The following is a 210158-nucleotide window of genomic DNA, read 5'->3' as shown; positions in this document are numbered from 1 at the left end:
GTTGCCCAAGCTGGTCTCAAACTCCTGGGCTCCAGTGATCCTCCTGCCCCGGCCATCAGAACGTTGGGATCCCAGGTGTGAGCCACCATGCCAGGCTCTTTGTGGCATTTCTTTTTTTTTTTTTTTTTTTTTTGTTGAGACGGAGTCTCGCTCTGTCGCCCAGGCTGGAGTGCAGTGGCCGGATCTCAGCTCACTGCAAGCTCCGCCTCCCGGGTTTACGCCATTCTCCTGCCTCAGCCTCCCGAGAAGCTGGGACTACAGGCGCCCGCCACCTCGCCCGGCTAGTTTTTTGTATTTTTAGTAGAGACGGGGTTTCACTGTGTTCGCCAGGATGGTCTCGATCTCCTGACCTCGTGATCCGCCCGTCTCGGCCTCCCAAAGTGCTGGGATTACAGGCTTGAGCCACCGCGCCCGGCCTTTGTGGCATTTCTTAAGGCTTCCTATGTGATTATGGTGTGTCTGTGTGCACATGGACATAACCTGCTTTTCTCTTCTCCCCAACCACACAGTGAACCTCAGAAAGCAGAGATTGCACCTTAGTCTCAGAAATCACCCCATAGTGGGCCAGGCACGGTGGCTCACGCCTATAATCCCAGTACTCTGGGATGCTGAGGCTGGCAGATCGCTTGAGTCCAGGAGTTCAAGACCAGCCTGAGCAACATGGCAAAACCCCATCTCTACAAAAAATACATAAAAATTAGCTGGATGTGGTGGCGGTGCCTATAGTCCCAGCTACTCAGAGGACTGAGGTGGGAGGATCGCTTGAGCTCCTGAGGCGGAGGTTGCAGTGAGGCAAGATCGTGCCACTGTACTCCAACCAAGGTGACAGAATGGGACCCTGCCTCAAGGGCCATGGTGGGTGCTGAATGGATGAGTGAAGCTCTTGAGCCAGCCTGGAAGGAGAGATCCTTATAGGAAGAGGCCCCTTATTGTCTCACACTCCACTAAGAAGGAAGCTCCTTGAGGGCAGAGATCTTGATTCAGTTCACCATTGTGACCCTGTGTCTAGAATAATGCCTGGCATGAGGTAGACCCTTAAACATTTCTTGAACTGCATTCTCCACTTAGCAGTTCCTAAAGAAACAGGAACCGCAAGTTGAACTTGACATGTCAATGTCTTTCCCCATTAGCAAAGTTTTGGCTCATCAATGTTGACCTAATTTTGTCTCTTGCCAAAAAAAAAATAATAATAAAAAATAAAAAAGGCATCCCTGAGGTGGGAATCATTGATTTGACCTGCACCCATGTGCAGGCCCTGTTTTGAAGGGCAGAAGCCCAGTGGTGGAGGACTTGCCTACTGTCTTGGAGACCATCTGCACAAGGCAGGGAACTGGGTGGCCACAATGAACATTTATTTATGGAGAGCCCCCTGTGCGACAGGCAACAGGTTTTAACTTCCTCTTCCCAGTGGCCTGATGGAGTAGAAACTGGCGTGCCTGCTTCCTACAAGAGCAAACTGGTTCACAGCAATGGAAGGACTCACAGCTCCCAAGCTCTGAAGCCTTGCAGTGCAGGGCGACTGCCTGGCCAGGACTTGCTCCCTCTGGCCAGGGCACGGTCATTCCACGTTCCTTACCTTTCCCTCTTCCCATCCTCCGCCTCCCGCTGTTGAGAAGACCCTTTCAGAATTTAGTTTTCAAGGAAGTCTGACGTTCTTGTGCTTTCTGATGCCACTGACAGCTGCCAGCCACCAGAGGGCCACATCTTAAACGTCTGTTTTTGAAGAAAAAAAGTGTCCTTTTTGGTTTGGTTCAAATTTTCCTAAAAATTCAAGCCAACTGCTCTGTCAAGCTGATCAGAGACCCACCCTGAGTGTGGTAGGGTCAGTGGTGTGGTGGGGGTGTTGCCTCTAGACTGGCGCTATGGGAAGGACACATTTGGGAAAACTGAGGAAAAAGAATTTCCAGCCAACCTCTCCAACGAAAATGTCTCCCCACAACAGCACTGCCAGCAGGCCGCTTTCCCAGCTTCTGGAGCCTCACTTCCCACCATCAGTCTTCATATTCCTCTGTGGCTGTTTGCTTTTCAGGGCTTCCATGCAAACCTGGCCATTTCCAGGAACAGCTGAGGTGTCACTCATATTGGGGGGACCAATGGGCCTAACTTTGTCTTCTTCTTTTGCCATTTGGGTGGCATTCTAATGGTTTTAACTGAGGACCCAGAAAGAATCCTCACCCAACTGAAAAGCCTTCAGCTCTTAAGAAACCTGAGGGTGTGGTGACTCAAGCCTGTAATCCCAGGACTTTAGGAGGCCAAGGTGGGTGGATCACCTGAGGTCAGGAGTTCGAGACCAGCCTGACCAACATGGAGAAACCCCATCTCTACTAAAAATACAAAATTAGCTGGGCATGGTGGCGCATGCCTGTAATCCCAGTTACTTGGGAGGCTGAGGCAGGAGAATCACTTGAACCTGGGAGGCGGAGGTTGCGGTGAGCTGAGATTGCACCATTGCATTCCAGCCTGGGCAACAAGAACAAAATTCTGTCTCAAATAAAAAGGAAAAAAAAAAGAAAAAGAAACCCAAATAAACAGGGCCACCCTTACCCCCAGAGGCCCTCTCGCCACCATTCCCAGCCCGCCAGTTTCCCCTCCACAGCCACAGGCTGCCAGCCCCAGCTCCAGGAGGTGCTGTGCAGTCCCACAGGAGGCCATTAAACCGGCTGATGGGGTCTGAGGCCCAGATTCCCAGGTGACTCATCAGGAAATGGCCTCTCAGATGCCAGCATAAGCTGAAGGCCCCAGGCAAAGGGAGGGGCTGAAACTCTTTTGTGGAGCCCCTTCAGGGATAGCACACAGGCCACTGGGCAGCTGACCTGCCATCACCGTGATAGGGTGGGTCCCCAGGTGGAGAGATATGAACACCCTAGCCCCTTAGCCATCTGCACGTCCTTGAGTAGAACCCCATTCCCCAGATCCTGAAAACACCTGCCCTGGTCAAAAGCACAGGCAGCTACTGTCTAAGAGAGCAGGAGACATCTGTTCCAAGGTCAGGACCAAGCCTCTTCTGCCACCCCACCAAAACATGGCTCCCAAATTCCGGCTCTCCTTCCCCAAGGCCAATAAGTGGCTCTCAACCTCCATTTAAAATGCTTTCCACTGAAGGTCTAAAATAAGGGGTTACAGATCTTAGCTGTTCCCAGTCCCAGAACGCATGCCGCATGCTGGGTTTATCACCAGAATGCTTCTGACTTACTGTCCCACCACACCTGCAGCCAGAATCTGACCTTCCCCCCAGAATTCTCAAGCTCATGGGGAGAAAGCACAAATTCAGAGCTAGGATGGGAGTCCTGTACTTACAGAGACCTCTGGGGACTTCACAGACCCAGGGACTGGATAAGCCTTAGGAGCCTTCTTTGCAGGGAGTGGAGAAGAGGCAGGCCTGGCTCATTAACCTCCGAGGCCAGGTAGAGGCACTTCTGTCACCTTCTGAGGAGCCCCCAGGCTGTGCCTCAGCTAAGGATATTCCCAGGAAAGGCCTGAGAAAGGTTTCTGCTCCACTGAAGGACTGAACAAAGGGGGCACATGGCACTCTGGGAGAACATTCCAGAAATTTACTGGCTACAGAGAGGGGTGGTGGTGAAGGAACCATCCTAAACGGAGTAAATGCACAAGTTACTGTACAGAAAGGAACATGCAGAACACATCCACCAACGCTCTCCCACCCTCTCCCTTCTCCCACAAGCACCACACAGAGTGACTTGAGAAAAGCAAAAACGAAAAAAAGGAAAATAATCAGTCAACTGAAAAACACAAAGAATTCTCCCCCACTGAGTTTCTAACACAAGTTACTGATCAAGTGAGAAAAGGCTGTACTTTGCCTCTTTCCTTTCTTTCTAAAATACACAGTATTTGAAATTCCTGGTTGAAAAACACACAGTAGATGACAGACACTGAGGTCAACTGGGGCCCACATTATCCCGCTCAGCTGCCTGCTGAGCTCTTCAAAACTGCGTATCTCACTGTAATTTCCAATGCCCACACAAGCACAAACAATGCACAAAATCAGGGTAATCCAGTTCCACTAGAGAGCTCCCGGCAGCCCGTGGCAGGCCTGAAGGTCTCTGGGCAGCAAGTACTCTGGCTTGCAGAGGCAAGCCCAGATAGGGAAGCCACATAGAACTGGGACATACTTACACTAGGAACTTCTTCACTGTTTATACGAAATGCAAACTTAATTGAGTGTCCTATATTTTTATTTGCTAAGTCTGACCCAGATGAAGGGGCCTTATCTGCAGGCCATAAAGCCGAGTGCCACCTGAAAGCCTGCCTAGGCCAGCTCTGCTGAGGCCACCAAAGCATATGTTCTGATACTGAAGTCCCCTCTGGGATCACTGGCTCCCCACTTCCTGCTCAAACAGAAGCCAGTGTCCACGGCAAACTTTTTTGCCCTCCCCATCCCCAAGAAATAAAAGCTCAAGGGCAAAGGCAGCTGGGCGTACAGTGTACCAGTGCAGCTGGGTTTCTGCCAGCACCCCCTCCCTTTTTCTTTTTAAAGATCTGGCCTTTGTTATTCACAGTACATCAAATTTCCACCCTCTTCTCAATGTTTCCCTGCTGCTGTGCAGCTCTGCAAGTTTCTGTCTTTGAAGGAACAGCCCTGAGTCTCATCTCATCCTGGGAGACATTATTCTCCTCCACCTTCTTTCAGACTGAATGCCTATTAAGGGCCCCCATGGTGAATCACGGAGTCTGAATCTAGGCACATGGAGCTGTTTGAGAGGATGTGGGGAGGAGCTTGGCACAGGAGGCCAAAGCAAAGCATTTGCTCATTCACATATCTGCTGAGCGATCCGCTGTGGGCCAGAGACCCCAGGGAGAACACACAGGAGAAGCTTATTTCAAAAACCAAGGTTAGGACAGGAAAATATCCTCTTTCCCTGGGTTAGCAACTTAGAACAACGAGTACTTCACTTAGGTGATCCGGGCCAAGAGGAAAAAAAAACCAGCCCACTTTTAAAGCATTATGCACAACTCTGGGAACAAATCAGTGCTTGGTTTACCTCAGATATTCCAGCTACCTAGCACGGCCCAGCACAAAGAGGTTTTGAAATGATCTGCTGAAATGGAAACTTGGCTGATAAATACATGTGACCTGTCTAGCCAATCACAAGTTATGTGTGTAACGAGGCAAAAAAGCAGCACAGACCACTTGAAATCTCTTTTCAGGACACTTTAGTAATCTGTAACTTTTTCCTTTCAGTTGGAAATAAGTGGCAGAAAGATAGATTTATTTCCTTCCTGTCCCTGCCCTGTGAGGGATACCGATATATTATGGAATTGTCAGAAGATGGCTTGAGATGGGATGACTTCTGGATTCAGCGTAGGATAAAGGATGGGGGACATCTTCTTACATAGTTCTAGACAACTCCTGTTTAATGAGATGCTGACTTCTTCCTGATATTTCTGAGATGCAGGAACAAAAGCCCAATTCTGATATAAAACGCACATTTCCATCAAGAATTTTATATGTAACACTCTCCCCCTATTTGCTGATGCAGGGCTCAATTCCTCTCCCAGCTGACTGAGGCTAAGGGAGAGTTCGCAGTCAGTGTGGGGACTGTCAAGACTTTGGCAGGCCTGGGGCAACCCGCCAGCCCAGGGCTTCATTTTCTGACTCAGCATTCAGGATGCTAAAGTCACTTCCTGAGTGGCATGCTGGAAATTTGGCAAGTGATGTGAACTACCTAATGAACTAGACAAAGGTTCTGGTGCCTAATAGAGAAAAAGGATAGTAGAGATCCAGTCTAAAGCAGGAGGGTGTTGGCAGAGCTACATATGATTGCTAAATTTAGTATTAAGGGTTCTGGCTAGGTGCAGGCAAGGGTAAAAATCCAAAGAGAAAAATTACCCTCAGGTTTTGTTTCGGTCAGCAAATGCTGGACACTGTGGAAAAGTCTATAGTTCTTTGCTTTAAAGTTGCCTATTCTAGGATTTAAATGATGAATCAGAAGAGTAATAGTGGCCGCCAAATTGTCCTTAAGAGGCTCTAATTAGACTGTAAGTTCGCAGAGGACAGGAGCTGGGTCTGCATCCTGGCCCCAGTGTAAACGGGCGCTTCCTGCTCTTTGAGGAGGCCACCTGGCTCATCAGTTATTGATAAAGGCGAGGCATTTGTTGTGGCAGAGCTCACCAGTTTCGCTTCAGTTTTCCCTCTGAAGTTGGGGAGTCAAGGGTTTTTTTGTTGTTGTGGTGGTTGTTAAGCCCAAAGAAGAGAATCTGTGAAATTAAATCTCTAGGCCTCTGAAAAGGATCCAGATCAAGTCAGTACTTTCCTTTGAGGGTTTCAGTGAGTTTATTATGAGCCATTCTGAGACAAGAACAAACCCTGACAGCCTCCAAGTGGCCCCAATTTCATTAGAAAGATTGAAATCTCACATCTGGAAGACAAGAGACGCCTAGTGCCACTTTCTCTTAGTCTCTCTGAGTAAATAGTGAAATCCTGGCCCAACATCTAAGGAAAGAGTTAGTTCTCTGAAAAAGTGAGCTGAAGATGAGTTCTTAAGCCAATAACCTGTCACAGGGTCATGACTTCTGGGCATAAGCTGTAATCATGGATACATGACAACCTGATGTTGTGGCCTTGCAAATTCAGCTTGTTTCTCATCTCTGCACAATCCGAGGCCTGTGCCCAATCATAGAATCAGCTGGTAGGACAAGAACTGGGATTTGCTCCATCCGAGGCCTGGCCCTTCTGGTATGAACCTAGTTATCTTATTTCTCCTACAAATGTCTCTCTCAGCAAGTCCTCAACTGCCAACCAGTGACCACTTTTCTCCCAACTCAAAGCTCCCCTAGCAGAGTAGCTCAAGGTCTGGCTGCTTTTCTCTCCCTTCTCATTTTAGGACTCATCTACAGGTCAAAGAACCTCATCCCCCAGATGCAGGGCTGGTGTGCAGTTCTCTCTGGGACAAGTAGAACTGCACAATGCAAGGAAAGGCAAATCCACGATTCTCATGGTATAGTGAAGAAGAGGTAAGCCAGGAGCAAACACATTAACAACTTGAGCCTTCTCATTTGTGGCATTGTTATATTTCTATCTGCAAGTAAAATCTAGCATTAGAAAAACAAAGCACTAAGTCGCACTTTATGAAAAGTCCACAGAGTACTCTTATTTTTGAGACAGAGTCTCACTCTGTTGCTTAGGCTGGAGTGCAGTGGCATAATCTCCGCTTACTGCAACCTCCGCCTCTTGGGTTCAAGTGATTCTCCTGCCTCAGCCTCCCGAGGAGCTGGGATTACAGTGCCCGCCACCACACCCAGCTAATTTTTGTATTTTTAGTAGAGACGGGGTTTCCCCATGTTGGCCAGACTGGTCTTGAACTCCTGACCTCAAGCGAACAGCCTGCCTCGGCCTCCCAAAGTGCTGGGGTTACAGGCGTGAGCCACTGCACTTGGCCAGAGTACTCTTTTTTTTATTTTTTTGAGATGGAGTTTCGCTCTTTCGCCCAGGATGGAGTGCAGTGGCATAATCTCGGCTCACTGCAACCTTCGCCTCCCAGGTTCAAGCAAATCTCCTGTCTCAGCTTCCTGTGAAGCTGGGATTACAGGTGCTTGCCACCACGCCCAGCTAATTTTTGTATTTTTAGTAGAGATGAGGTTTCATAATGTTGGCCAGGCTGGTCTCGAACTCCTGACCTCAGGTGATCCACCTGCCTCGGCCTCCCAAAGTGCTAGGATTACAGGTATGAGCAATCCCACCTGGCCAGGAGTACTTTTTTAAAAAGCACTATTAAATCATTTGATTAGCTTAAATCAGCACATTTAAGCAGGGCACAACTTGCTAAATCAAGTCCTCTAAAGGGGTCATGTTTCAAGACTTTCTAGTAAAGCTCAATTGAAGATAGGGTGACAAGATGGGACTAGAGGAGGAAGGCAGAACACAGCTCCACTGACCCTCAGGCTGCATCCTTCCTGGAACATGGAATCCTACCGATAAGCAGCAATTAGTCCCATTATCTACAGATTATAGAAAAGGTAACAATTATTTTAACAACTGGGGGACGATGGGGATGACCACACCCTGTGACAAGACAGAAACTTCTCCTTACAAGCAAAGGCATCTTTGGGGACTCTTTGGGGATCTTAACATTCTGCTGGGAAAGAGTCTACCTCAGGGATCCATCCATCAAACCAGCAGAGCAGACCGCTGCCCAATGTCTCAAGGCTCGTTGGCCCATTCAGGAACAAACATGACCTAATTTCCTCTCTGGTTTAGTTCAGGGCTTTGGGATTGTTGGTGGGGGAAACAGAGCAAATGATGGGTGACAACTACTGCTCAGGGAGCAAACACCCACAGTGCTGATGCCATGTGGTGGTCTGGATTCTGTACACTGCAGACTCAGCATGTGACCCATGAGCTTGCCTGGCCAATTACCTTCATGAGTGGGGAAGAGCGATGGGGGTCGTCTGAGCAGAGGAACTGACCACCAGAGAAGGGAAAGACAGGTTTAAACTTATTTCTAGGAGGGATGTGTACAAGCCCGAGCAGTCAACTCACAGTGGAGCAGTTACAGAGGAGTGTAGTGGCAAGGTTTACACCTTCCTTAAGTGCAAGTTGGGGCACCTGCAACCTTCTTTCTTAACGCTTTTTCTAGGTCTATGCTTTTATCTCCACTGGGATTGCAAGAGAACAGCAAACTGATGAATCCTGCAATCAGAGCTGATGATTTGGGGGATGGTCTTGGACCATCTGGACTTAAGTCACATCCAAGAATAGGAGGACATGGAGTGCTTGATATTTCACACACAAATCTTACATCTTCTAAGGCTGAGGTTGACTTTCACATTCAAATAAAAATGTGAAAATGAATCGTGACTCTGCTATATAGAATATTATATCTAAATAAAAGTAACTCCCAAAGGCTTTGTTTCCTGGCTCATTTTGGGTAAATTTTTAATTATTTAAGGTCAATTTAACCAAATAATGAATATCTACACAGCCTCTCATTCCCTGGCCCAAGAGCTAGTGACAGCATTTCCCATTACACAAATAAAAATGTAAACAAAATTTCAAAGGAAAAAAAAAAGAAAATAAAAGAATGTTGAAAAGAAATACAAATCAAAGAAATTTATTGGTGTTGACAAAAATACGTAATACAGAAACCAAAACAAAACACAACAGAAACCAGAAACCCCACCCTAGTGGGCCCATGTGCCTGATGTACTGACAGTGTGCCGACCCAGATGTCCCCAAAGCATGGCACTTAATTCATGAGGACCTCCATCTGCACCAGCCTCGCATTGGTGTCCCCAGACGTTCGGTAGGGTATCATTCCAGCAAAGGTAATCAGGGTTCGGGCTTGACTTCGGAGTTGCTGAGAGAAAAGGGAAGGAAGCAAAGGAAATTGGTTAACTTTTGAGTCAGGGCACTATTCCATGTTCTTCCATCCTCTACCCCGGGGTGTCAGGGACAGATCCCCGGTGGGTGGATGACAGTTGTACCCTCCTCTGTCGTATTCCTTCAGCATGACACAAAGTTACCAAAGCTCGTCCCCCGAGGCCCCTGTTCCACAGGCATCCAAACCCATTTACTAAGCAAAAAGCAGATGGGTTTGCCAGGCAAGCCGCCTCGCCCCAACACATTTGGCTAACTTTTGACACAGCCCTGAGCTTCAGAACTGCCTGCTCCAATTTTCAGAGCCTCTCTCTCTGGCTGGTTTCTGTCCATCTGCTTTCACAGGGATCTGAGTCTCCACAGCCCCATGAAGCCCTTGTAACACCGGAGGCAAGGGCTGACTGTGCAGTCCCACGCCAGCTTTCTTCCCCCCATGCATCTTTCCTCTTCCTTCCTTTTGTTCCTCCTGTTTCTCCCTTCCTGACATACATGCTTAGCCCTTCTTTCCCCAGGCAATAGTATTTATGGAATTCCTGGATTGTTCCAGGAGGGAAAAAGGTGGCCCTACAAATTTAAACCAAATCTGGACTAGAACGGGAGAATCTACAAACACCTTTCTGGACTAGTAACAAGAATTTAAAGAAAAACTGAAGAGTCATCTACCAGGCTTACTTAAGGACCATGCCAGAAGAAAACTGAAAAGCAAATGCTTTTTACCTGATGTGTAAAACAAATTAGTGAGTGCATGTCCTTACTAATGTCCAAACAAAAAGAAATCTGACTTTGTGATAGGAATACCCATTGTATTTTCTTTAGAAGTGAATGAAAGTGCATGGGCTCTTTGAAATGAGCTCTAGGGATGTTCAAGTAAAAGGATTCACCCCCTTACTGGGCAGTATCTCACTTTAAACCATGAAACCAAGGACATCAGTGGACTTGCAGACTTCCTGGGCACGCAACTTTTATATATAACGTTTTACTTAATCCTATTCGCCCCTACCTGTCAGAAAAAGAAAGAAAAAGGAGAGTGGTGGGCAAAAGGCAGGCAGGAGAATGATCTTCAGACATAGGACATGGCCTGCCAGGGACCAGCTCCTCTTAGTGGGCAAGCCTCCCTGAACTGTAAGTGGCACACAGGGCACCAAGAAGTATCCACCATCTCAATACTCACATTCACAAACATCACTGCACTGGGTTTCTATCATCAAAAAAGATTCCTGCCAAGTGGCAGGCACCATGAGCCCACCGGTGGCACATCTGGCATTTAGATTCCTATCTGTCCAGGGTAGGGAGAAGACCAGCAAATGCTCTGGTGCGCACCTGGACGGGCTGACCACTTCAGTGGACCACTCTTGAGCACTGTTACCCACATTCCTAAAGGTGGAAATTTCCACCATCTTTCACTAAGCACAAGTTTTGTCAACAACAATGCCTGTGGGGTCACAGTGGAATGAGCTCACAGACATCCTCAGAGGCAGAAGACAGAACAAGGCTTCTTGGCTGCCAAAACCAAGTCTGATGTTAGACACTGAGATCCTGAGAGTCTCATCAAAAATTAAGTGGAAATGTTAAAGGAAAGGTAATTTTAAAAAACACCATTGTGGGGCTGGGCATGGTGGCTCAGGCCTATAATCCTAGCACTTTGGGAGGCTGAGGTTGGGGGGATCTCTTGAGCTCAGGAGTTCGAGACCAGTCTGGGCAACATGGCAAAACTCCATCTCTATATAAAGTACAAAACTCAGCTGGGTGTGGTGGTGCACACCTGGAGTCCCAGCTACTTCGGAGGGTGAGGTGGGAAGGTGGCTTGAGCCCAAGAGGTGGAGGCTGCAGTGAGCTGAGATCATGTCACTGCATTCCAGCTTGGGTGACAGAGCCAGGCTCTGCCTCAAAAAAAAAAAAAGAAAAAAAGAAAAAAAGAAAAAGAAAAGAAAACACCATTGTACTATCCCCTTACGGTTTAATTGGGTCAAAAAATACCTTTGCTCTTTTTTTTGTAATCAGACAACATATGCTGTGAGCCCCAGGGTTCTAGCTACCTGGATTCCACTTGACCCATGCACTGCCAGAGGTCCCACAGGCAGCAGAAAGGGCACAGGTGTCAGAGACCCAGCCTCCAGACATGGCCCCTTCACCTATCTGCCACGTGAGGGCAGTTGCTTCCCGACTCCACAGCTCAGTTTCCTCAGCTGTGAGAGGGGATAAGATGCTGTCCTAGTTACCTCTCTAGGGTCACTGTGAACACCGGTGACAGGAGAAACAAGGGTTCACATTAAATTAATGTGTTGATCAAAAATAAAGTATGGTTTTAATAAAAGTGTTCACTAATGAGCTAGGACTAACAAAATAAACTTATCTTTTAAAATGTGCAGGAAGTTCTTAAGGAGTCAACTAGACATTAGCATTCTGTGTCATCTGTTAAAAGGTAAGATTTGCAGACCTAGCACATCTTTTTATTTTTTTAAGCTTGAGAAGAGCAGCAATCCCTTTAATGTTTGATTTCCTCTGGGAGCCCCCTAACACGAGATTTATCCAGCTGCCAGGTACTAAGGAGAAAGAGCAGTTTTGGGTCATGTGGTCTCTTAATAAGAGTGCAACGGATTCCAAACCAGAAAGGTGGTGCTCAGCAATGTTTCTCGTGAATGCTGGGATCTTACAGAGTCGCGGTCCTCGATGACTCTCTGGGGCCTGGATGACGAGGATGGACTTGTCCCCTTGAGCCTCTTAAACTGTGTGAACAAGATGTTCATGGTGGCAAGAAGCACTTCTGAGAGGTTGTGCCTGATCTACACAGAGAGAAAAATGGAGTAAAGAAAAAGAACCAAGCCTTTCGGGCCAACCACAGATAGAGGGAGGGTGGGCTGCTCCAGGCGGGCCTGGTCGCATCACTCCTCACCATTACCAGGTGAAGAGCCACACAGTCACCCAAAAGGAGCTGATGGCACTGAAACATCAAGTGTGAGGAAAAACCCCAAGCAATGCTGCTCAGGTCAGGTGGTTACTGTTTCTGCTCCTTTATGCTGTTTATGCTGTTTTTCCCTCAGTCAGGGGCAGCAAGCCAAAAAAAGCATGCTGACATCTGGTTAGCATTAGGCTTAGACTGGCCAGCAGATTGGATGCCAATACATAATTTGAATTTGAATGTCAGGAGGTACAGGTGCACATGCTACTTCTCCACAGTCCCTACCACTCCCCACTTTCTCAAACTCAGTGGGCTGTTTCCACTGGGTCTGCATGGCCCCACCAGAGTCCTTGGGAGTGTCTACAAGGGCAGGCCCTGGTGTACTACTTTAATCTCTGATGCAATGAAGGATGTATTCAAGGAAAGGCTAGAAATAACAAAGGAGCAAGTGGCTAAGGGTAGAAACCACAGCAGGTATAAAGGGAAAGTCAGCAAGGGGTAAGACCTTCTGAACTGTGTGTACCACAGCAGTCAATATCCCTCTTCATGTGCAGAACTGGCCTTACTTCTTTCTCTAAAACAGAAACTTTTTTCTTTTTTGAGACAAAGTCTCCCTCAATCACCCAGGCTGGAGTGAAGTGGCGCAATCTCAGCTTACTGCAACCTCCGCCTCCTGGGTTTAAGCGATTCTCATGCCTCCACCTCCTGAATAGCTGGGACTACAGGCATGCACCACCATGTCCGGCTAATTGTTATATTTTTTAGTAGAGACGGGATTTTACCAAGTTGGCCAGGCTGGTCTCGAACTCCTGACCTCAGGTGATCCATCTGCCTCAGCCTCCCAAAATGTTGGGATTATAGGCGTGAGCCATCGCACCTGGCCGGAGACATTTTATAAAAGGCATCTGCTCAATGAGGAATAATTTTAAACTGAAAGACCACTAGTGACATCCCAGAGCCAGGCAGTTGGTTCTAGCATAGTGTTGAGAGCTGAGTTGAGTGTTTGTAGTTCTAGAGATGAATTTACCTGGGCCACACACTGGAATGACTGGGAGAGGTCTGGGCTGCAGCAGTCAGGGAAACCAGAATCTCTGGGGTCTGGGCATGAGAGTTCTTAGAAACTCTCCTAGAGATGCCAGTATGCAGCCCAGCTGAGCACCCTGGGCTAGATGTTGGCAATATGCTAGAAACCCGACAGACAGCGGCTCTGGGGCTTATGGGGTGATAGCTTAGTCCACAGTCACTGCATTTGCTTCTTTAGACAAAACAGATCAGGGAGGGCAAGGGTGGCAGTGCATCATGATGTGTTTCATGTACCCAATGGAACTACTTAAAGATGATCAGAGTTAAGCACCAAAATACCCTCTAGTACAAGTGGATAATAGAAGAATTAAATCAGACTTCACAGGATCAACCAGAAATCTGTTTCTCCCAAGAACATGTCAATCACTGAAATGACTGTATTTTCTCAATCAGGAATTCAGACAATAATCTGATGGGGATATATGCACTCACAGAAAAGCTAGGCCAAGGTATTTGAAAGGGAATCACTCTGGAAAACTCAGTCTGGATAGTTACTGTAACTAGAACTCTTAAAGCTATTAGGTACAGGAAAAGAAAAAGCTTTTGGTGGAAGTGGGGAAAAAGGAATTCCATAACGCAGGAAGAAGGAACTTACTTCATCACTGAAATTTCTGAAGGCAGCCACTCTCTCTTCCACACTTTCCTGATTCAGGGGCACCAGCTTCAAGCGCTCAATTATCTGTTTAAAACAACCACCAGCCCCATGTAAGACAACCATCACAGTCATTTCATCTCTCTACATGTAAAGTCAGCACCCTCACATACTCCAAAGGGCTTCTTCATAGAAAACACCATTCTCCCTTGTGTACACACAAAGGCTTTGATTCTAACTAGCTAACTTAATTCTTATACTCATTTTCTGACACATTTTTTAAAATTCAGAGATTTCAAATTACTTTGAGAAATGTATCTGTTTTCAGATTAAAGGGGAAAGGAATAGGGGGATAAAAAAAAAAAAAACAAAACAGGAAATCCTTTTAAGTCCCAGGATTTTACTTGTCCTTCTTCATTTAACAAACATACTGGCAACAGCTCCTTTGTTTTAAGTAAATTCCATGCAGTGTTTTGAATTTTCAAGGGTGTACATTAACCTGCACTTCAAACACCTTTCCTGAAACTTACATCAAAAGCTCTATCAATATGACCACTATGATACTCGTCAAAAAAGGTGATCAAGTCCAAAAGAAGATAGAACGTGGAGTCCACAAATTTATTTGCGCTTATTCCTTGAGCCCTATACCTGAAAGACAAAAACAGGGTGGGGGGAGTGAGAGTGTATTAGGAATTTCTGTGTAATCCGTAACTGTGGAATAGCATTTAAAAAGATAGTAGGGTGTGGTTCATGCGGCTCATGCCTGTAATCTCAGCTACATGGGAGGCTGGGGCGGAAGGACTGCTTGAGGCCAGGAGTCAGAGACCAGACTAGACACTCAGCGAGACCCCACCTCCACAAAATATTAAAATATTAGCCAGGTGTGGTGGTACATGCCTGTAGTTCTAGCTCCTTAGGAGGCTGAGGTGGGAGGATTGCTTGATTTCAGGAGTTCGAGGTTACAGTGAGCTATGACTGCACCACTGCACTCCACTCCAGCCTAGGTGACAGAGGGAGACCCTGTCTCAACATACAAAAAATATATAAAAAGCATCAAAACCTCTTGAGCTCTCTGGGTGAAGTTAATTAAAGAGTGTCAAATGGTGTTTATTTTGAAACAGCCAAGCACTGATAGTGGATTTGGTATGAATCCACCTACAGGTACTCCACATGGAGCGTGGTTCTCCGGCCTTGACCATCATCTCAGCATCCAATCTTCATGAAAGGTGGGAGGTCCTGACGCACAAAAAAGTGAGCGGCCATTGTTAGGGATTGTTTGCTAGGTGGAGATATCTCATTTACCAAAGAATGCTCTTTTGTGTTACCCCGGGAAAGCACTCCAAACCCAGTTTTCTCTGGGTCATTTTATTAGCAATATCTATAGAGAGCACAAAAAGTAATGTTGTTAGCCTCAGCCCAGGACTTAAACTAGTTAAAAGTCTGATAATTCAGTTAACTCACTGGGGATCCAGGTTGTCTGAAACACTGGCCACGACACCTCTAAGAATCTCCCCCATCCAACCATCACTAGCTTGGGTCTTGAATGCCTTTGAGAGGGCTGATGAAAGCATACAACAGTATATAGGTGAACATAACGCCTAGAATTAAACTTCATGTGCATGATTAAAATACAGAGATGCCCTTTCATACCCATTTCTTTGGCAAAAATGTTAAGTTTGATAGTACCAAGTGCTAGTTCTTTTTTTTTTTTTTTTGAGACGGAGTCTCGCTCTGTCGCCCAGGCTGGAGTGCAGTGGCCGGATCTCAGCTCACTGCAAGCTCCGCCTCCCGGGTTTATGCCATTCTCCTGCCTCAGCCTCCTGAGTAGCTGGGACTACAGGCGCCTGCCACCTCGCCCGGCTAGTTTTTTGTATTTTTTTTTTTTTTAGTAGAGACGGGGTTTCACCGGGTGAGCCAGGATGGTTTCGATCTCCTGACCTTGTGATCCGCCCATCTCGGCCTCCCAAAGTGCTGGGATTACAGGCTTGAGCCACTGCACCCGGCCTACCAAGTGCTAGTTCTGATGTGGGGACAAAGGAACTCACGCAGTGCTGATGGCATGGTGAGTTAGAAGAACCACTTTGGAAAGCTGTCTGCTGTTACCTAGTAAAGCTGAACACGCATTTGGGTGGGCAAAGGTGGCCTGGCACTGGCAGTGGCACCCTCAGGGTCCCATGGAGCCATCTCCTGGCTTACCGTTCGGCAATGGAGAGTGCCATGTTCTTCAGCCTCTCCTTGTTGGACTGCGGGGCACTGATCTGGGGGACGACAGGGCTCAGCAGTTTGTTCATCAGTTCCAGTACCTTGTCAGCATTCTGCTCATGTTTTTAAAATTAAGGAAGCAATCAATAAAATAATCAATTAAAGGAACAACTATATAATGCCCCCTACCCACCAAAGAGAATCTTCTGGGGTGATGGATGGAAATGTTTGGTATCTTGATCTGGATGGTGTTACAAAGATATATACCTATGCACAATTCGTCAAGCTGTACATATAATTATTGCACATTTTTCTACATCTTAATTATACCTCAATCAAAACATTTTTTACCACCTCCCAGGTTCAACTGATTCTCGTGCCTCAGCCTCCTGAGTAGCTGGGATTACACGCATGCATCACCATGCCTGGCTAATTTTTATATTTTCAGTAGAGACGGGGTTTTGCCATGTTGGCCAGGCTAGTCTTAAACTCCTGGCCTCAAGTGATGTGCCCGCCTTGGCCTCCCAAAGTGCTGGGATTACAGGTGTGAGCCCCTGCACTTGGCCTATAGCTGTTTTTTTGGTCTACTTTTCTCAGCTGATAAAGGAGAGAATGTAATCTTGTTTAGGTCATAGAATCCTTAGCAGCTACCATATGTTCTTAGTCATCATTTGTTCTTAGGTAGAAACATGTATTCTAGTCGTCTCAAAATGCCCAGCTGTGGTCTTATTTTCTTTCACTCCTTCCTGCACACTGATGTGGTCTTATTTTCTAACACTACTGTTCCCCAGTGTGTCTGTGGCTGCCAGGGTCAGCATAATGCCATTTTCAACAGTGGCTTCACCATGGAAATGTGATGGATGCTAATTCTGCTGCCAAGTGAGACAACAGTTCAATGCCTGCAGGACATCCTTTCAATATGTTGTTTGGTCAGAAAAATCTTATGGGAAGAAATACAGCTGTAAAATGGGAATTCTGTCCTGACTGGACCATTAATTGTCTAAGCACTAGAGCAAACGCCTCTACAGGGAGGGTGCTACAACAACGACACTGTCGAAGTGGCTGCACATTTAATGCCGAAAGGCCGGCAGACCTGTGAAGTGCAGAAGAAGGAAGCGGGCACACTTTACCTTGGCAAGGTCATACAGCTTTGCTGCCTCTTCAAACAGTCCTTTATTTTCTGCCACGGAAGCAACTTTGTTGATAATAGGCTTTGTGTCACTAGTAAACTTATCTATGACTCCAGGCTGACAAGACAAATTATGGAGGGGGAGGAAGAGACAGACAGGTGCACAGAGCTATTATTTTAAACACAGAGAAGCAATTAGGACCCAAAAAATACTTCAAGTGAAATTACTTGCCCTGGGCAATGCATGTACTTCATCAGCCAGACTCTGGCTTTCTTGAAGATATAAAGTCCTATTAAAACTATAAAAGAGACCAAGGAAACTACACATGAAAGGGCAGACTTACTAGAAGCACAGAGGAGTCAGCAGTAAGACATCTGTGCTAATTTTCCAAAATGACCCAGAGAGTCAGTGAAATCAATGATTTTAAATTTGCTGATGAGTAGGAACTACAGAGAAAAAGCAGGAGGCTTAGAGAAAATATCTGAAAGATTTTGGATTTGCTTTCTAAGACAGATGGCAAAAGGAACTCAGTGCTGAAAAAACACATGGCAAGTGGTAACAGGACATTTCTTAAAAAAAAATCACCGTCACCACTCGACAGCAACTAAATGCTCAGGAGAGCATGAGAGAGGCCTTAGGTACCCTGGGAGAATGAAGGCAAGTGCATAATATCTCTGCCTGGCCATTCTGCTTCTCCACCGGCACTGGACTCTCAGGGCTGGACCAGGTCGAGGTGACGTGCCCTGCCACTCGGGAGGCAGGAGAGGATAAGGTCTTATCTATGTTTCCAGCTTTGTCAACTCACACACACTGGGAGCCTCCTGGCCCCAGTACAGCCTGTTAAAGAAGAAACTATGTAAAGCACTCAGTACCATGCCTGGTGATTGTCATCGCCCAATAGCCAAGGCCACTGTCATCAGCACTGTCACTTGCCTTTCTTCTGAGGTAGATGCTGTGAGCAGTGTGAGCTCATCATCTACAGATTGCTGGGTCCAAACCACTCATTTTTACAAATGAGAAAAGTCAGTCCCTGAGGGTGCAAGTGACTTTCCAAAGGCCACAGGGAGATTCAGGGCCATGACTGGTTTCTGACAACAGGATCTCTGACCCTCCTGCCATGACAACCAATGGGCATAGTGAGTCCTGAAATCCCTCAAGCCTTCCAGGAGTATTTCCAGGGTCACTGTGGAGTTCAAAGCCCTTGGAAACTGCATTTTGAAGGAGGTCAAGTGCACGTCTAACTTTTCCATCTTGGGAGAATGGGTGCAGTAATCAATTTCTTTTTCTTGCATGTTTTCTGAGCCAAGAATGGCAGAAATGTATAACAGCATTCTCAGCTCAAAAAATGACAGGCATGAACAAATGAATATTCTGAACATAATAAAAAAGCTTTGTAATCACAAATTAACATATTTTAAGGAGCTATAAAGTGTGTGTAAAACCAAGGTCATCATCTGGGCCCATAATTTTCATTCCATTTTTTAAATTAAGCAACTCTGTTCAGATTTGCATCTTTAGTACCTTGAATCTTAAAATCTAAGTGTATTCTTTTGATATTTATAAATCCCCAACAGCTAACAAACATTTCTCTAAGGATGCATTTAACTCACCTTTCTACTTCCGTCATTCTCTAGTTTCCCAAGAATCATATCGAACTGTGGAAGGAAAAAAGTTTACTCAAATTATTGGACAAAGATATAAACATAATCCGTAAGTCTTTAGAGAAAAAAGAGAGGAATCAAATGGGATGAATGGGATAAGTCTCACGCAAACTAAAAATCAGTGTGACTGAAATAAATATTTTCATTGTTAGAAACCAAAGAAACTCTAAAAACTCCCTAGGCCTTATCCACCACAACCATATTGAAGTAAACATGAAGTACAGAATGAACACGGGAACATGCACACTGAAAACCATGGGGAGGAGAGAAAAGGAAACCCACTCACCTCTCGGCTTTCAATCACAAGCTCACTCACACAGCGCAGAAACATGTTTTCTCCTTGACTATCTTTCTCATCCCTGTAAGGGAAAAAAACAACTCAGTTTCTAGTCTGGACATGAGGTCTCTAACAGTCATTCTCAGAATGGCAGAATCGAAATTAGCTGAAGTAAATGGTCAAAAGCAAACGTTACCTGAGGAAATAGAAGTACTGGAGGGCCTCCCTTGGGTCCGTGGACTCAAACTTCCGGGTGTACAGCATGAGGAGCCGCACAAAGTTCAGCCGCCGCATGCAAGGAGGGTCACCAGGCTCATGGCTGACTGCATCGTGGGGGTTAGAATGGGTCACAACCACACTGCTCCTCTGACTCTTGCAACCCAGAAACTATGGAAGCTGAATCCACAGACCCAGCAGCATCTACTCCTGCAGCCCAGTCAATGTTTGCCAATATAAGCTTTGGCCAGTCCCTTTTACCACCCTATCCTCAATTTGTCCCCAGGCCCAGTGTGGAAAACAGCACTTTGCTGTAAATTACTAATATGTTGGTCTCTGAATGAAAAGATAATCCAACTGACCATTATGGCACATGCTCTGGGATGACTTTGCTACACCAATAAGGAACCCGCAGCCATTCATCCACATTTACTTCCTCTCTCTCCCCTGACTCTCTCATCCCAGTCTGGTATGCATATGCCTGACTGGGGTTTCCAATGTCATTAAAGCCAGGGCCCTAATGGGAATCAGACCCATAACTCTAGGGGCTGCTTCTTCACCATTTTCCAGGCAATCAGACTGGCCACAAAGCTAGCACTTTGAACAGAACTTTATATACTTAACTTCCAAGGGAATACTAATGCTGGCGGGGGGAAGCAAGAACCCTAACACTAATCATCTAAAAAGCTCAACTGTCCACATGCTCTAAAATGACTGGTACCCTTTGCTCAAATCCTTATTGGTTGTGGTTCTGTGGCCACCGTTGCCCAAAGAGGGACGTGCTGTGGTTACGTTACTGTCAACCCAATGCCAAATACTCACGGAGCTGAGCACTCTGTCCGGAGGACTTTAAAAGCAACTTCAGCTCAAACAGCACCAGTGCTACATGGACAGCATGGCAGCGCAGCCGCTCCATGCGGAAAAGAAAGGCAATTGCTGCTTCAAACTGCGCTGTCAGGAACAGGACTTGGAAGTAGAGGAAGGGTTGCTGGTTCACCGTAAAGTGGGACTCGCCTGGGAGAGAGGAGAGGAGAGGAGATAAAAACCAACTCAGAAAGAAGGTGCTCACTGGTGGCCCAACCCCCAGGCAGCAGCCTGTGAGCCCACAGGACTAGATGGGCAGGAAGAAAGCACCAGCATGAGCCTGAATTGATCAAGGCGGCCCTGAATACACTAAACTGCCATGTGAAATGTGACCTGGCTCCTCCATCTTCTCTAGACCTCAAAACATTACTGGAAATTTGACTGTGCTGTAAAACTCCAACTGCTTGCATTAGGTGGGAGAGAAACAGAGTTAAGGATCTTAAAATGGACCACAGAGAGTGTCCATCTCCTTTACCCTGTTAAGTCACTCAAGGAAAGAAATGAAGATTTCAAAGGAGTTTCAGTTTACTCATAGTCACAGAAATCGGAATGCAACAACTGGTAACCATTATTTGGCATCTTCTTTTCTTCTCAGTTTTTAAAAAATAGGGGGGAAGAAAGAAGAAAGGCTATTTCTGTCTCTCTCCTTTGTGCTCAGATCTAGTGACTGGTAAGACCTACTAGGAAGCAACAGCTAAGTCTTCTTTGTCTCTCCCTGAGCATATGTCTACTAGAATAGTTCAAAGAATTAGAGAAAAGAGATTATTGTGTATGACCATGTAAGTTTTATGCATTACTTAAGGCCACATGCCCTTTATTTGAATTTGGAATGGTAGTTTTGCTGTTTTGCCTTGACAATCTATAGGAGTTTTGAAAGACAGACAAAAGTTCAGAGATGAAAAATTTTCCCAGAGGAAAACTGAGGTAGTCACCTTAAGTAGACAAGAGAAGGGAAAGGTGGTTATGTCCAGGATCTTACCGTAGTCTTCCAACAACTGTTTCTGGAACTGTGAGAGAGTCAGCCTGTCTTGTGGGGAGCTGGTGCCATCGTCGTCAAAACACACTTGGTTCAACTAAATCCCCAAGAGAAACACATGCATTAGTACAAACTACACCGTGAGCCACACGCCCAGAGTTGTAGCTGTTCAGCAGCCATGCTCAATGATGTCAGCTGGAAGCTGTGTTCAAGGCTATGGTTATGAGCTGGGAATTACCCAATAAAAAATGGGGACAGGAGACGAGGAACCCGCTGGTCCTGATCACCTTACTGGCATCATACATTACGCAGGTAAAATCTTTCTGGGGACATGAGCACAGAAAAGGGGGAAAGCCCTGTGTGGGCAGAGGAAACCGTGCCTACCTTCAGCCACAGGTAATCCTCAGTTTTGTCTGCCACTTCACTCTGGTTGTCGGTGACGTCACATCTGCCAATGATACAGTACACGGCCCGCTTGTAGGGATCTGTATTGTTCCTGAGGGCCCTGCGGTAATGCAGCCGGAGCTTGTTTTCTGTAGCTGGGGACAATCTACAGGCATAAGGGAACAGACAGATACACACTCAATAAAGATCCTCAAGTGCATCTGAAAGCGTCCCAAGTCCCAAACACATAACATCAGGGAAGCCTTCCTTCATCGGGGTAAGAGAGACTGTCTCTGCCCTATCCCCTCCCCTCGGCACCATCACTTTAACCTGACTTGCAACTACCAGCACCTGCATCTATTGACCTGCCAGTTTTCTATTTGCTAAGGCCTTCATGGACAGGTCAGAAATGCCAGGGAATAGAACTCCATTCCACACCCCAGCAGCACTCAAGCAGTGATGGACAGGAGTGAATCCTTCCCTTAACTGTCTTAGCTTCTCTGTGGCCTCCACACTCCCTTATTCATGTGAGATCACCTCCTAAAAAAACAACTTGCACTCAAATCTCCTTCTGGGGGAACCTTAAGACATTAACCCTACTTTAAATTCTAATATGAGCAAGACAGGGGCTTGTGGTTTGAGGCAATCTCTTGACATGACATTATTAATGCTGCCAAGAAAAGTATCCTAGTTTTTCACAAGTACAACTACAGTAACCACCATCATTTCTTCTATATACATGTACATATATATAATAACCTCAGTTTGAGTATGAACTTAAGTCCAATTACATTAGCAAAATCCAAGGAAAATTAATGCTTAGCAGTTCCTTAATGCAAGAGAACGTAAAGACTTAATGAATTAATGATTATATTTCAATTTTACTAACTTCTAATTCTAGCCTTTAAGCTACGAAGTACATGACAACATATTTCCATACTGGAAGCACTAAGTGTTAACAAATGCAACTTTTAAAAAGTCCCATTTTATACAGCATCCTTGATGTGCCTTAGATTTACAGAATAACTCACATCATGCTCCTGAGCCAGCCCCTCCCTTGTTGGAACAGGAAAATTCCCAAACACAGATGCATGCATGCCTAGACATCAGGGTCAGAATGGGGCATTCTTCTAATCCTTTCACTCTTTATTCCAAAGAAAGTTCTATTTGCTTTCAAAACCTCCTTTTTCCCCCAAGCAGAAACTTGTTTTGGGCCCATCCAGGGAAAAGAGAATAACGACAGTGAAGGTCACCTCTTTGAATCTGCACGGCTACCACTGGGCGTGCCACCTCATTCAACATACCTTCTGTCCTTGCTGTTCATGTACTCCTGGAACCAGGTTTTAAACTCTCCCAGCTGGTGCTGGGCTCGATTAACTACCTGTGAAGCGGCAAGCAGGTCTCCACAGCGCATGCAGTAGTAAATTAGTGCCCACACAGGATGGCCTTCCACCTCTCCATCCTAAAAGAGGAACAGTAAGTGCTCAAAATAAACAAGAAAAAGCTGAGCTGACTGCTTTCCTATGTGCTAAACCCAAGCTAAGCCCCTCTCCTTAAAATAAGTCACTTAATCTTTATAACAGCTCCCTGCGGTGAGAACCATCAACAGCCTTTTCCTCCCTGTTTTACAAACAAGGAAACTGAGGCATGGAAGCGTTAAGTCATCTGTCCAAGTAAGCTATTAAGTAACAATATGGCTCCAGAGCTTTTCCTCTGAAGCGCTATGTACCCCACCTGATCCAAAGTCACCCTGTGGTTTTTCCATGGAATCCCAGGGGCCCACAGTAACTGGGTGATGTTCTTTTGTGATAACATATACACATGCACTCCTACAACCCCCACAAAGCAAGGGCTAAAGATGTCACTGACCAGTAAGAGACTACCCTTATAGTACTCAAGTTTATAAAACGTCATAAACATTTTACTCAGTATCTTGGTGCCAGGTACTGCTGGCCACTGGGGGATCTGAGAGACAGCTCTGTTCCCACTCTCCGAATACTACAGCTTATTTATCCCAAGTCTGGTTTTGCCATTTGTCTGCACAGTGGCCTGCACTTACGATTCTCTCTTTGCTTTTCTTCAACTCCTCCAGAAGTAGGCCTCAGGCCTCCTTTCTTGGCACTTCCACCCTTCCCTCAGCAGGACTCTTTTTAAAACCCAGATCTGAACTTGCCCACTTAAACCCCTTCGAGTTGTTTAAGTCTAAAGTGCTGGGCCTGGCACTTAAGGCCTTTACTAGTAGGCCCCAAGCTTGCCAAGCCCTACTGTGCACCCAGTCCTCCAGATACTCTCTCCTGCCTCCATGCATCTCTGCATGTGTTACCTCCTCCTGGTACACTCTTTTCCAAAACTTCAGGTTGGTGAACTCCTATTCTTTAAGAGCAAGTGAGAATCTCACCTTCTTTATGCAGCTAATCTCCTCTGTATCCTGCCACCCTTTGCATAAGGCTCCAGTTTAGCTCTTTGCATTACTGTATGATAATCTCCCCAACTGGACCATGAGCTGAGAAGAGACCACATCCTAAAAACTACATTCAACTCCATTCTTCCAGCTGTTTTAGTCAAAAATCTCAGAAGTCATCCCTGACTCTGCCTCTCACACTCAAATCCACGTTCTTCAGCAAGTCCTACTGGCTCAGCTTTCAAAACAAGTCCAGAACCCAATGACATCTCCATGCACTCTCCTCCACCCTGGGCTGAGCAACTACCACCATCACCTGGACTTCTATACTACCAGCCTCCTAAGAGGTCTTCACCTTCTGTCGTCACCCCTCTCTGAACTTATCTCCATATAGTAGTCTCCACATATATCCTCATTTTAACTGAAAATGCCCATCTGAGGGCAACTGCTCTGGGGGTGTAATTGATCACACAGAGAAAGTTGTCAGTACCTGTAGTCCAGGCAAGGGAGCTGGAAGTTTAATGTTCAGGAAACTTCGAACCAATTGATAAGTCCCAGGCACCCCGCCCAGCTGGGCCTGATGCAAATTTCCAAAGACAGTCACAAGGGTGTAATTCTTATAACTGGAAAAATTTTAAAGGAAAAAACAGGGAAGATTGAAAACATTTATTACACATCTCTATGCCCATATCCATGACATTACACTGTAGCTTGGAAGGGCAGGGCCTAGACTTCAAGCTCAATGCAGAAGAGGAAACAGTACATGCTTAATGAAGCAAACTATATTATTTACTCAGTGGGCTGTGGATCACAGTAGATTTCTCATCACTGCGGAAACTCAAAAGAATCCCTGGAGGAACACAACTGTGGACTTCAAATACATTAAGGGTGCATATACAGAATAATAATTGCTCCAGCTCACAGCCTAATGCTCTGGTGGGTTCTTGTTAAACTTTTTATTTTGAAAACTTTCAAACCTACAAAAAGTTTAAAGAATATTTCAATGAATGCACATAACCTTTTACCTAGATTCACCAATTTTTAACATTTCTTTATGTTTTCTCTCTCCATACACACATAACATACACACTTGTGCTTTTTTTCTCCCCTCAAACCACTTGAAAATACGTTATAGAAATCAGGGGCTACTTTATCTGTAAATACCATATGGCTCTGAAGAACTAGGACCTTCTCCTGTCTAACCTCCATATCATTATGATACCAAGAAACTTAACATTAATTTCTTATTATTATCAAAAATATAACCCAATTTTTTAATAGTGTCCTTTACAGTTTTTTAAATCCAGAATCTCATCAAGAAAATATAATTGTCAAGCCACTTTCCCTTAATCTAAGATAATTCCATTAATTCCACCATTATATTTCTTTCATGACAATGATCTTTTTCTTTTTTTTAAGACGCAGGGTATTGCTGTGGTTCCCAGGCTGGGAAGCAGTGTCTATTAACAAATGCCCTTATTTTTTTTTGAGATGGATTCTCACTCTAGACGCCCAGGCTGAAATGCAGTGGTATGATCTCGGCTTATTGCAACCTCCGCCTCCCGGGTTTTCAAGCATTTCTCTTGCCTCAGCCTCCCAAGCAGTTGGGATGACAGGCACGGGCCACCACGTCCAGCTAATTTTCGTATTTTTAGTAGAGATGGAGTTTCACCATGTTGGCCAGGCTGGTCTCAAACTCCTGACCTCAAGTAATCCGCCTGCCTTGGCCTCCCAAAGTGCTGTGGACCACCACGGCTGGCCCACAAGTGCTTTTAAAGCACTCTACAGCCTCAAACTCCTGGGTTCAAGCAATCTTCCTGCCTCAATCTCCTGAGTAGTTGGGGCTAGAGGTACATGCCACCATGCTCAGCTGGACACTGACCTTTTATTTATAGAGTCCAGGCCAGCTGTCTGGTAGAATATCTCGTAAGCTGGATCGTTATTTGATTCAGGTTCAACTTTTTTGACAGTAGCCCTACATAGCTAATGCTGGCACTTCCCACTGAATCCCACAATGACATAGGTAGCAGGTTTGCTTCTTTATTGGTAACACTAGATTTGATTCAGTTGCTTGAAAGGTGTCCATCAGATTTCTCCATTACAATTTATTAATATAATATGTTCTTGTCAAAAACCACAGACTACTTCAAAAAGTCAGGTTTTCAACACCAGGTTAAGTAAAACAACAGAGAGAATGAAACAAGCAACCTAAATTTTAATAACAGGAAACAGACTCAACCAAAAAAAATTTTTTTTTTTTGAGACGGAGTCTCGTTCTATCCCCAGGCTGGAGTACAGTGGCGCCATCTCGGCTCACTGCAACCTCTGCCCTGCGGGTTCAAGTGATTCTCCTGCCTCAGCCTCCTGACTAGCTGGGTCTACAGGGGCATGCCATCATGCCTGGCTAATTTTAGTATTTTCAGTACAGAAGGGGTTTCACCATGTTGGCCAGGGTGGTCTCAATCTCCTGACCTCGTGATCCGCCCACTTCGGCCTCTCAAAGTGCTGAGATTACAGGTGTGAGCCACTATGCCCGGCTGACTCAATGAAATTTTATGCGGTTATAAAAAAAATACTCAGACTTCAAGAACAGGGGGGAGAAAAGAAATATAACAAGGTAATAGGAGCCTCTAGATGGTATACGGGTCCTCCTCTCTTTTTTCAAGTCTTATTTTTAGCATCTTCCAAAGTTTCTATAATAAGCATGTATCATTTTCATAATGGAAAACAAACAAAATTTAACAAACGTTAATGAGTTCACCATCATTGGATTTCTTATTTATTTATTTATTTATTTTAGACAGAGTCTTGCTTTGCTGCCCAGGTTGGAATGCAGTGACATGACCTCAGCTCACTGCACCCTCTGCCTCCCAGGTTCAAGTGATTCTCCTGCCTCAGCCTCCCAAGTAGCTGAGACTTGTGCCAAGCGTGTACCACCATGCCCAGCTAATTTTTGTATTTTTGTATAATCGGAGTTTCACGATGTTGGCCAGGCTGGTCTCGAACTCCCAACCTCAGGTGATCCACCCACCGTGGCCTCCCAAAGTGCTGGGATTACAGGCATGAGCCACTGTGCCTGGCCTGGAAGTATTTATAAGCAGAGGTTGGATAAGAAATTGAGGAGTCCTGTAGCAGCCAGGACAAACAGATACCCACTATGGTCTCTTCCAATTTGAATTAAGACAGTCCATGTGCTGACAAGGGCCTAAACTGAAGAAGTCTAAATTCCTTGAGGGCTAAGATATATATATCATGCCTTAAATCTCGGAATGTGGCAGGGAAGAGACAAACCAATCCTACATTTTCACAACATTTCAGCCTTATAATTGAAAAATTATTTGGGACTGGTCTACTTTGCCATCTGGTGCATTGTATCACTTGAACTATTATATGCATACTGTCAGTGAATGAGCAGCAGAGAAAAATATTTTAAAACTGAGTATAATTATTCTAAAATATCCCCTTTATCAAAGGTGACAATGAATGCTTACAAAAGATGCCATCAGAGAGTGATGCCACTAGAGTGAAAAATAAACTTAAGATTACAATGATGGGCTGACTCTCTTTTCGGACTCAGCCCGCCTGCACCCAGGTGAAGTAAACAGCCATGTTGCTCACACAAAGCCTGTTTGGTGGTCTCTTCACACCAACGCGCATGACATTTTGGTGCCATGACTCGGATCAGGGGACCTCCCTTAGAAGATCAATCCCCTGTCCTCGTGCTCTTTGCTCCCTGAGAAAGATCCACCTATGACCTCTAGTCCTCAGACCAACCAGCCCAAGAAACATCTCATCAGTTTTAAATCAGGTCTGGAGGCTAGGAAGCCTGGGAGCACAGCACCAGCATCTGGTGAAAGCCTTCTTGCTGCATTATCCCAATGCAGAAGGACAAGGGAGCATGCAATAATGGCATTATTTTACTCATGAGAGGACTAAGTAGCAGTGAAAAGGAAGAATACAAAAGAAGACAGTGCCTATTTTCTGAGACGTTTCCAAATATCAATGTGAAAAAGATTACCAGAGGTCAGCAGAACAGAAGAGTTTCTTCCTGCTGAAGGATTCATTATAGAAGAAGATAAATGATTATCAAGAGATCTGAAAGCAAACTATCTACTCTACTGGTTGCCAAGCATCAAATAGCATGGATGGTCTGACTTTTGGGAAGGTAGAAATCTTTCCACAAAGGAGTTTCCAGTAGCCTCATGTGATTATTACGATGCTAAATATTGACCCACAGACAATAAGCATTCAGTAAAATTTTACTCTTTTAAAGTAAAAAAAAAAAAAAAAAAAAAAAAATTACAATTATGAAAGGAAATTCCCAAATAGCTCCAAGAAGCACTGTTAAAGAAATTAATGGAACAAGATAATTTTAAAAACAAAACAAAAGGACTTAAAGAAATGGACTGGCTTACCAGAGATTTAAAACCAAGGAAAGCAGCCTAGTACCATTGGTGAAGTCAAGCACCAGTGTTAAGGATTAGAGTGATCAAGAAAAAAGCAGTCATGAGCAGTCATACACTTACACTCACTGAAAAAAAAAAAAAAATAAAAAAAAAATCCTAAGCCAGGCACGGTGGCTTAAGCCTGTAATCCTAGCACTTTGGGAAGCCGAACCCAGTGGCTCATCTGAGGTCAGGAGTTCGAGACCAGCCTGGCCAACATGGTGAAACCCCATCTCTACTAAAAATACAAAAATTAGCTGGGCATGGTGGCAGGCTACCATGCTACTCAGGAGGCTGAGGCAGGAGAATCGCTTGAACCTGAGAGGTGGAGGTTGCACAGAGCCGAGAGCGCACCATTACACTACAGCCTGGGCAACAAGAGCGAAACTTCATCTCAAAAAAAAAAAAAAAAAAAAAAACCGGCATGGTAGCATACACCTCGGGAGGCTGAGGGGGGAGGACTGCTTGAGCCTGGGAGAGAGAAGTTGCAGCGAGCCCAGATTATGCCACCACACTCCAGCATGGGTGACAGAGCCAGACCCTGTCTTACAAAAAAAAAAAAAAAATTCCTAGAAGTTTTTGTATAGTATAAGAAGTTCTGACTCATTTTGCCGACTGGTAACAAATAAATGCTACTACATATGTAGGTTCTTTATGGCTGAAGATTGATAAAGCCAAAACTTAATCACAAAAATTCAGCCAACGCTTAGAAGAATTATTTTATAAACCCTTTATTCCTATACTAGGAGAATAAAAATCCATTTTGAGCTCCAGATTTTTCTTAACCAGGGAATGGAAGCTAGTGAGTGTAATGTGTCTCATGGTGTTCATTTCAGTAGCTCTCATCTAATTAATACAGTATTTGGTATAAAAACCTATTCTCTGCTGTACCAAGTTTGAATTACCTCAGTAACATACAAGGAAATCTTCTGACTTCCTAATGAAGTATTGTTTTATTGACAAAAGGCAATCTCACTGCAAGGCTGCTGGCAGGTGCAGAGGCTCAGTGGCAAAGGCCTGTAATTTTGCAAGTGTATTCAACTTGGCTTTCTCTTCTCAGGCCAGCAGGGAGGGGCCCAGTACCCTGTCTCTAAAATAAAGAGATTCTATTGCACACTCATGGCAACCCCTGCTGGCCAATTCGGAATTGGAAGGAGTATCCACAGGGAGGGATGATGGCATGGGTCCTACTAACGAAGGGAACAATACTTTGGGCACAAAGGCACTGCCACAAACCCCTCAGTGACCAGCTCTGATTGGTGAGGAAGTGGCAAAGAAACCCGGGCATAAATCACAGGCATTATCAGCTGGGAATGACCCTGACTTAGGGGAATTAACCAAGTAGAGTCAGAAAATAAGGGGAAAGGAGTTTTCCTAGGGTTTGAAGGTAGTAACATGCCTGGGAGTAAAATTAAAATGTGGAGAGAAAAAAAAAAGAGCCTAAGGAGTAATGGCTGAATCACATTAGAAGAAGATTATGACCTAAGGCACTATGGCTTTACGTATTAAGAGACAGAGTGTGGAGAAAGAAAAAGGGAATTTGAACAGTGCTCACCTACCATGATTTTTTAATGTGTGATTTTTATTTTAATGTGTGACTGCAGAAACAGTCCTGGTAGGGAAGTAAAACAGGATTTCTGAAACAGGATTACAACTCTGAGCCTTGTTCAATTTAACGTAATAAATCTTCAATTATACCAGCTACAGCACACTTAGCCTGAGGACAACTTAAGATCTGAGAAATAGTTGACTGCAAGGGATTTGAAAGCCAGCCCCACTGTGCTATTGCTGCCTTACCTCTGCTCAAGGTACGCCAAGGCCTGCCTGACAAACTCCATGCGCACTTCCACGCTGCTACGGTTCTTCAGGGCATCAGTTGCTGGTGTCAACAACACGTCTGTCATTTGTTTTACCATGGTCCACATGTCAGAAATGCTCTGCACATAAACAAAACTGCATGTGACAATGCTGCAGGGTCAGAGAAATTATGTGGTTCTTCGTGGCACTCTGACCTCCAAGGCTGGCAGAGTAAGGTGGGGGATGAGGTTAATGTGATCTGTCTGTGATTGCTAGGCTTAAGCTCAGTGCAGAAGATGCGTCTCTGCTGGCCAGACTTCAGAGTTCCATCCACTAATAAGCACCCCCTACCCCTGCCCTGAGTTGGTTTTCATATCAATTACTATTCCAGGTCTGACATAACCACATACATAATTAAAACTACACACAAGTCGTAAAAACACTGAATCTCAGCGGGTTATCCCTTCAGAGAGCAGGAATCCATTTACGGTCATCCAAAGTTCTAGGAGTTTAAACTCAAAGAGCTGCATTTCAGTCCTTACAAGGTTATCTGAGTTTCTAAAGGCTTAAAATAAGAGTTTAACCTCATAATACAGGTTTTCATCCTCCCAGAGACGCTCCAGGGGCCACCGCTTTTACCTTACTTGGTGAGTGTCACAGCCTCCCATTTTCCTTCCCACTCACTCTCTTCAAAAGATGCATCCCAGGAAAGTAGCGGGCGTTCTTTCCTCTGTGTTACCACCACACAGCTGGGACTCCCTCTCCCCAGAATCCTTCTGCCTGTAAATCGCTCCTTAAAAACAATGTGTTCCCTAAACCCTTGGCAATACTTTAAATGTATGAGTCCTTAGAGGATAGCACTGATTGGAAAAAAAGGTTTATACTTGTTCCAAAGCAAAAGAGAAAAGCCTGTTTTCATGGTCTCTCTCAAAAATTAAAACTTCAGACTGTCCAGACAAATGTGACTCTTCCTAGGTGGTGGAATGATTGGTGAAACTTGACTTTCTTCTTTAGATCTGTTTAGGTTATCTTATGTTTTACTATTTAAAAAAATTAAGCTCGAGACCATCCTGGCCAACATGGTGAAACCCCGTCTCTACTAAAAATACAAAAAATTAGCCAGCCATGGTGGCAGGTGCCTGTAGTCCCAGCTACTCGGAAGGCGGAGGTAGGAGAATTGCTTGAACCCAGGAGGCAGAGGCTGCAGTGAGCCCAGATCTCACCATTGCACTCCAGCCTGGGCAACAAGAGTGAAACTCCATCTCAAAAAAAAAAAAAAAGAAAGAAAGAAAGAAAAAAGAAAAAGAAAAAAAAAATTAAAAGTTAGATACTTTTTTTTGAGACAGGGCCTCACTCTTTGTCACCCAGGCTGGAGTACACTGGCATGATCATGGTTCCCTGCAGCCTTGACCTCCCTGGACTCAGGTAATCCTCCCACCTCAGCCTCTCAAGCAGCTGAGACTACAGGTGCATGCCACCACACCCGGTTAATTTTTCTATTTTTTGTAGAGAGGAGGTCTTGCCATGTTGCCGAAGCTGGTCTTGAACTCCTGAGTGCAAGCAATCCACCCACCTCGGCCTCAAAACGTGCGAGGGTTATAGGTTTGAGCCACCACACTGGGCTGAGCAAGTTTTTAAAAGACAAAAAAAATCTGTGTATGGGTGCTTTCTTCCATAATAGCCTTCCCTCCTTTCTTCCTTCCTCCTAGCCACCTACCAAGTAGTCATCCATCCACTTATTTCTTTTTTTTAATTTTTTTGCCCCTTGGGGCAGAAAACTGGCCAGAATAAGGGGTGAGGGAGGAGAATAAATAAAGGCAGTATATGTGTTTGTCAGAGGAACAGAACCAGTGGTACATAAAGAATGCTCACAAAAGTCCCATCTGAGTCAAGTTCGAGGGCTCACAGGTGTGAAAAGCCATCACCTTGACAATTCAGCTCTCATTAAGGAGTCTATTAGATTGTGTAAGGAGGGAAACTGGTAAGTGGGGAGTAAAAGCCTGATGGGACTTCAAAGCAAATACGGCTTGAAGAGAACTCTTGTGACTATCAACTGATACTGGCAGGGCCTTTTGAAGATGCATTTTTAAAAATTCATCATCAAGAAAACCACCCAAAGTTATTTAAAATAAAACTCTGAGGAACAGTTAACATTTCATTCCACAGAATGGGGTGTTTCCACAGCACATTTCAGCCAAGTCGGCAAGCTGCTAGCTCCATCAAACCACTGGACCCCGGTTTCTACTTGAGTTAGGTCTAGGTGCTACCTTATCATCCAGCTCTGCGACAGAAGAACAAAGGTCCACCAGGTTAGGCTGCAGGTGTCCATTTACAATTTTCTCATTATAGATATAAATCTGAAATGATAAAAAGCAAAGTAAATGGCACAGTATCTACTTTCTCTTTTTAAAACCTCTTGAAGCAGGCAATGGCCGGCAGAAATTTCGGCCAACTTTTCCTTCCTTGGAGTGGCTGAGCCATGCACACTGGCCAGCTCCCCAGTTGTGCTGGGGCTGTGGATAACACACTAAAGCTAACTGCCACCCCACCTTCCAAACACCTGAGGAATGGGAGCAGCGGGGTCCAGGGGGAGAAGAACCACAGGCAGGTCTGTGCCTCTCTGTCCTAGTGAGGAAGCACCCGGGGAAGACAGGAGAATGGAAGGGGTCTGGCTGCTGCTTCCCAATAACCAAGGCAAAGGACTCAATTCTTTCAAAATGACTAAATGGCCCTGGTATAGGGTTCATGGATGGAGTGAGGAATGCTGGGCACTGCCTTCCTCCACAAGTGTTAGAATAGCAGGAGAGGCACATGTGGAATATCCATTTCTCCTGGAAAGAATCTCTGTTCTTCAGGTAAGATTTTCTTAAGGAAAATGAACTATGTGATATTTAAGCTATGGGAAAACCACTCTTACTTTGGATTTTATTTTCAAGGAGCTAAAATGATGATAGTAGAAATCGTAAATTCACTCTTCCAGATTTAGAACTAGTTAAGTCCTACTACGGAAGTGAAACAGGACTTAACTAGTTAAGATTTAGAACTGGTTAAGCTCTAAATCTTAACTAGTTAGGTTCTAAATCTTCTTGTGGAAGATTCCACTTTGTATATGAAGTCTTTGCTCTCCCAAAGTAGTGATGTTAGACAAATCACGACCCTGCTGAACTGTAGTTTCCTCTACGTTAAATGGGGAACATCAGTATCATTCATCTTCCAGGGCTATTATGAAGATTAAATGGTTTTGCTGGGCGCAGTGGCTCATGCCTGTAATCCCAGCACTTTGGGAGGCCGAGGCGTGTTGCGGGAAGTCAGGGACTCCGAACGGAGGGACTGGCTGAAGCCGCAGCAGAAGAACATAAATTGTGAAGATTTCATGGACATTTATTAGTTCCCCAAATTAATACTTTTATAATTTCCTATGCCTGTCTTTACTTTAATCTCTTAATCCCGTCATCTTCATAAACTGAGGAGGATGAATGTCGCCTCAGGACCCTGTGATTGCGTTAACTGCACACAAATTGTGTGCAGAGCATATGTGTTTGAACAATATGAAATCTGGGCATCTTGAAAAAAGAACAGGATAACAGTGATGTTCAGGGAACAAGAGAGGTAACTTTGAACTGGCCGCTGGTGAGCCAGACAGAGCTCCTCTTTCAAAAGCAAATAGGAGAAATATCGCTGAATTCTTTTTCTCAGCAAGGAGCATCCCTGAGAAACAGAATGCGCCCTGAAGGTAGGCTTACAGAAGGCCCCTTGAAGGTGTGCCGTCTTTTATGGTCGAAGCTGAAGGGATGAAATAAGCCCCGGTCTCCTGTAGAGCTCCCAGGCTTATTAGGACGAGGAAATTCCCGCCTAAGAAATTTTGGTCAGACAGGTTGTCTGCTCTCAAACCCTGTTTCCTGATAAGATGTTATCAACAACAATGCGTGCCCGATACTTCATTAGCAATTTTAATTTTGCCTCATCCAGTGGTCCTGTGATCTCACCCTGCCTCCATTTGCCGTGTGATATTTTATTACCTTGTGAAGTATGTGATTTCTGCGACCCACATCCTATTCGTGCACTCCCTCCCCTTTTGAAAATCACTAATAAAAACTTGCTGGTTTTACGGCTTGGGTAACATCACGGATCCTGCCGACATGTGATGTCTCCCCTAGACACCCAGCTTTAAATTTCTCTCTCTTGTGCTCTTTCCCTTTATTTCTCTTTTTTTTTTTTTTTTTTTTTGAGACGGAGTCTCGCTCTGTCACCCAGGCTGGAGTGCAGTGGCCGGATCTCAGCTCACTGCAAGCTCCGCCTTCCGGGTTTACGCCATTCTCCTGCCTCAGCCTCCTGAGTAGCTGGGACTACAGGCGCCCGCCACCTCGCCCGGCTAGTTTTTTGTATTTTTTAGTAGAGACAGGGTTTCACCATGTTAGCCAGGATGGTCTCGATCTCCTGACCTCGTGATCCGCCCGTCTCGGCCTCCCAAAGTGCTGGGATTACAGGCTTGAGCCACCGCGCCCGGCCTCCCTTTATTTCTCAAACCAGCCGAGACACTTAAGAAATAGAAAAGAACCCACATAAATATTGGGAGCGGGTTCTCCTGATAGAAGCGGGTGGATCACCTGAGGTCAGGAGCTCAAGACCAGCGTGGCCAACATGGTGAAACCCTGGTCTGTACTAAAAATACAAAAATTAGCCAGGTGTGGTGGTGCATGCCTGTAATCCCAGCTACTTGGGAGGCTGAGGCAGGAGAATCGCTTGAATCTGGGAGGCAGAGGCGGAGGCTTCAGTGAGCTGAGGTCGCACCACTGCACTCCACCCTGGGTGAAAGAGCAAGACTCCATCTCAATCACCCAACCAACCAATCAATAAAATGGTTTTAAACCATGATGTAGTACTTATTCACTCAATGATCATTTCTTACAGGCCTTCCTTTGCAAGGTACTGTTCAACATGGGATATAAAGCTTCACTCTTTAGTGGAGAGGACAGCCGTGTAAACAGATACAATATTACGGTGTTGTATGTGCTATGAAATGTTAATGGCATCTTTAGTCTTTGCAGGTGTAGAAGATACAGTCTCTCTCTTCAGAAGCCTGTAACTCATCAGGCCTCTCTCCGGGGCAATAGAGGAGTCAGCCATACAATGAAGGTGACGAGTAAAGGATGCAGATGCACAGGGGGAATAAAAAGAGAGGGGTATAAAATTGGAGCAGGAGGAAATAAATGAAGGCCAGTGGCAAAACATGAGGGGGTTGGAAGGAGAGGATCTCATGTGTGGGAAGTTGATGAAGCTGGGGGCTACAGCTGTCTGGAGTTTGAAGTGGCAATGGCACCCCAAAGAAGAGAGATTTTTAAAAAGACATTTAGAAAATTTCTCTCAAGAAAGGGTAAAAGAGGGACTTCTGATAATACCATCAGCTAACCAGGTAACTCAATTCATGTGGAACTCCACTGACTAAGTAACTGGCAGCTGAAGAGAGGGACCCTGGTAAAAGAGCACCGGGTCTAACAGTTTCTCACTGCCTCCTGCTCACCTCCATAGCTGCTCTGTTTTTGCCTCCAACCACCCTACTCCAGGCTGGAGGAGGATGAGGTGGGTAATGTTGAGGGCCATAAGTGGGACCCCTGGGTCCCCCTCAAAGAATCTGGGAGGTGATAATGGCTGAGCAGATATTCCTGGACCACTGCTGGTGGAGGATAATCTTAAGGGGATGAAGGCCCACTGCCCTCGATTCAAGAAACAGGAATATTTTTTCTTCTTTGTACTTTGTGGGGAAAAGCAGCAAATTACAATAAAGCACAAAGTTGGCTGGCACTGCTTTATTTAAAAACTCAATTCCAGGTTACATATGGTCCTCAGGGTGGTTTCAGTCCAACAGAATTCCTGTGCTTACCACAAAGCATCTCAATCCATATCCATATTATTGGACGGTCCTCATCTACAACCAGAAGGATGACCCCTAAAATATTATGAGCTTTTCTAGGACAACAGTGTTATTAAGTAGTGAATACACTATGCTTATCAAGACAGAAAAGCATTTAGAAAATTTCTCTCAACAAAGAGTGAAAAAAGGATTTGTTAATACCACCAGCCTACCAGATAAGTCAGTTAATACAGAACTCCATTTGCTAAGCAGCGCAGTTACTTGAAGCTTTACTGTACCTGGGACTGTTGCCAAAAATGCCTACTGAGATGCTGTGGTCAGTGTAAAGGACAGATTTCAATTTCCTCAATTCAAATGTGAGTAATTCTATTACACTATTTGATAGAATTCTCCAGTGGCCTATGGTAAAATATTAACTAGTCCTCTAAATGAAAAAATACAACTTGCTTTCAGGGTTTGACTTTTACAAGTTTTTGTTCCCTTTTATTCTCTAGAGGTTCACAAAGGATTTTCCTGGCTTAATCCCCCTTGAGAGCACACTCACCTGCCGTGCATAGGCCATCTCAATGCTATCCAGAGAGCTTCGACCAGGGGGTCCCACATCACTGATGTAGCTTGGCTGTGGATAAACACACATTCAGAATCAGTTAGGGACAGTATTCAGCCATGTGAATAAATAAAATCACATAAACATATTCTTGTCTTTGACAGAGCTGTCAAGAGTCTGTTTCCTAGTTAAGACTTCCTCAAAATGATGATTTTAGGGATTTCAATAACATGCAACTTTTACTGTGAACACATGAGAAGAGAGCAGGCATGGGACTGGATTAATTAAAAAAGAGTGAGGGGCTGGATAAACCCTATCGATATCTCAATGACTGTTTCTGGAAATGTACATCTTTCCAACATTCTGTTTCAATCTCAAGCCTCCCCATGTCTTCACACTAGTGAGGCCATTGTTTTTATCATCTTTTTCATCAATCATATCAGGCAGTTGACGGAAAGCAGTTTAGAGAGTCAAACACCTGATTCAGACATTTCCACACTAGAGTCCACAGTAAGACAACAGTTGCTGATTACTTTTCTGTTATCTGAAGATGTGAGACCACTGCAAGTTGGACATTCATTCAGTTAATATTTGCTAAGTGTCTGCCACATGCACAGCTGTGTGTATATCCATCTCCATAAGAACAAAAACAAGCCAGCCTGCAAAGCCTGTCCCCAAAGAGCTTACAATCTGAAGAGGAGAGTCAGATAAAAATACAGTCATATATTACTTAACAATGAGGATAGGTTCTGAGAAATGCATCATTAGGAGATTTCGTCATTGTATGGACTTCATAAAGTATACTTACACACACTAGATGGTTTAGCCCACTCCACACCTACGCTGTATGCATAGCTTATTGCTCCTAGGCTACATACCTGTACAACCTATTACTATACTGGATACTGTAGGCAACTGTAACACAGTGGTAAGTATGTATATATATAACCATAATTAAATATAGAAAAGGCACATAAAAATATGATATAAACTTATGAAGCCAGCCACCATCACACATGCAGTGCATGACTGTGTATGAAAAAAGTTTCAGTCTTTTTTAAGAAAGAATATTCATCTTTAGTTAAGCTTATTCCTTCTGTAAAGAAATACAGATCAAAATTAGGTAAATTCTTAAGTTCCCACTGATTAGTTTGTACTGCAGCATAGCAGAGATCAAATTCTTTTTTTTTTTTTTTTAGGAGCAAAACTGCAAGTTTATTTTGGTCACCTAAGGTGTGGGGAAGAGGTCTGTCGGCCTCCAGCAAAGAAGGCCGACAGAGTCCCCCGGTGGGGCTCTCGGATGGACTTCCTGCAGTCCCGACATCCCGACAGGAGTGGAGGACTGAGGAAGGCCGCGCGCAGAGATCAAATTCTTTAAGCTTATCTCATTTATTAAAAAAAGCTGAATGTTCTATACACTAAAATCTAAAATAAATCTGTTTAAACTAGGCTTTCTGGGAAACCAATGGGGATGATAACAGCCAAGCTTCCCAGCACTATGAAGCTGGTAAAAGGAAGAGTACAGTGGGCATGCACCAGGCGTCGGGAAGAGAGGGAAGTGGAGTTATCAGAAAGGCAGTATGAAGCCCTTGGTTCTGGAGAATGAACACTGGACTGTCAAGGACGCCTGGGTTCTAGGAGGGCCACTTCACTCCCTGGCTTTGGGTTCTGGAGCAAAGCACCTCCTCAGATTCCCATTAGTCAAATGAAGGGGCTATCCTAGATGATCTTGAGAGGTCCCCTCAGCTCTGATCTCCAACTATCACTGGTATTAAAAGAGCTTAAACAGTTCACTAATCTTGGCAGATGCTGCTGGCTGGCCCAGTGACCATTCCCAATTCCTACTTCTCACATCTTTACCCTCTGCCACCTTTCAAGCTGGCAATTAGAGTTATTAGGTTGGTGCAAAAGTGATTGCGGGTTTTGCCATTACTTTCAATGGCAATTGCTTTTGCAACAACCTAATAAATGTACCCAATAGTGTGCTGGTAAATGTTTTTTAACAGCCAGCTTGTGGGAAAAGGGATGATGGGTAGCATTTGCTGGTGTCTGTAGTTTAAATTCTTCCACCATGGCAGATTTCAAGCTATTCAAGGCGATATCAACTAGATTGCAAATTCCTTGAAAATTTAACAATAGGTTCTCATGTGCTGATCCCTATAAACCATTGAATATATCCTTTTCCAGAATCTACTACAGCAAGGAATGGCACACCCTAGTTCTAGCCAATAAGATGAAAACACAAGCCTGCTAGTATACTTGGGGACAGCTTCTGCTTTTATTGATTGGAGGGTTGAGGCGGGGGGACTGTCATGGCTTTTCAGTTCTCTCCCTTTCTTTCTGCCTTGAATGCCAATATAATGTCTAGAGCTCCTACAACCATCTTGTGAACCTAAAGTAGGTGGATGTGCTAGAGAGGGTAGTGTACCAGGACAGAAAGGTGTTAGGTCCCTGACGGCATTGCAGAACAACTGGATTAACATCAACACTCTCCATACCTGCAGACATCTTGGTAGGTGAGAAATATACACCCCTATTCAAGCTACTAAAGCTCAAGGTTTCCACTACTCATAGCTGAAAGCATTCCTACCTGAAACACAGATTTAATTAAAAAACCACTGGGTTACAATAATAACAATAGCTATTAATGAGCACTTACTATGTGCCAAGCACTGTTTGAATTTCCATGTTATTAACTCCACAACCCTATGTAGTAGGTACTTTTATTTATTTATCCATCTTACAGGTGAAGACACAAAGGCACACAGAGAGGTGAAGCAATTTGCCCAAGTTCACTTCAGTAGGAAGCAGCGGCTTGAATCCAGTCTGGCACCACACTCTGTACTCTTTGCCACTGCTCTATCCTGCCTGCCAGGGCAGCCCAGGGTAACTCTCCAAGAACAGTTATCAGAGAACAGTAGAGGAGGGAGGAGGGAGGAGGAGGAGGAGGAGGAGGAGTAAGAAATCCTGGATCCACTACTTATAACAATGTGACCTGGAGCATACTGCTCCCTTTAAGCCTCAGTTTCCTTAGCTGTAAAGTGGGGGGTGGTAATGGTATCCACCACATAGGATTGGGATGAAGGTTAAATGGGGACAAAAATAGTATGAATCCCTATCTCACAGCACTGTTGTGAGGAATAAGTGGAAGACCTCAACACAGTGCCCAACATATGGTCAATAAACGCTAGCTGTTATCACTTTATAAACAAAAAGAAACCACCACAACGAACACAGGAGCAAATCCTATGCTCAACAACAACGGACAGATATGGACACCTCAGAAACATGACCTAAAGTATTTTACTTTGTGCAGGCTGAAAGTCTCATTTCATTTTTCTACAATGAATACACATTCCTTGTTTGATGGAAGCCCCTCCACAGCCAGGGCATTTTTTTTTTTTTTTTTTTTTTTTTTGAGACGGAGTCTTGCTCTGCCGCCCAGGCTGGAGTGCAGTGGCCGGATCTCTGCTCACTGCAAGCTCCGCCTCCCGGGTTCACGCCATTCTCCTGCCTCAGCCTCCCGAGTAGCTGGGACTACAGGCGCCCACCACCTCGCCCGGCTAGTTTTTTTTTGTATTTTTTTAGTAGAGACGGGGTTTCACTGTGTTAGCCAGGATGGTCTTGATCTCCTGACCTCGTGATCCGCCCGTCTCGGCCTCCCAAAGTGCTGGGATTACAGGCTTGAGCCACCGCGCCCGGCCATTTTATACTTCTGGACTCATTCTGAGTCTTCCCATTAACACTGTATTACGGACTGTTCTCTAAGACAGCCACCTTTCTAAAACAAAGCTATCCAAAAGCTGGGGATTCCAGTCTTTTTACAGGACACAGCACTAAGCCTGTTAATTCCAGTAACTTAGTCAAGGAGAATAAACAAAGAAATGAAAACGAGAACAGCACTAAAGCATTTTTGCAAGGACACAGTTGTTGTGGCTAAATATACATGAACAGCCTTGAGAAATACTTTCCAGTGCTAAAAACCTAATTTTTAAAATTATCCATTTAAAAAGTAGTTGGGTTTCAGCCTTCAAATTTCCATTTAAATTAATTTTGCCTAACGCTCTTGTTTTCAAAGGTACCTATCCTTCAGTTGCCCTTGACCAAGCCGCTATTTCACCACACATAAAGTCAATTATCCACAAGAGGATGTGTACATGCACATTCCTGAACAGAGGAACCGGCAAGTATTTAGCTGGAATTCCACAGCCAGGGACTGCCTGAGGGCTGGGAAAGCCACCAATCTCTGGGGTTCTCTGCAGTGGGGTTTGGCGGAGCTATAGCAAGGACGTCAAGATGACAGGAGCAGGGAGCCAGAGATCAAAAGAGCAGGGAAGATGACAGGGTTTCTTCTTTTAGAGGAAAACAAGCAGCTCACCCAGGAGTCTGGAGATGTATATGTGGAAAAACAGCAGCCTCTGGGAGCACAAACTGAGAAAGGTCTCATCAGAGTTCATGGTGTTCCCAAGACAGCCATTCCAGGACAGGATGGGGATAGAAAGTGGCAGGAGGGAACCGCAAACTTTTATTAAGCACCTACTATTGTACAAAGTGTATCCAGGGATGCATAAAAATCTTTTCCAAGGAAAGCATATTCTAGTTAGAAAAAACGAAATGCAGGCAGGGCGTGGCGGCTCATGCCTGTAATCTCAGCACTTTCGGAGGCTGGGGGCAGGTGGATCGTTTGAGTCCAGGAGTTCAAGACGAGCCTGGGTGACATGGCGAAACCCGTCTCTACAAAAAACAAAAACAAAAATTAGCTGGGTGTGGCGGAGTGCACCTGCAGTCCCAGCTATAATACTTGGGAGGCTGAAGCGGGAGGATCACTTGAGCCTGGGAAGCGGAAGTTGCAGTGAGCGGAGATTGTGCCACCGTATTCCAACCTGGGTGACAGAGACCCTGTCTCAAAGGTGGGGGAGAAAAAGAAAAAAAGGAATGCAACTAGCACTCCTAGTAAAATGAATATAGGGTAGTAAGAAAATATGATGATGCTGCACATGGAAAAGAATTTAACTTCTAAGTGGAATGTTTTGGCTTTATGTAAGCAAAATGGAAACATGGTGATTAATTCACACTAGTTAGCTTTAAAATATGTATGCAAAAGTCCAGCACTACCAGGAAAAAAACACCAACCAGGGACCAGAGAGGACGAGGGTCCTAAATGCAACCCAGCTAATAATTGTGTGACCTTATTAACCCTACTAATGACTGTGTGACCATGGACAAAATGAGAAGAATACCTAGGCCACACATAGGCTGGAACACTATTATAATTACTAAAAAACGACAGACACCTACGTGTACCAACCTAGGAGAAGTTGTAAAATATGTAAAACAACATAATGCAAAATTATAGGAATATATAAAATGATATCTATTTGTGATAATAAATCGATAAGATATACAAATGTGCATGTAAGCACCTGGGAGAAACTGGAAGGTGTGCATCACTGACAGGTTGTGTTTGGGTGCAGGATGGGAAGAGCAGCAGAGTGGGTCTACACTCCTCTACTGTCAGAAGAACACACAAGTATGTATCATACATACAGTTTGTGTATGATACATCATGACAATAAAATCAAGGGCCTGTTGAGTTGAGGTTTTTAAAAAATCTTTTTGAAAGAGCAGCAGAGCACTTTCTATACCTGAACTCCTACTCAAACCCCTAACAGGTAAACTGGGTCCATCCCCAGGGAAACTGCTAGGGAGTCACAAAATACAGTTCAGAATCCTATGGTCTGCAGTTTTCAAACTGTTAGTTCATATTCTACTGTATTTCATTTCATCTAATAGTCCACCTATTGTAAAACACTGTCATTTTATGTATCACTAAGATATTTTAAAATGCTGTTAATGATATACTACTGAATTTAAGACATATCCTGATTTGAGAGATGTTGAGATGTAAAACAGATGCATGACTGAGAAGTGATGGAATATGGTATTAAGACAGTTATCAAAATTAGAGACTATGTTCAACATACACTGTTCACATATCATAGTGTGAAATGTTACCATCATTATCTACATTTATTAAGCCACAGTTCAGCTTCTCTAATGAGCTTATTTCTTGCTGAGTCATTTTCCAGACAATACATTAAGGGATTGCCCATTGACTATGTCTACTATCACAAAGCAGTCACTAGACTACACTCAGGTTAAATTTACCTTTAAATGTTGTTTTAAAAATTGGCTAAGGTACACCATGGATTCCCCAAACTGCTCAAATCTTGCATGCTGTCATGCAAGCCTCAACAGGGAAGTTCTTCCTCACACTAAGCAGATACAAAACTGGGATGCGAGGATTCGTAGCCAGGGGTCTCATTTTTGTTTCAAAGCACATCATTTTTATTCACACCACAACTTAAAGGGTTAGTAACAATCTCTCAATTCCTACTTCCCTCTAAGAAATACACCCTTTTCTTCCAATGATATCCTAAGGAAATTAATTTCCCAAATTGACTCTATGCTACTGAAGCATCATTTCCTTTATTAAAACTTGCTAGGGGGGCTGGGCACGGTGGCTCATGCCTGTAATCCCAGTACTTTGGGAGGCCGAGGCGGGCGGATCACAAGATCAGGAGATCCAGACCATCCTGGCTAACACAGTGAAATCCCGTATCTGCTAAAAATACAAAAATTAGCCGGGTGTGGTTGCGGGCACCTGTAGTCCCAGCTACTCAGGAGGCTGAGGCAGGAGAATGGCGTGAACCCGGGAGGCGGAGCTTGCAGTGAGCCGAGATTGCACCACTGCACTCCAGCCTGGGCAATAGAGCAAGACTCTGTCTCAAAAAAAAGACTTGCTAGGAACAGATATTACCAATGTCTCCTTTAGAAGGAACTGGGGGAAACTCCTATTATTGGAAGGCATGCGGGAAGATCATGTTTCAGAAACCACTATATCCTAGCATACATTTTGCTAAGAAAAAAAAAAAAGAGCTTTGAGCCTCTCTTTATATTAAATTACCCAAATTTGGACATTTTCCTTCAAGTGCTAAGGTCAGCTCAAAATGATGTGAAACTGCCTTCTTAACTAATGACTCTGTATTCCAATGACCTTATTCCTGACAATAAGGTGCCCAGAAAAGAATGTTTTAGATATCGTCATACTCCTTTAATTATCTTCTCTATTTATATTCAAATATTTTTTTGATTCCTAACGATACTTTATAAATCAAGGAAAACACTTAAAAAGGGATGGATCCATATCAAAATGATTGAAGTAAAAATGTGTATCTTACCAAACACCAACAATCGCACAAAGAATGCTAGAATATGCTGATTGTATACACTATGCTAGGCACCGGGCTGGCCACTTTACATATTCTACATTCCTTACAACAACAGTTTTTCAGGAAAGGCATTTCATGGCCAGACGCAGTGGCTCACACCTGTAATCCCAGCACTTTGGGAAGGGGAGGAGGGTAGATCACTTGAGGTCAGGAGTTCGAGACCAGCCCGGCCAACGTGGTGAAACCCCATCTCTACTAAAAATACAAGGATTAACTGGGCACGGTGGCACATGCCTGTAATCCCAGTTATTCGGGAGGCTGAGGTGGGTGGATCACAAGATCATGAGAATCACGCCACTCCACTCCAGCCTGGGTGACACAGTGAGACTATTCCAAAAAAACAACAAAAAAATGATATTTCATAATGAGGAAGCCCAGGCTTGGGGACCCAAAGCCTGCTGAATACCAAAACCTGTCTTTTATGCCTTTTACGTTGTGTAGTCTCCTATAAAGAGAGTGGACAAAGTGTCTGTCCATGTGAAGATATCACCTTTCCATTCTTTTGAAGGAAATTATATGGAAAAGGCCTATAAAAACACAAGGTTCCACAAACACACTGGAATGGACAGAAACATCACGTGTGGCAAAGATATGGAACAAATGGAATTCTCACATACTGCTGGTGGGAGGGTACACCAATACAACCATTTTGGAAAACAGTTTGGCAGTATCTACTAATGCGGAACATATGCATACCCTCTGGTTCAGCAATTTCCCTCTTAGGTGTACCCAACAGAGATGTAAATATGTGCTCACCAAAACACAAAAATGCTCACAACAGCACTATTTATAAAAGAACTGGAAACTACTCAAAGGTTCACCAATACTAGAATGGATAAACAAATTGCAGTTATACTATTTAGCCATGAGAATGAATGGCTTAAAAGTACATCCAATAGTATACAAAAGGTTACATAAAAGCACCTAGAAACAACAGCAGATATTGTATGACTCCATTTACGTAAAGTTCAAAAACAGGTAAAATTAATTTATGATACTGGATGTCAAGACAGTGGTTTCCCTTGTTGATAGGAGTAGTGACCAGAAAGGACCACAAAGAGGATTTCTGGGGTGCTGGTAATGTTCTGTTTCCTCATCTGGGTGTGTTCCATTTGTGATGATTGAGCTGTACACTTTTAAAATTTTTTTTTATTTTTTGAGACACAGTCCCACTGTGTTGCCCAGGCTGGGTGTACAGGCTGGCGTACAGTGGTGCGATCACAGCTCACTGCAGCCCCAACCTTCTGGGTTCAAGCGATCCTCCCACCTGAGGCTCTTGAGTAGCTCAGACTACAGGAGCATGTAACCATGTCCAGCTAATTAAAAAAATTCTTTTTGTAGAGACAGGGTCCCACTATGCTGCCCAGGCTGGTCTCAAACTCTTGGACTCAAGTGATCCTCCTGCCTCAGCGTCCCAAAATGCTGGGATTACAGGCGTAAGCCACTGCACTCAGCCTGAGTTGCATACTTACATCTGCGCACTTTTCCATATATACGTTATACATCAGGAAAAAAGTTTAAACAACAAACAACAAAATCTGTAAGATTCCAGAAAAGGGCAATTCCCTGGATAATCTGAAGAAAGACTTATATGCATCACTTGCCAACATTTACAAACTATCTACTCTGCCAGGTGTCACAACAGAGAATAGCAAAAGCATAGATAACTCCCTTCCAAGGGGACTTGAGGTCAAGTAAGAAGAGTCTACTAAACAGACTATTCTATTTTTAAGAGAAGAGCAATCAAGAAAGAACATCCCATTATCAATGTATAATTACTTCCAAATCCCAATACAGAACACAACCTATTAACACCATTTTAAAAAGTGAAGTTTATAAAACCATGAGCTGTTCTAATTATTTGCTCAGATTCACAAAGAATTGAGAAAGAAACATTAGGCTGACCAACGATATTATACATTTGTTCTTCGTTCCCAAAGACTCTGATTTCAGTCTGAAATCTTTAAGTCTAAGAAATATGGGACAGGGTCCTTAATGAGCAATTTCCTAACACAACGACTCTGGCATCTATTTATTTGGGGGCTAGTTTAATAAACAAAACCAAACCAAAAACCTTGGTGTTTAAATCAGGAACAAACCAGGAATAGATATCGGATGTGCAGTTACCCTTTGCCAACCTACGTATCCTTGACCTAGACCTCAGTTGAGTAAGAGTCCATAGGCCAACCATCCTGGGTCTTACCAGCATATCATGTATCTCTCTGAGCCTCAGTTTTCTTATCTTGATGTGCAAAAAGAATCTTAGCTACTCATGAAATAACTTGAGGGAAAAAAAAAGATTTATCAGGAAGCACTGATATTACCTGAAAACATCTAGCACTATAATTTTTGTAACATAATTTTTGTAACATAATTTTAAATCTTCACCTCTAAATTACATGAAACTGCTTTTTAAAAGACAATAGGGAATGGCTATTATGGGTCAGGTGCTTTATATTATCACTATCTTCCCCAATAATCTCATTTCAATCAGTAAAGACCCTGAAGGTCTGCAGGGTTAATTAAATAACTTGGACAAAGCCTCAGAACTAGTCACCCTGAACTGGAAAAGCTAGGAAAAAGCCCAGGGCTGTCCTTCCTCAACACCTGGGTGGTAAATATGTGGCAAGCCCTGGCTCCCTCTGGCAGAAGGCAAAAATCACAGATAAAGGGAGACACTCTTTTTTGCTGCTCCTGTATGTAGCCTCAAAATCCCTCTCAGGAAAGATCTCTGGGACACATGAAGGGAAGAAAGAAAAAATGCAAAACCGAGCATGCAGTAGCTAATGTTTGTGTAAGAAGGAATGGGGATAAGCATATACAGTCTCATATACTTGTATAAAGACACTTTGCAAATTTACACAAGAAAGTACTAATAGTGATTACCTATGGGGGAGACAAAGGGAGAAGAGAATAGGGTATTTGGGGACAAGGTGCTTTAATATTTGAATCATACAACCACACTGCATATATATACATATTTATATTTTGAGATGGAGTCTCGCTTTGTCGTCAGGCTGGAGTACAGTGGCCGGATCTCAGCTCACTGCAACCTCCGACTCCCCTGGTTCAAGCGATTCTCCTGCCTCAGCCTCCCAAGTAGCTGGGATTACACACACATGCCACCACACCCAGCTAATTGTTGTATTTTTAGTAGAGACCAAGTTTCACCATGTTGGCCAGGATGGCCTCGATTTCCTGACCTCGTGATCCGCCCTCCTTGGCCTCCCAAAATGCTGGGATTACAGGCGTGAACTACCACACCTGGCCACACTGCTTATACTTTTAAATTTTATTTTATTTTATTTTAATTTTTGAGACGGAGTCTGGCTCTGTCGCCCAGGCTGGAGTGCGGTGGCCGGATCTCAGCTCACTGCAAGCTCCGCCTCCCGGGTTCACGCCATTCTCCTGCCTCCGCCTCCCAAGTAGCTGGGACTACAGGCGCCCGCCTCGTCGCCCGGCTAGTTTTTTGTATTCTTTAGTAGGGACGGGGTTTCACCGTAGTAGCCAGGATGGTCTCGATCTCCTGACCTTGTGATCCGCCCGTCTTGGCCTCCCAAAGTGCTGGGATTACAGGCTTGAGCCACCACGCCCGGCCTTAAATTTTAAAAAGGGAAAAAAATCTCAGCTTAGCACTACTGCCAGTCAATTACCACTGGCAATTAACAAAAGGGCTACTTAATATAACCATTCTAAAATACACTGTTTCAATATATCCCTAATACTTCAGCTAGCATGAAGTTAGCTACAGTCAAATGATTCATTCAACAAATATTTCCTGAGCATCTACAGTGTTCCAGGGACTCTTCTAGGCACTGGAGATAAAGGAACAAACAAAACAAAGATCCTTATCTTCAATAAGCTTACATTCTAATGGGAGAAAGAGACAATATAAAGACATAAAACATATACTATGGCACACAGAAGGATGTGCCAAAAAGAAAAATACAGCAAGAGAAGGGGATATGCAAAGTGTTGAATAAGAAGGGGTTGACTTGGATTTAAGGGACTTGGAAGGTCTGAGATGGCATTGGGTAAATATTTGAAGGAAGTGAGGGAGACTGCCATGCAGTCCTTTGGGGAAAGAGCATTCCTGGCAGAAGCAATAGGAAGTGCAGAGGACCAGAGGCAGAAGCAGGGCTACCAGGTTTGCTGAAGCAACCTGTAAGGTGCCCATTCAGCTGGTGCAGCAAGAGCAATGGGGAAAGCAGCACAAGATGAGCTTGGAGAGGCAACAAGACTAGGTCTGCAGGGACCCACATGTCAAAGTGAAGATTTTGGTTTTCATTTTGTGTGAGATGAGAGTCACTGAAGGGTTCTGAGCAGAGAAGTGACACAATCTAACCTGTCCTTTAAGTTGTGTTCTTGCTGCTGTGTTGAGAAGAGACTGTAGCAGCATGCAACAGCAAAAGCACAAAGACCAGAGTGGTCAGCAGCCTCTAAGATGGCCCCAATAACTCCCACTTCCTGGTAGTCAAGCCCTTGCATAATCCTCTCCCCTGGAGTGTAGGCTGGATTTAGTGACTTACTTCTGACCCACAGAGGTGGGATACTATTTTTAAGTTACAGAAAGATGATAGTTTCTGTCTTGGGGGCTCTTTAGCTCTCCCTTGGACCCCTTCCCTCTTGTTCTAGGGGAAGCAAGCTATCATGCTGTGAGCAGCACAATATAGAGGCTCATTTGAAAAGAAAATGATGTCTGCAGCCAAGAGTCAGAGAGGACCTAAGGCTTGCCAACAGCCATATGAATGACCTTGCGAGTAGATGCTTGTTGCATCTAGCCTTGAAATGAGTGCAGCCTTGGCCAATACCCTGATTGCGCCTAGAGACCCTGAGCCAGAAATAACCACTTGTTTTCAACAAACCAGGTTTGGAGTAATCTGTTACACGGCAATAACAACAAACAGTTAGGAGGCCAATTCAATAATCCAAGCAAGAGACGACAGTGATTTGTACCAGAGTGTTAAAAATGGAAGCAGTGAGAAGTGGTTGGATTCTGGGTATATTTTAAGGCAGGGTTAACTGGATTTGTCAACATGTGAGAGAGACTGGGTGTGAAATGGGCAAGATGGAGAGGACAAAAGTGAGGCTGAGGTGTCTGATTTGAGCAAGTGAAAAACTGGAACTGCCATTTATAAAGATAGGGAACTCTGTGAGAAGAGAAGGAGGATAGGGAAGGAGTTGCTATCATGACTCAATTCTGGACATACTTAACCTGTGATGGCGATGAGACATACAAGCAGTGTCAAGAAGGCAACTAGATAAATTAACACTGGCTAGATAAATTAACAGATAAATTAACACTAAGGTTCAAGGCTGCAGGCGTAAATCTGAAACTCTTTGACATAGAGATGATAGGTATTTAAAGCCCCAAGCCCAGATGAAATCACAGGACAGTGACTGAGAGAGAAACTGAAGAGGTCAAGGACTGAGCCCTGGGACACTCAAACCGATAGAGGTCAGGGAATTTGAGGAAAGCTCAGCAAAGGAGACTGAGTAGAAGCAGGCAGACATGTTGGAAGAAGTCCAGGCAAATGTGGCATCCTAAAAGCTAAGTGAAGAAAGTGTTTCAAGAGGAAGACAGTGATCCACTGTGCCAAAATACTAGTCAAGTAGACAAGCATTCTTTGACTTCATGTTTTTATTAAGAGTAGTTTATCTTTTGCATTCAAGCTACCTCGCTTTCTTGAGTAAAGTCGAGGGCGTCTTCTCCTGACGCCAGCAGTGTGTGCAGAATTCGCTGTTTCACTTGCTCCCACTCGACCAACATTGACTCTCGATGGTACTCCTCAGCCATGCCGAAGGTCTGTCAGAAAGGAACAGAGAACAATGACCCTCAGGAAACAAACAAACAAACAAACAAACAAACATGGTTTCTTTTAAGACCCAACAGAAACCTAAAGCCCTCCAGACCGACCACTTCTCCATAGGTAGAGAAAAAGTAATCTACTTTAAAAATTATCTTTAAAGAATTTACTGGCTGAGCGTGGTGGTTCACAACTGTAATCCCAGCATTTTGGGAAGCCAAGGCAGGCAGATTGCTTGAGCTCAGGTGTTCGAGAGCAGCCTAGGCAACATGGCAAAACCCTCTCTACAAAAAATTAGCTGGGCACAGTGGTGTGCACCTGTAGTCCCAGCTACTTGGGAGACTGAGGTGGGAGGATCACTTGAGCCCAGGAAGTCGAGGCTGCAGTGAGCTGTGATCGCAACATTGCACTCCCTCCTGGGTGACAGAGCAAAACCCTGTCCCAAAACAAAACAAACTGCACTCCAACCTGGGCAACAGAGCAAGACCTTGTCTCCAAAGAAAAAATTAAATAAACTTACTGACAACTGTTTGCAACATACCCTATTTCACTGAGTAGCTGGGATTACAGGCGCCCGCCACCATGCCTAGCTAATTTTTATATTTTTAGTAGAGACGGGGTTTCACCATGTTGGCCAGGCTGGTCTCAAACTCCTGACCTCAGGTGATCTGCCCACCTCAGCCTCCCAAAGTGCTGGGATTACAGGTGTGAGCCACAGTGCTCAGCCCATATAAACCATTTTAAAGTGTCTAGTTCAGTGGTATTAAGTACATTCTCACTGTTGTGCAACCATCACCACCATCTCTTAGCTCCTGGCAACCACCACTCTACTTTCTGTTTCTGTGAATTTGACTACTCAAGGTACCTCACATAAATGGAATCATACAGTATTTGTCTTTTTGTGAGTGAAATAGGCCAGAGACAATCAGCATAATGTCCTTAAGAGTTGTAGCAAGTGTCAGAATTTCCTTTCTTTTTAAAGCTGAAAAATATTCCATTGTATGAATATACCATTTTCTTCATCCATTCATTCACTGATGGGCACCCGAGTTGCTTCCACTTCTTGGCTTTTGTGAATAATACTATAAACGTGGGTGTACAAATATCCCTGCTTTCAATTCTTCTGGGTATATACTCAGAAGTGGAACTGCATGGTAATTTTATTTTTAATTTTGTGAGGAACCTCCATACTATTTCCATAGAGGCTGTACCATTTCACATTCCTACCTGCAGTGCACAAGGTTTTCAATTTCTCCACATCCTCACTAACACTTAATAACGTTTTTTTCAGGCCACACATGGTGGCTCATCCCTGTAATCCCAGCACTTTTGGAGGCCGAGGCAGGCAGATCACTTGAGGTCAGGAATTCAAGACCACCCTGGTCAACATGGTGAAACCCTACTACTACTAAAAATACAAAAATCAGCTGGGTGTGGTGGTGCGTGCCTGTAATCCCAGCTACTTGGGAGGCTGCGACATGAGAATCACTTGAACCCAGGAGGCAGAGGTTGCAGTGAGCTGTGATTGCACCACTGCACTCCAGCCTAGGCAACAGAGCAAGACTGTCACAGAAAACAAAAACATAAAAACCATATATATATATATATATTTTTTTTTTTCCCCTGTTTTTTGCTTGTAACCATCCTAAAGGGTGTAAAGTGGTATCTCACTGTGGTTTTGATTTATGTTCCCCTAATGACTAGTGATGTTGAGCATCTTTCCATGTGTTTACTAATATAAACATCTTAATAAAAGCTCTGAAATTAGATTGTATATCATAGCAGTATTTATTCTTTGTAGCATATAAAATAGTGATGGATTATAAAATCAATAGTATCTTATGATATAATAAACATCTAAGAAAAAAATGTTTCTCCCAGTGTTTTCTATTATTATTATTATTATTATTATATATTTTTTTCTGTTGCCCAGGCTGGAGTGCAGTGGAATGATCTCAGCTCACTGCAAACTCCGCCTCCTGAGTTCATGCCATCTTCCCACCTCAGCCTCCCAAGCAGCTAGGATTACAAGCATGCACCACTACACCTGGCTAACTTTTGTATTAAGACTTTTAGTAGAGACAGGGTTTCACCATGTTGGCCAGGCTGGTCTCGAACTCCCGACCTCAAGTGATCCGACCACCTTGGCCTCCCAAAGTGCTGGGATGACAGGCGTGAACCACTGCACTCGGCCCCAGTGATTTTATTTTATTTTTTAAAGAAACACTGACATTTTCATAGAAGGAAGTAAACCAGCAAAAGAAAAATAGCCTTCTGGGATTAAACTGCCTACTAGTCTACTCAAAGTTACTGAAAAGCCACTGTCTACTAGTAGTTGCAGGTAGCTGCCAAAATAAAGGCATTCAAAAGGAAAAGAAAAAAGAAAGGAAATCTGGGGAGGGGGCAGGAGAGGGAAGAAGGAAGATGACAAAAAAAAAAAAAATCTGAGAATTAAAACAACACAGATAAATTGAATTATGACCATTCTCAGCCTATTATTCTTCAATTGGCAGACCAGGTTTCCCATCAGCTTAAGCCTTTTCAAAAAGCCATTTCATTTACATTCAGATTGGCATCTAATTAGGCAACAATAAGGGAATGAGTATTAGCAATGCCTGCTTTATTATTGGCAACACAGATAATTTATACTGATAATATTGATATGCATGAGCTTTGGGGAACTGTTAGAAAAATCACATACATATACTCTTCCTACAATTGGGATGTTTCGAATTAGACCAATATTTATTAAAATGTGAAAAAAGGACATCAGATATACACACACACAGACACGTGATTAGAAAGAAGGCTGGTGCACTGCTGGACCCTTTTCTAATACATATTCTGTAGACACAGGAGAAACGATAATCACAAACTTTAAAAACAGTCTTCCAACTGGTTTTTTTCTTTTCACTGAGAGTCAGGCAGAATAGACCATTCCAGTCAGTTAGCCTGAACTGAAAAATACCCAGAGAAAAACCTTTGCTTCTTGCTCACACCAGTAAACTTAAACATGAAAGTTATGCATTTTAAGTCAAGAGAAGTATGATGGAACATAAAGGTGGGGTGGAGGGGAAGAGATAATTTTCTTAGAAGTTGTCCAGAAAGAATATACAAGTGTGAGCCACAATTTTGTCTAAAACTTTCCTACATAGTGGTCAAACCAACTGCCTCCTCAGCCTCTAGCCTCTCCTAGCAAGGTCAAATGGAGGATCAGGTGGCAAGAGGATCAGCTAGGGTAGAAGGAGGCAGGGGAAGGTTGATACATTATACAGCCTACCGAGCTGCAACACAAAGTGAGCACACCACAAAGTGTAGTAAGTCTTTTTCTTAAGGACAAGACCTCTGGCTAACAGTGGCAGAGTAGCAAAGGCAATTAAAGAAAACAGACAATATACCACCCACAGAAACTGCTGAAGAAGACAGTGGAGACAGACTTTCAGCATTAGGTAAGGGTCAGAATGACGACAGTGGGAATTAACCATTCCCTGTTAATTGGGCTGCCTGCCTGTGTGCCAAGAACTCCTGCTTAGTACTTTGAAAGTACTTTGAAAACTATCAGCTTTCTGGGTTCAAATCCTCAGATGTATCTAAAAGTATGCCAGGCTACTCATTTAGAAACACCCTCACAACCTGAACGAACACTGCTGTAGTTCTATTTACCATTAGCGTGATAAGGAGCTTCAAATAAAAATAAATGCCCCAGGCAGGCAAATTGCTTGAGGTCAGGAGTTTGAGACCAGCCTGGCCAACGAGGTGAGACCCCATCTCTACTAAAAATACAAAAATTAGCTGGGCGTGGTGGCTGACGCCTGTAATCCCAGCTCACTCGGGAGGCTGAGGCAGGAGAATCACTTGAACCCTGGAGATGGAGGTTGCAGTGAGCCGAGATCACACCATTACACTCCAGTCTGGGCGACAGAGCAAGGCCCTGTCTCAAAAAATTAATAAATGATCCAATATCAAAATTCTCTTCCCTTAATTGCATCACCCTCAGCTTATCTTAATTACATTAGAGGTAATGGAACATTCAATCTGTGGGCTAATCAGGGATGATTAGTCACCCATCTGTCCTATTCCAACCTATTCTGTTTATATCCACATCTGAATCACTGAACTAAAGTGCAAAGAAGAATGCTAACTAGAGGAACTAATGAGACAGAATCAACAGAACTGCTCAACTAACAACTAAGAGAAGAGGAGGGCAGTGAGAGTCTAAGGTGAGGTGGGAAGCAGTGTTAAGAAGAAACCCAAGGGAAAAGGAAAAGGATAAACTGGAAGAGTATGGAGAGATCTAAATATTAAAAGGAAGGCAAAACCACAAAAAATGACAAAATAGTGGAGAAACTATTATAAATTAAATCTGAATCTTTCAAGTTACTATATGTGGAAAATATCTCTCTTTGAACACAAGAAAAAAAGCATGGAAAGAATTGGGCAGCTGAATTAAGAGCAGGTGGGGAGCATTTGAACCCCATTTTCATAAAAGGAAGAGGGCAATATGCTTTGACTTCACACCCATTTATTACTGCACTGTTGCTGGCTTTTAGAAACACTGCATATGTTCTGATAATGTTGTTCCATTTTTGCTGTGATGTGCCAAATGGGGAAAGATAGGACACACTTGTGGTTTTGTAGCTTGTTTTCTTGGCATTTCAGCAGGACACTGGCAAGTTATTCAAACATGAAATAATCACAAAAATACCAGAAAGTTGCTCACTTTTTGTGTGAAAATGATTCTTGCTCAGTGGCAGTTTCCTGGTGTCCAGACAGGTCAAAGGTCTCCCCCTAGGCTGGCTCCCAACACTGGAATGCCTCCCTCACAAACACATATGCACACATTTTGCACTGTGGTATGTCACCTAAATGTTTTGGCTGGCTGCAAATTTAGTCTCAGTATGGCACAATGTTCAGAGACTGCCAATTCCAGAAACACATTCTGCGGGGTAAATGGATTAATAAAGCTTGGTGGCATTCAACAATCCTAATTTAATTTCATTGGACCTTTACAGCAGGAGAATCAATGTTGGTGAGTAACTCACTTAATGTGTGAACCAAAAGAAAACCCTTTTAAAAATATTTTCAGATCTGAATCAAGTGAATTTCTATCTGTGACTAAGTACTATCATCAACAATATAATTAATGAAATTTTGGGAATTTTATTCATTTTTTTGAGACAGAGTCTCGCTCTGTCGCCCTGGCTGGAGTGCAGTGGCATGATCTCAGCTCACTGCAACCTCTGCCTCCCAGGTTCAAGCGATTCTCCTGCCTCAGCCCCTTGAGTAGCTGGGACTACAGGTGTGCACCACCACATCTAGCTAATTTTTGTATTTTTAGTAGAGACAGGGTTTTGCCATGTTGGCTGGGCTGGTCTCGAACTCCTGACCTCAAGTGATCCACCTGCCTCGTCCTCCCAAATTGCTGGTATTATAGGCATGAGCCACTGCACATGATGGGAATTTTATTTTGATAATGAAACATATCAGTCATTTAAATAATGAGCCCTATTTCACCTCAGTACTACTGAGACATGTTCACCTTCACAGAATATTTTAATAAAGCACACTGAGAAGCAACACTTTTTTCACTTTATTATTTTTGAACTACACAACTAATGAATAAATTTCATTGGATATAAGAACTAAATAAGTAAACAGCAAAACAGAGGTCTCACTTCAAGCCTACTCCCTTTGCAGAGAGGGTTACTGCTAGCTGATGGAATGTACCTGGCCAGCCTCCTTCCTGGGGAAAGCTGCACTTCTATAATCAATTCCACAGGACAACTAGCCTTTCTTCTCTCTCACCATAAGGCCCCAAGGGCCCAAAAATCTCTTTCACTATAATGGGATGTTATGGAAAGATTTTGATATTTGGATCCTTGTCAGAAATAAACGGAGATAACTCACGTTAGTAAACAATCTTTGAGTATCTTGCACAACTGCTTGTTGCAGAATATTGTTGCACATATAAAGGCTGCTCTTTGGTGAACTTATTTACCATCTTTTCAAGCATGGAGTTAGTTTTATGTGTGTGTGTTTGAGCTTGGAGAAATTGTTAATATAAAAGGTGGTCCACACAATATTGTGTAATAAAAGGAAAATAAGTTGAAGGAAACTGTCAGCGATCACAGCTGCTTTTCTGAACTGCTGATTCAGTAGAAACCACAATACCATTTATACAATAACAATGAAACCAATAATTTTCTGGTCTTTCCATTTTAAGATTAATTTAATAGTTAATTGTCCAGTCCAGTGTCTCAGATGCATTTCAGTCACTAAATACATACAGAGTTATGAAGCATGGTATTCTCAAAAAATGGTTCCTGTAGAACTCTCTCTGTAGGAGAGAACTGGGCATGTAAGAGATTCCAGCTTCCAGATCCTACACTCCCCAGTATATACTGATGCCCCCATCTGCTTTTTTTTTTTTTTTTTTGAGACAGGATCTCACTCCTCATTCTGTCCCCCAGGACGGAGTGCAGTGGTGCGACTCGGCTCACTGCAGCCTATACCTCCCAGGTTCAAGCAACCCTCCCACAGCCACTGGAGTAGCTGCAACCACAGACGTATGCCACTATGCTTAGCTAATTTTTTGTAAAGATGGGGTCTCACTATGTTGCCTAGGCTGATCTTGAATTCCTGGGCTTAAGCGAACCTCCTACATCCACCTCCCAAAGTGTTAGGATTACAGGTGTGAGCTACCACGCCCAACCCTCTTGCCCTCATCTGTATACATCTACATTTTAGTTAATTTTCTTACCCTCTTCCGGGACTCTTCAATGGCAGACAGCAGGGCATTGTCCTTCTCATTCTTCAGGAAGCCCTACAAATGGGGGAAAAATTAACACAACTTAAAACTAACTTTCAAAAAATCAAAAGTATACTGCGAGACAAACAATAACCATAATGGTATCTAGTATGCTACCTACCTCCACCTCACAAAACTCTCCCAACTTGAAAACATCAAAATAGATGACTTTTACAGATGTTTCTTAGTTTCTTCCATTCTGGGAGCACATGATGATTGTTAGAAAGTAAAGTCCCTATGAAACAATAGTGTGGGGTTCTATATTCCGTAAACATGTAAAAAGTGGAAAATCAAGACTGTCCTTCAAAATTCCTAAATGGCTCATACTGCAGATACAGCGTTGGTGATGGAGCTAGTCACAGTTCCTCTAACTGTTCCTTAGTCTATATTTCTCTGTTGATTTATATTAATTTCTTCCTAACATTGAGGACATCATCATCGCCCATTTGTCTGTATGCTTTTCACTTGTTGGCCAATGTCTGGGAAATTCTAAAAATCCTTTCTTTACACATTTCTTCCAGGGTTTTGCCATGTGCACTGTCTGTTTCAGGTCTGCTCCACTGCTCGTTTAATATAAGTAGGGTGAAAAGACAGCCTACAAGTCTAGTTTAATATAAACAGGTTAAACGCCTGCAAAATGCAACTACACAGTAACACAATGGCCGAAAGGATAGGCTTTGAAATTTGGCAGTTTCAAATCCTAGTGCCTCCATTTACTACTAGTAGCAGGATTTTAGCCAGGTCGCCCAAACTCCCTAAACCTCAGCTTACTTGTTTGTAAAAAAATAAGATAACGTAATCAAGTTATTGACCCAAGGCTCAATATATGTAGCTCTATTATTAGAATCGATTAGATTTAGATCTGTTGGTGACTTCTATTAATGAAAGAGATGCCCAGGATGACCTCTTTGTTGCTGTTCATTGTCCTTATTTGCTTCAGCCGAGATCCAAAAGGAAAAGGGCTGAGACTATTCTGACAGCCACAGTTGCAGACAGACAGATATATAGACTGCACTTCCCTGCCAACACCTTGCTCTTCATTCAAGGGGGCAGTTTCTTTTCCATAGTTTGGGCTGGTTGGGGGCTGAGTAGGAACAAGAAAGATGACCCATCAATTGACAAGTAGAGATCAAAGTCTTAGTTGTAATATGAAGAACTCAAGTTACCTTACAAATCAGATCTACCTACACTCCAATGCAAGGTACAAGCATGCCACTACTGGTGCATTTATACATGTCTAAAATTGTTCTGTCACCCAGGCTGGAGTGCAGTGGCACGATCTTGGCTCACTGTAAACTCTGCCTCCTAAGTTCAAGCGATCCTCCTGCTCAGTCTCTCAAGTAGCTGGGATTACAAGCGTGCACCACCACACCCGGCTAGTTTTTGTATTTTTAGTACAGACAGGGTTTCACCACTTTGGCCGTGATGAGGTCAACATGTTGGCTCAACCGCAAGTGATCTGCCTCCCAAAGTGCTTGGATTACTGGCGTAAGCCACTGCATCCAGCCTTGTGTTTTTGCTTTTTTTTTTTTTTTTTTTTGAGACGGAGTCTCGCTCTGTTGCCAGGCTGGAGTGCAGTGGTGCCATCTCGGCTCACTGCAACTTCTGCCTCCTGGGATCAAGCGATTCTCCGGCCTCAGCCTCCCGAGTAGCTGGGACTACAGGCGCATGCCACCATGCCCAGCTAATTTTTGTGTTCTTAGTAGAGACGGGGTTTCACCATTTTGGCCAGGATGATCTCAATCTCTTGAACTCGTGATCCACCCGCCTTGGCTTCCCAAAGTGCTAGGATTACAGGCGTGAGCCACCGTGCCCAGCTCTGTTTTTGCTTTTTAAAGAAACTTTGGGAAAATGTAATACAAAGTAGAATTTGGCAAAAGCTTTTAAAATGACAAGCTAAATTAAAACACTATCATTTTCTTGCATTGGAAACTTACTGTTAGTTTTTGATCATTTTGTAATTTAACAACTGTAATGTTTTAGTATACAGTCATGCATCACTTAATAACAGGGATACATTCTGAGAAAGCCTCCTACTAGGTGATTTCATCGTTGTATGAACATCATAGAATATACTTACACAAACCTAGATGGTATAGCCTACTACACCAAGCTGCATATGGTATAACTCGTTGCTCCCAGGCTACCAACCTGTACAGCACGTTACTATACTGAATACTACAGGCATAACATAATGGTAAGTATTTGTGTATCTAATTATAGAAAAGGTACAACAAAAATATGCTATTGTAATCTTATGGGATCACTGTTTTATATTTGGGTCTGTTCTTGACCAAATCATCATTATGTGGCACTTTAGTGTATTCTGTTCAGTCTTTTTAAGAAGGTGGGGGAGGTGGGTTGGGAGGCAGGATAATATTGGGGATGTACATTTAAATAAAACATTACTAATTATAAATTTCCCAAATTCCTTACGTATTGGCCTAAGTCTCCCCAACACGTGCTGTCACACCCCAAAACCTGGGCAGTACACTGGGATGGACAGGGGCAATGACCAGGAGCCCAGGAAATAGTTCTCTCTTAAAGACTCCATGGCCAAGCATGGTGGCTCACGTCTGTAATCCCAGCACTTTGGGAGTCCAGGGCAGGTGGATCACCTGAGGTCAAGAGTTCGAGACCATCCTGGCCAACATGGTGAAACCCTGTCTCTACTAAAAATACAAAAATGAGCCAGCCGTGGTGGCGGGCACCTATAATCCCAGCTACTTGGGAGGCTAAGGCAGGAGAATCGCTTGAACCAGGGAGGTAGAGGTTGCAGTGAGCTGAGATCGCACCACTGCACTTTAGCCTGGGTAACACAGACTCCATCTCAAAAAATAAAAATAAAAATAAAAATAAGACTCCTCCAGCATAGCCTCTCAGGCAGCTCTGAGGATACAACACGAAGACTCTCCAAATACATATACTGATAACTGGGGTGGAATGGGGAATGGCATCGGTCATTTGCCTAATAATGTAATGACATCAATAAACCAGAGCACAGGAGGCTAGGAACCCACATGGTCCATTCAAAAGTGTGCGGCAGCTTGTCACCACCTACCTGCTTTTGGCCATCACAGGGGACCCAGACATAAAACAATGGCAGATTTTAATGGGCCTTGTTTGTACCTTTCATAGCAAATGATTATGTCAAGTCAACAAACCTTTAGTATAAATACATTTTCATTAGTGGTCTCCAATGTGGCTAAAGCTAAAGGCTTTAGTGTCACACTTCATAAACAAAGCTATGAAACTATTATCAATGACTAATGCTCCCAAACAATGAGCAGGCATGAATTGTGCTCTGTGGCACCTTTTTGTGGCTGCCTCTATGCTGCTGACTGTCCAAACAAGCTACGCTTGGGGGTAGTGGGGGAGGGGAGGGGGTTACCACTGCCTCACAAAGCCTGGTCTAATATTTTCTTTTTCGTTATGGGGAGGGGAGGGACCTGGGTTAAGTCTGATGTTCTGTCACATTCCTTCTCTGGGCTTCCTCCGTTCTTTCCAGTCAATGACCAGCCCATCCCATTCTTTTAATGGCACCCATGTTCATCTCTCTCTCTCTCTCTCACACACACACTCTCACACACTTACAACACAAATGCAAAGCCATGATCAGACACATTTGTTGAAAAGCAAAATAATATTCCGCAAGAAATGCAATTCCCAAATTTCTGAGAGATAAAATTTCAAGTAAGAATGAAACAGAAGAAAAAAAAGACATTATTGCTTTGGGATAGATTACTCTGGTCTTTTTTTTTTTTTTTTGAGACGGAGTCTGGCTCTGCCGCCCAGGCTGGAGTGCAGTGGCCGGATCTCAGCTCACTGCAAGCCCCGCCTCCTAGGTTTATGCCATTCTCCTGCCTCAGCCTCCAGAGTAGCTGGGACTACAGGCGCCCGCCTCGTCGCCCGGCTAGTTTTTTGTAGTTTTTAGTAGAGACGGGGTTTCACCGTATTAGCCAGGATGGTCTCGATCTCCTGACCTCGTGATCCGCCCGTCTCGGCCTCCCAAAGTGCTGGGATTACAGGCTTGAGCCACCGCGCCCGGCCTACTCTGGTCTTTAAAATATTTACTATAAGGCTACATTTTACAACTCTCGATAAATTAAATGAAGCATGTGTGTGAGTCAAACCTCACCCACATATAAACAAAGACCATTAACCATTACATACTTCAAAAACTGGACTCTAAGTACAAACTGAGCTCACAAAATAGATTTTGAATTTTTATTTTTCATCCTTCCTTTCTAAAATGAAGTGCTAAATAGGTTATACATCATATTTTATTTTAAAAAAACACACTAGTGGTCTGTCTTTTCAAAATAATTTTTTAAGTAACATATATACATATATATATTTATTTATTTTTATTTATTTATTTTTTGAGACGGAGTCTCGCTCTGCCGCACAGGCTAGAGTGCAGTGGTGCGATCTCCGCTCACTGCACCTCCGCCTCCTGGGTTCAAGCCATTCCTCTGCCTCAGCCTCCCGAGTAGCTGGGACTATGGGCATGTGCCATCACGCCCAACTAATTTTTGTATTTTTAGTAGAGACAGGGTGTCACCATATTGGTCAGGCTGGTCGTGAACTCCTGACCTCATGATCTGCCTACCTCAGCCTACCAAAGTATAAAACAGTAACTTATACACCAGAATACTGCTAGGATCTGTGTGCCATCTAGTGGCAGTTAGTTTCTTTCAAAGAACCCACAACTCAAGGAAAAGTAACAGCCCACTGGAATTAAAGAACTAAAAAGTTAGGCAGAACCATACCTGCCTCAGTCCAGGTCCCCCACAGATCTCCTGACTTCCCTTTCCTACCCACTGTTTCCTTTTCCCTCCAAACTCCTCCTCCTGTGAGATGCCTCTCATGCCTCACCCAGGAGATGTATGTGTATAGCTGATGGGAAAATGAGTTCTCTGGAGAAGGGAACTGGAACTTGAAGGATGAACTGGCTCCCTGCCACCGAGATGCCCCCTGGGCACAGAAAAGGCCCAACAGTTCACCTGCTGCTGGTAGATGCCAGCATGTAATGACGACCCTCAGAGCTCCCCATCACTGCTATCCCTTCATTCCCATCAAAAGCACTTATAATTGCTCACAGTCCCCCATCTGATCCTTCTGCTGTGGGTCAGCTCAATAAAGAACACCCCCCAAAACACCTGCAGGCCAGCTAGGTAAACTAACTCCTCCTGACTTCCCCATCTGTGTACTGCTCCTCACTGCCAGTGTGCTGAAACAGACCCTTGCCTAACTGGCTCTTCAAATGTGTTTTGGTTTTCAGCTTTCTATAACACATAACAGCCACCATTCAGGAAGCAATTAAGGGCCAGACACTGCTCCAGACAATTCAAAGACATTACTGCTAATCCTTTAACAATATGAAAGAACAGACATGATCACCCCACTCTCCCCTACCTCCCCCCCCGCCCCATTTTACAGGTAAGAAGCTGAGATTTTCACATTTAACTAACTTGAGCAAGAATTCCCGACCAGGAAGAGGCAGAGACAACATTCAAACATAGTTCTGACTGTCAAGCCCCACTATTTCTGAGATACTTAGGGAAGGGTAAACTTCTAAACAGCAAAAATAAAGAAAAAATTTCTTTCTCTAAAAGGATGGAACCCAGGAGGAGAGTAAAATTTCCTTAAATTTGTTTTAATCATCAGGTTCCCCTTTACAAACCATAAAGTTGAGGCTCAGAGAATACTTATGGTATACTAATAATAGCTAACACTTAAATGGTGATTATGTTGTGCTAGGTATAAGTGTGTTACACACATCTGGTTCTAGCCCTCATTTTTAACCCAAAGCTACTGTCTCTCAATACTACTTAACTGGATCATACTTTGAAGTATATCCTTAACAGAGGTTTAAAAGTTGAGTGAGCTGTACAAAATGGTTTCTTGAGCTTCTACCAATTTAAAAGCACTGTGGGGTTCTATGTCCAGATGACCCAGTTCATAAGCAGCAAAGTTCAGACTCAGAACCCAAATTTTGTAACCCATTGTTTTCCCTTTTCCACTCTCCATGCCATCTCTCATCACAGCAAATCAAGGTGAGATAAACTGGTATTTTATGCTTGCACATTTATTCCTCCCCCCACCCCCCGCCCCATACATTACATAGGAAAGAAATGAAACAAGAAATGTCAAGTTTTTGGCATTCCTCTAGAACAGCGGTTTTCTAAATATGACTCAGAACTCACAACTGGGTCATGAAATCAACCAGTTTTTTTGGTTTTTTTTGTTTTGTTTTTTAAGAGATGGGGTCTCGTCCTGTTGCCTAGGCTAGAGACAAGTGACACAATCACAGCTCACTGTAGCCTCAAACTCCTGTGCTCAAGTGATCCTCCCACCTCAGTCTCCAGAGTAGCTGGGATTATATGTTCTTGCCACATCTGGCCCAATCAGCATTTTTTAATAAAACAAATGCAACAGAGATATGTGGTATGGGTACTGTTCTGTGAAACTTTTGTTTCAATTATATATATGTAATTGTATGTGTGCATGAGTCATAGTCTAAAAGCTTGAACTCATTGCTTTAGAGGTCAACACCATAGTATTCCAAAATAGTGCTACTATTATTGCTGTGGAACAATAAATGCCACACATCTGCCCAAGCAGTATCTCCAGTCATGTGTTCCATCTTTGACAGAGAAAGTGCTTGGCTGCCTTGCAATGTATCCTGGCAAAGAACAACCCAGAATGTAACATCGAGGTTAACTTGATTCTCCTAAGGAACGTGTAGTCACATCTCAAGGACCTGGCAGCCAAGGTGGCTCTTAAATGGCTCAGGTCAAGAAAGGCATGAAACTGCCTTATTTTTACCTATCATGCAGACTCTTGGTTTCAGAATATACATGGCAGCTAATTCCTACTGTAGAAAAAGGCAGCGAGCAAAAGGATGTTTGTTTTTGCCAAATCGCCAAATTCTCTTGGCTTATTTGTTCTCAAAAGTGAAAAGTACAATAAATAAGAGCCTTTGTGGAAAAAAAAAAAAAAATTCAGTATCCACCTTATCCAGGAAAGTCAGATGGCAAAAAAGTGCTCACATTGGTTCTTTCACAGTTCTGTCCTCCCTACCTATAGCAGATAAGTGATTGGACAGTTGGACAGTTATATAAAGTCTGAATTGATGAACATACAAATTTCCTGTTAAAACAAATAAACAAGAATCTAATTTGGGCTTACAAAGCAATAGTCATGTTTTCATGGCCTTCAAAACACAAGAGACTATCTCATGTCTCTTTCCATTAAACAGACCAACCAGCAATCCACCATATCAAAATGTAAAAGTGAGGCATCTACTGCAGGCTGGACATTTACCAGAAGGTATCTGGTATGACACAAAAATAGATGCCAGGTGCTACAAAAATCAGGTATCATCTCTCATTTTAATATGTACAATACATACAAATTAATAGGAAATCTGTAGCCAACATTCCAAATCAAAATAACATCAACACAAAATGAGCAGTGACATCAGGAATGGTCATCGTTGCTGACAAATCATTGTTAAGACACAAGCAACAGCTAGAAAGCAATGAAGGAGTAAAGAAAATATAATAAAGCAGTTAATCAATAAAGGATCTGCTCGAAGATAAAGTACGAATTGCAATAAGTATTGCAATACTATTAAGTATTCAGTTAGTACTAAAGTTAGTACTTTAGTTAGTGCAATGGAGAAGTATCCACATTCTAAGAAGACATGTACCATGACTTTGCTTCAGCTCATTCTAAGTAAAATAATTCTCCCTGAACCTCTCCCAAACCTTCTTGCCAATTTCTGAACAAATGAATGACCTCTTCTAAAAACTTCTCTTGGATAAAATTAGTACAAAGGTAAAAAACTACTTATAGAGAAAATGAGGAAGGATGAAGTAAGATACTGTTTTCAGATGAGCACAACAGAAATCCTGCCAGTACCTGGAGAGCCTCTGGGCTTATCAGATGGTGTGGACTCACTTTTCATTAGCTCCCTTTTGTGGTGCCCACACGAAGAGCGCCTCAAGGATTTTTTCAAGTGCAAAGAGATGTTCATTACTGATAAAGCCCAGAAAACGAACAGAGAAATTTTTAAATTTGAGCAGTTTCAAGATTTGGGTGAACTTCCATAAGGGTTTATAGCATGTTTGGTTATTTTATTAGACCACTATTACTGCAATAAAATAAGAATACATAAAATGTCAGCTGACAAGGCCTATGAGAGACTGAATTTCCTTCTGCAAGGAATATAGACTGAATAGCAAGTCCAGGCTTTCTTCTCCAACTCAGATATTTAAAGTTCCACTGATTGTTTTTTTGTTTTGTTTTGACATGGAGTTTTGCTCTTGTTGCCCAGGTTGGAGTGCAGTGGCACCATCTCAGCTCACTGCAACTTCTGCCTCCTGGGTTCAAGCAATTCTCCTGCCTCAGCCTCCTGAGTAGCTGGGATTACAAGTGCATGCCACCACGCCCAGCTAATTTTTTGTATTTTTAGTAGAGACAGGGTTTCATCATGTTGGCCAGGCTGGTCTCGAACTCCTGACCTTAGGTGATCCACCTGCCTCGGCCTCCCAAAGTGCAGGGATTAGAGGTGTGAGCCACCGCACCTGGTCCTACTGCTTGTTTTCTACAAATATTTTAATACTTTAAATTGTTCGTTCACAGAGTGCATATATAACTTCAAAAATAACTCTGCAGAAAGCAGCGCTAAGCGGGCAGAGCTGACATTCGCCAACTGTAATATGTTTTTAATGCTGTTATATGATTTCTTGCTGTGCATTTATGCAAAAGCCTAGCTGCTCTCATTCAGCAGGTGGCAGCAGACGCTGTAAGAGTGGCTGTGGAGTTCCACCATTTGCCAGCTCAGCAGATCCATCACTGCTGCAGGCAGCTCTGGAGCCACAGGTGGCAGACCTTGGCGATATAACATGGCACTGTGCGGGCACCAGGCCATCTGTCACTGTCAGACTGCTGGGTTCCATTTTGTACATGGTTTCTGCTATTGGGCTAAAAAAAAGTCCACACAATTATGTGATGGATTTGTGTCCATTAAGGCAAAACAAATTACTTGCCCCCATGATTTAAATTGGTTTTCAGAATGGTCTATAAATTCTCACAGGTTAAAGAGAATTGAATGTGCATAAGGTGATTCAAAACCTGACAACACATGGCACTGGGCAGTGTTTCCTCCTGGACCAGAAAGGGCTTTACAGGCAACACTTCAGCCCACGTGTGCTGGCATGCTTGGTCCCTTCAGGGGCATGCCATTATAGCTGTGATATAATTCCATCTGCACCTTTGCCTTCTGGGAAAGCTACAGGCCTTAGAGACACTAATGTAAATCTATCCAAATGCCTTTCACAGACCCTACCTACTACCACCCCTCCACCTCCCAGAAAAAGAAAAAAAAAAAAATTATCATGCAACAAAAACCCAACTTCAAAGATTTCAGCATCGGGTAAAATAAATAAATAAATAAATAAGAGGTGGGACTCACCATGACCCAGAGGGGAAAGCTACAGGGAAAGTCATCTGCAATAATGGGGACATGCCATTCCTGTGGTGGGGTACTGAGGAGACCAGAGATGCATGACACATCTCCCTTGTCAACACAATGTAGGCACATGAGTACTAGATGGCTCTTCTGATACCTACACCACAGTATCAAGCTGGGGCTGCTTAACACATCTGTTGCTGCACTTGGGGAGGAAGGCCAAGGTTAAGGGCATTCCTATAATGGCCATTTAAATCTCCGTGCTACTGCTGCAAAGCCAGTTCTGCCCCTTTTAGGGGCCCTGCGGCATTTCTGTTATTTGCTACTTCTCTCTCTGGTCATCTCAGGAAGAAAAGCAGTCCTTCCAGCTCAGTTACTAAAGGGCTCTGAGACTCCGTATGGAGTGGAAACAAGTTAAGGGCATAACATAAATGAATAAAATGATAAATCATGGCTACCCAGGCACCAATGGGAGAAAAAAATGCTTCTCAGCAGAACCTCCTTCTTCTCCCAAATCCAGCAAAGCCCTATGCTACCCTTTTAGGGTTGGAGAAGCAACTTTCCTTTGGAGGTTACAAGAGGGATAGGGAGAGGAATTGACTTGCTCTGTACGGCTACTTTACCACCTCCAGAAAATCAGGCCAGAGCCTGTGCGTGTCCTAGTGAGAAGGGCCGTGATGCAGCAGGATGTGCCAGGCTGTGGTGGAAGGGCCTCTGCTGGCCATCCTCTCTCTCCTCTCCTGGGAGGGTAGGGGAAACAGGAGCGACAGAAGTCCAGTGGGGGGAGGGAGAGCAGCCAGCCAACTGCTCTCAGACTGCTGAGGTAACCCCAGGAGAGAAAGCAGGGGTAACTGTGAGCATTTTATCCCCTTCCCGCAACCACTCCAAAAAGGCTAGGGCTAAACTTTGGAGACACAAGAAAAGAGAGGATTTGGAGGAGAAAATGGTTCAATCTAGCTTCGCAAATGGAATATTAACAGTGTGTCACAGTATGTCTGGCTTCAGAAAGCAGCAGCAGAGCCCTCTCCTCACCCAAGGTATAAATAGATCTAAAAAATATTAATCTCATAGTCACGCTAAGGTGATGGGCAAGGTAAGGAAGATACATTCAGGGATGATAAAAAATGTTTCAATATGTCTTTAGGGAACTGATATCTACCTTCAAAATGGATTAATCCACATCCAAAGGACTCTGGATGCTAAAACCGCACTGCAGTATAAAACGGGAATGCATCAATAACGGCCTTTATCATGACCAGCATTCCTTCCCACAGCTCCCGAAACCTACCCTACAAGAACCCACTAAAGCAACCCTGTACTATTAAAAGCACACACACAGATCTCCAGCTTTGTCGTATCTAGTGTCTTTTTCCCTTTGGAAAAAAGAAACAAAATCAAGATTTGGGGGCCATGAGCAGGAAAGGACAGCAGAGGGTGTGTCTTGCAGTCAGTCAGGTGGGAGCTGAGCAGCTTTGCCAGGCTGGTTTCTACAGCGCTCAGGATTAAGCCTCGAGCTCTACTTTGCAAGCACAAGGAGCGCTGTTAGGACAATGTTGGGGAACCAAGTCTCACATTTCCCTGCTGGTACACGGTGTCAGTCATTTACACTGCAGTCGAAAATCACAGCTCCTCCTGCTATGCAGCAATGCTTATGCTGATGGGATTGGAGCACCAATCATCACAGATCTGTCACAGAAAAGGGAGCTCTGGTTTTGCTGCAGTTTCTTCTTATTCAGACATTCTTTCTTCAAAAATGAATTTGTTTGGAGACTATTAAAACAAACAGACCTTCCCTTTTGTAATTTCACGTTCTCTTAAATGGAATTTGTCAAGGTATTCCTTTGTCAACAGTATTGGTGATTTCATACTCTCTAAAACCTTAATTAAGTTTGGAAACACTGTGACTTTACCCTGTCAGAGCTGAGGAATACTGCAGAATGCAACACTCACTATTGTCACCACAGGTATGAAAAACATGAAACACTGCTTAGCTGGAGTGGCAAATACAGGCTGTTGCCTGTAAAGAGGGATGGTAAGACCATTATTCAAATACAAATTGCCTGAAACTGACAGGGAGCTAACACCTTTCACCTAGCTCATCCTTACAGAGAGGAGAAGGGGAGACTCTGCCCTGCAGGACCCCTCATACCTAGACTTAACTTAAAGAGGTCATGACCCGCTGAAAGGACATGTCAGAATGCCTGGCTCCATCCTAGCTTACAGCACATGAACGTAACTACTCTGCCCATCCCGGGAGACTTCACCCCTCACGCCGAGTCAACACAATGGACCCAAAATCTCAACTTGCAAGATAGTTTATTTTTAAATGTTTGTTTATAAATGCTTATCATCTTCAACACAGGCCCAGGAAGACTCCAAGCACAGCTCAGTAAGCAATTTCTGGCACAGCTGAAAAGGAACATCTCTGTGAGTTAGGTTGCTAAGGCAAAGACAAGACAGACTTTGCTGAAAACTCAATCCATTAGATCAATCAGTCACCAGCAAGCCGGCAGAGAAAGAAATGGAGTCAGATGCAGACAGAGACGTAGCGCAGCATAGATTAGGAGTCAGGTGATCCAGATTTAGGGCAAAATCGACTGCTTTCCAGATGTACGACCTTGAGAAAGTTATTTAACTGCAATTAAGCCTTCCTTTACTTAACTGTAACATGAGCTGATTGCACTAAACTCTAAGGCCAGCACCAGAAGTCCAACTCCATGAGAGGTGGGAACAGGTGAGAAATCAACACTGTCATTACCACTATGACTACTGTTCACGTGCAAAATAATCCATACCCTGAACCACAAAAGAAAATAAGCTTTATTTTTGAAGGTGGCCAAAATACATATTTTATATACAAAATAACTAAAACCCACAAAGAGCCAGAATGAAAACCAGAGACAAATAACATAGTTTTGTAGGAATGCTACTTCACTTCACCATAAAGGAGAAGCATGCTGTCCTTTGTTTTCTAAAAATTCACCCTATATTGGAAGGAGTAAATTTTTATGCTAAAAAAGAAAAAGAAAGCATAAGGCAAGGCATTTCAGAAGTATTAATACAAAATACTTTGAATTCTATTTTAACCATATTTGCCATCAATTTCTTAAAAGGAACATTTGAAGCCATCTACATATAAGTGCTAATTATATCTTCGAAAATCTCAAAATTTTTATCTTCTAACAATAAAAAATGGCTGTAAATAGGCAAGGCAGTGCTCCTAAAGGTGTCTTCAAACTTAATTGAAAGAAAATAATTCGTGCGGTCCACCCCTTATCACAGTGTTCCTGGTGACGCCATTTTACTCCTTCCTCTCTGCCATCTTAGTACCACGGAATGTTTCCTAGCGAGCTGGCTGACATGCTTGCTTATCCACATTATGGTACTGCCAGAGCAGTCAAAGGTTTGATACAAATACACTTTTTGTTGCAAAAAGAACCAATCCCTGATTCTTCACTATCAGCCAGGCTAAAATTTCATGAGAAAACTGAAGTTTCCAGATTGAAGAGGTTCAGGAATCCCCTACAAGTACCAGAAAGGACAGCCTCTTCCGAGCACCCAAACTTGAGTAGACCATGGTGGAGGCAAAGAATATAGGAATAAACTGGTCTCTGCTACCTTCCCCAGGGTACTTAATACCTAGCCTTATAATAAAGCCAGCAAAAGGAAAAAAGACCAGGATCTTCAACCAAGTTTTACTGTAAAAATGTCAAAGGGAGGCTTTGTGACACCCCCCATGTCATCCAACCAAACATTTTATGCAAGCAAATCTGCAGTTAAAATGGAGTTCTAATTTGCTGACCTAAAACTCTTTCAAGGTGCAAGCCTCATAAAAACCAAGGGAAAAGAATCCTTTGCATTCTACCATATATTTATTTAGGCTCTTATTCTGTAAATTAATATTTGTGCCACAGATTTATGGATCTTGTAGGATTCTAACCAGGGCTTAGAACAACCGAACCTTCCTATGTCAATGAAAAGGCTGATGTGAAGAAAATCATTTTCTCCCTAGCTTCCAACATCTATTAATTAGAGAAGACAGCACTCACTAAGTAGGATAAACAGGAGCTAGTGCAATAAGACCTAGAAGAACAGCTGGCTTTATAAATTTGATATCAAGTTAAAAGGATTCTCAGATACCCCATTCTGTGAAGCTTCAACTCCTGAAACAGCTAATAAAGCATGTTGAGCAAATTCTTCATGGTAAAGTTTACTATAAAATACACTCACTATAAATTCTTCAGGGTTTAAAAGACAAAAATTCTTCAGCCTTTAAAGGAAACACAAATCAAAGTTAAAATCCACTTCTTTCCTCTTAGTAACAGTACAAAGGAACAAAGAAATAAGCTGGGTCAAATCCAATTAATTTTAATAATCAAGATTTATAAGCTTACAATTACAAACAAGAGTTTTACACAAGCAGCTTTGAAGTCACAACTATTAATTAAGTAGAAGGCACTAAAAATTATTCCCATGAGTGAGAGTGAAAGCCTCAATCTATTGATCTTTGAAAACAAAAATCCTGTTTTGTCAAAACATTTGTTTCTTGTGTATTTTAATCAGCTATTACAGGTCATTAACCTGGAAGCATTTGCATAAAAAACAAGAGCAAAAATAAGAAACTAAAATTAAAATCCAGCAATTCTTTTCAGGAATGGAAAACAGAGTGCTTTTAAAAGACAGGGAAAAAGAAACCTGAACTCTTTTAAATTTATCATATTCAGATTTCCTTTTCCTCTCAAGTGTCATTTCCATTCATGACTAGTGATAAATTCATACTTCTCATTAACTGAAATTACTGATGAATAATTAAAACCATGTGCTAAAATCACCCATAAAACCTATATTTCAAGTATACGTATCACACCTGGTTTTTGAGAAATACATTAAAAAAAATCCAAGAACCTCTGTGTTACACTTTTCATATTTGCAGCGTTCATTTAAAAGTCTATTTTGCATATTCAACCAAAAGCAAATTTTCAACCTCTCCCCGCTATATGAGTAAAAGAAATACTTACTGTAGACAAAAGAATTCCATTTTCTTTGTGGGAATATTCTCCACCTTCCTAAAGAACTCTTCTATACAATGTGCAAATTCATTTTCTTAGTTTTACAGTAACAAAGCTTCTGTGCCATAGAACCTAATGTAAATGAAATGGCCTTGCAGCTGCCTTCAGAATCCAGCTCACCTCAACCATGATACAGCTAATTGTTAAAAATGGTGGCTGAGACATTTTCCATACATTAAATTAAGGAGCTCTGATGAAGGCGCTGGCATCCACCCACTTCAGACAAAGGAGAATAATTTGCAACCGTACCAAGGCATGGATAATTGAGTCATCTCCCATACAGGGTCAGTGTTAGAGGTTTCCTCCATCTTTACAAAATGCAAACCACATCTCATTGTCTCATCTCAGAAATCGATTCTTTGCAATGCTGCACTGGGTCAGAGTTTCAAAGGAATCTTAGTCATGGGTAAATCCAGAACTCCAATGCCAAGAGGAGCCGAATTCTCACAGTTCCTTTCCCTCTGCTGAGCAGCTCTCCTCTATTCCACAACTGACAGCTCCTCAAGTCTTCCTATTGTTAAGAGTAAAGAAAGTCCCCATACCTCCAAAAGGAAATAAACCCCTCAACTAGGGTGAACAATTTCCAAGTATAAGCTTCAGAAAGAGGTCCAGACCCCACAGGTCCCACAATACAAATACATTCTTTAGGATAAAAAGCCATACACATCACCATATTTTGTTGTTGCTTTTAAGGGAAGACAACAAACAAGCTGCTTTTTAATGCAGAATTAAATGTATTGTATCTTTGATATTAATCAAGGTATTAAAAGTATTACAGGCAACATTTGTAATTCTATCACCCTCCAGATAATGCTTACACAACTTAGGAAGTTTTCATTTCACTTACACAAATTATATTCTCTAGCCAAAAATTTGAAACATACTTAAAGGACTCCTATCATCTCTTTTGAGGCTGAATTTAAGAAATAAAAAAGAACCATCTCAATTTAAATTGCCAATATTTAGTAAATACTTAGGAATCCTCATCTTTGGTGTTACTATTTAATTCTTCTCATTTCAAGCCTTATGCTAAAACATTTTGTGAGATAGTTCAAAAAATTTCTAATGGTACTTTGTCCCTAATCACCAAATATAAAGGACTGAATTCCTAAAGAATCCTACACACACACAACACACAACACACACACACTCTCTCTCTCTCTCTCTCACCTGCAATCTCAAAGGAGGATCTAGTTTTAGCAAGTAAAATAAATTCTATTTTCATATTCCACCTCATGCAACAATTCTGCACTTCACATATATCTCCTTTAAAAATCCTAAAGACCACGCTACTTGCTACTTAAAGAAGAAGTTCACAAAAATCCCAATAACCAACTATTTAAATCTTTAAGCAAATGCTGCCCCACCCAATAGATTTTTAAAAGAAAAATATTAGAATGGCAAGATACAAATCTGAACAATTCTCAGAAGAATCAAGTACTTCTTCTATCAAATGAATTAACTACTTCCAAATTTATCTCAAATTTTCAAACAAACCAAGACCTTGTCTTTCAGAGGCACTGCAACAACATGCTGCCACTCTATTTACCAGGGTCCATTTGTCTTAATTTCTTAAAACACGGGCAATCCTACCTGCAGCTCTTAAATTTAAGGAGTTACAGAACGGTCGATGCTGTCGGTCACTGCAGCTCTTCCATACCTTCTTATATGAGATGAGCTCTGTCGGAACCAGTGCTCAAGTTTTTCCCACCCCAAACTGCCTGAATTGAGGGATGGGGGTGGGGAGAAGAACAGAGAGAAGAGAGAAGAGAGAAAGAAGAAAAAGGAAAAGAACAACCCTTCTGCAAGTGCTGATGTGACTGAAGCACTAAAGAGTCAAATTAAACAATGAGATTGCAGGGTCCCTTTAAAAAGGGTGCACTGCAGCCCCCGGAGCACAGCATCACCATTCGTTGTGCTCTACACAAATTCAGAGAAGTCAGCCGACAGTTTGAAAGCACAAACTGATGGGAGTAACAGTTTATAGGTTACAGAAGGGTATTTTATTGTTAACGGACTGTACCAAGTTAAGATTTAAGAGGGGGAGAGACAACATGTAGGCAAGAAATGCCATGATACTTTTTTCCCCCAACCCAAACCACTGCAATTACTCTGATGTGAATTTTTGATGACTTCCGACATCTTGCACGGTTAATAATCGCTTCAGCTGTCATGTTTGGTTAATGTGGAAAATGCATTTGCTGCATTGTGATGCAGTGCTGTGGCCACAGATTGTAACACCAGTTGTGAAGCTGGTCCCTTAACTGAGCAGCAGGAATTTGCACATGCCATGATGCTAAAATAAATGGTAGTTAAAAGATTTTATACAGCAGCAGACAGATTCTGCCATTTTAGTCTACAGCATGTGTAGATACAACATACAGAAGCATCTCGGATCATTGTGCCCTTGTCAATTGTACTGTCCTTCAAGCAGAACAGTAAATTCGCCATCTTAAATGTTTGGCCTCTTAGTAGTTAAAAGATTTTGATACTGTTTAATAACTATTCAGATTAATTATAGCTTTGAAAAGAACAGAGGTTATTTGCATTTCAGGAATATTCAGCCAATGAAACTGTCACTGACACAGGAAAATGCAGACCTTTTATTAACATATGCTCAGCTCAACTGTCACTTCTTTGTACAACATTTAGGGGAAAATATATGATGTGTAAGTAATGAATATTCCCATTCTACTGCAATGATTTTTAAAAGTGCTACTCAGGAAGGGATTTTTTCCTCCATGTTTTAACATATAACCTGAAAATTAAAGACTACATTAAAATATTATGTTTTTCATTGTCAAAAAAGGAAATTCAGTGCAACAAACAACTGTACAATTACAGGAACGCTTATGAAAAAGCAAAGATAGAGCCACGCTAAGACCAAGGCACCAGATGATTAAAGTCAGGCTGGTCAGGTGATGGGGCCATCATCATGGTGCAGACTGCAAAAGAAAAATAGAACCATTCTCTCCTCAAAAAAAAAAAAAAAAAAAAACCCACAAACCCTAAGATTGCAATCTGTTGGTTGCAAAACCAACATCTATACTGCAGAACCTGAAAGCCACATAATATTTGCCAATTTCATGATGTATTTTTTTTTTTTTTTTGAGACGGAGTCTCGCTCTGTCGCCCAGGCTGGAGTGCAGTGGCCGGATCTCAGCTCACTGCAAGCTCCGCCTCCCAGGTTCATGCCATTCTCCTGCCTCAGCCTCCCGAGCAGCTGGGACTACAGGCGCCCACCACCACGCCCGGCTAGTTTTTTGTATTTTTTAGTAGAGACGGGGTTTCACCGTGTTAGCCAGGAGGGTCTCGATCTCCTGACCTCGTGATCCGTCCGTCTCGGCCTCCCAAAGTGCTGGGATTACAGGCTTGAGCCACCGCGCCCGGCCTCATGATGTATTTTTATATAAATATTAACTTGGCTATTTAGCGTACAGAATTTGACTACTGACGGTTCTTACTCATCTACCATCATTATTTTTGTATTTTAAGAAGCAAAACCAACTTACATTGTTCCTTTAAAAGAACAAATATAATTAACTTATTTCTTATATCAGAACTTTTGCCAATTAAATACCCAGAGTTGAGATGTTTCAGACATTTCTGCCTTACAAAAACAAAAAACCCCAACTAAACTAAAAAGAATGAACATAGGAATACACTGGGGTCTGAATAGTGAATAACAATGAAAGAACTTATGTTACTAGCATAAAAATCAACTCATGATTTCCTTTGTTTTATTCATTGTGATAACACCAAATGCGTAATTTGGAGGTGCATGTGTTAACAAGCACTGTAAAGCTGAAGAGCTTTCTAGTTTTCTTACCCTAACTTAAAATTAACTGCACCAACAGTGCTATGTGGTGCCATAGCAGATGTCACAGTAGTTGTAGCTAACATTCAACAATCAAGCTTTTTTTGTTCCAGACCCAATACAAGGTACCCCTAACAGCTGAGAAAACGGCACAAGGAGGGAGGGAGAAACGTGTGTGTTGAGGGTAGCTTTGAAATTAACCAGGCTCAGCTTATGCTCCAATTATTGAACAAAAGACAATCCTGGGGGACCTCTCTCTGAACCAGTGCAAGAAGCAAACTCTTTTGTTTCTGATCAAATAAATACTGTATTGGAGCATGATGGATATACAGCAATAGGAGTCTCTGCCTGGGGATGAAAAGAACCCAAAGACCCAAGTGTGGTTAAAGTCAAACTATTTCACGGATGTAAAACCTGTTCCCAAGGGACACATCTGAGGTTCACTACAGGGGAGTAAGAAAATCCTCTTTATTTACTGAAAATAACCTCACCAAGTCACTGTTAAGACATTTTTCCTCTTTAGTATTGCCAGCAAATAAATTAAGAGGGTATTTCTTTATGCTAGCTAGAATAAATTCTAAATCAGCTCAGCCCCTTCTTCCTGCATCTACGAGTCTCCCAAGGAAACTAGATGAGAGTCTGGCTTGGAGTTGCAAGATATGCTGGCTGGAAAGGACCTCAGAGCAGAAGTGCCTTCAGACCCCAGATGCCTGAACAGGTAAGGAGGTCACAACAAAAATGCTGCAAAGAAGTCACCTTACAAAGGAGGTGCTTCTCTACTTATTTGTCACTAACTGAACATAAAGTGATCTACTCCTAAATTGGGTAGTCCATTGTTTAATTTTGTATTTTGGCTTTATATAACCCTAGACACCAAAAACCAACACAAAAAGAAAAGGGTTAAAAACGAAGGGATCCAGCATTTATTAATAAAAGGGATTAAAGTGGGCTCACTTAAACAAATGTAGAGATTATAGTCTAGAAAAGGGAGCTATTGAACTTTTGTGGTTCAAGTAGAGCTATAATAATTGCCAGGTAAAATAACATTCAAGTGAACAACTGTAGAGCTCTATAGTACAGTGACCATATACAGGATTTACCCAGAAAAACTTTTACAGATATCTGGTGGCCTCTGCTCTGTCTTCTGCCAGGTTCTCCAGGCTGCTGGGAAGATCAAGTAATAGTACTGGTGGGTAAGTGCTTTTAAGAGTAAAGAAGGAAGCCAGGTGAGGCTGGGTGATGACTCCCTCTATGACCAAACTACCAGCTTTCTGAGATATAGCTGGGATAGCTGGGTCCCTGCTCCCTTTCCACCCCATCGCTACCAACCTCCTCCTGGCTTCTTCTCACTGAGACCTGCGCCCTTTGCCCCCTGCTAAACATTTATCCTATTACACATTCATTTTTACTGCCACAATTCTCTCTAGGCCCGTGGCTCTTGAAAATTCTGTATGGAGCTGTTTTCTGAGCAATTTTCTTACCCCATCTCTAAATGCTTCAGGAGCATTTCCACAGTGATAGCTTACCAGAACATCAGAAACGGAAATGAAATCTCAACTCTCAATCTAGTTAATCTTCCAATTCCTTAGCCTCAACAAAAAGCACCCATCCTTTTCCTTGCCCCAAACCTCACGCAATTGCTGAACATCCTTCTTAAGTTCATCAGGCACCACGTGTGACAGATGTTTTATCCCAAATGTCCCTCACACATCTTTTTCCTCTGTTTTCTCAGCTACCACATTGGTCCTGGCTGTCATCACCTCAAAGTTGTATTACTACAATTGCCTCTGAATGTCATCTAGCAGCTATCCTTCCACTGGCCAAACCAACTTCCATAAGCATTGCCATGCCCTCCCTCCTTTCTTCTCAACATTTACATGCTCCGAAACTTTCAACACCTACCGCCTACACTCCACGGCCTGGCAGTCACTCCTTCCATGTTTGACTGCCCTTCCCTGACAGACTTTTCTTCTTAGCACATAACTTCCGTTTCTTACCTCCCTGACTTTGGTCAGGTTATTACTCTTCTTTCACTTCCTGCAAGCTAAACCCATTTCATTTTTCAAGGCCCATCTGTTCCAGGGAGTCTTTCCCAACTACCCCAGAATTCAGTCATTATTAACCGCTTCCATGCCTCTGAACTCCCATGGCATTTAGAATCATTCAGTCTGTCTGTCACTTTACACAGCTTGGACAGTTTGATCTTGCAGGAATGTTGGTGCTGGCTCTCCAGGTAGAAGACAAACTTTCAGAGGGCAGCATCAAGAATTTGTATTTATTCGAATTCTCTCCATAGTGCTGTCCTTAATGGGCACTCAACAAAACCACTTCCTAATTTTTATTAGTGTTTACCAGGCCCTGCCCAGGTAGATGCAGGCAGTTACACTTAAAGGAGAGCTAAATATTACTTTTGCTTGTTCTTTCAAATCTTTTCAGCTCCCTGAGATAATTCCAGCCTCAGGTGGTAAAATACTAAGGCGGTTCTTGGCCAGTGTGCCAAGGCACTAAGCTCTTTTTTGTGACTAAGCATCATTACCAACAGTATTCAATTCCCAAGCTTGGCTTCCTTATTATATGCAAGTAGAGCCACGGAAGTTTGGGGAAAATGAGAGGCCTGACCCAAAGTCAGTGGTATGGCATTCACAGCTCATCTGTCCTTACTAATCCACTGAGAATGAAAAAGCAATCTGCTAATTTATCACGACATTTCATCCTGAATATTATTTTAAGTGAGGAACACTAGATTTAGGCAGTCAATAAAAAAACAGAAGATTTCTGCACAGCCTTATTTAGCAATAAAACAAATTACAGTTCATTCTCTCTTGCTGATACACAAACTAGACTGACTGCCCAGCGGTCAAGAAACAACAGGGAAAAGTAAGTTTTCCTGGCTGCCAAGTTTCTACTTCCCCAGAGTGGTGGTTCTGCCTTTGATATGACTATAAACCAAAAGGGTGAGAGCAGGGTTTACAGGTGGGCCAGGCACGAAATGCAATTGGGTGAAAGAAATTTCAGAATTAAGATTTCCATTTTAAATGTGTTTTCAAGAAGTAGTTCCCCAATAAAAGCAATTACTAATGGGAAGAGGCTAAAATGGGAAGAGGAGTATAGTTCTCAATATTTCTCCAGGGCAATTCACTACAGTTTTAAGCAGGCTCCCAGATTTCTGAAAATCAAAATGGGAAAGGCTCTTTTCCTATCGGTCTGTCTCTGTTTCTGTCACACACACTCACTCACACACACACACACACACACACACACACACTCTCTCTCTCTCTCTGCCTCTCTCTCAGCATCTATTAAGCCTTGGTATTTAGACAGAGGGAACAAATGAGACTTTCAGCAAGAACTTGTAGAATATGTGAAGAAGTTCTACCACAGTAAAAAATAAATGGAATAATAAGATACATGTTTATTGGATTCACAGCCACAAAATTTCAGGCACAGAGAGACTCAAACTCAGGTTCTGGCCCAGGTCCTGGCTTTGGGCCCAAGACCAGGTTTTCTTGTTTCCTTACAGAGAGAGCTCTTGGCACAGCACTATGGGACATGTACTGAGGAAAACTGCATGGGTGCCTGCTAGAGCCCCAGATTTCATGGAATTTTAAGTCATTACATGGGGGATGGTGGTGGTTGCACAAGAATGACTTCTAGCTTGTTAATTCTTGTTACCAATGTACTTTTCACAACAGATGTACTTCTTGCCAGGTTGATTGTAAATAGAATTCTTTTAAACAAATTCTATTTTAAATTCAGCAGGGAAGCTGTTATTTGAAGGAATACTAAAGCTGAACATTGTCCCAAGGTTTCTTTACAAATCCAGATATTCAGATTTGGATTTGCTTATTAAAAGCAGAGTCCATCATAATTTTACTATTATGTTAAAGAAAAGACACTAAAACCTTAATTTTTATATAGTTTTTGCACATATTCATTATTTGTGCTACTATCTGGAAAACAGTGATATGGCCAGATACTGGTAAGAAAAATACAAAATAAAAGACTCCTCAACAGAAAGAAAAGGATTATTAAAATTATCCAACCCTCAACGATTTAAACAAGCGAAAAAAAAACTATTTCTTTCATTATCAGGTTAGAGTTTTACCCACTGACATAAATAAAATGTAGCTTTCTGAAAGTTTTCTATGAAGAAAACTTAAAGGCAAAATTTTATTTTTCCATCAATCCCTATTATAAAATTGAAAATCGCATTCCTCAAAGCGATAAAAAAAAAAAAAAAAAAATCTGGCATCAACAAATAAAAGTATATTCAAAGATATAAACCTTAAGAAAAAAAAAAACTATAACCAGAGTAAAAATGCTGAGAAATGACAGTAAAATGAATTTGAAATAGCAACTACGGTAATGACCTGTGGGATACCGGTCCTACACGAAGGGTGAGAGAGGTGAGAGCACCCCTGCCTTTCTTCACCCCTACTTCAGGTCAGGATAGACAACCATGGCAAGGGAGGGGTGGCCTTGTCTATGGGGCCCTATAAAATACTGGGTTGGGCTTTCATCCCTGTACCTGTGCCCTCCTCATCTCAAAATAGGGGCACAAGGATCTGCAATTCTAAAATTTTTTTTGGAAAAATAGGCTGATTTTAAAATCCACTTTCCCAACACTGTTCTCTCCATCAGTCTTCCAGCAGGGATGCGCAAATGGTTTTAAAAACAATGGTCCAGTTTTATTAACATGCTTCTTAACACTAAGTCCTCCAGCAGACTACTGAGGAGACCAAAATGTTTCCAGTTCTACTATTTTGCCATCTCACACCCTTAAGAAGATACTGGAGCATTTTAAGTAGCCAGATTCCCTCAGGAAAACCTAAAATACTGAAACTGTAATAAGAATGGGGACTATATTACATCCACTTAAAGTGCTTAACACAGCATCATGCACAAATAAGTGCTCAACGTGACTGATTAACCTATAAATTGCTGAGTATTATTATTCAGAAGTTCTAGGAATGTCTACATAACTCCAGATGGTCATCAGCCTTTTCCAACTGTAGTGTTTCTTGGCAAACTATCATTTAGCATTTAATCTGGTGAAGTGTTCCTATGAAGCTACCTACACATTATTAGAACCTAATTTGGGCTGGGTGTGGTGGCTCACACCTGTGATCTCTGCACTTTAGGAGGCCAAGGTAGGTGGATTGCTTGAGCTCAGGAGTTTGAGACCAACCTGGGCAATATGGTGAAACCCTGTCTCTAGAAAAAACACAACAAATTAGCCAGGCATGGTGGCATGCTACTCGGGAGGTTGAGGTGGGAGGATCACTTGACCCTGGGAGGTGGAGACTGCAATGAGCCCAGATCACACCACTGCACTCTAGCCTGGACAACAGAGCAAGAGACTCTGTCTCAAAAACAAAACAAAACAAAACTTAATCTGGTGACTGATAGGACCACCCACATATGAATTCTAAAATCAAGCAGTGATCAAGTCCAATGGAAAGCATACTGAAAATAGAGTCAGAACAACTGGGTTCTAGGTAACCAAATCATTCACCTCATGCCTCAGTTTCTTCATCTGTGAAATGAGAAAATACCACCAGACCAGGATAAAGTAAGAGCACTGCATATATCTTCAACTATCTATACAATAGGATTCTCTTCAAAGCCAAGAGAAGCCATTTCAAATGATTTCTAAAACACAGGCAGCACATTTTAATACATTTTTCAAATATGCAGACTGATTTAGACATTTCCAAAGAAATACTTATTCTGCTTCTCTGCTTTCTCTCATGGCATCTGTTGTTACTAGCAGCTAAGGAAAAGTAAAATCTAATGTCATTAACAGTAGACCCAAAATCCCTAGCACACATTTAATGGTGGGGTTGGGGGGGCATACAGAGAGAAGCAAATGAAAAGGTGAACAAAATGAGAATGAGAGGAGCTGGGAGAAAGGTAGAGAAATCAGGTTAATGAATAAAAACAACAAGTCCATCTTTCATCTCTCCTGGCTCCTACTGATGGCAGACGGTGTATTTAATCTGCTGAGAGACCAGATTTAAGGCCTTCTTTTGGCATAGTCCATCCATGAATTATTAACATTTGCAGAAGCAACAGCACATCCGCTCACAGCAATCAGAGAGGGTAATGATGATTAACTAAGATGGGATTATTAATCCTCCCACTTTCCTTTCCCATGTCTCCCTCTCTTCTTTATTGTCCTCTGGGCTCTACTTTTTAGGTAGTATATTTTGAGCTACAGCCTTAATATCAGATTCAATACCTCTATGATGAAAACAATTATAACTGACAAATTATAAGTTGTAAGTTTTAAAATATATATGTTTTAAACATATATTATATTGAACACTATGTCCTCGATGAAGCAAAGATAAAAACAAAGGTGGTTACAAATTTTTTATGGACTCAAACACTTAAAAGATAAATACACTGCTTTGCAGGCTGCTTTGTTTACAGTTTAGTGAAAAAAAAAAAAAATTAGTATTAGTCCACAGGTGGACTGAGTTTAAAAGTTGGCAGCGACACCTAGAAAAGTAGGTTTACCTACACCAGACTTCTGTTATCACTTAATTCAGTAGATCTCAAGCTAGAGTACTTGTTAAAACACAGACTCTGGGTTGCACCCTCAGAGATTTGGATTCAACAGGTCTGGGGAGGAGCCTGAGAATCACATTTCTTAAAAGTTCCCAGGTGATGCTGATGCTACCGGTCTGAGCGCCACACTCTAGAATCACTGACCAAAAGGCTTTTTTCTGGTTGCCAAAGGTGTTCAGGGCAGGAGAGGAATGGAGGAGGAAATTAAACCCAACCTGAGCTAGAAAGTTAATACAAAGACAGAGATGAGATCAGTGGCTCCTTCCCCTTCCTAACTCCCAAGGAAAAGCCTAGACGCCTAAAAGGCTCTGCAATGCACTTGTTGCTCCAAAATAAACCCCATCCCGTAACACTGCCCCATCCTCAAAAGAGAAAGTAGAATGAATAATTAACAAATGGTGAAAAGCATATATGAGGTTGGGAGGTAGATTAATTTACAACTTCATTTCCGAAACAAAAGAAATACAACCAAACGTCTTCTTTCCCTGTTCTCTCTCTACTTAGAATTGGCTTTAATGTGTAATCAATCCTCTAATAAGAAATAAGTTGTAACTCTCACCTCAAACCTCGGCTTACTAAGTACTTGTGAGGACAAACCAATTCAAACTGTGTCTCCTCTGCTCTCACAACACAATGACAATCAACACAGAAGACTTCCTTTTGGGCTTTTATGGAGGCTTCCTTATGTAGGCATGCCTGATTAAACCACTGGCCACTGGTGATCAACGTAACCTTCAGCTCCTCTCCCTTCCCAGCAGGCTGGAGGAAACAGGGTCCAAGACCAAATACATATTTCGCAATATCACACAGTACTGTAACAGAAAACTCTTACAGGCCCTCAATACCAAGCTGAGTCAGACACTAAAAAACAAGGGTAGAAAATTAGCAGAGGCTTCAGGCAACGGCCAAAGTAAGGAAATGCACTTCAGGGTACATACTATAAGAGCAGAACATGAGCAAACTGGCTAGACAAATAAAACTAAATTCCATTTATTTGGGGTTTGCCAATGCAGAAAACACAAGTAATGAGAGTATGTAGGGCAGTGGAGAAACAAAGAAGAGGCCCACCTCTGATGGACAGCAAGGTTAGGCTCCCACAGAGCTTCCGGGCCCCCGATGGGGAAATGGCATTCCATAGAAAACAGGTAAGAAACGGTCAGAGGAAAGGCAGGGACAAAACATTAAGAAATTCGACCAGTGGTGAAAGAACTGGCTTAGTGTCTTTGCAGAAAAGAATAATATGGCATTTACCCAACCAATCCATCACGTGATGCCTTCCTCAGCAAGGTATAAAGGTATATACAAGGTATAAAGAATCCGGAGTCCAATCTCACTCTCCAATTGTGCTCATTCCACAGGAAGATAGCTTTGGTGGGTGCGTACTGCCAAGCTGTGGGAGCCATTCTAACAGCCATGTTTTTACAGCTCACACTTGATCAGAAATATGAGAAAAAATTCTGCCCAACCATGTTCTCTACCCTTCTTTTGCCCTCAATACCACTGAGGCATCTGGTACACTCCCATTAGCAATGGCAGCTCCTGCTGACAGCCAGTCTAAAAAGGCTGAGGCAAGGGGACAGGTGGCAGAGAGGGGGATGCAAAGGACAGAAGGAAAGCAAAAGTGAAAGGAAGAAAGGAGAAAAGACTAAAAAAGAAAAAGAATGAGAAAGGGAAGGGAACAGAGAAGGTGGTATCCAGCGTAAAGCGCAAAGCAATACAATGGCAAAAACAAAAACAAAACAAAGAAATATTTCCTTCAATCTGCTCTAAAACCCCTGACATTCCTTCCAGCCCACCTAAAGTTCCCAATATGGCATTTGTTTCAGTTTGCTACTTTTCTTTTGCTTGGCAGCAATGACCTACTCAGACAGCATAAACCCAGCACCACTTCACATAAAGGAAAACAGCAGTAAACTATGTCAGCAGTATCAACAAACATCAGTATCACTTTTTGTTCCAAAGTATATCTCAGATGGAAAAAATGAGGTTTCTCACCACTCGGTGTATAGTCCACAGAAGCCAATCATGCCAAATTACTCTTCTAAGTAGCATTCCCATCCCTAATTTAATTAACCAGCAAGTCTTTCATGCTGGAGGGAATAAATGGAAATGTCATTCCATAGAAAACAGATGAGAAACAGTCAGAGGAAAGGCAGGGACAAAACATTAAGAAATTCGACCAGTAGTGAAAAAACTGGCTTAGTGTCTTTGCAGAAAAGAATAATATGGCATTTACCCAACGAATCCATCACTTGATGCCTTCCTCAGCAAGGCATAAGAAAAGTAAGACTACAGGACAAGCAAGGTATAAAGAATTATTTGGGGCCAGGTGCGGTGGCTCACGCCTGTAATCCCAGCACTTCGGGAGGCTGAGACGGGTGGATCACAAGGTCAGGAGATCGAGACCATCCTGGCTAACACGGTGAAATCCCGTCTCTACTAAAAAAAAAAATTAGCCGGGCGTGGTGGCGGGTGCCTGTAGTCCCAGCTACACCGGAGGCTGAGGCAGGAGAATGGTGTGAACCTGGGAGGTGGAGCTTGGAGTGAGCCGAGATTGTGCCACTGCACTCCAGCCTGGGCGACACAGCAAGACTCTGTCTCACAAAAAAAAAAAAAAAAAAGAATTATTGGGTTCAAATTCCACCTTTTATAGTAACTAATTTATCTTAGTCTCAATTTCTTCCCCTTTTAAATAAAGATGATGCCAACACTCAATCAATCCATCTTATACACTGTAGTGTGGAACAACAGAATGACAAAGCCCACTGAAAAGTACCATACAAATGAAAAGATTATTGTGATGTGTCCCTCAAAGTTCATACAAAGTTCCAGGCCTATTACTTCCCCCTAAATATTCCAAATTAGGACAAAGTCACAGAACTTCTCAATAACCAGCCTTCTAAACAGTTTGAGGGGATAATGAAATGATGTAAGGGTTGTCCATGAAATCAGCACATCTCTGATCCCTTTTTGCACATAAGGAAGCTTTCCACTACAGAATAAAGGAAAAGACACTGTGTCAATTTATAGGAATTGACCAATTTTGAGCTACGAGGGCCACATTTTTATTTTCATTTTTCACTAGAGATGGGGTTTCACTGTGTTAGCCAGGATGGTCTTGATCTTCTCACCTCGTGATCCGCCCGCCATGGCCTCCCAAAGTGCTGGGATTACAGGCACGAGCCACCGCGCCGGCCTATGAGGGCCACTTTTACAGTCTATTTCTAACACACTTTCATGTACCAGTCCCTCACTTCTCTATTATCAATTTTCCTTGTCATTTCAAACAGCAGATGTTCTACTGTTTCAAGTATCTGGTTTAAAAAGTTCAACACTCCCCAAATGGTACCTGTTCTAACAACTTCAAGGGGGAGTACAGCAGTCAAGAAAGTGACTATGGAGCCATTTTCCAAATTTTCTGAATTAAGCCCATCTTATTTTTGTGATTGGTGGGGGTGGGGGAAGTCCATTTTTCCTGCTTAAAGCCATTGGGTTCTCATTTGCTCTCAAAGTCACAGATGTAATGTTTTTGTCATCTCACTCCCTCAGCCTTAACTCGAGGGGTGAAAACACACCTTTTACTCCAGTCAAAAGATGCCCAGGCTGTGAAAGAAGAGAGTGAAAGTTTTTTGTGACCAGTGATGACTTCTCCAACCACTCCTGAGCCCCTGGCCAGCTCTCTCCATGAACAGGACACTATACCAGCTCTTCACCTAGATTCTAATTTCAACTCCATGCCAGCAGAGCAGAACCAGGCAAACCTAATTGTCACCTACTCTTCCATACTCACTGACACCCCTTCTCCCTTCCCTGCTTAGTCTTCTCTTCCTGATTCTGTTATGCTAGGTTATGCTAGATTCTGTTATGCTAGATTGTGTTTGTTTATAAAAGCCAGATAGCCCAAAGAGTACCAGTTAGCAAGACATCAGGTGTTAATGTTCAGCTGAAAGTCAATTCCTCACTTTTACACTCTTAGACATGAAGAATTTTGCTGTAGAGAAATCTGTCTTGTATCCTGGAATATACACACAAAGTTGAGGGCTTTGTGTCTTTAAAACCAAATACACATAATACCCTTAGACAGACAAATCGTATTATGCAATACAAGATTTCAACATTCCGGCACACTGCCAGGGCTTAATGGCCAGTCAGACGCTAAGTAAGGAAATGGGTTTGCATTAAACCTACAAATAAGTCAACAATCAATAGTTCAGTATTACAGTAAAAACTTGATGTGCCCTTTAAATTGCTTCTAGCATCATGCTTCTAACTCAAGTTCAGCTTCAGAAGCAAAACAAAACAAAGATGATCAAGCAAGAAGCTGAACACAACCTATTTTCACAAGCACAAAGCTTTGGCATTTTGAAACTAAAAGCTGCTCCAGGATTTCACAGAAATCCTTTACAGTATACCTGTAGGGCAGCAAACCTGAAAAATAATAGGCTGAGTTTTAGACAGTAAATTAAACTGACAGCTCAGCAAGCAGAAAACTATGGCAAAAAAAAAAAAAGCAAGCACCTGGAGATAAACGGATGAAATAGGTTTGGTCTTTCTGCAAAGTGAATGCCCCTCAACCACCACCTCCCAACACTCCGCAAGAGTTCACATCAGGGTTGAGCAAGTATGTTCTGGCTTCTTCCTCAATCACCGTTATTTTACTACTAAGCTTGTGTAAATAAGAGCTATGACTACCACATCCATTCAAAAGATGGTATACTTTTCTCTGGCACTGTGGGCTTTCTACTCTTTATTTTGCTCTAAATGAAAGATCAATTATACTTCTATTTTATACTTTCACTAACTTTCCTCCTTCTAATACATTCTGAAAAAATTCACTCCTTTACTAAAACAGTCTTAGTCTGCAAATGAAATTTAAAGCCTAGGCGGCTAAGAGCACAGTATTAGACTCAAATCAACAGACTGGAGCTCTGGTCTGGCATCCCTAGCCTCTGTAAGCCTTAGCTTCCTCATCTGTGACATGGGGTTAACAGTAAGTATCCACCTCAGAGGGTTGCTGGGAAGATTAAATGAGCAAGCCTAGGAAGTGCTTAGCACAGCATCTGAACATAATAAATGTTCGATAAACCTTGTCTCTGCCTCCCTATGTTAGCTGGGGTAAAACAAAAGTCAATTTTTTTTTTTGAGATGGAGTCTCGCTCTGTCACCCAGACTAGAGCGCAGTGGCACATCTCGGCTCACCGCAAGCTCCCCCTCCCAGGTTCACACCATTCTCCTGCCTCAGCCTCCTGAGTAGCTGGGACTACAGGCACTCACCACCATGCCCAGCTAATCTTTTGTATGTTTTAGTAGAGGCGGGGTTTCACCGTGTTAGCCAGGATGGTCTCGATCTCCTGACCTTGTGATCGGCCCGCCTCAGCCTCCCAAAGTGCTGGGAGCCACCGCACCTGGCCAAAAAAAAAATTTTTTTTTTTTTTTGAGACAGAGTTTCGCTCCTGTCACCCAGGCTGGAGTGCAATGGTGCAATCTTGGCTCACTGCGACCTCCGCCTCCCGGGTTTAAGCAATTCTCCTGCCTCAGTCTCCCGAGTAGCTAGGATTACAGGCATGCACCACCACACCCAGCTAATTTTGTATTTTTAGTAGAGATGGGGTTTCTCCATGTTGGTCAGGCTGGTCTCAAACTTCTGACGTCAGGTGATCCGCCCACCTCAGCCTCCCAAAGTGCTGGGATTACAGGCATGAGCCACTGCGCCTGGCCGAAAGACAAGAATTTAATGTCTCTGGTACTATGTTTCACTGCAATGGTGAGAAACAGGGAAGGAAGAGGGAAGGAGAGAAAAACACAACTATTTAAACTTGTGGTACCCAAAATACGGTCAAAGGCACACTGTTCCGCAAATGGTTTGCTCCCAGTCTGCAGCAGATAAGTGCAAAAACCGACAATAAGGATTTAGAGATTTTTATAGCAAACTGAGTAATTTTATAGCTATCAAATCCAATTTTAAAAAGGGCTTATATTTTGCATGTCTTTTTTTCCTAGTAATTCATTTTTGTTATATTTTATAAAAGTATCTCTCAGTCTGAAGCAAAGTGAAGAAAAAAAAAACTGGTTTGAGAAGCACTGATTCAGTAAAAGCACCTTTTGAATGAATAACACCTACCACCATATTCATTCAATGCTAAGACATCTGGGGCAGTTTAGGACCTCATTACAGAATTAAATGATCCTGTAAACGCCCATAAACTTTCAAGGGTCCGCCAGGCCCTGCTCATTTAGAGACTGGTACTCCTGTTGAGAAAGATTGATGTGCACTGTGAAAGTGACAGAACCTACTAGAAGAGGAGAGAAAACTCCCAGGGAATATCACACTAGTGTATTCTGGTACCTTGAGCAAATCAAGTATATCATATAACCTTCCATGGCTGTTTCTACCTGTCCCTAAGATAGCAACAGCATTTTAAAATATACTATTTTTTTTAAAGAAAGGGGAGGAGTGGAAGAAACTCTCCCCCATATCCTTTTGTTCATCCCATTCAAAGAAATAAACCAAATTAGTAATTTTAAAAAATCAGCAAGTAAATCCACACTCCCACCTACATTCTGCTGACCTAACCCTCCCTCCCTTTTGTTTCATAAATTAAACAAATAGCCTAGTCTTCATTGCAAATATGTCTTATAAGACAAGGGTTCTTTCTGAATAATTTCTTGGCAGCTGTGTCCCGCCCAGCCCTGCTCAGCAGATTCTGCTGCAATGCTTCAAGTGCTGCAGCTTTCTGGAAAGCACAGGCAGGATTTTGCTGATGGCATCTCAGCCTCACAGCCACTCCACAGTGAGAGGGAAGGACTGACCCTTCTGTCCTCCAGAATAATTAAAGTGGTGTGTGCACCACTGCTGATCTTGTGATCGCTGCAGACCAGCAGCTGTCAGAATCAAGGGCCTTAGTCCCAGCATGGCTGCCAGCAACCTGGGCTTGGGGAACACATTCAGCCTCTCCATATCTGAAGTGCAAGATGGAAGCTGAGCATCTGTGAAATGGAAAGATGTTTTAAAACACAGCAATACACACTGGTTCTTAGAACACTGCAGCAAAAGAAAACGCTAAGTCGCATGTTCTCACCCATAGGTGGGAACTGAACAATGAGATCACTTGGACACAGGAAGAGGAACATCACACACCGGGTCCTATTGTAGGGAGGGGGTGGGGTGAGGGATAGCATTAGGAGATATACCTAATGTAAATGACGAGTTAATGGGTGCAGCATACCAACATGGCACGTGTATATATATGTAACAAACGTGCATGTTGTGCACACGTACCCTAGAACATAAAGTATAATTTAAAAAAACAAAAAGAAGAATTAGGCATGCCTTGCTGCCTAAGCTTGATACCCTGGAAAAAAAAAAAGAAAATTATAAGTCTAGGTCTTGTCAGTAGGGGATGTTGCCTGTCTTACCTCCCAGCTTCTTTTCCTGGTCTCCACCAAACAAACAAACAAAAAGAAGTAAAGCCAAGGGTCTCCCCTCCATGTAATCCCCTCTCTCAGTTCTACTGCAGATCATGGATTTTTAGTGAGACACCAACAACCTGGGCTCCAAAGTTTTGTAACTGAGAAGCCTCAGTTTGCCAACTGCCACATCAGGCTGTAGGCCTGCACAGCTTTGGATCGAACATTCCAAAACAGAAATAAGAGATCACAAGGTGCTGTGGCAAGCAGATCAAAGTGGCACACTGGGTAAAGGGCTGCCACCTGAGAACAACAGACTGATCTACAGTAAAACATTCAATATTTGACAAGGCTTTAACCACCATTTAAATCACAACTACTCCAGTATCAAATAGTTCAGCAGATAAAAAGACATGCCTATTTCTGGTTCCTGCAACCAAGCAATTTATAGATGCCAGACTGAAGATGTCAATCTACCTTTCTCATCTCCAGAGTGCTGGGGCATCAATGGATATCGGCAGGTTAAGAGACAGCTGGTGAAGGAGGGAGGGGACAACTCAACTCCAGTTCAAAGACACCAGAGCCTGGTCAATATCTGAAGTCTTCTATTAAAATGTCAGATAAATATTTTAGCCACAGGGCTTGTTCCAAAATACTCTTAGAGAACCATTCCAACTTCTTTCTTCTTTAAGTTGGTAATTGATATTCTCTTGCTCACTACAGGATATAAGAAACCTCCTAGAAGACAAAAAAGCCTGTCATTTCCTGTTCGTTCAGAATGCATTCAGCATCCATTTACTTGCTTGTTCTGAAAGCTCTGCATTCAGGAGTAAGTGTGAATGGATAAATAAAAAGGCTGAAATTTTATATCCCTGGCTCACATAAAAGCAGTTTTTCACATTTTCCCCAGACCCATTTTTATTCCAAAGTTACCATTTTTAATTCCATTCACAGAATACTTTAATGTAATTGCATACTTTGCCACCAGACCACAATGCCTACCTTTTCCCTTATCACGGACAGGCAGAAAAATTAAATCATTTCAATTTCTTACCACTGTGATCAGCATTAGGCTACCTAATTATAAACACGAATGAGGATGCCACATCAGCCTGCCTCTATGAAGACACTATTTTTTTTTTACAGGTTTACTTGTTTTTTACCAACTCTAAGATTTATACTGGGTCAGGTTTAATGACAAGGAACAGCAAATATGTTTATTAAGTAGGTGTGATGTAGACACCACTGTGTTCACATAGGGGACAAAGCTTGGCACCACTTATTGTCCCTGAACCAGAACACGGCACAGTAAGATGTAATGTCTTTTCTACATGCAATTCAGTCACTACACCCAAATCTTGGCCTAAAATGTACCCAGTGTCCCAGGAAAGGATTTCTCTCCAACTAACAGACTTTGGATATGGTGATTATCAGATTCATCACTCCTACTGAGCCCAGGAGCATTAACTATAGGTTGTTTTAAGTCCAGGATGGGCAGCTGTCATAAGCTGAGAAAGACCAAGACTCAAATATCCATTAAATCCCTCTAAAAACTCAAAAGAAAGGGTATCATGAACATCCTGTTCATTCTCTTAGGAACAAGAGGAATATAACAAAGGAGATCAATAACACAAATGCTTAACTAAAAGCCTTCACACCATTAGATTCCATGGAATAGTCCCTCATATTTTTATATTATGTGAAAATATTTAGAGAGTAAAGTCTTATTCCTTCAGGGTCCACAGTTCATCAGTTCAAAATCATCCAATTTGGGCTAGATCACCATTTTGTGCAGAAGAGCCTACTCAGGCATATTAAGAACAGAAACAAGATGGAAGACAGGGATGTTCTGCCTACTGAAACCATTTCTCAGAATCGTTACACAAATTATCAGTACGCAAACAGATGCAGCTCTCAAGAACTTCATCTCTTCCTTAGATTTGCTAAAGCAGGTCTGGTAATAATACTTTTTTTTGGTAAACATACTTAGCAGTTTCAGTTTCAGAAACAGATGAAAATGACAACTGCATTTCTTTCAGTCTTAGAATTAAGATACTGTTTACCCATTCAGACTGTACTTTCCCTTAACTGATTCAAGCTAAGGAAATTTTACTGCACTTTTTCTTCATTATTAATATTTTGCCAGTAATTCCTAAAGAGCTTTTAGCATACTAATCATTCTAGGCAAATCTGACCCTCTTTCCAACAAACTGCCACAGGATTTCTGCAACCTGTTCCCAACCAACAACTTGCCAGTACTACAAACACCCAATTAATGAGCAACTACTTTTCCTCTTTGCTGTTATATATAGCTGCATTTAAGGAGCAGAAGATAGAAAACTAAAAGACTATAAAAATAATTCAGGTGATAAGGGGTTACAACACTATTGATTCATTTTTAAATTTTATTTATTTTTTGAGATAGAGTCTCTCTCTGTCGGCCAGGCTGGAGTGCAGCAGTGCCATCTCAGCTCACCACAACCTCCACCTCTCGGGTCAAGTGATTCTCCTGTCTTAACCTCCCAAGTAGCTGGGATTACAGGCGTGCGCCAACATGTCCAGCTAATTTTTGTATTTTCAGTCGAGACGGGTTTTACCATGTTGACCAGGCTGATCTTGAACTCCTAACCTCAAGTGATCTGCCTGCCTCAGCCTCCCAAAGTGCTGGGATCACCGCACCCGGCCATTGATTCATTTTTATACTTACCAAAGCCAATTAGTTTCTTCTTACTATTACTATTTTACTATTTAAAAGACAAACTAAAAGTGGTTTCAGCATATTCTACATTTCCAAGGACAGAAAAAGGAAGAAAATGATGAATATGTTATAGACACAGTGCGTGGCAAGCAAAACAAGTTTTTAATAGTCAATTATTATCACACCTTTTGTCTTACATATGGTAGATCAGTTTCCCTGACTCTAATTTTTTTAAGGTATTTTATCCTGTTTATCACTTCTTTTCCTCTTTACTCATATAGGACAGATTTCCATCTGGAGATTTAGGCAGATTATGAAGACCTTCAGAACAGAGTCTTTTTTTTAGGGGAGAGGGCGGTGGTAGCAGGAGCTGAATTTTCACTTAACTAAGATTAGAATTGGCTGCTAAGTCAATTCCAACAACATAATCTAGATTTCTATTTACTTTGTAAGGAAGCATTCAGAAAGTTTTGTCTTTTCCTAAGCATGGAAGCCAATATACTATATTTGGAGGCTGTGGGGAAGACAGATCTATTAAGACTAGGGAAGAGGTGATATCTAAGGAAAGCTTAAGGGTCTTAGACTGAAATTAGGGCTTGGATGTTCCAGGACAAGTGAAGGCAGTGAGCAAAGATATAAGTTATAAAAGAAAAAAGAATGGGTTGGGCATTTACATATATATACACACACAAGCAGTTCCTTCTACCTTGGAAAAATGCCAAAATGTAATGCCATCTATACTTACCTTAAAAACTACGTATTCAATACTTTAAGAAGCAGAGAGTTTCTAGTTGAAAAATGTCTCTAGATACACCTCTCAAATACATTACAGACTGTTAACATGTTTAGAAAGAGTAACTACTATTAAATTCTGAAATCAGAGATAAGTAGTCACCCTCATTTCCCAAAGGCTCAAAAGAGAATGATGAGGATGACATGAGAGACTTAGTTGGGACCTGCAGTATTGAACGACTAGCAATGGATATCTTATCCCAATACTGCCCGTGGATGTGAAATGGAGTTAGATTTGAAGATGTTTCATTCTTTACAGTAACAGTTTTAAAATTTCTGGCACTATAAGTACAGTGGGTTGAAGTGTGTGTCCCACAAAAAGATATATCCAGGTCCCAACCTCTGGTCCTTGTAAATGTGACCTTACTTGGAAATAGGGTGTTTGCAAATGTAATTAAGGATCTCAAGAAGAGATTATCCTGGATTTAGGGTGGGTCCTAAATCCAATGACTGGTGTCCTTATGTGACATAAAAGGTAGACCTGACACACACAAGGAAGAACCTTGTGAAGACAGAGGAAGAGACTGAAGTTATGCTGCCGTAAGCCAAGGAATGTCAGGAGCCAGTCAGAAGCCAGAAGAGAAAGGAGTCTCCCCTAGAGCCTATGGAGAGAATGTGGTGCTGCCAATACCTTGATTTCAAAGTTCAGGATTCCAGAACTGTGACAGAATAAACTTCTGTTGTTTTAGGCCACCAAGTTTGCAGTACTTTGTTACAGCATCCCTAGGAATTTAATATAGTAAGTTTGGCAATTATTTATTATTGCTCTGCAATGGTCTAATGCCATTAAAAATATTTTTATTATTAGGGATACATCATAATATATTTATTCATGTTGTATACATGATACTCTGATACAAGCATACAATGTGTAATGATCAAATCATCAATCAGGATATCCTTCACCTCAAGTGTTTATCATTTCTTTGTGTTAGAAACATTCCAATTCCACTCTTAGTTATTTTGAAAGTCTAATGCCATTTAAAAATATTATAGCCTAATGCTGAGAAACTGCACCTCCCATTTTCATGGCCAACTCAGGCTATTTCTGCATAGACTTCTTGAAATATACATGCATTCTAGTGAAAAAGCCCAGAATATAACTGAACTATATAAATTTGCACTTTATTATTATATAATACATTATCCATGATACATTAGATCTGTTCAGATCACAGTAAAGATGTGCAATATGCCCTCAATATTTTTTTCTCCAAAAACAGAAGTGAGCAAGTGGATCTCTGTGAGAGGACACACACTCCCAAGCACTACAAGGTCATTTAGAAAAGATCCAGTACAGCTGTTTTAGCAGCATGTCTTGTTATCACTCTTCACCTCTATTACACAAATGTAGGCCTTCTTTATGACCATTTCCAAAAAATAAAATCAATAAACATTAAAAAAATTCTACTAGTATCATCCACACATATATTTTAGTGGCATTTCTTTAATATACTACCTCTGCTGGTCACTGCAATTTTAAAAAAATGCATTCACAATGCGCACAAACATTATTGATTATGACAAACAACGAAATGGTAACAACAAAAACCCATATTAATTTCAAGCTCCATTAGAAGCAGAAGGAAATATAATCAATGTTTACCAAATAGAAAAGGACAATGCATACATGGCAAAATGTCTTTAAGCTTATAAGTAATGCAAACAAGGGATAGTACAAAGTCCTGGACAGTATTTGTCAAAGAATGCATCAGCATTTCCTTTTTATGAACAGTACTTTAAGTGGCTTATAAATTGACATAATAGTTTCACTCTGACTGATAGCACATGGAATTAGGGTGCATTCTCACCCCAAAAAAATGCACTGATTGAAAAACAGAAGTTCAATTACAAAAGTCCATCAGATTCATGGTATGTGAATTATATCTCAATTAAGCAATTAAAAGAAATGAAAAAAAAAGTCCATCAAATAGTATATGTGGCTTTTCTAAAGACAAATTACTGAAAATGTCCAAGTTTACTCTTCTTGGATAACCAACACGTTATGAGAAGAATTAAGAGGAGGATCACTCCGTGCCAGGAGTGCAAGCTGGCTTGGCTCTTGCACTTGGTTACTAAACAGGAAGTCAGGGAAGGATATGTGTATAGAAGTTTAAGCACAGGTCAACTGAACCACACAACACAACTTAAAACCGCCAATCCCTGTTGATAAAACAGAGTTTCCCCAGATTAGGCCAAAGCTAAATCTTCTCCTTTAAGCCTTCGCTGGTAAGAAGATGAAGTCAACAGAGAACTTATTTCAAAACTAGTAAGCCTTTAACTTACTTCAGGTCTAGATGATCAATTCCTAATTAATCAAAAGTTATCTTGGACTGACCATTTTGCATTTTTGAAGCTATTCTGGAACAGCACAACAAAGAGGTGAGTTGTTTTTTGTTTTTGAGACAGGGTCTTGCTCTGTCACCCAGACTTAAGTACAGTGGTGCACACAGGAAGGACTCACTGCAGCCTCAACCTCAACCTCCTGGACTCAAGTGATGTTCCCACCTCAGCCTACCCCTGTAGCTGGGACTACAGGCGTGCGCCAGCATACCCCGATAATTTTTTATCTTTGTAGAGACAGAGTGACATAGTTTGAACACATGTCCCTGCCAAGTCTCATGTTGAACTGTAATCCCCAATGTTGGGGGTGGGGCCTGGTGGGAGGTGACTGGATCATGGGAGCAGATTTCTCATGAATGGTTTAATACCATCCTCTTGGTGCTGTCCTCATGATAGTGAGTTCTTATAAGATCTGGTGTTTGAAAGTGTGTGGCACCCACTGCACACCCCCCAACCCCGTCCAACTCTTTCTAGCTCCTGCTTTCACCATGTGACATGCAAGCTCCCACTTCACCTTTTGCCATGAGTAAAAGCTCCCTGAGGCCTCCCCAGAAGCAGATGCTGGTGCTATGCTTCTTGTACAGCTTGCAGAACCATAAGCCAATTCAACCTCTTTTCTTTATATATTACCCAGTCTCAAGTATGTCTTTATAGCAATGCAAGAATGGCCAAATACAGGGGGTATCACTATGTTGCCCAAGCTGGTCTTGAACTCCTAGGCTCAAACAATCCTCTCACCTCAGCCTCCTACCATGCTGGGATTAGAGGCATGAGCTACTGTGCCTGGCCAAGAGGTGAACTTTTGAAAAGGAAGCATCCTTAATCTCAAAGTTCAAAGATTTCTCAGTGCTACAGGACCAAAGCTCTGGTGTGCTCTTTGCAAATTAAGAAATTCTCTTTGATGTAACTAAGCATATATTGTCAGAAAACCATCTAATGGTAGTGTTGAAGGAGGGTATTCTTGATTAAGTACAAGGTTACATGAGATGATCATTACGAGTCAATACATTTACAAACCTGTCAATACCTTAAGGTAAAAAAAAAAATGGAGTTTCACATCACTGGAAATGCACGAAGTGCATCACAAAATGCTGTTGAGTATTCCAAATATCCACTCTAAGAATATCAAAGAAAATGTAAAAAACACTTTGTTTTTCAAACAAACAATTTCTTTGGTATTTTCAACATTAAAAACAAACAAAAACCCTTTCAGCAGGTGCCATTTCTTTCCATATTATTAGGAATACTCCCAAAATATATGGTGATTATTCATCCCTATTATACGTATTTGTTAACAGAGAGCCTCAAGCAGTTGTATGGGGGAGGGGGGCTAAAACTTAAAAAAAAGTTTAAAAAGTATACATGCCATTTTAAGATTACATGGAAATGAGAAGGCAATTATAAGTTGACAGGCAAATATGATTTAGCATATAAAACTGGAAAAACTGGATTTTCATACTTTGGGAACATAGCAGCAATAGGAAAAATATCTATAGTTCTTCAACTCTCAACTCAAAGTACAGTTTTAGGTTTCTGAATTCAAATAAATGCAGTAGAAATGTGGCCATTAGATGGACTAAAACGGTTCTTAGGAAGAGTACTGGGGTAAAGAGTGTTAATTCAAATTCAGCTCAAATAATATTGCCCATTTCTACCAGAATTTGCCTCTGCAGGAGGCATCCTTTCATTTTCAGGTAAATCAATGATAAAAAAAATACAATGGTGCCCCACTGTCCCTTCACTAATGCAAATGCAGTGTTCCAATTCCTCAAAAACTAAACAGACTGTGAGTTTTTTCCTTAACAATTTTATGTCAGTTTCTGATTAGATTAAAACAGCTATCGATTGCTAGTGGCATGTTTGGTTAAATGAGACTGGAGTGCTCTATTAGACTATTTCCTGGTGCCACTAATGCAGCCAAACACTTCTTGGAAATCATTGAGTAGGTTTCAGTAAATAGTACTCTAAGTTTTCCCCAGCTCTTTGCCAACCAATACAAGCAAGATGTAAAAAAGAAATGTGGAAGACGAATAGTAAAATTATTTGAGATCCAGCAAAGAAAGCGAAAGAAACTTCAGACTAATGTCTCTGAGCCTTGGATTAAACCCAAGGAAAGAAGAGAAATCTGTTCTCCTAATTATAATAATCTAAAAAGTGCAGGTTGGAATTGCTTTCTTAAATTCAGCTACACAGAGAGCTCTGAAAATAATCCAATGTTTTCCACTATACCTCCAAAGCTGAATCTACTGTTTTCTTAATATCTGAGGAAAAAGAAAATTAACAAACAAAACTGAAATTCCTTAATCAGCTGGTTAATAAAGGGCCAGGGTCTTCAGCCTGGGTTATATGCTCTGGGTTCCACCTGCACTTGGCAGCCCTTACCTGAATGTCGGTGTCCTTCACGGGCTCAAGAGGCTCAAAGGTGGTGGCTGCACTCAGACTCTCCAATCGCTGGGAGATGTGGGATATGTCAAGCCCCCGAGACCCAAGGAGAACTGACCTATGTGAGGATATACAATAGGGAGATATAAGTAAGGGGAAAAGTAGGATTAGGACATCTAATATGCTTCATCAAATACTGGAGAGTATTTTTCATTCAAAACTTCCTATATACTGTCCAGACACTTTTACACAGTTGTTTTATATCTTTCCATAGAAATCACATGGAATAAGAGCCATAACACTGTACTTTGTAGTAACAGATTCAAATTCTACACATGCCTAAATTTGAGAACCTTGTCTAGAATAAAACGATACTACTACCATAGGCTAGACTGCTCCAAACACGTCATAGTAAAGAAACCCATGAGGTACATGCTATCATTCATCCCCATTTTATGGATGAGAGAACTAAGGTATAAAGAGGTTAACCAGCTTGCCCAAAGTCACAGTCAGGAAGTGGCAGAGGCAGGTCATGTAGTTCTGCAGTACAATTCTTTTTTTTTTTTTTTTTTTGAGACAGAGTCTCACTCTGTCGTCCAGACTGGAGTGCAGTGGCAGGATCTCGGCTCACTGCAACCTCCACCTCCCAGGTTCATGTGATTCTCCTGCCTCAGCCTCCCGGGTTGTATAGCACAACTCTTAACCACTATCCTACACTCACAGCCTCCGTAGATGGATATAGTGAATTACAACATTGTAGAAGTTTCAGGAGTAACCTAGTATAAACGTCATTCATGAGCTAAGGAAACTAAAGGTTCAAGGTGATCAATGATTTGCCCAGGAGCAATCAAACCAGAATTCAAGGTCAGTTCTCCATGGCTTCCCTTCAAAAGCCAAACACCATCTTCAGCACATCTGCAGGTTCCCTCTCTGCTGCCCAGTCTAATAATATAGAAGGCTGTTATCTGACCAGTAAATGCTTTTGAAGAGAAATGGAAATAATATAGTCAGCTTTATTTCTACTCACCTGGGGCAAGGTAACAATGTAAGGGTTGTTTTTTTAAAGAAAAGATTGCACTAATATCTAGAACACCCTCTGGAAAAAAGAAACTTAGGGGAAATCAATTTATTTTATTTTATTTTATTTACAGACAAGGTCTTGCTCTGTTGCCCAGGCTGGTCTCAAACTCCTGGCCAAGCGATCCTCCTGTCTCAGCCTCCAAAAGTGCTGGGATTACAGGCGTGAACCACCACATCCAGTCCATTAATTTGTAGACTGTTTCTGGATTATAAATTAGTACTGAAAACTTTCACTGATAACATTTGTGTTCACGGCCGGGCGCGGTGGCTCAAGCCTGTAATCCCAGCACTTTGGGAGGCCGAGACGGGCGGATCACGAGGTCAGGAGATCGAGACCATCCTGGCTAACACGGTGAAACCCCGTCTCTACTAAAATATACAAAAAACTAGCCGGGCGAGGTGGCAGGCGCCTGTAGTCCCAGCTACTTGGGAGGCTGAGGCAGGAGAATGGCGTAAACCCAGGAAGCAGAGCTTGCAGTGAGCTGAGATCCGGCCACTGCACTCCAGCCTGGGTGACAGAGCGAGACTCCGTCTCAAAAAAAAAAAAAAATTTGTGTTCACTTTGAGTAATTTAATAGTCAGTATACCTATAGGTATAATACCTAAAAGTTTCAATCCTGAACTAACAGACTTATTGGAGAAGAGAAAGAATTTCACATATGTAGTTCTAATCCAATAAATACTACAGCAACAGATTACATTTACCCAGAGGTTCCTTCCTATAGATTTTTGTCTCTTCCAGGTCAACTATGATGTCATTCCTGGGGCTTTCCCTCTAGGTTGCCATATATTTCCTCTCTCCTCTAATAATCCTAAATAGTTAACTCTGTATAAGAGTGGGTCTCCCTTATCAAAAGAAGACATTTATGCAGTCAACAAACATACGAAAAAAAGCTCAATATCACCGATCATTAGAGAAATGCAAGTCAAAACCACAATGAGATACCATCTCACGCCAGTCAGAATGGCGATTACTAAAAAAGTCAGGAAACAACAGATGTTGGCAAGGCTGTGGAGAAACAGGAATGTTTTTACACTGTTGGTGGGAGTGTAAATTAGTTCAACCATTGTGGAAGACAGTGTAGCAATTCCTCAGGGATCTAGAAACAGAAATACCATCTGACCCACCAATCCCACTACTGAGTATACACCCAAAGGATTATAAATCATTCTACTATAAAGACACAAGCACACATATGTTTACTGCAGCACTATTTACAATATCAAAGACTTGGAACAATCCAAATGTCCATCAATGATAGACTGGTAAAAGAAAATGTGGCACATATACACCATGGAATACTATGCAGCCATCAAAAAGAATGAGTTCATGTCCTTTGCAGGGACCTGGATGAAGCTGGAAGCCATCATTCTCAGCAAGCTAACACAGGGACACATAACCAAACACTGCATGTTCTCACTCATAAGTGGGAGTTGAACAATGAGAACACATGGACACAGGGAGGGAAACAATACACATTGGAGCCTGTCAGGGGGTGAGGGACAAGGAGGGGGAGAGCATTAGGACAAATACCAAATTCATGTGGGCCTTAAAACCTAGATGACGGGTTGATAAGTGTGGCAAACCACCACAGCACATGTATATCTACATAACAAACCTGGACATTCTGCACGTGTATCCCGGAACTTAAAGTAAAATTTTTAAAAATTAAAAAAAAAAAAAGAAAAAAAAAGAGTGGGTCTCAACCCTGGTTGCACATTAGAATCACCTAGTTTCAGGAGTAACCTAGTCCAAACTTTCCTCCCAACGACTATGGGAGGAAAAGTTGTGATCAGTTGTGATTAATATTGGACTCAAACTCCCGGGCTCAAGAGATCCTCCTGTCTTGGCCTCCCAAGTAGCAGGAACTAAGGATGCTTGCCACTGCACCCAGCTTTACAATTTATCATTTAAAGTATACAATTTGGTTATTTATTTTTGAGACAGAGTCTTGCTCTGTTGCCCAGGATGGAGTGCAGTAGCGCAATCTCAGCTCTCTGCAACCTCCAGTTTCCAGGTTCAAGCAATTCTTGTGCCTCAGCCTCTCCAGTACCTGGCACTACAGGTGCATGCCACCACACTCAGCTAATTTTTGGATTTTTACTACAGACAGGGTTTCCCCATGTTGGCCAAGCTGGACTTGAACTCCTGGCTCAAGTGATCCACCCACCTTGGCCTCCCAAAGGGCTGGGATTACAGGTGTGAGCCACCATGCCTGGCCTACAATTCAGTGATTTTTATGTATTCATAAAATTGTACAACCATCACTACAATCAATTTTAGAATATTTTCATCACCCCAAAAAGCAGCCCCTGACCAATAGGTGGTGATTCCCCATTCCCCCTCAAACCTCCCCCATCCCTTGGCAACTACTAATCTACTTTCTGTCTCTATATATTTGCCTGTTCCGGACATTGCTCATAAATGCAATCACAATATACAGTCTTTCTAACTGGCTTCTCTCATTTAACATAATGCTTTCAAGGTTCATTCATGTCGAAACATGTATTAGTACTTCATTCCTTTTTATTGCCAAATAGTATTCCATTGCATGGACATACCACATTTTATGTATCCATTCATCAGTGGATGGGCATTTGGATTATTTCCACTTTTGGCTATCATTTTTAAAAGTTGCCATGAACATTCCTGCACAAGTTTTTGTGTGAGTATACATTTCCATTTCTCTTAGGTATATACCTAGGAGCAGAATTGCTGGGTCATATAACCCTATGCTTAATCTTTTGAGGAAATGCCAGACTGTTTTCCAAAGCAACTATACCATTTTACATTCCCACCAGCAATGTATAAAGATTCCAATTTTTCCCACATCCTCACCAACACTTGTTACTATCTTTTTTATTACAGCCATTGTAGTGGCCCACCCATTTAAAGCTATTATAGAAAAAAATTAAAAACACAAAATTTTGGGAGCCTCCAAACAGCTATCAGAGAATACAGAGAAATGTCTGGATATCCAGGCAGAAGTCAGCTACAGGGGCAGAGTCCTCATGGAGAATCTACTAAGCAGTGTGGAGGGGAAATGTGGGGTTGCAGCCCCCACAAAGAGTCCCCACTGGAGCACTGCCTAGTGGAGTTGTGAGAAAAAAGTCACCATCCTCCAGAACTCAGAATGGTAGACCCACTGACGGCTTGCACCATGTGCCTAGAAAAGCCATAGGCACTCAACACTAGCCCATGAAAGCAACCAAAGGGGCTGTACCCTGTAGAGCCAAAGGAGCATAGATGCCCAAGGTCTTGGGAGCCTACCCATTGCATCAGTGTGCTTGGATGTGAGACATGGAGTCAAATAAAATTATTTTGGAGCTTTAAAATGTAATGACTGCCTTTCCAGGGTTTTGGACTTGCATGGGGTCTGTAGCCCCTTTGTTTTGGCCAATTTCTCCCTGTTGGAATGGGAACATTTGCCCAATGCCTGTACCACCACTGTATCTTGGAGGTAACTAACTTGTTTTTGGTTTTACAGGCTCATAGGCAAAGAGACATGCCTTGTCCCAGATGAGACTTTGGACTTGGACTTTTGAGTTAATGCTAGAATGAGTTAAGACATTGGGGGTCTGTTTGGCAGCCATGACTGTGCTTTGAAATGTGACAAGGACATGAGATTTGGGAGGGGGTAGATGTGGAATGATATGGTTTGGCTCTGTGTCCCCACTCAAATCTCATGTCGAACTGTAATCCTCAATGTTGGAGGGGGCACCCAGTGGGAGATGACTGGACCATGGGAGCAGACTTCCCCTTTGCTGTTCTCATGACAGTGAGTTCCCATAAGATTTGGTTGTTAAAGAGTATGTAGCACTTTCCCCTTCACCCTCTATCCTGCTCCACCATGTGAAGATGTGCCTGTTTCCCCTTCACCTTCTGCCATGATTATAAGCTTCCTGAGACCTCCCCAGCCAGGCTTCCTGTGCACCCTGTGAAAATGTGAATCAATTAAACTTCTTTTCTTCACACACACAAAAAAATTAAAATAGTAAACCTCCTTATACCCATCACCCAGCCCCAAAAATTTGCACGTCGTAGTCAACCCTGTTTCATCTACATCCCTACCTATTTCTATCAACAAATATGCTTATTTTGAAGCATATCCAAGATATTGCCTAATTTTTTCACAACTTTTAAATTTGTGTTTGTTTAAATGAAATCCAAATAAGGTCTCTACTTGTGGATGATTAATATGCCTCCTAAATCTCTTTTCATCAACACGTTGCCCCTCCATCTCATTTTTTTTCTTATAATCTCTTTGTTGAAGACTCTGGATTATTTATCTTGTAAAGCGGTGTTACTCAAGCTTTAAATGTACATGTGATGACAAAGGTACAGAGCAGAAAAAAAAGTGCATATGAATCACCTGGAAACCTTGTTAAAAATGTAGATTCTGATTTAATAGGTCTGGGATGGGGCCTGAGAGTCTCCATTTCTAAAAAGCTCATGGTTGATGCCGATGCTGTTGATCCACTGACTACACTCACAGTACCAAGTCTATAGTTTCCCACAGAAAACGTTTTACTGACGGAATCCCCATGATATCATTTAACATGCTCCTTTGTCCTCTGTATTTCCTGCAAATTCAAAGTTCCAAGGGTTTGATTAGATTGAGGTACCACTATTTTTATGGCTAGATTACTATATACTTTACATCAAGAGGTATTTAATATCTGGTTATGTCCACCTGAAATATTTGCAGTCTTGATGATGATTGCTTAGATCCATTTACTCCTCAGTGGTTGCAAAATGGTGGTATCCTAATATCCTAATTCCTTTATTAGCTAGAACACTTCCATTCCAAGAAACTCTAAAATCAACTATGTAATTACCCTGAATAATGAGTTGGTTCTCTAGTACTCTCCAAAGGCAATCAATGAGTTTTGTTTTAGTATATAAACTCATAAATTTTAAACATATTTGATATGTTTCAATCCAATGCAATTATTATCCTAATCGATGATCAAATCATCTCATCTTTGGCCAGTAGAAGCCTCTTCAACTTGGTTTCTGGGTCCTTTTGACATGACTGCCCTAGCATCACTTGTTGAAAAAGACTGTTCTTTTCACACTGAATGGTTTAAGTACCCTTGTTGAAAATCAGCTGATCACAGACACATGGGTTTATCTGGATTAATAATTCCATTCCATCAATCTACATGTCTGTCCTTAGGCCAGTACCATAGTCTTAATTACTGTGACTCTGTAGTAAATTTTGAAATTGCAAGTGTGATTCTTCCAACTTTCTTCTGCTTTTTAAAGATTGTTTTGGCTATTCTAGGTCTCTTGCATCTCCATATGGATTTCAGAATCAACTAGTCACTTTCTGCAAAAAATCCCAACTGGGATTTTGACAGAGACTGTGTTGAATCTGTACACCAATTTAGGGAAAATTAATATCTTACTATTAAGTCTTCTGATCCATGAACATGGGATGTCTTTCACTTGTTTTCTTATACAAATGATAGAGTACTAAACACTTTTCTCTACCCTGCATTTTTTACTTAATATGTCCTGGAATCACTCCATGTTACTGTATACTCTCATTCCTTTGTTCTACTGAAGAGTACTCCACTACATAGACATACTACATTATTCCACTAGTCACCTACTGATGGACATTTGTTTTCAATTTTTGCTATTACAAATAATGCTGTAATGAATATCCTTGTGCACAGGGTTTTCTTGGGTGTTTTTTGCCAGTATATCTTTGGGACAAAACCCTAGAAGTGGAATTGCTGGGTCAATTTTGCTAGCTATGTCTAAATTTTGTCCCATGGTGCTGTACTCTACCAGACACATAAGAATGTATCCAGTGCCAAAATAATTGTAACGTATACCAGGATTTTGAGAACCTCAGAATTTAAAAATTAGCTACTAGAATTGTTAGAAAAGAAAGGTCATTTAAGTGGTGGACACCTGTAGAAACTGTTCAGTGTGTGGCTTATGCAGTATATGGCTTATATGATGCATATGCAGGGAGAGAAAGGACTGATGAAGGAGACAGGGAATCTAGGATAGGGATGGCTTTATAAATAAAGCCTGTACTAGAAACTTGCAGTCTGTAAGGGTGGAAAAATCCTTAGAAGGTTCCCTGCCTTCTAACTGCTTCAATTTCCAAAAGCCAGGCGGTCCCCCATGAGCAGAAAGTCACAGAAGCTGGAGTCTCCTTCTAGTTCCAGGAGAGTAAAAGGACAAGGACTGTTCCCAGCATACACGGGAAGCACATAAAACATCAGAAGGCCTGGGTTCAAGTCTCACCTGTCACTTACTGAAAATCTTGGATACATCACCTTTCCAAGCCTCAGTTTCTTCCTCTGTTAAATGTGGGGAAAAATGCCTATCCTACCTCTCAGGCACTGCAGACCAGTCAGGACAGTGCCTATGACAATCCTTCAGAAACTGAAAAGTACCATACAAATATGAGGAATTCTTACTAAGTTGGATTTGAAATTCCAGCCTGGCCACTCACTATTGACTTTCCTCAAGTTTAAAACACACATAACACTTTCATAGGGTTATTTTTAAAAGAAATTACATAATGCGTATAAAGTGTGTGGCACAGCGCCTGACAAACAGTAAGAGCTTAAACAACAGCTTATAGTATTATCACAAGGAGAGTTACAATGTGCTGTAAAACTTTGGGAAAATAAATGTTTATATATGCTTTGCATGAACATGGAGAAGTATGTGAACAAATAAGCAAATTAATAACATTGGTTACGTTGGATGACAAAGTTAGGGAGAAAGACTGACTACTGGCTTTTCCTTTATACACCTCTAGGTTGTCTGATTTCAGAGTTTGAATGGAAAAATCTAGTGCAGCATATTTGATGAGAAAAGAGAGGTATGCAATTGATGATGGGCACCCTCTGACCTCCTGGGCTCATGCAATCCTCCTCCATCAGCCTCTCGAGTAGCTGGGACTACAGGTGCGTGTCACCATGCTCAGCTAATTTTCTGTAGATGGGTTTTGCCATGTTGTCCAGGCTGGTCTTGAACTCCTGAGTTCAAGCAATTCACCTCCCTCAGCCTCCCAAAGTGTTGGGGTCACAGGCACGAGCCATGGCACCAAGCTCAATATTCTGTTTCAGTTGATCAGTGTGCATATGAGTATTCATTCATTTTATTATGTATACCAGAGTCAGCAAACTTTTTCTGTAAACAGCATATAGTAAACATTTCAGGCTTTGCAGGGGTCATGATCTCTGTTAAAACTATTCAACTCTCATACTGTAGCACAAAAGCAGCACAGACAATACAAATAAGCCTGGCTGTGTTCCAATAAAACTTTAAGGCTGGATGTAGCTCATGGGCTGCAAACCCAGATTTACATCTTTATATATGTTAGGCATACTCTTCATGTGTGAAAAAATTGAACAATTTTAAAAGATCAAACACACACATAAAAAAAGTTACCAAAGCTATTCTCTAAAACAGAATATTCAACACAATGTATTTGGACAAATACATAAATTTGGCACATAATATTTCAATCTTAAATCTATAATCTAAAATCTTAAAGACAGAATTTTCTTTCAAAACTTATTTCATATAAGAAAATTTTTCCTACTCAGTTTTCTCTTCTGCCCTCATACTGTATGTACTAAAATATTCACACCACACTTTATGTCTCTGCCTATCAAGAAGATGGAAAAATACAGTCATCAGCCCTTTGGTTTCTTTTTAAGCACCTGCCCCACCCTATACCCATTCTTTCAACATTCCAACTTCCTCCTCCCTAAAATAATGAATTTGAGGTAGAAAGAGATGAAAAAGAATGGAAATTTACAAGAAAAAGAGCATGACCGATAATTGTTACCAAGAAAACATTTTCCCTTTTTGCTCTTAATAGGTTGTAAAGCTGATGCAATTAAATTATAACTATAGCAACTCAGCTGGCATCATGGGCCTTTCGCTTCAGCAGCATTTTTGCATACAGCACAAAGCCTGCATGCTCAAGACTGGGGGTAACCGTAGGCAGCCAGGAGAAGCAGGTAAGGAGCCTATAGGGAAGGCAAGTTAGCAGAAGTGTCTAAAGGCTGGTTGGGCTGTGAGAAAGCAGTGTAGGGAAGCAGTTGGCTGCACTTAGCTGCAAGGCTGCAGGGTGAAAAATCCCTGCCAGGGTTCCTCTGACTTGCCTTTACCAATGCCAACAGAACCAAAACCAACTAGTTATTTTAGAAAATAACATTTTGGGGAGGCCTACAGAAGAATTTCCACAACATCCTTACTGACTCGACAGAGCAGCCAAAACATTCAGCTCTCAAGAACAAGAATGTAGCCCACTCCTACATATTACTCCCGTGACATCTGTTAAATGCTTAGAGCAGACAATGTCCCACGTTAACACTAGCACTTAGTTCTTTCTCAAGTTCAAGGAATGAAGACTGAGGAGATGACTGACAATTTCCCATATTTCCTGCACAGAATTTCAGTGTCTTTCCAGACCCATCAAAGTCACAAGTAGCAGCACCCTCTCCATCCTCCCATGCCCTTCCATCACGATCAGAGGAGTATGGGCTCTGGAGTCAATCTCACTAGGTATGAATCCTTACTTTACCAGCTGTGTGATCTGGAAGTTACTTGCCTTCTCTGAGCCTTTGTTGCTCAACTGTAATGTGGAGATCGTAGCCTAATGATGGTTGTGAAAATTAAGCAAAATCTTAAGTCTAGCCAAGCGTGTAACACACAGTAAATAATCAGTAAATCACATCTCTTAAGGAAAGCAGCATAGTTTTTTTCTGCCCCACTCCCCACATTATAAGTTCCTTGAGAGCAAGAACCATGTCTAATTCATGGTTGTCGCCCCAGAGATAGTCCAGACCTGGCACAGCGTGGATCCTAAACACATGTTTGTGGAATCAACAGCCCAACTGATGCTGTGTGGCAGCAGTGGCTGCCAGCCCAGTCAGTCAGCACTTTTCCCCAGCTGCACTCTCTTGGTGCTCACTCACTCTCCTGTTCTACAATCAGCTGGGGGCACTGTATTTCCAAGGCCTTTCAGAAGCAGCCTCCCGGGTCAGTGACAACAAGCAGACAGAATCACTCCTCACTTGGATGGTTTCACATCACTAACTGCTCATCAATTTCTTCCAAATGCTCTTAAAACCTGTCCTCATCACTGAGTGCTCTCTGGCTTTGAAGGTAACTTATCTGTGGGGCCCATATGTATTAACATAACAGGAGCCATTTATGACCCAATGGTCATTGACCCCAAGCAGGAACTACTGTGACCAGATTCAGCATGACAGAACTCTTTTACCCCCTCCCACCTTGTGATCATCTCTCCCTGTGATATCAGACAGGCTAGAAAACCTGAGAAGCAGGGAAACAAACCAAGGCTGCTGTCCTTTTATAAAACCTTTCTGAGTTCCCAAGAATCTGGCTAGTGGCTGTCATTCACAGATTGGATCTGAATTCAAGGCAGGAAAGAAGAAACAGATCCTGCCCCCAAGCCACCCAGTAGTAAAGGGGCCTCCCTACCAGTACTCACGCCTTGACATCTGCCGTCTCCTGGGACGTGCGTGTGAGGGTACGGGAACGCAGGCGCTCGCCCGCCTGCTGGATCTCCTGTAAATTCCGCTCCACATGGGGAAGCTCTGAGATGCCCTCAGTCTCAGCAGCAAGCTGTTCAGCTTGCTGAAGGAGCTCACCAAACCCCTCAGTATCCATTGGAGATGCAGATCCTAGATGGGAGAAAAAATGAAAAGATCTAAATCAAGGGAAAGACAGGTTTCAAACACTGCCTGAATCTGTTACAAGCTTAACAAAACAGCAGAACTTTTTGTAAACAGACGAGGACACAGCTCATCAACAAGCAGGATTTGTTCCTGAACATAGCCCAAGAACAGGCCTGACAGAGAAAATGAGTCAGGCTGTGAAAAAACAGATCATTTCTGTGCATATTGACAGCCCGAAGACTGATTTCTGCCATCAGAACAAATGCATGGATATCAAGTCACGGACCAGAATTCCTGCCTCCTTCCACAGACTCAAAGCAGATAAGGAAATGGAAACCACTGTGGCAACCTCCAGGAGGCTTAAAGAACAGTCACCTGATACCTCTTATTCTTCACCCATCTTAGAAAAACACTACCACCCCAAAAGCACCAGGCAATTTGTAAGACCTTATCTCAAATGATTCTCACAACCACCCTGTGAGGCTCCTGAGTAGAAAGAACAAATTCCAGTCCACAGAGGCTGAGTTACATGCCGAGAATACTCTCTACTGTGATTTGGTTGAACCAAGACCAGGAAAACAGGCAATCTTCGGAGTAACCACCACTAACTCTCCCTCTCTCCCCTACTGTTATTCTAATACACCTGCTCCTTCATTAACATAGAATAAATTCTTTTTTTTTCTTTTTTTTTTTATACTCAAGTCCAGGTCTCCAATTATACATTCTTTATCTTACAAGGTTACTGAGAGCACAGATCTGTGCCTGCTTGTTATATGCGACACTCAGGACATTAGATTTGTTTCTGTACCTGCTACTTTGAGAAACGCCAATAGTACAGAATATATAATGCACTATTCTTATACAAGGTTCTTGACCAAGAGAATGTTTTTAACTCCTACCACTAATTAAATCAACAGAAGATAAAAAGTAGCACCATGTTCCCCAATGAATATCCTTGTGATTTCCTATGCCTGTCTTTAAAAAAAAAAAAAAAAAAAAAAAAAGTAGCACCATGGTAAGAAAATTGGCTGGGCACGGTGGCCCACACCTATAATCCCAGCACTCTGGGAGGCCTAGGCGGGTAGACTGCCTGAGGTCAGGAGTTAGAGACCAGCCTGGCCAACATGGCGAAACCCCCATCTCTACTAAAAATACAAAAATTAGCTGGGTGTGGTGGCACACACCTATAATCCCAGCTACTTGGGAAGCTGAGGCAGGAGAATCACTTCCGGGGGTGGGGGGTGGCGGGCGGAAGGTTGCAGTAAGCCGAGATCACGCCACTGCATTCCAGCCTGGGCAATAGAGTGAGACTGTCTTGGAAAAAAAAAAAAAAAATTACATTGCTAAAAGGTTAATAAGAAAATTTTCTGTTAAAAAAATTACTTGTACAATAGCTCTTGTTATACTTTTTTCCTTTTTTTGGGAGACAGAGTCTCGCTCTGTCAGCCAGCCTGTAGTGCAATAGCGCAATCTTGACTCATGGCAAACTCTGCCTCCCAGATTCAAGCAATTCTCATGCCTCAGCCTCCCAAGTAGCTGGGATTGCAGTGTGCACCACCACACCCAACTGGGGTGACACTACCAGCTTTTTTGTATTTTTAGTAGAGACGGGTTTTGTCATGTTGGCAAATAATTATATGTCAGCTATGAAGCACAGGTTAATTGTCAAAAGGACACTGTTACTGCCATAAATCCATTAAGAACTTTTAAAAATGAGCATTAAAGGACATTAACTTTAAAGGCAAGGGAACAAGGGTAAAACAAAAATAGCTCAGCTGGAGTAAACATAAAGCCACTTCGGTATTCTTTATGAAGTTCCAAGCTGACTTTAATCTTCAACAAAAATTAACGTACAAAATAACTCTTAACCTCAAGTTTCTAAACAAACATTGTAATTTTTTTGACCCAATATAATCAGGCTGTAATTTGCAATCTTTTTTTGTGAGAAAATGGGGATGGGAGAATTAGGAAGGTATCCTCAGGGAGAGAGGAAGAAACACAAGAATTTTGAGGAGAGGGGCATTTTTAAACAACTACTCCGCCCTGACAGAGAAATGTGTTTTCTCAGGAATGTTCAAGGCCAATGACATTCTACTAATTACACAAAACCATGGTCATTCACCAGAAAGGGAAAAGAAAAGCAAAGCATTCCCTTCTCCGGATCCCCACTCCACCCCCACCCCCCCGCCCATTATTTTTACTGTAAGATAAAAATAATTTTTCTAACAGAGTCAAGGAAAAGAAAACACTTTTTTCTTTCATGAGGAAAACTTTGGAAATCCCTAAATAAAGAACCGAACGAAACAAAACTTTTCCATGATTAAAAAAAGAAGACAAAGAAAGATAAAGGAAGAAAGAAATACATCTAATATTTTATTCCTATGTCAGACAAAGGAAATGCTCAGCTTCTCAAATGACCAGCCCACCCCAAAGATTTTGAGCAATGAATCTGGTATAAGTAATTAATACAAAATCAGTCATTTACTTTAACATGGTCTAATAAAGATTTTTTAAAGTTAATTATATATAATGGTTTTGACAATGGTAAAATAAAGGTTGAATCTCTGAACAACATCCTAAACGTTATATCCCAAAACTGGGCTCTAACTTTTCATCCACAAAACCTGCCCCTTGGCCTTCTCAGTGTGTGAAGACTTCATTATTCAGTTGTTTGGACCAACCCATGATGGCCCATAACTCATATCCTACATCCAATCAACCAACAAAGCCCTTCAAATCTACCTTCAAAATACATCCAGAATCTGCCTGTCCTCGCCATCTCTACCTAGCCACCTCCCCACATCCAAGCTGCCTCCCTAGACTCTCTCAGCAGTCTCCCTCCCAAACCTCCCAGCTTCAGCCCTTGCCTCCCACAGTCTGTCTATAGCAACCCAGCAACCACTGATCCTTTTACAGTCAGATCACATGCCTCCTGCTTAAACCTCTTGTACAGAAAGAAACCCTACAAAAGGGGCCCCACCTCCCCTCATCACTCAGACTCATCTCCAGCCCTATCTCCACTCCTTTCATGGGTGCCAGCCACTCTGGGGCCTCTTTACTGGTCCTCAACGGATCAGGCACATTCCTGCCTTACAGCCTTTGCACTCCGTGTTTCCTCTACTGGAATGTTCCTCCCCCAGAAACACTCAAGGTTGACTCCCTATCTGTTTCAGTTCACCTATCACCCTGCCTTTGAGGCCAACCTAGAAAGCTTTTTTTTTTTTTTTTGAGACAAAGTCTGGTTCTGTCACCCAGGCTGGAGTGCAGTGGCGCGATCTCGGCTCACCGCAACCTCTGCCTCCCGGGTTCACACCATTCTCCTGCCTCAGCCTTTCGAATAGCTGCGACCCTGTAGTCTGCCACCACGCCCGGCTAAATTTTTGTATTTTTAGTAGAAACGGGGTTTCACCATGTTCGCCAGGATGGTCTCGATCTCCTGACCTTGTGATCCGCCCGCCTCAGCCTCCCAAAGTGCTGGGATTACAGGCATGAGCCACCGCGCTCGGCCCTAGAAAGCTATTTAAAAGTACAAGCCACCCCAGCAATCCCCCATCTCCTTTACTGTCTGTCACCTCTGCGAGAATATAAGCTGCACAAGCACAGTGTTTTGTTCACTGACGTACCCCAAGCTTCTACAACAGTAGAAGTGCCTGACACATAGTAGGTACTCATATTTTGAATAAATAGGAGGGGTTTTTTCTTCCGTTGGTGAGAGTCTGTCCTTCTCAAAGACTTCCTGCACCCCCTTGCCAAACGGGCACCCACTAGCAAGCAGAGACCTGAACAAAAACATTCCCTTCCAGTTGGTATCAGACTACCAAATGATACTTAACATTTTTGAGGCAGCACAGCATAAGGCAGTGACAGTCTAAATGGCATGAATTCATATCACACTTGGTCCAGACTAGTGCTTTCCCTCTAAATATCAAGACCAAAAACCAGGTGAACAGAATTAGAAACCAAAAGAAACAGACACATATAGAAAGAATTTTGCTACAAAACTTCAGGGTAGGAGTAAAGAGAAAATAAGCTTGTTCTACGTCTGCACAGCAGAAAAGAGAGGTATGTATGAAATACTACTTTTGGGAAAAACTGGATCTGTCCTGCATTATTATTCAACCAGTAGAAATTAATTATACAAGAAAGTTTAATTAAAGTTTCCAAATTTATACATTTTTTGCTACCCTCATTGTGCAACTAAATCTATACTTTGATGTATTCATCATCCCACTGCACTAAAATGCTTCAATTTATGCCTAATTTCATAAATTTAGGACAATTTTTATCCCCACCACAAAATATCAATTTAGCCACAAAATATAGAGATTAAACCACTAAATCAACCTTGACCAAGAGACTAAAAACTAATCATGAAAATAACCTCAGTAAGCTTTGTCCAGTAGAGACAATTAAAACGATCTATGGGGGAAAAAACTGAAGTCCAAGCCTTGCGTTGGGAAAATCTGGCCATGCAGCCTGGACACCAGCTGCATCCTTGGGGAACTATGGAGGAGAGGCAGAGGAAGAAGCAACACTAAGAAACTATGGAAGCAGGACCCGGAGCAATCAATGCAGCACAAGTGGGGCTGCACAGGAAAAGGCCAGCAGGGACAGCGGAACAGCACTAGGGCTCCTTTACGACAGCAGTGACTAAGCTCCTGGGCGTGGTTGGGAATCCTTTGGCAAGGCAACACTGGCAGGCACTTCAGAGAGCATCGCAAAGTATCAGGGCCTTGGGCAACAAATTACTCTCCCTGTAAGTAGAACTTGGCAGAAGTGCTACCGAGCCTCCATAGAAACTCCTCAACAACCTGGGCAACTGAGAACCTTAAACTGAATGGCAAACTTATCACTGCTGTTAGAAGGCAAGATTGGTTACACTTGTCGGGGGAAGGACAGAAGGGGAAGGATGAGGACGGCTTCAAGGGGGCTCGCAATTTTCAGTTTTTTGATCTAACCATTGGTTGACAGTGTGCTCACTTTTCAGAAAATTAGTCAATCTAGACTCATGATTTGTGTATCACACTTCAATAAAAAGCTCCCCGCCCTGACTGCTGCCACCAAGCAAAGGACAATGACCCGCCTTTTTTCTGAAGCTACAGTAGGATACCCCACTATGCTAAAAATAAGGAATGTTCTCAGTGGAAAGGTCCCATAATGTAGATCTCTTCACCACACCTAGAGGATGCTGAGCAAATGAACTAAATGAAAAAAGTAAAAGCCACAGTTTGAAAGAGAGAGCTTCTACCTAGAGCTAAACCAAGGGCTGGCCAAACTTCTACTTCCTTATGCTGGTCTGCGTTCACCTATCATTTAGTGTCTAAAACACATGTCCCTTTAGGGCATATCAACATTCATAAATGAGGTGGAAAAAATTCCCAAACTGCATATAAGGTGAAATGAACTAAATATAAAGGCAGAGCAAAAATGCACAAAATAATTTCAGTTCATTTACTATTAACATGTGAGTTTTACGAAAAATAAAATCATTTCCACATTCCAAATATATTAACTATGTCAAATATTTAATTGAGCCAGAGAAGAGTAGACACTTAAATATTCAAACAGCTAAACACTTCTAAACCATTGTAAATCAGTATTCTCTAAGAGTGGCCCCTTCGGGATTTTGTAGATGGTCTGAATCTTTGTCTGTTATAGTATTCATGCTTATTATATTAAAATCTCACATATCTGTTTTCTGATATTATTAGTTCGTTGGTTTCTTTTTTTTTATTTATTTTTTTTGAGACGGAGTCTCGCTCTGTCACCTGGGCTGGAGTGCAGTGGCCGGATCTCAGCTCACTGCAAGCTCCGCCTCCCGGGTTCACGCCATTCTCCTGGCTCAGCCTCCGGAGTAGCTGGGACTACAGGCGCCTGCCACCTCGCCCGGCTAGTTTTTTGTATTTTTTAGTAGAGACGGGGTTTCACAGTGTTAGTCAGGATAGTCTCGATCTCCTGACCTCGTGATCCGCCCATCTCGGCCTCCCAAAGTGCTGGGATTACAGGCTTGAGCCACCGCGCCCGGCCTGTTTATTTTTAAAGCACCAGCCACAAGTAGAATACCTCTCTTCCTTTACTCAGGTCTTATGGACTCTCAAGCTGGGGAATCATTGCGTCATCCCAGAAATAGCTATTACTCACTAGTTCTCTAGACTTAAGCCTATGTTACTCCCAGGATATATTCCAGAAAAATAAAGCACCAAAGCTGAAAAAGGGAAACAGAAAATGAAACAAAGGAAGCTATAAAAGAGCCTCAGAGCCATCCATCCTAGACATATCTGCCAAACGTTTGCCCAGTTTCTAGTCTCCTAGGGCAAGAGTGAGCAAACTTCTTCTGTAAAAGGACAGGTAGTGAATAGTTTGGGCTTTGTGGGCCAGGCTCTGTAGTAACTACTCAACTGTGCTGTTGTAGCTTGAAAGCAGGCACAGATAATATGTAAACCAACAGGCATGGCTGTACTTTAATAAAACATTAATCATGAACACTTAAATTTGAGTTTCATATAATTTTCACATGGTTATAAAATATTTTTCTCTGGATATTTTTCCTCCCAAGGATCCAAAGATGTAAAAATCCTTCTTAGTTTATTTGGCACATAGGCCATAGTTTGCCAACCCTTGGGCCTAAGGTATTGAAGCTAGACTTGATAAGTAAGCTACCCTAACTAGGCCCCAGTATGAAAACATTGTTAAAAAGATAAAATGAGTGACACAATAGGTGTGTTGCCATCTCGTTTCCTCTTTAAACTGTTCATTTGGAAAGCATATTTGGGGAAGAAATCTGTTTTGTAAATGACGATGCCTGTCCCATTGACCTAATGCACAGGATGCTAAAGGGAATCCACTGCTCTTTGTAAGTATAATGCAACATATTAAACCCATGTGAATTTTCCCTTTTCCTTATCACCCACAATCCAAACAGCACATTTATCCAAGAAATACAAAGGGCTGAGAAAAAGATGAAAGAATAAAGACAAAGCCATCTGTCTTTTCTTCCATGTTAAAGAAATCTCTCTCCAATCACTGACTTGCATGGGGAGATGACACCAGCTATTCTCCTGCAGAATTTCAGTATAATCAAACAATACTGACTGAGGAATTCTAATTTAGTAAAATGTATGTAGTAACATACCCACATATTGTCTCTTTCAACTTCAAAGATCATGCAACCGAAAAAAGACAGTTGTTAGCGCTGTTATTTTTTTTTATGTTGTCAAAGGGGGAGATTTTATATACATCAGAGAAAGTAACAGATGTTGCTATTTATATCCTTTCTTCCAAATGTACAACTGACAATGTTCTTCTTTTTTGATTATTTTAAATATTTTTGATTTAAAAAATTTTAAATAACAGTAAACAGTACTGTTTTTAATAACCGTAAAAGAAATGGGAAAAAAACATATTTTAGACAGAATGGGTGAGAAGATTACACTGTGAACCCAAACACCTGGTTCCAATGCAGACTGTTCATTTACTAGCAGATAAACTGATCTCCCTCTGAGATAAAACCCCAATTTCTCTGTCTCAGTTTCCTCATCAATCAAAAATGATAATTTCTACCTACTTCAAGGAGCTGTTGATACATAAAAGTATCTTATAAACTCTGCTGATTTATATCATTGTAAAATGCTATTTTAGCTTTTTTCCAAAGTTGCCAATTTGGCAACATTTTATCATTTAATTATAAACATCTCTGCTTCAAAAAATCTTTTAGTAAATATTTAATCCCAAATTATAACTTATTTAATCACAACTTTGTATCATTAAGTAAGAACTTCTGGAAGACAATTAAAATGTTGAAATGTATGTTGTACTGCCCACTATCAAATATGCTTTTTATTATAAATCCAGACTTCCATAATGAAGGTGTGATTCAAAAGAAATTTAGCATTTAATTTTAAGCAGAAACTTTGCCCTCAAACCTTATTAATCGCACTATGACAGGAGTAAAACACAAGAATGGTGTTCCATATTCTTGTGAATGATTCTGATTCTTTGATTCTTTTCTCATCCAAGATTGATGACAAAAACCTCACTCAAGGTATCGAAAGTTTAATATTGATTCTGTTCTCCTATCTTCTGAATACATAAACTAGCTAGATGACAATATCATTCCACTTTTTACTATTATCTGTCAGCTGTCAATTACAACAACCCCCTAAAAATTACATCTTGACATCAGTTTCAGACACCTCTGGAAGAGAGAGGAGAGGATAAAAAAAATTGTTGTTGGAAAGTTCTTTATAGCCCTGTGAGACTAAGTAAAAGAGTTAAACCTTATCATTATTCAGAAGGTAGAGTTCTGGAGAAAACAAAGACCTAAAATAAATTAACCTAGACAGAAGAGAAAGACTGGGGTGATTTAGTAGCAGTACTGCCCTCAATGACTCAATATTTGCAATAAGGAAAGCATAGTATCAGCTTTCCTGATACATAAAATATCACTTGTATCATTTCCTCTTCAATGAGCAAAGAGAAGTAATAACCTGGCATCACAAAGAAAAATAAAGTATCCACATAAGTAACTTTATTAAACTTTTGGCTGTCCAGTCCTGCAGAAGGCCCAGCTGGGAAGAAAGTGCTGTGGACTACAGCTTGGCTCCATCCCACACCAGCCCTCTGACCCTGGGGCTGGATCCTCTCTGGATGAGGGGGTTGCTCAGGTGGTATCTAAGGGCCTGCTCACCTTAAAGAATTTACAAATGTGAGATGTTTTAATAAACTTACTTGATGCTTCCTGGGAAACAGCCGCATTTTAGTGGTGATGGAAAGTATCCGTACAGAGAACCTTAGGAATGATATCAGCTGTCTTACAACTAGCATAAACGGGCAGATCGCCAAGTCAGCCCCCAAAGGCCTTTGGCTTTGGCTCTTGCTCTTCTCTCTAAACCAATGCTACTCAACTCTGCCCCACAGGGGACAGTCAGCAATAGCCAGAGACATTTTTGGTTGTCACATCTTGGGAGGCAGAAGGTGTGTAGATTCTAACAAAAGTCTGGGTTCCTCCCATAATAATTTTAAAACCACTGCATGTACAGAATTATCCCACTTGGGCTTTTTATGGCAGTATATTCATACCTTGGTAAACACACAGCAATGGAAAAGATCAAACTACAGACTATACAGAACATGGATGAATTTCACAGACATCACAGTGAGCTGAAGAAGCCAGATACAAAAAGAAAAAAAAAAAAAAGCACTGTATGACTCCATTTATATGGATCTTAAAAACAAGAAAAACTAATCTATGGCGCTAGAGATGAGAATACTGGTTATCCCTGGGGGAGTGCTGATTGGGAGAAAGCACAGCAGAGCTTTTTGGGTAGTAAGGACTGAATTGTGTTCTCTCAGAATTCCTATGTCGAAGCCCTAGCCCACAATGTGATGGTATTTGGAGATGGGGTCTTTGGGAAGTAATTAGACTTGGATGAGGTGACGTGGGTGGGATCTTCAGGATGGGATAAGTGCCCTTAGACACACCAGAAAGCTTTCTTTCCTCCACCTACCTCTCCCCACACATACACATCAAAGAAAGCCCGTGACTACACAGTGAGCAGCTAGGAAGAGGGCCCTCACTAGAACCTAACTATGCTGGCATCCTGATCTCGGACTTCCAGCCTCCAAAACTGTGAGAAAATAAATTTCTGTTTAAGCTAGAACAACAGGTATTTTGGTATTTTGTTATGGTGGTCTGAGCTGACCAAGGTACCAGAAATGCTCTGTAGCTCAATATGGACAGTGGTCACAAGAGTGAATAAATGTGTAAAAATTCCCTGAGCAGTATACTTAAGGTTGAGTCACAGTTTTTTAGAAGGAATAGCAAGAAACAAAGCCCTAACTTAGCAAGAAACAATCTAGCATTACGAAGGTGAGAGTTGGGAGACTTTTCTACTTTTCATTTGATTCCCTTGTCAGTGCAAATTCTTTTCCATGAGTATATGTGATCTCACATAATTTTTAATAACTTGTTAATTTTAATATTACTCTAAATTCCCTACTTCAGAGGGTGTGTCTCACCACTGCCCCTGAAGCCTCAATGGCAATGACTGTCAAATCCACACCTGCCCCCATGCACTCAAACTCCAACCGTGAGTTTCCAGGCACCACTGGTGCATCTCCTCTCAAGCACATAACTGTCACACCCACCATGTCTCCAAATGCAGTTATCCACCCCCAACTCCTCCTCCACCTTTGCCCCTGGCTTCTGTCCCTTCTCCTTTGTGTCTCTGTGTGCCCTCAGATTGTTTACTTACAGGTGTCCCTCCACTCTCAGACTCAGAAACCAAACACATGTAGGTACATTTTTCCACAGCAAGCAGGTAGGTATTCCTCATTATCCAAACTATTGCTACTCTCTAACTAAAGCTCAGGAAATGAAATACTATAGACTCAGATAACATGAGATTCCTCTCTCTCCAAACTCTCATTACCGAAACAGATTGATTGATTGATTGATTGATTTTTGAGATGGAGTCTTGCTTGGTTGCCCAGGCTGGAGTACAATGGCGTGATCTCGGTTCACTGCAACCTCCACCTCTGGGGTCCAAGCAATTCTCCTACTGACTCAGTCTCCCGAGTAGCTGGGATTACAGGCACGCGCCACCACGCTGGGCTAATTTTTCTATTTTTAGTAGAGATGGGGTTTCACCATGTTAGCTAGGCTGGTCTTGAACTTCTGACCTGAGGTGATGCGCTGCCTCAGTCTCCAAAGCGCTAGGATTACAGGTGTGAGCCACTGCGCCCAGCTCCTAAACAGATTTAAATGGCATGTGGTAATCATATTTTTGCAACATCCTCTAACTGTTGCTTTCACCCCCATCACTATCACCCAAGGCCAGACTTTCATTCCCTTAAGTCCAAGTCCTTCTTAGATGCTAGAACATGGCCTTCCTCCTAGCCCTGCCCCCCACTCCATGTACCCTACTCTATCTTCCTTTTTTTTTTTTTTTTTTTTGAGATGGAGTTTCACTCTTGTCCCCCAGGCTGGAGTGCAATGGTGAGATCTCGGCTCACTGCAACCTCCACCTACCAGGTTCAAGCGATTCTCCTGCCTCAGCCTCCCAAGTAACTGGGACTATAGGCACGCACCGCCACGCTCAGCTAACTTCTGTATTTTTAGTAGAGATGGGGTTTCACCATGTTGGGCAGGCTGGTCTCGAACTCCTGACCTCAAGTGACCTGCTCGCCTTGGCCTTCCAAAGTGCTAGGAATACAAGCGTGAGCCACTGCGCCCAACCCCATCTCTCTTTCTGACATGGCTGTTGCCCCTGCTCAAAAAAACCTCACTGGCTCCCACGCACAGGGATCCAGGTGAGATACTGCTTTTAACTTTCTACCTCCCAGAATAAACCTTGTGTACCAGTCACCTGATTTACTTCGTCCCTGACCATCCTTGTACATGTCCTGCCCTGTGCCATTTTTCCCAAAAAGAAACACCTACCCAACCTTCCACAGCAGCCCTGAGCTCCAGCCAGCTCCTTCACTCTTTAGCTAGATGACTCTGCCCAAATTAATTACTCTCTCTGGACCTCATTTGTGAAATGGAAAAATAACTGTATCTCCTTCACCTGTCACATAGTAACCACTCAATAAACATTAGCTATCATTATTACCACCAACTCAAGTCCTACCTACCAAATGGTCTTCCTCAATACACATTACCTACAGAAATTTTCCCTCATCTAAATTCCTTTTACTCCATTCATTTGTTTGCCCAACATCATCTCCTGAGCGCTGTTTGTGTATGAGTCCCCACTATGGGCTTTATTTGTATAACCTAATGTCATCCTCACAGCAGACCTCTCGTGTCCAAAGGAGCTGACTGGTACATGAGTTTTTCAGCAGGGGCAACAGCCATGTCACAAAGACAGAGATGGGCACAGAGAGTAAGGTGCATGGAGTGGGAGGGGTCAGAAGGAGAAGGCCGTGTTCTAGCATCTAACAGGGACTTGGAACTTCTCCATCATCCTCATTTCAGTAAATGGTATCTTCACGCTAGAAGTTGCTCAGGCCTAAAACCTTGACATTGTCCTTTCTCTTCTTATACCCTACATAAGCAATTCATTTCTACACTACATTTATTCATATATACATGAGTCAGACCCACTTTTTGTCTCTTCTACCACTATCATCCTGATGCAAGCCACTCTCATGTGTCACATCTAGGTGATACAGTAGCCTCCTGTCTCCCTGTTCTTTGTCCCCTCCCACTTCCCAGTCTGTTCTCCACACCACACTGGGAGCCTTTGAAGGGGCTCAAACCTTCAATAGCCCCCAACACTCACAGACTGAGATCCAAAGTCCTTACCCTGTGCTACGAGGCCTACATGACTGCCTTCTGACCCAACTCTTCTGTTACCACTCTTCCCCAGGATTATGCGCTTTGGTCCTACGACCTTCCGCTCTTCTTCAAATACGCTAAATACACTGCTGACTAGGGCTTTCACAGTCACTATTTCCTCCGTATCTGCAGGAATATTCTCCTCCAAAATGGCTACCTGGCTCACCCCCTTACTTCCTTCAAATCTCTGCTCAAAGGTTTCCTTTTTAAAGAAGCCTCTCAGCACACCCCAGTTAAAGCAGTCCCACTGTCCACTCTACCACATTTCTGTTTTATCTTCTTGGTAGCACATTATCAATTTCTGGCATCACATGTCTACCTGTTTGTTCATTTACTGTCTGTCTCCTAATAGGCTCCTTGAGTCTGGGAACCTGGTCTGGTCTGTCCACAGCCCCATTCCTCGTGCACTGAACAACAGCACCTAATGTTCAATAAATATGTGTTAAATGAATGAAGGAAGAGAAGACTATAACTTTGGTGTACCTTACAGATCAATGTAGGAATTTCTGGCAAGGTTTGAGGAAGGTTCTTCTGGCAGTTAGCAATGTGTATGGGGGATCTAGCTGTTTGAGGACACTGTTGAAGCCATAAAAAAGTATAAAGCTACAAAATATTTCAAACTTTATGTTATTTAGGGGAGAAGAGATGTAGGTATTAATAGACATTAATATAAAGCAAATAAGTGAGCTAGGAGGACGCTAACCTACCAAAACAAAGGGGATTCTCATATCTCTATGTCCAGCCCAACTCTTTTCCCAAGCCAGTATTTCCAACTGTCCACCTAATACCTACACCTTGATGACTCATGGGTGCCTCAAACTACACATGTCCCAAATCAGACTCATCACTTCTCTCCCCTTAGCCACTGCCACCACCAATGCTTCCTTCTCGTGGGTTCCCAGTCTCTTTTGGTTAAACAATTAGCATGCAGTCAAGTAAGCCAGAAACCACCTTTGAGTTACCCCGGGGTCCCCGTTCACCTCTTCAACACCCAACCAATCTCAAGATCCACTTCTCAAACCTTTTGCAAAGTCATACCCTCATCTCTCGCCACTTCTCTGACTTGCATGCCGACTAAGCCTTCTTGTTCCTCCAACCAGCCTCCCTATGGTCAGGGAGGTTTTTCTGAAACGCTTTCCTGCCTTAAGTCCATCAGGAACACCTTCCATCCCCTACAGAATAAGATGCTCATGTTTTGACAGAGCTATAAAGGGTGCTCTCCACAGAACAGACACTGCCACCCTTACTACCCTCATCTCTTGCTGCCTTCCCCCAGTTATACCCTAGTAATTCTCTATTCTTTGGGATGCCTGCTTCCTCCCTTCATACTCCTGTACGTGCTAGGTACACACTCTCTATAACACATCCCCAACCCTATCTTGTCACATGGGGAACTCCTATGTACGCTGCAGCCAGCTGGAAAAGTCTCACCTTTGCCAAACTCCTCCCACACTATTCTGAATCTTCTATACTGTTCTTCCCTAGTGCAGTAGTTGTGATTATTTCATCACACATATGTCTCCCTCTCTAGTGGCAAATTTCCTATATGGTAAGGTCCACAGATGCTCAACTCTGAGTCTTCAGCATTAAGTCTGGCACATAATAGTTACCAGATACATGTTTGTTGAATTAAAGTGACCCGTTCCCTGAACACACCTTGTGAAAGATCTTCCTTCTAACTCCACATTCTTTAAGTAAACTTTTTCATGAGGAGTGGCCCCTCTCACCTTCGGATCTTTGCTCCAACCTGTCCCTCTCCTTGGCACATCCATTAACCTTATTTTCTATGTCAGTCCATCAAGAAGCTGGTTCAGACCCTCGGACTCACTACATCTCCAGCTGCTCAAACTGCAGAGGCTTTGCACTTGCTCTACTCCCTACTGGCAGTGCTCTCAGATAGTTCCATGACTTGCTCATTCATTTGAAGCAGGTCTCTATTCAAATATCCCTGTCCTCCTTTAAGAAACAGCCCTGACATCACACTTCCTATCTGTGCTTTTATTGCTAGTGGTACCCTCCATAGGCATATCAGTTCAATGAGGGCAGGCCTGTCTCATTCACCACTGCATCCCCATGCCTGCAAGAGTGCCAGCAACATTCATCCAGTTCATATTTTTTGAGCACCTACTGTGTGCCAGACCTAGGTGCTAGGAACACATCAGGGAACAAAACAGATAAAAATCCCCTCACATTCTACAGGGGGAAGACAACAATACACAAGAAAAATACATAAAATGTAAGTGCTAAGAACAACTAAAGCAATGAAGGGAGGTGGGAAATGGGGAAAGCCTCACTAGGTGCCTCCCTAGTAAAGACCCTGAAGAAGTGAGTGCAAACTACATGGATACTAACTGGCAAGCACAAAGGCCCTAGGCCAAAGCATGTCTAATGTGTGGAAGGGGAGGGAGCAGAAAATGAGACTGGGAAAGTAACAGTGGGTCAGATTATGTAAAGCCTTATAGCTCACTGTAAAGGGGTTAGTCTATCATATTAATGAGATGGGGACCCATTGGAGGGATTTTTTTTTTTTTTTAAGTAAAGGAATGATACAATCTGACAGCTTGTGTTTTAAAAAGATCCCTCTAGCTGCTGTGCAAAAAATAGGGGCCAGGACGGAAGCAGGAAGACCAAATGGGAAACCATTTCAATAATCCAAACCAGAGGTAGTGACTTGGCCCAGGTTGGCAAGTACTATTTGTGGCGTTAAATACAGAGGGCTGGGTGTGGTGGCCCACACTTGTAATTCCAACACTTTCGCGGGAGGCTGAAATGGCAGATCACTTGAGGCCAGGAGTTCGAGACCAGCCTGGCCAACATGGTGAAATCCCGTCTCTACTAAAAATACAAAAATTAGCCAGGCGAGGTGGCATACGCCTGTAGTCCCAGCTACTTGGGAGTCCGAGGCAGGAGAATCGCTTAAGCCTGGGAGGCAGAGGTTGCAGTGACACGATGACACGAGATCGCACCACTGCACTACAGCCTGAGCAACCAAGGGAGACTGTCTCAAAAGAAAACCAAAAAAAGAAAGAAAAGAAAAAGAAAGAGAGCAGTCAACAATGCCTCAAAGGTTATTAGCCAGGGTCTTTCCTATAATTCAGATGAAAAAAAAGGCAACAGGAGCAGTTTGGGGAGGGTAATGAAGGGGAGCTTCCTAGCCCTCTCTTGGCATGTTTAATTTGAGTTGCCTATCATCCATCTCAGTGGAGATATTAAGTGGGTGGCTGGATAAAGGTCAGGGGTGAGGCCAGCGATGGAGATATAAATATGGAATCTGTTAGCCTCTAATATGTAGGTATTTAATGCTATGAGATCACCATCAATGAAAATAAAAATATTGCAAACACAAATGCACAAAGGAAGATTTAAAGAAAAAAAATAAAGAAGAAAAGCTAGGATGACCGAGGATACCCTCCCACATCCCCCGGAGAGAATACAAAAAGGTGATCCTCACTTTTGCTGAAAGACAACTCGGTCAAAACAAAGATTAAATAAATAAAACCTCCTTCCCACGTCTATCAGAAGGGCAAACCCAGACCAGAGGCTCTGTCAACGGGTCTTTCACACTTTCACCAAGGGCCCATGGGGCCGGCCCCATAATTTTTCCAAAAGAAAGCCAGTGAACTTGGGCTTCGCCTTTGCAGAGGACGGGATGGAGTAAGCACAGAGAAGGGTGGGCCACCCCTGGGTTCCAACCACTAGCATCCTCTTGGATGTACAAAAGGTAAGCCAAGGGTTGGGAGAAGTTGCCCTCGCCCCAAAGACCCCTTCCCTCGCAGGGCAATGCCTCTCTAAAGGGTATGTCCACGAGGGGTAGGCGAGTAGGCAGGGCACGGTCAGGAAGGTAAGCAGGCAGGTGTTGTGGCACAGGCTTAGGAAGGGTGGGCTCGCGGGGCACTAGGTGGAGATGAGGGCAGGGGTGTGGCGCGAGGCCGCCACAGTGGGTAAGGGCGAGTCGGGAAGCCTAGGTTCTGCATTCAGAAAGTGGGCGAATGAAAGGCACCCCCAGGGGTGCAGCCCGACTCTAAGCCTCTGGGGCGGCTCGACAAGGCGTTGTGTCGCCGGCGTCAGGCGTGCCCGGCTGCCATGAGGAGAACGGGAAGTGTGAGCGGCGGGGCTCCGAGCGTGGGTACGGCGCTCCACCCAGTGACGGGGTCCTGGATTCAAGAACAAGCCCAGGGTCGGAAGAACGCGACCAGACACACCCTTACCTTGTACTACAGCCGTCTCCGCCGCTCAGGTGCCGGCTTGAGGACGCGGCCGCCGCTTCTCGCGCCGCTCTACCCCGCTTCCTGATTGGCCAAGGCTGGCTGCTCCCAGAAACCCTCGCGCGGCGCGCCGCCAAAGGAACTTTATGGAGACCCGTGGGGCAGAACAAGAACAGGGGCGGGGCCGGGGGCGGGGCCGGGGGGGCGGGACGAAGGCAGGGCCTTGGGCCAAACCGTCACCCCGGGCCACAGGCAGCCGCAGACCTCACCTTTCCCACTTGGTTAGAGTCGGCTCTGCCGGGAGAAAGCGATTCCAGAATTCCCTAAGTTAAAGGAATTTCTTACTCCTTGAGCGCCATCCAAGGGCCAAGCCCTAGTCTAGGAGTTGGGAACACAGTGGCGACCACAACAGACAAGATCGCTGCCCTCACTGAGTTCCCAGGCTGGCAGGGGAAACAAAATATAATAAGTGACTGCAGTTCGCAAGAAGAGCTATGAAGAAAAAACAGGGTGATGGGAGAGAGAATGCTTGGATGTTGAAGGGAGGCCTTTCTGAGGTGGTGACATCTTGAGCTGAATAAAGAAGGATGAGAAAGGATGGGGCTTGCAAAGTTCCGGCTTCAAAGAATTCCAAGCAGAGGGAACAAGAGTGAAGTCTCCAGGGAAAGCCAGCTTAGTGTTTGGAGACTAGAAAGAAGGGCTGTGTGGCTGGAAGATGGTGAGCAGGGACAAGTGGGCTCAGACCCATCCATAGAATGGATGGCTTACACACAACAGAAATTTATTTCTCACAGTTCTAGAAGCTGGGAAGCCCTAGATTAAAGCACCCTCAGATTCAGTGTCTGCTGAGGGCCTGCCTCCTAATTCATAGATAGCCCTTGATAAGGTTTGGCTCTATGTCCCCACCCAAATCTCACCTTGAATTATAATCCCCATAATCTCCGCATGTCAAGGGTGAGACCAGGTGGAGGTAACCAGATCATGGGGGGCAGTTTCTGGCATGCTGTTCTCGCAATAGTAAGTCTCATGAGATCTGGTGGTTTCATAAGCGTCTGGCATTTCCCCTGCTTGCACTCATTCTCTCTCCTGCCGCCCTGTGAACAGGTGCTTTCCACCATAATTGTAAGTTTCCTGAGGACTCCCCAACCACTCAGAACTGTGAGTCAATTAAACCTCGTTTCTTTTTAAATGACCTGATCTCAGGTATTTCTTCACAGCAGCATGAGAACGGACTAATATAGCACTCCTCTCCCTGTAACCACACACAGAAGAAGGGTGAGGGGATCTCTCCAATATTTCTTTTAAAAGGGCTCTAATCCCATTCATGAGGGCTTCACTCTCATGGCCCAATCACCTACCGAAGTCCTCACCTCTTAATATAATCTCAATGGGGGGCAGAGTTTCAACATATAAATTTGAAGGGGGAGGACACAAACATTAAGTCTATAGCAACTAGTGTCCAGCTTTGTTTATTTTTAATACCTCACACTGGCATATTGTGAGTTCTCTATAAATAATTGGTGCTTTGCCCTGAAGCTATTAAATATGTAACCAGACTCTGCTGTGATCAGAGAATATCCACAGAGATAATAGTATCTTGCATCTGAATAATGTTTTATACTTTTACCTTGCTTTTCCTTTATGTCAAAAAAAAAAAAGAACTTTTAATGACTTAGACAAATGCTTGTGCAACATTGCCAGTTGAAAATCCAGGACACTTGCCTTTTACAGCGGAGTATTTATACATTGTAAAACCCAGCAATTCAACTCCTAGATATATGCCTTAGAGAAACTCTTACACATATGTACAAGGGTTGTAAGCAAGAATCTTCATAGCAGCACAGTTCATATTAGCAAAAAACTTGAAACAAGCCAAATATCTGTTAACCAAAAAAAAAAAAAGGATAAATAAATTGTGGGATATTATGCAATGGAGCATTACACAGCAGTGAAAAATGAGTGTGCTTCAGCCACAGACACACCATGGATGAATCTTGGAAACGTAATGTTAAATGGAAAAAGTGGCCAGACACGGTGGCTCACACGTGTAATCTCAGCACTTTGGGAGGCTGAGGCAAGAGGGTAGCTTGAACCTCAGAGTTTAGGACCAGCCTGGGCAACATGGTGAAACCCTGTCTCTACAAAAAATACAAAAAAATTGGCTGGGTGTGGTAGTGTGCAGCTGTAGTCCCAGCTACTGGGGAGGCTGAGGCGGGAGGATCACCTGAGCCCAGGAGATCAAGGCTGCAGTGAGCTGTGGTCATACCACTGCACTCCAGCCTGTGCAACAGAGCGAGACCTCATCTCAAAAAACCTTGCAGTTTTCCAGATGGTCTTCCCATATACCTTCCTATCCCCAGAGATAACCACAATCTGACATTTTGTATTTATCATTCCAATGTTTTATAGTTTTATCACAAATGTATCTGTGCATAAACAATATATTATTTGGGTTTTTTGGTTTGTTTGTTTTTTGTTTTTAAGAGAACTGGGTGCATTGGCTCACTCCTGTAATCCCAGCACTTTGGGAGGTCAAGGTGGGAGGATCACTTGAGCCTTGAAGTTCCAATACCAGCCTGGGCAATGCAGTGAGACCCCCATCTCTATAATAATAATAATAATAATAATAGTAAGCCAGGCATGGTAACTCATGGTTGTAGTCCCAGCTACTCAGGAGGCTGAGGCAGGAGAATCACTTGAGCCCAGGAGGTGGAGATTGCAGTGAGCTATGATCACGCCACTGCACTCAGCCTGGGCTACAGGACAAGATCCTGTCTCAAAATTAAATGAATAAATACACAAGAGACAAAGAAAGAGGATATCAAAATATGACCAAGTGGGAATGATGTCTGTCCTGGCTGAGGAACCACAAATGAGTCCTTAAAAGCTAGTGTACTTTTCAAGGTTTCTGCAATGAAATGACCATGCATAATTCCTGTAATCAGAAAAAATACACTAAAACCGAGTTGGTTGGTTTTGTTTTGTTTGCACAGAGTTATAACCAACATCAGCTTCCCAAGATTTGCCCAGGTATATGATTCAAAGAAGTTCCTTTGAGGATTCTGAACTCACCTCTAACGCCATTCCTTGAACTATCATCTTGTCCAAATGCCACAGAGACAGGAGTTTTTATCTCCTGGTGGCAAGATCAAACCGAGCAATTTCTGGAGCTGTTTCTGTCTGTCAATTAATTACATAGCTTAGAAGAGCTTTTTTTTTTTTTTTTTTGAGATGGAGTCTTGCTCTGTCGCTCAGGCTGGAGTGCAGGGGTGCGATCTCGGCTCACTGAAACCCCCGCCTCCTGGGTTCAAGCAATTCTTCTGCCTCAGCCTCCTGAGTAGCTGGGATTACAGGTGCCCGCCACCATGTCTGGCTAATATTTATTTTAGTAGAGACAGGGTTTCACAATGCTGGCCAGGCTGGTCTTGAACTCCTGACCTCATGATCCACTCACCTCGGACTTCCAAAGTGCTGGGATTACAGGCATGAGCCACCATGCCTTGCCAGAAGAGCTTTCTTAAACATCACTTTATCTGAGCTCAGAATCTTTCAAGAGCCTTTGCCTTGAGAATTGTTCTGAGATGTGCCCCAGAGCCCCTGCAAAGCCCCTTTCTCAGAGGTGGGGATTTTCAAGCTCTTTCCTACTTAAAAGGGAGCTGGGTGGTGGCAGAGAGTTCTTACCTTCCCTCATTTAGTCCTACTGGGTCCCAAACATTATTTAACAGAATCCTGTTTTTCAAAGGAAGTCTCTGATGGAACCCTGTATTATAACACAGATTTTGCATGTCTTCTACACATACCAAGTGTATAACTCTACCTTTTTTGGCTGCATGATCATATCAAACAAACACAGGCCTTTGTACTCTCATCTGGTTGAATTGTGCTTTTGAATATTCTTAGTCTTCAGATGAACTCATTGAGTATATGGGATATGCATTCAATGCACTCTACCGTATTACCAGACAGTTGCTCTCTAATGAGACGTCTTTTAACACTCAACTCCTCTGTGGAGCATTCCTGCCCCAAATCTCAGTCCCTGTGTTTTGATTGGTGGCATGTGACTCGGGCGCAGCCAATCAGAGCAGAGTACTGCAGTACCCTGGCCACAGGGACTGGTCCAGGAACTGGTTTATAACCCAACAGGGTCAAGAAAACGCACTCTTAAGATGTTCTGCTTAGAGAGTTCTTTGTATGACTGGAATAAATTAGAACTGTGAAGATGTTTTTGTAGGCATTATCATTCCTTTTACAATTTTGTTTGTTTGTTTGTTTTGAGACAGAGTCATACTCTGTTGCCCAGGCTGGAGTGCAGTGGCACACAGTCTTGGCTTGTTGTAACCTCCGCCTCTCAGGTTCAAGTGATTCTTGTGCCTCAGCCTCCCTAGTTGCTTGGATTACAGGTGTGTGCCATCACGCCCAGCTAATTTTTGTATTTTTAGTAGAGATGGGGTTTCACCATGTTGGCCAGGCTGGTCTGGAACTCCTGACCTCAAGTGATCTGCCCTCCTTGGCCTCTCAAAGTGCTGGGATTACAGGTATGAGCCACCATGCCCGGCCTGTTTAATTGTTTATTATCCACAAGGGAAGAATTTGTCTGGGAAGGAAGACAATACAGAAGAAAGCAGTGTAGTGATGGAGAGAGAGCCTGTACTCAAGTGACATTGTGACACAGCTTCTGGATCAAGCTGTGCCTAAAGCTAACCCTATCCCTGGAATGTTTCGTTGCATGACCCAGAAAATTTTATTTTTTGCTCAATTTCACTGAGGTTTTACATCACTTGCAATCAAAATAATCCTGAAGGATTCAGGTATTACTTGAGCCCTTATAGCATCTCATCTAACATGCTTGTTACAAGGTCAATAGACCAGAATTGAGTAAGCTTAATTCAGTAAGCTTTTCCCAATCGAATTGCTTTCCCATCACATGCAATATAGGGAGGCATTTTCCACAATGTCAAGAAGAATGCTTTCATCATCAGATTACATTTTATTCTATCCATTAACAAAATAATATTAAACAGCTCCATTTACAAAGAAGCCAAGAAAGTTTTATTTTCATGTTCATTGCATTTTGTTCCAAAGTGACATTGTAACTTGGCAGGGAATACAGAATTATATTGCATGGTTTTGTTTCTGTGTAAGTTTGATCAAGACAATGGTCAATTTTTATTATTAAAAAGATGAGACTTTTGGATACATGGCATTATAAATCTGCTTGAACCCACAGAATGTACAACACCAAGAGTAAACCCTAATGTAAACTACAGACTGGGTGATCATGATGCATCAACATGAGCTCATCAGTTGTAAGAAATGTACCACCCTGGTGGGGGATGTTGGTAATGGGAGAGGCTAGGCATGTGTACAGGCAGGGGGTATGTGAAAAATCTCTGTACCTTTGGTTCAATTTTGCTGTGCTCCTAAAACTGCTCTAAAAAAAAAGTCTATTAAAACATTTTTTAAAGTAAGGCTCAGCTGGGCACAGTGGCTCACACCTGTAATCCTAGCACTTTGGGAGACTGAGGCAGGCAGATCACTTGAGGTCAGGAGTTCAAGACCAGCCTGGCCAACATGGTGAAACCCTGTCTCTACTAAAAATACAAAAATTTGGCTGGGCACAGGGGCTCACACCTGTAATCCCAGCACTTTAGGAGGCTGAGACGGGCGTATCACGTGGCAAGAGATTGAGACTATCCTGGTCAACATGCTGAAACCCCATCTCTACTAAAAATACAAAAATTAGCGGGTGTGGTGGCGCATGCCTCTAGTCCCAGCTACTTGGGAGGCTGAGGCAGGAGAAACACTTGAACCCAGGAGGCAGAGGTTGCAGTGAGCCAAGATCATGCCACTGCACTCCAGCCTGGTAACAGAGCGAGGCTCTGCGTCAAAATAAATAAATAAATAAATAAATAAAAATACAAAAATTAGTTCGGGTGGTGAGCTCCTGTAATCCCAGCTACTCAGGAGGCTGAGGCAGGAGAATTGCTTGGACGTAGGAGGCAGAGATTGCAGTGAGCTGAGATAGCACCCTTGTGCTCCAGCCTGGGCGACAGAGCAAGACTCCATTTCAAATAAAAAATAAAAATGATTTATTGTTCTCTCATGACTTTGTGGGGAAAGGGCCTCCATCTGACCTTGCATTTAGTCTCTTGAAAAATATTTGTTGAGTGCTGCTATGTGCTGAGTGCTGGGGATTCAGAATGAATGAAATTGACGGGATCCCTGGCCCCATGGAGCTCACATTCTAATATGGCAAACACACAATAAACAAATGAACAGATTTTGGGGAAGGTTAATTTCAGGGAGTGAGAAGCCTGTATGTAAAAAAATAGAAAGGGCCAGGGGCAGTGGCTCATGCCTGTAATCCCGGCACTTTGGGAGGCTAAGATTGGGGATCACTTGAGCTCAGGAGTTCAAGACCAGCCTGGGCAACATGGCTAATCATCATCTCTACAAAACATACAAAAATTAGCTTGGTGTGGTGGCACGTGTCTGTAGACCCAGCTACTTGGGGGGCTGAGGTGGGAGGATCACGTGAGACCAGGAGGTTGAGGCTACAGTGAGCTATGATTGAGCCACTGCACTCCAGCCTAGGCGAGAGAGCGAGACCTTGTCTCAAGAAGAAAAAAAAAATTGAAAGTGTAGCTGAGGGGAGTGGGTGCTGCTTCAGCTGGGGAAGTAATGAAGGACCTCTCTGAGGAGGTGGCATTTGAGCAGAGACCTGGATTCCCAAAGGAGCAGCCATGTGGAGCTATGCAGGGTCAGCAAGTGTCAAGGCCTCTGGAATAGACAGGATTTCAAAACACAACTTCTACTTACCACCAAATCAAACAAACACACCAAAACCAGAAAACTCCAGGTGTCTTCACTGGTGAATTATTTCAAATATTTAAGGAAGAAATAATACGAATCTTACATAAACTCTTCCAGAGAATAGAAAAAATAAGAACACTTGTCAACTAGTTCAATGAGACTGGCACAACCTTGATTCCAAAATCTGACAGGACCTTACAAGAAAAGAAATAGAAGAACAGCCCTACTAAACATAAAGGCAAAAATCTGAAATAAAATATTGAGAAACCAAATCTAGCAATATAGCAAAAGGATAATACATCAGGATCATATGAAGATTTTTTTTTTTTTACCAAGAATATAACATTAGAAAATGTATGTAATTCTCTACACTAACAACATAAATGAGAAAAATAAATGTTTATCTTAATAGATGCCAATAAAAAGCACTTAATACAATTCAACATGTATTTATGATAAAAACTTTTAGCAAACTAGGGATAGATGGGAACTTAATCTGATGCAGGGTATCTATAAAAATCTTTCAGCAAGTATCACTTAGTGGAAAAATATAAATATTTCTCCTAAAGTCGTATAAACATAACAAAGATGTCAGCTGTTACCATTTATATTCAACATTGTATTAGAGGTCTTAGCCAGTGCAGTAGGCAAGAAGGAGAAATAGTTGGTATAAAGATTAGCAAGAAAAAAATAAAATCATCATGGACAGATGACATGAATACATAAGAAGAAAATCCAAAATAATCTACAGACAAAATATTGAAATCAATTAATGAAGTTAGCAAGGCTGTAAAAAACAGGTCAATATACAAAAATTAATTATATTTCTATATATTTGTGGAAAACAACTGGAAAATGAACATTTTAAATGATACCATTTGCATTAGCATAAAAATCATATAAATAGGATTAAACCTCACAAAAAGATGTACAAGATTTTGGTGCTAAAAACTACAAGGCATTAATGAGAGCAACTGAAGAAGACCTAAATAAATGTTGAGATAAGCCATGTTTTTGGATTGAAGACTCAAGATGCCAGTTCTCCCCAAAGTGATTTATGGATTCAATGCAATCCCAACCATAATCCTAGCACATTTTTAATGGAAATTGACAAGCTGATTCTAAAATTTATCTAAAAATGCAAAAGGCCAAAAACATTCTTTTCAGAAATTCTTAAAGAAGAAAATGTGGGAGAGGGACTTATGCCTCAAGATGCCAAGACTTATTTAAAAGCTGTCATAATTTAAAAAGGATGATCTTGGCAAAAGAATGAATAAACCAATGAAACAGAATAGAGAGCCCAGAGACAGACCCACACTTATATAATTACCTGATTTTAAAAAAAGTAACTCAGGGGGAGAAAAGATTCTATTTTCAATAAGTGTTATTGAATCTATTGGCTCTATAAAAATTTTAAAAAGAACAGCAGCATTCGTCTCATCCCTACCTCACACCATATACCAACAATGAATTCCAGATGGCTTATAGACCGGAATGTGAAAAAAAAGAAAGTACAATAAGCTTTCTTAAAGATAAGATAATAGACTTAATGACCTAGAGGTTCTGGGGGTTGGCAAACATTTCTTAAACAAGACACAATAATCATTAACCATAAGGAAAAGACTGATAAATTAGATGGAACCGAGAGAGTGAAAAGGCAAACTGCTGGAAGAAATTTGCAATACACTTATCTAACTAAGACTCATATCTAGACTATATAGAGAACTCTTATAAATCAAGAAGAAAAAGATAGATCCTGTTAGAAGTGGGTAAAAACCTAAACAGGTATTTCACAAAAGAGGATATGTGATGGTTAAATTGTATGTGTCAACTTGACTGGGCTATGAAATGCCCAGACATTTCATCAAATGTTATTCTGAGTGTATCTGGGGGGGTGTTTCTGGATGAGATTAACATGTGCATGGATAGACTGAGTAAACCAGATTGCCCTCCTTAATGCGGGTGGGCCACATCCAATCAGTTGAAGGCCTGAGAAAAATGCAAAGGCTGAGTAATGGAGAATTCCTTCTGCCTATCTTTAAGCTGGAACATGGGTTTTTTTTTTTTTTTTTTTCTGTCTTTTGACTCAAACTGAAACATCAGCTCTTCCTGGGTCTTGAGACTGTCAGACTGGGACTGGAACTCACCAACCACTCTTCTAGGTCCTGGGTCTCCAGCTTGATGACTGCAGATCTTGAGACTTGTCAACCTTCATAATCATGTTAGATCTATCTATCTATCTATGCACACACATCTGATTGGTTGTATTTCTCTGGAGAACCCTGACTAATACAATATCTGAATTGCCAATAATATATGCAAGATGCTTAACACAATTGGTCATCAGGATAATGAGAATTAAATCCATAATGAAAAACCACTACATATCTATCAGACCAGAATAACTAGATACTTTACAGAGGATACTTTCATACAATAAAATGCACTTGTTTTAAGAGTACACTTAGATATGTTTAGTACATGTACATATCTGTATGACCATCACCACAATCAAGATGTAGAACATTTCCATCATCCTGGTGTTTCCCTCATGTCCCTTTGCAGTCAATGCCTGTTGGCTAAATTTCATGTAAATGGAATCATCCTTTATCTTTCATGTCTGGCTTATTTAGCTCAGCATCATGTTTTTTTTTATGTTGTCCATGTTGATGTCTGTATCAATAGTTCATTCCTTTTTATTGATGAGTAGAATTCATTATATGGATATACCACATTTTATTTATCCATTCATCTTTGTTTTGTTTTTTGAGACAGAATCTTGCTCTGTGGCCCAGGCTGGAGTGCAGTGGTATGATCTCGGCTCACTGCAACCTCCGCCTCCCAGGTTCAAGTGATTCTCCTGCCTCAGCTTCCCAAGTAGCTGGGATTACAGGTGTGTGCCACCACACCCCATTAATTTTTGTATTTTTAGTAGAGACGAGGTTTCGCCATGTTGGCCAGGCTGGTCTTGAACTCCTGACCTCAAGTAATCCACCCACCTCGGCCTCCTAAAGTGCTGAGCCACCACTCCCAGCTTATCCATTCATTTTAATGGATGTTTGGAGTTATTTCCAGTTTTTGGCTATGAGGAATAAAGCTGCTATGAAAATTCTTGTACAGATTTTTGTGTAAACATATGTTTTCATTTCCCTTGAATAAATACCTAGCAATGGAAATTCTGGGTCATATGACACATATATATTTAACTTTATAAGAAAATGCCAAATTATTTTCTCAATGGGTTGTATCATTCCCACCAGGAGCAATGTATGAGTTCCTGTTGCTCCAATCTTTGCTCACAGTTGATATTGTCAGTTTTTTTCTTTATTTGAGGCATTCTAATAGACGTGCAGAGTATCTCATTGTGGTTTTGGTCTTCATTTTCCTGACAACTAATGATGTTGAGAAAATGGCTATGCTTTAAAACTGACAATACTAACTGTCCAAGAGGTTGTGGAGCAGCAGCTGGGACCATCATATGCAGCCGAGGGTTTATAAATAGGGACAACCACTTTGGAAAACTGGCAAAATATATTAAAGCTAAATATACACATACTCTATAACCTAGTACATCTATCTATCTATCTATCTATCTATCATCTATCTTCAGCATAAATGTGTACATATTTTCATTAAAAGCCATATACACCAATGTTCATAGCACCATTATTTGTACTAGCCCAACAGTGGAAACAACCCAGAAGTCCATTAACAGAAGAAGGGATAAATAATGTTGTGGTCATATAATAAAATAATTCAGGAACAAAAAAGAATGAACTCCATCTGCAAGCAACAACATGAGTGAATCTCGCAGACGTAATGGCATACAAAAAAAGCTAGACACAAAAGTATAATTTCATTTATATAGAGTTCAAGTAAGGAAAAACTAAACTATGGTGACAGATGTCAGGACAGTGATTATCATGAAGTAGGGAGTGGTTGTTGCCTGGGAAGGGGAATGAAGGAAACTTCTGAGATCTCTTAATGTTCTATTTCTTAATCTGGATGCTGAGTGCTGGATGTATTCACTTTTTAAAAATTCATTGAGCTGCACATTTAAGATTTGTGCACTTTACCATACATATATTATTCATCATGCTACAATAAAAAGTAAAAATAAAATAGAATATTCCCTTCAGCATGGAATATTAAATATTTTTGCAATCCAAAATTCATGTCACTTTCCCTAATTTTTTGCAGTCTGGACCCTTGCTTTCTCTCTTTGGTATTCCCCACAATACCTGGCATGTGGTTCATGGAAGGAAAGCAATAAATATTTCTTAAATAACAGACAGAATCCAGCTCCACTAATTGTTACCCCCTATCTTGAGCTGCTGCTGCCAGAGAAGATTTCTTAGTGGGGAGTCACAAATTACATAAAGCTTGGTGAACTGTGGCTGAGTGATCAGCAATATTCTTCAAAATTCATTAAAAACTTTGGTTAGGCAAAGTGGCTCACATCTGTAATCCCAGCACTTTGGGAGGCCGAGGCAGGCAGATCACTTGAGGTCAGGAGTTCGAGACCAGCCTGGCCAAAGTGATGAAACCCCATCTCTACTAAAAATACAAAAATTAACTGGCATGGTGGCACGCACCTGTAGTCCCAGCTCTCAGGAGGCTGAGGCAGGAGAATCACTTGAACCCAGGAGGTGAAGGTTGTAGTGAGTCAAGATTGTGCCACTGCACTGTGGCCTGGGTGACAGAGTGAGACTCTGCCTTAATTAAAAAAAAAAAAAGTCATTAAAGGCTTAAAAGGGAAGCCTCTTACTTTGCCCTTCAGATGGATTTTCATGTCAGCGGCACAGAAGGTGACTTGACATTATCCAGGATAGCAAATGGGCTTTCCCTAGAACACCATTCCCTGGCAATTGGTTGAGATTGTGGGAAGCCAAGGGTTAAGGATACGAAGAGCAAATCCCAAATCCAGGCTCAGTGGAGGAAGTCCAGGACCATTTGATCTGCCAGTCGGGATGTTTGAGCTGCAAACAACCAGTTTGAAATTGGCCTAAACAGTAAGAAAATGTATTAGCTAAACTAATTAGAAGTCCAGTGGTAAGGTGAGTGTCAGGTTGGTCGATTCAGCAGCTCCCCAATCTTTCCATCTCTCTGCTCTGCCATCCTCAGTATATACTCCATCTTGGGGGCAGTAAAGATGTTTCTGGTCAAAAAAGGTGTACAGCTCCTACCCTGTAAAATGGATCGTAATTATTAGGCTCTGTCAGCACTCCTGACAGATATGTGGGACTTAAAGGTATTCTCTCCTGCTGGGATCTTTAAAGAGTAGACAAGAAAGGCTTGCAGTGAGTCAAGATCATGCCATGGCACTCCAGCCTGGGGGACAGAGCAAGACTCCACAAAAAAAGAAAAAAAAAAAAAGTAGACAAAGAAGGAAAGATAAAACAAACAAAAAAAAGACCACAGCAATCACTAATTAAGCACAAACTGTGTGCAATGCCCTGTGCTAAGGTCTCTACAAGATTTTTCTCATTTAACCCTCACAATGACTCTCAGAGAGGGATGCTATAGAGAGCCCTGTTTTATAGACGCAGAAAATGAGGCTAGAGGGCCTCAGTATTTCAAGGCCATGTAGCAAGCCCAGTGCAGAACAATGATTCAAACAAGACTCAGACCCATGCTTTGTATTAATCCCAACACTACATCTCCTCCCTCAGAGTAACAGTGATACCCCCTACTGTAGAGGGAGCCACAGTTTAAAGTTAACAAGCATAATAAAGATCTAGAGCAACTAGAGTTCTCACAACTTTCTGGAGGGAATATAAAATTACACACCTATGGCTGGATGCCATGGCTCACTCCCGTAATCCCAGCACTTTGGGAGGCCAAGGTGGTTGGATCATTTCAGCCCAGGAGTTCAAGAGCAGTTTGGGTAACATAGTGAAACCCTGTCTCTACAAAAAATGCAAAAATTAGCCAGATGTGGTGGTGCGCACCTGTAGTCCCAGCTACTTGGAAGGCTAAGGTGGGAGGATCACCTGAGCACAGGGAGTCAAGGTTGCAGTGAGCCATGATTGTGCCACTGCACTCCCGCCTGGGCAACAGAGAAAGACCCTGTTTTAAAAACAAACAAACACACACACACACACACCCCCCCCCCAAAAAAACCCACAACGGCTTTGGAAAATTAGCAATTTCTAACAATGTTAAACACATACGTACCCTATGACCTGGGCGTTCTAATCCTGGGTTATTTACCCAAGGGAAATTAAAACACATGCACACAAAAATACTTGTACAAAAATGTTCATAGCAGTGTTGAAATATGCTCCTGGCTAACAGACAAAATGGACTTCCCATGGCAAACTGAGGTACTCCAAGTTAAAACAGAATCAGGCAATGATCGAGCAGTCACATACTCTGTGATCTCAGAAAGATGTAAAAGTGTCACAGGACCTCCCTTTCTACACTCAAATCAAACTAGTACCTGTTTTCAGTGAGAAGATAAACTGCCCCTTCCCCTCACCGAGCCTTTCGAAAGAAACCTTTGATAGAGACTTCTGGTTCAGGGCTTAGAAACCACCCAATCAGGGCTCAACTATTTTTTTTTTTTTTTTTTGGTGAGACAGAGTCTTGCTCTGTTGCCCAGGCTGGAATGCAGTGGCGCAATCTTGGCCAACTGCAACCTCCACCTCCTGGATTCAGGCGATTTTCCTGCCACAGCCTCCTGAGTAGCTGGGATTACAGGTGCATACCATCATGCCTGGCTAATTTTTATATTTTTAGTGAAGACGGAGTTTCACCATTTTGGCCAGGCTCATCACAAACTCCTAACTTCAAGTGACCTGCCCGCCTGGGCCTCCCAAAGTGCTGGGATTACAGGTGTGAGCCACTATGCCCGGCTTAGGACTGGACTATTTTGACTAATCAGAACTGAACTAGTTTGAATCCTTCATTTGTATAAGCAGACCTAATTGAGAACCAGGGTGAGAATTTTCCCTACTGAAGCCAGATCTACCTTTATTCTTCCCAGAGTAAGATTTCACTTATGCTAAAGACTGTGCCTCCACATTCTGCAGATTGTTTTCCATATATAGAGAGAAAATAACGCTCTCCCTCTTCCTCTGCAGATCTCATGGTCTTTTGTTAATGGCAGCTTTATTCATAATAATCTTGAACTGGAAACAATTCAGATGTCTACCCACAGGAGAAAAATTGATAAACAAACTGGGATAGCCACCCAGTGGAACACTACTCAGCAATGGAAAGGAGCATACCACTGACTGCTGCACCAATAAAAATGAATCCCCAAAACCTATGTCAATTGAAAGTCAGACACGAAAGAATACATGCTATAAGATTGTACTTATCTCAATTTCAAGAACAAGCAAGCTCATCTGTAGTGATAGAGGTGAGAATAATTGTTCCTTGAAACTATGGGCCAGGAAAGAGCACAGGAAACTTTTTGGGGTGTCAGAAATATTCCATATATTGAGCTGAGTGGCAACACGGGAGTATACATATGCAAAAATTTACTTATTTATCTATTTGTGTATTTATTTAATGTATTTTTTTTGAAATAGGGTCTCATTCTGTCACCCAGGCTGGAATGCAATGGTACGATCTTAGCTCACTGCAACCTCCGCTTCCCCAGCTCAAGCTAACCTCCCACCTCAGCCTCCCAAGTAGCAGGGACTACAGGTGCAGGTCACCACGCCCAGCTAATTTTTGTATTTTTTGTAGAGACAAGGTTTCACCATGTCACCCAGGCTGATCTCCAACTCCTGGACTCAAGCGATCTGCCCGCCTCAGCCTCCCAAAGTGCTAGGATTACAGGCCAGGTGCCAGTAGGCGTGGCCATAAAAATTTATTAAGCTGTACACTTAAGATTTGTGCATTTTACTGGATGTAATTATTTCTCAAAATTTTTAAATTAGGGAGAAATTGATTGACAGCTATTACTCCACTTGAGCCTTGCAACAACTTAGGAGTAACCAGGGCAGAGTTTATCATCATTATGTATCCTATAGGGAACCTAGGCCTCAAGGGGATTGAATGACTTTCCCAAGTCATGTAAGGAAAGAGTGGCAGACCAGGGCTTGCACTCAAGTCTTCTGAAATCCAGGCCAGTCTGGGTGCAGTGACTCACGCCTGTAATCCCAGCACTTTGGGAGGCCAAGGCAGGTGGATCACTTGAGGTCAGGAGTTTGAGACCAGCTTGGCCAATATGGTGAAACCCCATCTCTACTAAAAATACAAAAATCAGCCAGGTGTGGTGGTGCGTGACTGTAGTCCCAGCTACTCGGGAGGCTGAGGCATGAGAATTACTTGAACCTAGGAGGCGGAGGTTGCAGTGAGATAAGATTACATCACTGCACTCCAGTGAGACTCTGCCTCAAAAAAAAAAAAAAAAAGAAAAAGAAAGAAAGAAAGAAAAAAAAAATCAAGGGCGGTTCTTTTTGTCTCAAGAAAGCCTCCAAGGTGAATTTAGAGCCCTTAGTTAACTCTGTTAAGGAATTATCCAGAGAAGTCCTTACATGAACATTCCTGCCGGCTTTCTGAATTGAGATTGGAATGAATCCCACACTCATTAATCAGCAGCAGCTGACTATCAGATGACATTGTCAAGGTGGTAGGTTTTTTTTTCAACATCTGGTGGTTTTATTTGTTATTAAACATACTGACTGTAGAATGAGAGAAATCCCCATCCTACACATCTCTCCATTGCTGCTGTTTAAAAACAGCTTTGCCTACATCTATCAACTTTGTTTATGTCAAATTGCGCAATTTGTCACTGATGCTGAATTTGCCAAAAGAAAAGTGAATTTGATTGGCAAAGCCCAAGGGCTTCTCTCTTTCCCTTTTCAACATTCCAGATGTTTAAAAAAGTTGGATCCGGCCGGGCGCGGTGGCTCAAGTCTGTAATCCCAGCACTTTGGGAGGCCGAGACGGGCGGATCACGAGGTCAGGAGATCGAGACCATCCTGGCTAATACGGTGAAACCCCGTCTCTACTAAAAAATCCGGGCGCGGTGGCTCAAGCCTGTAATCCCAGCACTTTGGGAGGCCGAGACGGGTGGATCACGAGGTCAGCAGATCGAGACCATCCTGGCTAACATGGTGAAACCCCGTCTCTACTAAAAAAAATACAAAAAACTAGCCGGGCGAGATGGCGGGCGCCTGTAGTCCCAGCTACTTGGGAGGCTGAGGCAGGAGAATGGCGTGAACCCGGGAGGCGGAGCTTGCAGTGAGCTGAGATCCGGCCACTGCACTCCAGCCTGGGCGGCAGAGCGAGACTCCGCCTCAAAAAAAAAAAAAAAAAAAACAAAAAAAAACTAGCCGGGCAACGAGGCGGGCGCCTGTAGTCCCAGCTACTCGGGAGGCTGAGGCAGGAGAATGGCGTGAACCCGGGAGGCGGAGCTTGCAGTGAGCTGAGATCTGGCCACTGCACTCCAGCCTGGGCGGCAGAGCAAGACTCCGTCTCAAAAAAAAAAAAAAAGTTGGATCCACCCCCAGGAAGGCTCATCTGGGGGTGAAAAATGTACCAAAGGAGGTTGGGGGGAGATGGTTTCGGTTTTTGTAGAAACTTTGCCTCCAAGAGACCCCATCTTCTTGATTGGTTCAAATTACCCTCCAATTTAAATTGCTGCCTTTCAATGGAGCCATCTGTTTCAAGGCCCATCTGTCAAGGGCTCTCTTTTGGTTGATTATTAAATGTATTTGCAGCTAGAGTTTCAAGAAAAAAAAAAACTTAAATGATAAAAGAAAAGTGTCCCCAAGAGTGAAAGTAGAAAACAGAAACGGACTTGTAGCTATCGCCACTCTTAGAAATCAGAGGACTTAGGCCAGGCACGGTGGCTCACACCTGTAATCCCAACACTTTGGGAGGCTAAGGGGGGTGGATCACTTGAGGTCAGGAGTTTGAGACCAGCCTGGCCAACATGGTGAAAACCCATCTCTAATAAAAATACAAAAATTAGGCCGGGCGCGGTGGCTCAAGCCTGTAATCCCAGCACTTTGGGAGGCCGAGACGGGCGGATCACGAGGTCAGGAGATCGAGACCATCCTGGCTAATACGGTGAAACCCCGTCTCTACTAAAAATACAAAAACTAGCCGGGCGAGGTGGCGGGCGCCTGTAGTCCCAGCTACTTGGGAGGCTGAGGCAGGAGAATGGCGGAAACCCAGGAGGCGGAGCTTGCAGTGAACTGAGATCTGGCCACTGCACTCCAGTCCGGGCGACAGAGCGAGACTCCTCCTCAAAAAAAAAAAAAAAAAAAAATACAAAAATTAGCTGGGCGTGGTGGTGGGCACCTGTAATCCCAGCTACTCAGGAGGCTAGGGCATGAGAATTGCTTGAACCTGGGAGGCAGAGGTTGCAGTGAGCTGAGATCACACCACTGCACTCCAGCCTGAGTGACAGAGAGAGACTCTGTCTCAAAAACAAACATATATATATATATACACACACACATACGTGTGTGTGTGTGTGTAATATTTATATGTGTGTGTGTGTATATATATATATAAATAGAGAGAGAGAGAGAAAGAAAAAATAAAGAGAGGAAGAAAGAAATCAGAAAACTTAGTCCTTCTCTGCAAACCCAGAAGAAAATTAATTATCAGCAAACAAGCATGAAGAACAGTAGTGAATACGGCTGGCTTTGAGGCCTTCCAACACCCTTCTTTGGTAACTATACCAAGAACCTCTCCCCATTTACTTTCCAGGGATTTACTTATTTTACATTGTGGGTATTCTTATGGGGATAATAGTGACCTACCATGAAGGGTTGTTATAAGAATTGAGCTACTTAATATATATGAAAGATTTAGAACAGAGTTTTGCATATGGTAGGTGCTCAGTAAGTGTTAACTATTTTATTTTTGGCAAGGCCGGTGGCCCAGTACTCTAGAATTGAGTAGAGGTCTCCTCACCCCACCAGTGCAAAGCTGTCAAGTACCCTACATACATCATAAAAAGTTGCAATTTTTTATTTTTATTTTTTAGAGACATGGTCTTGCTCTGTTATCCAGGCTGGGGTGCAGTGGTACAATCATAGCTCACTGTAACTTCAAACTCCTAGGCTCAAACAATCCTCCTGCCTCAGCCTCTGGAGTAGTTAGGACTACGGGCACATACCACCATGCCCAGTTATTTAAAAAAAAAATTGTTCAGATGGGGTCTTACTATGTTGCCCAGGTTGGTCTCAAACTCCCTCAAGTTATCCTTCCGCGTCCGCTTCCCAAAGGCCTGGGATTACAGGTGCAATTTTGTTTTGTGCATAAATTTCACTAGAATGGAAGCCCTTGAAGGCTTTGTGTCCATTAGTGGGTGTTCAGTGAATCTCAGTTTAAAAAGGTCCTGAATGACCTGCCAGGAGACTCTCAGAATGGAGGCTCCAATCACCCAAGTTATCCAATTGCTTGAAGGCAGAGTCTTAACTCAAATTTGACCCAAACTGTGGCTAACATTGGCATGTGTGGCATAGCAGGGAAGACCAGCTCCTATACATGACTCCTCTTGGGGGTCTGCCAGTGCAGCTGTTCTGTAATGTTACTGTCTAGATCTTATCAGCCTTGAGGGATAAGACTGTGCCCAATGCTGGCCACTGGGCAGAACTCAGACTTCAGTAAACCAACACCACAGTTCTGAAAACCGTGGGATACACAAGCTGGAGGCTGTAGCCCCCTGGTTGATGGCTGTCTTAGAGGTCTCATTCTTTTTTAGAATAGGTAATAATTTTTAAAAATCTGAAAAAGTCAAACAAAAAGTCAGGAAAGAGGATGCACAGGCAAAAACAAAACTTTCTTTATTCATCTGGCTGACAATGTTGTAATTTCTTTTCATGGAAACGTAAGTTTACATGCTTTTTAAATCCCTAAGTGTCTTCACAGCGTTTACTCTTTGTAATGTATTTGATTTTGTATTATGAGAAGTCTGATTTTTAGTTCCGTGGTTCAGTTAAAACTGGGAAGTGTGTGGCCAGGTGTGGTGGCTCATGCCTGTAATCTCGGCACTTTGGGAGGCCAAGGAAGGAGGATTGCTTGAAGCCAGGAGTTCAAGACAAGCTTGGGCAACATAGTGAGACTCGTCTCTACAAAAAAAATGTTTTAAAATTAGCTGGGCGTGGTGGCATCAGCCTGTAGTCCTGGCTACATGGGAGGCTCAAGCAGGAAGATTCCATGGCCCAAGGAAGTTAGGGCTGCAGTGAGCTGAGATCATGCCACTGGACTCCAGCCTAGGCAACAGAGGGAGACACTGTCTCAAAAAAAGAGAAAAATTCAGAGGTGTGAAGGAAGAGTTTTTATTCCAATATGGTCTTAATTTTTTTTTTTTTTTTGAGACGAAGTCTTGCACTGTTGCCTGGGCTTGAGTGCAGTGGGCATGATCTCGGCTTGCTGCAACCTCTGCCTCTTGGGTTCGAGAGATTCTCCTGCCTCAGCCTCCTGAGTAGCTGATATTACAGGCGCGCACCACCATGTCCAGCTAATTTTTTGTATTTTTTTTTTTTTTTTGAGACGGAGTCTCGCTCTATGGCCCAGGCTGGAGTGCAGTGGCCGGATCTCAGCTCACTGCAAGCTCCGCCTCCCGGGTTTACGCCATTCTCCTGCCTCAGCCTCCCGAGTAGCTGGGACTACAGGCGCCCGCCACCTCGCCCGGCTAGTTTTTTGTATTTTTTAGTAGAGACGGCGTTTCACGGTGTTAGCCAGGATGGTCTCGATCTCCTGACCTCGTGATCCACCCGTCTCGGCCTCCCAAAGTGCTGGGATTACAGGCTTGAGCCACCGCGCCCGGCCTTGTATTTTTAATAAAGACGGGGTTTCACCATGTTGGCCAGGCTAGTCTCGAACTCCTGACCTCATGATTTGCCTGCCTTGGTCTCCCAAAGTGCTGGGATTGCAGGCCTGAGCCACCGTGCCCGGTTGTGGTCTTAATTTTTTAAATGATCAATTTCTCTGGTGTTTTTTGAAAATCTATGCTGGCAAAAATCAACTTCTCTATTTTGTTTTTCCTGAAATTAATTACCACAAATACAATGAAAATAGTTCACTTCAAGCAAAGCCCCATGTAGAACAAACCATTACTACACGTGTGTGATGAATAAAATAAATACAACAATCTGAACAGAACAGGAATAACTTCTATGCTGTGGGTTTGGCTGGGCATGGCTTAGCCCATTGTTTCGTTACACCTGTTGACAACAATGACATTTATAGAGGCTGTAGGGAACTAGTTAGGCCTTTTTGGCTTGTTTTTGTCTTGCCCTTCTACATTCTGCCATGTGAGGAGACAGTGTCCAAGGTGCCATCTTGGAGCAGAAACCAAACCTTCACCAAACACTGAACCTGTTAGCACGTTAATCTCTGTCTTCCCAACCACTCCAGAACTATAAGAAATAAAGTTCTATTATTTATAAATTACACTGTTTGTGGTATGCAGTCATAGCAGCACAAACAGGCTGAGCATCCATTAACAAAAACCAAAAAGTTGATTTTCCCTATCCCCTCACAGGAATAGCAGCCAGTTATAGAAATTAGACTTCAGCTATGTAAAGAAACAAAAAACAATGATGACAACAATGCCAAAACTTAGTGGCTTGAACAAGATAAGACATTATTTTTGTCACATGAGAGAAGTCTGAAGAGAAGCCATCTAGGCCAGGTGGTGGCTTCAATCATCAAGAACCCAGCCATCTACATTGCTGCTCCCCCATTCTTAGCATCCTGCCTCAGTCTCCAAGATGGTTGCTGGAGCTCCAGCCATTATGCTCTTGTTCCAGCCGTTAGGAAAGAGGACAGGGACCAGAAGGGGCGCCTCATCCCTTTCAAGGATACATTCCTAAAGTTTTACGTCCACTTCCACTTACAAATCATCGCACAAAACAGTCACATGGCCACTCTTGGCTGCCAGATAGTCTGAGAAATGTAGTTTTGGCTATATGTCTGTGTCCCAGACACTTGTCAGGTTCTTATTACTAAGAGGAAGAGGGGATAGATAGTAGGGCAAACCCACTGTCTCTAACCCACAATTTCTTGGGTTCTTAAATTCTGGGTTTCTTGTTCTATGTGGCAGGTGTGTGTGTGTGTGTGTGCGCGTGTATGCGCACGCACTCAAAGGCATGTATGTTAGGGGAAATGGTGTCAACCAGGGCAAAAAAAAAAAAGCCAGTAGTGCTTCATTATCTGAGACCAATGGCCCTCAAATTTTAGTGCATAACAGAATTACTTGAGAAGTTTGTTAAAAACATAAATTGTCAGTAGGCAAATATTCTTAGAAAACTAGCACTAAACAAAAGAGACAAAATGATAAACTGGTCCTCAGGAAAAATGAAAACTTCTGATAATCAAAAGATACTGTTAAGAAAATAAAAAGTGTAGCCGGGCGCGGTGGCTCAAGCCTGTAATTCCAGCACTTTGGGAGGCCGAGACGGGTGGATCACGAGGTCAGGAGATCGAGACCATGCTGGCTAACACGGTGAAACCCCATCTCTACTAAAAAATACAAAAAACTAGCCGGGCGAGGTGGTGGGCGCCTGTAATCCCAGCTACTCAGGAGGCTGAGGCAGGAGAATGGCGTGAACCTGGGAGGCGGAGTTTGCAGTGAGCTGAGATCCGGCCACTGCGCTCCAGCCTGGGTGACAGAGCCAGACTCAGTCTCAAAAAAAAAAAAAAAAAGAAAAGAAAAAGTGTGGCCAAGTGCTGTAGCTCACGCCTGTAATCCCAGCACTTTGGGAGGCCGAGGCAGGCGGATCACTTGAGGTCAGGAGTTCATGACCAGCATGGCCAAGATGGTGAAACACCACCTCTACTAAAAATACAAAAATTAGCCAGACGCTGTGGTGCGTGCCTGTAATCCCAGCTACTCAGGAGGCTGAGGCAGAAGAATGGCTTGAAACTGGGAGGCAGAGGTTGCAGTGAGCTGAGATCGCGCCACTGTAGTCCAGCCAGGGCGACAGAGTGAGACTCCATCTAAAAAAAAAAAGAAAATGAAAAGTGGCAGCTTTCCTGGTGCAGCAAGCAGCATGTTGGTCTCATAAGCTGAAGAAAATGAAAAGGCAAGACGTAGACTAAAAGGACATCTTCTCAACACACATATATGACAAAGGACAGGTATCCAAAATATACAAAGAACTCCTGCAAATTAATAATTAAAAAGACAACCTGACTTTTTTAATGGGCAAAATATTTGAATAGGCACTTCATAAAATACAATACAAAAATACCAATGAACACATGAAAAAATAGTTCACATCAGTAGTCATCAGGAACATCTAAGTTAAAGCCACAGTGAATAACACTTCACACCCAGTAGAATGGCCACAATTTAAAAGCCTGACAATAGCAAATGTTGGTGGGAATGTGAAGCAACTGGACCTCCCATATTCTGCCCGTGAAGGGGTGTAAAATACTACAACCACTTTAGAATAGGCCAGGCACGGTGGCTCATGCCTGTAATCCCAGCACTTTGGGAGGCTGAGGCGGGCAGATCATGAGGTCAAGAGATCGAGACCATCCTGGCTAACATGGTGAAACCCTGTCTCTACTAAAAATACAAAACTTAGCTGGGCGTGGTGGCACATGCCTGTAACCCCAGCTACTCAGGAGGCTGAGGCAGGAGAATCGTTTCAACTCAGGAGGTGGAGGTTGCAGTGAGCCGAGATCACACCACTGCACTCCAGCCTGGTGACAGAGCAAGACTCCATCTCAAAAAAAAAAAGAAAAGAAAGAAAAAGAAAAAAGAATACTGTTTGGCAGATTCTAATAGGGCCCCAGCAATTCCACTTCTTGGTGTCTATCCAGGAGAAATAAAAGCACAAGTCCACAAAATGACTTGCACAAGAATGCTTATAGCAGCTTTATTCATAATATCCCCAAACTGGAAACAACCTAAATGTCCATGAAAGAATGGATCAACAAACTGTGATACATGCATACAATGTAACACTACTTAGAGATATGAAAGAACAAACTCGTGACACATACAACCATATGGATGGATTTCGAAAACATTGGGTTGAGTAAAAGAAACCAGAACAAGCCGGGCGCGGTGGCTCAAGCCTGTAATCCCAGCACTTTGGGAGGCCGAGACGGGCGGATCACGAGGTCAGGAGATCAAGACCATCCTGGCGAACACGGTGAAACCCCGTCTCTACTAAAAAATACAAAACACTAGCCAGGCGAGGTGGCAGGCGCCTGTAGTCCCAGCTACTCGGGAGGCTGAGGCAGGAGAATGGCATAAACCCGGGAGGCAGAGCTTGCAGTGAGCTGAGATCTGGCCACTGCACTCCAGCCTGGGCGACAGAGCGAGACTCCGTCTCAAAAAAAAAAAAAAAAAAGAAACCAGAACAAAAAAGTACACACTCTCTGATTCCATTTACATGAAGTTCAGGAACAGGTAAAACTAATATGGGATAGAAATCACAACAGTGCTTTCTGGTCAGGGAGGGGTGGGATATTGACTGGCGGGGTGATGAGGGAACTTTCTAGGGTGATGACATGTTCTAGATCTTGAATGAGGTATGGGTTACATGGTGGTATACGTTTGTCAAAACTAGTCAAACTGTGCCATTAAGATTTGTGCATTTTAGTCGGGCGTGGTGGCTAACACCTGTAATCCCAGCACTTTGGGAGGCTTAGGCGGGTGGATTACCTGAGGTCAGGAGTTCAAGACCAGCCTGGCAAATATGGTGAAACCCCATCTCTACTAAAAATACAAAAACTAGCCAGGAGTGGTGGCGCGCACTTGTAATCCCAGCTACTCAGGAGGCTGAGGAAGAAGAATTGCTTGAACCCGGGAGGGCAAAGTTGTAGTGAGCTGAGATTGCACCACTGCACTCCAGCCTGGTGACAGACTCCACCTCGAAAAAAAATATATATATATATATATAATATATATATATTATATATATATATATATATATGTGTGTGTATATATATATACACACACATCTGTATCTAACTATATATCTATATATGCATATATTTCTGCATTTTATCAAATGTTACTGTAATTTTACCCCCAGATATCTGTGTATGCGGGTGCGGTGGCTCATGCCTGTAATCCCAGCACTTTGGGAGACCGAGGGAGCAGATCACTTGAGGACAGGAGTTGGAGACCAGCCTGACCAACATGACGAAACCCTGTCTCTACTAAAAATACAAAAAACTAGCCAGGTATGGTGGCATGCTATTACAGTCCCAGCTACTTGGGAGGCTGAGGCAGGAGAATTGCTTGAACCCGGGAGGCAGAGTTGGAGTAAGCCAAGATCATGCCACTGCACTTCAGCGTGGGTGACAGAGTGAGACTCCATCTAAAAAAAAAAAAAAAAAAAATTCTGTGTGTGTGTATGTGTGTGTATATAAATTGTTAGCCCTGAGCTCAGAGATGGTGACTGATGAGATGGGGGAATTGACATTTTGGGGCATTTTTATTACCCCTCCTTCCCTGGGGAATTTTGATATAAGTAGACAGAATGGACAGGGGTTGCTCACGCTGGGGAGGAAGGTGTGGAGGAGTGTGGCTCTGAAGGGAGTGGTTCCCTAAAATCTGGAGGACCACAAGGTCTTGGGTCTGCTGCACACTGCCCTGAAGGAGGCTCTCAGATACAGCTGGTACCAGAATGTCTGGGGACACTGGTGCCTATTACTGGGGTCTTGGGGGAGTAGACAGGGTTCCATTGTGGAGGCTTGTGGTCAGTGGTGAGGGTGGCTGGGAGGGCATCTTTGTGGCCTGCTGAGAGCAGCTACGGCCAATGGCCAGTGGAAGCACAGCCCCGAAGCAGCCTTGTTTGTGCAGCAGGATACCTGGTGACAACAGTGTCCGGGCTAGTAATCACAGTCATGTGTGACACTAGTGAGCACTTCATCAATGCTAAGTTTTACATGTATTTACTCATTTCATTATTCCCATTTTATGGATGAGAAAACTAAAAATCCAGGGGAGTTAAGCAACTTGCCTACCTCACACAACTAGCAGCAGAGCCAGGATTTTAACCCAGACAGTTTCAGGTCCTTACCCTCTGGGCTGGCCTTCCCCCTCCACTGCCCCCTGACACCCTCACTTTTCTGAACATTGGACTCATCCCTGTAGCTAGAGGTAGAGGATGGAAACTCAAAAGATGATAGAAGATTAAAAAAACAAGATGATTGAGGTTGGACTTCTCAAAGCCTTGGTGAGTGGGAAGCCACGACCGCCTGCAGGGCCAACCTGGTCTTGTAAACGATTAAAGCGGCAGGTGTGATGCATTAGGGAATGGTGTGGCCTGTGGCAGGACTGCTTTAAAGGGGGTGGCCATTACTGAGACGTGCCCTTGGGACCATGCAGAAACAATGGCCCAGGGCTCCAGAAGATCTAGGTTTTTTAAGATTTTGATTTTTGTAGCCCATGTTGCAGAAAAATAAAACATGTCTGTGGGTGTGCTGCAGCCCGGGGTGATGACAATGTCTGCTCTCCTCTCCCTCCTGGGTAATCTGCACCAGGATGGGCAGCAGGCCAGTGACCTTCAGAGGCCCAGGCCTTTGAAGGATGAGAGTGCTTAGCCCTCTGTGAACCCACTCTCCCCTGCACCTTGAGCCAGCGTTTTCTGAGACTACTCTCCTGCCTGCATGCCCCCATCTCCTAACAAACAGGAGCTCGGTCTCAGACTCGAACGATCCCCTGCCAGGTCTCTCTGTTGTTTTGTCCAAAAGCCTACACATCCGCCAAAGTTCAGGATTATCTCCCCTCCACCTTTCCCTTTGTCTCCAGCCACCTTTCTACTGACTGATTTTGTTGTTGTTGTTTCTTTTTATAATTCCATTTGGGCTATCATGCGGCCTGATCTTCCATCTCATTCCACATCAAGCTGCAGCCTGAGCTTGGGCATTTGTGGGCTTTGCAGCCAGATATTAACAGAAGACAGATTCATTTCCTGCTGCCTGCTTCTCCAACCCCAAATCTCCCAGTTTGATCCAAGAGCTCTGAAGATTTGCCTTCACCTCGCACCCCCTAGATGCTTCTTTATAAGCCTTGCTTGTAAATAGGTGTCAGTCAGGGTCTCACCGTGCAGCATGTGGGCGTGTGGGTGCTCCCGATCCCTCCACCAGCTGTCACCATCCTCCTGCTGCTGCCAGTGCGTCCCTTGAGGATGCCTGGCAGGTTACACCCCATCCCAGGGGCAAATGGTGACTGACAACAGAAAAAGCGCTCACCCTTTGCCCCACAGCAGGACAGTTCAGTGGGAGGAATTTGTTCTAGAGCACCCTGGATCAGGTTGAGGCTTTCCCCTTCCACATTCAGCTTCCTTTGCTCCTCTAATAAGTCACGCATGTGGGGCCCTAAGGAGCTTTTAAGAAAAGCTTTTTTCTTTTAAGAAAATTGGAAATGAGCTTAGCTGGCAAGAAGAGACACGGGGTAGAGGCGAGTGAATGTTCTGAGAAATAGGGTCAACCACAAACAATTCACTAGCACCCAAACATCCTGTTGCAAGTATTCAACTCACTGCCCACCTGCCCCCAAGCTTCCTGTCTGCAAGCCTTTAGCCCAGGCAGCATGACCTCATAAAGTCCGCTGCAGCCCCTGCCTTTTTGCAGACAGCATTCCCTCTGCTATGTTGCTCGTTGCTCCCTTGCAACACATCTCCCGCTTTTCTCTAATAAATCTACCTTTCTTTCCCCACAACTGTCTTGGTAAATTCCTTCATCACCTGTGACACTGCTCCCAGGCAGCCAGTTGTTTGTTTGTTTGTTTGTTTGCTTGTTTGTTTGTTTGTTTTGAGACAGAGTCTCGCTCTGTTACCCAGGCTGGAATTCAGTGGTGCCGTCTCAGCTCACTGCAACTTCTGCCTCCCAAGTTCAAGCAATTCTCCTGCCTCAGCCTCCTGAGTAGCTGGGATGACAGGCATCCACCACCACGCCCGGCTAGTTTTTGTATTTTTAGTAGAGATGGGGTTTTACCATGTTGGCCAGGCTGGTCTCAAACTCCTGACCTCAAGTGATCTGCCCGCCTCGGACTCCCAAAGTGCTGGGATTACAGACGTGAGCCAACATGCCCAGCTAGCCCCCAAGCAGTTGTTGACCATGATAACATGCACCTGAATCCCTATCTCCAGCTCTGCATCTGAGAAACTTGGACGTAAGACAGCTCCTTACAACACTACAGTAGGAGAGAGGGTGTCTGTGGGCAGAAAAGAGGCAGCAGTAGGCTAAGTGGAGACCAGGGCAAAACACTCCCATGCTTCCATTACCAAAGGTGAGGCATTTAAATCCTACATGTCATAGTGAAAAATTAAACAATCTCAACTTTCCAACAATAAGGAACAGATTCAATATATTATAAAACATGCTTGTGATACATATTATGCCATCATTAATGGTGCTGTATGAAGTATTAAAAAAGTTGATATTTATTGAAGCTCAAGGAAAGGGTACATGGGGGTTCATTTTACTATTCTCTCTACCTTTGTGTATGTTTGAAATTTTCCATAATAAAATGTATATTACAAATGGATGGAGAAATTGCTGTAGCATATTGAATGGTATTTAGAAATAGCTCACACTGTATAGTTAGGTGAAAAAACTGGCTAATATATAACATAGTAAGTCTATATGTATGTGGATTTTTTTAAATATTAAGAAATTGAAAGCTGGATGCTGCAACTCACACCTGTAATCCCAGCAACTGGGGAGGCTGAATGGGAAGATGGCTTGAGCCCAGGAGTTCAAAGCTTCAGTGAGCCATGACTGCACCACTGTGCCCCAGCCTGGGTAACAGAACAAGACCCCAAAGCTTAGAGAAAAAGAAAATAAAAGAAATTGAAATGTACTTTCCCATTGACCCAGCAATTCCACTTCTAGATAGAGAAATCCACACGGGAAAGGAGATAGGTTCAGCCTAAATGTCCGTTAATAGGAAAATGGCGTTTAAAACTGTACCATATTAAGCCGGGCTCAGTGGTGCATGCCTGTAGACCCAGCTACTTGAGAGGCTGGCTCATGCCTGTAATCCGAGCACTTTGGGATGCCAAGATGGGAGGATCACTTGAGGTCAGGAGTTTGAGACCAGCCTGGACAACATGGTGAGACCCCTGTTCTACAAAAAATAAAAATAAAAACTTTAGCCAGATGTGGTGGCTATTGCCTGTCGTCCCAGCTACTTGGGTAGCTGAGGTGGGAGGATCACTTGAGTCCAGGAGTTCCAGCCTGCAGGGAGCTATGACAGCGCCACTGCACTCCAGCCTGGGGGACAGAGCAAGACCCTGTCTATAAAAAAAAGAAAGAAAGGCCGGGCGCGGTGGCTCAAGCCTGTAATCCCAGCACTTTGGGAGGCCAAGACGGGCGGATCACGAGGTCAGGAGATCGAGACCCTCCTGGCTAACACAGTGAAACCCCGTCTCTACTAAAAAATACAAAAAAAAAAAAACTAGCCGGGCGAGGTGGCGGGCGCCTGTAGCCCCAGCTACTCGGGAGGCTGAGGCAGGAGAATGGCTTAAACCCGGGAGGCGGAGCTTGCAGTGAGCTGAGATCCGGCCACTGCACTCCAGCCTGGGCCACAGAGCGAGACTCTGTCTCAAAAAAAAAAAAAAAAAAGAAAGAAAGAAAATAAAGAAAAACAGGGGCCAGGTGTGGTGGCTCACACCTGTAATCCCAGCATTTTGGGAGGCTGAGGCAGGTGGATTGCTTGAGGTCAGGAGTTCAAGACCAGCCTGGCCAACATGGTGAAATCCTGCCTCTACTAAAAATACAAAAATTAGCCAGGTGTGATGGTGTCTGACTGTAGTCCCAGCTACTCAGGAGGCTGAGGCAGGAGAATCACAGGAGAATTGCTTGAATCTGGGAGGTGGAGGTTGCAGTGAACCGAGATTGTGCCACTGTACTCCAGCCTGGGTGACAGAGCGAGACTCTGTCTCAAAAAAAAAAAAAAGAAAGAAAGAAAAGAAAAGTCTCTATATTTCTATGTATATAAAGAATAGTCCAGAGTGCTATTTATTACCCTGAAGAAGTGCCTATCTGATCTGAGAGGTGACAAGGGCTGAAGGGAAAGAACCAGGAGTGGGGCTGGCTGACTACTGAGACTTAAGACTTATCTGTTGTGTTTTAAATTTTTACAAGAAGAATGTATTTGTCTATCATGCATAATTAAAAAGTAATAATGCCAAAACTACATAGATATAGACTAAAGTGTTCGCAAGGATCATCTCCGGGTGGTGAGAGTTTCTTAGTTCTTTTCTATAATTTATGAATTTTCTACTGCAAGCATATGTGATTTCAGCAATCAAGGTTGGGGGAGGGAGGAAGGGAGAAGAAAGAAGAAAGAAACTAAAGTATCATTATTGTACCAAGATATGCCCCTACTTTCACCTCCTGGGTGCGTCCAGTTCATTCTCACTGCTCACAGCCTCCCCATGCAAGGTTTCCTGATCCCCAGCCCCTCCCTCCAAAAAGAGGCTGCTCTTTCCTCAGTGCTCTCTGAGCCTTGGATAAGACCCCCATAGCAGGCACAAACCCCACAGGCCCACACTGGATGGATGTGTAGGCTTCCATGCCCAGGCCAGGCCCTCCCTGCTGGCCTCTGACCTCCTGGCAGCACCCCCCAACCCCACTGTCCACCCTGAGCCTGGCCCCTGGGCATCAATTATAGTTGGCAAAATTTATATTATTCAGAGACCTTCAACAGAGAAAAGGAGTCTTTCACATGTGCCTTTCCTTCCCCACTTGGGGCCTCCTTGTGCATCCCAGGGGTCTTCTGACCCTTTCTTCCACCCCCAGTACCCCCAAAGGTGCATTGCCACCCCAGCTTCTTGCTCACCTGTTCTTTCTCACTAAGTACCTATTGTGTGCCAGACATTGTTCTGGGCACTGAGATATAGCAAAATAAGTTAGCGGCCCACAGTGACATGGCCAGTAAATGGCAGAGACAGGACTTGACCCCAGGCCTTCAGATGCCATGTCCGACACTGACTCCAGAACCTCACACCCCAGAACTATTGAGGGTGAAATTCTTGTTTTTATTAGAGCCACAGCAGCAATCACGGTTCATTTCTTGGCACTCATCTGCCAGTGTGGTTATTCTGAAGTTCAGGACGATTACTTCACAATTGCCCTTTGCTGTTCTTATTCCTTCCTTGACTGAATAAATCTTTAAGATAATAAGAAGGGAAAATATAGGTCAGATCTCCTCTGGGCCTATAAAACCAAGATGTGAGATCATTATATTGCTTCATGTGCTAAGTCAAAAAGATCAAATGTTTTAATGCATCATTACAAAGCATCTTTTCCTATAATGACCTAATATATGTCAACTTAAAATTGTTTTCCTTCAAATACTGCCCCTATTTCCAAAGAGGAAGATATTTAATTTGCAAGTTTGCCTTGTCTGACTTTTTTTGTTTAGTTTTTGTTTTTTGGTTTTTTGAGAAAGGGTCTTGCCCTATTGCTTAGGCTGGAGTACAATGGCATAATCACGATTCAATGCAGCCTCGACCTCCTAGGCTTAAGTGATCCTCCTGCCTTGGCCTCCTTAGTAGGTGGGACCACAAGCACATGCTAACACGCCTGGCTAATTTTTAAAATTTTTCTTTTGTAGAGACGAGATCTTGCTATGTCCCCCAGGCTGGTTTCAAACTCCTGGGCTCAAGCAATCTTCCCGTCTTAGCTTCCCAAAGTGCTGGGATTATAAGTGTGAGCCACCATGTCCAGAGTGTGACTTATTTCTTAAGTATACACCCTGCCATTTATGTATTTATTTATTTATTTATTTTTATTTTTTGAGATAGAATCTCACTCTGTTGTCTAGGCTGGAGTGCAGTGGTGCCATCTCGGCTCACTGCAACCTCTGCCTCCTAGGCTCAAGCTATTCTCCTGCCTCAGCCTCCCAAGTAGCTGGGACTACAGGCCTGTACCACCAGGACTAATTTTCGTACTTTTAGTAGAGATGGGGTTTCACCATGTTGGCCAGGCTACTCTGAAAGTCCTGGCCTCAGATTATCTACCTGCCTCGGCCTCCCAAAGTGCTGGGATTATAGGCATGAGTCACGCGGCTGAGCACACTCTGCCAGTTAATGTCTGCAGTAAGAAAGAATTTTTCCATTTACAAGATCCCTGCCCTTGTGGAGTGTGGAGTCTGTTAGGGGAGGTAGACAACACATCAAATAAACGTATGGGAGGTTAGATAATGACAGAAGCTCAGGGAAAAAAATAAAGCTAGAAGAGGAGTGAGATGGGTTTCTGAGAGGGAGGGAGCTGTGTGAAGACTTGAGAGAGGTGAGGGAGGGAGGGAGCCAGCTGGCAGAGCATCCCAGGCCCCCAGGCAGCAGGTGCAAAGGCCTTGAGGCAAGAATTCTTGGTGATCTTGGGGAAAAGGAAGAGGCAAATGTGGGTGGTGGGAGAGAGTCATGAAGGGCCTTTGGGGCCAACATAAGGACTTCAGCTTGTACTCCAAGAGAAATGGTGAGCCATGGAAGGGTTTGGAACAGAGGAGTGACCTGTTCTACCAGGATGAATCCCGTGGCTGTGTTGAAAAACATCACAGTTCTGGCTGCAATCGCCTGAAGTATCTCCTAACCTCTTGAAACTTCATTGTTATTGCTATTTAATATCCAATTTACGATGGTTTGCCTTCGGATTTCTTAACTTAAAATGGTGCAAACACATTCAGTAGAAACTGTGCTTCAAATACCCATACAGCCATTCACCTTTTCACTTACGGTGCAGTATTCAATAAACGACATGAGATGTGTGACACTTTCTTATAAAATAGGTTTTGTGTTCAATGATTTTGCCCAGTTGTAGGGTAATGTGAGTGCTCTGAGCATGTTTAAGGTGGGCTAGGCTAAGCTATGATGTTCAGTAGGCTAGGAATATTAAATGCATTTTCAACTTAAAATATTTTCAACTTATGATGGGCTTATCAGGATGTAGCACCCTCCTGCCCCGTTAAGTCAAGGAGCATCTGTATTGTTCAATTTAAAAACAGCTAGAAAACTTGACTTCTGCCCAAGTCTAAACCTCAAATAACCATTTTATCTGGGCCCAGATGGACAGGGAGGTGACTCAAGCCTGGAAACTGAGGGTCAGGAAGACTCCTCACCCTCAAGGTCACCCAGCTCACTGAGTCACTATAGCAACAGCTCTGACACCCCACGACACAGGATTCCCAGAGGGCCTTGCTCCTAACAATGTGCTGGAAGGTTCCATGCATTAATTTGTCTATTTCTAATGATCAGACAAATTTGGAAAACGCTGCTTTGATGTATAAGATGTTCCTCTCTTATGACACCCTGAGTGTGTCTAATTATCTTCAAGTATACACAATTCTCAAAAATATACTTACAGAAAGAATTCAGATGCACTGGATCGTAAATTATAACTGCATTTCAAGTGGAACCTTTAGCAGGGAAAGGTAGGGGCAGAGTGGGTGTCCTAAACATTCAAACTAAGGTAGGCCCAAGGAAAATGGGCAGCTCACTGCTTATTCCAGCTCTTGCTGACTCCAGACGATTTTCTCAAGGGCCTGTGTGTGCACCTCTCACATGATCTGAGCTGTGAGCCCCAGGGCTTCTTTCTAGAATCTAAGGAAAGCAAGTCTGACAGTCAGTCTTAACTTTTTTTTTTTTTTTTTTTTTTGAGACATTGTCACCCAGGCTGGAATGCAGCGGCGCAATCTCGGCTCACCGCAGCCTCGACCTACCAGGTTGAAGTGATTCTCGTGCCTCGGCCTCCCAAGTAGCTGCAATTACAGGCATGTGCCACCATGCCCAGCTAATTTTTCTATTTTTAGTAAAGACAAGGTTTCACCATCGTCTTAACCTTTTGATGTGCTGGTTGGGTTGACTAGTGACACTGAACTGGGATTTCCATCAGCTTGCAATAAAGAGAAATGACCACCAGGGGACAGCAAACGTCCAGTAAGCAAAGTCAGTGCCTTTTGAAAACGTACTCTAGGCTTTGCACAAGTGAACAGAAGGGCGGGGAATCTGTGACAGTGGGCAGGCGAGCACTTAAATTCTTGGTAACCATAGCTGAATTGTGTTACTGATTTTTTTTTTTTTTAACATACCCAGCTTTCAACCTGCCTAGAATCCTCCTGCCTTTATCTAGGATCTTAATTTTAAGAAAGTACTTACTTGATAAACTGATCAATGAATTAAACCAGTTCTCAACTGGCAATGGTGTTATTTTGCTTCCCAGGAGCATTTGGCATAATCTAGGAATGTTTTAGTTGTCACAATTAGGGGTATATAATACTACTGGCATCTAGTAGGTTGAGGCCAAGGATAATGCTAGACATCCTACAATGCACAGGAAGGCCTACAGCAAAGGATGATCCGAACCTATATGACAAGGCTGAGACAACCTGGGCTAAACCAACAAAGCCTGCTCTCATAATGTGAAACCTGAGCTTCCTGTGTCTCTTCTCTCTGTAGCCCAGTGCCTGGTCTAGGATGTAGCAGGGGGAACCACCCATGATGTCTGGGAAGATATTATCGCTGTCCTCAAGGAACTGACAGTCTGCAGGAATTGAAATTTCAGATGCCTACAGGGCCAGGGAGGTAATATAAAGAGATGAAGCAGACAGGTAGGAGATGGAATGGGGAGTGGTGAGGACTGGGGCAAGTTGGAGAATGCGGCTCTAAAAGAACCACCACTTAGCTCAGCTTGTTGCTGCCATGTATAAAAGTGGGCCCACAGGCCAGGCGCAGTGGCTCAAACTGTAATCCCAGCACTTTGGGAGGCCCAGGTAAGTGGATCGCCTGAGCTCAGGAGTTTGAGACCAGCCTGGCCAATGTGATGAAACCTTGTCTCTACTTAAAACACAAAAATGAGCTGGGCGTGGTGGTGGGCTCCTGTAATCCCAGCTACTCCAGAGGCTGAGGCAGGAGAATCACTTGAACCCAGGAGGCAGAGGTTGCAGTGAGCCAAGATCATGCCACTGCGCTCCAGAGCCTGGGTGACAGAGTGAGACTCTATCTAAATTAAAAAAAAAAAAAGCGGACCCACTCTTGCCAGACCTCCAGCTGTGGGGAATAAAAAGGGGTGACATTTGGGCCAGTCCTTGAAGGATCAGCAGAATTTTGCTAGGTGGAGAGGAAATAGATGAGAATTAGTATTTCAGACAGGGATGTTCCAACCAGAAGCTGCAAATTGTCCAAACCTGGCCCTCTTTGGTCCACACAATCTTTTTCTTTCTTTTCTTTTCTTTTACTTTATTTTATTTACTTACTGAGACAGGGTCTCACTCTTTAGCCCAGGCTGGAGTGCAATGGCACGGTTACAGGCCCCTACAGTCTTAACCTTGCAGACTCAAGCAGTCCTGAGCCTTGGCCTCCAAGTAGCAGGGACTCCAGGTGCAGGCACCATGACCAGCTAATTTTTTTTTTTTTTTTTTTTAAGAGATGGGGTCTCACTCTGTTGCGTAGGCTGGTCTCAAACTCCTGAGCTCAAGCAATCCTCCCACCTTGGCCTCCCAAAGTGTTGAGATTGAGGTGAGCCTCTTTTGTCTTATCTTCTTTTTTTTTTTTTTTTTTTTTTTTTTTTTTTTGAGGCGGAGTCTCGCTCTGTCGCCGGGACTGGAGTGCAGTGGCCGGATCTCAGCTCACTGCAAGCTCTGCCTCCCGGGTTACGCCATTCTCCTGCCTCAGCCTCCCGAGTAGCTGGGACTACAGGCGCCCGCCTCCTCGCCGGCTAGTTTTTGTATTTTTAGTAGAGACGGGGTTTCACCGTGTTCTCCAGGATGGTCTCGATCTCCTGACCTCGTGATCCGCCCGTCTCAGCCTCCCAAAGTGCTGGGATTACAGGCTTGAGCCACCGCGCCCGGCTTTCTTTTTTTTTTTTTTTAGTTTAAGCTCCTAGAAGTGACTCTTCTTTTAATGCAATTTTTTACTGCAGTAAAATATGCATAGCATAGAATTTACCATTGTAACCATTTTTAGGTCTATAACTCAGTGGCATTAAGTACATTTACAATGTTGTATAACCATCACCACCATCCATTTCCAGAACATTTGCATCATCTCAAGCAGAAACTCTGTACCATTAAACATAACTCCACATTCCCTTTCCCACTAGCCCCTTGTAACCTCTACTCTGTTTTCTATCTCCATGAATTTGCCTCCCCTAGGCACCTCATGTAAATGGAATCATAAAATATTTGTCCTTTTATGTCTGGCTAATTTTAGGTGGCATAATATTTTCAGGGATCCACACAATCTTTTTAAGACTTGGATATTTTACATAAAAATCTGGATTTCTGGCTTGTCCTAAAAAATTGTAAGATTTGAGTGGTCTAAGAATGGTTTCACATTTTCAATTTTTTTTTTTTTTTTTTAAGAGAAGGAGAAGGAGGAGGAGGAGGGGAAGGAAGAGAAAAAGGAGGTAAAGAAAAAGAAAATATGCAACACATATTGTATATGGCCCACAAGGCCTAAAATAATTACCCCCTGGCCCTTTACAGAAATGTTATGCAGACTTCTGGCCTGCATAATAATAAAATGTAATATAGCAATTAAGAACTGATGAGTTTTGAATATTTATTCCCTTTATTTTATTTTATTTATTTTGTTTTTTTCCAAGATGGAATCTTGCTCCGTCGCCCAAGCTGGAGTGCAGTGGCATGATCTCGGCTCACTGCAACCTCTGCCTTCCGGGGTTCAAACAATTCTCCTGCCTCAGCCTCCCGAGTAGCTGGGATTACAGGCAAGCACCGCCACACCTGGCTAATTTTTTTTGTATCTTTAGTAGAGACGGGGGTCTCACCATGTTGGCCAGGCTGGTCTCAAACTTCTGACCTCATGATCTGCCTGCGTCAGCCTCCCAAAGTGCTGAGATTACAGGAGCGAGCCACCGCCTTTATTTTTAATATGACTTATGTAATTGCAAGTTTATATAATTTTTAGTAAATGTTGTGTTTGAAAGTGGTTTGCAAAATTTGTGAAAATTTAACAATTGACTCCCATGAGCCAGTAATGGCTGGTTTCAGAGCCTCTGTTTATCTTTCCATTTGTTTAGAAAGTCTTAATATCTCTTAATAAAGTTCTATAATTTTCCCTGTAACAATTTTGAACATTATTTGTTAGATTTATTCCTGGGCAGTTGGTATTTTCTGATAATGCTGTACATGGTATTTACTCTTTAATTGCACTTCTTAGTTGTTTGCTCCTGGTATATAGAAATACAAATGACTCTTGGAGGTACGCAGTCACTTTACTAAACGCTCCTATTATTCCTAACAAGTTAAATGTATATTCTTTTGTTTTTCTATGTAAATGAATGCATTGCCTGCAAATAATGACATTTTATTCCTCTCTTTCCAATCCTTATGTTTCTAATTTCTTTTTCTTTTTTTATTCCTCTGGCTGGGACCTCCAACAGAATGTGGATAGGAGGTGACAGTGGGCATCTTTGTCTCATTCCTGACTTTAAAGAGAATCGCTCTAGGTTTTCTGGCTTTTTTGGGTGTTTTGGGATTTTTTTGGTTTTGTTTTTATATTTTGTTTTGCTTTGTATTTTGTACTCCCTCTGTCACCAGGCTGGAGTACAGTGGCAATGATCATGGCTCACTGCAGCCAGGCAGTGGGAGCAGACACTTCTGAGCCTGTGAGGTCATGGGGGGCCCTTCTTGGTCCCGCAGGAGTGCAGGGATGCCTGAGTCTGCAGCCACAACTTGGGTGGCTGCAGCCCCATCCAGGGGGGCAGAACGCCTGCCTGCTCCTGGCTCCCCAAGAACACAAGGTGGCTTGGATCTGCAGCCACAGTTTGGGTGGCTGCAGCCCCAACTAGGAGGGTGGGGCTCCTGATTGATCTGTGGAGTGTGCAGCCCGTGTGATGGCAACAGCAGGCCATCTGGAGTGGTGGCAGCTGCCATCACAGTGAGCCCTGATGGCATCACTGCACTCCAGCCTGGATGACAGAGTGATAGCCTATCTCAAAAAATAAAAGTAAAAATAAAAACAAATAAAAGTAAGATGTTTTGCCCATGAAAGGACTCAGTTAGGCAAGGGATGTAATTCAAACATATATAAAGAACATCTATGTTGCAATAAGAGTCATACAAGTAACTCATAGAAAAATGGGTGCAAACAGAAAGTAATGAAGTACTGAAAAAAAAAAGATAGTCCACAAGGATAGGGATATGTCAAAGGGACACAGGAGCCACCTGAAAGAGCCCCCAGTTGCCAAAGCTGGAACAATTGGAGCAATACAATAAACTAATATTGGATTATAACCCAAAGTATAGAATACATATCCATGAATCCATTCTGATATAACTAAACCACTGAATGTATAAACAAAGGAGAAGAAAAAAAATCTCATGTATAAAGGAATTCCAAATAATTTATGTAGGTCCTTGCCCTCAAGGAGCATAACTTCCCATTCCTTAAGTGTGGGCTGTACATAGTGACTTTTTTTTTTTTTTTGAGACAGGGTCTCACTCTGTCACCCAGGCTGGAGTGCAGTGGTGTGATCAGGGCTTACTGCATTGATCTCCCAGGTTCAAGCAGTCCTCCCACTTCAGGCTCCTGAGTAGCTGGGACTTTGGGTATGCGCCACCACAACTGGCTAATTTTTTTATTTTTATTTTTACTAGAGACGAGGTCTTGCTATGTTGTCCAGGCTGGACTCGAACTCCTGAGCTGAAGCAGTCCTACCTGCATCGGCCTCCCAAAGTGCTGGGATTACCAACATGAGCTACCATGCCTAGCCCATAGCCCATTCTTTCCAAAGAATACAGCATGTAAATGGAAAGATGTGGGGAAAAGAGAGGTCAGCCTGTTACTGTGTCTATATAGAAAGAAGTAGATTTAAGAGACTCCATTTGGTTCTGTATTTGAGATGCTGTTAATCTGTGACCCTACCCCCAACCCTGTCCTTGCAAGAGATATGTGCTGTGGTGACTTAAAGTTTAAAGGATTTTGGGCTGTACAGAATGTGCTTTGTTAAACAAGTGCCTAAAGGCTGCTTGTGGTTAAAGGTCATCACCATTCTCTTAAATCTCAAGTAAGAGAAAAACATTTGTCTCCTGCCCGTCCCTGGGCAATGGAACATCTCTGTGTAAAACCCATTGTGTGCTTTGTTTACTGAGCAAAGGGAAAACCACCTTTAGGAATAAGGTGGGATTTGCTGGAGCAATACTGCTAAAAGGTTTATGGAGATGTTTGTATATGCATCTCAAGGCACAGCATTTTCCTTGAACTTATTCAGGTCACAAAGATCTTTATCTATATGTCTTACTGCTGATTTACTCCCTTAACTTTTAGATGGTAAAGATAATTATCAATAAATACTAAGGGAACTCAGAGACGGGGGCTGGTGTGGGTCCTCTGTAAGCTGAGCACTGGTCCCCTGGGTCCCACTTTTCTTTCTCTATACTTTGTCTCTGTGTCTTATTTCTTTTCTCAAGTCTCTCGTTCCACCTAACGAGAAACACCCACAAGTGTGGAGGGGCAGGCCACCCCTTCAGAAAGAGGAGGAAAAAAAAAAGTAACTTCACAGTGGAGACACCAGACAAACACTAGCTCAGCCAGGTTATCATGGTCAACATCAATAGTGATGAGTCATATCGATAGTATTATACCACTGATACTACATGATGAGGAAGACCCTGTTGCCTTCTTCCCAGAAACCTTTAATTCCAGTCTAAGGATGAGGAAAACATCAGACAAATTCCAGCAGAGGGATATCCCACAATGCATCTGCCCAGGACTCCTCAAAACTGTCAAGGTTACCAAAGCAAGGAGAATCTGACAAAAGGATCACAGCTCAGAAGAGCCTATGGAGACCCGCCAACTCCATAGTATCTTGGATGGGACTCTGGAACAGAAAATAGGCATTAGGCAAGAAATTGAGAAAATCTGAATAGCATTGGACTTTAGTAATTTTTATTTATTTATTTATTTATTTTTTGAGACAAGGTCTTGCTCTGTTGCTCTGTCACCTAGGCTGGGGTGCAGTGACACCCTCACGTCTCACTACAGCCTCAAACTCCTGGGCTAAAACAATCCTCCTACCTCAGCCTCCCGAATAGCTGAGACCACATGTGCATGCCACCACAACTGGCTAATTTGTTGTTGTTATATTTTTTGTAGAGACAGGGTTTTGCCATGTTGCCCAGGCTGGTCTCAAACTCCTGAGTGCAAGCGATCTGCCCATCTTGGACTCTGAAAATGCTGAGATTACAGGCATGAGCCATCATGCCCAGCCTAGTAAATTTTTTTGAATGAGACAAGATATAGACAGGCATTTCTCAGAAAAGGAACTATATAAACGGTAATAAATACATGAAGATCACTAATAAACATCATTAGTGATCAGGAAAATGCAAATTAAAGTCACAACAAGATACCATTTTGGACCCATCTGATCTGCAGAAATTTAAAATTCCAATGTATCAAGACAGGATATGGATCCATAGGTTCTATTTCAGCCCTGAGGGCCATTGTAAGGACTCTGACTTTCACACGAAGTGAGACAGGGACCAGTGAAGCTCCCACAAATAAAGGGGAAGAAAAAAACCTCCTGTATAAAGGAATTCCAAATACTTTAGGTAGGTCTTTGCCCTCAAGGAGGATAATTTCCCATAGAGGGAGCAGAAGATCCCCTTAGCTTCTGGGCTGAGAGTAGGCTTCAGATAGCAAGGACAGACTAGGGAGAGCAGGTTGGAAGCTGGAGCAGTCATCCAGGAGAAGCAGGTGGTGATTTGGACTCATAGCAGGGGGGATGGTGGGAGTTTATGGGGTGGTGGGAAGTGACGGGAGCTGGTTTGATGCCACACTGCCTTCTTTCCCTCTATGTTGAATTTATTTGTGTTCTTGACTCCCCTGTCTTCATGCCATAGACTGAGAACTCCAGGAGGGCAAGGATTATCTTATTCGCTGTTATTAATAAGTCCTTGTTATAGGCCCAGCACAGTGGAAGTAGCCAGGAATTAATAAATGAATACCCCCAGTCACATTGTTTCCTTGTCCCTTAACCCTCTTGATCAGACAAGACTCTTTCCCATCTCTAAGCCTTTTCTTATCATCCCCTCCTCCATGAGAAGCAAGGGTCCATACTGGGGTGGGTGTGCTGGAGGGGAGTCCGGGGTGCTGAGGGCCCTGCACACATGCCCTCTTTGGTCTCTTTCCCTCTGGGGGAGCTTGCCTTGGGGATTTTGGCTTGGTTTTTTCTTTTTCTTTTTTTGAATCAGAGTCTCACTGTTTCACCCAGGTCACCAAGGCTGGAGTGCAGTGGCATGATCTCGGCTCTCTGCAACCTCTGTCTCCTGGCTTCAAGCAATTCACCTGTCTCTGCCTCCGTAGTAGCTGGGATTACAGCCACATCCCACCACACCCAGCTAATTTTTATATTTTTAGCAGAGACAGTGTTTCACCATGTTGGCCAGGCTGGTCTCGAACTCCTGACCTCAAGTAGTCTGCCTGCCTCGGCCTTCCAAAGTGCTGAGATTACAGGTGTGAGCCACCGCGGCTGGCCTTGGCATTTTCATTCATACCCGGGATTCAGCCCATGTGATCCACCAGACTCTGAAGAGTCAGTTCGGACTGTTACAAACTTTGAATCCTTGCCAGGAAAGTAAGTTTTCCCAGGCCTGAGAGTGGCAGGCCCCACGGGCAGAAAACGCCTACCTGCTCACCCAAGGGCGTGTCTCTCACAGGCCCAGGCAAGAAGGAATGTTGCCCCAGGAGGAGACATGATATCCAGTTCCCCATCCAGTTCCGCCCTCAGAGTCTCAGGCCCTGGATGTCAGGTGAGGACAGTCTTGCTTGGTCACAGTGGATGGCCCAGTGATGCCACGGAGAAAGCCCCTTCATGCCACCAACACCTTTCCCACCAAAGGGATATCTGTCCAGACTCTGGTTGCAAGCAATAAAATTAAGCTGAGGCAGGAGAATCGCTTGAACCAGGGAGGCGGTGGTTGCAGTGAGCCAAGATCATGTCACTGCACTTCAGCCTGGGCGACAGAGGGAGACTCCGTCTCAAAAAAAAAAAAAAGAATTAAGCTAAGGGTCATTTGTTGGACGGGTAAAGTAAAAGGTGGGGGCTGTAGGGGCAAATGCTGTGGGGTTTGGGTGTGCACTTCTGATGGGTGTCCTTTGAGACACATTCTACCCCACGTCTCAGAGTTCCCAAAGGGAACATCCAATCAACTGAGGCTCCCTGGAGAACGAGATTCTGGCCCTCCAGCTTTTATAGCTGAAGCCAGCCCCTCGCTCTCCCCTCCCATCAAGGCTGTGCCCAATGGAGGCCCCTAAAGTAAGTTGGGGAGATGGATACCAGACAGTCAAACTTAACCAATGCCCATGCCAGCCCAAATGCACCCCAGAGAGTCACTTCTCTGGGTGAAGCATTGCCCTGTCTCTCTGAAGGACCACTGATGCTGGCAAACTCTCCCAGGCTGGGAGACCCAAGCTTATTGACCTCCTGGTGTAGGTTCTGGCTTAGCCTAGCTCAGGTTTGAGGGGGTATGCCCACCCCAGGATGGAAATGATATTTCGGACAGGCCTAGGTGGCTGGTGATGGGGCACAGGTCTGTACCCCAGCTTTGTGAGGCTGTCTCTGGAATCCCCAGGGGACCAGACCACTGAGCCTTTCATATCACCTAGGCCTGGGTGACAACAACAGCTTCCCAGCCTTGTCTCTGCTTCCCCCATGCAGACTCAAGAATCCCTAAGTCTGTCCAGCAGAGGCAGAGGCTCAGAGGAGGGAGGGGCTCTGACCCCTGAAAAGCAGCCAACCCTTCCATCCCAACCTAGCCTCCCACTTCCTGCATAGAAGAGTTGTGGGTTTCTGCAAGGAGGGATAATCTTTCTCTGTGGAGGGTGGAGGAGGCCAGAAAGGATGGCTGATGAGGGTAAGGGGAACTAGGGTCAGCCTCGCTGACTTCATGGCTTTACCCAGGTCAGGAGGTGGATATGGTGCTTCGGCCAGCCAGGGATGGCCCCAGGGATTACCCTGAAAAGGTGGCTCTTGCAGCACCATTCGCAATAACAAAGACATGGAATCAACCTAAATGCCCATCAGTGTCAGACTGGATGAAGAAAATGTGGTCCATATATACCAGGGAATATTATACAGCCATAAAAAAGAACAAGACCATGCCTTTTGCGGGAGCATGAATGGAGCTGGAGGCTATCATCCTTAGCAAACTAAAGCAGGGACAGAAAACCAAATACTGCATGTTTTCACTTATAAGTGGGAGCTAAATGAGAAGAACTTATGAACACAAAGAAGGAAATAACAGACACTGGGACCTACTTGAGAGGGGAGGAGGGAGAGAAGCAAAAAATATAACTATTGGAAACTGAGCTTCATACATGGGTGATGAAATAATATTTACAACAAACCCCCATGACACGTGTTTACCTATGTAACAGACCTTCACATGTACCCCTCAAACCTAAAATTAAGAAAAAAGAAAAGAAATCTGGAAAGAAGGAAAAAAAAAAGGTGGGTTAGTAGGTATTGTGATGCCACAAATGGAGCCAGGTAAGCATCCCATGGGGACACACAGGTGTGTGATTCATGTTCTCCCCCCACCTCCACTCCTCACAGGGCTCTGAGCAGAATTGCTCAGCCACATCTGCAGACAGTCATTCTGAGAGCCCTCAAATGCCTGCACCACCTCCACCCCACCCTGACTCCTGCTTCCACCATACATGGCTTCCACCATCACCCCTGACCTCCTCCAACCCCTTAAGCTGTATTTGTCTTTAGATTAGTTCCATTCTCCCAGGGTGTAAGGAAGAGATGCACATGGCCTTTAGTGACAGGACATACTCTATTTGCGGGTGTGCTGAGTATTTTCTAGACCCACTCTCCACCCTCCTCCCGCCACCCAGAGAGAGGGAGGGAGCGGTGGGGCCAGCATCTGTTTGGGTTCAGCCAATGAGCGCATTGGCAGGAGATGGGAGAGAAGAGGAGATCACAGAATGGAGAGGAGGTCACCGAATGGACTCCCTCTTTACCAAGTTGAGTGGCAATCTGAGAGTCACAGCTCCCGTTGGGACATCCTCTCCTGCAGCTACTTTCTCTGCATTCCAGGGATAGCCACGCCTGGGCCTGGTAATTGCTCCCCAGTGTTGCAGGCCTGGGAGTCTTTGCATCTTTTGTTCATTTATTTTAATCCTTCCTGCTCCTTTGTAAACAATCCCTTTATTAAATTCTCCCCAATGACTCATTGATCTTCTGCAAAGACTCTTCCTGGTATAGGAAGAAACTCCACAGGCTGAGTCTCAGGGTGTGCAGGGTCCTATGTCCCACTGGGGAACCTGAAGGTGGTCAGATTCTCCTCCCCACTGCCAGCCAGTGGACTTCCTGAGACTTTGAATCCTAAGCTGGTGGTAAAGAATTCAATGAATAGTTTAGCACTCGTTCACAGTACCGGTGGCCAATGGCAGTGGTGGGGACATGTGGGGACAGCAGAAGCAGTGGTGATAGCTGTGCAAACTGCTGCAGCCCAGCCAGGTTGCTCCTGTGACATGACCTGCTACCTGACCACTCACAGCAACCACCCATTTTCTGAGTCTAGTTCTTCATCCTTCTAGTTGACTCCATGGATCCCCAGTATCCTTCCAATGAATTTGTTTTGCCTAATTTAACTGGAATCCATTTCTGTTGCTTGCATCCAAGGAACCCTGACTGATACAGAGTTTGTTTTCAGGATTCAAAGGAGGTGGGTATCGTTGGGACCCCTGTCAGCAGATGTTCAGCCTCTCTGGGTCCCTAGAGAACTGAGATATATAGCAGTTCCCATGGAAAAGCAGGCATGTGGTTTGGTTTAATTGTCCTCATGGCTACTATTTAGGGTGGGTTTTTTAGTATTCTCATGATGCAACTCCAGTTATATCACGAGCTCTGGCAGCCCTGTTAGCCCCTCAGGTCTCTCAGAAGAGAGGATCAGAGTGGTTCAGTTTGCCTTCACCATCCACATTGGGCAGTGTCGGGACAGCCCCCTCCAGAAGAGTTAGCCTCCTGCTTGTCCAGCCCACCCATCAATGCTCTATCTGCTGTGGCCAAGATGTGATCATGTGAATGAATGAATGAATGAATGAAAGAGTAAATGGGTTTTGCTTTGTTTGTTTGAGACAGAGTCTTACTCTTGCCGCCCAGTCTAGAGTACAGTGGTGCGATCCCGGCTCACTGCAACCTCTGCCTCCTGGGTTCAAGCAATTCTTCTGCCTCAGCCTCCTGAGTAGCTGGGATTACAGACTTGCGCCCCCACGCCCTGCTAATTTTTGTATTTTTAGCAGAGACTGGGTTTCGCCATGTTGGCCAGGCTGGTCTCAAACTCCTAACCCCAGGTGATCCACCCACCTTGGCCTCCCAAAGTGCTGGGATTACAGGCTTGAGCCACCACGCCCAGACTGTTTTTGCTTTTATTAAGGCCAATTGCTGTGACTTTATTTTAATGGGTTTTCAGACTCACTATCTGTGAGTCTTTAATGGGTTTTCAGACTCACTTTCTGTGGAGCTCTTTAGATGAGACTGTGTCGCTAGTCAACCATCTTCACTGTGGAGGCCTACTCACTATGATTTTGCTTTGTAGATCACAAGGATTCATTCAAATTGTCTTTGCTTCCATTCCTTCATAGTATGTTGCATGGTGTGAAAGTATATCTCTCCTTCTCTAGTACATTGTATTCAAACAGGTTGCTGCTGCTTCTCCATTGTCATTCATCTTTTCATTATCTTATTCCTCTTAGCACAGTCAGCACATACCGTATTATCTTCTATGCATAGGGATGGGAAAATTCAGGCAGGTAACAAGAAGAGAGAAATCATCCTCCTATCGGTGGTAGGCACCCAGGCCTGACTTGCATGAAACTGCAGGTGTACCCAAACCTTTGTGTCTGCTGAGATAAGTCTGCCATGGACCACACGACACTCAACACCAGAGGCTTACATCAAAAAGGCCTCAACAGAAGCTGAAATAGAACACTAATTCACAGCCTTAGGCTGAACAGCTCTCACAGCAATTCTTGCCCATGATGCCAACATGGCTTCCTGAGCTGAAGTTATCACTTCAAATGTTCAAATGTATTAGTCTCTTCTGCTTTTGTATTCATCTCAAGACTTTTCTGAAGCCTTGCTCCCTCGGTCACTGCCTTGCATTTCCTCGACCATGGCTGTAATCTGGTCTCCTGTGACATTTCAGGGATATCTTGCTGTTGTTCAGGGTAAGCATGTCTATGGAGTCTCAGATAAACTTAAACTTTTTTTTTTTTTAGATGGAGTCTTGCTCTGTTGCCCAGGCTGGAGTACAGTGGCACGATCTCAGCTCACTGCAGCCTCTGCCGGGTTCAAGTGATCCTCCTGCGCCGGCCTTCCGAGTAGCTGGGACTCCAGGTGCACACCACCATGCCTGGCTAGTTTTTTGTTTCTTGTTTTTTTGTATTTTTAGTAGAGGTGGGGTTTCACCATGTTGACCAGGCTGGTCTCGAGCTCCTGACCTCAGCCTCAGCCTCCCAAAGTGCTGGGATTCCAGGCGTTAGCCACCATGCCTGGCCCTCAGATAAACTTCTGTTTTCTTGCCGTTAGGAGTCAAACCTCGTTGTTGACACCAGTTCCACCAAGTTGTGTCTCCTGACACAACTTATTAAGGGGAGGCAAAATGGTCGGCAAGGGAAAGACTGGTATTTTGCATCTAGCTTTTGTGGAGCTGTGAATTGTTTATTTGTTTGAGGTAGATGAACTTTATTATGTTTCTTAGACTTCTCCGGTTTGACATCAGAAGTTGAAGGAACACTTGTTCTATATTTGGATCATCTTTAACTGGCACCAGTGTCAAAAATCATACTTTCCTCATCATCTATTTCCCCCTCAAAGAAATTATTCTTGCTGCTATCAAAATTTGAGTCTGACATTTTCAGCAATGTCCCTGTCTTGACCATTTGGTGATAAGTTTTTTTAAAAATTAAGCCAGGCGCGGTGACTCATGCCTGTAATTCCAGCACTTTGGGAAGCCCAGGCGGGTGGATCGCTTGAGTCCGGGAGTTTGAGACCAGCCTGGGAAACGTGGTGAGACCCCCATGTCTACCAAATAATCTGGCTTTCTTTTGAGACAGGGTCTTACTCTGCCACCCTGGATGGAGTGCAGTGGCACAATCACAGCTCCCTGTACCCTCGACCTTCTGGACTCAAGTGATCCACCCACCTCAGCCTCCTGAATAGCTGGGGCTAGAGGTGCATGCCACCGTGCCCGGCTAATTTATTCTTTTTTTTATTTTTGTAGAGACGTTGTTTCGCCATGTTGCCCAGGCTGATCTCAAACTCCTGGGCTCAAGCGATCTGCCCTCCTCTGCCTCACAAAATGTTGTGATTACAGGCATGAGCCACTGCGCCCAGGCAAGTGAATGTTTTTCTCCTACTCCCCTGGCCCAGCTAAATCACAGTCTTCTCCCAAAGCATCCATACCTCTGTCTTAGCCTGTCTCACACCCAGCCTATCCTAGAGTCAGCGTGAAATGGGTCCTTCTCCTGGAGATAGAAATCTTTAGCCCCCATGTGGCTTTCTGTCCCAGCCCAGCAGCTGCATCTTGCAGTGGTCAATAATTGCTCCCTGAATTCAACAGAGACTTAAATAAGATCTCCAGCAAGGGAATTGGCTCTTATTTATATAATATCTTACCTCTCTGTGGGCAGTACAATGGTTTACATACTGAAGGGGGTCCCATAAGTGCTCATCAAATTACATAGATAACATTTATGGATCACCTACTGATTGTCAGACACCAAACCTGGCTCACATTTACTGAGGACTTGATATGCTCCAGGGACAGTGCTAGCCACATTCAACCTCACCACAACCCTATGGGTTAGGTCCTATTATTGTCCCCACATTGCAGTTAAGAAATGTGAGGCACAGAGAGACGACATCATTCTCTTAACTAATGGAGCTGTGGGTCTAGCCAGGCAGCCTGGCTCCAGAGCTGACGCACTTAACTGCTTTACCAGGCTATTTCATGATGGTGTGCTTGACACTGAAGCTTCTGGAAATTAAACAAGGCATTCCAATAAGAACCACATCAAAAAAAATGTGAATGACTATAAATTAATCTCTCCAACAGACACCCACAATAATCATGCCCCACCCAGCCCCAAGGAAGATGGGGCTCAGGACTGGGGATGATGGATGAACAGGATGCCACTTCACACATGACTTGGAAAAGAAGTTGTAAGTTGAATGATCATGTTTGTCAGACCTGGCAAAAACATTTTGTACCTATCCCTTGAGAGGTTTGGCAGCTGCAATTTCCCAAAACAGAGTTATGAAAGAGCAATGGCTGGGTGCATTTGTGACTTTGGCACCAGGGCTTCTGGACCAAATCTCAAACAGGGCGGTGCCCACATCACACTCCTGCCCATGCCTTATGAGGTCCCTGCCAGATTCTCTCCCCAGAGGATGGCACCTCAGACACCAGCCCAACCTCAATGAGGTGGTGTTTCCCTAGCATGAGCCCTCAAGGAGGCTCAGATCTGCCCTCTGAGCTTGGTTTGGTCTCCATGAAGACACTTGCCACACTGCTTGGTGAGGCTTGCCAGCCTCTCCCTCCACAGCCAGCCAGAAGCTGGGCACCTCCAGGTTCCCTCAGCCACCAGGGCACGCAGCCACATGTTGGAGAGTTGCTCCAAATACCAGCTGGGATGGAAAATACCTCCTGGTCCTGAGACCAGAGAGGAACTGGCAGAGGCCATTTTATTTCACCAAATAATTCTGTGTGACTGCTTCAGTGGGTTGCAACCCTAGGTACCTATTAAAAAGCAAAAGGTAGGTTCCCTGGGCCTGCTTAGCCCTAAACAAATCGGAAAGGGGGCTGCAGAGGTGGGGGAAGTGGAATACCGGCTTGAGCACTCTTCCAGCCTCTCCAAGTGGTTCAGCTGTGCTGAGTGAGGCCGTCCTTCAGATTAATGAGGCATGTGGCCTCTGCCCTCCCCTCTCCAAAGGGAGCATGGGCTTATCCCCTATGCCCTCACACAATCTCACACACACTGGCCTTCTGTTCCCCGAGTGCCAGGCTCTTCCCCACTTCCGGACCTTTGCTGGAGCTGTGCCCTCTGCAGGAATGCAGCTCTCAGATCCCAGTGGAAAGAGTTCTTCATTCAGGCTCACCCTAAGTGCATTCAGTCACAGCACCTTCTCCCTTACAAGATTCCTTATTCTATCATTCTCTCTCTCCCCAGCAGTCCATAAGCTCCCTGTTCCCCTCACCACTGAGAACCCCATGCCTCACTGTGTATGCAGTAGGTGCACCATAGTTGGTCGGTGAGTATAGGCTGTGTCACAGCTACACAAAAATGGCAGCTACTACTTGTTAACTGTTGCTAGAGGGTGGTAGAATAAACCCCCTAGTTTACCATAGTTCACAAAGGAGAGCCAAGGCCAGGCAGGATTGCAGGAACCTTGCACACAGACCCCCCACTGCCATGGTCCCCTGTCTGAAATGTCCCACAATCTGGGTTTCCTACAACCCAACTGGAACCAAGTGCCATATACCCAACGACAATTGAGGCGCCCGGAGCCAGAATAGTCTAGATGAATTTATTGCCATTCACATATTTCATAGAAAAAAAGATGTAGCAAACGGGTCAGGGATGTACAAAAAAAAAAAAAAATACAGGTTTATACAGGTGGCTCTATTTACATCTGAGAGCAGGGCTGTTCTAGCATCAGGCACAGCAGCTGCACTTGTCCGATGTCCCTTTGCAGATGCAGCCCTGGGCACACTTGGCACAGCCCACAGGGCAGCAGGAGCAGCAGCCTGGGGAAGAAGGGGAGAGTGAGAGGTCAGAGCAGACTCTATCAGGCACCTCCCTGCCCCAACAGAGGCCTGGCTCAAGCCCTGCCTCCAGCCCCAGAGGACCATCATTTCAGGATGGCATGGCTTTGTCAGGAGAGAACTGGTGGATCTTTGGGATGAGGGTTTTATATGAAAAAGCTGCCCAGCCCCACCTGAGTCCGAGACAGGACAGAAGACTGGACAGGTATGGGAACAAAAGGAGGCCAGTTCCCCCAAACCTATACTTAAATGAAGAAAATCTTCATAATCAGACAGGGGGCAAACCCCTGACACAGCAGTTCTGGGGAAGGCCAGGGAAGCTCTGGGCTGCCTCTGCAGGAAAGGGCTGGATCATCAGGTTCCACATCACCCGGGGTCTCCAAGATCCAGGGCCTTAAGTGCTTCAGGACCCAGAAAGGTTAAGAAGGCTGCATCAGGAGGCAGGAGACCTAGATTCACATTCCAGCTTTGTTCCCAACACTACCTGGTAACCTCTCTGGGCCTTGGTTTCTAGTTTGGTAATAAGAGGCTGGGATTCACCCATTTTTAAGGCACTTTGAGGTCTGATTCTGAATCAGGTGTTGAGGGAGGGGTTTGGGGAAGCTGGTCATAGGCCTGCCCCCTGCCTGCAGAACTCTGGGTTCCCTGCTCTAACCTAGCCTATACCCCAGATTCCCAGGGAAGGCCCCGCACTCACTCTTCTTGCAGGAGGTGCATTTGCACTCTTTGCATTTGCAGGAGCTGGCACAGGCACAGGAACCATCTGCAAGGAAGAGAAAAAGGCAGTGAGTGAGATGCGGAAGGTACAGCAGCTGGTCAGTAACGCTTCAGTCCCCTCTTCTCTCTGCTGCAGGACCGGCCCTCAGAGTTCCTTTCCCACTCGGGGGAGAGGAAAAGAACCCCATCTCCTCTCCCTTCATTCTGGGAAGGGCAAGTGTCCTCTTGCTTTTACCCCACAAGCAAGGTCCCAGGCTCCAGACACAACCCAGGAAGCCTAAGAAGAGGGAAGGCCAGAACCTTCTGTTCTGAACTCCGAAGAGGCAACAGCCCCCCGGGTTCCCATCCACTCTGGCTGCTCAGAGCCTGGTCGGAGCATTGGGGCTCAGCCAGCAGCGCCCTGACCAACTGGGTGACATGGAGCAGGACAGCCTTGGGCCTCAGTACCTTCAACTCTGACTTAGAGGCACAGGGAGGAGGGAGGTGGTCTCAGGGACGTGATAGGGAAGAAAGCACCTAACGAAATAAAGGAGCCCCTGCAGCTCAGAACTTAAAACGCGACTTCTTCAAACCCAGGAATAGTCTGTACTGTGGCTGGGAAACGCGCATCCCGAGGCGTGGAGCCAGGTGTCCCTTACCAGGCGAGCAGGAGCAGTTGGGATCCATTTCGAGGAAAGGAGAAGCAGGAGTTCCTAATGAAGAGGAAAACACTCAGCGGGACAGACGAAAGCGGTGTGGAACCCAGGCGCCGGCGGCTCCCTTTATAGCACGGGAAGCGGGCCGGGCGCAGAGGCCCCGCCCGGTCCTTGCACCCGCGCCCGCTGAGTCTGCACCGCCAGCGATCCTGGGCCGGGTGCACCACCCCGTGAGCCAAGAGCCGGGCGCACCGCCGGGCCCGACCTTTTGACCCAGCTGATTGTGAATCTGGCGGTACGTGGCGTCCCTGGCGTCCTGCCTGCCCTTCCCAATTTCCCTGACATTGCCTGCCTCTCCCTTTCCTAAAAGTGCCAGGAAACTCAGAATCCCAGCCGTCTACACACCCCCAGCCCCCGCTCCACTGTGTGTAGCTTTGCATTTCCCAGAGCCCCTGGGTGATCCAGGGATCCCCTGGATCGGCAGGAAAGGGGAGCATAGCGAGGGAGCAGTGTGCAAATGAGAGGCCGAGGATGTGACGCTCGGATTTCCTGCATTGCCAGTCCCTGTCCCCGTCCCCACCTCGGTCAGTTGGCCACGTTTCTCTTATGTTTAGGGACAGAACAGACTCAGGGCTCTGCCCCCGTGCTTCCATTCTCCACTCTTGAGGCTGAATGGGCACATTTGCCGGGGTCCTCCTTTGCATAAAACTCTCCAGGTCTCCCCACAGCCTAGCTGGGCACCCCACTACAGGATGACAGTGTGGAAAATGTGGGATGCCCCCAGAAAAGGGATCATTTTAGGTGATAGGCAGATTCTGGATTAAATTAAAATGCAAGAAACATGGTTATTTTTCCTTCCATATTCCTATTACTCTACATAACATTAATCCGTGTTAGGCCCTGTTTAGTCACTTTGCAACTTTGAACCTTCACAGCAACCCTAAAGGGATATGCATTCTATTTATGAACCCATATTCCTTTTTTTTTTTTTTTTTTTTTTGAGGCGGAGTCTCGCTCTGTCGCCGGGACTGGAGTGCAGTGGCCAGATCTCAGCTCACTGCAAGCTCCGCCTCCCGGGTTTACGCCATTCTCCTGCCTCAGCCTCCCGAGTAGCTGGGACTACAGGCGCCCGCCACCTCGCCCGGCTAGTTTTTGTATTTTTAGTAGAGACGGGGTTTCACCGTGTTAGCCAGGATGGTCTCGATCTCCTGACCTCGTGATCCGCCCGTCTCGGCCTCCCAAAGTGCTGGGATTACAGGCTTGAGCCACCGCGCCCAGCCGTAACCCATATTCCTAATCTGAACGACAATACAAGGAGCTTGAGCCACCAGCCCAGGGTCAGAGGGCTATGAAGTGGCACTGCTGGGTCTGAATCCGGTCAGCATCCCAAGGGAGAGAGGGCACTAATGAAGCTTCCCTTTGGCCTAGGTATATTTATCTCTCTACTGTTTGAAATCTTTAAACAAAAGCAAGCATCAAGGTCAGTCCTGGAAGCAAAGCAGAGATGCAGAGGGAATATGAATAAGCATAATTTGATGGCAACCTTCTACGTCTGGAAGTTAAACTAATTCTTTTTTCAGTAGTGGCAAGGAGTTTGCTTTTCATCTAAATATCTCTAAGCAAATAGGAATCATTTGAAAGAAAAAGTTAACTCACATATTGGTACAGGTGATAGCAGAACTGGCAGGCATCCTTCCGTTTCTGTTATGGGGACAGGGACTGTCTTATTCATGGCTTTATATTGCTGGTGTGAATCCCTGTTTTGTGGAAAGAGTGCAGGACCCTGTCCGGACCACAGGTCAATGCTCATGTGGCTGATGAGAAAGACAGAGGACACACAGGAAGGAACACCAGGCCTGGCTCTTTTGTCTGGAGTAAAAATGTCAACTATGCCATTATTTGAGATGTTTGGGCTGCCATAACCAGATACCTTAGACTGGGTAACTTAAAACAGCAGAAATACATTTCTCTCAGTTCTGGAGGCATGGAAGTCCAAGGTCAAGGCACCAGCATATTTGGAGTCTTGTGAGGGCCCCGTTCCTCATGGGTGGCTCTTTCTTGCTGGGTCCTCACATGGTGGAAAGGGTTAAACAAGCTCCCTCAGGCCTTTCTTATTAATCCCATTCATAAACACTAGGTCCTCTTATTTCAGTCACCTCCCAGATGCACCACCTCAATACCAACACATTGAAAATTAGATTTGCCCATATGAATATTGGAGGCACACAAGCAGTTAGGCCATACCAACCATGAATAAAAATAACAAAATAATAGTTAATATTATAGATCATTTGCCATGTACAAGGCACCATTCTAATTTCTTTATACCTATTAAATCATGTATTTCTACAAGTCAGACCCCATTACAGTCATATGCTGCTTAGTGATGGGAATACATTCTGAGAAATGCATTGTTAGGTGCTTTCATGGTTGTGCAAACAGTGTAAAGGGTATAATAACAAACCTAGATATTATGGACTACCACAGACCTAGGCTATGTGATATGGCTTATTGCTCCTAAACTTCAAACCTATACAGCATGCTACTCTGCTGAATACTGAAGGCAATTATAACACAGTGGTATTTGTGTATCTAGACATAGCTAAACATAGAAAGATACAGTACAATTACCTTATAACCTCATAGGACCACCATCCTGTATGTAGTGCATCTATAACTAAAACGTCCTTATACAGCACGTGATGTATTATTATATTCTGCCCCTTTTACCGTACAGGAAACGAGCCACAGAGAGGTTGTGTCACCCAGGTATACAAGATAATACATCTGGGATTGGCACTCATACAGGCTGACCATAGGATAATTCCCTCAACCACAACCCTATGTCACCCTGTCATGTGACACATGAGAACACTAACTCTGTCACAGAGGCACGGGGGAAGAGCACTTAGCTGGCAATCAGAGCCTCTGCATAGCTGTATGTCCTCTCTGGGCTTCAGTTCCCCAGCTATCAAGTCAGGGGCACAATTGGGCTAACTAACCATGGGCCCTTCCAGCTCTGGAATGTGAGGGGCTGGGCTTAGCATCCATGGACAGCATGATCTTCCACTACGGCGAGGGCATGAGGACACCCACAGCATAGATTCATTCATGCCTTTACTTCTGAACTGTGTGACCTTGGGAAGATTGCTTAACTCCTCTAGAAGACAGTACAACTCCTCTAGAAGACAGCACCATCTCACCAAACCCTGCACATTCACTGTGTCCCTGGTTTGTATGACAATCAAATGACTTGAAAGGTGGGAAAGGCTTGTTCTCTGTCTGCTGGAGCAGTCTCTTATCGCAGAGAGCTGGTGCAGGTCATCCATATGCCCTTGAGACCAGAACAGCAAGACTCCAAACCCGTCTCCAACTTCAGTCCACTTAATACCTGTAGGCAGATGGGCCTTTTCCAAGGAGCTTGATGGGAGCTAACAGGATTGTCTGTCTAGAAAGTCCACATGGAGAAATGATTATAATAGCACTGTTCAGTAAGCCCTAGGCCACTAGTACCAGGCCACTGTCCCATTTGATCCCTGCATGGAAATATAATCACCTGAATACAGATGAGGAAATGGAGGCTCAGAGAGGTTAAGTGACTTGTGCAGGCCACACAGCCAATAAGAAGTGAAGTGGGCTGTGAACCCAGCTGTGTGACAGCAAAGCCTGCACTTGGCCCAGGCTCCCTTCTGAAATTCCCTCTTCACAAAGAACACCTGCAGCCCATTTAGGTCTTGACTCCTGGGTCACCTGTCTCATCTTCCCTGTGATTGAACCACAAATAACAATTCCCTGAGCAGATAGCTGGAGGGATCAGCTGTTGGTAGCAATGATCAGTCCTCATCCTTCTCAATGCACACCACACCCCTTCAAACTACAGAATATGCCATCACTACTGCAGAGGCCGAGTCAAATACTTCACCTGGGAGCCCCAGTTGCTATCTACAGTCAGCTTGCCAGGATAATGCTGGACACTTTGCTCCATCTCCCTATTCACTGTGCTGGCCTGGAGTAACCAAGGGCTGGAATTTGAAGGAGGAGACTGCAGCCTGACCTTGGGAGAAACTTCCAAAATTCAGAGCCGAGTCAGAACAAGGAGCTCTCAGGGGTAGCGAGAGTTCCATGAGTGACACGGGGCAGTTCAGGACTGATAGTTCCTTCTGGACATGTCCAGGCCAGCACTGCTGAAGGTGAGTGATCCACGCACGAGGGTCAGTCTACACACCGTTCCCAGTGTGAAATACACACCCTAGGAGAAATATGCAATGTTTGTACATTTTTATTTTTCTGTTTCTTATATATTTTATATATTTATATATTAAATATAGTCATATATTTTGTTTTTCATGTATTATGTTTTTCATATCTATTATTTTCATATATTTATATTTATTAATAATTTTCCTGTTGAATATAAAGATTTTGTTTTTATATTTCATACTAATTCATTTTAGTTCATTTTCCCAAAGCTTAGGTCTGTAACAGATGCCCATACCATTATATCTCTTACATGTATACTGCTTTTTTTTTTTTTGAGATGGAGTTTCCCTCTTGTCACCCAGGCAGGAGTGCAGTGACGGAATCTCAGCTCATTGCAACCACCGCTTCCTGGGTTCAAGTGATTCTCCTGCTTCAGCCTCCCAAATAGCTGGGATTACAGGCACCTGACACCACACGTGGCTAAGTTTTGTATTTTTAGTAGAGATAGGGGGGTTCATCACATTGGCCAGGCTGGTCTTGAACTTCTGACTTCTTGTGATCTACCCACCTCGGCCTCCCAAAGTGCTGGGATGACAGGTGTGAACACTGATGCCCGGCCTACATGTATAATGCTTTTACATTTTTTAGCTGAGACAGGTAATGTGATTTGCCTTAAGGCACTCAGTGTGAAAGGTGATAGGACATGGTACCAGCACCCATGAGTCTGGACTCTCAATGCAGTCCCTCATCCCAGCTCTGTTGGGTATCAGGTCACTTTTGTCCAAGGCACACAAAATAAAACCGAGCCAGAATAAAGTCAACTTTTATTATCATTAGCATATTTTATTTAAAAAAAAAACCAAATGTACTAACGGGTCAGTGCTGTATGGAAAGCAATTCCGGGTTCGTACAATTTCTACTTCCGGGAACAGAGCTTTCCCTATATCAGGGGCAGCAGCTGCACCTGTCAGATGTCCCTTTGCAGACACATCCCTGGGCACACTTGGCACAGCCCACAGGGCAGCAGGAGCAGCAGCCTGGGCAAGAAGGGGAGAGGGACAGGTCACAGCTGACTTGAACAGGCACCTCTCTGCCCCTACGGCGGGCCTGGCTCAAGCTCGCACCAAGACCGGAAGGAGCCTTCGTTCGGGATGGTGCGCTCTGTCAGGAGACAATGGTGGATCTTTGCAGTGAGAGCCTTCCTATGAAAAAGTTGCTCAGCCCCACTGAGCCAGGACAGGGCAGAAGACTGGACGGGCAGTGACTGGGACTGTGCAGACAAAGGAAGGACAATTCGCCAGGACCATACACTTCAGTGAGGAAAGTCTTCAAGAATCAGGTCTATGGTTGGCCAGCTGGTGCCTCTTGTGACCTCAGTTTCCCCATTGTTAAGAATGAAGATTGGTTGGGAATCAACCGTCTCTAATGTTCCTCCAGCTCTGATCCTGAATCCGTTTCAGGTGATGTGGGAAGCTAGTGATGAGCCTGCGCCTGCCTGCACAATCTGAGATCCCTCCTCTCACTCAGCCCAGCCCCGAGATTCTCAGGGAAGGTCCCGCACTCACTCTTCTTGCAGGAGGTTCACGTGCACTCTTTGCATGTGCAGGAGCCGGCACAGGTGCAGGACCCAACTTCAAGGAAGAGAAAAAGGCAGTGAGCAGTGGGTGTGGTGCAGGGTTAGGAGCAGGCCCTCAGCATCCTCCTGCTCAGTGCACGAGTAAACCTGGTACCCTATTTTGCTCAGGCACACGGAAGCTCAGCCCCACCTTTTCTCCACACAGGCTCCGATGGGCAGGCGCCCTCCTAATTTTACTCCACAAGGCCTTCTGTCAGGAATCCCTTAGAGGCAATGCTTCCTGCCTCCCATCCACCTCAGGCAGCTCTAATGCTGGACAGAGCACTGGGTCCTAGCCCAGGACCCCACTGGCTATCTGGGTGACCTGGCACTTTTGAGCCTCAGTCTTCTCAGAAATGGGAGGCGCTGGGAAGATGGCAGCGTTCTAAGTGGTGATGAAGGCGCTTGACGGGGAAAAAGCACGAGAAGTGCAAAGTACAGGAGTTCACTTTAGGATGAGCTCAAAATGCACCTCCCTCCTGTCCTGGGGACATTCTATCCTCTGGAATGAAAATGGAGATCCTAAGGCCTCGAAACCCGGTATCTCTTACCAGTGGAGCAGGAGCAGTTGGGGTCCATGACGAGTCGAGGTGAAGCTGGAGTTCCTAAGGGAGAGGGGAAGACGCAGTGGGGCAGGTGGGAAGCGTCGTGGATTCTAGGAACCCGGAGTTCAATTTATAGTTGGAGGACGGGGCCGGGTGCAGAGCACCCCCTCCCCCACCACCACACGGAATCCGCGGCGCGCGCGGTTTTGGGGTGGGCGGTACGCAGCAGGCGGTTCGGGCGCACAGTCTCCTGAGTGCAGCCTGGTGGGCTCCCTGGGTCCGCCCCTTTGGCGCCCGCTCGCGCGGGAGGGGCTGTGCTGCCAGAAGTACTGCGTCCCTGCCATCCTAAGGGTCATTTCCCCTTCCTAGGTGGTCGCGCTTTCCCCACCCCTTTCTCTCCTCTCGCCCTGCACCGTCTCCATCAGCTTGGACTCTCCCGGGTCCGTGCGCGGCTCCATCTTCGTGCTCACCTTCTTCATTGGCTGGAGCGGGGAGCAGAGCGAGTGAGCTTTGCGCAGATGAATGGCAGTGGAGGTGACTTTTGCTTTTCCCTTGCCCTCCCCCTGCATTGCCTGTACCTCTTCCTACCTAGGACCCTCAAACTCGTTGCCCCCGTATACAGAACGTGGCGACCACGGGTCGGCCTCTCTCTCTTCCCTCCATGCTCCTCCTCTGAGGTGATGGCGGGCACACTTGTCAGTGTCCTCCTTTTCATATAGTTCTCTGGGACTACCCCAGGCCTACTGGCCACCCCACTGCAGGATGGCAGTTTTAAAACTGAGGTATGCCCTCCAAAGAGGATGACTTTAGGTGTGCAGATCCTGCTTTCAATCAAGGAGAGAAGTGGATATTTCTCTTCAGTGTTCTTATGTAACATTTAGAATGAGACTGACCTCTTTAAATCATTCATTATTGGAACACTCCCAACAATCCTAATGGGAAATACTATTTATGAACACTTTTTACTAATCTGACAACTATAACAAAAAGTTTAAGTAACTTGCTCAACATCACAGAGCTGAAAACTTGTCACTGATTTGAATCTAGCCAGCCTCTTAAAAGAAGGTGTCCAAGATCAAGCCTTCCTTGGGCCCAAGTTTGTTGCCAGCACTTCTCTATTGAGGGATTTATTTATTTATTGAGAAGGAATCTCCCTCTGTCGGCCAGGATGGAGTGCAGTGGCATGATCTCGGCTCACTGCTACCTCTGTCCCCAGGGCTCAAGCAATTCTCCTACCTAAGCCACCAGAGTAGCTGGGATTACAGGCATGTGCCACCATGCCGAGTAATTTTTGTATTTTTTTTTTTTTTTTTTTTTGAGACGGAGTCTTGCTCTGTCGCCCAGGCTGGAGCGCAGTGACCCGATCTCAGCTCACTGCAAGCTCCGCCTCCCGGGTTTACGCCATTCTCCTGCCTCAGCCTCCTGAGTAGCTGGGACTACTAGCGCCCACCACCTCGCCCGGCTAGTTTTTTATACTTTTTTAGTAGAGACGGGGTTTCACCGGGTGAGCCAGGATGGTCTCGATCTCCTGACCTTGTGATTCGCCCATCTCGGCCTCCCAGAGTGCTGGGATTACAGGCTTGAGCCACCGCGCCCGGCCAATTTTTGTATTTTTAGTAGAGACCGGGTTTCACCACGTTGGCCAGGCTGGTCTCGAACTCCTGACCTCAGGTAATCTGACCTCCTCAGCCTCTCAAAGTGGTGGGATTACAGGGGTGAGCCACCGTGCCCGGCCTTTTCTGACTATCTTCTATGTGTGGAATAAAATTGATTTTCATTTTCACTGGTGGAAAAGTGTTTGCTTTAAATAAAAAATAATATTTAAGAAAATATCAATCACTTCAATGTTATATGTTAAGTAAAATATAGTACTGTGAGTGCAGAAATTAGATTCTTTTTTATCTGACATGAGGCATGAAATGTTGCTTATATCTCTATGTCCCTAGAGTTGATTAATATTATATGGGAAGAGCAAATGTCACTTTTGATCACAGGACACATGTTCATGTAGTAGATGAGAATAACAGGATACACAAATGAGCATATCTGGCCTGGCTGTTTTGTCTGTGAGTAAATAAATATCCCCCATGCTATATGTAATGAGGAAAAAAAAAAAAAGGAGCAGTTAATGTTATAAATGACTCACCCCTGGCCAGGTGCCATTTTAAGTTCCTTACATGAATCAAAACTTTCAATTTTACAAACCAGATATTATTATACTCCAGCTGATGAGACTGAGACACAGAGGTTGTGTCACACACATAGTGGCAGAAGTGGGATTCATACTCATACAGTCTGACTGCAGCATCATGTCCTTACCCTGTGCTCTATGCCACCAAGTCAACACAAAGATGAGGACGCCGAATGTCTGGCTGGAGGCAGCAGTGGAAGCACGTTGAGTTAGTGGTCAGATCCCTGTGCATAGCTGTGACCTCTCTGGGCTTCAGTTCCTATCTCTCAAGCCAAGAGCAAAATTTGTTCATCTCCAACATCCCTTATGGCTTTGAACTGAGATGGGCAGGGTTCGGCATCCAGGGATGGCATGGTCTGCCAGCTGTGGGCAGGGCCAGAGACCAGCCGTACAGTAGGTTCATTCATCCCTTTCCTTCTCAGTTGTGTGGCATTGGGCAGGTTGTTTAATTCCTCTGAAAGATGACTCAAGCATGCCAGTCCCTGAATATTTTTTGTCCCTGTCCTGAAGCTTGTGACTTCCATTCAACAAGTTGCATGAAAGTCAAATGACATGAATAATGGGAAAGGATTTTATGTGTGTTCAAATGTTGGGGCAGTGTCTTATCACAGAGGACTTTCTGCAGGAGGACGTCCACACTCCTCCTGGCAGTGGATCAGCCAGGGATGCAACACCTCCACAGCATCGCGTCCAGAGCAATGCTTCCAAACCAATGAGCCTTTCTTCAAGAGCAAGTTAGGATTTAATGGTATCTTTTTCCAAGAAAGTCAGTGCAGAGAGAATGATCATAATGACTATTGCTTATTAAAACCTAGGCAGCAGCCAGGCCACTCTCTCTCTGTTTTTGTTTTTTGTTTTGCTTTGTTTATGTTTTTTGTTTTGTTTTGTTTTGAGATAGGGTCTTGTTCTGTTGCCCAACCTGGAATACAGTGGCGCGATCTTGGCTCACTGCAACTTCTACATGCTGAGCTCAAGTGATCCTCCCTACTCAGCCTCCAGAGTAGCTGGAACCACAGGTGTATGGCATTGCGCCATCTAATTTTTGTAGAGGCGGGGTTTCTCCATGTTGCCTAGGCTGTTCTCAAACTCCTGGGCTCAAACAACCTTCCCACCTCTGCCTCCCAAAGTGCTGGTATTACAGGCATGATGAGCCACTGTGCCTGGCCCACTCTCTCATTTAATTCCTGCATTGAGAATAATCTCCTTTCTACAAATGAGGCACTAGATGCTCAGAGAGTTTTGCCCAAACCACACAGCTAGTAAGTGGTGGAGTGGGCTGTGAACTAGGACTGCCTGAAAACTAAAACTATGCCCTAGGTATAGGCTGCCTTCTGAAATCGCTTCACAGGGAAGCAGCAGGTAAGTGTGGTACTGACTTCTAGGCAAGGAGACTCACCTTCCTTCTTACGGATTGAACATCAAATAACATTCCCCCAACAAATGGAGGACATCCAGGACTTGTCATTAACAAGACATCCAGGACTCTTTCCTTCCTGAGGAACATCACCACACTCAGCCAGTTGCACAATCTGCCATAGCTGTGTTCTGAGAACTTCAGTAAATAAAGTATTAGCAATTATGGAGATGATGAAATCAAAAGCAAAATTCCAAAATAACTTCATCTGCAACCCATAATCACAGTGTCTTGCCAGGAGCATGCTGGTTTGAAATAGTCAAGGGCTGGAGCTTGAAAGAGGAACAACCTCAGCCTGAACTTGGGAGGAATTTCCAAAGATTCAGAGCCAAGTTCCATCAGGGAGCTCTCAGGGTTCAGCGAGTGTCCTGAGTGTGCTGTCTGTGACGCTGGCTAGGCCAAGCCTGATGGTTCCTCATGAGAATGTCCTGGCCTGTGCTGTTGAAGGTGTGTGGTCCACAGTGGGGCCAGTCTGCTGTTTCCAGTCTGCAATGCAAATCATCTATGAACATATATGCAGAGTTTGTAAATCTTCCATTTTTCTGTTATTTGTGTATTTATTGAGTTTTTTTTGTGTGTGTGTAAAATGTAAAAAGTGGGTTCTATATTTTGTTTCACTATCTTCATAATTAATATTACTTTACGAAGGTTTAGATCTGGGATGGATAGAAAATGAAAACTGTCCCTTCGCCATGGGTTTGAGAAGCCCGGTGTAGGATTCAAGCAACTCAGGGATTGGAATCCGCCCACTGTGGTCACTTTCAAACCTAAAATCTGCTGAGGAACTGAACTTGGTCAGGGAAACCTGAGAATAAACATGAGGAATGGAGAAGTCTCTGTGCCACATTTAACATGATTGGAGCTGATCGCGTATGTCTCTATCCTCACATGGAAGCATGATTTGGCACAGTGCAGGTGCGTTTTACAGAAGATGGAGGTCTGTGATGTAACTGGGCTTGCCTGAAGGCGCTCAGACTGTTAGAGGCTCACATTTCCATCCAGAGCCCAGTCTCTAATCTCCCAGTTCAATCTCCCACCCCAGTCCCTTATTCCAAAAAAACACAGGAACCAGAACCAGAATCAAGTCTGTGTTTAATTATTCACATATTTCACAGACAAAAGGAATGTAGCAAATGGGTCGGGGTTGTAGAAAACAAAATCCTGGATTTCACGTGTCATTCTGTTTTCATCTGACAGCAGGGCAGTCCCGACATCAGGCGCAGCAGCTGCACTTCTCTGAAGCCCCTTTGCAGATACAGCCCTGGGCACACTTGGCACAGCCCACGGGGCAGCAGGAGCAGCAGCCTGGGGAAATAGGGAGACAGAGGTCACAGCAGACTTGACCAGGGAGCTCCCTGTCCCAACAGCAGGCCGAACTCGAGCTCAGACCCCAGCCCCCGAGGATCCTTAGTTCAAGATGACACGGCTTTGTCAGGAGACAACTGGTGGATGTTGAGGTGAGTCTTCCTGTGAGAGACTGCCCAGCCCCACAGGAGCCCTGGACAGGGCAGAAGACTGGAAAGGCAGTGATGGCCTAGGGGGACAAAGGAAGGCCAGTTCCCCAGAAGCAATCACTCAGGGCCAGCCTTGGGTTCCCTCCCAACCTTAGCCATAGCCCCAGATTCCTGGAGATGGCCCCACACTCACTCTTCTTGCAGGAGGTGCATTTGCACTCTTTGCACTTGCAGGAGCCAGCACAGGCACATGAGACACCTGCAAGGAAGAGAAAAAGCCAGTGAAAGGTGAGTGAGATGCAGAAGGTACAGCAGTGGGTCAATGAGTGTCCAGTGTCCCTTCATCTGTGCAAAGCCAGCCCTCAGCGCTCCTTTCCCACTCAGCAGAGGAAGAGAAACTCCTTCATGCTGGCAAGGCCGAACACCCTCCTGTTTTTATTCAAAAGGAAAGTCCCAGGCTCCAGGCACAGCCCGGGAAGACTACAACTTCGACATTCTGTCAAGAACCCGGAAGAGGCAATGTCCCCTCCTATCCAATGCCTCCCATCCAATCCGGTGGCTCAGAGCCTGGTTAGAGCATTGAGGCTCAGCCAGCAGCCTCCTGACCAACGGGATGATGTGGAGCAGGACAGCCTTGAGTCTCAGGACCCTCAACTCTGACATAGAGGCAGAGGGAGGAGGGCAATGCTCTCAGGAGCTTGGCCAAGAGGAAAGAATAGGAAGAATCTTTCTCAAAGGAAGAATAAAGGAGTCACCTTCAGCTCAGATCGCAAAACGCGACCTCCTGAAACCCAGGGACACTCTCTGTGGTGTCTGGGAATTTGGCATTCCAAGGCACAGAACCCGGGCTTCTCTTACCAGCGGCGCAGGAGCATTTGGGGTCCATTGCAACCCGAAGCGAGACTGGAGTTCCCAAGCGAGAAAGGAAGAGGGAGTGGAACACGTAGAAGGTGTGGTGAAGCGCAATAGTTGGCGGCTCCTTTTGTAGTCAGGGGTAGGCGCCGAGAGCAGAGACCCCGCCCCGCCCTTGCACCCGACCAGCTGAGTCCACGCCGCCAGTAGTCCTGGGCTGGGCTATGTGCAGCAGAGGTGCGGGCGCAAGGCACCCTGAGTGCAGGTCGGTGCACACCGCGCGGCTGCGCCTTTCGCACCAGCTAGCGCGGGAGGCACTGTGCACCCGGGTTAGCCGCTTCTTTCACCCTGCCGGGTCTGCCCAGTTCCTTGAGATTACCTGCTACTCCCCTACCCTTGGCGTTCCGCGTGGCCCGAGACCCTGACCTGCGCCCCACACCCCGAGGCCTGCCCATCCCCTTGCCAACAGCTAAGCCTTTTGTGGAGTCCATTGCAACCCCAGTCTCTTGTTCAACTGTCTAGATTGGCGGGAGCAGGGAGCATAGCAAGGGAGTAGTGTGCAAAGGACAGGCGGAGGATGCGACCTTCGGATCTCTGGCATTGCCTGTCCCTTTCCCCTTCCCCACCTCAGTTCTTCCGCCACGTTTCTCCTGTGCACAGCAACACGGAAGACACAGGGCTCTGCCTCCCTCCCATCAAAGTATACTTATTCATATCCCTCTATGTCTGTTTTGCTTCCAGGACTGACCTTGATGTTTGGTTTTGTTTAAAGATTTCAAGTAGTGAAGAGATGAACATACCTAAGCCATAGGGAAACTTCATCACTGACTTCTCTCCCTTGAGAAACTGACAGGATTCACACCCGGCAGTGTCACTTCCCAGCCCCCTGACCCTGGGCTAGTGGCTTGAACTCCTGGTATTGTCATTGTCCAGATTAGGAATACGGGTTCATGAATAGAACTCACGTCCCTTTAGGGTTGCTGTGAGAGCTCAAAGATAGAAAGTGACTAAACGGCCAAACACGGACCCGTGTAAGGTAGAGTAATAGGAATATGGAAGGAAAAATAACCAGCTCTCTTGCTTTCTAATTTAATGCAGGATCTTCATATCACCTTCAATGATCCCTCTTCTGGGGACATCTCACACATTCAAAACTGCCATCCTGTAGTGGGGTACCCGGCTAGGCTGTAGAGAGACCCTGGAGAGATTTATGCAAAGGAGGACCTGGACAAATGTGGCCCATTCAGCCCCTCAAGAGTGGAGAATGGAAGAGAGAGAGGCAGAGCCCTGTGTCTTCAGTGTTGCTGTGCACAGGAGAAATGTGGCCAAAGGACTGAGGTAGGAACCGGGACAGGGCAGATAAGATCAGAGATGTGAAGTTTGCACCCTTGGCCTACCTTTGCACACTACTACCTTGCTGTGCTCCTTGCTTTGTCAGATCCAGAAAGTGGAGCACAAGACTGGGGTTGCCCTCCACTCCAGGAAAGGCTTAGCGATCGACTTGAGACCTGGGCGTTGGTAGGGGTGGGGGAAAATCCAGAATACTGGGGTAGGCGGAACGCCAAGGGGCGGGTGTAGCAGGCAACTTCAGGGAAGCTGAAAGGCCAGGCAGGGTGAGAGAAGTCGCATACCCGGGTGCACAGCGCCTCCCTCGCGAGCCATTGCGTAAGGGGCGATCCCACGGTGTGCACCCAGCTGCGCTCAAGGAACTTGCACCTGGCCCATCTCCTGCGCACAGCCCAGCCCAGGACAGCTGGCGGTGCTGACTCAGCGGGGTGGGTGCAAGGGCGGGCCGGACGTCTGCGCCCGGCCCCGTTTCCTGACTATAAATACAGCTGCTGGCTGTTGGGCTCCACCACGCCTTCCACGTCCACCACTGCCTCTTCTCTTCTCGCTTGGGACTCCACTCTTGCCTCCTGTTGCAATGGACCCCAACTGCTCCTGCGCCTCTGGTAAGGGGCGCCCAGGTTCTGCTCATTGGGATGCCGAATTCTCAGACATCATGGAGAGTGTCCCTGGGTTTGAGGAGGTCTTCTTTTGCGATCTGAGCTGAAGAGGACTCCTTTATTCGTCCAGTGCTTTCCTTCGGCCAAGCTCCTGAGAGCATGTCCCTCCTCCCTGTGCATCTGTGTCAGAGTTGAGGGTCCTGAGGCTCAAGGCTGTCCTGCTCCATGTCACCCAGTTGGTCACGGGGCTGCTGGCTAAGCCCCAGTTCTCTAACCTGACTCTTAGCAGCTGGATTGGAATGGAGGCATTGGATAGGAGGGGACATTGCCTCTTCCAGGTTCAGGACAGAAAGTCGAAGTTGCAGTCTTCCTGGGCCATGTCTGGAGCCTGGGACTTTCCTTTGGAATACAAATAGGCGGGTGCTTGGTTTTCCTAGCATGAAGGGAGAGGACATGATGCTTCTCTTCCTCTGCTCTTAGTGGGAAAGCAGCTCTGAGGGCTGGGCCTGCACAGAGGAGGGGGAACTGGACAATTATTGACCCACTGCTGTACCTTCTGCGTCTCACTCACCACTGCCTGGCTTTTTCTCTCCTTGCAGGTGGCTCCTGCACCTGCCCTGGCTCCTGCAAGTGCAAAGAGTGCAAATGTACCTCCTGCAAGAAGAGTGAGTGCGGGGCCATCTCCAGGAATCTGGGGCTGTGGCTAAGGTTGGGAGGGAACCCAAGGATGGCCCTGAGTGCATACTTCTCAGGAACTGGCCTTCCTTTGTCCCTGTAGGCCATCACTGCCTGTCTAGTCTTCTGGCCTTTCCAGGGCTTATGTGGCATGGGAAAGCTTTCTCATAGGAAGACCCACCCCAGTGGCACCAGTTATCTCCTGACAAAACCATGCCATCCTCAACTAAGGGTCCTCAGGGTCTGGAGGCAGGGATGGAGACAGGCCTCTATTGGGGCAGGGAGGTCTCTGGTCCAGTCTGCTCTGACCTCTCACTCTCCCTTCCTCCCCAGGCTGCTGCTCCTGCTGCCCCGTGGGCTGTGCCAAGTGTGCCCAGGGCTGCATCTGCAAAGGGGTATTGGACAAGTGCAGCTGCTGCACCTGATGTTGGGACAGCCCTGCTCCCAAATATAGATTGCTTAGTAAAATCCAGGATTTTTTGCTTTTTTGATACAACCTTGACCCATTTGCTGCATTCGTTTTCCTGTGAAATATGTGAATCATAATTAAACACTTAGACTTGATTCTGGTTCTGGTTCCTGTGTGTTTTTTGGAATAAGGGACTGGGGTGGAAGAGTGAACTGGGAGTTTAAGAGACTGGTCTCTGGATGGAAATGTGAGCCTCCAACAGTCTGAGCACCTTCAGGCAAGTCCTGCTAACTCACTGAGCTTTATCTTCCACAAAATGCACCTGCACGGTGCCAGATCATATGGGGACAGGCAACATACACGATCAGTTCAAATCACGTCAAATGTGGCACAGACACTTCTCCATTCCTCATGGTGATTCTCAGGCTTCCCTGCCCAAATTCAGTTTCTCAGCAGATTTTGGGATTGAAAGTGACCACAGGAGGTAGATTCCAATGCCTAAGTTAGATGAATCCTACACGGGGCTTCTCAGACTCCCTGGTGAAGGAACAGTTTTCATTTTCTATCCAGCCCAGACCTACACCTTTGTAAATAAAGTAATATTAATTATGAAGATAATGAAACACAAAATACGAAACCCATTTTTTACATTTTACACAAAAAAATCAATAAGTACATATAGAAATAACAGAAAAATGGAAGATTTAGAAACTCTGCACATTTGTTCATGGATGGATTTGCATTGCAGACTGGAGACAGCAGACACAGTCCACGACATTCTCATGAGGAACCATCAGGCTTGGCCTAGCCAGCGTCACAGACAGCACACTCAGGACACTCGCTGAACCCTGAGAGCTCCCTGTTGGAACTTGGCTCTGAATCTTCGGAAATTCCTCCCAAGTTCAGGTTGAGTTTGTTCCTCTTTCAAGCTCCAGCCCTTGATTACTTCAAACCAGCATACTCCCGGCAAGATGCAGTGTAAGCATGGGTTGCGGGTAAAGTTCTTTTGGAATTTTGATTTTGATTTCGTAATCTCCATAATTAATATTACTTTATTAACAGAAGTTCTCAGAACATAGCTATGGCAGATTGTGCAGCTTGCTGGGCGTGGCGATGTTCCTTAGAAAGGAAAGAGTCCCTGGATATCTTATTAATGACAAGTTAGTCCCTCCATTTGTGGGGGGATGCCATTCGATGTTCAATCAAGGAGGAAGATGAGGCTGGGCACGGTGGCTCAAGCCTGTAATCCCAGCACTTTGGGAGGCCAAGACGGGCAGATCACGAGGTCAGGAGATCGAGACCATCCTGGCTAACACAGTGAAACCCGTCTCTACTAAAAATACAAAAACTAGCCGGGCGAGGTGGCGGGCGCCTGTAGTCCCAGCTACTCTGGAGGCTGAGGCAGGAGAATGGCGTGAACCGGGAGGCGGAGCTTGCAGTGAGCTGAGATCTGGCCACTGCACTCCAGTCCGGCTACAGAGCGAGACTCCGCCTCAAAAAAAAAAAAAAAAAAAAGGAGGAAGATGAGGCTCCTTGCCTAGAAGTCAGTACCACACTTACCTGCTGCTTCCCTGTGAAGCGATTTCAGGAGGCAGCCTACACCTAGGGCATAGTTTTAGTTGTCAGGCAGTCCTAGTTCACAGCCCACTCCACCACTTACTGGCTGTGTGGTTGGGCAAGTCACCCAAACTCTCTGAGCATCTAGTGCCTCATTTGTGGAAAGGAGATAATTCTCAATGCAGGGATTAAATGAGAGAGTGGGCCAGGCACGGTGGCTCATGCCTGTAATACCAGCACTTTGGGAGGCAGAGGTGGGAAGGTTGTTTGAGCCCAGGAGTTTGAGACCAGCCTGGGAAATATGGAGAAACCCCATCTCTACAAAAAATACAAAAATTAGATGGTGTGATGCCATGCACCTGTGGTCCCAGCCACTCTGTAGGCCGAGATAGGAAGATTGCTTAAGTCGAAGATATGGAGGCCAGCCAAGATTGTGCCTCTGCACTCCAGGCTAGGCAACAGAACGAGACACTGTCTAAACAAAAACAAAAACAAAAAAAGAAAATGAGAGAGTGATCTGGCTGCTGCCTAGGTTTTAATAAACAATGGTGATTATGATCATTCTCTCTGCACTGACTTTCTTGGAAAAAGATACCATTAAATCCTAACTTGCTCTTGAAGAAAGGCTCATTGGTTTGGAAGCATTGCTCTGGATGCGATGCTGTGGAGGGCTTGCATCCCTGGCTGAGCCAGTGCTGGAGGAGGAGTGTGGATGTCCTCCTGCAAAGAGTGCTCTGTGATAAGACACTGCCCCAACATTTGAACACACATAAAATCCTTTACCATCCTTCATGTCATTTGACCTTCAGGCAACATGTTGAATGAAAGTCACAAGCTTCAGGACAGCGACAGAAAATATTCAGGGGCTGGCGTGCTTACGTAGTCTTTCAGAGGAATTAAGCAACCTGCCCAATGCCACACAACTGAGAAGGAAAGGGATGAATGAACCTATGGTACAGCTGGCCTCTGGCCCTGCCCACAGCTGGCAGACCATGCCATCCCTGGATGCCAAACCCTGCCCATCTCAGTTCAAAGCTATAAGGGACGTTGGAGATGAACAAATTTTGCTCTTGGCTTGAGAGATAGTAACTGAAGCCCAGAGAGGTCACGGGTATGCACAGAGATCAGACTGCAACTCAATGTGTTTCCACTGCTGCCTCCCAGCCAGACTTTCAGTGTCCTCACCTTTGTGTTGACTTGGTGGCATAGAGCAGGGGGTAAGGCATGATGCTGAGGTCAGCCTGCATGAGTGCCAATCCCACCTCTGCCGCTATGTGTGTGACATAACTTCTGTGTATCAGTCTTATCAACTGGAGTATAATGATATCTGGCTTGTAAAATTAAATGATTTAATTCATGTAAGGAACTTAGAATGGTGCCTGGCAAGGGGTGAGTCATCTATAACATTAACTGTTGCTTTTTTTTTTTTTCTCATTTTACATAGCTTGGGGGTATTTATTTACTCACAGACAAAGCAGCCAGGCCAGATGTGCTCACTTGTGTATCCTGTTATTCTCATCTACTACATGAACATGTGGTCAAAAGAGACGTTTGTTCTTCCCATAAAATAGTCATCAACACTAGGGACACAAAGCTATAAGCAAGATTCCATCCATGCCTCATGTCAGATCAAAAAGAATGGTACTTCTGTACACACAGTCACTGTATGTTACTTAACATACGACATTGAAGTGATTAATATTTTCTTAAATATATTTTCATTTAAAGCACACTCTTTTCCAGCAGCGAAAATGAAAATCAGTCTTATTCCACACATAGAAGGCAACCAGAAGTATAAATGTGTTGTATATCTATGTATATATATTACAGTTGTAGATTGCTTCTGTCTCAGCTCATGGTTCAGCTTGTGGCTTGACATTGTTTAAAAGATGTCCAGCAATAGGGAAATGCTGATGACATACCCGGCCCAAAGGAAGGCTTGATCATGGACACTTTCTCTTGAGAGGCTGGCTAGATTCAAATCAGTGACAACTTTTCCATTCTGTGATGTTGAGCAAGTTACTTAAAGTTTATAATTGTCAGATTAGTAAAACGTGTTTATAAATAGAATTTCCCTTTAGGATTGTTGGGAGGGTTCAAAGAAACAATGATTTAAACGGGCCTGGCAAAATCTAAGTGTTATATGATAGCATGGAAGGAAGAGAGAGAGGCTGACCCGTGGTCGCCAGGTTGTGTGTACAGGGGGAAGGAGTTTGAGGGTCCTAGGTGGGAAGAGCCACAGGCAATGCGGGGGGGAGGGCGGGGGAGAAACAAAAGTCACCTCCATGGCCACACATGTGCACACGGTTCACTCTCTGCTCCCAGCTCCAGCCAGTGAAGAAGGTGAGCACGAGGATGGAGCTGCACACGGACCCGGGAGAGGCGAAGTTGGTGGCAAAGGTGCAGGTCGGGGGATGGGGATAACGCGACTACCTGGGAATGGAAAATGGCCCCTAGGGTGTCAGGGGCGCCACGTACCTCCGGCAGCACAGCTCCTCCTGGGCCAGCAGGAGCCAAAGGGGCAGCCCTCGAGGGCCCACCAGGCTGCGCTCAGGGGATAATGCGTCCGACCCGCCTACCGCGCACATCCCAACCCGGGAAGCCAGGCGCCGCGGATTCCGCGTCAGGGTGGAGGAGGGGGTGCTCTGCACCCGGCGCCCTTCTCTACCTGTAAATTGATCGCCGGGTTCCTAGAATCCACCACGCCTCCCACCTGCCCCACTGCGTCTTCCCCTCTCCGGTAGAAACTCCAGCCGCACCTCGACTCGCAATGGACCCCAACTGCTCCTGCTCCACTGGTAAGAGATACCGGGTTTGGAGGCCTTAGGATCTCCATTTTCATTCCAGTGGATAGAATGTCCCCAGGGCAGGAGGGAGGTGCATTTTGAGCTCTTCCTAAAGTGAACTCCTTTACTTTGCACTTCTCGTGCTTTTTCCCCGTCAAGCGCCTTCATCACCACTTAGAACGCTGCCATCTTCCCAGCGCCACCCATTTCTGAGAAGACTGAGGCTCAAAAGTGCCAGGTCACCCAGATAGCCAGTGGGGTCCTGGGCTAGGACCCAGTGCTCTGTCCAGCATTATTGCTTCCTGAGGTGGATGGGAGGCAGGGAGCATTGCCTCCTAGGGATTCCTGACCTAAGGCCTTGTGGAGTAAAATTAGGACGGCTCCTGCGCATCCGAGCCTGTGTGGAGAAAAGATGGGGCTGGGCTTCCGTGTGCCTGAGCAGAACAAGGTACCAGGTTTCCTGTGCCCTGAGCAGGAGGATGCTGAGGGCCTGCTCCTAACCCTGCACCACACTCACCGCTCACTGCTTTTTTCTCTTCCTTGCAGATGGGTCCTGCACCTGTGCAGGCTCCTGCACATGCAGAGTGCCGTGAACCTCCTGCAAGAAGAGTGAGTGCGGGGCCTTGCCTGAGAATCTCGGGGCTGGGCTGAGTGAGAGGAGGGATCTCAGATTGTGCAGGCAGGCGCAGGCTCATCACTAGCTTCCCACATCACCTGAAACGGATTCAGGATCAGAGCTGGAGGAACATTAGAGACGGTTGATTCCCAACCAATCTTCATTCTTAACAATGGGGAAACTGAGGTCACAAGAAGGCACCAGCCGGCCTACCATAGACCTGATTCTTGAAGACTTTCCTCACTGAAGTGTATGGTCCTGGCGAATTGTCCTTCCTTTGTCTGCACAGTCCCAGTCACTGCCCATCCAGTCTTCTGCCCTGTCCTGGCTCAGTGGGGCTGAGCAAGTTTTTCACAGGAATGCTCTCACTGCAAAGATCCACCATTGTCTCCTGACAGAGCGCACCATCCCGAACGAAGGCTCCTTCCGGTCTTGGTGCGAGCTTGAGCCAGGCCCGCCGTAGGGGCAGAGAGGTGCCTGTTCAAGTCAGCTGTGACCTGTCCCTCTCCCCTTCTTGCCCAGGCTGCTGCTTCTGCTGCCCCGTGGGCTGTGCCAAGTGTGCCCAGGGATGTGTCTGCAAAGAGACATCTGACAGGTGCACTGCTGCGCCTGATGCGGTGAAAGCTCTGTTCCCGGAAGGAGAAAGCGTACAAACCCGAAATTGTTTTCCACACAACCCTGACCCACTAGTACATTTGGTTTTTCAAAAATAATGATAATAAAAGTTGACTTTATTCAGGCTGGGTTTTATTTTGTGTGGCTTGGACAAAAGTGACCTGATACCCAACAGAGCTGGGATGAGGGACTGCACTGCAAGTCCAGTCACATGCGTGCTGGTACCATGCATGTCCTATCACCTTACACACTGAGTGCCTTAAGGCAAATCACATTACCTGTCTCAGCTAAAAAAAGTAAAAGCATTATACATGTGGGCCGGGTATGGTGGCTCACACCTGTAATCCCAGCACTTTGGGAGGCAAAGGTGAGTGGATCACCTGAGGTCAGAAGTTCAAGACCAGCCTGGCCAATATGATGAAATCCCCCCATCTCTACTGAAAATACAAAAATTAGCCAGGAGTGGCATCAGGTGCCTGTAATCCCAGCTATTCCGGAGGCTGAAGCAGGAGAATCACTTGAACCTGGGAGGCAGTGGTTACAATGAGCCGAGAACGCACCACTCTACTCCAGCCTGGGTGACAAGAGCGAATCTCAAAAAAAAAAAAAAAAAAAAAAAAAAAAGAAGAAGAAAGCATTATACATGTAAAAGATATAACGGTATGGGCATTTGCAACAGACCTAAGCTTTGGCAAAATGAACTGATTTGAATTAGTATGAAATATAAAAACAAAATCTACTTTTATACTCAACAGGCAAATTATTAATATAAATATATAAAAATAAAATAATACATATGAAAAACAATAAATATATGAAAAACAAATATATAATTATATTTAATAAATAACAGAAAAATAAAAGAATTTACAAACATTGCATATTTCTCCTAGGGTGTGTGTTTCACACTGGGAAGTTTGTAGACTGACCCTTGTGCGTGGATCACTCACCTTCAGCAGTGCTGGCCTGGACATGTCCAAAAGGAACTATCAGTCCTAAACTGCCCCATGTCGCTCATGGAACTCTCGCCACCCCTGAGAGCTCCTTGTTCTGACTCGGCTCTGAATTTTGGAAGTTTCTCCCAAGGTCAGGCTGCAGTCTCCTCCTTCAAATTCCAGCCCTTGGTTACTCCAGGCCAGCACAGTGAATAGGGAGGTGGAGCAAAGTGTCCAGCATTATCCTGGCAAGCTGACTATAGATAGCAACTGGGGCTCCCAGGTGAAGTATTTGACTCGGCCTCTGCAGTAGTGATGGCATATTCTGTAGTTTGAAGGGGTGTGGTGTGCATTGAGAAGGATGAGGACTGATCATTGCTACCAACAGCTGGTCCCTCCAGCTATCTGCTCCGGGAATTGTTATTTGTGATTCAATCACAGGGAAGATGAGACAGGTGACCCAGGAGTCAAGACCTAAATGGGCTGCAGGTGTTCTTTGTGAAGAGGGAATTTCAGAAGGGAGCCTGGGCCAAGTGCAGGCTTTGCTGTCACAAAGCTGGGTTCACAGCCCACTTCACTTCTTATTGGCTGTGTGGCCTGCACAAGTCACTTAACCTCTCTGAGCCTCCATTTCCTCATCTGTATACAGGTGATATATTTCCAAGCAGGGATCAAATGGGACAGTGGCCTGGTACTAGTGGCCTAGGCTTACTGAACAGTGCTATTATAATCATTTCTCCATGTGGACTTTCTAGACAGACAATCCTGTTAGCTCCCATCAAGCTCCTTGGAAAAGGCCCATCTGCCTGCAGGTATTAAGTGGACTGAAGTTGGAGATGGGTTTGGAGTCTTGCTGTTCTGGTCTCAAGGGCATATGGATGACCTGCACCAGCTCTCTGGGATAAGAGACTGCTGCAGCATTCAGACAGAGAACAAACCTTTCCCACCTTTCAAGTCATTTGATTGTCATACAAACCAGGGACACAGTGAATGTGCAGGGTTTGGTGAGATGGTGCTGTCTTCTAGAGGAGTTGTACTGTCTTCTAGAGAAGTTAAGCAATCTTCCCTGGGACTCAGGAAGGCGAGTGCAAGGGCCTGGCAGGGTCTCTGCTCCCGGCCCCCTCCCCGACTATAACAGCAGCCGCTGGCTGTGGAGCTGCACCACGCCCTCCAGGTGCTCCACCGCCTCTTGGCTTCTCGCTTGGGAACTCCAGAGTCTCGCCTCAGCTTGCAATGGACCCCAACTGCTCCTGCTCCGCTGGTAAGGGGCGCCCGGGTCTGTGCCTTGGGATGCCAAATTCCCAGACACCATGGAGAGTGTCCCTGGGTTTGAGGAGGTCATATTTTGCGATCTGAGGTGAGGGGACTACTTTACTTCGTCCAGTGCTTTCCTCTTGGCCAAGCTCCTGACAGCATTGCCCTCCTCCCTGTACCTCTATGTCAGAGTTGAGGGTCCTGAGGCTCAAGGATGTCCTGCTGCACATCATCCCGTTGGTAACGAGGCTGCTGGCTGAGCCTCAATTATCTAACCAGTCTCTGAGCATCTGGATTGGATGGGAGACAAGGGACATTGCCTCTTCGGGGTTCAGGACAGAAAATCGAAGTCGCAGTCTTTCCGGGCTGTGCTTGGAGACTGAGACTTACCCTTGGAATACAAATGGAGGGGGCTTGGTTTTCCCAACATGAAAGGAGAGGAGATGGGGCTTCTCTTCCTCTGCTGAGTGGGAAAGGAGCTCTGAGGGCTGGCCCTGCACAGAGAAGGGAATACTGGACACTCATAGATCCACTGCTGTATCTTCTGCATCTCACTCACCACTCGCTGGCTTTTTCTCTTCCTTGCAGGTGGCTCCTGCACGTGCACCGGCTCCTGCAAGTGCAAAGAGTGCAAATGCACCTCCTGCAAGAAGAGTGAGTGCGGGGCCATCTCCAGGAATCTGGGGCCGTGGCTAAGGTTGGGAGGGAACCCAAGGCTGACACTGAGTGCTTGCTTCTGCGGAACTGGCCTTCCTTTGCCCCAGTTGGCTGTGTCATTCCCTCTCCAGGCTTTCTGCCCTGAGTTCAGATGGAGCAGGACAGCATTTTTCTCTTGGGACACAAACCCCAACTGTACCATCTCTGGTTTCAGAACAGAGCTGTGGCAGTCGAAAAAAGCATCCTCTGGGTCTGGGTTCTGAGCTCGAGCCAGGCCTGCTATTGGGGCAGGGAGGTGCCTGGTCCAGTCTACTGCCACTTCTCACTCTCCCCTTCTTCCCCAGGCTGCCGCTCCTGCTGCCCCGTGGGCTATGCCAAGTGTGCCCAGGGCTGTGTCTGCAAAGGGGCGTCGGAGAAGTGCATCTGCTGTGCCTGATGTGGGAAGAGCTCTGCTCCCAGATGTAAATAGAGCAACCTTCACAACCTGGAGGTTTTTTTACATACAACCCCTAGCCATTTGCTGCATGTCTTTTCATATTAAATATGTGAATGACAATAAAAAAATTTTGACTTGAATCTTATTGTGATCTTCTTTGTGTGTCTTGGAAAAAAATGGACTTGGGTGGGGGTTAAACCATGAGTTTAGATACCAGGCTCTGGATGGAAATGTGAGCCACTAATAATGTGAAGACTTTCAGGCCAGTCAGGTTACCTCACTGAGTTCACACTTCTATAAAATGGGATTGCACTGTGCACACCATATGGGTGGGGACCATACATGATCGCTTCCAGTCTCATGCCAAATGTAGCACAGAAACTGCATCCCTCATTTTTATTTTCTGATTTTCCTGCCCAACCTCAGATCCACATTGGATTTGAGGCTTAAAAGTGGCTACAGTGCTGGCACTCAACTCCTCAGTTCCTTCAATCCTACAAGGGTGCTATGATTTGGATGTCTTGTCACTGCCAAATCTCATGTTGAGATGTGACTTCCAATATTGCAGGTAGGGCCTGGTGGGAGCTTTTGGGGTCATGAGGACAGATCCCTAAAGAATGGCTTGGTGCCATCCCATGGGGAAGAGTGAGTTCTTCCTCTGGTAGGTCACTCCAGAGCTGGCTGTTTAAAAGAGCCAGGGACCGTCCCCTTATCTGTCTTGCTCCCTGTCTCTCCATGTGATGTACCTGCTCCCCGTTGGTCTTCTGCCAGGATTGCAGGCTTCCTGTGGCCCTCATCAGAGGCAGATGCCTGCACCACACTCTGCACAGCCTGCAGAAGCAGAAATCAAAACAAACTTCTTTTTTTTTATAAATTATCTAGTCTCAGGGATTCCATTAGAGCAATGCAAACAGGCTAGCACAATGGGGCTTTTCAAACACTTTGGTGAAGGGACAGTTTTTATTTCCTATCCATCACAGACTTAAACCTTGGTAAATGTAATAGTATCGATCATGGAGATAATGAGATAAAACACCACATACAAAACCCATTTTTTAGATCCAACAGGAAAGCAGTTCAATAAATCCATAAAGAAATAATAGGAAAATGAAAGATGTACAAATTTTGAACATATGATGATGTGCATTGTGGCCCAGAAGCAACAAACCAGACCAGGCATGGTGGCTCAGACCTATAAACCCAGCACTTTGGGAGGCCAAGGTAGGTGGATAACTTGAGGCCAGCAGTTTAAGACCAGTCTGGCTAACATGATGAAATCTCATCTCTACTAAAAATACAAAAATAAATCGGGCATGATGGCATGCATCTGTTAATCCCAGCCACTTGGGAGGCTGAGGCATAAGAGTTGCCTGAACCCCAGAGGCAGAGGTGCACCACGATTGTGCCACTGCAGTCCAGCCTGGGCAACTGAGACCCTGTTTCAAAACAAGAAAAGAAAGGAAACAGCAAACTGGCCCCAGTGTGTGGCTCACACACCTTGAGCAGCACTGCCCAGCACATCCCCACAAGGAACCATCAGCCTTGGTCTGCCCAGTGTCACTGACAGGACACTCGCTGACCCCTGAGAGCTCCCTGTTGTGACTGGGCTCTGAATCTTTGGAAATTCCTCCCAAACTCAGACTGAATTTGCTCTTCTTTCAAATTTCAGCTCTTGATTCCTTCCAACCAGTAAAGTCACTGGGAATATGGAAGGACATGCCCAGCATGTCCCTGGCAAAATGAAGTGTGTGTGATCATGGGTTCCACATGAAATGCTTCACGCCTGCCCATGCAGGAATGATGGCGGATTCTGCAGTTTGGAGGATGTGGTGGTGCTCAGTAGGAAGGAGTAAGGCCCTGGCTGACTTGTAATTAAAACCAACAATCAGATCCCCTGGCTATGTGGAGGGAACGCTATTTGATGTTCAATCAAAGAGGAAGATGATCCTTCTGTCCTGGAGGTCAGGACCACGCTTGCCCACTGCTTCCCTGTGAAGAGGAGATTTCAGAAGGCAGCCTGTGCCTAGGGCACGGGTTTTGGTGTCAGGCAGTCCTGGTTCACATCCCACCTCACCATGTACTGGCTGTGTGGCCTGAGTGCATCACTGAAACTCTCTGAGCCTCCAGTTCCTTATTTGTAGAAAGCAGATTATATCTCAACGCAGGGATTACATGACAGCATGGTCTGGCCCCTGGCTAGGGTTTAATAAATAGTAGCAATGATGATCATTCTCTCTACACTGCCTTTTTAAGAGAATGAAGCCTGTTAAATCCCAAAGCTAAGAGAAATCTTACGGGTTTGAAAGCACTGCTGTGAATTGCATGCTAGGAATGGGACTGCAACCTGGCTGACCCTGCCAGGAGTGTGGACGACCTTCTGTGGAAAGTGCTTTTCAATAAGATGCTGCCCCTACATTTGACCAGACATAAAATCCATTCCCATCCTTCATATCATCTGATCACATGACCTCCGGAACGACAGCCACAGGCCTCAAGACTGGGACAGCAAACATGCAGGGCCTGGAGTGTTTATGTTGTCTTCCAGATTAGTTAAGTAACCTACCCAATGTCACATAGCTCAGAAGTCAAGGGATGAATGAACCTATGCCACACCTGGTCTATGGCCCTGGCCACAGCTGGTAGATTATGATGCCACCGGATGCTAAATCTTGCCTATCTCAAAGATACAAAGATACAAAGAGTTCAAAGATACAAAGACTCTTTGGGATGAACGAATGTTGCTCTTGGCTTGACAGATGAGAATTGAAACCCAGAGATGTCACAGAGCTGTGCAGGGGGACATTCTTGTCCACAGAGTGCACTTTATTGCTGCCTCTGTGCTAGGTTTTCCGTGTCCTTATCATTCATGTAACTTGGTGGCAGAGGGTGGTGGGTGAGTGTATGATGCTGCCATCAGCATGCATGAGTGCAAATCCCACCTCTGTTACTTTTAGCTGCATGACACAACCTGTCTATGGCTCAGTCTCCTCCACTGCACAAGGGGCGTAATACTAACCTCTGCCTTATAGGATTAAAGGAGATGCCTGTGAAGCCAAGGCTGGTATCCCAGAACGTGCGGGGAGGAGGGTGGAAGGCAACTTTGAGGAAACTGGGAAAGGCAGCCGCGACCTCAGGGACATGGGCACACAGCCCCTCCTGTATGAACCGGCGCCAAAGGGGTCCCCTGGCCCTTCTGTGGCGCACAACCCAGCCCAGGATTTAATGCCTACAAGCAACTTAGAATGGTGTGAGGGGTGTGGGGTCTATAATATTAGCTATTGCTTTTTTTGATCATTTTATGGCGCATAGGGAATATTTATTTATTTGCACACAAAGGCCTGGAGTGCTCAACTGTGTATCCTGTTATTCTCATCTGCCACATGAGTACGTGTCCTGTGGTCCAAAGAGAGCCATTCAGTGTTCCCATAACATTGTAATCAACATTAGGGTTATAAAGCTATGAGCAAGATTCTGTGCTTCATGTCAGATACAGAAGAATGACTGCCCTTTCTGTTACCACCTGCACCATTTTTTAGTTAATATTTTACACTGAAATGATTAATACTTTCATACACATATTTTATGAAAATCAAACTCTTTTCCATCAGAGAAAGTGAAAATCAATCTTGTCTCACACATGGAAGATGGTTCCAAATTAATGTGTGTGTGTGTGTGTGTATTACACTTACGGATCGCTTTTGCCACTGTCCATCGTAGAGCTGGTAGCTTCCTGTTGTTTATTTGGAGGTTTTCCGTCATTATTTTTTGAGACAGAGTTTCACCTTCTTTGCCCAGCTGCAGTGAAATGGCCCAAGCTGCAAACTCTGCCTCCCTGGTTTAAGTGATTTTCCTGCCTCAACCTCCTGAGCAGCTGGGATTACAGGCGACTGCCACCAAGCCAGGATAATTTTTGTATTTTTAGTGGAAACAGGGTTTTGCCATGTTAGCCAGGCTGGTCTCCAACTCCTGACCTCAGTTGATTCATCCGCCTCGGCTTTCCTAAGTGTGGGATTACAGGTGTGAGCCACTGGGCCAGCCCCTGTTTTTTAAAAAATTTCCAGCAATAGAGAAGTGTTGATGACATACCTTGGCTAAAGGAAGGCTTGATCATGGACACTTTCCGTTAAGAGGCTGGCTGGATTTAAATCAGTGCACAACTGTTTACCTCTGTGACGACCAGCCAGTTACTTGGACTCTTTTCTTTGCAGTCCTGTGATTAGCAAAACGGGTTCATAATTAGTATTTCCCTTTAGGATTGCTGTGAGGATTCAAAGAATGAAAGTGATTAAAAAGGGACTGGTGTAGACTCAACGTCATGCAATAGTCAGGTATATTGAAGAGAAATAACTGGATGTCTTGCTTTTTTTTTTTAGAGAGTGACTCGCTATGTGGACTAAGCAGGACTCGAACTCCTCGACTCAAGTGATCCTCCCGCCTCAGCCTCCTAAGTAGGTGGGACTACAGCTTTCCACCACCTTCCCTACCTTGCTTTTTAATTTAAAGCAGGGTCTGCATGTCATCTGAAGTCATCTCTCTCTGGGGACATTCCACATGTCCAGAACTGCCAGGCGGTACTGTGGTGGCCCATTAGGCTGTGGGGAGCATGGAGACTTATCTGCAAAGGAGGACCTGGACAAATGTGCCCACACATCCTCTCAGGCGAGGAGAATGGACGGAAGAGAGAGGCCGACTCGTGTTCCCCGTGTTGCTGTGTACGGAGGAGCGGGTCAGAGGGACCACGGTGTGGACAGGGACAGGCAAGGCAGGGGGACCAGGAGAAAAGAAAGCCACATCGGTGGCGGGTGCTCTGCACACAATTCGCTGGCTACCGCAGGCTCCCCGCTCCGCACTCAGCCGATCCGGGGACGGGAGCAGGAGGGCTGCCCCCGGACTCCGGGACAGGCCCAGTTGAAAACGGCCGGGCGAGGGGTGGGGTTGAGACGCTCCCGTCGCCAATGCTGGCGTCCCGGAACCCGCGGGGAGGAGGGTGGAAGGCAACCTCGAGGAAACTGGGAGAGGCGGCCAGGACCTCGGGGACAGGGCGTACCGCCGGGCGCACAGCCCCTCTGCGCTAAAGGGCGCCAAAGGGGCGGTCCGCGGCGCTTCCCCAGCGGAGCTCAGAAGATGGTGCCCCCGGCCCTTCTGCTGCGCACAGCCCAGTCTAGGACCGCAGGCGGCGTGAACCCAACAGGGCGGGTGCAAGCGCGGGGCAGGGCCTCTGCGCCCGGCCCTCTTCCCTGAATAGAAAAACAGCTCCAGGCTGTGGCGCTCCACCACGCCGTCCACGTGCGCCTTGCAGTCTCTCCATTTCTCGCTAAGATCTCCAGCCTCACCGCGGCTCGAAATGGACCCCAACTGCTCCTGCGCCACTGGTAAGAGAAGCCCGACTCTGCGCCCTGGGATTCCCATTTCCCAGACCCAGTTCAGAGGGTCTCTGGGTTTGAGGAGGTCGCATTTTAAGTTCTGAGCAGAAGGGGACTCCTTTACGTCCTTAGGTGCTTTCTTTCTGATCACGCCCTTGAGAGCACTGCCCTCCCCGCTGGGCCTCTAAGTCAGAGTTAAGGATACTGAGGCTCAAGGCAGTCCTGCTTCACATCACCCAGTTGGTCAGGGTCCTGCTGACTGGGCACCAATATTCTCCTCCAGGCTCTGAGCAATCAGGGTGGATGAGGGGCTGGAGACATAAGAGTCTTCAGAGTTCAGGACAGAAGGTTGTGGCTCGCAATCCCAGTATTCCTGGGTTGGGTGTGCAGCAGGGACCTTCCTGGTGGGGTGAAACAGGATGGTGCTTGCGCTTCCCAGCGTGAGTGGAGAGGACTTGGGGCCTCTGTTCCTCTGTCCTGAGTGGGAAAGGAGCTCTGAGGGCTGGCCCTGCCCAGAGGAGGGGGCACTGGAGACTCATTGACCCACTGCTGTACCTTCTGCATCTCACTCACTGCCCACTGCGTTTTTCTCTTCCTTTCAGATGTCTCCTGCGCCTGCGCTGGCTCCTGCAAATGCAAAGAGTGCAAATGCACCTCCTGCAAGAAGAGTGAATGCGGGGCCATCTCCAGGAATCTGGGGCTGTGGCTAAGGTTGGGAGGGAACCCAAGGCTGACACTGAGTGCCTGGTTCTGGGGAAGTGGGCTTCCTTTGTCCCTGTTGGCCATGTCATTCCCTCTCCAGGCTTTCTGCCCTGAGTTCAGATGGGGCAGGGAAACCTTTTTCTCTTGTACCAACTGTACCATCTAGGATTTCAGAACAGAGCTGTGCCACACGAAAAAAGCATCCTCTGAGTCTGGCGTCTGAGCTTGAGCCAGGCTTGCTATTGGGGCAGGGAGGTGCCTGGTCCAGTCTACTGCCACCTCTCACTCTCCCCTTCTTCCCCAGGCTGCTGCTCCTGCTGCCCCGTGGGCTGTGCCAAGTGTGCCCAGGGCTGCATCTGCAAAGGGGCATTGGAGAAGTGCAGTTGCTGTGCCTGATGTGGGGACAGCTCTGCTCCCAGATGTAAATAGAGCAAACTTTACAACCTGGATTTTTTTTTTAAATACAACCCTGAGTAATTTTCTGCATGTCTTTTTATATTAAATATGTGAATGGCAATAAAAGAATTTTGACTTGAATCTTAATCTGGTCTTCTTTGTGTGTCTTAGAGAAAATGGACTTGGGTGGGGGTTAAACCACGAGTTTAGATACCAGGCTCTGGATGGAAATATGAGCCACTAATAATGTGAAAACTTTCAGGCCAGCCAGGCTACCTCACTGAGTTTACATTTCTGTAAAATGGTATTGCACTGTGGGGGCCATACATGATCGCTTCGTCTCATTCCCAGTGTGGCACAGAAACTTCACCCCTTATTTTTATTTTCTGATTTTCCTCCACAACTTGAGATCCACATTGGATTTTGGGCTTAAAAATCGCTATAGTGCTGGAACCCAACTTCCTAGTTTCTTGAATCCTAGATGGGGGCTATGATTTAGACATTTTGTCACTGCCAAATCTCATGTTGAAAAGCGTCCTCCAATATTGCAGGTGGGGCCTAGTGGGAGGTTTTAGGGTTGAGGACAGATCTCTAAAGAATGGCTTGGTGCCATCCCATAGAGAAGGGTGAGTTCTTCATCTGGTGGGTCACTCCAGAGCTGGCTGTGAATGAATGAAAGTGATTAGAAAGGGACAGGTATAGACTCAATGTTATGCCTTAGTCAGGAATACTGAAGAGAAATAACTGGATGTCTTGCTTTTTAATTTTATTTTTTTAGAGACGTTGACTCCCTGTGTTGTCCAGGCAGGACTCCTACTCCTGGGCTCAGGTGATCCTTCCGCCTCAGCCTCCTAAGTAGCTTGGACTACAGCTTCCCGCCACCTCCCCTGCCACTTCCCCCATCTTGCTTTTTAATTTAAAGCAAGGTCAGCACATCACATGAAATCGTCTCATTTTCGGGGTTTCCCACATGTCCAGAACTGCCAGCCGGTAGTGGGTAGCCCTGCTAGGCTGTGGGGAGCATGGAGGTTTATTTGCAAAGGAGGACCTAGATAAATGTGCCCCCACATCCTCTCAGGAGAGGAGAATGGAAGGGAGAGAGAGGCCGACCCGTGTTCCCCGTGTTGCTGTGTACTGAGGAGCAGGTCCGAGGGACCTAGGTGTGGACGGGGACAGGCAAGGCGCGGGCGAGGAGAAATGAAAATCACATTGGTGGCGGGGGCTCTGCACACAACTCGCTCGCTACCGCCCGCTGCCCACTCCGCACTCTGCCGACCCGGGAGCGGGAGCGGGAGGCTGTGGCTGCACACAGACTTCTGGACAGGCCGAGCTGAAAACGGTGCGGGGGTCGGGGGAAGACTAACCAGACGCCAACGCTGGGTTCTCGGAACGCGCGGGGACTAGGGTGGAAGGCAACTTCGGAGAAACTGGGAAAAGCGGCCGGTACCCCGGGGAAACCGCGTACCCCGGGCGCAAAGCCCGTTAGCGGTGCGCCAAAGCGGGGGGCGGAGGTGGTCCCGCGGTGCGCACCCAGCGCTACTCAGGGAACTGTGCGCCTGACCCTTCTACTGCGCACAGCCCAGCCCAGGACCTCGGGGGCGCAGCGGACTCAGCGGGGCGGGTGCAAGCGCGGGGCAGGGCCTTTGCGCCAGGCCCTCTTCCCCTGACTATTAAAGCAGCAGTTGGCTGTGGGGGTCCCACCACGCCTTCCACGTGTGCCTTATAGGCTCTCAACTTCTTGCTTGGGATCTCCAACCTCTCCACGGCTCGAAATGGACCCCAACTGCTTCTGCACCACTGGTAAGGGATCCTGGGTTTCTGGTCCTTAGGGTACCTATTTACCCGCCACAGGATCGCTGCCCCTAGGAGTAGAGGTGTTTTTTGAGTTCTGGCTAAGTGGAGCCATTTATTTCATTGATCTAGTGCTTTTCCTCTCAGCGCCTTCATCACCCCTAGAACATTCCTATTCTAATACCTCCCATTTCAGAGGCGAGAGGACTCAGGCTCATAATTCTCCTGCTCCATGTCACTCAGATAGTCGGGGGCTGCTAGGCTGAGCCCCAGTATTCTGGGAAGTTCCTGGGGTGGATGGGAGACAGGGGTTGTTGCCTTTTCAGGATTAAGGACATAAAGCCCATCCTAACCTCTAGAGATAGAAGTAAGGTCAGGCTTCATGGTGCCCTGAGTCGAACAGGAGCTATCTATCCCGCCTGTCAATGCACTCAGCTGGGAGCATTTGTTGACCAACTGCTGCTGTCTTTTGTGTCAAATTCACTGCCTTTTTCTCTTCCTTGCAGGTGGCTCCTGCACCTGCGCTGAGTCCTGCAAGTGCAAGGAGTGCAAATGCACCTCCTGCAAGAAGAGTGAGTGCGGGGCCATGTCCAGGAATCTGGGGCTGAGCCAAGTCAGAGGCAGGAACCCAGAGCTCAGCAGGCAGGAGTAGGCCAGTGGTCAATTTCCCATCTCCCCTTCCCCAACAACTGATTCAGGATCAGAGCCAGATCCTTAGACATGATTGATTCCCAAATTTCATTCTTAAAATAGACAAACTAAGGCCAAGAGAGTGCACCAGCCTGCCAGGCACAGACATGCCACCTAAGGACTTTCCTCACCTAAGTGTATGGTTCTGGGGAGCCAGCCTTCTTTTGCCTTTGTTAACCCTAGTCACTGCCTCTCCAGCCTTCTGCCAGGTCTGGGGCTCAGATGGGGATAAGAAGCTTTTCACAGAAGACTCTCACTTGAAAGATCCGACACTTATCTCCCATCTCCAACAGTGCATGCCATCCTGAACTAAGTGTCCTCTGGGACTGGGGACAGAGTTTGAGCCAGGCCTGTTTGAGGGCAGGGAAATCCCCGGTCAAGTCTGGTCTGACCTCTCACTCTCCCTTCTTCCCCAGGCTGCTGCTCCTGCTGCCCCGTGAGCTGTGCCAAGTGTGCCCAGGGCTGCATCTGCAAAGGGGCATCAGAGAAGTGCAGCTGCTGCGACTGATGTCTGGAAGGCCCTGCTGGAAGATGTAGAAAGAGCGACCTGCACAAACATGGAATTTTTTCCATACAACCCTGACCCACTTACTATATTATTTTTTATGAAATATGTGAATGATAATAAAATTGTTGACTTAATGCTGGCTCTTGTTTTCTTTGTGTGCCTTGGAAATAAGGGACTCCACACCCAAGAGAGCTGGGATGGTGGATTGCATTGAGGATCCAGGGACCTGGGTGCTGGGACCTTGTCCTATCACCTTACACACTGAGGGCCTTAAGGCAAATAGGCACCTGCCTCAGGTCAGTTTCGTAAATAGAAATGTAAGAGTGTGGTGACAGGTGAAATAACCCCACAGGAATCTGTCACAGACTTAAGCTTTGGTAAGATAAAATCTATTAGTATGACAAAAAGAAAAAAACACCAAATTCATTTTTTGTATTGAATAGGACAATTTCAATAAATATATGGAAGACAAAATAGGAAAAATAAAATTACACATTTGTTCTGGGGTGTATATTTCAGACTGGAAACAGTTCACAGACTGGCCCCAGTATGTGGGTCACACACCTTCAACAGCACCAGCCAGGCCATCCCCACGTGGAACCATCAGTCTTGGCCTCTCCAGGGTCTCTGATGTGACTCTCAGTATCTCTGAGAGCTCCATGTAATGACTTGGCTCTGAAACTTCAGAAGTTTCTCCCTAGCTCAGGCTGAAATCTGTTCCTCCTTCAATTCCAGCCCTTGGTTAATTCAGGCAAGCAAAGTGACTGGTGGAGTGGAGGAAATTACCCAGGATCCTCCCAGCAAGATGGAGTACAGAGAAGGATTAGTTCCGGATGAAGACCTTTGAGTCCGCCTATGCAGAGGTGATGGCAGTTTCTAAATTGTGGCGGTGTTCACTGGGAAGGAGTAGGGCCCCAGGTAACTTGAAATTAATGGCAGCAATTAGTTCCTCTGGCCATTTGTTGCGGGAATTGCTATTTGATGTTCAAAGAAGAAAAGGTGTGAAGCGGCCCAGGAATCAGGACCATGCTGGCCTGCAGGTTCTCCTTTTGAAGAGAGCATTCCAGAAGGCAGCCTGTGCAAAGAGTGTGGGGATCAGGGTCAGGGCAGTCTTGTTGAACTGCCCACTTCACCACCTCTGTCCTGGGCTGTGAGACCTAGGCAGGTTGCTCAACCTCTCTGGGTCTCCATTTCTTCCTCTGTAGAACTGTCTGTCACAATTCAGAGCTAGAAGGACCCTTGGTTAGTGAGTGCAGCTGTGCCTCTGATGGGTGAGATGGCATGTTGAGGCTGAGAGGTCACAGAGCTATGCAGGGGGATTGACTGCTAGCTCAGTGCCCTTCCCACTGCCGTCTCTGTGCCAGATTTTCAGTGTCCTTGGGTTTTACATGACACGGTGACATAGGGTGGTTGTTGAGGGCACCATGATGCAGTCAGCATGCAGGAGTGCAAATCCCAGCTGTGTCACTTATATGAGAGTGACACAACCTCTCTGTGGCTCAGTCTCCTCAACTGTGAATTGACATAATAATAGAGTCTGCTGGTGGGAGCAAATCACTTAAAACACGTAAAGAACTTAAAATGGTGCCTGGCTTGTGTTGAGTAGTCTGTAATAGCTTTGATTTTAATCTTTATTCATAGCATAGGGATATTTTTCTACTTCTAAACACAAGCCAGGCCTAGTGGGCTTAGCTGTGTGTCCCATGTTGTTCTCATCAATAATAGGAGCACATGACCCGTGGCCCAGAGGGAGTCCTTCACTAGTTCACAAATAAGGATCCATATTGGACACATAAAGCCATGAGCAAGACAGTCCCTGTCTGCATAACAGATGCAAAAGGATTCCTGCCATTTCTGCTAGAACCTGCGCTGTTATTTTCTTTAACATTTTCTCTTAGGTAATCATATTCCTTTAATATATTTATAGGAAAAGCAAACTCCTTGACACTACTGAGAAAAAGAGTCAGTTCCACTTGCAGATATGGAAGGTAGCCACAAAATTACGTATACCTCCCTCTGTCACTCCCAGAATTGGCCTGGACATTTGTTTATGTTTAAAGATTTCAAGCAGTAAAGAGGTGCTGAAGACATACCCAGGCCAAAGGGAAGCTTTGCCCTTGACCTCTTTCCCTTGAAAAGCTGCCTGGATTGAGAGCCACAGTACCACTGTTACCGGTGCAGGGCGTCCAGGTTCTTAGTACCTCGAACAAAGAATTTGACAAAA

General features: G+C 44.4%; 6 protein-coding genes and 3 pseudogenes across 11 annotated transcripts; 4 read left to right on the top strand and 5 right to left on the bottom strand.

Annotated features, from left to right (window-relative positions):
* Positions 1-9041: 9041 nt before the first annotated feature.
* Positions 9042-124611, bottom strand: NUP93 (nucleoporin 93). Of its 4 annotated transcripts, none has more exons than XM_033218471.1 (22): positions 124468-124611; positions 107733-107925; positions 97150-97267; positions 56540-56602; positions 49650-49778; positions 36678-36752; positions 32529-32618; positions 30262-30401; positions 24510-24642; positions 22923-23080; positions 21619-21784; positions 21238-21331; positions 20217-20408; positions 19375-19501; positions 19188-19260; positions 18851-18895; positions 17241-17357; positions 16105-16223; positions 14439-14556; positions 13912-13995; positions 11989-12117; positions 9042-9314 (listed from the first exon to the last, which is right to left on the bottom strand). In XM_033218471.1, exons 2-22 carry the CDS (start codon positions 107909-107911, stop codon positions 9204-9206), a joined length of 2460 nt encoding a protein of 819 aa, XP_033074362.1. In that variant the 5' UTR covers positions 107912-107925; positions 124468-124611; the 3' UTR covers positions 9042-9203. The 4 variants fall into 4 exon arrangements, with proteins under 4 accessions (XP_033074362.1, XP_033074364.1, XP_033074365.1 ...); XM_033218472.1 differs by having other exon boundaries at positions 9052-9314; positions 107723-107925; positions 124468-124575; XM_033218473.1 differs by lacking the exons at positions 11989-12117; positions 124468-124611 and adding an exon at positions 115052-115072 and having other exon boundaries at positions 107723-107925.
* Positions 124612-168840: 44229 nt separating this feature from the next.
* LOC117088603 lies at positions 168841-170063 on the bottom strand (annotated as a pseudogene).
* Positions 170064-172723: 2660 nt separating this feature from the next.
* On the bottom strand, positions 172724-174482 carry LOC117087819 (metallothionein-1X). Its single transcript, XM_033218459.1, has 3 exons — positions 174331-174482; positions 173673-173738; positions 172724-172957 (listed from the first exon to the last, which is right to left on the bottom strand). The coding sequence occupies exons 1-3, from the start codon at positions 174356-174358 to the stop codon at positions 172866-172868; spliced, it is 186 nt and encodes a 61-aa protein (XP_033074350.1). The 5' UTR covers positions 174359-174482; the 3' UTR covers positions 172724-172865.
* A 2247-nt stretch (positions 174483-176729) lies between these two features.
* LOC117087823 (metallothionein-1E-like) lies at positions 176730-205092 on the top strand. Of its 3 annotated transcripts, none has more exons than XM_033218463.1 (5): positions 176730-176759; positions 191352-191357; positions 197291-197398; positions 197980-198045; positions 204854-205083. In XM_033218463.1, the coding sequence occupies exons 3-5, from the start codon at positions 197371-197373 to the stop codon at positions 204943-204945; spliced, it is 186 nt and encodes a 61-aa protein (XP_033074354.1). In that variant the 5' UTR covers positions 176730-176759; positions 191352-191357; positions 197291-197370; the 3' UTR covers positions 204946-205083. The 3 variants fall into 3 exon arrangements, with proteins under 3 accessions (XP_033074354.1, XP_033074355.1, XP_033074356.1); XM_033218464.1 differs by lacking the exon at positions 204854-205083 and adding an exon at positions 198393-198624; XM_033218465.1 differs by lacking the exons at positions 176730-176759; positions 191352-191357; positions 197291-197398; positions 197980-198045 and adding exons at positions 203345-203856; positions 204450-204515 and having other exon boundaries at positions 204854-205092.
* LOC117088602 lies at positions 179473-180721 on the bottom strand (annotated as a pseudogene).
* Positions 185373-186834, bottom strand: LOC117087824 (metallothionein-1F-like). Its single transcript, XM_033218466.1, has 3 exons — positions 186605-186834; positions 185940-186005; positions 185373-185597 (listed from the first exon to the last, which is right to left on the bottom strand). The coding sequence occupies exons 1-3, from the start codon at positions 186630-186632 to the stop codon at positions 185506-185508; spliced, it is 186 nt and encodes a 61-aa protein (XP_033074357.1). The 5' UTR covers positions 186633-186834; the 3' UTR covers positions 185373-185505.
* Positions 188337-189777, top strand: LOC117087826 (metallothionein-2-like). The gene is made up of 3 exons (XM_033218468.1): positions 188337-188550; positions 189144-189209; positions 189553-189777. Exons 1-3 carry the CDS (start codon positions 188523-188525, stop codon positions 189642-189644), a joined length of 186 nt encoding a protein of 61 aa, XP_033074359.1. The 5' UTR covers positions 188337-188522; the 3' UTR covers positions 189645-189777.
* On the top strand, positions 193956-196843 carry LOC117088600 (annotated as a pseudogene).
* Positions 205093-206614: 1522 nt separating the features above from the next.
* LOC117087827 (metallothionein-1E-like) lies at positions 206615-208068 on the top strand. Its single transcript, XM_033218469.1, has 3 exons — positions 206615-206745; positions 207243-207308; positions 207843-208068. Exons 1-3 carry the CDS (start codon positions 206718-206720, stop codon positions 207932-207934), a joined length of 186 nt encoding a protein of 61 aa, XP_033074360.1. The 5' UTR covers positions 206615-206717; the 3' UTR covers positions 207935-208068.
* The last annotated feature ends 2090 nt before the right edge of the window (positions 208069-210158 follow it).

The sequence above is a fragment of the Trachypithecus francoisi genome, unplaced genomic scaffold (assembly GCF_009764315.1).
Source record: "Trachypithecus francoisi isolate TF-2019V2 unplaced genomic scaffold, Tfra_2.0 Lachesis_group10, whole genome shotgun sequence".
In the NCBI taxonomy this organism is placed as follows: domain Eukaryota; kingdom Metazoa; phylum Chordata; class Mammalia; order Primates; family Cercopithecidae; genus Trachypithecus; species Trachypithecus francoisi.
This window is presented reverse-complemented; position numbering and strand designations above follow the sequence as displayed.

What these genes read in the sequence shown, in the direction of transcription:
- NUP93 (XM_033218471.1), bottom strand. Translation starts at nt 107,911, where the DNA reads ATGGATACTGAGGGGTTTGGTGAGCTCCTTCAGCAAGCTGAACAGCTT. An exon ending in AGATGGCCTATGCACGGCAG is followed by an intron (nt 32,619 to 36,677) that starts GTGAGTGTGCTC and finishes TTATCATTTCAG; the next exon opens with ATTTATATCTATAATGAGAA. An exon ending in TCGCAGAGCTGGATGATAAG is followed by an intron (nt 30,402 to 32,528) that starts GTAGCACCTAGA and finishes GTTTATGTGCAG; the next exon opens with AGCATTTCTGACATGTGGAC.
- LOC117087819 (XM_033218459.1), bottom strand. Translation starts at nt 174,358, where the DNA reads ATGGATCCCAACTGCTCCTGCTCGCCTG. An exon ending in CAACTGCTCCTGCTCGCCTG is followed by an intron (nt 173,739 to 174,330) that starts GTAAGGGACACC and finishes TCTTCCTTGCAG; the next exon opens with ATGGTTCCTGTGCCTGTGCC. An exon ending in ATGCACCTCCTGCAAGAAGA is followed by an intron (nt 172,958 to 173,672) that starts GTGAGTGCGGGG and finishes CTTCTTCCCCAG; the next exon opens with GCTGCTGCTCCTGCTGCCCT.
- LOC117087824 (XM_033218466.1), bottom strand. Translation starts at nt 186,632, where the DNA reads ATGGACCCCAAATGCTCCTGCGCCGCTG. An exon ending in CAAATGCTCCTGCGCCGCTG is followed by an intron (nt 186,006 to 186,604) that starts GTAAGAGAAGCC and finishes TCTTCCTTGCAG; the next exon opens with GTGTCTCATGTGCCTGTGCT. An exon ending in ATGCACCTCCTGCAAGAAGA is followed by an intron (nt 185,598 to 185,939) that starts GTGAGTGTGGGG and finishes CTATTTCCCCAG; the next exon opens with GCTGCTGCTCCTGCTGCCCC.
- LOC117087826 (XM_033218468.1), top strand. Translation starts at nt 188,523, where the DNA reads ATGGACCCCAACTGCTCCTGCGCCTCTG. An exon ending in CAACTGCTCCTGCGCCTCTG is followed by an intron (nt 188,551 to 189,143) that starts GTAAGGGGCGCC and finishes CTCTCCTTGCAG; the next exon opens with GTGGCTCCTGCACCTGCCCT. An exon ending in ATGTACCTCCTGCAAGAAGA is followed by an intron (nt 189,210 to 189,552) that starts GTGAGTGCGGGG and finishes CTTCCTCCCCAG; the next exon opens with GCTGCTGCTCCTGCTGCCCC.
- LOC117087823 (XM_033218465.1), top strand. Translation starts at nt 203,829, where the DNA reads ATGGACCCCAACTGCTCCTGCGCCACTG. An exon ending in CAACTGCTCCTGCGCCACTG is followed by an intron (nt 203,857 to 204,449) that starts GTAAGAGAAGCC and finishes TCTTCCTTTCAG; the next exon opens with ATGTCTCCTGCGCCTGCGCT. An exon ending in ATGCACCTCCTGCAAGAAGA is followed by an intron (nt 204,516 to 204,853) that starts GTGAATGCGGGG and finishes CTTCTTCCCCAG; the next exon opens with GCTGCTGCTCCTGCTGCCCC.
- LOC117087827 (XM_033218469.1), top strand. Translation starts at nt 206,718, where the DNA reads ATGGACCCCAACTGCTTCTGCACCACTG. An exon ending in CAACTGCTTCTGCACCACTG is followed by an intron (nt 206,746 to 207,242) that starts GTAAGGGATCCT and finishes TCTTCCTTGCAG; the next exon opens with GTGGCTCCTGCACCTGCGCT. An exon ending in ATGCACCTCCTGCAAGAAGA is followed by an intron (nt 207,309 to 207,842) that starts GTGAGTGCGGGG and finishes CTTCTTCCCCAG; the next exon opens with GCTGCTGCTCCTGCTGCCCC.